Source organism: Podarcis tiliguerta (assembly GCF_965153285.1).
Source record: "Podarcis tiliguerta genome assembly, chromosome: 5".
Taxonomy (NCBI): Eukaryota; Metazoa; Chordata; class Lepidosauria; order Squamata; family Lacertidae; genus Podarcis; species Podarcis tiliguerta.
In genome coordinates, this window is record NC_139538.1 from 41,502,396 (window position 1) to 41,711,804 (window position 209,409).

Here is a 209,409-nt window from a genome sequence, read left to right on the forward strand (position 1 = left end):
CTGCTACTTTCGGACGCTCTCTGCCTGTATTACTCTATGTGCATCTTTACAGGACGCGTGACTGCGTCTCTCCACGACACAGTCTCAGAGCGTGTGCTTCGCTGGGTGGGTGTGTATACACACGTACGTGTGTAGCTCTCTCTTCCGCGGAAGTGTCTTGCCAATTGGCTGGTGGTTCCGCGAGTGCGTTATGTGGGAGCCTCCTCTCTGCTCCCTGGGCAGACAGTGCGCGCCTTTCTTGTCCCGTTTCGCCCCCTCCCGGCCCTCTGTCGGAGAAGACGGTGGGTGGTTGGGTGGCGGTGGCGGGGAGAGATCTGTGCGCCCGAGGCGGGTGAGGAGACTGAAGGGGGGACGGGGGCGGAGCCAAGGCTGCTCCTGCTGTCTGGGCTTGATGGATGAGACGGGGGCTCCCGATGTGTGTCTTTGAGAGCGAGGCAGCGAGACGCGAAGGCAACGCGTGTTCCTGTGCTTAACCCTGCCGGGCGGCCGGAGCTTCTTCCTCCTGCGACCCGGACAGGCGACGAAGGCGCGAAGTGGAAGCAGCAGCAGCAGCCGGGGTCGCCCGCCTGCGCCAGAAGGCAGCCTCTCCACGCCGCCTCGGCGAGCGCGCCGTGCGATCATGTGCGGGGCAGCCCCTCGCTAGCCAGCGCAGGCAGCATGGCTCCCGTGAAGCGAGCGGCGTCGGGCGGCGTGTGGCTGCGGGCGGGAGCCTGCCTCTTGGCCTGGGCGGCCTTTTGCCGGGTCCGGGCGAGCGCCTGTCCCGCGCCGTGCGCCTGCAGCGGCACCACCGTCGACTGTCACGGGCTGGGGCTCCGCAGCGTCCCCAAGAACATCCCGAGGAGCGCAGAAAGGCTGTAAGTGCTGCGGGGCGGGGCGGATCGCGGGCCTGGGAGGGGGAGACGTTTGCGACCCCGGGGGGTCCTGGGGGTGGCCCCTCTCTCGGGCAGGGGCTCCGCCGGTGCCGGCCGCCACACCCCCTCTCCCGCCCTCACAATGGAGCCCCGCCGCTTAGGATGTGCCACCGCGAGACGCGCTCAGACGGTCCGAGATGGGGGGCAGACAATGCTCCCTCTGGGGGAAGTCGGGACGTGGGGAGGGAGTTGGGTCGGGCTGAGGCAGCCGCCGCAGATCCCTTCGGAGTCTCCGGGAACAATCACTCGATTGCCTTTGTTAGGGAACTGCGGCGCGCGCCCGTGCGGGTGTGCCCCCCTCCCAAACCATTGGGTGGGTGTATAACGTCTCCCCAACCCACCCCGCCTCTCACACGTGCAGCAGAGTCCGGTGGCCTGCAGGTCTGGGTCAGGTTTAGAGCAGCGCGGGTCGGGGGGGGGGGATTCCTGCTGGGCGCGATCCGGCCGTTGCGCTGCGCCTCCTTGCAGCGCGTGAGATGCCCGGGACCAGGCTAACTTTAGCTGCACGAGCTGGCTGCTCGGATAGGTTCCAGAAACGGGGAGCACGCACCGTGGACGCGTATGTGTGTGCTGGCGCGTTCACGCGGGTGTGAATCTCCTGTGGGCCGGCTGGCGGGGGCTGCTTATTTTCTCCACTTATCTGCATGCAGTGTGTGTATGTTTGTTCGTGTTCTGTCCGCTCTAGTAAGACTCTCTGGGGAAACTGCCTCCTCTTCTGTGGAGCTAGATGGATGCCTTTTTGGGGGCCCTTCCTTGGAAAATGGGAGCTTAGGAGTGAGAGGAGAGGGTCAAGTCCTCTTTAGGAGCGTAGCCCCCTTCCCTACCCCTTGTATAACTGGCCACTCCACGTAAGTGTATCTGACACGATAAGGGTGCACCCACGCTATGCATTTATTTCCCCCAAACAATCATGGGAACTGCAAATTGCATACCCCGAGCTACAATTCCCAGCACCCTTAGCAAACTACAGCTCCCAGGATTCTTTGAGGGAAGAAATGGACTTGAACTGTGGATGCGACCTTTGAGACATAGGAGCTCTGTGGAGCCGGAGGAGGTGGGTGTGGAAGATGGAATCTGGACCATGGAGTCTTGAGCGGCAATCTTCCAAACCCCTACAGGAGGGGGCTTGCTGTCTCTAGCCAAGCCTGCAGCCCTGGTGGCTGTCCTTTCCCATCTCTCCCTTTGCCCCCTCTTTCGACAGTTTAATGAGGGGTGAAGAAAGAGGATCCATGGGGGGGGGGCAGAAATCCTCTCCCCATGACCAACCCTTCCCACTCAGGCAATATCCATGGCAAAAGCAGAATACCAGGCAGATAAAGGGGAGATCAATTGGGGAGGGGTTTGAACATGGGGTGGAAGAGACAGACAAGGGAATGGCAGCCCAGGCACTCTGTGTGCCTTTCATCTCTGCATGTGAGGTTCTGAATTATCCAGAATAAAGGCAGGAGGGGAGGGGAGGGAATGGGAGCTCAACTGGAACAGGGGCTGATCATTAACGCACACACAGACCCCTCCTCATTACACACTTACTTAATGCTGGCTGGAATGCTCCTCATTCCTCCTCCGCAGCAGCAGCCTGACTGTGTCCATTGCTTTGGTGGGGGGTGCAAAGGGAAGTAAAAAGCTGGAGGGGATGCTAAATAATTCACCAGAATGCAGCACTGGAACGTGCTGTTTAGGCTGGGGGGAAACAAGGGGGCTGAGTGGTTGGATTTATTGCAGTCAAGCAGGATATTCCCTCCTTGCACCTCTTAAGGCCTTGCGATTCTTTCCGTTTCTTTTCTGCTTTTACGCTGAAAGCAGCTAGAAACGGAACGGACAAAGTCAGTAGGAGAGAGTCAGGACCCTTGAGCCTGCCTTGCAGCTCCTGTGCAATTGCTGTCTGGGCTCCCCCAGAGCCTCTGCTCAAGCCCCTTAATCTCTGTTCCTAGCCTCCCTCCAGCCTCTCCCAACCTGGCGCTCTCCAGATGGCTTGGACTACAACTCACGTCAGCCCCGGACAAGCACAGCTTGTTGCGGTCCCAAACATCTGGAGGGGGAGGAAGGCTGACCTACTGCTCTCCCCACCACCCAATTTGCTGTCTCTTGATCTCCTCTGAGGAATGTCTCCCTCTGTCGCCAGACAGGCTGGGACGGGGCTTCATGTGCAGGATACTCTTTCAGATTTATGCTTGACTGCAGGGTAACCTAGAAAAGAACGGGGGTGGCATGTGGTGTAAAATGTGAATGTGGAAGATTCCTATGAGCATCAGGTGCAGCAGAAACTTGGTGGGCAGCGGGTACGCTCCTAACTGCCCAGAGAGATCCTGAACCTGAAGTTAAGCAACTTTGCATAAAAGGTAGTACCATGAATATTCTCGCAGCGGGTAATTATAACAGTTTTATTTAGATGCAGCCCTTTTCCTGGTCTCTTGTGAGGGTAACATTTTGTCTCTGGTCGGTATGGTTCAAGACAACTCCGCACCAAGGCACCAAAGCTTTCCTGCTTCTGGATATCATCTTTGCTCTTGTCTGAGCTCATTATTGGGCCAGGCATGGGGATATGATCCATCTACCCAGCTCCAAGTGTGGCAGTGGAGTGGGAGGACAACAGCCCCCCCCCCTTGAAGTACTGCACATTCTAAGAGTTTCAGAAGCCATATCCCAGGTGCTAAGGCAGGCCTGGTCCGTTGTGTGTCGTGAGGATCTCCTACAAGGCAATCCACCCATTCCTATTATCATTTCTTCTACAAACCAATTAGTGCCCTCAGAGTGAGCCTAATTAGGTCAGGGCCCTGTAGATGCTCCTATGCACAACAAAGCAAGCTTGGTGAACTCAGTTAGTAGCACTGCGGGACACTTTCTTTAAAAGGGCACCTTCTTTAACAGCATTTCCTTCTCTGGCACCTTAATCACCTTCATGGAAGTTGTTATCATGGCACAGCCACGGGGAGCTGCTTTGTGAGTGTAGAATGAGGGTGCTGCCCACAAGCACGGAACTTGGCTCAGATCTGAAATGCCAGAACACTAGGAAGGGCTACCGTTCCTGTTTTGACAAGAGGGACCTCAATTGTCACTCACAGTTGGAGCACTACTTCTCATGGCCATCCTACTTCAGAGGTGGGGAATCTTTTTGGCCAAGGGGGCCAGATTCTTTATCTGTCTCACTCTTCCATGGACTAACTTTGACAGGTGGGCAGGACAGCCTATTGAGAGGGTAAGACCTACCCACTCTGTATGGGCATAAAGAGGGATACATCTTCCCTTAGACTGGCCCCAGAAGTTTTACCGACATCTCTCCTTGAGAAAGAAATGGGATGGGGAACGGTGTTAGGATTACAAAAGCACTGAAAACTTCCTTCCACCATCTGATGAGAAATCTGACCATTAGATATCTCTAACTCGGTTGGTTAGAGCGTGGTGCTGATAACGCCAAGGTTGCAGGCTCAGTCCCCATATGTAGCAGCTGCATACTCCTGGACTGCAGGTGGTTGAACCAGATGATACTCAAAGTCTATGATTCTAATCCAGAGGCGTTACCTTGCCCTGTTGATCCCAGCCAATGATTGGGTGTGTACACACTGTGAAATAATGTGCATTCAGTGCTGGATGCCGGTGCTTTTTCGCAGTGCTGCACATAGAATGCCATTCCTGTCCCACACTATATGGCAACCTAAAGCACATTCTACCAGAATGGTTATAAACAGTTTTGTACCAAGAATGCGCTTCCCAAGTGCTTGCATCATGCATATGTGCACAAGAGAGCGCTTTCTCAGGTCACCTGTTGGGGCAGGCGTACTTGCTGTTGCAGGGCTGCCCCCCCCATCAAGCTCACCTTCTCTATGAATGAAGGAAGCAAACACGAAACAGTACAGCAACCTAGCTATCACTTTATACCCTTCTACATCTTCTGAATATCATCATACCAGCGTTCAGCCCCTCTCTTTCAAAAGGCGGTTAAAAATATTTATTCTTTGAAAAAAGGTCTGTGGAAACACTTAATTGACAGGAGAACACTATTGAGCACTAGTCTGAAAACGTGCCCACCTGCATGTACAAACAGCATTCAAAATTTGCCAGGCACCAAGCTCATTTTGCACCTGGGTATCAGCCACTTGTGATGAAGTGAAGGTGCCTGGGCGCTAGGATGTCTCTAGACATGTCCACCACCTGGAGGTGCATGCCTGGGAATCCTTGGGGCATGACTATTTTCAAACACTAGCAACATGTCCTTTAGAATTCTATCTGTTATATTTTATCTGCACAATCAGAATGAATTTCAGGAACCAAAAAGTCGTATTGAAAAATACAACTTTTGAGTTGTCTAGCCCCTAAACGACAACTAGGCATTCTGTTTTGGTGACTGTAACCCTGGTTTAAGGAACCATTTGACACCTAGCATATATATTTGAGTTTCTAACACTGTACAAATAGCACAGATGATAACTGCCACTTTAAATAACATTTGTTGTGTGAAGGTGTGTACAATTGTGAACCATAATGTACAAAAGCCCACTGTGTGTGTGTGGGGGGGGTGGAATCCCTGTGCACTTCAAAGGCTACATGTGTGTACACAACCATAGAAGAGAGGATTATAGTTGGTTGGTTCTGATTCGCTCCAAATGTTCAAACTTCCAAGGCTCCTTTGTCAACAAAGAGGATTGAAACACAACACAGTTAACTGAATGATGTGGAATGATGTATGTGCAGAGAAATCATTTTGTCACACAATTTTGGACAAATGATGTCTGGTAACTCAATATTTGAAGAGAGAATTACACATTTCAGGGCAAGGTGTAAATTTTATGCATTTATTTAGTTAATTAGGTGTTCGTAATCCATGAAAGGTTTGGATGAAAAATGATGGCTAGCAGCTTTATTCACTTTAATATATATTTGTACAATCCATCCTAAGATTCTTAATATATGCTAAATCTAATATTTAACTGTTAAATGCATTGTAATTTATTGTAATATGCTTATGAAATAAAGGTTTTTTTCTTCTCAAACAGAAACAAAAAGCACCACCACATGGGCAGTATAAATTTGGTAATAATGGATACTGCTGGAAGCAATTCCTGTGATCACAGTGGCACTTTCCCCAGTTGCTGTAATTGCTGCTAGTTGGATCTGCAAAGGCCTGTTAACATGCTATAATGCCCATGAAGATTCATACTTTGAAAAAGAATGCAGGTGTTCATTCTGAGTAGCAAATGTGTTGTAGAAATCAGCCCTTAGACTGATGCGATGAAAAGATGGCTCAAGGCTGAAGGCTAAAGGTATGGTGGTACAATTCAGACATCATGTCAGGCCATGCTTAATGAAGTTTAACCATGGTTTGTCTTGATGTCTGAATTGACAAACTCAGTAGCAGCTTGTGTGGTGGGGAAGAACCATCCTCTTGATGATGGCATTGCTACTGCTTGGTTTGGTTTGGTGTGGGTTGGCAGTGAGGTTGGGGATATGTGGTTGCATCAGTGGGACTGCTGCCACCCATCTCAGACTGCTTCAGCTGCAGCCGCACATTCCCAATCTCGCTGCCTCTCTATCCTGGCAAAAAGCAACAGCACGAATGTTAGATGGTGGCTTCAAAGCTCCACCTCAGCATGTACTCATCTACTGGACAAACCATGGCTTTGATCTGCCAGCAACCAGAATCAGAAACATTGATTTGAAGTGGGCTGTTAAACCATGGCCTGGAATATTTATATTGACAAACCATAGTTACAACCATCAGTCTGTCTATAGAGAGGTTGCTTCACCATGGAGACAGGAGTGAACTTAGGAATTTATGAAGCTGTGTGTATGTGTTGGGGATGTGTGTGTGGGATAACAAAAGGAGACAAGCATTTCTACATCATGATTTGCTTGTTGTACATTTTGAAGCTTGAACTGCAGTTTGAGTTCTAAGCTATGGTAAGCACAATCAATGGTTTGGAGTGATATCTGAACGGAACCAATAACTCTTAAGTTGGTTTCCCCTGGTCCGAGTTTTGCGTTTTTGCAGTGGAGGAACAATCTTCCCTTAATGGTGACACACTGAAAGTTTGACTAAAAATGGCTCTTCACCATTTAGAAAGCTGCTGAGCCTTGAGCAAACATTTTGGCCATCTATGAGATAATATTCACTTCCTCTCCACCCCATCCTGCTTTTGCCTGATTTGAAATCCTATATTTCTCTAGTTCTTTGGGCAGTTGCCACTGTTATCCTGCCTTGGATATTGCTGGTCAGCCAAAACGTTTTATTTTTATTTTTGAGAGAAGTGGCTTCTGATCACTGAAGCTAGATCTCTAGGAGCTACTTACGTATATAAATTTTTGTTTCTCTTTGGCTGTTTCCCAGTGATGGAAATATATGGGACCCACTCTTTAAACCTGTGTGCCATCATGTTGCCTGTCTTTAGAAATAAATAAATCTCAAGCTTGTAAGGGTGTGTGGAGGGCAATATTTTGGCAGGAAAGCAATGCATGTGAGAAGCAACAACAATCTCAGGATGTTGTTATGCCGTTCGGAACAAACTACATTCTGCAAGATACTAAAACCAAATTAAATTGAGTACCCAGTACCCACACAGATAGACATGCATCGAACCAGGCACAGAAAATAAATTAATGCAAACATATTCTATTGGCTAAACACCAAGGACCAGATTCAAACGAGTGGTTTTGCTAGCAGGAGCCCTCACAAGGGCTCCCCCTAGAGCAGTGGGGCTTTCCACTCTCTCCCTGTGTGCCATCTCCATCAAATCAGTCCTGTGGGGGTCGGGATAATCCATTGAACAGTGTGCAGGGGGAGGAGAGGTGAGGTTCTTCTGCTGGGCAAGCAAAAATACTTGTGCTGTTGAAACTGGTTTAGTGCAATGTTGAATTCTTCCCTCTCAGGTTGTATTTAAGAAAGTCATGTTCATTGACTTCAGTGGGTCTTTTCTGAGTAGGAGTAGCATTGAATGCCACCCTAAGCTTTGACTTGGCAGTGCAAAGCTATCCATGTCTATCAGTGGCGTAGCGTGGGTTGTCAGCACCCGGGGCAAGGCAAGTAATTTGCGCCCCCTAACCCGTGGATTTTAGCAGGGGGCAGAGAGCTGCGAGTGCGAGCGCGCCCCCCCAGATGTTGCGCCCGGTGTGGCCGGCCCCCCCTGCCGCCCCCACGCTACGCCACTGATGTCTACTCAGAAGTAAGTCCCTTTGAGTTCAGTGGGGCTTAATCCCCAGTGAGTGGACCTAGGAGTGCAGCTTTAGCCACCACTGACAGGCACAATGGCAGGACACAGATGGTGTGGGAAGTTACACTCAGTCTAGAAGTTCTGGTCAGAAGCAGAGCCTGTGACACAGTATTTTTGGTCTTAGAGGTATGGCATGCATGACGTATGGTGAGTTGACAACTTATCAAGTGAAAAGCGAACCCTTGTTCGAAACAAAACCCAAACATTGTGAAAGGCCCAATTCTTTTAAAACCTAAATGGACAGGAGGCAGACTCACTGTGCTGTGGTGCTCCCCATGCTGCTTTGGCAATGGTGGAAAGGAAACAACCAGGCCAATAGACATGATATCTTTCCTCTGCGGCGTCACCAGCAGAGCAATGTCAGAATGGGAAGTGGCCATTTTTCAGGCGGCCAGTGCATGCATTTCTTCTCTTCGCGTGTTGCCAGAAAGGTGTGGGAAATGACCAGGCTACAGTGACTCCTATGTCCCCTTACTGTTAGGGCAAGAATATACATTAAACCATTATTCAGCCCTGGACTGTCTTTGTTCATGTAAATCATCGTGCTGTGTGTACTTCAAAAGCTTTTCAAGATAAGAAATTCTTCAAATTTCACTGTGATTCACACGGAAGGTATTTGTCTAACTGAGGCCTGTTCTTGATGCCTTAGAACTATTGTTCTCTAAATCATGGCAGCCTGCTGAGAGGACTTGAATATTTAAATGTTGAAATGGCCCACATGTGTAAATTAGGTTTTGTACATTCCGGAAATTAAACCTCATGTAGAAGAGATGGCCTTGTCAGAACAAAGATTCTCATTTGAAATCGGCCAGGCATACCAAAGGATACCTTTTTGGGATACATCAAATATAGATGTTCTTTATATAATGCAAGAATAAAAATACAGAACAATTCACTCCTAAAGCTACCTTATGCCATCAACCAGTGGTTCCCAATTGGCAATCTGAGGACCCCAAGAAGTCTGTGGCACATGCCCATCAACTGGCAAGGATATCCCATTTTGGGGCATCCTGCTCTTGCATGGGTCACATGACTCATGTGAGAATGTGGCCTGGAAGACCCACGATCCGGTTTTGCGTTAGGATGTGTTGGAGGGTATGGTGGCACAATTCACATTACAGAAACTATCACAGTGATATCAGCATTTTCAAAAGTAGGGGTTCCATGGCTTGGCTTATGAAAAACAGGAGGTTCTCTTTCCTTAGTTAATTGGGAACCACTGCCATAGACAATTAAGCTTGTAGGTTCTTCTGCCCTGTCCACATAGCTGTGTTGTGTATCCTCTGAACTCATCCCCATTCTGAATGTATCCCTCTGGATCACGTGGCCTCAGTGCAAAGTCCAGGGATGTGGTGGGCACTCTGGAGAGTCCCCCAAAAGAAAAGCGGGCAGCAGTGATGGGCAGGTAGCAAGGCAAGCGTCTGAGGGATGAAAAACCACTGCTGACCAGGGCAATTGCCCCAGTCTGCCTAATGGAAGGGATGGCCCTTTGGAAGTGCCATGATGCTGCTAAACCTACCACAGGCACCTGGTTGGCCACCATGAGCACAGAATGCTGGACTCAACAGGCCTTTGGCCTGATCCAGCAGGGACCTTCTTATGGTCTTACTTCATGTGTTTTCAAGAGTTTAAAACTGAGCAGCCTCTTCCCCAAGATTCACACCTGTCACTTCCATAGTCTAGCGAAACTATCTTTCCTACCCTTTCCTCTTGTCTTGTATCCCTGCTTCATGGCATGCTGCTTCCCTTGTGCAATATGTGCGCTGCCACAGCCATCCCCTGATCTAGGCAACAGTTGCAGTATGTTCCCGCTCTCCCTTTTTGTCAGAGTAAAGCTGTCTCTTATCATGCGGCTTCACCGTTCCCCGTATGTTCCATTCCAAGTTGCTTGTTGTTTGAATAGTGAAAGGCAGCTGCAGAGACTTTGAGGGTCGAGTGTCTCCTTAATCCAGCATCTCTGGGCGGATTAGGCAAGAGATCCACAGAGTGTAGGATGCTGCTCAAAAGGGAACCATGAGACTGTAAAATTGGAATGGTAAAAGACTGCCTTCTGCCCACATTTAATGCCAGCCGTGCTGCACAGAGCAGAATGGCAGGTGTGGCGCTGGAACGAACCCAGAAGCGTTTCACAGCTTTGGCAGCTATCAGACTCCAGCCTGCAACCTAAAACATAGAAATAAGGTTTTGTGTGTGTACATATAGAGGGGAGGGGAGAGTGTGAGGGCTGAGCATGCTTGGATAGCATTTAGCCACCCAGATGACTGAGGTTTCTGGCCCTTTCCTCATATTGCTTTGGAACTGGGCACAGGATTGCCAATGGCATGCCAGCCGCCTAGGGATTAAGCTGGCATCAATTCTAAACAAGCCGCTTGGGGGCAAGAGTTGGTTGAGGGGCACTGGGATCCTGCTTTGCTAGCACTGCCGCAGCCTGCAAGTTCTGAATTTCTGTGCTTGTTAGTATTGTGCGCCTAGGTAAATGGATCAGATTTCAAGGGAAATTTTTCCTCATTTTTCCCTTCTGTTGCTTTGTGGTACTACCGGGGAGGGGGAGAGTTTGTATTGCAATGGTTAGGAGCCAAGAGAAGGTCCCCTTTCCCAGTATTCACTCACATATGTTCACATTGATGTATTGCAGTAAGCTAGGCATCGCAAGTAGCAAATGAATAACAGGCCCTCTGGTTTCCTATTGGACTTTATGTGAGTGAGTGAGTGAGTGAGTGAGTGAATGAGTGAGACAGACGGACAAGGCAGGCAGGCAAGTACATCTAGCTTATCTAGCTGAAATGGGAGTTCAGATCCCACCAGGGAGCTTCCTAGCTTGGCAGAAGGTGCTCCCGTGTTGAAACAGCGTGGTAGGCTTGTGGTGGATCACACTGGCAGTCATGTTGCATTTCCTTTCCTTCAGATCCTTCCCTGGGTTGTGGGGAATTTGCAATTCTATTCCAGTTTCTCCCTTCAGCTACTTCCCAGGCAGATGCTGTCTATGCATTGCCATGGCAACGCTGTGTTCGCCTCTCCATGGAATTGCATGCTGGAAAAATATTAGTTTAAAAAACTATGCAGTGTTTGTATTGATGGAAGCCGAGGTTGTTAGCAGGGATGGATCATCCCAGGCATGAAGGAAGCCCCAATAATGGGCAGTAAAGCAGCAGGATTTGCCTCCAGGGGACACTTCCCAGCAGCAGGTCGAGAGGCTCCCTACAAATACAATTCTGCCCTCTGCTTTATGGCACATTTTAAAATATAGAGATATACTTGCCTTAAGTGTGCCACAGAGTGGCCCTTGTAAATGTAGCTTAGCTGCAAGTACTTTGAGTAAGTGTGAAAGGGGTTTAGTTATTATTTGTATTTCATTCTTTAGGGAGTTCAGAACAGGATTTTTCTTAGCCCACAAACAACCCTCTGGGCTAGGCTAGGCTGATAAATAGGGATTATAGACTGAAGGTTGCCCACTGGGTTTTATAGCTGAGCAAAGTGATGAGCCAACAGAATTCTTAGCCAGTGAACCGCACATTGTTTCTTAAATGTTTTTTCAGTGCTCTTTCCATTTCAGCAAAAAAAAGTCGCTTGTAGAATAGATCAACAAGCCTTTCCCCAACTTCTTCTTCTTTGAAATGTGTTTTGTCAGTTTTCCTGAAAACATACAAGAAAATCAACATAGGCAGGTAAATAAACACACAACCTGCCCCAGCTCAACTTCCCGAAGCAGGAGCTTGGTTCTTGAAACTGCCTGTTTCAGCTCCATTTGCATCCCCCCAAACTGAGAAAATCTGTTAGTTCTATACTGGCCATGCTGCGCCTTTCAAGACAGCTAGTCAAAGCACATGTTGGCAGAGGGAATGCTGCTACTTAGCCTGGTTTTGTGTGTGTGTGTGTGTGTGTGTGTGTGTGTGTGTGTTTTGCACAGAGAGAGGATCTGGATGGATTTTGAGTAGAGGGGTGGAAACAGTGATCACTTTCCAGGGAGGGATTGCCAAGCAGAAGCAGCTGTGATGGGAGAGCCAACAGAGAAGGCGCTTTCTGTGGGTGGACGGTCATAATCTCTGCCTCTCAGTGCATGTGCATGTGTATGCTCACATGTATGTATGGAACCATTACCAAATAATAAAACTTTTATTTGTATCAGTAATGGATTTTATTACACCTATGGCTCCAGTAAACATTTCATTCATCCAAATTAGCCCTTGGTGATTTCCTAACGAATATTGCGGGCCTATTGTCTGCTGTTCTACCTACAAAGCAGATACTGTGGTCCCCAGACGTGGCAGTTTGTGACTCTGCTGCAGAGTGCGTTTGCTACACCATTTCTTACAGCAACACTACCAGGCATTTCTCCAATGATTTTGAGCTTCTCAGTGAATGGGACTTTAGTTGCTACTTGCAGCAGAAATAACAAGTTGAAAGAAAAGCAATTATCCCTACCATACTCCCTACTTCTATATAAATAAAAAAATTATTATTTTATTATTTATACCCCCGCCCATCTGCCTGGGCTGCCCCAGAGACTCTGGGTGGCTTCCAACACATATAAAAACATAATAAAACATCAAATATTAGAAACTTCCCAATACAGAGGTAATAATTATAATATATTATAATATACAATATAATTATTCGATGTTGAGGGAGTGGAGTGTGTAGAATCCCTATACAGTCGTACCTCGGAAGTCGAACAGAATCTGTTCCGGAAGTCCATTTGACTTTCAAAATGTTCGGGAACCAAGGCATGGCTTCCGATTGGCTGCAGGAAGCTCCTGCAGCCAGTCGGAAGCCGCAGAAGCCACGTCGGACATTCGGGTTGAAAACCAGAATAGTCACTTCCGGGTTTGCAACATTTGGGAGCCAAAACGTTCGACTCACAAGGCGTTCGACTTCCGAGGTATGACTGTATGTGTTTATCTCTCTGCTTTACAAAACCCCTTTCTGACATTTATTTAGTATATTTTATCTATAGTCCGTCCATCCTCAGAGGATCTCTGGGCAGTGCAAATGGTGGTTCTCCCCATGCTATCTTCTGAACAACCCTGTGAGGTAGGTTAGTGTGAGACAATGACTGGCTGAAGCAGGCAGCTCTCCCAACCTAGGTGTGTTCATTATAATGTGCTTCCTGAGAGTGCAGCTGTATACACAAGGCTCTCTGTTATAAGTTCATTATAACATGTGCAGAGAGCCTCACATGTGCAGCTGAATGTGCAGAGCTTGCTATGCATGCACACAGGTCTGGTGCCTGCCATGGCAGTGTTGCTCCCTCCTTACCTGCAGACATTGAGTTCCAGGTAACATTCTAAAAAGGGCAGAAGTTTAGGTCAGAATGGTGACAACAATATCTCCAAAGTCAAGGAGAGTGTTCCCTTGCCCTCCCACACTGGATGTGATCTGTTCCCTACTTTTTACTCCTCACACCAGCTACCTTTGATGGAGTCATTCTTAATAACTCTGGGTTCTGGCACTTGCTGGTTGGCGCAGGCCCTTGGACAAAGCTAGAGAGCCAGTGTGGTGTAGTGGTTAAGAGCGGTAGACTCGTAATCTGGTGAACCAGGTTCACATCTCCCCTCCTCCACATGCAGCTGTTGGGTGACCTTGGGCTAGGCACACTTCTCTGAAGTCTCTCAGCCCCACTCACCTCACAGAGTGTTTGTTGTGGGGGAGGAAGGGAAAGGAGAATGTTAGCCGCTTTGAGACTCCTTCGGGTAGTGATAAAGCGAGATATCAAATCCAAACTCTTCTTCTTCTCTTCTAGAGACTGTACTTGTAGCTGTTAGCCCAGAGCAGACAGACAAAAAGGCAGCCAGCTGTAGAAAGGAGCTTCGGTCTAGATTGAGAAGACCAACAAACCTGAAGCATAGCAACCTTTAGTTTCTCTGTTTTGAAGTGAAAAATTATTGGGCTGAGAGCAGGTCTCCTGCAATGTGGTTTAGAGCAGTGGTTTCTACTTGAACTTAAGGACAAAATCACTGGTCAGAAAGATATCAACTAGCTTCTATAAGAAGGCCCAGGTGCATGTGGGTGGTTCTCTGTCTGGTGTCAAACACCACCAAAAACTGAACATAGTGTCTGAAGTCCTTGCTCCTCAGTCATGCCCTGAGCATAAAAGAGGCAACTCCAGACACTTGTCATATGCAGTGGCTTTTTTCTATTAGGGATTCTGGTAGTGGAGCGAGCACTTCAGAAGAGCAACCTCAGTTAAACAGAGCAGTAGCATTGTACGCAGAGAGTGACTCAGTCTCAATTGCCAAAATCAGAAGGAGAGGTGGAATCTTTTCGAGCAGTCAAGGGGAAGACAAGTTCATTGGCCAGATGGGGAAGTGCAAATGGCTTTTAAGCATCTGGTGTCACTAGGCAGGAGACAGGAACAGATGCAGAGTTTACTGGAGGCTTCTCTGTTCCCTGGAGAAATGCCAGAGGTGAGCAACTGAGGAAAGAGACATAGCTGTGAGACCCATTATATCTTATAGCATTTGTGTGTCTGGGCTCAACTGATGGCATCCCCATTGCCTGTGGATGACTCCAGCTCTGAAACAAAAGCTAACCAGAGCATTAGTTTTCCTTGTGAAGATGTGTGAGATGAAGGAAGAACAAAGAGAGCTCTGGAAGGATGGTTTTAGGCTTCCTGGATGGGTTAACTCTGCCACTTTCTCATGATATGGACAGAGAGAGAGGGCCAAAGGAGAAGTGAAGCAGGAAATATGTGAACAGGATCTCTTGAGGGGGTTTCAAAAGAAAAAAAGATCAAAGACGCTCTGCATGTTTGTTTTGGGGAGGGGACTGAAATCATGGTGCTCTAGAAGGGTTGTTTTTTCCCTTAAAAAATGCCCTCCCGGAACCATTTTGCTCATCAAAATGTGCTGAGGTGGAGAGAAAGGAACAGAACCTGTCATTTCCCATGCAGGGCAAAACATTCAAGGGTCCTAAGGGTCTTCTCTTCTTAGGGCCTCGTTGCCATAGGGACAGGGTCATTCAGTCCTCAGGAGACAAGGGTAGAGCTGCTGTTCTCTTAAACTAGGAGCAGGGAACCTCAGGCCCAGGAGTGAAAAGTGGCCCTCCAGGCATGTCTATCTGGCCCTTGGAACTCTCCTCAGGCCACACGCCTCACAGGCCCTGCTTGACTCCTCAAGTGCTTTGACCTGGTTGAAGTATAATGTAAGAAGAGTCCCCTGGTCAGCCAGATGCCTGTGTGAAGCCCACAAGCAAGTAATGGAGCGCAGCAGCAGCACTCTGCCCACTTGCAGTTGCCAGCAAGTGGCTCAGAGGTATCTGACATCTGTTCCTGGAAGCAGAGCATAGCCCTCATGGCTAGTAGCCATTGATCGTCTTGTCCTCCATGACTTTGCCTAATCCTCTTTTAAAGCCACCTCTTGTGGGAGCAAGTTCCCTAGTACTGCAGGAAGAAGTTCTTTCTTTTATCTGCCCCAAATTTTCCAATGTTCAGCTTCAGCTGAGGTCTGTGAACTCTGATTCTGCAAATGCCCACAAGGTCTGTATCCTTGAGCTCTGATAGTAACTCTTGCATGTGTGGATGGAGGCTAGGGAGGTTGTGTGTGTGTGTCTGTGTGTAGAAATTATTCTGCAAATGCAATTTCCTTCAGAGGCACCAGTGCTCAGTGAGTTTGCAGAAGTGATCCTGGCGAGATGAATCTATGAACTGCATCCATTTTTGGAAAAAAATGGTTCACAATCTGCCGTCTTGAAAATTCCTTGCATTTTGTGAATGATACTTGTTCAAACATTTCTGCAGTTACTTAATGGTAGGGAGATCAAGAAGACAACCAAATCTGATATAATCTTGCTTAATCTACTTCCTGGAATGCAACCTCTCTTGGTAAGGGAGCAGGAACAATGGCTTTTGTTAACACCTTTGGTTTAATCCCCGGGTTTGTTGGGGGAGAATGGCAGTGGGCTGTAAGGGAAGGGTAGTTATTTCAAAGCATGCCTCCCTTGTACAGCATAGGACAGCAATGTGTGTGTAAGAGAGAGAGAGAGATATTATCATGCTTGCTGTTCTTTGGAGACTGAAGACATAACATTGCCTCCCTCAGCACCAGGCAAATGGGAGCCATTGCGGTGCAGTGGTTAGAGTGTTGATCTAGAACCGGGAAGACCCAGGTTCAGAACTTCACAGCCATGAAGCTCATTGGAGATCTTGGGTCAGTCACTACCTCTGAAAACAAAGCATGTTCAGCTGCCTTGAATTAATAAATAAATAGTGGAATAATAATAATAATAATAATAATAATAATAATAATAATAATAATAATAATTATTATTATTTATTATTTGTACCCCGCCCATCTGGCTGGGTTTCCCCAGCCACTCTGGGCGGCTTCCATAGAAACCAAAAATACACTAAAATATCACACATTAAAAACTTCCCTGAACAGGGCTGCCTTAAGATGTCTTCTGAATGTCAGGTAGTTGTTTATCGCTTTGACATCTGATGGGAGATCCTGAATCTCCTGAATCATGTTTAGTTTGGCCAATTCACATTTTAGAAAAGTTTGATGCTTAGTGACATGCCTGAGAGTTGGTGTGCTGGATGTTGGAATGTCTATAGTAAGGGCAGCCAATGTTGTGCCCTCCAGTTCCCATCATTCTTTATCGTTGACCATGCTTGCAGGGGTTGATGGGAGCTGGTGTCCAACAACATCTGGAAGGCATCACATTGTGTTTCCCTCATCTAGAGGATCAAATAAGCTTGTCCTAATGCACATTGATCAGTCCTCCAGAATTATCTGGGAGCCTTACCAGACCCCACACCCCCTATCATTGCACAGTTGTTGTGGAATCCAGACATCAAGTGCTTCTTTTCTGAGTATTCACTTATGAGTTTTCAAACCACAGTATCGGGATTCTTCTCTCCAGCCAATGCATCAATTTGTTGTAGTTAGTGTAGTGTGGAATCCTCCTACAGAAAGATTACCCTCCCAAGCATTATGGGGGAATGGATACTGTATAGCACTGTTGTGTTCTCATTTGTTGCTCAATCTGCTGTCCAGATGCTAGTGGCTGATGGGCCACTTTGAATCTTTTGCTATCTCTTCTTATGGCTCATTATCTTCAAACCCGATTTTTGGCTAGACACGCCTTCAAATTGAGCGCTATCCTCTGACAACCCTTTAAATAGTGGACTCTCTTGTGAAAAGTAGGACATATAACCACCCTTCCAATCATGGATAGTCCACCATAGTGTCTAATTTAGCCCTGAAGTCAAAGAAAGGCTATAGGCAAGAACTTCATTGCCAGGAATGATATTGTAGAAGTGTACTTGATAATCCTTATTGTTCTCTGCCACATTTAAAGGATGACATGGACTGATACAAATGTTAGTCTTTTTACAGATCCTAATGTGGTTTCGGGAGTACTGTGAATGACATAAGGATATTAGACTACATTATTCAGTTTGCAGAAAGCTGTACGTACAATGTAACCAGAGGAGTCTATGAAGCTTATTAATTGAAAAGATTATTATGCCACCATATAGCCAAAGAGTCGAAGGCAGATTACAAAAATTTAAGATGAAAAGAGCAACAATAGAAAGTATGCACACGAAAAGCTGCACAGTTATAATTCAGAGTTTAAAATAATCACGCTGGAAAAGCTTGAATTTGGGGGTTGAAGTTGGCTCCCTGTCACTCAGAGTGGTGACAATTTCTGTCACCTTTCTCCCTCTCCTGTAGTTATACACTCCACTTCATCTTATTTTGCTCTATACTATTTTTCATACCTATCACTTCTGAATGATCTTTGCTTCGTTGCATATTAGGTGTAATGTTAGTCGCCGGGTTTGCAGGCCTTCCTCATTAATCATCCATGTCTTAGGGTGCATTTTAAATGGGTTTGGGTAACTGGAATATGCTAATTTCATGATTTATTTAAAGCGTGTATGCAAAGGTCTGTGCTGTGCTTATCACTGCTTGTCTCTATTTGAATGCAAGAGTTTGGGAGGACTTGCAGGAGAATTCAGAGCTGCCACAGTCGCCAGGGCTTGTCAGGTGCACAAATTCTAGCCAACATCAGTCTGACAGTAACTCCCCCTTTTTGTGCCCCAACTTCCCCTCTTTCTCAATTGCCAGAGTCATTAATTCAGTCACTTTATACACCAGAGAGCATTGCAGTCGCAGTGGGAAAACCCGGTAGTAAAAGCTGTAGAGACTAGAAAGTCTTGCCTGCCTCCCATTATGGCTCTCACAGTTTGGTGCAGTTTTTGAGGCTTAATGTTTTATGGCAGAGCTGGAACAGTTTAATAACCTCATAAAACCTAATGGAGTGTTGTGTGCTCGTACTCAGTGGTTGCCAGTTACCATTTGCTTGCCCATTGTCACTTTGCAGCTAGTGAAGGTTGTGAATTTGGTAATATACAGGGGTGGGACGGTGGGACAAACTGTAACTAGGGAGACTTCCCTGACAAGTGAGTGAACTGCGGGCAAAGGTGAGCCCCCTAAAACCAGCAACCCCCTTCTTGCAGTTTTTTCACTGCATCACATTCATTCCTTACACACGGTCATCCTTATTATCTTTGCTTTTTCTGTCTGGGGCTTAAATTCCTGTCCTGGATCATGAAGCCTTTGCTTCTGATATTAACCACAAACACTGCCTTATAGGGCTAATGGTCTTAATGCAAGAGCAAATGTTGTGAATATTGTTTTATTTGGGAGAAGCACGTTTTCACCCCCATCCTGCCTCATTTATTTCTCTCTCTCGGAAGAAATGCTTGCAGCGCTTCCTGATTACTCGATAATCAGGTAATTTTGCTGTGACTGCAACTGGTTTCTGTGCCACGTGCCCTTCTCTTATTTAAATGTTTTTTTTTTAAATGGCATTGAAAAGTTTTCAACTTGTCTACATTGGGGTTTATAAAGTGCCACGAATAGAAGGCTGTTCTGTAAATAAAACCATTTATTGTTATTAATTATTAATATTCTGGATGATAGCAAATTGGGCTACATCAAAATCAGCTAGAAAGATGGCCTTGATGGTTAATTAGAGAGGAAGAACCAGCCCCGTCATCAGAGAAAAATAATAATGAGGGAATTGATCCATGGGAAAATTCTCAGTGCCCTTTGGAGAGCTCATCTATATTTTAGGAAGCAGCTGACTGGTTGCTGCTTTGGTATTCTTGAGAAATATCAAGAATAATGGTTGTTATAAGAAGACTTTCCTGAGTTATACACAAGGGTTTGATAGGGCTAGCAATGATGCTGTCACTACAAAAAGCATTTTGAAATGGACTTACATATGCTAAAGGGCAAGTTCCTTTTACAGCCTGCAACCCCTTCTCATTCCCAATTTCCATTTGGAGCATGAAAGATTGAGCCAAGCCAGTGCCAGCGTATTGAGAGGTAGTTTTCTGAATCAGTTCAATTCTTTAAATTATCCTTGACTATATTTAGCCAGAACTGTTGAATTTTCTTTTTCAAAAACGTTGCGGTTCTGCTGAATGTATCACCTCTCAGACTTCAGACACCCTTAATAGGATTGCCAGCTCTTGCCCAGGAGGCTACACTTCTTTCTTTAGTACCAGGTTTCACAGGCCACATTTAGGAAAAGGCGTCTTCTGCCACTATGCCTCGCCATTCCCTTCCCAGCTAATTCTGGGGCGAAAACAGTAGTCCTGCTCACAACAGCAAGCAGGGAGGACAATGGTATCCTGTAACATGGAGACAGAAGACAGCACACCCAAATCCTGCCTCTCTGACCTGGAGATGTTAATATGTCATTAATCACAGTCTCCAGCTCAAGAGTTGCAGCCCTAAGGAGAACTGGCAAACCTACCAAGGATTAAACCAGGGGTAGGCAACCTAAGGCCTGGGGGCCGGATGCAGCCCAATCGCCTTCTAAATCTGGACCACGGACAGTCCGGGAATCAGCGTGTTTTTACATGAGTAGAATGTGTCCTTTTATTTAAAACGCATCTCTGGGTTATTTGTCGGTTATAGGAATTCGTTCATTATTTTTTTCAAAATATAGTCCAGTGCACCACAAGGTCTGAGGGACAGTGGACTGGCCCATGGCTGAAAAAGTTTGCTGACCCCTGTATTAAACAAAATGCTTGTGTCATGGAAGTAGGCAAAAGTATGCAGACCACATTTTCAACTCTCAAAGACTGTATATATATATATATATATAAAATGTCACTACGTAATAGAGCTGGAAGCTGTTAGCAAAGATTCTACCACTGGTGACAGCAAAGTCTGACATCCTTTTCTTCTATGGAGAAGTTGTTGTTTCGTTTCATAGCCAAAGACCAAATTGCCATGCTCTCGATGTGTCTCTGAGCTTCCTGAATCTCATTACATGTTTTTTGAGAGAAGGCTTCCTCCACCCCCCTTCCTTTGCCCCCCCCCTTTGGTCAAGGCAGAGAATTCGTGATGTGGTAGAGGTATGACTTTGACAGACTATAATTAATATCTGAGAGATTGATGGGGACCTGGAGGTGGAAGAACCACTGTTGAGTTAAATAGCCCTGTTGTTGTAACATCATTGCAAATAAGCTTTCACCTGCTGCTAACTCCCTTCCGTGTTCTCAAGGCCATAATTCAATGGAACAAAGAAGCTATGGGAGCCGCAGATCTAGGGCAGTCATGGGCACATACGAGCGACACAGAATTGTGAATGAGCTGGGGGGGGGACACTGGCCAGCTCAAGGGCAAACTGTGTCTTGTACGCAGGTTGGAGAGTCTGTCCCTTCTAATGGATTTGATCTAAACAGAAACATCTGGTCTAAAGATATATGCCTGGAGCAGGGCAGGTACTATCTATTCATAACTGAAAATACTGTAACCTGTTCTGAGCTCACAGAATATGGAGGAAGCCTAAAATATATCATTAATCCATCTACACTCTTTGCTGGTGGGGAGGAATAAGCCAGTGAATCCTCAGTCTATATCCCTCTTGTATGCCTGTAGAGGTAATGATGTTTAAATGTATTGAGGTGCCTTCTATATAGAGAGGCAAATATATTTGATGTGCCTCTCATGCTACAGGCCTGGGAGACTCATCCACTCCAAGCATTTAATGCACTCTTACGTCACTTTAAGTCATGGCTTCCCTCAAAGAATCCTGGGAACTGGTTAAGGGTGCTGAGAGTTCCTAGGAGAACCTTAACTAACCCCAGTTCCCAGGATTCTTTGGGGAAAGCCACAATGGTTAAAATGGTACAAAAGTGCTTTACATGTTTGGTGTGGATGGGGACCCTCTTACTATGAAGATTTGTGTTGTTTTTGCAAGATGGTTATCCCAGTATACGATTGTATGTCCTTAGCATATCAGGAAGCCGGGAAATAGCTAATTAATCATTGGCAAAATGTAATCTGTTGTCACTAGGGACGCAGGTGGCGCTGTGGGTTAAACCACAGAGCCAGGACTGGCCGATCAGAAGGTCGGCGATTCGAATCCCTGTGACGGGGTGAGCTCCCGTTGCTCAGTCCCAGCTCCTGCCAACCTAGCAGTTCAAAAGCACGTCAAAGTGCAAGTAGATAAATAGGTACTGCTCCGGCGGGAAGGTAAACGGTGTTTCCGTGCGCTGCTCTGGTTTCCCAGAAGCGGCTTAGTCATGCTGGCCACATGACCTGGAAGCTGGACCTAATGGTCAGGGGTCCCTTTACCTTTTAATCTGTTGTCAAAGGTGTTCATTTTGACATTTCAGTGTGCAAAGAAAGTGACAAACAAAACATCCAGAGCTGTATTAAACCAGATTGTTTCATTAGTGAAAACCAGCACAATGATGCAAGTGCAATTGGACCCTGCATCCCTATGTCATCCCCAAATCTGCTCTGGAGGGTCAGAAATGCTTTTAGTGACAGAATGCCTTAGCGTGCCTTAGTGTGACATTGAATACAACCCCCTCTCCCTTTTGAGCTGTAGGATGGGATGCTTCCCCCTTAGCGTGCTAAAACTAAGGAGTTACGCTGCATTCACTTGGCATCCTTACTGAATTGACAATCAGGTGCTTTTCAGAGAAGTGCACTCTGACACCAGTAACTTAATAGTCACATTGAGATAGGAAACTGGAGCAGAGGGGTGGGGGTAGCCTGCACTGAGGGGGTAAAACAAAAAGATTCAGCTATACCAGGAAGCACTTGATTCCCTTCTAGCACTGGCTGCCCCGAGCTGGGAGCCCCGAGCCAAAAGGTTGCGCTTTTGTAATTGAAAATGTAAATTTCTTAACGTTGCGGCTTATGATCTACTCTGGCATTTGTGTGTGTGTACATGACTATGCTTCTGCCTGCACACCTGCAGCTGAGTTCACATGTGGCACCCAAGACAATAGGCACATCTCCTAGATGGCCCCTAGACACCACAAGCAATATAAATGGTAATTTCCTGATGAAGTCATTTTGTTTGGAGTGGCTGGTTTACCCCAGAAAGCCCTTGAACACATGACCCTGATTTCTAACTGCTATTCCTCCTTCCATATGTGATGGAGCATAGGGCTGTGCGTCGAGGCACCCACTGAGGCGCATAAACATTAGAACAGTTTCAACAGCTGCAACAAACTCTCTCTCTCTCTCTTTCTGGCAGTTGTCTTGACTGCTGTGATGTTCTCTTGAATGGCCTTTTCGATTTCCCTGTCTCTGGAGGTTCTGAGCCTTTTATTGGCACGGTTTAAATTTCTCTTCACAACATGCCAGCAAGCAGCAAAACACTGTTATTATGATCCTGTGCGCTCGAGGACAAGATTACCTTGGCAGTTTCCCCTGCCTTATAAATGTAGTGGGGCGGGGGGGGGGGGACGGGACGTTGACAACGCCGACGGTTAGCTAGATTTTTAACATGGCCTTAAAAACCATAGGCTGTTCTTTCCTTTGGTGATCTATGTTCCACTTGTATGTTTTCATCCTTAGCTAGATTGACAATATCCCTAAAAGAACTGGGAGTTCTTCCCCATTAAAAGCAAGAGGCAACAATTCAGTAGGTGTAGTTTTCCCCGCCAATGATGGGAGAAGTTGCACCTGTCTGACTTATCTTTTCCTCAGAACTCTTAAAGGAACAGAAGTCTTTCCTCTTTTGGAGCAGGGGTAGCTAACGGGGGTGTTTCCCAGATGTTGATGGACTACAACTCCCATCAGCCCCGATCACTGGCCATGCTGGCTATGGAAGATGGGAATTGTAGTCTAAAAACATCTGGAAGGCACCATGTTGACTATCCCTGTTTTGCATACCTTTACCTTTAGCTGCTCCCTATTTCAGGAACTGAAAGGAAAGAGGGTTGTAAAATGCAAGTTTTTGCATCTTGCGCTCTATTTCTGTGGAGAACACCGAGCTCCAAATCATTCAGGTTGCTGAGCAGTTACATTCCCATCAACTGTCCTGGAAAAAAATGGGACATCCCATATTTTCTCACGAGAGGACGGCAGCCATTTTGGCCGCCACGATTTTGCACAATTTTGGGCCACACTCTCGCCCTGAAAAGGTGCTTTTCGGGGCAGCGCTTTTGCATGGCACCCCAAAATGTGCATTTTTGGGTGCTGTGCCTAGGAAAAGTGGGTTTTTTTGGGGGGGGGTGATGTCATGTGGGTCATGTGACTTGCTCAGAAGTGCACTCCTGGAAGATGGTGTACCAGATTGGAGCCACTATGTATTGGTGGGTACGCGATTAGCCTTTTAGCTGCCTCAGGTTCTTATTATGCCATGCATGTTTGTCATTGTAGTTTGCATAATTGCAGCAGGAATGAGTGTAGGTTTCAGCCTGACACAAAAGGGCAGGGAGCAATGCTTGTTCACCCCATCCATTCAGGGTGGTCCTTCCTGATGTCTTGGAAACGTGCTTCCCCATTCCACCCGCACCAAGCAGTCTCGTAATGAAAGGAGGCCAGCAATCTTTGTGATCGAATGGATGCAATTAGCTGCCGTTTCAGCTGGACAATGAGGTCTCTCCGAGGGATGATGCTTGCTTGTTTCATGGGCGAAGCCATATCCATAGTCTTGACCCTACGCAAGCCAAGCATACAAATTATCCGTTTGTGGAACAGTCTGGCTGAGGTGGAATTGCAAAGAAATTGTCCCAGGACCATCCTATCAGTAGGCAGTGGGTTGAAGCTGAGAGTGGGAAGAAAAGCTGGTGCTGTGTATGTTTGCTCTGACGCATCCAAAACTCCACATTCATCACAGTTGGAAGGACAGAGAGTTGGCATTGCACACAAAGGCGCTTCCTCCAGCCATGGCAAGTAATTAGTGGTTCCCTGTGTGTCAGTCTCCTTTGCCACCACATTGGGCTAGAAAAGATATCTTTGAACACCCAGAACCCTAAATACATACCATATAGCCATCACTTCCACACTCTGCATTACACACCTACAGTTTCACATGTTTAACGCTGTCTCAACACAGACTCTTTGTATATCCCAGATCCCATCTAAAATCTCTCCCTGGTCTATCCAGGCTCCGGTTTTCACTCCTGCTCAAACCAGTCAGGTTTTTCCTTTCCTCTCTTCTGTTGGTGAACCTTACCAGTCCTCCCACTGGCTACTTTTGGTTCTGATTTGGGGGCTCAATTAAAAAGGGGGGGGGAGGAAAGGGAGGGGAGTAGTTTGTTTCTCATCCTCAGTAATTGTAGAACGAAACTTGAAACAGAATAGTGTAGCACAGAGACCTGAAGGTCAGAGAGGGGCATCAATGCACTACAACTGGAGGCCATGGAGCTGGTTTTTCATACCAGTGAAGAGGCAAAGGATTGAGGAGGAATATATATCCCCCCCCCCCCGTTTTTTGCAGTGAAGCAGGCAGGGAAAAACGATGCTGTTGAAATGTCAGAATATAGACCTATCTCAAGTTTGTGAAATAGCTATTTTGTTTTTTATTCCATTTATTCCATTTTTTACCTGCCCTTCACCCCATGATTCCAGCATGGGTTACCGCGCTATAACATACCGGATTAAAATTAGTTAAAATAATTTACAGTCAAAAGAATACGGTGGGTCCTGCCTGTCTGCCTATCTATGTGTATGTGTGCGTGCATGCATGTGAAAGGCTCACAACCCCCTGCTGCTCAATAGATGAACTCTTGTGAAATATGGTGCTAACTATGTGGAAAGCATAGTAAGGTGTCCAGGACAGGTGAACTCTGTTTTGCTTGTGTGGAAATAGTACTTATGAGGCTAGCACTCTTGCGTTAGGGACTACGTATCTGGCACTGAGCTGGTCCTACCATTAGGTAAAGTGTGGCGACCACCTCAGGTGGAGGTAGTGAGTGGAGGAGAGAGCTCCTCATTGCGCACATAACCTGCCCTGCAGCCTCTAAGGTAGGTTGCTGCCCTCAGGTGCATTTGAGCATACTGTCCCATCACAAGTCTTGGAATAAGATTCAACTGCTAGTCCAGTCATAGCCTCTACATGGCATGGCAGTGGGCAGGTGCCATTTTGTCCTCTGCCTCAGGCAGCGGAATGTGTTTTAACTGGTCCTGGCTGAAGCCTAGCACCATGTGTCTACTTCCTAACTTATAGTGTTTCTGTCCTTCACTTCACAGGGAGCTGAATGGGAACAACATCACCCGCATCCACAAAAATGACTTTGCTGGACTGAAGCAGCTGCGAGTTCTGTGAGTGGCCTCTCCCTGCTGCCTCCAAAGTGATAATATCCTCATGTCTACACCCCTGTTATTACTGAAGCCAAGTGGGGCTGCTGTGTGTGTGTGTGTTCCCTTTAATTCAGAGGTGGGGACCTTTTCCATCCCAAGGACTGCATTTCTTTCTGGGCAACCTTCTGAGGGCCACATGCCAGTAGTGAGCAGGGCCAGGAGCAAAGGGGGCAAATGTATGCCTTTGTACAGTAACTTGCCTTCAACAAACACTCACACACCCTTCCCTATCCTGTGCACAGTCAGCCCAACAAAGAGGAACTCCCATCTGCTAGGATGCTGGGCTCCCTTTGTCCTCTTCCTCTTGTTTTTCCCTTCTGCTATCCCAGCTCTGATGCTCTTATTCCTTTTTCAGGCAGCTGATGGAAAACCAGATCAGCGTGGTGGAGCGAGGGGTGTTCGACGACATGAAAGAGCTGGAGCGACTGTGAGTGTCTCAGGGAACTGATCAAACTACAGAAGCTGGGGGTGGGGGAAAGTATACACACAGAGGGAAAAGATGTGTGTGTGGCACGCGGTGTAGAGATTTCCCAGCAGAAATTCTGTTTTCTCTCTCCCCTCCATGCAGGCCATTCACAGCCTTGGGATCATGCACTTGGTGGGTTTCTTGGTCCTAGGAAGTTCAGAGGTGGGACTGGGCCGGGGTGGAAAGAACAGCTCAAAAGCAGTCAGCTCCAGTACCTACACCAAGAACCAGTGCTTCTCCACCCCCACCCTCCTGCTGACACAAGCAGATGGTGTGAACACTAAGTGTTTTTACACCCAGCCCTGAACAGCCTGGCTGGCATTTACACCCAGATGCTTCCCAGTCTGTTCACCATTTCTTTCAGATCTAAAATAATTCTCAGCAGTGTGCGTTCAACGAGGGGCAGTGTTCAAATCAACCCAAGCTGTGTCTGCCTCTTTTCCACACAACAGCTGTAAATTGTCACCTGCGAAACGTGCTTTTATTGTCTCTGAATATATCTTTCCCTTGTCCTGCCACTGCCAGGGGGAAAGGGTTGTTCCAGTGCAGTCCTGGGTGAGACTGGCATGCCTAGCATTATGCAGAACATGCTACCCCTTTAATTGGCAATTCCAGGCTAAATGGACTTTCATCAGTATAGAGATATCATACAGAAACCCCAATCTTCATCCATAAAGCATCATGGGTAATTTATTATTGGAAGTTTAGGCTGCATTGCCTTTTCATTAATCTGTGGCCACCCTCTGAACTTTATCCATGTCCTGTACAAATCTGCAAACACCATAATTGGACCTCTGTCTAGTTGTGTCTTGATACTTGGTCCTTTGTATCAGTTGCCCATTCAGATTATTTGTTCTCCCCCTTCCTTAAAAACAATACTAAATTATATTTTAAAACACATGTAGTTTGCAATCTGAATTTAAAACCCCCCATTAAAACTGCACACATCTGTATACAGGTAGGTAGCTGTGTTGGTCTGACGCAGTCGAAATAAATAAACAAACAAATAAACAAACAAATAAATAATGTCCACTAGCTCCTTAGAGAGCAACTAAGTTTGTTCTGGGTATAAGCTTTCGTGTGCATCTGAAGTGTGCATGCACACGAAAGCTTATACTCAGAACAAACTTAGTTAGTCTCTAAGGTGCTAACCGGACATTTTTATTTCGACACATCTGTGTAGTTTACCTGTACATTCCTACGTACCTTTGACAGGATATGTACCCCTCTTCTCTCTTGAAAATACACACTTGTACCTTTTATCACAAGTATTTTTATGTTCTTAATCTGTAAGGGTGTGCTGAAGCAAATGGAATAGTTGGCTGAAAAATATCGGTCAAGGTTTTAGGGAGGTATTCTAGTTAAGCTGCGAGATCATTGGGGCACAAGGACTACTAGTGGCATCAACAATACCAAGTGACCTTTAAGCCCGGCTGCTATTGTTGTAGGACATATAGTAAGGTGCAGAACCTGTGGACTCCCAACTCCCATCAACCCAGGCTACCATGACCAGTGATCAGGGATGATGGGAGTCTGTGAATGCTTATGAAACTTCCTTCCCCTCTGTTTTCCTAGACGTCTGAATCGGAACCAGCTGCACACTTTGCCAGAGCTCCTTTTCCAGAATAACCAAGCATTGTCTCGGCTGTAAGTACCTGGGAATATCTTGCATATTGCTTTTGTTTTTTCTGCCCTTTTGAAGAATGATGTTGAGGGAGTGCTGCAAATCTTGAATGGGAAAGCAGCAAGAAAACGGTTTTGGGTGTGGTGCACCAATTGCTGTGTACTGGAATTGGCTGATGGGGCTACCTGTACATCAAGGTGTGGATCTGCAGTGTTCCCTGAATGTGTAGAATGAGAAACGGATCACCTTTGTCCAGTCCACAACTGCCACATCTTGAGATACAGGTCACAAGAGTTTTAAGGCATGGTACAAATTGAGACTGCATGCACCCTAACCTGTTCGTAGAACAAAAATGTAGTTTTTCTCAGTCCAGAATCATTCATCCTCATCATCAACATGCCGCTTTCAGTCTTTGATTCTAGATCCTGCCATTCTCAAGAGGTGTGTGGTTACTTGATACACATTTGAAAACCCTCACCTTGATTAGGTTATCTATGCCTTTTCCTTCCTGCATATGCTCCAGGTAAATTAAGTAGGAAGTGGTGACTGCAGCCTTGGTATACACCCACCCACAGTGTTATTGGGCAGGTGTTGATACATTCCCCAATTCATGGGTCTGCTTACATTTCTCTTCAAATGGACACACTGCATTTCAAATGGAAACAATCTGCAATGAGGTCTCAATCCCCTCTGAATTAAACCAGCTTCTCAAGCAATGTTTTTCAAGGAAGGCGGAATACGCAATAGATCTAGATTGTATGTGAACTACATAGAAGAAACAAGTACTCAGTCTCCATTGATTCTAGAATAAAATGTTGTGTGTACACAGCCTGGTATTATTGCCACCTGGGTATGGAAATACCAGTGGGTTCTTGAGATCTTCATACATATCACTTGGAAGCTGAGGACATTATGTGTACTGGGCATTTCAAAGGTCATGTGTTGCACACAGATGACCACAATCCACCATGAACTGCAGATTTTAGGTGGACTGCATCCTGCTGAATGCCTTCATAGAATAGCAGCAGAGATATGGAAGTTGATCATTGATCATTTATCTAGAAAGCTTTCCTGTAAAGCAGAGGTGGGGGATATTTTTCAGCTTGAGCGCCATGTTCGTAAGAGGTTGCTTGCTGGTGCTGGACAGGACCAGAGGCAAAAAGTGGGTGGGCAAGCGGATGTGACTGTTCCCTTTGTATACAGTGGACTTCATTCCAGAAGTCAGAGGTTTCTACGTCCCAAATTGCATAGGCACCATTAAGCATCCGTTTGTGTCTGTGTACACCTGTATGCCCCACAAAAAAGGGCTGTGATGAGTGATGCAAGAGGGCTCTTTAGATTTTTGCTTTGCTGAGTTGATTGTGAATCTAAACATTTTGTCTCCCTAGTAGAACAGACAATATATAATCACTTCTGTCCTCCCTTGCTAATTACCAAGAGCTAGGAAAGACAGAAAATGAACAACCGTGTCTTTTAAAAATAAAGATTAAAGATAAAATGTTCATGTAAAATAATGAATAAAAGGAAGTATAAAATAACATTTCCTTTGTAGACCTGCCTCCTTAAAAGTTCGTGCTAATAACTTGAAATATGCAGTTGCCCATAAAACGTGTTTGTAATTATGTATTTCTTTATGGCTTCTATAAATACAAAAGTAACAATGACTTGCATAACATGTTTTCTTCTCTGTGCACCGGCAGCTGCTAACAAAACATTATCAAAATCATAGGGGGTGGGCACCTGCCAAGGCTCATTATCACATGTTGGAGGGATTCAAAAAGGGCTTCTGGCAAAGCTTTTGAGTCAGAAAAAACCACTTGCATTGTTAAAGTGTGTGTGTGTGTGTGTGTGTGTGTGTATTTGTGTGTGGGCACAAACACAGAAGGTAGAAGCATTAGCAGAGATGACAGCTTGCAATAGGAGAACTACTAGTAGAAACAAATGAATTACTTAAGCTGAGTTTTTGGCTTGGAATACTTTTTGTTTTTTAGCTTTTGTAGAGGTTGGCGGATAACCATGAGTCATTTCATTTTTTCCTGTCTTATTTCCCTTCCCCATCTTCACTTATCCAGGCTTGCCTGATTTTTAAAGACCACTTTCTAGAGGCTGGTGGAAGGGCTTTCAGATCTCATTTAAGAACAGAAGTTCATACAACCACAATGAAAAGATTTTAAATCATCACAAGTGTTCTTGTAAAAATTATATGCTGGTATACATTCTCCCAACCCACACAGAATGAGGGTCCTTACTGTGTCAGAGGTAGCCAATGTGATGCCTTGCAGATATTTCTGGCCTACAGCTCCCATCATTCCTGGCTATTGGCTACACTGGCTGGGGCTGGTGGAAGTTGGAGTATGATAACATTGGGAAGGCGCCATCTTGTCTACCTGAGTTATAAGGGGAAGGGATGGGCTGCAGTGCATCAGAGAGTAGTTAAATTTTATCCTCATTTTGTATCCTTCACTTACGCATGGCCTTTCTAATGACATATGAGTTTCTTAGAGAGATTAAAAACTAATGAAGATCAGAAAATCAACATGTATTAGCTTCAAATGCTTACTTACATTGTCCCTTGCTGGAGGCTATGAATATGTGGCAGGGTACAGATGTCTAAAGCCATATTCTTCAGATCAAGTGTCTGAAATGGACCCCTGTCAGAGCTAAGGAAGACAAGCCATTAGACTTAACACAGTAATGTTGTCATTTCATTTTTACCCATGCAAACCAGACTCTGCAGAGTGCCTGGAATTATATTGGGAAGAGGTGAAAAGCCCAGTTGGAGAAGCCCATATGATCACAGCACAGTATCCTCAGCCAGTGGGTGGCATTCTGTGACTAGAGAAAGAGCACAGCCGTGTAAGGGAAGCAGAGGTTTCAGAGAATAAGTGTTTGCTTCCCTTCCCTCTCCCAACATTTTAAGGAGTGCCAGGTTGATTCCTGAGGAATGTCAGCTTGGCCTGGTTTATTCGGGGCTCCAATCCCAAGAACAAGGACAGGAGGCATGTGAAGATATTTCCCACTGGCCTCCGGGACATGCTTCTCATCCAGATGCAAGACCTTAGGAATGAGTGTGAAAGGAAGTACCAAGGAGATGGTTTCCTCTGTTTTATATGTGATTATAAAAGGACAAGAGAGGGGATAAGCCTGTGCCAAGCCCCCTAAAAGGCACGGTTTCTGAGGCAGCCGTTACCATGGCAGCTGATGGCTTGATCTAGCTAATTGCCATTGACTGTCGACTTTGCTTCTTCAAGCTGTTAAACAGTTATTCACTGTTGTTGGACAGTGTGCCCCCACAACTGGGTACCCCCCCCCTCCCTGAACGATGTATCCCCAAGTCAGAACAGACCCATTGAAATCATTGTCCTTGACTAAGTCAAGTGCATTGATTTCAGTGGATCTACTCAGAGAATGGCTTAGTTGGATGTGAATTTCCATAAATAAAAATGTAGACATTCGTGAGTTTGCATGAGGGGCTCCAGAGCATATGTGCACACAAGTGCACACTCACAAACCCACACATAAAACCAGGGTGTCACGCTAACTATGAAGTTCTGGATGGATTAAACCCTGCAGTGCAAAGCTACTTCTTCCCTACCTGATCTGGCCTGGATGTGATTAATTTTCAACCTTCTGTTAGATGTAGCAGATACACACAATATTTATATTATTTCATTATATTATATTATATCACAAGGCATTTCAGTGAAAGGCAGTGGCACACAACCCTATTTCTTGGTGACATCTAAATCAGATATGAGGCTGTGCAAGCTCTGGGCCAGTGTCTGGATGCAGTGGTGGACCTGCAGGAGGGCTAATGAATTCTGTTGGAATCCTGAGAAGATGGAGGCTCTTTTGGTACCCCTGGATGTATCTTTGTCCCTAGAGGCTCAAGTGTCCTCTCTGGCTAGGAGTGCCTTCTACCAGCTTCATCTGGTTCACCAGGTATGGCCGTTCCTGGTCAGGGACAGCCGACTTCTATAGTTCATATGTTGGTAACCTCAAGTCTTAATTACTACAATATGCTGTACGTGGGGCTGCCCTTGGGCCTTGTCTGTGGTGGCTAAACTGCTGATGGGGGCAAATAGGTGACAACATGTTACACTGTTGTTAAAATCTCTGCAGAAGCTGCATATCTGCTACCTAGCCAGGTTCAATGTTTCTTGTATTAATTTACAAAGCTCAGAAAAACTTGGGATGAAATAGAGGAGATGGTGGCTATGATGCCCCGTGTCAAGGAAATGGTGACGGGGGAGGTAGAGGATTCCCTCCCTTATTGTTGGGGTGGGCCAGCCATGTCTGCCTGGTTCTGAGTTTTTAAAAAAATGATGTGCACGCTTAAGCCCTTGGTCTAGAATGAAGGAATGCAAGTGGTCAAATAAGCTGAGAATTGCATATACAACTTGGGGGGGGGTTGTCCCTGTTTGGGGGGACAAATGTTAAGTATCATGAGCTTCCGCATACCTAAGTTTCCCTTGGGTATGCTGTAACCTTTGATTTGTTTGTAGGAAGAAGCATTATCCTTTCATAGTCATTGGCACAGGGCCACTCAAATTCAGTATTGGAGGACTTTGTAATGTTTGCTGCCATGGAACAACTGTAGAACTCAACATTCATATTTCACAGTCTGATAATTTTCCAAAAAGACACACAGATCACACTAGGTGTACAAGAACTGAGGCTGCCAGAAGTGTGTCTTTCAGAAATATAGGTACTTTCCTTTAGGTGTTTCGGGTATTCATAGCTCTTTGAGAACCTTTCTTCATTCGGCCATGATGCTCCCTCTCCTGGAAGGACTCCCTTGGTTGTTGTATTTCTTCCTTATTTATTGTGTTTAAGGTGTGGTATCTCTGGAATAAAAAATCTTACAGATCTGAGGCGAGTTGTTAAAAAAATTAGGACATCCTTGTATATGCTTCAGTCTCAGATATTAAGGAAATCATAGAAGAGACTTATAAGTATGTCCCCAACTCTCTTTTAAAAAATGCAAATAGAAAAACCAACATCTTTAGCTCACATTAGCAAAAAATAATAAGTCGTCAGTCCTGCTTTAAACATTAATATAAACAGTCCAACTAGATCCCCAAATGAGATTAATGATAGGTAAGATAAAACTTTATTCGCATTAGCCAATGGCCATAGTAACAGTATAACATTACAGTATACTCAGAAAAGGAAATTTGATATAAGAGCACAATTTAAAGTCCTAAATCAGCTGTCAGTTAGTGGCCCTTATTCTGATTGCCCCTGCTATGAACCTAGCAACCTTGGCTGTTATCTGCTCATTTTGATCTGATAGAAGAAAGGACATTGTGGCAGTGGTTGAGCACCCTGGGATGGTTAGTATGAGTGGAGTGATGATCTTGTTCCTCAGGTCTTTGTAGAGAGTACAAGACAAGAGGACGTCTGCCGCTGTTTCAGTGCTACGATCTCCACGGGGGCAAAGACGTTTCTCAGGTGGGATCTTTTGGAATCTACCTTCAAGTAGCGCAGATGGAAAAACATGATATATGTTCAAATGTAGAAAAGGCTTTGAGTATGTGTGTCTTCATGTGGTGCAGTATTTGCCTTTTGGCATTTCAGGCCTGGTGGCAACACCAGTGCATTAGCTGATGTATATTTAGCTGGACCCCGTGTCTTAGGTGCTGTGGGATATTTAAGTTCTGTCACTGAACTTAAGTCACTTTGGAAAGAAGGATGCCAGGGGTGCTGTAGGCGGTGGCCTGTGGAAAAACACTGCCCAGTTCGCTGGCTGGTCACAGAGTAGCTTCCTCACAACTATCACACCTCTCCCACTTTTAGGACATAGGCTCAACCAGTCAGAGAAACCAAATGCATAAGCTGTGAGACAGCATGCCCACAGTCTGGTAATGGTACCTCTTTAAAATTAAGTTACAGACATTGCTATAGGTCCTGGGTTATAGATGTGTGTGGAAATGGCACACAAGTATATGCTGGCCGGAACTAATGCTGCATCAAGGTCACCTCTGGATTTTACATTAGAAATAAAACAATTAAGATAATTATTGTAGAGCAGAATTCTGCCCCCTCCCTTAATCGGCTCTGTCTTTAATGCCATCCTTGTAAACCCAAATCTCATCAACAGAAGATGGATGTGGGAGGGAGGAATGTTTAGGAGACTCCCTCATATTTCCTTCCTTTGTTGGCCAAGAGGTAAAACAGCTAGACAGAGGCAAGGGGGAGTGGATGGTAGAGGAGGGATCCTAGTCTTAGAAGATTGGCTCTTCACAGTTTCTGACCATTTCCCACATCACCTTTAGTTCCCTGTCACATTTTAAGCTTTGTGTTGTTCTTTTATAGAGAACAACTATGTACAGTGCTTGGAACTTCTATATTGACTTGTCCTGACTACATGGAGAGTATCCATGCCTTTAATCCATGCCTTTAACACTGAGGTCCAGCTCCGAGGGCCTTCTGGCGGTTCCCTCACTGCGAGAGGCCAAGTTACAGGGAACCAGGCAGAGGGCCTTCTTGGTAGTGGCGCCCGCCCTGTGGAACGTCTTCCCATCAGATGTCAAAGCGATAAACAACTACCTGACATTCAGAAGACATCTGAATTCAGAGAAGTTTTTAATATGTGACATTTTAGTGTATTTTTCATCTTTGTTGCAAGCCGCCCAGAGTGGCTGGGGAAACCCAGCCAGATGGATGGGGTACAAATAATAAATTATTATTATTATTATTATTATTATTATTAAATTGAATGTTTCTGCAAGTATTTGCTGTTGGTGTGGAAATTCTCCTTGGAATTGGGACGGTCATAAGGACAAGCTGTCCAACATATTAGAGCTGGGCAGGGAGAAAAGCATCGTCCTTCATGGACCGTGGTAAAGAAAATGAGCAGCGAGCCCAGAAATTCATTAGTTTAGCCCACAACCCAGCTATGAATATATTGGGTGATGTTAAGCAGGCCACTACAATATTCCAAGTTTGAAGCACTACTGTCCCCCAACTCACATTTATAATATGAGGAGGATAATACTGACCCCGATGTGCTGCCAGACTCAAAGCCTGGAGTGACTCCTTGTGTTCTGACTTTCAGTGAGTTGTGTATGGAGTTCTCCTCTGATGTTTACTCCTGTCCACTCTCCTATGGATCATTCCAGCCTTAATATCCTGTACTAGTCATAAAATGCCTTCTGCGGTTTATTGTTTTCTCCTATAACACAAATAGTATTTTCCCACCATGACGATGATGAATTCGGTTAGGGTGAAACCGAGCCTGGTGCATTTAAATCAACTCTGAGCACCAGCAGGAATGACAGCCTTAAACTGCGGTTACCATGCCTTGCATGGGAAATCTTGGTCGCACAGCTGGAAGTGGTGTCACCCTACAAGCCAGCTGTCCTCCCATCATGCCCTTTACGAGTCTCGTTTTAGAGGATGGCCCTTTATTCCTCGCAGTCTCTTTGAATACAAAGGATGCCCCCTTTTTCAGTTATGAATGTTTCTCAAGGCTATTATTAAGTGGCAAACAAGCTGGTTTGACTGTAACAGTTTCCCTCAAGAGACCTTCGGGGTGTTCTTGAATAATTCCCAGCATCTATACAAAATTACATTTCACAGGAGAAATCATGATAGTTCAAAACCTGTTGAGATTTGTAATGTAATCTTAATGATCACTTTTGCAAATGACATTTTTTAAAAAATATCAGTCCTAGGCAGTGTTTTTTTTCTGGGGGGAATGCAGGGGAACACATACCCCTAAACATTTTGTGAATCTAAGTTTGGCCTCAATAGGAGTAGGAAAATGAGAGTACCCCTAAACATATTTTTAAAGAAAAAAAAGCACTGGTCCTAGGTATGTGGCTCCCGTTAGTTGAAGTCTGCTCTAAGCCTTTGGCCTGTAATTGTGATTGTTTGCTGTGGCCAGGTAGGCAGATTGAGAGGGCGTCTTGTGGCAGTGGGAAATTTCTCTCTCTCTACCTCATGGACCTTTGTGTAAAAGGACTAAGACTTCAGTCAACTACCCACTTACCAGAACTCAATGGGACTTCCTTCCAAGTGCGGTGAGTCTTTTAAAAGAGGGCCCCGTGGAACATGTGTACTCTGTATCCACAGGGCCTCTTTTAAAGGACTCACCCTGTATAAGGCTGTACCACTGTGGGGGAGCAGGCTGTGTCAGCTAATGGGCAAGACAGTGGTGTGTTTAGATTAAAGGAAAAGTTTCAGTGGGGAAAGCACAGTGTGGAGAGAAGATGGTGCTTGGGGGAAAGGATCCGAGGCAGGACTCAAGTCATCAGCTCCAAGGAAGGGTACCTGCTAATGCTGATCAGTAACCTGCATTTGAACTCAGAATTCACCAGTCTGCATGTCTGGATTTGGATATGGACATGTCTTTTGGGGCATTCTTTCTACAAGGCATATTTCATCTAGTGCTAATGCCCATGTGGGTTGCACAGATTTTTCCCTGTGAACTTTGTGTACATTCATCTCCGCATATGCATGAATGCTTTGAATTGAACTCTGCGCTAGTAGACTGTGCTTGATGAGGTGTATTTACCCGATGTTGCCGTTCCCTCCCCTCAATTAGTATTTCCCTACCCTCCTTAAGTTCTGAAAACCTGAGGTCCATTGTGGACATGCATGAAGGCATTTGTTTATGTGTTTTCATCTATACTTTATTATTTATTTATTTATTTGAGATACAGGTTTTCCAACATACCAGATTTGCCCAAAATACTAGGTTACAGTTTTGTTTTGTTTTGTTTTGTGTATGCATGTGTATGTTCAGCCTGACCTGGCCCCACCAGTAACCCACCCTCTCTGAGTTCTGGAAAGCTGAGGTCCATTCACACAGGTATCATGGGTACAAAATAGTGGGTTAAAGAATACAAAGTAAATAGGTGTGTGTCCTGACCAGCCCCACCAACAGCCTACAAAGGAGTGACTCACCAACAGGGGGTGTGATGATAGGTGACGGAAAACACCCTACCCACACAATGTGCTTCCATACATCCACAGTTGGGTAACATGCAATTTTATGTTGGATTTCCCTCCTTAGGAAAATCCAAATTAAATGGGGTGGGGTGGGGTGGGATGGGATGGGGTGAGATGGGGAGAGTATGGACTACTACTTGAATAAGAGCAACGTTGTATGGATGACGCAAAAGATATGGACATGTGGGGTGCATCAAATCTACTTTAAACTGTTGTGTGGACACTGCTAGAGAGTCCTATAGCACTATAAAGACTTGTCGTTTTCCATGCCTCAGACTATCATGGCTGCCTCTCCCGAAGTTGCTCTTTCCTAACTGCTGTTGCATCATTGACTATCTTCATGGTTTATGTGTGGTGTAGTTGTTTTGATTTAGGTCCCTCATTCCCTTTAAGATGGCATATATAGGTCTACGGTATTTTGTCACCACAGGAAACCTGTGAGGTAGGTTAGGCTGAGAGGTGGTGATTTACCAAAGGTGTCCTTAAACCTATGCTCTTTGTCCTCTGGAGAGTATCTCATTAAGTAGCCTTGGTGCCTGAAAATGGTGCTTAGTTGATATTTTGCTGGAGAGCACCTGACCTTGCTGACCCTGCCTCAAATGGGGTTTAATTAAACTGTCAGCACTGGACGGAGGAACAAAGGGCCAGGCCTCCCCCACTTCCCCCCAGTCTCACACTAGCAGGAGGGCAGTGTCACTGTGAAAATGAAGAGCTGTTAAAAATGAATCTTGTTTCCCATCAAGGAAAATTACCAAGGCGGGAAGGTGACCTTGGCAATCATGCAGCCAAATACATTTCCATCGCTCTCCTCCTTGCTATGCATATAGTTGGTGACCCACAGTGATGTCCGAAAGATAGGCAAAAGTGGTGACAGGGAGAGAAAATTGTGGAGATAAAACAATGTAGGTTTCAAGATACAAGTTGCTTGTTATTCCTTGCCGGCCTGGCCACAGAGTATGATCGTCTGTCTCCTTGCTCTCTTGACTCTACAGCTGTTTTATCCAGCTACTCTATACAAGGCAGCATTACTGTTTTCGTCCACACCATGTGAATGACAATGCTGTGCCTCCATCTCTGTGGACACTCACAGCACTCCTGTCCACATTCACAGTCTTCCAAATAAGGATCAAACTAGACATTACACCACAAACTTGCGTAACAGTCACTTTCTCTGAGGTAGGTAGACAGAATGGATATAGCTATAGGTATATCAACCATCGAGGCTTCATGTTCGAGCGAAGGACTGGCAAGGCGGGGTCTGCTTAATCTTTTCTCCCTCTGCTCAAGATTCACCCTCCCTCAGCAGCTTTGCCACCTATGGGGAAAGGACATAGATACCTCTTTTCATCACAGGAGAGGTAATTTTGAATGGGGAAAATGGCTGGAGGGCAGAAGGTGAAGCATTCCCCCCCCCCTTGCTGTATCTTCACGGAAGATTGCAGCCGCCTGTGACTCCTTTTTATTCTTTTACTTAGAAACAAACAAACCCAGTCTGCTGTGTGACTTCTAAGATTATTGTTCTGGAATCCATACAATTTGTCGCTATCGTGATCAGAATGAGTTCCTTTTAAAGGAAGCAAATAGGAAACCTGGTTAACTAAGCCTATAAATGTCACTGGGCTGCCATTTCAATTGGTTTAGCCTATAGCCACTCAATAGTATTATGAAAGCCAAATGTCTGAACCACCAGTTCCATTAAGAGGATATAGTTTTATCGTAGAATTGGGGACACATGGCAGTATAGCCACTTTTCTGAAGCTAAGCAGGTCTGGTCAGTTCCTGAATGAAGAGCCAGTGTGGTGTAGTGGTTAAGAGCGGTAGTCTCGTAATCTGGGGAACCGGGTTCGCGTCTCCGCTCCTCCACCTGCAGCTGCTGGGTGACCTTGGGCCAGTCACACTTCTTTGAAGTCTCTCAGCCCCACTCACTTCACAGAGTGTTTGTTGTGGGGGAGGAAGGGAAAGGAGAATGTTAGCCGCTTTGAGACTCCTTAAAGGGAGTGAAAGGTGGGATATCAAATCCAAACTCCTCTTCTTCTTCTTCTTCTTCTTCTTCTGAATGGCAGATTGCCTCAAACACCATCTCCTCATTTCTGCAGGAAAAAATAGGCAGGTATCTTATATCTGTTGATGCCTCCCCACCCCCAAATACCACAACTGCTTTCAACTAAAAACAACAGCATGGGATATATGGTGATGATTCTCTTGCCAACTTTCATTCAGGAAGCAGTCTAAGAATCTCTTTCCATTAATCTCCAGTTCCATCACTTCTCATAACAAATCCTCTTTTGGCATACAGTTTCCATAGCACACATATGAAATGTCTTCTAGGCAATAAAGAGGTAATAGATGAAGAGACGGTATCTTGCTGGCCATCCTGGTTATTAACGAAGTTATCAACAAAGGCTATTTGCATTTTGACAATGCATGTTTAGGGCTTTCTACAGTGTCATACAAACTGCAGATTTTGACTTATTGACTTAGGATAGATGCAGTGCATGTCCGTCCCGTCCCCCCCCCCCCCTTCAGTACTTGCTGGAGATGCATAGTTTCTCTCCTGGTTGCAAATATGTATGTTTGAAGAGGCAATGAGCATCTTCAAACTTGGAACAGACCCCCAGCAGTGTGTTCCATGTAGTGCCGCAAATCAGGACCATCTGTGGAAGCAGCAGGTGTCAGTCATTTTATGTGTTGTCAGAGCAATCAGATCTACACCAAGTTTCCTTTTTTTAAACAACAACAACACAACTCACTGGGTCCAAGATACTTTGAATTAAGGGATAAAGTAGGATATAATAAATAATATAATATATAAGCATGTTATCATAGCTATGTTCTTTGTGAGCTCTTAGAGATAAATTAATACAGTGGTACCTCAGGTTAAGAACTTAATTCGTTCCGGAGGTCCGTTCTTAATCTGACACTGTTCTTAAGCTGAGGTACCACTTTAGCTAATGGGGCCAACCACTGCTGCCGCCGCACAATTTCTGTTCTCATCCTGAAGCAAATTCTTAACCTGAGGTACTATTTCTGGGTTAGCGGAGTCTGTAACCTAAAGCAGCTGTAACCTGAAGCATCTGTAACCAGAGGTACCACTGTAATAGAATCATGGAAGTGTAGAGTTGGAAGGGACACTGAGGATCTTCTAGTCAAGTCCCCTGCAATGCAGAGATCTCACCTAAAGCATCCAGCCTCTGCTTAAAAGCCTCCAAGGAAGAAGAGGTCACCACCACCTGAGGAAGTCTGCTCCACTATTAAGCATCTCTTACCATCAGAAAGTTTCTTCCGGGTGTTTAGTCGGAATCCCCTTTCCTGTAACTTGAATCCAAGTTTGCTCCATCTTCCATGTGACAGCCCTTTAGATTTCTGAAGGTGGCTATCATATCTCCTCTCAGTCTCATTTTTACCAGGCTAAATATACCTAGCTCCCTCAACTGCTCCTCATAAGACTAATGACTACTTCCCATTTTAGAATTGTAGAATCACAGAATTGTAAAGTTGGAAGGGATATTGAGGATCATCTAGTCCAGCATTTCTCAACCAGTGGGTTCCCAGATGTTGTTGAACTACAACTCCCATCACCCCAGCTAGCAAGGCCAGAGCTCAGGGATGATGGGAGTTGTAGTCCAGCAACATCTGGAGACCCACAGGTTGAGAACCGCTGATCTAGTCTAACCCCCTGCAGTGCAGGAATATGCAACTTTCCCATATGGTGATAGAATCTGCAACCACTCTTTAACCAGCTGAGCTATCTCATGCCATCAGGAATGCAGTGAATAGGCATTTCAACCCCCAGTTGAACAGTGACAACCTGTTGATTTGGTGCTGGTTTGGACCTGACCTGTTTTCTTTTTCTTGGATGTAACATTTCCTGCAAAGTGCTTCCTGTGAGGTGAGAGTTGTCCTGCCTTTATGCTTTCCCCCCTGGTGAAGGGGCAAGTCTTGTCACCAGACATGTCAGGGTTTACCATTTGCAATTCTCTACCACAATCCCACAGCGCTGGGGAGGGGAGTGTGTGTGCTTAAATGGCATAACTGACAAAAGACCCTTCTGTGGGAAGAAGGCAAGAGGCTCGGTGCTGAGAGTGATTTGCCGAATACCAATAAGGAGGAGAAATTTGCTTTGCCAAAATGGTTGGGGTGGGGTGGGGTGGGGGGAGGTGTGTGTCTGGGTCTGTGCAACTCAGCCTGGAAGGAGGGGGAGAGTTGTGGGTGCAGGGTTAATGTCAACAGTGATCAACAGGAAAATGGGATGGGATGGGGGGTGGGTGAGCTCAAAGCAACAAAGAGTCAGTGTGGCTGGGTGACAGTGATAACAAATGAGGTGCTAATGGGTGAGGAGGATCACCAGAGTACTTAGTCCAAAAGGAGTTGGCATGAAATAGACAGCTCTACTTGGCTGTGTGGTGGAAGAGGCTTCAATCTGCACCCCTGCTTTATGTGCATAAAAGTTTCAACTGTGTCCTCGTGCATGATGAAATTAATTTTCTGCATGAATAGCCAATCAACAAATGGAACAGAGGAAGCAACTTTGTTATGAGTCACACCATGGTCCATCTCATTTGGTATTTCCTACACTGACTGGCAGCAGCTCTCCGGTGTTGCAGGGAGGGGTCTCTCACAGCCCTACCTGGAGATGCCAGGGATTGAACCTGGGACCTTTTGCATGCGAGTCAGACACTCTACCACTGAGCGCAGAAGGCAGAAACATTTTCCAGGACTGAGACTGCTGGTGTTACACTTCCTGGCCTAGGGTATGACCTATATGTTGTAGTGCATGGGGTGCTGAGCATGAATGGGTTCAAATTCCCATTCATGGTGCACTCCTGTACACACCTAGCACTTACTTCTGAGTAGACATGCCTACTTAAGTCAGGAAGCTCACTGGGCAGCCCACCTCTCAGCTTCACTCATCTCAAAATGGATAAAATTGGACAATACCCATTTGCCACCACGCTGAGCTCCTTGGAAGAAGGGCAAGGATCCTAGCAATTCTCCCAGATATTCATAAGGTAACTTTTATTGTTTTTCATTGCATAGAAAAAGGCAGCTTCTCCTTCCCCCGCCCTTTTCTTGTGTCAGTGCAAATAGCCCACCATTTATCAGTTTCCAAAATTCATGTTTTTTTAAGCAAAAGTTTGGAGCTCTGAGTACTACCCTTGAACACTGCTGAGAATTCCATCTATCCAGCTGGTCAATGTTATTTCACCAGCAGAGCCACAGAAAATAATCCTTTTGAGGGTTTAGATGCTATTAGCAGAATTAAAAAGACCATCCTCCTAATGTGGTTTAGCTCAATCCATATAATAAAAATAAGTCAAAGCAATTAACAGAAGTAAATAAAATTGCCAATGGTTTACTAAGCAAATCAATCTGGGATAATTCGATTTGTGGAAAATAGAGAAGTAAAGGCTATTACTGGATGCTTTTAAGTGGGGATTATTAGGAGTGGCTGGTAGGTATGAAGCTTGCGGAGATGACAGGCTGCCCTATAGCTATGCGTTAATACTGAGCACATTTGCCCCAGTTGCTTTTTGTCCATTGATTTATCTCTGCTGGATCCACTTCTGATGAGCAAAACCTGTGGCTTCTTTGTTCCAGCAGACCCTTAATAAGAACCCCTTCTTTTTGTTGATTTTGCTGTCTCTTTTTGTGCATACCCTGCTTGTACTATTCTTTCCCACCCTGTTTGTGCTGCCTGTAGTCTTGAACATGCGGTGACATTTCCAATTATGCCTGCCTGTGTTTGCAATGGGACTCATGTCAGTGTCTAGGCAAATCCCTATCAATTGTGCTTGCTTAATCACTGGCATTCCACTGCTCAAGGGTATCTGCTCAAGTCTGGGCTCATTGCAAGTGGTCATGGCAGCAGGTTTGTGTCCCACAACACCTCGCATTTTAGAAAACTGAATATGGTTGAATATTGAGAAAGGAAGAGATTTAGCTTCATGTCAGTCTAACATTACATTATTATTGTGTATGTAATATGTATTCTTAATGTAGTTAAACAATTATGATGAAAGATATGGGGCGGGGATCATTAAAGACAGCCTGGTTTTGATTCACACACTGCTAGAAATACCTGATAAAGTATGCGGTCCTGTTTCCAGTTTACACTAGCTAGATGTGAATAAGGTCACTCCAAAGTCTCTTAGCATTGGCAGAGGCCACAGATGCACAAACAAGGAATCTGCATTGACCCCAAAACACTGTTAGCTGAAGGAAACTGAGTGGAGTTGGGGGGCTTTGCAGTAGTATTTATTTGCAGTATTTATATACCACTTTTCGGGCAGACCTCACAAAATGGTTTACAAAAGATTATTAAAACAATAAGCAATGGGTCACAGTAGAATGGGTAAGACAACATGTTTGCGCAGAAGGAGCTGTTACTGCTTCTTCTCCCCTCCTCAGGGCAAGGTAGTCCTTCAGGTGCTCCTGTAGTGGCTGTTTTGAGGAGAAACATGGAGCCCCCAGCCAAGGATCAAACTTGTGACCCCTGGTTTACAAGACCAGTGCTCTCACCTCTGAGCCATGCAGTCAAGTAGAAGTTAATTGGGATCATGTGCTCACAAGGGTTTATGCTACACCTGATGACAGTGAAGCACAATACCTGTGAAAGTGGTGTTGTGAATTTAAAAACACCCAAGTCACTCAAGAGCTCCAAACAGTTGCTCCTCCACCACCTTAGCCATAATGGAGGGGAGGATTCTAACTAACTCTGCAGACAATTGTGGCATATTAGCAGGACTAGATAAACTCTAGCAAGGAAGCAGAGCTAATACATTAAGACAGCACAGGGATACACCACTGTGCCAATGTGTCTATAGTGCAGTACAGTACTGTTCTCACAAAGCTTTACCAGATGGGTACTTGCACAGACCTTGAGGCTAGCAACAGATATAGGAAGGTCAGATGAATAACGCTTGTCTTCTCAGAGCCCTTACAGGTACTCTGTCTGCTGGGAATCTGCACACAAACATCCACCAAGATCCTTCCCTCTACTCCAGCATTTGGGACACCCCGGCATTTGGGACAAGGCATCCCATGCAGGTAAGCAAGTGAGGGAGGACTCACCTGGAGGACAGGGTCCTTGCTTTAAAGCTTGACACCTGCATCTCCTTCATCCCTCCTCCTAAATTCCCTAAATGCAAGGGGATGCCTTCCGTGCAATGGGAAATATAGTTACCTCTGCTGGTGAATACAAGGCACTCTTGCTTGGCCTCTTGCCTACTGCTGGCCAAACACAGCTTGTTTTTCTTTGCAGGACACATGAGCACAGAAAACAGAAATTACAGGTGGCACTTCATTGCATCTTCCTGCAGTGGATGGTTGAATATTGTCTGTCCTGAGAAGTGAACATCCAGATGCAGTTATCAAGTGGATTGCCAATGGAAAATTGGGGAGACCAGAGTGAGGCATGAACAGTACCTAGGGTGATATTTTCTCCTCCTTTATTCATTTGACAGTCCCAAAGTAGCACATGGTTACTTGAATTTAATGCCTGTTACTATCCTCAAGTCTCTTGTCTCTCTGCAGGCGACATGGCAGCTATTCAACACACTCAAGAGGCAGATTCCCTGTGCTAGGCAGACAAAACCTACAGTAGCAGTAACCAGTAAGAAATTTCTCTGTGGGGCTACCATATTTTTAGTTCTAGTAGGGCCCCTGTGCCTTTCCAAAGTGTACAATGCACAGTAATGTATAAGCTGCTGCATTGCCCAGGGTAGAAATGCCGTGATGGAGAGAGGTATATCAGTTCACTCTACTGTCTGCCATGCAGCTTCCAAAGGCATTGGGGCCTTGCAAGATACAGAAGGATGCCAACCCTCCATTCTTCTGTGATGATGCCAGATCAGACTACAGAACCAATGTTCTTCAATAAAACTTGTGACCACTTTAGCTGTGCCTCTGTTCTCATTAACTGATGGGGAACCTGCATGTTTCTCACCTCAGGATGGGACGCACTAATATGAAACAGTATCTTTAATCTTCTACCACAATACTTCACCAGGGATCAGGAGCCTGCCTATAGCCTTCCCAGTGGGACACTAGCAAGGGGAAATGGAGGTCTTAGTAGCATAGTGCTGACATCTCTCACCCCCTGCCTCCAGATACTGTTCAGATGTAGATGAACCAATGCAGCTGGTTGGATGGGGAATGTTGTGTGGATAACAATATGTCCTAGGAAAATAAAAGGCAGGCACAGGCAGTCATCCCAACAAGTGCATGTTGCAGAATAGAATGAAGGAGGCTAGCAAAGTGAAAGGTTTCCTGTGACACAGACGAGTCAGATGGTTACCTTGGGATATTTGTTTATGTACCAGACACTCTGGTTGCCTATCACATTTCACTCTTTTTGGTGTGAATACATGTCCCAGAACTTTGTCCTGTGAGGTTTTAACCAAAGGTTGAACCCCAATCTTCATGTAGAAGAAGATTGTGCTTTTCCACTGTGTTTTTCCACTTACCCATGGCTCCAGTTAGGGTTCCCTTGGTATTGGACTACAGGTCTGGAATCTCTTGGTTCCATGCACAGGTAAGCTGGCGGGTGACAGGTGGTGTGTACTCGTGGACCTGGCCTCTGGACAAGCGCAGAGATGTTAGCGGTTGGTTGTATGGCTAAGCTGTTGCTCTTTGAGTTTTTGTCCTGCTCCTTCTCCATGTTTCCACCTAAAATTATTGTTGCCATTAGAGCCCCAGGAAGTTAAGCTTTGTCCTGTGATAGACACGTTTCTCTCTCTCTAAAGTTGCACCCACATCTCTGTTTCCTATTGCATTGCTCTTTCCCACTAAGTTACCAGGCAATATATTACCTCCCATGACTCTGCTTTTGTTACTGTCTATCATGCCTTATTTATTACATTTATATACCACCTTTTCTCCCAAGGAGCTCAAGGTGCTGCATTTGGTTCTTTCCCCCTTCCGTTTTATCCTCACAACAACCCTGTGAAGTAGGTAAGGCTGAGAGATGGTGACTGGTCCAAGGTCGCTCAGTGAGCTTCATGGCTGAGCGGGGGTTCAAACCCTGCCCTCCCAGGTCATAGACCAACTCTCTAACCATTATGCAGCACTGTCCTTCCTCCCTTCAGTAAAGATTTCCCCTCTCACTCAGACCCAGTACAAATGTGTTATGTGCAGTATTGTTGGTATTGGCTGTGTGGAATCATTGGGACTCCAGCAGGACTTCTGGGGATCCTCTGTGTGCATGCATTATATGGGAAGCATTGTCCTCTGTTCCTGTGAGCATGGCTGTGTGCATTGCCTCTGGAAGAAGGGAAGCAACCATTGCATTCTTATCTTCTGTGCATGGCTAATATTGGGGCACCATTGGCAAGCAACGTCACAATTGGCAGTTGATGGTGGCACAAAGAAACTGTCTTATGCTGGGCCAGACTGTGGGTTCATTTAGCTCCGTATTGTCTCCACAGGCTGGCAGCAGCTCTAAAAGATTCCATACAGTGGCCTTTCCCAGCCCTTCCTGCAAATACCAGGAGCTATGTAGCTCTCTCTCCGTGGAGGCTGCTCTCTCTCCTGGAGGCTACTTGCCTCCAGGAGTTGTCAGGGTGCTGTGGAGTGACTGCTGGTCTCGCTGCATGAGCTTTTGCTTCTCATGCTATTGCCGTGTTTCTGTCTTTGCTGGTGGCAGTGCGAGGGATCCCAGGAGGATAAGAACATAGAATCGCTTTGGCTATCAATAAATGTTGAGAAAATAAGTGTCTCTTAAGAAGTGTCTCATTTGTGGACGAGTTGTCCACAATGGGTACATGCACATGTGTGTGCAAAGACACACACCCTGTCATTAACAGCATGGGCCATAGTTATTTAGGGAGAAAAATTGGGGGGGGGGGGTTCATTCCTCTCGTCTCTGTTAAGCTAATTACCATTCCATGCTTATCTGCTCTTAGGCACCTAGACTGAGCCGTCTGTGGTTAACTTCCCCACCCCTTGCCTAAAGTCTACTAGAGTGCTTGAGCAATTAAACAGTCTTTGGATTAGCATGTCTCATCACCGGCTGCCTCTCCCCCCCCCCTCCTTAGAGGCTTCAATCTCATTTTACGCCCATGTTTTTCTTAAAGACAAGAAAAGCTGGATTAATTTTTACTGTGCCCAAGGGAGCCATTTGTAACTAAAGATGTCTCACTGTCTGTGCACTGGGTGGTAGGAAGCAGCAGTAGAGATGGCTTGGAGTGTATAGCTCTGAATCTCCATCCCCACCCCCTCCCTGTCCTTCTCTCACATCTGACTCTGGACTTTGCCAGGAAGAGAGCTGACAGTCAAGGCAGTGCTTGGCTTTTTAAATGACAGGGGGCAAAGCTGCTGCCTGCTGTGATATCTTTCCTCCCCTAACTCCAGGTATCCATGTTTATTCAGACTACTTCCACCACACCTTAAACTGTCTGTCTTCATCTCAGTTTCTCTAAGCAAGGAGGTTGGCAGCATGCCTGTTTGTACAGTAGTTTTACACAGGTGCAAATTTATAAGGGAACAAAAATATGATACTAAATTAATGTTTGTTGTCTGCAATGTGATTATTTTTTTTAGGTGAGCCCATGCTGTAGAAGAATTATGTTTTGTTCTGGTTTACATAATTCTGTGGTTATTGTTCCATAAACAGGATCTCAGGTTCCCCATGAGTCTTACTCAGAGAAAATGTACATGAATTTCCCACATGTATATATGCTCATGAGTGTTTCAGAAAGTTACCATGTGAGAATCAAATATTACACCAGAATAGGATAGGTTTTAGAAAGCTCCATGTGTATATACCGTTTCATTGGTAACATAAGAGGAAAAATGACTATTACTCATACTTAATCTAAGCACAATCACAAGGGCTCCTAATTAGGTGTTTGGCTATGTGATCTTGAATGTTATCTGTTAACTCTGTTCTATCCTGTTTCCCCTTTGTTTTTGTTTAAACCAGTTCACAAACCAGGAACTTATACATTGCCCACTAATAGCTATTCTTATGATGTGCAAATGACATGAAAAGACTTGCTCGCTTTATTTGTTTATTATTTATTATTGCTATGATCCTTGTTTATAAGATCCCAAAAAGTTATTTAAAAAGGGGGAGCTCCATGTGTATGTTTTTTCATGCTGTGTTATATGGGGCCGAATGTGCCTGTGTTTGGGGAACAGGGGAAGCATATTGTGGTATTGAGAGTTCTGTTCATTTTTATACTACAGCTTCACTTTGGCTGTTTCTTTCTGGCTTAAAACTGACCCAATTTTCTCTCAAGGCCAAACTCCATGCTACATAATTAATCAGATAACTTGTCCTTACATGGCTTTTTTTCCTTTTAAGTGTAGCAGGACCATAAAGCATAGGGAAGAGGTTTAACTTTTGCCCTGTGGTGTAGTCCCAATGAAAGTTGCCACCTGAAAAGAATATTTGGCACAGGAGGAAAGGTGCCATTGCCAGTGTAGTGTAGTGGTTAAGAGCGGTAGATTTGTAATCCGGTGAACCAGATTCGCTTCCCCGCTCCTCCACATGCAGCTGCTGGGTGACCTTGGGCCAGTCACACTTCTGTGAAGGTTCTCAGCCTCACTCACCTCACAGAGTGTTTGTTGTGGGGGAGGAAGGGAAAGGAGAATGTTAGCCACTTTGAGACTCCTTCGGGTAGTGATAAAGCAGGATATCAAATCCAAACTCTTCTTCTTGCTGACAACTAGTAACCCCCCCCCCCAAGTATTTTTTAATGGAGAAGCTTTTAAGGAGACAAAGTGGCTTTGCCCTTTGGTAGCCCCATGGTAGGACAGGAGGCAGTGGAGAAAGACAGAGAGAGATCTGGGGATAGAAACTTTTTGCAGACGTACAGAGAAGCAGAGAGTCACATGGACTTTTCTAGGGTTGAGATAATCCAAAGGGGACCATGTAAAAAAGAAAAACATGTGATTGCATTGGAAAGGGGTTCTTAGTACTTCAGATGGGAGGCAGACTGCTGCAGAAGCCAGTGGCATGATTCCTAAGAGGATTCCAAGGCATGTCCTGGGCTTAGCACACTGAGCTGGGTTTAGCTGCAGGATTAGGAATCTAAGGGCCTTTCCAAATTATCAGTGAAGGGGTCTCCCCATGCAAATTTTAATCTTTTCATGATAGACTTGCTCATCTCTTTACAATGGCAGTGCAATATCTTAACTACATGCGGCACATAGTAAAGCTTTTCTACCTAATCTATTTATGAACAGAATATGAAGAGTTTCTAATACCACAGTGTGCAGAACGCAGACCTATTCTGCTCTATGTAAAACAGTGTGATAAACCATATACAGTGGTACCTCCGGTTATGAACTTAATTCATTCTGGAGGTCTGTTTGTAACCCAAAACCATTCTTATCCTGAGGCGCGCTTTCGCTAATGGCGCCTTCTGCTGCCGTGCCGCTGGTGCGTGACTTCCGCTCACATCCCGGAGCAAAGTTCACAACCGAGAGCATCTACTTCCGGGTTAGTGGAGCTCATAACCTAAACTGTGTGTAAGGAGGATGGTACATAACACAAGGTTCCACTGTGCATGAACTTTCTAACGTTTATTGTGATATGATACCTGGTCCTCACATGGAGACTTTTTGTCACCCCGGCACTGTTTTTAAATATCTGGCCATGCGTGTGCTCCAGCTCAAGAAATTGGGGAGCACACAGTCTTCAGAAAATGAAAAAGCAAAACAAAAAGCACCCTGAAACAAAATGGCAGGGCATTGCTGACAATCTTGCTGTTACTTGCCATTCGGGGTGGTGGTGGTGATAACACATAAAATGAACACAGCTGTACAGGGCTTGTGCAGCAGGAAAGCATACAGCTTTAAAAAATCTCGTAAACAAAGAAGGTTCCAAAATTATATAGGCATGTGTAAGAAAGTGTGCTGTTGATGGTGGTGTAGCCCTTTTGCACCTGTCTGGACCAAAGTGCATCTACTGTTCCTTGCATATTGCTCAGTAATATTTCCTGCTTATCCATGAATTGGATTCTAAGTTACAGGTAGGTAGCCGTGTTGGTCTGCCATAGTCGAAACAAAATAAAAAAAATCCTTCCAGTAGGTGCATGCACTCGAAAGCTCATACTAAATAACAAACATAGTTGATCTCTAAGGTGCTTCTGGAAGGATTTTTTTATTATTTTGGATTCAAAGGGCAGCTTCACACACAAATCGCTGTTTTCATCCACATAAATAGTCCCAGTTGTCTCTGGGGATGCAGTTGTATGGACAAATGTCATGTGTGTGCTGCCATGTCATCAAGGATATGGCTGACAGCAATTCATGTAATTGTAGCAGTAGAGGAAATGCACGGTATCATGCGAGTTGTTGCAGTCACATCTGTGGTCATTCTGATGGATTCCAAGTGATTTTTGGATCCTTGGAATATATCTGTTGTTTGATCCAGGGAAACATGGGCAGAACTGGTGGTTACCCCCAAACAGCTGCAGGTTACACAGGTAAGTGCAAATGGGACTTGCTCATTTCTATTTCAGGCAGATGGGGTAGCTGAGGATTCTCAGGACCTAAGAGATGGATATATATACCTGTCTTGGAATAACCACCAGATAATATACTTGTTTTGGGACACAGGTGGCGCTGTGGGTTAAACCACAGAGCCTAGGACTTGTCGATCAGAAGGTTGGCGGTTCGAATCCCTGCGATGGGGTGAGCTCCCGTTGCTCGGTCCCTGCTCCTGCCAACCTAGCGGTTCGAAAGCACGTCAAAGTGCAAGTAGATAAGTAGGTACCGCTCTGGCGGGAAGGTAAACGGCATTTCCGTACGCTGCTCTGGTTCGCCAGAAGTGGCTTAGTCATTCTGGCCACATGACCCGGAAGCTGTACGCCGGCTCCCTCGGCCAATAAAGCGAGATGAGCACTGCAACCCCAGAGCCGGTCACGACTGGACCTAATGGTCAGAGGTCCCTTTACCTTTAATATACTTGTTTAACACCTGTACTTTCAATATGTGTAGTATTTCTCATGAAATCTAGGATGTGATACAAAATTTGGTGCTTGTGACAAAACCTCATTTTTCATGTTAAAAAAGTAGCATGTTTCAATACCTTGGGGTCATGGTGATACATCTGAAATGTCAATGCTGTATTTATAAAAGGCTCTAGTATCCAGGAACCTGTGACCCGCAAGTTTGCCTCTACCAGTAGCTTTCCCTCAGTTAAACATAAATCTCCTCTTGCTGCTTCATCATTCCCATCAAGAAAGAAACTGAACCATATATATATTCATATTCATAGAACCATAGAGACCCTGGTGGGGTCATCTAGTCCAACCCCCTGCAATGCAGGAATCTCAGCTAGATCAGATATGACAGATGGCCATCCGGCCTCTGCTTAAAAACCTCCCAGGAAGCAGAGTCCACCTCCTCTTGTGAGCGTCTTTTCCACTGCCAATCAACTCTTACCATTCAAACAGTGAGCTCAAGAGTGTATGCACTTAGGTAAAATATTTTACATATTTACCCATTTTCATGATTTATTTTGTGTGCTGAATTTGAGTTCCCCTGGTACAAATGTGAGTTTCTTTCGTGGGAGGGGGTTTGGATTTTTGGGAGAGAGGTAGATTATAGACAGCTGTGGATAAGGATGAATCTCTTAAAATCTGGGTAGTAAACTAAAGCTCTAAGTCCCAAGCAATTGCTGCTGGATGTACAGAGTTCTTGCACTGGGAACGAGATAAACAGTAGTGCTAATAAAGAGAATGGCTGCTGTGGAAAATAGTGCACTGTTCTTTCAGTTCTGCAACACATTCCTGAAGCTTTATGTGTGCATATTTGTGTGGAGGATTCTGTTGCATTGCTGATACCTCCTTGGACATGGAGGAGCAGAAATGTTAACACCTTGTTAGTTGGCTCAGAATAGTGACTAAACCTAGCTGACTGGCAGACATAAATTTTTCCATCCCCTTTACTTGGAATCTGGAAAAGGGGATGGGATTTATTAAGTTATTGAGGTTATAGGTGGACTAGTTACACACTCAGTAAATGTGCAGCTTCTCTTCAAAGGTGTATTAACTGTAAGAAACAAGTCAGTGCAGGAGTTGTGACTGCTGATCCTCCCCGCTCCCCAATCCATTATAATAGCCCACTCTTCTTGCACAACTGATACCCCTGGCTTTCCTACTCCTTTTGCAGATATGGGAATGAATGAAACATGGGAGTCCTGGCTTTCTGCCTGTTCTCGTACACATTGCAAATGCATTGCGTGACTCCTCTGAGGAGTGCCTGAAACATCTATGCGTGAGAATTGCCTTGCACCCACAGACGCTTGGCACACTTGGCTGCGAGAAAAAACTAATGGACATATCTGACTCCTTTCTATGGCCCCTAAGAGTGGATTAGCATGTCCTGCAGGAGTCGGGAGGATATCATTCCTAAGAGGGCCTCTCTGGACTAGTTTGTTCATCTCAGGACAGTTCCGGGTCCTCAGGATCCCATTCTTTGCCAGCAGGGACCTGGAGCCAGAACAGGACCCAGCAGTTTGCCAAGAAACAGCTGCATGTGTTTTTCCCATGGGCTATTGTTCTTGGTTGCTAAGGAACAGGGCCCTTCAGGTGTCGCCCGGGAGACAAGGGCCTGGGTATTTGGTTTTAGGTCAGCCGCAATAAAGGCGACAGAACTGCCTGGGCGTCCTGGGTCCTCCTCTGTCATTTGTCAGCTGCTCCTCTTTCCCTCTGCATGTAATACTCTGTGTGTGTGTGTGTGTGTGTGTGTGTGTGTGTGTGTTCAAGAGAGAAAGACTGGGCAGACTGCCTGCCAGTCTGGGACCTATGCCAGTTTGGTAACGCACCTGACATCTCCCTGAGCAGTGTGTGATTTGCCTGGGCTCACTTTGGCCCCATGGCAAATGCACTGCTGGGCATCCTTTCCCCTTGCTGTCGATCTCCTATCATGGAATCATAGAATTGTAGAGATGGGACCCCGAGGGTCATCTAGCCCATCCCCCTGCAATGCAGGAATCCTGCTCACCAATCCCTTTGTGGGCTCAAACCACCAGCCTTTTGATTAACAGCCAGGTGCACTGACCCATTGTTTCATCTGAAACAAGTAACTGGCTTGTATCCTGTAGACTTCTTGGGTCACCTAGGCCAGCATAGGGAAACATTAGGCCTGGAGGCTGGATGAGGTACTCCAGGGCCCTGAGAACATCACATACGGAGTATTTCTGCCTGACTGGAATGTATCCTTGAATTCTGATAATGCCTGTCGTTTGCATATGTATGTGTAGAAACTGGCCTGCTTTACAAAGTTAAGATTCACATTCATTGCTCCGGCCACCTTTGCCTTTGCCCCGGCATCACAGCTGACTGTCATGTGTCCCCAGAATTTACGCAGCCTTTGTGCTGAAAAGGGCTCTCCACCCCCACCTTCAGCACACATCTGGCAGCTTCCATCCTAGTCCCTGCCTCTGAAATGGTTTTCTTCTAACCCCTTATTATTTTTCTATAGTGCCCAACAGCCAAAGCTCTCTGGGTGGTGCACAAGATAAGAGATTAAAGCTATAAAATACAAGACTATAACAATAAAACTTACCATAAAATCTAAAAGAAATTTAAAGCAGCCACAGAATAAAAACCAAAGTCTTTTCCCCTCCCTCTGCCTCTTTACTAGGAAGGGGCAGGGGGCTATTCAACTTGCATCCGATTCATTATTCTGTCTTCCTTTCATAGGCGAAGCCAGTCATATGCTCTTGCATGGTCCATGTTCCCCAGAGAAAAGGCTGTCAGGTAGCAGATATGAAAGACCTCTGCCTGAGACCTTGGAAAACCAGTCCCTCCCCCAACTGTCCACCACAGGGATGTCTGAAGGACCATCTTGCCTAGAGGGGGACAGGGGGATTCATTTAGCTTCCATAGTAGCCTCTACACTCCCACCTCTCCACCTCCCAACCACCACCACCAGGTCTTCTGCAGAACCATCTTGCCTGAGGGGAGTTAGAATAAGTAGTAACAGCTTCCAGCAAACAAGTAGTTATTTCCATTTTATTGTAACTTTTTAAAAGCAATTTTTATTGTTGTAATAACCTTATGCAAACCTGTGCAACGCTCTCCCATCAGATGTCAAAGAAATAAACAACTATCTGACTTTTAGAAGACATATGAAGGCAGCTTTTAATATTTGATGAATTATTGTGTTTTAATATTTTGTTGGAAGCCACCCAGAGTGGCTGGGGAAACCCAGTCAGATGGGCGGGGTATAAATAAGTTGCTGTTGTTGTTGTTACTTTGTGAGGTCCACCTGACAAACGGTGTATAAATACTGTGCCGTAAATCAATAATCTGACTTTCTATGTTTCCTGTAAAGGACTGGAAAATCCTGCAACATCTGTTCACGGATAGTGCTAACAATTATTGTTATGTGCACCTGTCTTAACTTTGGAACAAAGAAATAGAGAAGCAAGTGAGAACGAGGGCAAACAGGAACCATTGTTCATGAAATTTCCAGGTGTATTGTTGTTGCAGATTAAGATGCTGTAGAAGGATTCTCTCCCTTTAAAAAGCTGTAATATGTGACCTAGTAAATGCCACATCTGTAAATATTATCAGGTGGTTTCAGAGCTGACACCACAGGTCAGAAGAACATTTCACGTGCTTCAAATTGGACAGATGGAGTAGGGTGGACAAGATCTTACTCATTTCTTCTCACCTCCCCATATTTCTCCAGCATATTGTCATGTTAGAGACTGGATGGGTTTAGACCTGAGCTCCCCTTGCCCCCTGCCATATTTATTAATCCAGATTATTGCAAGATTTATCCAATTGGCAAGCTAGCCTCTCTCTTTAAGGTGGACATCTGAAGCTTGGTGGCTCAGACAAGGTCTTACCGAGTACGGTGGTACCTCAGGTTACATACGCTTCAGGTTACATACGCTTCAGGTTACAGACTCCGCTAACCCAGAAATATTACCTCGGGTTAAGAACTTTGCTTCAGGATGAGAACAGAAACCGTGTTCTGGCGGTGCGGCGGCAGCAGGAGGCCCCATTAGCTAAAGTGGTGCTTCAGGTTAAGACCAGTTTCAGGTTAAGTACGGACCTCTGGAATTAATTAAGTACTTAACCTGAGGTACCACTGTAGTTCCAGATGGGCCTCTCCATGGAGGTCAAACAGCTGTTGATAATCCAAGGAGGAACCATGGCTGCAGAGGGTGAGTTTTTCAATCCATACCATCTGAGAGGTAGCCACGACCATAGGGGAGCATCTACAGAAGGAGCATGTGGTGAAGAAGAGAGCCTCTTCCAAGTAGGTGTCCTGTTGCTGAAACGCTCTCTCCTTATGGAGGGCATCAGGTTAAGTCTTCATACACCACAAGTGTCCCAGGAAAACCAGGACATTCTGCTTTTTCTTGCAAGAGCACCGCGGCCATTTTGGGTACTGTGATTTCGCGCCAAGATCTTGCCCCCCCCCCCCCAAAAGTGGCTGTGATCTTGTGTGGCACCCCAAAATACATGTTTTTGGGCACTGTGACAGCCCAGCCCGAAAAAAGCATGCTTTTGGGGGGGTCTGTGATCTCCCGCAGGTCACGTGACTTGTGTGCGAGCATGGATGGGAAGACGCACATCCCAGTTTTGGGACTCAACATGTTGGAGGGTATGAGACGTGCTTTTTTTGCCCAGGCATTTTAAGTTCTGTAAACTGGTTATTATTTTACCTTCTTGGTTGTTTTTAGCTGCCTTACTTATTTGGTGGTGTATTTTAGTATATATTATTTTTATTTATTAAATTTATATACTGCCATCACAGGGTCGTTTACGGTATAAAAACAAGTTGTTTGTTTTATGATTTGGTGGGTTTTTCTTTATTGTCAGGCTGTTGGCCTACCTCACCTGCCTCTGTTGGTGCTTTCATGTGAACTATTTGTTTATCCTTATTTCTCTGCAGGAAATTCAGACGATGTTGACTATATAATGAGCATTCATTCAGATTTCTTCGCAGGGAGGTTAGATGACTTTGCATCAAAGCAAGTCCGCTGCTTTGCCCCTGTCACTTCCATTACTGTAAAAAAGAAAAAGAAAAGAAATTTGGGAGAAAGTGGGTTTTGGCTCAAGCCCTCCCAATCGATTATAGGCAACCCCCGATTTGCGCGGGGGTTGTGTTCTGGGTCATTGTGCGCTTGTGTGAAATCACATACAATTGAAACACTCTGTTCCGCTTTTACCGCTGCCCTTGCCCCACCCTTTTAGTGACATCTTTTATGAAGTTTCTGGGTTACTTCTGGGTTCGGCGCTGCGCACATGTGTGCAATTGCATACATATCAGTCACACCTAAAACAGGGGTTGCCAGTACTGTATGTGATTGATTCCTACCCCAAAACAGTGGCACTCAGAAGCCCCCTGTTGCATCTCCTCTGCCTCTGTTGTTTCTTCTGCTGCTCACCATTTGGTTTGTTTTCTGCCTACCACCCCATCACCACCTATCTTACCACCTGATCTCACAGGTTCATGTATTAATCATTGGCTGTCCGCATTGCCTTGGCAACTGCTGCTTATGTATTTTTGAAGTGTTCAACTCATAAAGTCATGTTTGCTAGTGAATCACATAAATATAATCCTACAAGCTGAACATATTTGTACGTATCCAGTTGGAAAGTACCAGGTGATACAAAGTGTGTCATTGAACGTCTTCCTCATTCTGCACAGTGTGGTGTAGTGGTTAAGAGCGGTAGACTCGTAATCTGGGGAACCGGGTTCGCGTCTCCGCTCCTCCACATGCAGCTGCTGGGTGACCCTGGCCTAGTCACACTTCTCTGAAATCTCTTAGCCTCACTCACCTCACAGAGTGTTTGTTGTGGGGGAGGAAGGGAAAGGAGAATGTTAGCCGCTTTGAGACTTCTTCGGGTAGTGATAAAGCAGGATATCAAATCCAAATTCCTCCTCCTCCTCTTCTTCTTCTTCTTCTTCTTCTTCTTCTTCTTCTTCTTCTTCTTCACATTGGCTATCTCAGTCCAATTGGTAGAGGGCACCACCACCCCATTTTTGGGAGAGGGGAGGGCAGCCCTTTATGGTCCAGTGCCCAAGGCTGTTCAGAGTCTGTGTCTGCAAGAAAATCCAAAATCTGAAATGTGCAGAAGAATAAAGTTTTCACATTCTGGTGCCATAAGTCATAACTGGTGTGTCTGTGGGTATGTACAAACTGAGTTGTTCTCTGACCACTGCGCTGATACCTAGGGATTTAGGCTTCTGTTGGTTTGCATATGAGGAGAAATAGAGCACTGCATCACTGCATGATTTCTTGATGCATGGAAGGCTCATCAAAGAGCATCTTTTTAGAATCTGCCTTCTATTTCAGATGCCTTGCTCTTCTCATCCTGAGCTCCGGATGCCTTCTCCCCAAACTCCTGACATAAATAAAAGCGGAACATCTCAGGAAGCCAAACCTGTGCCAGATTCCAGAGTGTTGTACACGGTACTAGGCCAGTGTACGGTTGAGCATATAGTGGAAGAAAAAAGCTAATGCCACCTTCTTGGGAAGACTGATTTGGATGCTACAGGGCTCTGCCTTTTAGCTGAGAAAATAGCACCACAAATGGGCGGTTTGGACCATCTGTTCCGGCTCACTCTTGCCCAGCCTTCTCCATCCTGATGCTCTGCAGATGATGGGAGTTGTAGCCCAAAACTTCTGGATAGAGGCATACCTAGGGTCCCTTGCACCCTCTGACAAGGAGCTATATCTGTGCTCCCCCCCCCCCCAAATCTAAAAAGCAGGTGAGGTTGCCTGGACAGGAGGAACATGCCTCTACAGGGCTGGATGGGGTGCCCACACTGCTCCCTGCCTGGAAGCTGCTCCAAGGACCTCTTTCTGTCCCCTCTTGCAGCAGCAGCAGCAGCTTCTTCTATTGGAGATCCTGGTGGATTCCTTCTGTGGGTGAAGCAGGTGCTGTAGCGCTGAGCTCAGGGTGCATGTGCTCCAGGTATCATGGGAGGATGCCTATAGTAATAATAATAATATAATTTATTATTTATACCCCACCCATCTGGCTGAGTTTCCCAAGCCACTCTGGGCAGCTCCCAATTGTTTAAAACAATACAGCATTAATTATTAAAAACTTCCCTAAACAGGTCTGCCTTCAGATGTCTTTTAAAAATAAGATAGCTGCTTATTTCCTTGGCATCTGATGGGAGGGTGTTCCACAGGGCAGGTGCCACTACCGAGAAGGCCCTCTGTCTAGTTCCCTGTAACCTCACTTCTCACAATGAGGGAACCGCCAGAAGGCCCTCTGTGCTGGATCTCAGTGTCCGGGCTGAACGATGGGGGTGGAGATGCTCCTTCAGGTATACAGGATGCCTGATAGGTGACATTTGTGGGCCCTCCCCAGCCTGCGCTCCCAGTGGCAGGTGGTTTCGCCAACCCCTAGGTCTGCCTCTCCTTCTGGAGGGCACTAGGTTTGGGGAAGGCTGGTTTAGCTGGTGGAATTGAGGCTGGAGGGAGGCCCACCTGTTGGCTTTCTCCAGACATTCTGCTGCTGGGCTGCCTGCCTGGTTGCCTGGATTCATGTTTCGTACTTTCTCTCATTTCCTTCCATAAATGATAAAAAAATAAATAGTGCAGAATGAAGAGGCAGGGCTGCAGAGGACTAGGGGGAGGGGTGAAGCAGGAGATAGATTACCGACCTCATTCGGCCCATTTTCCTTTACACAGGTGCTGACCCCTGACATTCCATGGCAGCTCGGGGGCCTTAACCTGAGAAAAAGCAAACATTCGCTCTCCTCTGCGCCTTGGTGGTGCAGCCTCCGCTCCTAGCCAGCACTTGCACTGGCCTTGTGGCTGCAGGATGGGTGGTCTCCACAGAAAGAGTTATCCCGCCCTTAACCAGAGAGGCAAACCTTTCTGATTTGCTCAGCTCCTGATAATGGCTTGTTCCATAGTGGTGTAGCTGGAGGTTTGCCTTGTGGGGTGGTTGTTGTTGTCAGTGATGGGAGAAAGCAGTGTTTTCAGATAAAGGAATCTACGCTGAGCATAATACTTCGCTTAAACTATGTCTTTTAGTATCATTGGGTGTGCCTCAGGCGTGCCTTAATCAACTGACAGGGTTGTCAGATCCAAATTGAACCTGTTTTGTTCTGCAGAGTGGTGACATCCTGGATTAAGGAATAAACAATAGGATACCTGCTCAGACACAGGATATCTGGAAGAAATACTCCCGAACCTTTTTCATAGGCACCCCTTGGGTAGGGGACAGTCCCTAATGGGTTACTGCCCCCCAAATCTCACTTGTGGGTCTTGAGATTCCCCAGGATTTTGAAAACTGTACGCTTTGACTCAGAACTAAAGACAAGTAAGAGGACTCCATAAGGGGCTTAAACAGTACTCTAGTTGGAACAGGACCTCACACCAGCTCAGTTTTATAGTGTGCACATAATTGCCTCTTGGCTTCGGGATTGTAATGTATAGCAGATGTAGGACTGAGCCACCTGGTGCTGCAAGGGAGGGTCAGGGTGATGAATATTTTGACTAGGAGAGGCAACAGTGGCTGGTGGGGGTGCTTGGCTACTTTGGGGCAATGCTCAAGTCAGGCAGGAAATCTGTGACAAAGAGCAAAGGATACAAGGCCTCCAGCTGGCCCTGCATGGAGCCTTCAAAGGCTGCTGAGCGACTCCTAGGAGAACACGTCATGAATATGCCCATCTCCACATTTTTATAGCCTTGTTCTCTTGGCATAGTCGCTACTTTGCCTTGCCCTTGTGGCTCTCCCACCCCCCACTGCCAGTATGCTACTCAGCTGAACAGACTGTCGGTGCCAGTGAAGGTTTGAGCTCCTGATGCTCAGGGTCAAAGGACTGCATGAAAAAGCTGTGCTTTCTGGATAAGCAGAAGCGAAACAGATTTTCCTGACATAAATAGGGGATTTACTGAGATATTACGGGGGCAGCTGAGGAGAGGAAATGCAAACCTATCTCAGCTTACTAAACCAACTTAAATCTAACCCTTGAGTATATGTAATAGTGAAATGTAATCACCCACACAGAGTGAATGACTTTGGATTGGCCTCCTCAGATTTTACACTGGCTGTCTCAACCCATATATATGTGGGGCGGGGGGAGGATGTGGGGACTGCATCGGAGATCTGAGGCTTCGACCACCCAGATTTGACGGAACTCCTCTTGTTACATCCCCTAAGAAACTTTTCAAACAATGACAAGCTCTGTCCCCTTTTGCAACGTGCTCTATAGATTCAGAATTATAATAAGGTGGTGCATGCGTACATGACTGGGAAACTGTGGCAGGGAGCATCACACGGTTGTGAAGAAGAGCATAAGTGCTGCCTTGCTAAATAAGGCCATAGATTAGGATCGGAAACAGGAAGCCCTTTGGCTCAGCCTTTCAGAAGGAAGCATTCAATCCAGATGAAAGGGAGTTGTAAAAGATGTGACAGGAGTAACCGGATTTGCTGTCAGGCAGCTTTGAAGGGCTGGGCTGTGTGGCATTATCTCATCGCTTCTCAAACCCTTTTCAGAAGGACTCCCCAGGAAAAGCAGTTTTGGGCCAGGTCCATAGGCCAATCTAATTCAAGATTCTGTCTGTCGCAGCAGCCAGGGCTGACCTACCCATGGGGCAAGGTGAGGCGACCATCTCCAGTGTCCACAGGAACAGAAGATCCAGCTTCCAAGGAATGCATTGCCCACTGCTGCCACTTCAACAACTGCGGCACACTCCTTGGAGGCCAGATCTGCCATTTTCTTGGGCAGCCTTTTCCATGCCACTTCTACAGTGGCCTCTTGGTGAATAGGAGGAGCTGCTGCTCTCCTCCCACCCTTGTTCCCAATGCAGAACTTTATTCTCCACCCCCCACCTTGCTACGTGATATAGATCTCCACTCCTTCCATCGCAGAGAGTGGGGTGCCATTTTGTGGTTCACCTCAGGTGCCAAAATGTCTTGGTCTGGCCCTGGCAATGGCCACTCCATGCACCTGAGAAACCCACAACTAGGGCAGGGTACAGCTGGTCATCCCCAGTTGTGGTGAGCATCACCAATGTCTGGTAAACAGATGAATGTGAGGTTTGCATTCTTAGCTATAATAACTAATATACAGTGGTACCTCGGGTTACAGACGCTTCAGGTTACAGACTCCGCTAACCCAGAAACAGTACCTCAGGTTAAGAACTTTGTTTCAGGATGAGAACAGAAATCGTGCTCTGGCGACACGGCAGCAGCAGGAGGCCCCATTAGCTAAAGTGGTACCTCAGGTTAAGAACGGTTTCAGGTTAAGAATGGACCTCCAAAACAAATTAATTTCTTAACCCGAGGTACCACTGTATACTGCTATGTGTGCAAACTATGGTAGGCTAGCTGGACCTTTCTAAGGCAGTTTTAATAGTTGTTGTCAGGTGACAGCTTCTGGTACTACCCATGTTCGTCTGTGGTAAGGGGCTTCTAGGCAAAGCAATAACTTGCAGCTAGTCATTCTGATCCAATTTTTCTGTTTGTGCTATTGTCATATGAGGTTCAACATAGGCACAGTTTAAGTCCTACGCTTTCCACAAGTATGCAGCAGTTTCCCATTGACACCAATGGGCCGTCCTTGAGGGGACCCATGTTCCCATGCTCTGTGGTCTGGCTCTGTGACTGCTCCCTTGTCATCCACTTACCTTTTCCTGCTCTGGACATGCACACAAGTATTTCTTCTCCTTAGGGAAAAAGTGGCAACCTCTCCCCAAACACAGTGCAAATATTTAAATTGATTAAATAACTGACAGTTTGCTGCTATTTCTCAAAATTTGATGTATTCATTTTCCTCTGCTGACTTTTAGGGTCAGCACTTGGCATAGTAGAATCATAGAATTGTAGAGTTGGACAGGACCGTGAGAGTCATCTAGTCATCTAGTGCAATGAAGGATTTTTTTTGCCCAACGTGGGGCTCAAACCCACAACCTTAAGATGAAGAGCCTCATGCTCTACTGACTAAGCTATCCCAGCTCCTGCTTCTGAAAGCTGAGAAGTCCTCATGTATATTTGTCCTCCTGGGCATATATTTGTGTGCAGATACACACACACACTCCTCATTGCCTCTTCCCAAAAACCTTTGCATTTGATGATAGGCATTTCCCCTCAGGCTGCCACTAACAAATACACCTATTCTGCTGCTCGGGCTAAGGGATTTGCACAGAAAGCCCAGCCTCTACGCTCATGAGAAGAATTAGACCTCACCCAGTCTGCAGTGAAGGTCACAGGAAGTGAAGCATGCGGCTCCTTTGTGTCCCTTTTGTAATTCTTTGTCACAATGAACTGCCCCTGGCTGCCCACCCAAGTTAAAGTGCATAGGCCTTGGTGACAGGAGCGGTCTGTCATTATTAGCCCCCACCTCTTTGGCACGAGTGCTTCAGTCTTTTGCTACTGAGCTCACTTGTCATCATTCTGCCTGTCACCATCCCAAACTGCACAGAATGGGGGCAGACCCAAGTCTTTAAATGTGAGTCTCGAGGAAGTGAAGATTTCAGCTGAAATATCCCAGCTTGTTTCTATCTCCATTTAATTTAATCCCCCTTCTGCAGCCCTTAATGTAGGTGGTCCTGCTCTCAACCAGTGGGGTCACAAGCTTGTGACTCTCTCATCCACAGGACCCCTAAGCACCAAGCTGTCTCAGGCAAGCTATCACCAGCTCTGCCATCCCATGGATATAATGAACCGTTCACACACTCAAACCCTTAAACTTGGCAAATTACAACCCTCTTTTGCCCAGCCTCTTAAGACTGGGCACCTGCAGAACTTTTTGCTGAATTGGCTACAGTTCTTTGCTGGCTGGTTTGCCAGTTCACCTTGGATTGTCAGTCTAACTGTGTAAAAGTTCAAGTGCAGTGAAAGTAAAATTATATAAATGCATTCAGCATTCAAGGGTTGAAGGAGATATATGGTAAGCAAGCATATTGGCAGTACCGGCTCTTTCGCTATTTCAGTTCAGCATTCCCAAATCCAAACTAGCTCTTTACCTTACAGTTTCTTTTAATTGTCATTTGGCTTCATGCAGCCCCAGATGTTTATTTTCCAGCTATCCCAGCATACATTCAGACCAGGGAACCCGCTTTTTAGGGATGGGTGTGATTCCCCATCCAATGCATGTTACAGATGCTTGGAACAAAGGGTTTCTAGCTGTATTCAGTTGCCCATTACTATGCATTGTTTCCCATCAACAAACAGGCTGCAGTAAAGGCTAAGGAGAGGGAGAATGGCATTTGTTCACTTTGCATAACAGAGTCGCTTGGCGTCAAACAATCCTCTTGCCCAGCAGTCCTCTTGCAGAGAGCATTCTTTCATGTCAAACCAATGTGCTTACTAGAAAGCATGCCAGGTGTTCTTTCATATAATATACAGCCATTTGGTTTCATGTCCCAGATGTATTTTAGCACTAAACCAATTTTATCCTAGCATTTTCTCATGAGAATATCTCCTATTGTGGAACTAGAGGGCGACTGATTGATGAAATGTGGGATAAAAGAAATTAAGGTTTGTATCAAATTAAGAGAGGGCAGCTGCTGAAATGGAAACATGGAAATAAGAGTATTATACTTAATTTAGCTAAAATCTGTGCAGTTTTGTGTGTGTGTGTGTGTGTGTGTGTGTGTGGCACAGGGGACAAATTGTATAACTTTGTTTCATAGTTTTATGCTATCATCTGCAAACCTTAAAAGTGGCATCCAGTTAATGAAGGATTTATATTGATAATTATAGAGATCTTAACATTGCTTTTAGCACCTTTTTCACTGTTCGGAGTACAGGCTGCCAACGTTCAGTATTTCCTTTTTTGGCTCTTGGCATTTAAATCATCCTAACCTTACGTCTTAACTCAGCATCCTGGGGAGTTGCTTGCACTTAAACAGAAGATGCTAGGAAACTACATAGGCCAGGAAAACCTGATTTTCTCCCCCACTGCCTGTATCTGAAGGAGAGTCCCCATTGCCACTTGCACTAACAAGGAGCGTCTCAGGGTAAGGTAATGCCCAGGACTCAGTCATGGTGTATTTGCTTAGCGACACTTGGTTAAATATTTATCCCCTGCGCTGTTCATCCCCCCTCCCGCAACTCAGAAGCACATTAGTTGTTAAATGCCCCTCCTCGGGACGGCATGTGGCTCCCGGACCCTGACAGCTCAAGCTATCATTTGTACCTGTGAATTATTGATAAGCTATCAGACAACCCAGGTCTTGGAAGAGACAGGCTGCTTGGATGGTAAAGGTGCTGGGCTGTCCCTCTGCTGTATGTGGGGGGGGGGGGGGAGAGTGGTCCAAGGGAAGATTTCCTCTCACTGGTGCTCAGCTGCAACAAAAGCTATTGTAACGCAGTATCCCTGTGTTTGGATCAGGTGTCTCACTTGAGTGTGGTGTCATAATACAGAGCTTGGTCAGAATAAGCACTTCCATCAGATGAGAACCAACATGGTGTGGTGATTAGTGTGCCAGGCTAGGAGTGGGCAGGCCTGGGTTCAGATCGCCTGTCTGCAGTAGCTAAGGGTCAACACCTTGCCTTCTGGAGATGCGTTGGTGGGCGGAGTTCATTATTAGTAAAAGCCATATCCTAGCAGAAGGCTGTGTCTGGCTTGTGGTCTGTCTCTTCTTTGTAAATTAGGCCCAGTTTAAAATGATGACTTTGGACGTTTGTCACCTCTAACCTACCCCACAGGGCTGTTGTGAGGATAAAAGAGGGCATTGTGTGGATAAAACCCTCAACTCCTGGCAAAAAAATTGAAAAAAGGAATAGTAGGTCTTTGCATGTCAGTTCAGGAATTCACAAAGCTTGGAATATGTAGATCTACTTGCTGTTTCTCTCTCATGGATGATGCTAGGCGTCTGGTTTGAAGTCTGGGCAGTCCATCCCCTACACACACACACACACACACACACACACACACACCACCCATACAAGGGTTGTATTGGCCAACCACTGGCCTTGAAGAAGGCACAGATCCAGGCACAGATCAGGCATTCCAATCATCCGTGTTTGGGTTGGCCCACATTTGGCTCAGAATCCAAGGGAAAGCCAGCAACTAGTGGAAATGCCTTTTCCCTAGTCTGAAGGAGCAATTCCTCAGGGAATCTGTTAATGTGCTGCTTTTGTACATATATAATCATAGAATTGTAAAGTTGGAAGGCACCACAAAGCTCATCTAGTCCAACCCCCTGCAATGCAGGAATCTTTTGCCCAACATGGGGCTTGAACCCACAACCCTGAGATTAAGAGTTTCATGCTCCATTGACTGAGCTACCTTCTCTACACCAATTCATGTGCTTCTGGAAGAGGTAAACTCTACTAGTTCCTGTAATATGACTCTGCACAACTCAGAAAGCAGCCCTGGATGAATTATTACAATGACCTTACAATTACAGTGACTATTACAATGTAATTAAATCCTTTTCCCCCACCCCAAGTGGTAGGGAGCACCACACAGATGAAAATAAGTCCCAGACTGCAAGTGCAAAGATACCTTCACTGGCTCTGCCTTCAGTGTATCAGTATCAAGCCCACTGTGGACTCATGCTAGCCGAAAGCCTGTCATTCCTTGTTCCCTTTCAGTCTTAATTCTGAAAACTTCCCAAGGGCAGTCCAATTGCCTGCAGCTGGTGTGCAGAATCTTTGGCCCTCCAGCTGTTGCTGAACTGCAACTCTCATCATCCCTGGCTATGCTTGCTGGGGCTGATGGGAGTTGTGGTTTAGCCACAGCTGGAGGACCAAAGGTCCCCCACGCCTGGCCTATGGATTCTTATCAGCCACCAGAGGTAGAGCTTATAGTTTCCAGGCTCCTACCACCAACGTGAGGCCCCTGAATTGCTGAGTTATTAACTTCCTGGTGAGTACCACGATGGCATTGGGGCGTTTGTTTCATTTCTGATACATTTTGGATAGAGGGAAAGGAGTTGGACCTGTCCTCAGTGCACACTCATGCGCTGACCATGTTTCCAGCGGGCTGTGCTCAAAATCTCACAGCTCTGCTCCATTCATAACCATGAATTCCAGAGTCTAAACCAGCCTTTGTGGTTCTTGAAATGTGTGTAAATGTTATGGTTGTTTAAAAATGTAGTAGATGGTAAATATTTAAACGTGAAGTGTCCCTGGTTCCCCAAAGTGTGTAGAAACTGGTAGCTGAAAGCAGTTCTACCTCCCTAAACTCAGCAATATGTAGATAAGCAAAGGAGACATGTGTGTTCTGGAGGCAGCGGGAGAATTGAGGTTGGCCCTGAAGACAGGCCTCATTAGAATATTATTTTCGAAGTGACAATATATATGCATGTCTGAAATGGGATGTGAGCATTGGGGGAAAGGTATTGTGTGCTGTGTTTTCACAGCAGGGTATTGTAGCAGCTTTGTGAAATGCCTACCAGAATATTTTGATCATTCTTCCACGATCAGTTATGGTCAGCAAACTTTTTCAGCAGGGGGCCGGTCCACTGTCCCTCAGACCTTGGGGGGGGTGGACTATATTTTTTTTTGGGGGGGAGAATGAATTCCTAGGCCACAAACAACCCAATTTGCATTTTAAATAAAAGCACACATTCTACTCATGTAAAAACACGCTGATTCCCAGACTGTCAGTGGGCCGGATTTAGAAGGCGATTGGGCCAGATCTGGCCCCCAGGCTTTAGTCTGCCTACCCATGAGTTATGCTATATAGAGTTACACGATGGTAATTGGAGGTAGGATGGTATACTCCAGCTTTGTGGAAAAAAATAACCTTGCTTATGTATATCATCTGGACAAAGGCATGAAAGGAAAAAAGTAATAATTTATTATTGCTTTGTTAATTGCCTTCTATGCAATCATCTCAAGGCGATGTACAGTAGTAAAAATTACATGACCCAGCCACCTTCAAATGTCACACAATGGAACTCAGTGGCACAACCTTATGACCCTGGGAGGGCATCCCAGGAGTCATAGACTGGATAGCCTCTCTGGCAGTACTCTGAAGTGAGATCTGGTGTCACATCCCCCATCCCTGATGCCACTGAAGCCATGGCCTAACTGATGTTGGTGTTTTCATGGTTCGACTTTGATGTGACTGGAGCCAACTTGCTACTTTGGATAAGCAAGATGCAAGTCTAAATGGAGGTGCCTATTCTGAATTGGTTTGGATGTGTTTGTCTTCATCGCTAAGTACAGTACTGATATTGCTGTGCTTTTGTGAATGTATCTGCATGGTCAGAAGTTTGAGGATTTTAGTCCCTGTTGGCTGTACAACCTGGGAAGGGGAGCTGCGTTTGCTCTTTCCCCGCCATCTGAGCCACCCTTGAGAGCCAGTGTGGTGTAGTGGTTAAGAGCGGTAGTCTCGTAATCTGGGGAACCGGGTTCGCGTCTCCGCTACTCCACATGCAGCTGCTGGGTGACCTTGGGCCAGTCACACTTCTCTGAAGTCTCTCAGCCCCACTCACCTCACAGAGTGTTTGTTGTGGGGGAGGAAGGGAAAGGAGAATGTTAGCCGCTTTGAGACTCCTTCAGGTTGTGATAAAGTGGGATATCAAATCCAAACTCTTCTTCTTCTTCTTCTTCCTTAGACCATCCTCATGGATAGTATTGGCCTTCCTCCATTCCTGCCCTTTGAGTCTATTGCAGATATTATATGACCCTTACGGAGAAAGACCATGTCATACACACCGTTCCGTACGATACTCAGGGCACCACTGATAAATGTATAAAGGTAGTTATAGTTAACGACTGTGACAATTGCTCCCTGGGGCTATTCCACCACTCGCTTCTGCTTTGCTGTGCTGGAGCAAAGGTGACTGCAGGCTTTGACTACATGCAATGCCGTTGAATTTAATGGTGCATTTCCTATTAAAAATCTTATACAGGAGATTGGCCTGGATAGCCATTAATTGCAGTGTGTGGTGGGGTGAGGGGGCAGCTGGAGCCCAGAGCAAACTGCAATCTCTGGCAGCAAAAAGAAGGAAAACTGCGAGAGATTGATTGCAGCACAAAGGCCAGAGAGCCTAATTCTTTCCTCGTCCCCATCCGCCATCACCCCCCCCCCCTTTTCTTCAGTCTCACTCTGCCTCAAATCTGGCAAGCAGCACAGGGCAAGACTATTCCAATATTGACTTTGAAGTGTGAATTTCAAACCCTCGTGGCCTTTTTATTATCTCGCCTGGGCCTGACAAGGAGAGGGAAGAAGTGCCGAGAGATGAAACAGCTTAGCTTTTCAAAGGCTGCCACTTCCAGGTTCACTTCCACAGCCCTATCACTTTGCAGGCAATTACACTGCATTCTTTCTCAGCACTGATTCTCTGCTCCCTGCTGAAAAGCCAGGCTAGAAGGGTAATAAGGAGGGGGTGCCTCTCCTACCTCCCAGTCCCCCACCAACCTCACTGATACTTCTGACTTGCTTCCCTCAGTGCAGCTTTCTGCTACAAAACTTTGGAACTAGAGTGGTCAAAAGCATCGCCACATGTGCGTATATTGCCTGTTTGCATGTCTGAACTATGAGGTGAGTGATAACCCAAGAGGTCCTTTTGTGTACCAGACAACAGTAAACCTGCAGTGGTTTCATGTGGCACCTCTGTCTTGCTAGGCTAAAAGACAACCGCCTGTGCTCTCTGAGGTGCACTCACAGCTCCTTCCTTGCTGTGCCTCAGAGAATAGTCATGCAGTGCTTGAGGCCAGGAATCAAACTCCAAGCAGTTCACTGTGTTTGCTTAGCTCACTGGGCTGTGGCAGGGCTACAACACTCGTGTGTGTGTGTGTGTGTGTGTGTGTGTGTGTGTGTGTGTGTGTGATATGTGGTAGTGTTTTGAGCTGATCACTTTCTGTCCCTTGATGAATCTCCAACCCTAATAAATGGCTGCAAGAAGGCAGATGGGGCCCTGCTTCCTGTCTGAAAAGAGAGATGTATGAAGATTGCTCACCCAGCCAAAAAGACACGCTTTCCTTGCTGCAGTGTCAGTGGACAAGGGGCTAGTTTGCTGAGCCTGCCGTATCTAACGCAGTGTCAGAAATGCCTTGAGATCCTTGCAATATTTAATTAGCATACAGCTCTCTGAGCGCCAGGCAGGAAATGTGTTTGCTAATTAGACATTGTTGATTTCATACCCAGGAACATAATGAATGCCTGGCGGGTGCCCAAAGCAGAATCCCTTCCTCATTTCTATGCATGTATTCCACTTCCTACCAGCTGGGTCTTGCATGTCTGTGGGGCTGGTGTGCATTCACACTGGGCACCTTATAGCAGCATCTTAGGGTGATGCGAGAACACCAAGTATTGCTAGGTCGTGACGTGGAACTTCCCTTCTTCTCACGCAAAGTGGACACTAAGAAATGAACTTTTAATGAGAGAGAATTAAAGTGGCAAAAGTGTACAATACATGCACATCAATATTTAAAGGAGTTAAAAGAAATGAGAAATTTTGCCTATGAATCAGGGCATTTCTCTGGTTACAACATCAGCTTGTTCTGTGAAGGAGTGAGTGATCTATAAAGAGAACTCAACTAAAACTACAATTCCCAGAGTTCCTTTGATAAAATGATAACTTACTCCAGTTTGGTTGACATAGAGGTGTGTGTGTGTGTCCTTAGTCTTTTTGTTTTCACGTTGTACCCACACACACATTTTCACAACTTATGTGCATTGGCTGTAGGGTGTTGGAATCATGAACCTATAGTCCTCCAGATATAGTTGCACCATAAACCCTGAACCCTGGTCATGCTGGCTGGGGCTGATGGGAGTTGGGAATTCCACAGTTACTGAATGCCCACAGAATGGCCTATCCCTGATCTGAGGCCTGTTTCAAACAAAAATGTTTGTCTACATTGAAAGCACACGTTGCATGTACCCTAAGAACATACCACAGATCTATTTAATCCAGCATTCTGCTCCACTGCTCCTGCCTTGACATTCTTGTTGATTTCTTATGGCAATTATATGTAAGTTGCTTTGGTGAGGAAAAATATAAATAAATAAATTTCCACAGCAACCAACTAGATGCCTCTAGGAAGCCACAAACAACATGTGAGGGCAACAGTCTACATTGCTCTTCCCTCCCGGCCACTGATATTCACTGACTTGTTGCCTCTTATTGCCACGTATATGCAGTCATCACATGTCTTTACAAGGGTTGCATGCTTCTTCCTAGATGGAAGTGCTGTTGGTGCTGAAATCGTTTCATGTTTGAAGCCATCCTAGCCACCCCCCCCCCGAGTGCTGGATTCATCAGAGTCCTTCAGATATTCAGATCATATCTGTGCTGCAGATGACCTTTCTTCTGTGTCATGGGTTTGCATTGCTTGCCATATATTTGTTAGCTGCCTGCCTGCCTTTTCCATTGCTCCCATGTTGAATGCAGAGTTCTTCTTTACTTCCATGCCTGTTGGGATGTTTGATATCCCAACAGGCATGGAACAGAATACAGAGTACAGAATAGAGATGTCCTCTATTAGTTCCTGTGGTGTCTTGCACACAGGGGGAACTGGGCAGCCCCTGTTGAAGCAACCAATAAATGTGACTATGAAATGGGCTCATCTAGCTTTCCTGGTCTTTTCCTGCTGCTCTTCACTGGAGCCACTTGTAGAATGATTATTGCAAAGGAATAAGAAGGGATCAGGAGCAGTTTTTGTGACATGAGCAAGGCATATTTTTGTGTGGTTATTGTAGCTCAGGAAATGTCCAAAGTGATGTGTGTCTCATAGCAAGCCGTAGTGGGGAAAGCAGAGTAAGGGCTTACATGGAAGTGTTTTGATCATTGTTTGCTTAACTAAAGGCTGGTCGCTGTCTGGCTGTCTGGGTGGCAGAGACCCGGGCACTGACTGGACATGCTAATACCAAGGTCTGAACTGCTGCCACCTACCCTATGACTGGAGGCTATGATACTAGTCTCAAAGAAATGATGCTGTGCCTGCCAACTGCTGTCTGCTTGGCAGGAGATGCGATGCCAGCTCTTATTCAAATGCCTAGTGCCAGTTCCTTGGGATGCTGGTAACATGCGCTACAATTATTTGGAGAAAGACATGGCTGGCCTCCTCTCTTTCTAGGAAGCCATTCATGTTCCACGTGACTGCATTTGGGAAGCTGCAGTTTTTGAGCAGCAGTTTGGAAGGAGTGCTTAATTTTTCAACTAAAAATTTCCTTCCCTTAGCTTCCTTTTCCCCCTGTAGAGTTTCCAGATCATGAAAGCTGCCAAGCAGAGAAGAATATAAGCACCCTGATGCCTTTGCTCAAAATTGCTGCTGTGCATTTAATAAAGCAGTTGTTACGTGCATTTGCATGTAATGTATAATTTGCCCTTTTGTTAGTATAGGAACTGGCTGACAGCCTGGCTGTGAAAGTAGAGAGTTGGTCCTGATGTGCTTGTGTCCTCTTCATCTTTTATTGTCCCCATTTCTTTACGTACCTGGGCTGATAACAGAGAAGGAAGGAACTTTGGGAGATGTTTATAGTGAAGGAAGGAACTCTTGTGTCCAACTGTCTAATTGCTCCTGTCCTCTGACACTCACTCCAGAACTGTCCCTTAGGACTCTGAAGACAAGAAACACATGGAGAATAAAGACATTGTAGGAGACACTTTCTGCAGGAGGACACGCTTTTGTTTCTTTTGATACCTGACCTTTTAACACTGATTTCAGAAGTTCGAAGCACTGTACCCTGCAACCCCTCTCTGCACTCAAGCAATTACATAGACACTTATCGTGTCTGTGTGTGTGTGTGTGTGTGTGTGTGTGTGTGTGTGTAAGTGTGGTTGATTTGGCACACATTTTCTCCATGCAGGTTTTTGCACCCAGGGCCCCACCATTCAGAAATCTCATTCCCCACTTTCATCTTGGCTGTGGGAAGGCAGGGAGCCGATAATGAGGAAGGAGTATAAATGTCAACAGAAAACCAGCTTCAGTCAAAACTGATAAAAATAAACCCACCAGGCTTTCATTTCTCAGGATATTCATTCTGAGAAGGTGTCTCTTCCATTGGGTCCTAGAGATTCTCAGTGCAATCTCTGGTTTTTGTGCAAATGAAGACTTCCTTTTTTTAAAAAATTGAGCTGACTTCCATTGGTGGGAATGCAGAAGGTGAATGGAGTCTTAAACTGTATGATATGCATAGATGGTGTGCAAATCAGAAACTCACCACATGGAAAACATTTGTCTGGAGTGTTTTAATCAGAGGTGGGATATGAGTAAAGCAATGGAGGTTAAAATTTTAATAGCAAGGCCTCTCTTTCACATTTATAGTGCATTTCAGTTCTCTCTCTTTAAAGTGTCACTGTCCCAACCATTGTATGATGTGAGGGATCAGAAAGGGAACTGTCCCCGCAAGGTGAAGGAGGACAAAGTTATCTGATGCAGGTCTTCTTGTTCTCAGGTTACATTGTCAGGTTGCTGCACACCATACAGCTGATTCAAGCTACAAATAGAGCTACCCACCAATCTTTGTTGTTGCTGATAAGAAACTGTATTGTGTTGCATCCTGCACTCAATTCCCCCCACCCTGCAGCCCTGCAACGCCCTGCATCTGTCACATACATACAAACGGCTGGCCATGTCCGAAAGCCACAAATTCCTAATTATAACACCCATTAACTCCCCCTCCCCATCTTCCTAGCCAAATTTAAATTCTGCTTTCATTATGTTGATAAACCTGATTCCACTGACCCAGCCATCCCACAGGCCCCACTTATTTCCTACTTGGGTGTACTTGAAAATGCACTTGTCTACAGCCTTAAAAATTCAATAGTTTGAAAAGGAGGCATTTTCGAACGCAGGGCCATCGTATACGTGAGAATTTATGGTAAACATGATCAAAATTTCTCATGTTTAATTTATGTGACTAAATTAGCAATTTATGGACAGAATTCGCAGATTCTGAACTCATTTGTACAAAATATGCATTCTGGTAATTTTTATGAATGCCCTGAAAAATCCTGAGCTTTGTGCTCAGTCCGTAATAACGTATTGTAAGATAAGAATGACATAGGCTTGCAGTGAAAGATATTGTGGTTTTCTGTTGCTGTGTGATCTGATGTTGCAAGTGTAGTCACAGAATTGCATGAGTGGGACCTGTATCCTGCTCCTCCTGTTCACTCTTCCAGCCAGCCAGCCAGCCACTGCCACAATAACCCAATCCATTCCCCCTCCCACTCAGTTTCCCACCCTCCATTTCACCTGCTTAATAGTAAGTCAGCATTCTGTGGTTACTGAGCACTCTCATTACTTATTGGGCTTTTGTGGGGGAAGGATTCCCCCCACCCACAGGGTTTTTTCCTTGAAGATATTAGGGGGGGGGTGGTACTTTTGCAAACCATAGGATTCAGCCAAGCCTGTATAACACACTGAATAGATTATAAAGTGAGTGTTGCAGGCCTGTGCCTCTCTGCCTCTTAGTGGGCTGACTGCAGAATCCCAGTACAAACAGGACTCAATTCTCAGCTTGGCTTAGCTTTATCTTCACCTTTCTCAGATCTGCACAGGTGAGAATGCCCACTTCACACTTATTAGCAAAGTAAAGCCATCGCAGTGGGAGTAAAATGAACTCTGAGCACAACACCATCACTGAAAAGCCCCCTGTGGGAACTAGCACCAGCACGGAAGAAAGAGACCATAGCTTTCTCATTTTCACCTTGGATGAGTGTCTATAAAAACAAGGAGCTCCATGCTGACAGGGACATGCCTAGTGCCAGCCATCCTATCCGGCTGGAAGAAGAGACAATGATGAAACTTATTATGCATAACCACAGAGTGCAAAGTTATTTGGTCTTCTTGAGGCACAGTGCCTCCTGGAGTCCATTCTGGAGCAGTGCAGGTTATCACTTCCCCTTCGATGGCGAAGGTCAGACAAATGAGGATTCTGTTAGGTGCAAAGCCTTCCAGGCCTAAGGCATGATCCATAGCACTGAATCTAGGGGTGCTTCCAGATGGGAGCCTTCTATCAAAAGTGGGTGGTTCAAATTCAATTTGTGCATGTTTGGCACTCTAGCTTCCACACATTCCTTTTTTTGTCCCAAAGTCATAGATAGCAATTGATATTCTGCTGTTGCTGTCTATACCAGTGGGTGGTGCTTCATGGGATATATCTGGGCTCTTGTGCTTTTTTGTCCCTCTCCTCCATTACCCCACCGCACCCTCTACAGATTTTTTCTGTTTTGGGCATGCACATAGGTATTTCTGAATCTGTGCATGTGTCCCTTTAAAAAAAATATTCTGCAGGAAGTGTGCAAGAGCCCAGCAGCCAAAACTTTAGTTACCACGTTTCACAATGGGCAAAGTGAAGTGAGGGAGGGCAATATCAATTTTCCTGTGTTTGTTTATTAATTTTTAATACTGCGGTCTTATGCAAGAGTGAAAATTACCTGACTAAAGCTTGCACAAGACTGACAAAGGGGGGTTGTTGCGAAAGACTTATTGTCACCATCATCATTATTATTGAAAGCTGAATGTATGTACTGCCATTCTAGCCTCCAAGGTGATTCCCCACATGTACTGTGTGGGGATCATGAGAGAATGGCTCCTCTAACTGGGTTGTTAACATTCGAGAATGCTTCCAGCATGCAGCAACTGATGGAAATATCATTTGGGCCACCAGAAACAAAATGACTATTCTGTTCAGGTGAAGAGCAGATGGAAGTAAGGGGGTGTAGTGCTAAAGTCTGCTTACGAAAACAGCACCGTTAATGTGACAAACTGTCCACCTAAACAACAACAAACACATGAATGAGCTTACACACCAGTGAATAGCCTGCTGGATCAGACCAGTAGTCTATCCAGTCCAGGAGCCTTTTCTTAGAGTGACCAGCCAGATGCCAATGGGAAGCTCAAAACAGGACTTTCCCCACTTGCGATTCCCAGCAACCGCCAGCAACAATGATGGAAGATATATAACAGGTTATTTTTTTACTTGTAGGATTTTATGTGATAAGGGGAAATCTAGATTAAGTGTAAAAAATAAAGTATGAGTTGGTATTTTAATGATTGCAGCTTTATGTGGACATCACACAAAAAAGACTTGTATGCATGACAGTACCCTTTTCACAATAAACTCCTGTCTGGAAGCACCCTCTATTGCCAAACAGGCTTCACTACAACAAGTGATCCGCTTATCTCCAATGGGAGGTGCTGTGTTCACCTCTCCTGCACCAGAAATGGATAGACAGAAACACATGGATGGATTGAGATATGTAGAAAGTCATTTACGCCCAAACAAAGAGAGTGAGAGAGATCTTTATATCCATGATGACTCAGAACCATAATTAAATGGCTGTTCCCAAGATATTTAGATAAGGGGGTAATTAGTTAATTAGCAACAACACCAATCAGAGGCAGAAAGCACAGCAACTCTGGGTATCACCCGCCCCCTTTTTCCCATAGTGAGCACTTCCCAGAGTGGAAGCCTTTTTCAGGCCCTTGGTGATGGTGGTCCACCCTAGGACTTGGTTGTGCCAAGTGACCACCAAGCACTGGGCTTTGGAGCCTCATTGTCTGGGATCCCAACAGGAGTGTGTCCTTCAAAAAACCTTATTCCAAGTAGATCTTCATGATTAGAAGAATACAATTTACTGTGATGGTGGTGCGGAAGAGAAGGCAACAGTTCTATGAATCTGTCTCTGGAGTCATATTTCCCTTGTCGTTCATGCTAACCTTGCATCACGTGAGCAAGATGAAACCACTCCCTGGTAAACCATATTTCTTTTACTAAGACACCTTTTAAGATTTGACAGTGCCTCTTGTCCCCATCTCTTCCGTAAGCTAAATGTGGCCGGTCCTATTTCCCCTTTATATGTTGTGCATTCTGTAAACCCTTGATTTGTCCTTGTTTCTTTAGTACGAATCCTTTCCAGTTTGTTTGTATCTTTATAATGTGGTGGCCAGAAGTGGGTAAAAAAAAAGAAACCACAAAAAACAATTGAGTCAGCAGCTGTGGCCGCTTGGCAGTGGGAGCCAAATTGTCACAGCGCAGTGCAAGCTGCTGGGGCTGCAGAGTCAGGGGCGTAATGAGATCTTAATAGTGCAATTACAGCCCATTGATTTACTCAGCACATAATTGGCAGTGGCAGCAGCTGCCCAGTAATGGATGGCTGTGATTATTGGCAGTGAGGAGTCAGGAAAGACAGCGCTGAATTTTTGAGGGGCCATGGCTCAAGTGCATGCTTTGCATACACAAGGTCCTGAACACAGAATCAGATAAAGGATTTCAGGAAGCAGGCTGGGAACGACCTCTTTCTGAGATCCTGAAGAGTATGAAATGCTGAGCTAGGCAGACCAATGGTCTGACTCAGGATAAGACTGTTTCATATGTGCCCGTGTGGCACAGTAGTTAGAGTGTTGGACTAGGACCTGGAAGGCCAGGGTTCAAACCCCCAGTCCCCATGAAACTCTTTGGGTAACATTGGACTATTCACAGGATCTTAGGCAGCCCACCTCGCAGGACTGTTGTGAGGGTAATTTGGGGAGGAAGAAAGCATGTACACCACCTTGAGCTCCTTGGAAGAAAGTGGGGGCGTAAACGCAAGATATAAATATATAATAAGTTAACATACGGGGAGCAAAGTGGTAGCAGTGGTGGAAGTCTTATGCCGGTAACAGCTTATGTTGAGAAATGCTGCAAGGGGAGCAGTAGATGGAAAGGAAAATTAGGGGTTTTTTTCAGGTGCATCAAATGGGCTCACTACTTCCTCTCTCTCAATCACTTACCAGTGACACTTTTTGTTCCAGATTTGGATGCACGAGGAAGGATACATGGCAGATGGGATTTGGATGGGGCAGACACACTGCGGGATAGTTCATGTACCACTGTAGGTGTCATATCTGTTAGCCTGGCTCCAAGTGCAAGGATGACTCCCTACAAACACGACAAGAAAGAGCAGTACATTAGCAGTGCCTCTTTTGTTTAGGAGGTGGCACGTTGGTCTTCTGTCACAGCTGCACTGAAATTCTGGATTTCTCCATTGATTTCTGTAAGTAGCTCTCACTTGTGCCCTGGGGAGAAAATGAAAAATGTTTGAAACCAGGAACTGCTCTGTGTGCTAGTTTTATAAATCTTGTGATCCAGATAGTTTGCAACAAGTCACCTGTCTCAATGGCCCTGGTAGGACATGTCCACTCACATTGCCTCTCTCGGCAAGATGAAAAAACAGAGGGACACGGTGCATTGGGCTTTGTTGAGAATGTAGTGAGAAAACTTCTTGGCACTGTGGCAGGTCACGAGAAGCCAATGGTTTAAATGAAAAATGAGATCCTGGTGAGCAAGAGGGCAGACTTTAGCTACTCTTCATTCAAACATCCCTGAAAGACCTGGTGGCAGCCACATCCACAGCCTATGCTTCACGTTTCACACCACACATAGTTTGTGTGAACATAGGCCTGTGGATTTCTGAAAATCCATGTTGAGAAGTAACACAGAAATTTTGAAAGCAAGTTATCCTCTCTGAGGTTTTCATCCCTAATGAAGGTGCTAATTGCCCTATTGATTTCCATTAGAACATGGCACTCTTCTTAGGCCTCACATTTACCATTCTGACAGCTCCTGCTCCTTCATAATATGGTCAATAACCATAGTCCCTAACAGCAGTACTGTGTTTGGAGAAGTGAAACTCATTGTTTATTCACCTGGAATTTAGTTAGTGGCTGTATGTGCAGTCAGGGTCAGGGAGGTGGATAAAGTTCCTGCAAAGAATTTCAGACATTCCTTATATTGGATTAAACCTGTCATGCAGCACTGCCTAGCTGTGACATTTCTTCTGGGTCACAAAACCTAAAGTGCTTCTTCTTTTCCCTGCAGCTGGTATTGGACTTTTCCCCCACCCATTGTAGTAGGTGTTCTTAAGACCTTGGTACAATAGGTAAAGGTACCCCAGCCCGTATGGACCAGTCGTGTCCGACTCTAGGGTTGCGTGCTCATCTCGCTCTAGAGGCCGTGAGCCGGCGCTGTCCAAAGACACTTCCGGGTCACGTGGCCAGTGTGATGAAGCTGCAGCTGGCGAGCCAGCACCAGCGCAGCACACGGAAATGCCATTTACCTTCCCGCTATAAAGTGGTCCCTATTTATCTACTTGCACTTAAGAGTGCTTTCGAACTGCTAGGTGGGCAGGAGCTGGGACCGAACGACGGGAGCTCACCCCGCCGCAGGGATTCGAACCGCCGACCATGCGATCGACAAGTCCTAGGCACTGAGGTTTTACCCACAGCGCCACCCGCGTCCCGATAAGTACAATAAGCAGCATGCAAACATGTCTTGATCTTGCCTCAGAAGCACAAGGTGCAGAGGCTTCCTATTTTCTTTGCATCTCTGTCACATCTGAATCTGCTCTGTACAGCTTCTGGTATTGTGCAATCCAGTCGCCCTATTTGCTGTTCCTTCACGGAACACACGGCGGGGGGTGGTGTGGTGTTGTATATAGTTAGTGATCTCTTGAGTTCTGTTATTTTGGAAGCAAATCAAGTGTGTTTCTGCACCATTTCAAATTACAGAGAAAACTTAATATGTAGGGTTTTATCAAATCTGGGAACCAGGAAATGGGAGAATATGTGAAACCCATCAAATTCCTTGCAGTATCCTGTCTGCCAGGAAGCCCCGAATTGATTAGAATCATGATCAAAGGGCTTGTTGTGAATGTCTTCCTCTACAAATTCCAGAGCCAGTATTGTCTATGCTCAGTCTGGATGTTTGAAGTTTGCCTCTAAGCCTGACACTGTAAAACATAGCTGTCCTTGGGTCAGAAAACAGCAACAACAAACCAAATTAATATACAAAACGCTGCCTCAAAACACAAAGACAGAATTGCAAGATGAGAAGGGTTTCTCTCACCCACCCTCCTGGCACAGGCCAGGGAATTTCCTCTTGTTAACACTAAGCCCATTCTATTTTTATTATTTTTTAAAAACCCTTGTCTTCGGCTACACGTGTCACCTCTAGGAAAGCTCCTGGTTTTGCTTTGCAACCTAGGAGTGATGGTAAATGCATCCCTTCCCTGGGCAGCTTATTCCAGTGCTTAATCCAATTCATAACCATTGTTGTTCCCAAGTGGGATGTGTCATGCTTCACCTCCCAGCTGTCAGTTCTTGTTGTGCTTCCTTCGCTCTTTAGTGCTCAATTTCTTCTCCCTGGGAAGGTATCTGCCAATGCACTAATTCCATTGCACCCTTCTCTTTAAGACATTAAACAGATTTGAACCCTTATTGTCTGTGACTCTCAGGCTCTCTCATCTAATTTCTAGATGGAGCAGTGATGGCGGGGGGGAGGGGGAGGGGGGATACATGGGTGAAGGTCTGAGGATCCTTCCCTGATATTCCATCCCACAGAGATTGAATTGGCCAGAGTATCTCATTTGCATGCAGGGGGCTAAATACATTTCAGCTTTCCAGTCGCAGCGGGAGAGGAAGGAGGCAACTGCTGCTGCAGTAAATTGCATTTGAATTTACAAGTACCTGCCTGCTGGCCTGCAGTTTTGAATGTGCTTTGGGGGGAGACAGAGGGAGATTGCTTTTCTTAAAGGCCCATTCAGAACACTGTGATGCTTAAAATCCTTTTTTGGGGGGTGTTTCTTCCTACCTTTAAAGTGTTGCCATGTCACCTCCGGAGTCTGTGTTGTCAGTTCGATACAATGGGTGGCATCTTCAACATGCCCTCCAAGAGCCTGCCATCCCATGGCAGGCCAGAACAAAACAACTGGTGTTGATTCTATGCTATCCAGTCTGCTTTGTGCAATGTTCTTAACCCACAGGTGTAGATTCCTGCTTTGAATCTAAATAAGCGTGTCAAAGGGGAGCGGAGTTGCAAGTGTGCTTCCCTTTGGCACAAGTGCAGGGTATTCCCCTGGGAAATGCGATCCATTTTCACCACCCGCTGGCTGTCGCCTGATCCTACCTGTCTCCTGGCTGTTGTCTGCATGCCTCCAGCAGGCACAGCAAGGCCAGCAGCTGTGGAAGCGTCACTCCCATGGGCTGGATCCAAGGCCACTTTGGTGCTAATTACTGCCCACAAGCAACAGGGAGGCATGGTGGGCGAGGTGTTTGAAGGATGCATGCTGTGTTGGTGGTGCTGGCGACCAGCTTGGTGGGAGTGGCTGTGGTGCCATTTAAAATCTAGTGGGCCTTCTTGGCCCCATAGGAGTTTCTTCTGCTCCCAACCCTGGCAAGATGCAGCTGGAGTCTAGTGCACCACAGGACATCACAGACTGTCAGGACAGGGATGGCTGGGATAGAGACAGATCTGGAAGGCTCTGGAGGTGTGGCAGCAGATGTCAGAGCAGCTTTCAAGCTGGGCCCAGTGCGCCATAGGTCTGTGGGCCACCATGTTCAGTCCCAGAAAACCTCTGTTTGCCAGGAAAGGCTTAGGCTTAGCAGCAGCAGTCAATTGCAGCTGTGCTTAGGACTTATGTGACATGGATAAATTAAAGCAAAAACACTTCTCAGGAAGCCTGCCTAGTGAATGTCACACCAACAACCTTTCATCTGTAGAACCTGCACTTGGCTGAAAGGTTAATGCCATTTAACTTATAGCACGGTGGCGTGAGAGAGCCCAGCACTTAGCTATGTAGTCTCCCGAGGAAAATGAGGCCGACAGTGGACTCTAATAAGGAATCAGAATTCTGTCTTCTAGGAGAAGCAGATCTGAACAGAGCAAAGGAGATAACCAGAAGGCGATAAAGAGAGGTGGAAATGGAGGTGGGAGTGAGAGAGAAAGACACAGTCACTTGCACACAGACAATCACTTTGGCAGTCTGGAAGTTTTTAGAGGCTGAACATCAGGAATTCAGTTGTTGGTATCTCCTCGCTTGTTAGCAAGAGAACTGTGTCCAGGCACTGTGGTGGCTGTTTAGAAAGGGTGGTGTAAAGGGGCAAAAGATTTGTTTTTTAAAACTTCCATGCCATCCCTATAAATCTGTAAGGTTGCTTATCTCTTCTGAATTCAATGTTTCCACAGAGAATGGGCTGGGCATGATTTTATTTATATACTTCCTAGCTGATATTTCTGGACAAGGTGGCATACAAATAAAAGTATGCAAAATATCAACAAAAGAAAAAAATTGCAACCTTCAATCCTTGTTAAAAATCAATCAACATACTCAGACTGTCGGTTAAAACACTTTTCACAGCACTAGCAACCCACAATCCAAGCCAGAAGGCATTGATCAATAACAGGCTAAGCAGGAGATATGTATTTAAAGACTTCCAGATAGCTTAATGAATGGCAGCCCTCTCTGGACCCTCTGGAAGGGCATTGCAAAGCTGTGGGGCCACTACGGAAAAGGTCCTCCCTCTCATGGCCACCAACCTCACTGATGTAGGAGGTGGGTGCATGATGAGAGCCACCACTGCACATCTTGGTGTGTGGGCTGCCTGATGATGGGTGCAGGTGGTCCCTCAAACCATTTAAGACTTTAAAGATGAAAGCTAGCCATTTAAATTCAAATCAGAAATGTCACAGTAGCCAGTGTGGCTGGTATGGTAAAGATATTACTGAAGCTGACATTCTTATCCCTATCAAAACTTAAGTTTCAAAGGGCAGTCCCACAAAGATCACAATGCACTTGTCAAGCCTGGATGTGAGCAGGGCACAAAATGTTTGGGCTGAGTTAGACCTATCCAGATAAGGCTGCAGTTGGCATATCAGCCAAAGAATGCACCCCTAGCTACCAGCACCACCTGAGCATACATAGGTCACACCAAGTCCAGGAGTGCTTCCGAACTGTGTACCCAGTCTTTCAGGGGAGCGCCACCCCATTGAGAACCAGCTCCAAACCTCTGGAAGGTCAGCCTCCCATTCCACAGGACCTCTGTATTTCTTTGATTCAGCCTCAGTTGGCTAGACCTCCTCCTTCCCAGTGTGACAAGCTAAGGAACCTCTCTTGGATTGGAAGATGGAAAAGAGAGATAGAGTTGAGTGTCACCAACATACAGAATGCAGCAGACACAATCCAGGCATGACAAAATGGCAGATCCTTCCTCTGTGGGCGCAAAATATATGTGCCTCATATCTCCTTATGGTATGGATGGAAGTGGGGGTTCTGGGGAGCATATTCTGCACTGCCAGTTGATTATCTCCCCGCTGGTGACTGGGCAATGAAGACAGGATTTTCCATGGCATGGCTAAAGGCTGGGCAAGATGGTCTGGAGCAGTAGGAAGCAATTACCATCCCGCTGAGCCGAACCCTAATCCCCTCAAACAGCACGAGGGGCTGGCAAGCCAAACACGCCTCAATCAGGTTAAAGTGTGAAGTTGGGATTAGCCAAGAGAATGAGAGCCTCATAATACCATTGCACCCCCTGCTTGCACCAGGCTCAGCCTGGCCCATAGGGCAGGAGATTAAGTGCTTGGCTTGTCTGCCTGAGTGGGCTCCCCACTGGGAAAGCTGTGTCCTATGGATGTCAGACAGTTTGGCTTTAGTTACTTGCTGAGTGCTGGCCAGGATCTCGCACTGGGAGGCCTCGCTGGCTCCCACAATCGAGGCACCAATCCCAGCGAGGGATCCCTCCAAGTGGCTCATGTCCAAGGCACACAGGGGAGGAGGGATGGCTGAGGCGAAGACCAAAGAGAGGGTGCAATGTTGAGGGTGCAGGCTAGCCGGGAAAACTCTCGGTGTCATGATTTGTTTGGTGATGGGATGCGACCACAACTGAAACTGGAAATTGGGTCAGATTGCCCTGGAGAGGCTGGTGGTCATGCTTGTTTTAAAGGAGTCATTGGGTGAAAGAGATGAGCTAACCTTTTCTAAACTAAATGCAGAGGTAATTAAAGGAAATCAGCATGTTTTCTGGACAAAGTTTAAGTCTTTGTACATCACGTTGTATCAGGAAATATAAACAATGAGGATGACTTGGGGGTCTGTTGAAATTATTTGCAGTAGAATGGAAGAGATGTCTTGGAACACCCTTGTCCAAACTGAGCATTTCCATCACATGTGGAAACCCACCCACCCGTGTTTATTGCCTATTTAACATTGAGCAGTAAAAAGTAGCGTAAGCACTTTAGTTTTATGAACCTCATATTCTATTTGTGTTGCTATTAAAGGGCATTTAGTTCATAGTCAGATGAAGAGCCTGGGAGATATTTGCCCTGCTCTGTAGTCCTACCAGAATTTGCATTGCTTGAAACATACTTTGTTGTATGCATACTGGTTATGGGGTCCCCTAGTTTTCACTCACTAAGAGATGATCCTTCATTCTGTAATAAGGCTGCTTTTCTTGGGGGTCTTGATTTATCTGACTCGGCATAAATGGATGGCAGGATGGTGCAAGTACTGGTCAGAACGTTCCGCTGAAGCCAGACAAAGCTGTTGCTACAAGCTGTCATTCATCAAGACTGGAGCAATTTGTGTCTGGGAAACTGGCAGCTTAATGTTCCTTGGAGTTACTGTGATACTGAATGAAAACAGGTCCATACATGTACAAGAGGGAGAGAACAGGGTGATTTTCTCCATTATTTCCACTCACCTCTAGGGCAGCTGCCTCCCTGAAGAGAGGAGTGTGAATATGAACTCTGCAAAGGCGGGGAGGATGGATGGTTACATTACTCCAAACTATGCTCTGGCTCAACATCTGTGCAGCAGGTTGCTAGTCCTATTGATTGAGGACAGACCAGACCATGGAGAAGAAAAGATCCAAAAGTGAATAAAAATAGTGATAGAATCAGTCGCTGTGAAGAGCTGGTGGACTCCAACCAATCATTTGTAGTAACAATGTTATAGAAAGATTTGAAGTTCCTAATAATCTCTAATATTCCCAGATTTTTAATTCTGAGCATGAAGCGATTGGAACTCCTACTTTCTGAAGAACTATGGTTTTAAAAACTTTCAATATGACACAGAATGTTGAGTTGCCTAGAACTCTGAAAGTCCTCATTAGATGGGAATGTTATTTGTGCTTTGGCATTTTCACAAAGGCCTGGTTGTTCTAACAGTTTTGTGATCATGCACTCTTTCAGAGGAGAAATGTTGGCTCCCTGTTCCCAAAGGTTCTTTCCTTGGATTTTCAAGTGCCTCTGGCCAAATGCACCCAATGGATGTTTTATAGGATTGTGTGAATGGGGCCGGTTCATATACAATGCTAATTCATGATTTATTAGACAATGGTTTATTAAGCCATGGCTTAGTGTGTGAACCCAGTCCAGCCGCTTCATTGATGGTCTAAGCTCACTTGTTAAACAAGGTTTGTAGTTTTAACCTTAGTTAAAATTACCCACAGCTTAGTCCTTTATGTGAACTTAGACCTCTGTCTTAAATATGGTTAAGGAGCTATTGTGCCCCAAAAGGTACAGATCTGCAGTTGAAAAGTGGCAAAAAAATTGAAACTGCTGTTAAGGGTCAGTTGCTCTCGCTGATGCTTTTAACCATTCGGTGGCATAATAAGCTAAGGCTTAAGTGGAAGCCTGACAGGCACCACAGCTTTAACTATGGTTTGTTTTTGTTTTTTAACTATGGTTAATGTTAAACATCACATGTGAACCAGACCTATGAGACCCTAGAAACAATTCCCCTTAGGGAATACATGGGAATAAGGTTAGCAAACACTTCTCACTATCTAGTTGTCAAAAATTGCCATTAAGGTCATGGTGATCCAGGAAGAAATTTAGAAAAATGATAATGGAGCCTGGATTTTCTTTTCTTTTTTAAATTGCCTAGGTAAATAGATCTATATATCAAAGGCACATGGTATGGGGTGGGGCAGTGATTCTCACCTCCCAACAGCTGAATTGTTGTTGCTGCTTACCAGGTGGTGTGGTCCAAACCCCAGATTGGCTCCAAAGCAGTAGCACCAGGTTGGCTCCGCTGATGTGATTGCACCATGTCAGCCTCCTCACTGCCTCACCCCTCCCAGTTAGCAGCAGCAATTGAACTGTTGGAAGGCCCCACCATGGTGTCTGCTGCTGCTGCTGCTACATAGAGATTGGTGAGGGATCCCATCACCTGAACACTCTAGTGCTATTTTTAGCACCTCCTAATAGTAAATTGCCTCTTTATAGCACACACCATTCACATGTGGAATAAACTGAATGAATAAATAAATAAATGCGTCAATCTTTGGAAGTGTTTTGGTTGCCCCCAACATTCACATATATACCACATATATATTAAGCCTCTGCTAACCCCACAGTGCCTGGGTTAGAGGGATGTTTCAGAGATGAATTGGAGAGGAATACAAAGATGAACATATTCTCAGTTCTAGCCTTTCCATCTTATGCTCCTTAGAAAAGGAGTACAGTCATAAAAAAAATAAAAATTAATGGGTGTACCGTGCTATATTAGAAGAAGAAAAACCTTGTTTTGATGAATTGGAAGAGCTGCAAAAAGATTCCATTCAGCACATGGATTGATAATATGGACAGGTTAGCTACATATGAACAAATTGTATGTCAACGCAAATTAAGAATGGATAAATATAAAGAAATCTGGAATGAATATTTAAGCGATAAGGTGGATAGTGGGGGGAAGTGGGGGGAGGAGAGAGAGGTGGGGAAATATTGTTAAAAGGGGGCAGTCATAGGTATATCAGTGTATTTAAATCTGAATTGTCAAATTGTGTTGTTATTGTTATTATGGTTTTCATTGTAGTGTTTTTTTGCGGTTGTTGTTTGTATCGAAAAAATGATTAAATATATTTTTTTTAAAAATACCTCGTGTTGCATTTGCTTCAGGTTGAGTGTTTTCAGGTTGCGTCCTGCGGCGACCCGGAAGTACCGGAAAGGGTTACTTCTGGGTTTCGCCATTCGCTCATGCGCAGACGCTCAAAATGATGTCACGCTCATGTGCAGAAGCAGCAAATCGTGACCCGCGCACGCGCAGATGCGGGTTGCGTTCTGCTCAGGTTACGAATGGGGCTCCAGAACGGATCCTGTTCACAACCAGAGGTTCCACTGTAGTGGGATCTTGCGGTTTGGGCCAGAGGGAGGGAGGCTGAAGAAAGTTGCTTCCAAAACACGTTCTCTGAGAGAAACATGTTTCTGTGGTCAAAAGTTGCACAGCCGCTGCCTGTAGCGACACGAGGGTCCAGTCTAAAGGAGTGTTGGACACTCATTGTAAACAGTGGAGGCTTTTTAATGATGCCACTTAGCTGGAGAGGTTGGTTGTTAGCAGAAGTGTGGAGAAGAAACCAGGATGTCATGCACACTTCCTTTCCCCAACGCTATGTGCCAAGTCTGAGGAACTGCTGTTCTGTCTCAAAGGTAGCATCACTTGAATGAAGAGGTGACATCAGTCAGCAATGAAAGAGCATCTGCTGCCCTCTCCTGGTTAGGATTGAGCTGTACTGTGGCAATCCTACTTTCTTCCTGCTCTTAGATTGCAGTTGTTATTTTCAAAAAAGGTTTGCAGGGGTGGTGGAGCAGGCTGTGTGTTTGTGTTCACAATAGCGTGTGTGCACATGTGTGTGTTAGTCTCATGATACAGAAATTTATCAAAAGGCACCTCACTGATAAGCATCAGCCATTACAGGTTTGCGCGAAACAATTTGGAAGTTAGGAAATGGCAGCAAGGCAATTAAAAACCATCACAGCTTGTACTCTTTTAAGTTTCCACTCAGGTACTCTCTGTGTGTGTGTGTGTGGTGTGTGTGATGCATAGAATTGCCAAGTATCTTTGCTAATACATCAGCAGTCACTGGGCATTTCTGTTCTGAGGATACCTCTACTCCCAGGGTTGGGAAAGGCAAGTGTCAATTGTCCACTCCCTTCTCCCAGCCCCTTCATGACTCTTGGTGAGATACAAGGGGCCAGCAGCGATACTGGATGAGCCATGCTGTGGAATGAAGAGCTGGAAGAGGTTTTGCATCTGCTAAGACTCACCTTGTTTCTTGCATGCAGATGCCAGAGACTGGAATATGCATCTTCATTGTCCATTAGGTCACCTCCTTTGCTATTTTTAAAATGGACTGTTCATGTTTATTTTGCTATTTTTAAAATGGACTGACTGGGTTGCTTTTGTACCTTGCCGTAAATCAGGTGGATACTGGATGTTTGAAAACGTGCATTCTTATTTAAATTGTTTAAGGTATTCAAACCACCACTGGTCATCTCATCTTGCTGCCATGACAGAAGTGGCATGAGATGAACCATTCATTATATGAACGGGGCACATAATGCAATGCTGTTCGCTGTGCCAGTGTCCTGGGGGGTGTTTGGTGAAAAGAGCAGTATTTTGGGCCACACACAGCACCTCTTCAGTGCCAGAGTTCACTCTGGTGCATATAAAACAATAAGGGTGGTCATGCATCTGAGCATGTGCAGAATATTTCTTCATTGCTGCTTAGTATTCCCCTGCTAGTCCTCATAGCCTGATGCCTCACTACCTTGCCAAGCCCCCGTACTTCATTGTCTCTCCACTGACAAATGGCTCTCTTAAAATTATCATCTGCAGGGACTTGAGTGAGAACCTCCTTCTGGCTGTTCCCAGGAAGGCGTTTCGTGGAGCTACTGATCTCAAGAACCTGTGAGTGACCTGGCCCAGCAGGGCAGCAGATAGGGAAGCACAGCATGCCACATTGCCCTGGAGAGATTGGCATGATGTTTCATGCATGCACATACTGAGGTCATAGGGCTAGCAACTGTGTAGAGGAAGATCTCAAAAATTCCTTCTACAACAGATCCTTCTACATCTGTGTCCCACAGATATAATGCAGTGCCTGTTGTGCCCCAAATCATATTTCCCACCCACCCATACCTATCCTTCTCCTCCTCTTGGCTACTTGCAGTTCTCCAGTGCTTCTTATGCCTACCACCAAGTCCTCCAGCATTTCTTCTCCTTTCATTGAGTGCAGCAGATTGGTCTTTGTGTCAAGCATCCTATGTATTGGTCTGCCAGCACAGCTATTGAGAACAGGTATATTAATCTCCTCTTTCATCACTCAGACAACTGGACAAGAACCACATCAGCTGCATTGAGGAAGGGGCCTTCCGTGCTCTCCGTGGCCTGGAAGTTTTGTAAGTGTCTCTGGGAGGGCTCTGTAGAAGGTTTGTCCTATCAGGCTGAATGGAGAGCCTGCCTAGAAAAGCATGACTGTGGTAGAATCCAGCTCAGTTAATAGGAGGGTGGCCTGGAAGCATCCTGGGGTTAGGGCTAACTCTTCGCAAGAAACAGTTCCCACCCCAAAATGTGGGCAAAGAGTCGTGTTTTCCTCTATAGCTTTATCACTGGTGTATGATCTGCTGGCTGAGGTGGCCATAGCTTTATCCCTTTCAACACCCCACTCCTGGCTATTTTCCACCTTTAGAGCCCTCATTGGTTTGGGGCTAAGTTATTAGAAGGAGAAGCTGTGCCTGTATGAACCTACCTTTGCTTTAAGGTGGATATCAGAAGCCCTACTTGTTGGCCTGCATTTGAGATCATTTAGATTGGTGGGCACCACGAAACAGGGCCTTCTCAATGGTGGCCCCTACTTTATGGGATACCCTCCCTAGAGTAGTGTTGATGGGTCACTTTAGCTTCAGTGTTTAATTTGTTTTGAACTGTTTTTAATGTTGAATTTTAAATTGTTTTCAAAGGGTGGGTGATAAATCAATACAACAACAATAGTAATAATTAGTCATAATCGTCCTACTATATTACTATGCAATTGTGCATAGGATTGTAGTTTAAGAGGGTTTTTAAAATCCCAGTGGTGAAAACAAAGCAAAACAAATAACATTACACCTGGGCTGGTTTCAAAAGTGATCAAGTGACAACCCAAAGCCCAGTAGCTCCCCTTGTGCAAACCGCTGGAGCCTGGTCCTGAGCTTACTAATGTCAGCAGGGCCTTCCTCCCAAGCTTGAGGGGAGCGTTGGGTCAGATGAAGGTAATATGCATGCAATCCCAGGGAAGCTCGCCTGTTAGTCAATGCAAATTTTCTTGCTAAGATGGCCCTAAAATTCACCTGTTGATGTGTCATTCTAAGATCCTCTGTTGTAGGGGTGTGTTAGAACTTGCCCTTGCTTCGCCCATGCTGAAAGTGATTTTGAAAACAAGATGTGCTGTCAATCTGAGAAGTGTCACATGCCACTCTGTGAGCCTTGTTTGTTTGTGTGTACACTGCACACACAGCCAGATGAAAGGACAAGATGTTTCTCTCCAGCATTCGCTGATGCTCTTCCTCTTCCTCCTTCCTGCAGGACTTTGAACAACAACAACATCAGCACCATCCCCATCTCCAGCTTCAACCATATGCCCAAACTGCGCACCTTGTGAGCACATGATGAAACAGCCCAAGGGCAGGGTGGGATTGGGGGTGGGGTGGAAGACCGCAGACTGGACATTTCATAAAGCATGGTGGGCTGGGAGCTACCAGTCCATACAAGGAATCCTTTTGGCAACTTTTCACTTTTAGGTCCTGCAGGTCTCCCTTCTTAGCACTGATGTTTTCATAGTGGATAATGCCTAACCCTGTGCCCAGGATCCCAAGAACCTGGGGCCCTACAAAGATGTGGGGTGCTGCCCCCCAATGGCAGAAAGAGCCATAGCTCTGTTCATGGAGTTGTTGGTTCCTTTAATGAGAAGGTGCATCATGGGACAGAAAGTGATGGCATTAATGTGGTAGGCAGGACACTGGGTGAGAGCAATCCAGCTCACCCCGTAGCGGGGATTCGAACCACCAACGTTCCGATCGACAAGCCCAAGGCTCAGTGGTTTACACCACAGCGCCACCCGCATCCCAGAATGCAGAGTACTAAGGCCCAAATCCCACAGCTTCAGATCCCTATTGGACTGGACTCTCCTTCCCAGGAAATGTCACCACATTTTCATTCCGGCTCAGTAAACCTAAGTCTGTCTCTCTAGAAATGGCTTTACCTACAGTATCTATGCAGGTGTCTCAAGAGGTAGCTGTGGAAAGACAGTGATGGATGTTTCTTCCCCCCTCCCCCAACCTTTCCTCCCCTGGGTCCCTACAGCCGCTTGCACTCCAACCAGCTCTTCTGCGATTGCCATTTGGGTTGGCTTTCCCAGTGGTTGCGCCAGCGCCCCACAATTGGGCTCTTCACACAGTGTGCCGGCCCTGCTGCCCTCCGTGGTCTCAACGTTGCAGAGATTCAGAAGAATGAATTCAGCTGTTCAGGTGAGTGGCATATATGGGGTTCCAGGGAGCTTTGCAGACCCCCAGAATCACCAGAGAGAGGCCCCTTTTGCCCTCAGATTCAAGGCATATCAGCCCTGGAACCAAAGGGTTAGTGAAACCTGCCACAAGAGACCATTGGTCTCTCAAATGCGCAGAGACCCTCTTCCCACGACACGTTAGTTTCAGGAGCTCTTGTGTCTCGTGTGCAGGCCATGGTGGTTGCATGACTGCAGCCTGGACTGCAGAAATTGCTTTTCATTCTGCAGAAATTCTTTTAAAAGCATGGTCTCCTTTTATCTTGCATTTTTCTATTTCTGACAGTGTGAAACTATCAAACCATTAGTGCTGGAAGCTGCCATCTTGAAAGATGCCCGCTTGCTCCCTGTGCTCTTTATGTAGTTTTCCTCCTCAGCGTTGTGAAATGGTGCACCATGCTGCCCTTTCTATCTCATGTTCATTTGTGTACTTGCCCTCCCCATCACACTGTCCATTTCTTGTCTCTGCTGATTTGAACTATCAACCTATGTAGCAGTTCTGCATATGTATTCATCTCTATGTGTAAACATCTGTGGAGAGGGGCTGAGAGGAGGGCGTGCTAGTGGCCCAAAGGCTCTCTAGCTGCCCTGAAGAAAGTACACATTCCAAAACCCCAACAGACCACAGGCAAAGAACAGGTAGGCAGGGCTAGGGATGCCCTGCAGTGCCGTGGGTTGCAAGCCCTATGCAAAGAGGATGCACTAAGCTTCTGCATTCTTCTCTGCAGGCCAGATGGATGCTACCAGGACCCAAATCTGCAGCTTTTCATCGGGTTCCTGTCCCGCCATGTGCACCTGCAGCAATGGCATTGTGGACTGTCGCGGCAAGGGGCTGACAGCCATCCCTGCCAACTTGCCTGAGACCATGACTGAGATGTGAGTGGATCCTAGGAACGTGGTGGGAAGGCAGGGGGTGGTGGGACCTGAGCACTAGCACCCTTCCTAATCACATCTACTCTGCTTGGGTGCTCCTGTCTCCTTTGGCTAGTATTGATTCAGCTCGTATTGGAACAGGGAATATATTGTTGCCTAAGGAGCACCATAGTGCAATTCTCAACTGTGACCTTATGTCAGGGGTGGGGAACCTCTGGCCCATGGACCAGATTTGGCCTGCCAAGCCATTTCACTCAAGCCATATGCATGATGTGAGGACAGGGCATGACTGAAAGGGGCTTTCCAAACACCCCACAATCAGCCAGTTGCCATGTGTCTGGGAAACGAAGCACTTTGAGAGGTGTGTGTCCAGCATTTCCCAAGCACCAAGCATGTGACTAGCAAAGCACTCTGCACAGTGCTTTCCCAAACATCTGGCAATCACCTGGTTTGGGCATCTGGGAAGTGCTGTGCAAAGCTTTGACAGGTGTCGATCACCCGATGCCATTATGTGTCAGGTGACTGGCATATGGGTGGCCCTACTGACTGTTGAAGTTGGCCCACAAGGGTAGGGGGAGATAAAGATGTGGTCCACTGGTCCATAAAGCTTCACCACTCCTCCCTTATGCGGAGATGACTCTAGTTTTTGCCAGTCCCTTTTGTGGCTAAAAGTTGTACCAGGATCAGAGATTTCTGCTTCCAGAGAACTGGGGGAGATGTGTCAAAGAGAATTATCCAAAGAATACAGCTGTCTGCCTACTCTTGGGAACTACCTCCTGCCTGATCTCTGGGGCATCCTTGTTGGAAGAGATGGCACTTCAGTTGCTCCCATGGTGCACTCAAGCTGATTTGCTTCCTTGTGTTCTGTTTCCCATGCAGACGCTTAGAACTGAATGGCATCAAGTCTATCCCACCTGGAGCCTTCTCATCATATAAGAAGCTACGAAGGATGTGAGTGTCTTCAGCCAGAGTGAACAGTGCTGGGCTTGATGGACAAATAGTCTGTGCAGGCCTAAGGCAATAGCATCTGTCTAGACGTGATACAGGCACAGGGGAAGCAGGTGCTGCATTGCAAGGTGTACTCGAGGGAGCACAGAGCTGTATTGGCTGATGTGCATCTCCATCTCAGTCCTGCTAAGGAACAGGAGTGGAGCCTTTATTATACTCTGTAAAAAACACAATGTGAGAGAGCCACCTTCAGAAAAGGAAGGAGCTGTGACTACATACTTAGAAGCGTTAACTTTGCCTTTGCCTTTCAGAGACCTGAGCAACAACCAGATCTTGGAGATTGCACCTGATGCCTTCCAAGGCCTGCGCTCACTCAACTCTCTGTGAGTAGCCTCAGTGGGAGCAAGCATGGCAGACATTAGTCTAGGTGGGGAAGTGAATTGCCACTTGCATGCAGCATGAGAATGTTCTTGCACAAGCTCCACGCACATAGCTCTACCACTGGCTATGCGCTGTGGCTTCCTGAATATGCCAGTTCCAACTCACAGCCCCCTTGGCCAACATATTGCTTGGCCTTTCTCATTCCCAGTTGCTGCCGATAATGTTAGCATGTGAGTCGCCCCACCCACCACACTCCCCCACCACCCACTGCACCAGCAAGTTAATGTGGCTCCATTCCAAAGAGCAATCTGTGTCATGGTTGTCTCTTGAAATGCAATTTTGCAGGCACAGCTCCAGATGGCGAGTGTTTGCATGAAGCAGCTCTCCATGGTCCTATGGCGATTTCTAGCCTCACCATTTCAACCCTTCTCTTTCGAATGTTTGCAACGGAACGAGCGAAACTGCTGCAACCTTGCGGGGAGCCACTTGACACAGGCAGCTTGCCATGTGGAGCTGCGCCTACCTAGCTGTTTCAAGTGGCTGCATATGGCCATTTGCATATACAAACTGGGCCTCAGTGGGGACTTAAATCACATTTGAATCCAGATTCCCTGGTGCTGGCATCATAAGCCAGCTGGCACCTCACAGTCTCATGATCGTTACGTCCGCTATGTGTGAAGGGTGAGGGTATGAAGGGTGAGCCTGGGTTCAGTTGTTCAAGATGGCCTCTTTCCTCAAGGTACATCAGGACTTAACCACCGAGAGACGCAACTAATTCAAGCACTGGTTTTGTTTCTTTTCCAGAGTCTTGTACGGGAACAAGATCACAGAGCTGCCCAAAGGGGTATTCGGAGGCTTGTATGCACTGCAACTACTGTAAGCACAAGTGAGAGGGATGACTAGAGGGCCATTTGGACATCACTATAGCAGGGGGCGAGTGGCAGTGTGGAAACCTTGATCCAGATGGCAAAGGGGCTCCAGACCTCACATCTGGCTCCCATACAATTTCAGCATACTTATGTACAAACCTGACAGCCCTTTATCTCTTCCCTGGAACCTGCAACTCTCCTTAACAAGCCTTTTCTTCTTCCCTGCCTTCATCTTCCACACAGCCTGCTTCACTGTCCCCTGTGTCTTTCTACTCCACAATATCATCTAGAGTTACTGTCTTCTCCCCAGCTTTAATCTTTGCTTCTCTCCTCATCTGCCTGTATTCCTCATCTATACCAGGGGTCAGCAACTTGCGGCCCATGTGCCACAAGCGGCCCACGTGGGTCGTTTAAACAGCCCCTGAACCGCCCCTGAACTGAGCTGCCCATTCGCTGAGTCCCTGTGCACTGCACTAAACTGGAGCAGCGCGGAGTGGGGACTTGCTTCTGTGGTGCCGGAAATCGCGTCTGCGCAGATTCAGATGCCGAAAATCGCATCTGCGCAGGTGCGATCTGGCCCACGGAGCAATCTCCATAGGAGTGAACCATCCCAGGCGAGGTAAACCTTGCCGACCCCTGATCTATACTATCCCTTCCTTCTGTTCACCTCAGATTCAGGGAAGGGTTGTGGATATCCTGTCTCCTCACCTGTCTTCTTTGTGGCCATTTTGTTCTCTGACCTACTATCACTTGGTCTAGGCTATGTGAGTAACATGCTGGGTGTTAGTTGAGTGGGTGGGATCTGCGGAATCCCCTGCTGTGAGCAATGGCCAAGAATACTTTGTGTGTGTGTGATAGCCACTACCACTATGACCATTACAACGTGCACATGCACACACTCTGATATGGTGTTTTGTGCTCCTTCACTCCAGGCTCCTGAATGCCAACAAGATCAACTGCATCCGGGCAGATGCCTTTGCTGACCTGCAGAACCTGTCGCTGCTCTCGCTGTACGACAACAAGATCCAGACCTTGGCCAAGGGCACCTTTGCCACCTTGCGAGCCATCCAGACTCTGTGAGTGCTGGCTTCTCTGAAGATATGTCCAATGAGAACAGGGTTCTGTGGGAGGAAGGGAGGAAATGCCCTTGGAACACGGGGGTCCCACTGAGAAGGCAGGTAAGATTCTGTGGCCAAGGCAGGAGATTGCCACAGGGGCAGAGCTCTAGAAAGAGAGCGAAAAGCCTTGCAAGGCCATACCTTTGCAACCATGTTCAAGACCAGCCTTTCCTAACTGGATGTCTTCCAAACATGGTTGCCCATAACTTGGCTGGGGCTGAAGGAAGTTGTTCCAAAGGGCACCAAGTTGGGGGAGACTGCCCTAGAGTGTAGAGGCTGGCCCAGGGCCATTGGCAGAGCCCAACATCCTGGCTCCAAAGTGAGGTCACAAGGAAATGGACCACTTTGCCTTTGGGGTGCCTACAAGGGCATTCCGCATTATGCCAGCTAGAAGCAGCATCTTGGTTGCTAGATTTAAGGTTGCTCTGACAGCAGCCACCAGAACAACTCTGAAATTCAAGCTGCTCTTGTTTCTTTCCCTCTACAGCCATCTGGCCCAGAACCCCTTTATTTGCGACTGCAACCTGAAGTGGCTGGCAGACTTCTTGCGTGCCAATCCTATTGAAACAAGTGGTGCTCGCTGTGCCAGCCCCCGCCGCCTCGCCAACAAGCGCATCGGACAGATCAAGAGCAAGAAATTCCGCTGCTCCCGTACGAATGATCTTCTTCTGTAGGGCTGCGTCTAGATTTGGGGATCAGGACAGAGCAGTTATTGGATGTCCCCCTGCACTTCATTGCATACTTATTCAGGGATCCTGGCATTAGCACCTCAGTGAAATCTAGGGGAAGATATTGTAGATACACACACACCCCAGCTGAAAAACTGCAGTGTTTCTGTTCTCTTATTTTACAAATTAACTCTTACATCTTGTTCACACTTTGATGGCTCGTGGTATATTTGTCTACTTTTCATCAGAAATACATATTAAGTTAATATGCATGATGTCATTTCTATATGCAGTATACAGTGGTAGCTCGGGTTAAGTACTTAATTAGTTCCGGAGGTCCATTCTTAACCTGAAACTGTTCTTAACCTGAAGCACTACTTTAGCTAATGGGGTCTCCTGCTGCCGCCACACTGCCAGAGCACGATTTCTGTTTTCATCCTGAAGCAAAGTTCTTAACCTGAAGCAATATTTCTGGGTTAGCGGAGTCTGTAACCTGAAGTATATGTAACCTGAAGCATATGTAACCCGAGGTACCACTGTATATACTCGTTCATACATGTTTGAGGAAGTTATGAGCAGCACAGCTTTTAATATCTTAAGTTTGCTGCATTCAGATTAACACTCTGCATATTTCTGTTCACAGCCAAAGAACAGTATTTCATTCCAGGTAAGGGAGCCAGTATGGAGATGCTGGAATTTGCACTTGAGTTGCATGCATATGTTTGTGGTATGTTTGCACTACTGGCAGAATGAGGTTGCAGCCTTGCAGGATTGCTGTTATGATGTATTTTTAATGGCTTGCATTAGATCCAGCAGTGGTGGCATGGACTGTTTGCAGGCACTGTAAGGCTCAGAACAAGATCAACCAGTCTCTGTCTTTCATATCTGCCCTCTCCATTTGCTGTAGCACAGGAGTGGCGAACTCAATAGACCACAGGTGGTCCACAGCCAATTTCAGTCTGTCAAGTCTCCACTGCTTCTGGCTACTTGATGGTGGTGCCACTTATTGGAGCCTTACTCTATGTGCAGAAATTTCTGGCTTAATTATGCTGGCCAGAGGATTTATATATTTTTATTTATGAGTTCTGCATTCAGCTGGGATCCCTGATAAAGCAGAGCTCCCAGATGCCTGGTGGCTTCTAGAGTTCTACTCACATTCAAGCAGCCATGGTAGAAGCTCCCTTCAACAGGAGAAGGTCTGGGACTGGGTGAGCAGGAATGTTGGGAGCAGAGTCAGCATGTGAGGCCTCATGGCCCCAGACAGAAGGAATCCCCTTCCAGAATATGCTTATGCAACAGTCCCAAGTATTCACACACACCTCTGTGTGTATACTGTCTCATTGCTTTCTCTTGGTGGCAGGTACGGAAGACTACCAGTTGAACAGTGAATGTCACAGTGACGTCGTCTGCCCCCCCAAGTGCCGCTGTGAAGCCAACGTGGTCGAGTGTTCCAACCTGAAGCTGACAAAGATCCCAGAGCGCCTCCCTCAAGCCACAGCTGAACTGTAAGTCAGCATGCTTTGGCCATATCTAAAAACCATACTTCCTTCCTCACTATCAAAAACCGAGTACAATTATTTGCTTTCCGTGTGGCTTTATTTACACAGTTGTAGATAGCAAATGTTGCTATTGTAGGGTTGCTGGTGTTTTGAGGACTGATCTCTGTGGCAGAGACACAGAGGCATTCTCTATGGTTTTGGGGTTTGCCCTCCCCCCTCAAGCACTGAGATGGAAGGACCTGCTTGCTGAATGGCTCCCCCTGCTGAGGCACACCTGACCTCCCAGGCACACCTGGCCACCTGGGTCCGCCTGCCATCTGTGAAGCAGGATTTCATTTTACTCTACGGAGTCCAGCAAACATAAGAAGAGCCCTGCTGGATCAGGCCAAATGTCCATTTAGTCCAGCATTCTGTTCTCCCAGTGGCCTATGGGAAGCTTGCAAGCAGGATCTGACACAACAGTGCTCTTCCCACTTGTAATTCCCAGTGACTGGTATTTGGAAGAATGCTGCCTCTGACAGTTGAGTTAAAGGTTAAAAGGTTCCCTACATACTTGCTGCTAACCATGAATCTATGAAACTCACAGTTCTTTTTCTTAAGGTGAAAATAGAAGTGAGGGGGAAACTCCTTGTTGTCCAAGGGTTTTTTCTCCTCATACTTAATTCATACTTGCTGCAGTATGTCCAATTCTTCTTCTTCTACTACATCAACATCATCATCATCATCATCATCATCATCATCATCATCATCCTCATTATTATTCCCCACCCACCTGACTGGGTTGCCTCAGCCACTCATCTAAGATTCCTAACTTCTGTACCCAGTGTTCATCTTACACACTGACAAAGCTTAGAACTTCTATTTCTGGTGCGTTTTTCACTCCAGTGCCTCTCCCTTCTGTTGTGCACTGCACTGCACCCAGCATCCCATATTGTGTACTAAACGGGTATCTGAAGCCTTTTATATGAAGCATTTATTCTCCATGCAAGCACAGTGGAATGGCCCTTGGCCCTATCCAGTACTGAGTCTTTCATTGGGCCATTTCACCTTCTATTTCTATTCTATATTAAATTCTCTGAAATTATCTGTGTGTAGGAAAAGGGCACATTGTTCATGCGGACAAGTGGCTTTCTGCTGCAGATGCTTGACTTAGAAAGCTGGTGTGTATTGGCTTTCAAAGCCATATACTTACTCCTGGCAGAACAATCCATTTGCATCATGCTTTATATTCTGATATATATGCACATTTTTATACACAGGGATTAACTCAGTACAGAGTGGAAAGAATGTGTTAAGCAATGCAAAGTTAGTTTTCAGAGATGGGCCTAGAATACACATATATTTTATTTTATTTACTGCTTTGCTTTCCGAGCTGTATGTTTACAATCCTTTATTTCTGTTGCAGGCGGCTGAACAACAATGAGATCACAGTGCTGGAGGCCACAGGCATCTTTAAGAAGCTCCCACACTTAAAGAAAATGTGAGTATGTGGGTAAGGGGTTCTCATAGCAGAGGAGATACTCCAAAGACCTCTTGTGCACACAAGATCTGGGGAAAAGGAGGCGGCAATATGAACAGGGCTTAGAGTGCAGCAGTATTCCAACAGGAACCAGATATTTCTAATGCAAGAGGCTGACATATATGCCTAGAATGGAAAGGCCAAACTAGAGATGACCTTTGTCACATTGCTTGGTGTTGCATAGTTGATTTTTAAAAGTTGAGCAGCTGGCATAGGGGGGCCAACCAGATCAGGACAATGGTGTGGAGTGAGGGGAGCTTTGACCCAGTGCTGGAATTGCCCCCCTCCCACCTCAACTGCTGTTTACAAGGAGAATAAAGCTTCCATTGACATCAATAGGAGCTTTCCTTTCAGTGCAAACAGCAGGCACAGGAGGGAGAAGATTCTGATCGAGACTGCCAGGGGCTACTCAATGGGCCTTCAGAAGCAGAAACAATTTTTTTTAGAGGAAGTCAAAGGCTTAAAACTAAACATATGGCATACATTCAAAGTGGGGGCAGCAGGGGCAGCTCGCAGAAGAATTAAAGACAGTAAAATAAAACCAGCGCTGTTGGAACTACTACAAATATTGTTCATTTGTCTCTGTTGGAGAGAAATGCTCCTTGTAGGCGGTGCACTGAGTTGAGAAAACTTTCTGCCTGCTCCTGTGTTCTACTATCGTTTCATGTTCCTTGCTTTCCCAGAAACCTGAGCAACAACAAGGTGTCAGAGATTGAGGATGGAGCCTTTGAGGGGGCAGCTTCAGTCAGTGAGTTACACCTGACAGTTAACCAGCTGGAGTCAGTGCGCAGCGCCATGTTCCGGGGCCTCGATGGGCTGCGGACCCTGTAAGTTGGCCTAACTGGGGTTGTGAGTGGGTAGGGAAGGTAGGAGAGAGCGGCAGCGGTGGGTTGTCTGTATGCAGGAGGAGTAGCAGGGTGGAGAATGCTGTCAGGCTCCTTTGGCTTTCAAGGGGTAGTTTGTAGAACGGGCTTCTTCCCATTCTCTGTTTTCCTTCCAGGATGCTGAGGAACAACCGCATCAACTGCATCCACAACGACAGCTTCACGGGCCTGCGCAATGTGCGCCTCCTCTCGCTGTACGACAATCAGATCAGCACCATCGCACCTGGGGCTTTTGACACGTTGCAGTCGCTCTCCACACTGTGAGTTGCGAGGCGGGGAAATTCTAACCTATTAACTAACCTCTGAACACGCTCAGTCCTCTATCCCTTGGTGAGAGCTGTCTACATGGTGTCTGCTACCCCACCTTGATTGTAGGGAGGCTCCATAGCTCAGGAGTAGAACCCACGCTTTCTATACAGCAGGTCCCTACTTTAATCCTTGGCTTCTCAAAAGCGCTCCTATGTAGCAGTATTGGAAAAATCTGTCCCTAAGACCTTGGAGGGCTGCTACCTACAAGCCTTTGCTAGATTATCCTGTGTTTGCCCAGTTTATTTATCTCCCTCCTGTACCCCTCCCACCCAGGAACCTGCTGGCTAACCCCTTCAACTGCAATTGCCGCCTGGCCTGGTTGGGCGACTGGCTTCGTAGGAGGAAGATTGTGACTGGGAACCCCCGCTGCAATAATCCGGACTTCCTACGCCAAATCCCACTGCAGGATGTGGCCTTCCCCGACTTCAGGTGTGAGGAAGGTAACTCACAGGCTCTCGGTGGGGATGAGGATGATGGGGAGGGAGCAATTATGCAGACTGAGGCTATGATTGTACAGCAGGTGTATCTTCCCACAGACCCACATAAGGCCCTATTTGAGTTTCCGCTAGCAGACCAGTGTAGTATAGTTGGGAAGGCTGTTGTGGTTGAACGAGGTTGATATTCCCATTAAGCCATAAATGTCCAACCCTTTTCCCTGTCCAGAGTTGTTGCAATATGAATTTAAACCAACAGAGGGCACACAGGAAGTCATTACGGAAAAGGGGAGTGCCATGTATTAAGCCAGATTTTGAAAACGCTGAATGTCCATTAGCCCAGGCTGCACTGTGTGTGTAAACTGCCTCAGCCCTCAAATCTTGCAGTAGCAGTTCACACATGGAAATGAGTTTCCTCACACAGATCAGCTGAAGTGGGAGGAACCCAAAGGCTGCTGTAAAGGGCAAAGAAGACTGCAGCCACTAATGAAATGATGTGGTCGCCCCATTCTGAAAAGTTGTGGGAGATTTAGGGTGTGTGTGTGTGTGTGTATGCATGTATGTCTTGCAATCTTCTTCCCGTACTGTCTCCTCAGTTGGCATGGCCTCTTTTGTTGTCCCAGCATGGGCACTGGTCAAGCTCAGCAGCAATTACATGGACATGCCTAGCAGTTTTAGTATTGCCTGGTGCCTTCAAACTAGACATAAACTGAAACATAGCACAAATCTTGTCAGGCATGCAGCAGGTCCCCACTTACGTAAGGGGCTGTGCCGCCGTGGTTAGGAGTGGTCTCAAGGTCCCCGTCCCCCCCAAAGTCAATTAATTGGTTAAAAGCAAGGCAATTTAATCAGCTATTTAACCACTCAGTATAAATAAGTACAGTATCTTAATGCAGGAAATATTTTTGGAGATGTTTAACACAGCGTCACTTTACTAAATAGGTAAATCATTAACTGTCTAGCAAATCATCTTAAGCCGTTGGCCCTGGTCCAAACAGCAGCTTCTGATATGGTGCATCTATGCAGGGTGTGGAGGGGTGGCTGCTGTTCGGGGGGGGGGGGAATTAACAGCTCCATAGCTTTTCCCATGTGCTTCTGAGAATTGAAACCCTTGGGTAAATCAATAGGAGGACATAGATGTCAAAGGGACCTTTCACACTCTTTCCAATTAAGAGCGGCGTTTTATTTGCAATGAATTAATCACACCAGTTGATTAATATTCTCAGTTCTAATTGCTGCTGATGCCTTTGGCCCTTTGATAAAGTGGGACACTTTATAATGGCGATATAAGGGCAGACTGAAATCTAGATTTCCCTGGAGAAACATAGGATAATGTCTGCTTTCAAAATCTCCTATTCCATCACCATGCCGTCTCTTTCCACTGTGAACCCTTTGGCTTGTGCCTTGGCAGGTCAGGAGGAGACAAGCTGCTTCCCACGCCCTCAGTGTCCCCAGGAGTGCACTTGCCTAGACACTGTTGTTCGCTGCAGCAACAAGCACCTGAAATCCCTCCCCAAAGGGATCCCCAAGAACGTCACAGAGCTGTGAGTAATGCTGCCTGGGCCCTTCTGCTGACGCTGCATCCAGGAAGAAGGGGCAATGTGGGCACTGGCACCCATGGATGAAGGGGCTGGGACCAGCCTAGTGAGGGGCATGCAGCTTTATACCTTGCACTGTTCATCAGATCATCCTCAAAAGCTAAACACTGATCCAGTGCATGCCACATTCTCTGTGGGTTCAAAACTGGATGCCACTGAACTCTGAAGGGATTTTTTATTTAGGGGAATGAGTTCTGTGGCAGGTAGAAGTGGCCTGTAGTACTGTTAATTTACTCTGCAGCGTTAATGAATCCAATGTTGATATCCTAGAATCAAACATCTGGAAAACTGGAAGAAAGCATGGCAGCCTGAGACAAACATAGTTTCAGATTTAGGAGAGCACGTATGCCACCGTGTTAGAAATACAGGCGTGAAACACAGGCATTTGCACTTACAAGATAACTCTGATGGTTCTCCCTTAGCTGGCACCATTAACAGAGGAGCAGGGACAGTGCTTATCACTAGTTATAGCTTCTAGGTTTAGAGTCCTTTGAACACCATTGTTGGAAGTTTAACAGTCCTCTCCTGTATTGCTGCTGTGACCTCTGATGCATCCTTCATTGTCCTTGCAGCTACTTGGATGGCAACCAATTCACCCTGGTTCCTGGACAGCTCTCCACCTTCCGTTACCTACAGCTGGTGTAAGTATCTGAGAAGAAGTGGCCTCGCGTGGGTCTCCAAGAGCTTGCCATAGTCTTTTTTCCAGAGAGGCAGGAGATGGGCTGTGGGCTGTGGCCTCTTCTCAGACATTTGTGCAGCATGTCTGTGGAAATTTTTAGACCAGGCCTAGGTGGGGAGTGGTGCAACTCGTCCCTCAGTGGACGCTGATCAACTGACTTGGCTCACATGGTATCAGCCTTTCACCAGTACAGAGGGGCTGGTTGGGGGTACAGGAGATCTTTGTGGAATCAGGTGGCCATTCTGTTTTCAGGCTCCCAGGAGAGCACCAAAGAGAATAAAGCAGGTGCAGAAAGACTGAGTGGCACCCAGATGTTGTATCTCCCACCTGGTTCTTCCATCAAAATGGAAAAAAAGCCTTTTCGTTAAAACACACACATACCATAGAGCTATATGGAAGCAGAGAAGCTTCTGAAAAACAACAAGAGGATGGTCAAAGAAGCTAGCATGGAGGATAAGAAATAATTTTTGTCTAAGGGAGAATTTGAGAGGAGGCATAGGACCTGAATTACATAAAATTGAGAGGAGGCATAGGACCTGAATTACATAAAATTATGCTTAACATATTAGCTTGTACAGCTGAAGAGGAGGTGAGAAGCATAAAGCATTAAAATTAACCATTAAATGTTTTTAGATTTTAGCCGCCTTGGTTATGGGGTCGCTAAAATGCAAATGCCGTACAACTAAAAAAGCTGGATTCTCTTGAGCAAGGTGCAGTTAACTCAGCTCAGGATATTGGATGAAGTAAATAATTATAAAAACGCCATCTAGTCCATCTGACTTGGGATTTGGAGTTCATCCATCTCTCTATTTACTTTGGTTTCCCTGGACATTAGAATAGCTTTGCTTTTCTGTTAAGGCACTGTGAGTCCTTTAGGAACTGATTTCAGTTCCCAAAGAGGTAGATTACCCTTCTGGCATCTTCTCATATGTGGTTCCTGGAATTTTCTGCATGATATAGCCCTTTCCCCTGCCCCATTGACCCCACCTCACTGACTTTTCATCTCAAATGTTTGTTTATTGCCTGACTAAGGAATTCCAAAGGACCCTTCACAGTTTATTTCATTTGCTGGCTGTTGAAATGCAGCTGAGTCTTAAGTCTTAAGCACACTGACTCCAAGATTCACTCCATGCTCTGCAGGTCATCTTGTGGCTTTCCCTGGCCTTCAGAGCATGTGCACTGCTAGATTTCCTTCTTCCTACATGATACAGCTTATCAAGATTCCTTTCTAGCAGCACCAGACAGAGGAGAGATTAGAAGAATTAGCTGACATCATGCAGTCATCGGCCCAGAGCTGTTGCCAAAGGAGAAGGCAGATTTGAAGATGCCACCAGGGCTGCATCTGCTGGATGTTCAGTCTGTGGAGCCACTGTTCACATGAGAGTGTCCTTAGATATGCAAAAGACTGTAGAGATTGAATGCAGAAATCTGGGAAGGACAGAATTGTTCCATCCCTATTTTATCCAATGGAAATAGGGACATCCCATTCCATAATGATTATTTTACTATTTTTACCCCACACATCTTATTGGGTTGCCCCAGCACTCTGGGCAGCTTCCAACATACATTAAATAATAATAAAACATTATTTTTTTTAAAAAAAATCTTCCCTGTACAGGATTGCCTTCCAATGGCTTGGGAGTTGGATAACTCCATATACCCTCCAACATTTCTCCAATGAAAATAGGGATATCCTAAGGAAAAGCAGGACATTCTGGGATCAAATCAGAAACCAGGATGGCTTCTCTAAATCAGGGACTTCCCTGGAAAATAGGGACACTTGGAGGGTCTGTTCTATAGGAAGAGAGAGTTAAATGCGATGTGAGCTTGCACGGTGCTTTTGTCTTACAGGGATCTGAGCAACAACAAGATCAGCTCTCTCAGCAACTCATCCTTCACCAATATGAGCCAGCTCACCACTCTGTGAGTGCCCAATACAGCATTTGAACAGCAGATCAGAAAGGGAGGATGTCCTACTGCCTCCAGCAAAAAGAGGCCTCCTCTACAGGGAGAGAAATGCCTTTTTAAATGACTGATGTTACAGTATACTGGCTTATACTGTGCAAAGCATGGTAGAAATGCCATTGATCCCTGGGGTCTACTGCCTGGCCAAAGAGAACATCAATTGATGGGGTGGCAGTTGCTGGTTCCAACTAACTAAACAGGAATGGATGCCTCCTGCAGTTCATTCTTGTCTACAAAGTGTTCTGTGACAACAACTACTTATAATCTGGAATTTGCTTAAATCCATGTGACCCATACACATGTACTCGTCTGTTCCCATCCTGATATTAGCTTATAAATCCTAAAGCTGCTACATCATCATTAACATTAGGTTAGGAGGTTTCTTTCTGTCCTATTGACTGTGGTGTTCAGTTTCTGAGTTCCAAGCTTAAGGGTCAACCAGAAGGGCTGGAAACTTATTTTCATTTAAAAGACAAATGTAGGACTGAACACTTCAGTCAATAAATACAATTAAATTGTTTTCTGGCAGCCAGAGCCTTGAAATTACAGGATTTTAGTGGGATTTCAGTCATCCCAATTGAAAGGGGGCTGGTGACACATATTGTTGATTGATAATATATTTAAAATCATCTTAGCAGTAAATAGAATGCCACTGCTATTTAACTGAAAGACACACATCCATTAAAAAAAAAAAAAGAGTTGAACTGGATAGTTGAACGGAGTTGAATAGAAGTAATGTAGAAAGTGAAAATCCTTCATTGGCCAGCAGACCCTATTATTTTCTGTGTTGCCATCAAAGTTGCAATTTTAGACTTGTGTCAAGTACTTGACCAATCTGGAGAGAGTATGAACTTCATGGGTTGTTAGCATCGTCATTGAGTGGAATCCAACCATACCCCAAGAACACACTGTGCCCCAGTTTATGTGAGTTGCCCATTAGAGAATCTTGAAAGAAACAATGGCTTAGCTCCTAAGGTGTGCTAACTTAGGGAACTTCACAGAAGGAAATTTTCCTGTCCCCGCCCCCTGCTGTGCCCTGCAAAAAGCCTGTCAGTAGGCTTGGTGGGGGTGTCTCCTGAACAATGGGGGTTTGGGCACAGAGGTTTGCTGGGGGAGGAAAGGCCAGGAGGGTTTCCTTCTGTGAATTTTCATAGCTTACCTTAGGATCTGAGTCCAATTTTAGGGAGACCCCCCACCCCACCTGCAGGAGAAGCGTTTTTGATGGGCACAGGGAGAAGGAGGGAAGGGAAACTTTCCTTCCTTTAACTAATGTGGGGCTGGGGGAGGGATATCAGACAGTATGTGGGCTGGGTGGTTTTTTTTAGGAATGTGTGATGATTCAAACTCTTCCTTCTCTCCCCCATCCCTCAGGATCCTCAGCTACAATGCCCTGCAGTGTATCCCTCCCCTGGCCTTTGAGGGTCTCCGTTCGCTACGGCTGCTGTAGGTACCTTGTATTCCTGTATTCCCCTATGCCCCAGTTCAAGGAGAATCCCCTCACTGGAGTCTGACTTTGGCCTAATTCCTGGGAAACTGTTACCTTAAGAAGTGAACAGCCAGGCAATTGGTAGTGGAGGGAGAACAATGGGCCGAGGGACCCTCCACTTGCCTAGTTTGTGTGTGTTATGTGTCATATGGACATCCACTTTGCTCTCCTTGTTTCTTTGGCTAGTTAGGGCTCAGCCACGCATCATCTGGGCATAGAGCAGGCAGTCTATCATAAGTCCGCGGGTTCGTAATCCAGTGCTTGACATATGATGCAGATGGTAAAGGGGGGAGGAGTCTGAAAACCCCAATTCCTGACTTCCCTGGTTTTAGGCAGATCCTGCTCCCCTAACCTTCTTAAAGGGTCCATCACAACAGGTAAGACAGGTGGGTCCCGCAGTCCAGGACACTGAGAATGCTACTTTTGTTTTGTGCACAGGTCCCTCCATGGAAATGATATTGCTACACTTCCTGAGGGGATATTTGCTGATGTCATCTCCCTATCTCACCTGTGAGTATTTGCATCAGTTTGAACACCCATTTTTCCTCTTGCACGAGAATCCCAGCTTGGCACTACTACCTGATGCTCTGTGGGACAGTACTTGGAAGGCAAAAGCTAGAAAGCATCCTTTGTTTCCCATTGTTTATCCACCAGGTCAGAGAATGATGCTAGGCAGGGGTAAAGCCTATTTTCATTTTGGTGTGATGGCTGCCTTGGCTGACGTGATGGCAGGTGTTGTGTGCTCTGCATGCTGAACAGCAGCAGGAACTGGCCTGGTTCTGTTTTCTTGCAATGTTGCTAAAGTTTCTATTGGCACCTTTTATCAGGAAGCAGCAACCAAGCTTGCAATCCTGCAGTGTGCACCTCTTGAGTAAGGCAAAGGAGTTAGCAAGTACACCCCCCCCCCCAGGCTGTACTGGCTCTTAATGCCCAGTTGGCTGTGAGTGGGGTGGGGGAAGGAAGTTTGGGAGGAAGTTGTGCTGTGCCTCTTGTCTTCTACTGCACTTCAGAATAATGCAGGAGAAACCAGAGTAGACCAGCACCCCAATGCTATAAAGCACTGCAACAGACTCTACCTGGGTTAGAGTCTAAGGAGAAGGATGGGGAAAGGTACATTTGGAGGAAGACAGGGGTATGGGTTTTTTTAGGGTTTTTTTCCCCCAGCAGGACCCTCAGCCTGCAGAGCAATTTCAGCCTTCAGAGTAAATTGTTTCTCAATTTACATACAGCTGAAAAGATTTTAGATATGCTAATAAGCAGCACCTCTAGGCAAGGCGGCAACCCTGGGGACTACCTCTATGTGCGTTCATCACTCAGCACCCGCACCCTGAAGTGATGAGTGGTACCAACACCCTGCATTTCGGTGGCTGCAATTTGCACATTTAGCTGCATCTTATTGAGTGATGTCGTCAGGAACTGAGATAGCAAGTTGCAAGCCGGCATGTGTGAATCATACCTTTAAGAACAGTATGAAGAAGGAGAGAGACTACAGTGGTATCTCGGGTTAAGAACTTAATTCGTTCTGGAGGTCTGTTCTTAACCTGAAACTGTTCTTAACCTGAGGTTAAGACTTTAACCACTTTAGCTAATGGGGCCTCCCGCTGCCGCCATACCACCACCGTGCGATTTCTGTTCTCATCCTGAAGCAAAGTTCTTAACCTGAGGTGCTATTTTTGGAGTCTGTAACTTGAAGCGTCTGTAATCTGAAGCATCTGTAACCCGAGGTAGTACTGCACCTCAGATTGCAGCTATTTTGCTCTCTCTATGAGGGCAGTTTCAGAGTGTGAAAATAGAAACCTTACTTATTAATCAGTTCCACGGCCACTAGAGGCAGCCAAAGAGATGAAATGCAATGAATGACAGCCCCCCTCCAGACCTTAAGGAGTTATGTAGAGATTCTGGTTCTCCCTGCTTCACAGAGCCATCGGTGCCAACCCACTGCACTGTGACTGCCACATGCGCTGGCTCTCAGGCTGGGTCAAAACTGGCTACAAGGAGCCTGGCATTGCCCGCTGTGCTGGCCCTGCGGATATGGAGGGCAAACTGCTGCTCACCACTCCTGCCAAGAAGTTTGAGTGCCTAGGTAAGTGAATAAATACGTTATAGGATACTCTATACTTTATTCATTTTGTAGAGCAGCTTTGTCCAAACAATGGCTCTTTCTGGTCCACCCTACCCTGCCCAGTTGCTCTTTGGTCCTCTTCCCTTTCCCAACCAAACTGGGACCGAGGTTGGGGCACCTTAGCTCCAAGGCAGGTCAGGTGAACAGTTTGGGTAACTCCAAGTACTATAGGGCTTGGGCCTGTGGGTTGAGCATGAGGCACATAGTGAGGGAGCATGAGGGTTGTTAATGTGCGAGGAGGGGGGAGATGAAAGGAAGGGCTTTATGCTAGTGATTGGAACTGTGGTGAGGCTTGTGCAACTTCTGTGTCTCACCACATTGCCCACACATGTGCTACTCCTATCATGTTTGGTCCATAGTGTTGAGAAGGTAAGATGAGTGTCTTGGTGAAGGAAGACCTGGAGGAAGGACACAGGCTGGAGGCTATGTTGCCTCCTCCTTCCATAGCCTTCTCATCCAGCTAAGTCACTAGAGACAAATCCATCCTAGCTGACGTGGTAAGAGTGTCTATATAGGAGCACTCCAACTGTTCGCATCTTCCAGCTTGTTCCTGGCCTCTCTATATGGCAAACCCCATTGGACTGTTTGTTCATCGTCCAAAGGTCTTTCCCATCAGTTGCCACCCAGCCCCCCCCCTTTTTAAAAACTGGAGGAGCCAGGGATTGAACCTAGGAAATTCTGCATGCAACGCATGTGTCCCAGCACTGAGCTATAGGGCCTACTATTTAAAGAAGAAAAACAAGTAAGCACAACCTGGCTTTGTGCCACGGAGTGGGGTGGGCAGACTCTCCTTTCAGAACTCCTCCATCTGTTAATATATATTCAGCTCCACCATTAATCCGTTTGCGATCTCCTCTATGTTTCTGGCAAGTGCCTTGCAAAAGATTCTGGCCAAGAAGGGGGACAGTCTTCACAGGAGGATGTGTGGAAATCCTCCCTCCCGTTCAGTGATTCTTTGGCTCTGACCCCAATTCCTAGTTGTCTGGTTTCTTTCATCTATGCAGGGCCTCCTCCCCTCATCATCCAGGCCAAGTGTAACCCCTGCCTCTCCAGTCCTTGTCAAAACAGGGGCACATGTCAACAAGACCCTTTGGACTCTTACCGCTGTATCTGCCCCAGTGGCTACAAGGTGAGAAGAGGGATGGGGAGAAGGAGAGGGTGACTAGGGAGGGTGAAGAGATCATTGACAAAGGGAAGGATTGGGCCTTCTCCCTGCTTTGGGGACCATAGCCTCTGACAGCTTGTGTCGACCAAAAGAAAAAGGCTCAGAGAAGGACCAAGACATGGTGGAAGGAACCCATTCTCCAGTTTGACAACCAGCCTAGTTTATCACTGCCATCAGGAATGGGCGAGATACACTCTCAGTCCCTACTGATTGGACCTAGAGCTGCCACTATTTCTGGGGGTGGGAGTGGGGAATGTGGAACTGGCTGTTTCATCTGAATGTTCGCCAGATGTTTTGCACTAGCGTGCCCATTGTCCCTGATCATGATGGAAACTGAACTTCAAAACTTACAGAGGACGCTTGGTTGGGAAGGCAGCTCTTGACTCATAGCTATAAAGGAAATCCTGGTGGCGAAAACAAGCAAACCCAAAAAGGACAGCCTGCATTATGTATAGGCAGCAATTCCTATTACTATTATTTTGTTCTTTTATGGCTGATGAGCAAGACTGAGAAACCTCACGTCCTGGCCAGAGCTTTATCATTTGTTCTTTGTATTGTGGCTGCTACTTCTCCTTGTCTTATTCCAGGGCCAAAACTGTGAACTCTCTGTGGATGGCTGCTCCAGCAGGCCCTGTGAGAATGGTGGGACCTGCCTGTCTCACGAAGGCAGTGAAGCCAGCTTCACGTGAGTGGCTGCTCAGGTTCTCAAATGGGGGGAAATGGTAAAGATTTTGGTAGGGACTTTGGGGAAGAGTTTAGGGCAAGAATTAGAAGAAAGCAAAAGGAAGAGTTTGGGGCATGACAAGGAGAATAAAGAGAGCAGGTCTCCCTAAGAAAATGGAACCTGATGGGGCTTGAAAGGAGAAAATAGGGGGAAGGGGAGTGGGGGTTGGCCAGCTGATGGGCTTGAGAGAGTTTCATACCTTGTTCTGTGAGGCTTTGGTGGTATGTGGTGGAGATGAGAGCACCTCTTCAGCAGTAAAAAAAGGGGAGAGGAGGAGAAGTGGGAGCCCACAGGGATGTTACTGGGTAGAGAGAGATGAGGTTTCTTTGATATCCAAAGGATTCCTAATTGGTAAGGCAAAAAGCATCATTTTTTATGCTTACCTTGGGCTTAAAAATTAGTATAAAAGCAAAGAAGGCAAAACCTGTCTTCCTGGCAGTGAATGAATGTAAAGAAATTAAAATGGTGTCTAAGATGTTTGCAAAATGGCTTCTTACAAATGCATCTTAATCTGCTGCTTATATGAGTTGGAGAAAAGAGATTAACGTATCTTTTGGACTCTGCAGACAAGAGCCTCAGGCGATCAAAACTTCTTGATTAGTAATCGTGAGAGTGATATTTTGGTGGCCATATCCTTGTTTATGGTGCTCTTTCGTTTACTTCTAAATTTACAAATTATAAGGGAGGAATGGCAGAGATTTACAGTGAAAGGAGACAATGAATTTGCCAGGGACTTTTGCAGCTCAGCTTGCTTGGAACATGTGAGCTTGGCTTCTGTAATGGAGTCTCTCTTGAGGCCCCTCCAGACTAAAACCAACGTCCTTCTGAGGTGCAGGCCATCATAACAAAAGCTGGATGTTTTTAGGGGTGCTTTGTAACAGATTTGGGAAAAAGATTTGGGAAGCACTCTGTTGATACTGTGCAAAAAGGCACTCTTTACCCTCCACCAAGATTGTCCACCACCACAATCACTAATCCTGGAAGCCGTAGTCAGTTTCTTTCTGTAAAAATGGGTTGGGACCCGGCAGGGGAAACCTTTTAAGACGTATACAGCCTCTTGGGGAGCTGTAGCTCTGGTTTGCAGTTGGACTTCAATGCACAGGGCTCCTCCCCACTTCACTCTCCAGAGTACAGTGTGGGTGGCTTTCTGGGAAACAGACCATAATTAGTGGCTGAAAATAAACCACAGGCAGTAGAGAGAGAATGGGGCCCTAGCCCTTTCTGTGTACCCAAATTGCCAAGATGCTAAATGGCCTCTCATCCCGTCACCATAACAACCCAGCATCTTCAAAGCCAGCACATAATGTCCTTTGGGGGTTGACAAAGCTGTTTGCGTGCACATGCCAGACTAGATTCTGCCTTTGGGGAAAGGTAGTAGGCAGGGAGATGAGCCCTCCAGGAAAGGATATCAGGACCCTCAGCCTGCAGAGCAACTCAATATGCCAGAGACGGAAGGTCATCAGTTCTTCCACCTCTGCTTCCTCTTCCAGCTAAATAGGCTACAGGCAGTATAAATGGAAATGACAGCATACGCCGCACAACTCACCTGTGCTTTTAGTACAACAGACCCCCTCCCAACACGCAAATATATGTGAATGCAATGCATCCCTTTCCTGATGTGTGCACAGATGTGACATGGTGCACGTAAATGAATGTCAAGTTCAGATCCACGCAGTACACAGCCAGGCACATGCATGCATACATAGCACCACGTGCATCATGTGCATAGAACTGTAGATACAGCACACACACTGATCTAGCTTGAGCATGCAAATGCAGCCATAGGTATAGCTTTGAAAATTGATTTTATTTGCCTGTTTGCTGGTTTACATTTTTATTTAAAATAGTTGTATACTGCCCTTCATGAAAATGGATTTCAGGGTGGTTTATATAAAAAAATTCAACAACCAGAGAAAAATACAGTGAACACACCCGAAACCACTGCTGAGTAGCAAGAAACAGTTAAGTGACAATACTTAAACAAACATTTAGGCACATTTAACATTGAGTCTCATATCCTCTGGCTTCTCACATCTGTGTCTTTTTCTTGCCCATCCCAAGGCTCCTCTTTTCTTCTTCTTCTTCTTTAACCCCTCCCCTGCCCTGCCTGTTCCACTACTCAACTTAAAGCCCCTCCAAGTCATAGCTGTCAACTTTTCCCTTTTCTTGCGAGGTATCCTATTTGGAATAAGGGAATTTCCCTTTTAAAAAGGGAAAGTTGACAGCTATACTCCAAGTGTGCCTGCCCAGAACTCTCCTGGAAACAATAATCTCTTTAACCCCTTCTATGCCGAGTGGTCCTCCAAAGTGGATCAATCTACACCCTACCAATCAGAGATGAAAGTGTCTCAGGTTCAAGACAGTGCAATATTCAGAACCATTGGCGGAGCATTGAATGTTCTTCTGGCAAAGCCCTGACTTCCTTTCGCGCTTCTTTGGGCTCTTTTCGAGAATGATAAAGAAAAACCGCCCACAAAACCCCTGAAATGCCCCAAAGCAAGCAGCTTCTAACCTCTCAGTTTGTTAAACAACCCTCATTTCCCTTTTGACAGGTGTTCCTGCGTGGATGGATTTGAAGGTCCAACCTGCAGTCTAAGGACCAACAACTGCAACAATAACAATTGCAAGAACGGTGCCACATGCATTAATGGATCCAGCAATTACACATGCTTATGCCTTCCGTTCTTCACAGGTAGGGCCAGGCTTGTAATGGAGGCGGATGCGCTTGAAGAGAAGCAGAAGAGAGCTAAGGTAGCAAAGCACAAACTTCTAAGCTGGTCAGTGCCAGAGGCAGGTTTATCCTAAGGATCTGACTACAGTGCCCAACATTTACTTTTTTTAGTTTAGTGGTAGCACCTCTCCTTCACCAATACCTGAAGATACCCCAATGCATTTTTTTTAACTAACTCTAGCTTCCCAAGTAGTAGTTCCCACTTCCCTGCCAGGTTAGTATCTAGCCTGTGAACAATAGAAGGAGATCCACCTATACCCTGGTTGAATATTGAGTCATGGGTTTGGGAGTTAGATACAAATAACAGCATTCTGGGCTGAAGCATGAGACTATAAATATTTTATTTTAAATTATTTCATAAAATGTATTGTCAAAAGAAAAACCACCCCTCAAAGTAGTTTGGCATCTATTGTATGAATGGAAGTTTGCCATACCTTATCTCACAGTGCTTCTAGTGGGCTGCCCATAAGATAGGGTTGCCATACGTCTGGAATTTCCTGGACATATCTGGAATATTGTAGTAGATCCCGCTAAGTTGTCCGGGAAAATCTGGACGTATGGCAGCCCATGATGGCAGGGTCGTTTTTGCTGATTTCCTTAAAAACTAACTTAAAAACTTCATGTGAAAGCTCAACAACTTTGGGCAAACTAAGGAAAGCTCAATAACTTTGCGGGTCCAGATTTTCACTGTTTGAAATATAGAAATCCTCCCATAAGTTGTTGGTTCTGTTGCACAAATGCAAGTGATGGGACTTCCCTTCTCTGCCCTTTCCTTGGGGGAGCTGGTTCAGCCAAATGCAGACTGGGCCCGGGGGACATGGGGCCTGAGCCTGCTTCTCTCTACTTTTCTCTCCTTCCTGCAGGGACTTACTGTGAGCAGCTCTTGGATGTCTGCTCCCTGGAGCTTAGCCCCTGCCAGCATGATGCCGTGTGCAGGGTTACCCCTGATGGGCCCAAGTGAGTGATTTAGCAGCTACCACGGTGGCATGGGGGGAAGCAGAAAAATGTAAACCTACAGCAAACCAGGGGAAGTGCAATAGACTTCTAAAGTGGATAGGAAAGGGATGCAGCTACAGCCAGTGAGTGGCTTCTCCCTGTCCCTGCCTACAGGTGTGAATGCATGCCCGGCTTTGTGGGAGATAATTGCAGTGTAGACTATGACGACTGCCTAGACCATCGCTGCCAGAACAACGCCAAGTGCTTTGATGAGCCAAATGGATATTCCTGCCTTTGTACTGGAGGCTACAGGTAAGGTTGTGAGATGGGCAGGAGTATATACCAGTTCATCTCATTCTAAGCTACCTGCAAATCTCAACACCTGGGATTGCCCTCTACTGGAAGAGTCCCTCTTCCACGAGGCTGGCTGGGAGAAAGAGGTACAACAAAAAGAGTGACCAGTTGTTACCAGAAGTGTCAAACAGTGATCAGTTTTAAGAGCCTGGCTGTTTCCAGAGTTGTTTGACTGCGCTTATGAGATTAAAAGAATGCATCTCACATTTGCTGGGACTTTGTACCACACAAGGAGTTACATGCCTCGTGTGAATTGCTCTGCCCACCAAGGAGACGAGACAAGTTGTTCTGAACATCCTGGCAAAAGTAGTTCCTGTATATAGGGAAGTAATGTACAGAGATATGCGACATAGCTCTGTCCTGCAGCTGAGGTCAGCTTAAAACACTTGGGGCACATGCCCATGATATAAGCCTGCATAAATGTAGAATGCCTCTGAGCAAATTAAGAGGGTGGCAGGGCCAGCTCACCCATGAGACAAGGTGAGGCAAATGCCTCAGGTGGCCGGATCCACTGGGCAGTGGATTCAGCCTCAAAGGGATGCTGTGGTGGCAGCAGCAGCTATGGTGTACTCCTTGGAGGGCAGATCTCCTCAACAGCCCCCCCCCCCACATGCCACCTCTACAGTGACTAGGGAGAAAATGGTGGGGGCTGCCCTCTGGGCATGATTCAGAGTGAGCTCCCCCCCCCCACACACACACACAATGGCCTTTGATTCCCACTTCAACCATCCAGTAAGGTTGACTTGATACTCTCTATGTTCCTGCTGTAGATCTTCACTCACCCTTTCTTCCCTGGTTGCGTGGGGGAGCACACCATTTTGTGGTTCACCTCAGGTGCTAAAATGTATTGGGCTGGCCCTGTCTCCTGGACCACCCCATAACGACACCCCTGGCCAAAGATATTCTGGTTTCTTTATGGGTGAAGAAGCAGAAGAAGCAAACTGAGTAAAGTGTGTCAGTCTTCCCTTGGGATTCAGGGCGGTATGATGACTTGTATGTCACTTGAGTATTTGCCTTGTCCCATTCACTTGATGCCCCAGTGCAGTGAACTGAAGTGCTTTTAGTGTGCAGGCACAAACAGGGACCAGGAAAGATCATGGCTCAACACACATGCATGTGATTCCAGGCACATTTTACTCAACCTCTGGGAAGAGGAAGATCAGAGGAGAGGGCACACTGCCTTAAAACTGTATGAGTGCCACAGGGTCCAGCTGTGGTCCTGCTAAGACCCTGTGGTGTTATCCCCAAGTTGCCTCCTGCAATTTGTGCCTTGTTGTGTTCTCACTCTTATCATAGTGGCCAGCTCTGTGAGATTCCACCCCATGGCTCCCTCCAACCCAGCCCATGCGAGAGGGCAGAATGCCAGAATGGTGCCAACTGTGTGGAGCTAGGCAGTCGTGCCTTATGCCAGTGCCTTCCTGGCTTTGGGGGGCCCAAATGTGAGAAGCTGCTGAGTGTCAACTTTGTGGACAGGGACACGTACCTCCAGTTCACTGACCTGCAAAACTGGCCCAGCGCCAACATCACTTTGCAGGTAAGTGTTGATGAGCAAGGCTGCCGCCTCCGCTACCCCAAGAGCGGGCATCTGCCCACACTCTTCATCCGTGCCATTTGTGGGACTGGTTGGATTGTAGAATTAATGTTTCTGCCCCTTGCTTGTTCATTCCCTCGTTCTCTGCAGGTCTCCACGGCTGAAGACAATGGGATCCTCTTATATAATGGGGACACTGACCACATGGCGGTGGAGCTGTACCAAGGCCATGTGCGCGTCAGCTATGATCCAGGCACCTACCCCAGCTCTGCCATTTACAGGTAGCCCTCTGCCTTTGGCTTCTCCTTCCAGCTCAGAGTTACCCCCAGTCATTGAGCAAAGCTGTACATTGACCATGAAGGCAAAAGGAAGGGTTTGGGGGTCTGGATCGTGGGGAGTTAGTGCAGAAGTGACAGGGAACACGAGGCAAAGTGGATATGGGTGCTGCACTTCCATGCTGGATGGGTGCAGATGGCTGTGGATGCCAGATATCAGGCCCAAGGTTGGGTGCCACCAGCCTTTCCCATCCCACACCTCCCTTCTCTCCCTAGTGCAGAGACCATCAATGACGGGCAGTTCCACACTGTAGAGCTGGTGACCTTTGAGCGGATGGTAAACCTCTCCATCGATGGAGGAGACCCCATGACCATGGACGGCTTTGGCAAGGCCCACACGCTGAACTCTGAGGCTCCACTCTATGTTGGGGGTAGGACTGTGACTTGGGCCCAATCCAGTTGGGGAGAAGGGGGTGAGAGAGGCTGGTATCTCTGTCACCTACATGCTTGCACCTGGAGGGCAGTAACTGAACGGAGAAATCCTTCACTCTTCTTAGCTCATGTCCATTGGGTAGTATTGATGCAAGAGGAATGTTTCTGTTCAGTTCTCTCCAGGGTGGGGTGTCTGAGCTCATACTGCAAGAGCCAAGTGCCAAACTGAGGAGGAGTGATGGGCGCTGTGGGAGAGGGGAGAGAAACGGAAGAAGGTGGCTCTTAACATTCCACACAGCATTCCAGAATAAGGAATGCTCTTTTCCTTCCACCAGCACCATCTCTCTTTGCCCCTTGCTCTTCCCTCCTCTTCCTGCCCCTTACCTTGCTGTTCTTGCTCTCCCCTCCGCAGGGATGCCCGTGGATGTGAACTCTGCCGCCTTCCGCCTCTGGCAGATCCTGAATGGCTCCAGCTTCCATGGCTGCATCCGCAACCTCTACATCAACAACGAGCTGCAGGACTTCACTAAGACGCAGATGAAGCCGGGGGTGGTGCCCGGCTGTGAGCCTTGCCGCAAGCTCTACTGCCTGCATGGCATTTGCCAACCCAACACCCCTCATGGCCCCATTTGCCACTGTGATCCAGGCTGGGTCGGGCCCCATTGCGACCAGCCCGTTAGCAACCCCTGCCAGGGCCACAAGTGAGTACACAGCAGCAGAATCCCCCTCCACCCTTTCCTTGTGGGCTTCTTCTCTCACTGCAATGCTGTGTGCAAGATGGAGAGCGTGTGGGGAGGGACTGCAGCTCAGTGGGATTGCAGCTCCCTGTGTTCCTAAGTGTGACTGGAACTGCATCTTGTGGGCTCTGATTTTGCCTCTCCTGTTTGCTCATCTCTGATGAGGCAGGGCAGGCAGGGCATTTATGACTGTAGCAACAAAAGCAGAAATTAGTTGTCTCTAAAGCCCAGCACAGGGGCATAGGTTTGGGAACAGCGTTCAAGAACAGCACATACCAAATACCAACTCCTCCTTCACCTTTAAAGCAGCCTCAATAAAGCTGTACTTGTGTGTTTGGAGGATAAGGAAAGCTGGGGAGTCAGTGAGAACGCTCCTCCTCTCTCACTTCTTTGTATTTCTAAGATGATGTTGGAGAAGCCAGGGGGCACAGAGAATCTTGCAGGTCCTTCCTATGTTAAATGCTGCTTCTAGAAGATGGTGGCCTAACTGCAACCTTTTGAATTCACCTATATTTAGCTTTATGTTTCACTCATTCTACAGGTGCGTCCATGGAATCTGCATGCCCCTTGATGCCCTCTCCTATAGTTGCCAGTGTCAGGATGGCTACAAGGGAGCCTTGTGCAACCAGCAAGGGGAACTCCACAACCCATGCAAGAGCTTGCAGTGTGTTCATGGTCAGTGCCAGATCTCAGACACAGGCGAGGCCTTCTGTGAATGCAACGGGGGATTTGATGGCGACCTCTGTGACCAAGGTCAGGCACATCTCCCTTTCTTCCTTACATTCCCATGTGCCGCATAGCTAAGGCCCCCTGAGGGCCCTCCCCTGATAAGACGCCTGGGCCTCTACCTCAGCTGCCAGTATTGTGTTAAGCCAGGTATGCCCACCGTGGGCAGAAGAAACCCCAGCCAGGGCGTCCTTAGATGCTATTTCTTGCCCAGCCTCTTCCCCTAGTAAGTTTTCTAACAACTGTAGACCCCCATCCCTTCTGTTGCACCAGCTATAAATGGGAATTTGAAATTCTGTGCTCCCACAAAACAGCCAGTGTTGTACATCCCAGTACAATATCATTGCACTCTTCTTCCAGACACTATGGCCACAACTTTGGTAAGGGAGCATGAACAACTGAGCCACAAATTCTTGATTCCCTAACCCCACCCCACCCCCCGTCCTGCCTCTCTGTCCTCTCCTTCCATTGACAAAAAGCAAGACCAGTTTTGCAGGACCCCCTTCCAACCAGATAAGGGACAGATAAGATTTTTTTCTACCTGCCCCTAACCATTCAAAAGGCAAGATCATTCATCATAGTATGCTTATAGAATGCCCAGTTTTTTGAGTTGACCTTCACCAGAACCCCAAGCATGATGTATAATGAAGGCTTTCTCAGAGGAGCCTCCTTGCCTGACTTCCCTCTTCCTAATGTTTTCCCTAGAGTCGGAGTGTCGGGGTGAGGCCGTGCGAGACTTCCACCAGGTCCAGCGAGGCTACGCCATTTGCCAGACAACCCGGCCTGTCTCCTGGGTGGAGTGCCGGGGATCGTGCCCAGGGCCAGGATGCTGTGCAGGACTGCGCCTCAAGCGCAGGAAATACACCTTTGAGTGCAGTGATGGCTCTTCCTTTGTGGAGGAGGTGGAAAAACCCAGCAAATGCGGCTGTTCCCAGTGCATGTAGCCTCCAGCAAGGGACAGGCCGGAGCCAGAGACAAGTGGGCCAGGCCTGCCCTGACAGAGGCCTTGGGAACACCCTTGCCATCTCCTCTTGCCCCTGTTGCTGCTTGGGTGGGGCAGGGCTCTCAGTTTGGCAACGGAGCATCTCCTTTGGCATGGTGACAATGGCTCTTCTGGATGGACCAGACAAAGGTGTAGATAGAAGACTTTTGCTGGGAAATCCAGCCCAACAGATGTATTTATATCCAGCACAGACTCTATCTGGGGCCACTACTTGTGCACAATACGGATTCTTAGCAAGCCTGGCCATGCCTGTTTGTTTTGCCCAGGGTGGTGCCCTGAGAGGCCATGTCCACAGCTCATGCCTAGACACGGGATCCTGCCATTTCATATCTTGTCATTTTACCTGATGTTAGACCCTGCTATCCTGCACCATGTCTGTCTTTTTTCTCCTTTTCTTTTGGCAGTTTTGTTTTTTCTCTTGTTCAATACCCACCTGTTCCTATTCCTACTGGCTGCTCGTTGCAACCTCATCTTCTGTTTATAGGACTAAATTGCAAGTAATGCAGAGGCAGTGCCCGGGGCAAAGGCAGGAGGATTGTGTGCTGCAGAATTAGCAAAGTTAAAATCCCTTAGGTGAATGGGAAGCGTTTGTATGAACAGTTGCCTCCTATACCAGATGGTTGCAAGGTAATGGTGTTTAAAAACAGCTTAACCTTGGAGCTGCAGTCTGGTCTCAACTAATAGCAAAAAGGAGCCACACTTGCTCCACGTTGAATGATCCACCAGCATTAACAGGATTTACCACCACTTCCCTAATTTTGAAATCCTATACTCACTTAGCTGGGAGTAAGCACCATTGAACACAATGAGACTTAACTGCCAAGTAAGCATGTGTAGGATCTTGTTGCATGAGGGCTGGAGAAACCTTGGCTAGCAGTCTTCCTGTTGTACCTCTGCTGGATGGGACAGGGAGACTTTCATGTCCCCAGTTATAATGCCAGCCATCTCATTGATTTGAGGGCAGCAACAGGGACAGACATAGTTTTCTCTGGTTCTGCCTAGATCACTGCCTTTCTACACCGCAAAATCTGTCTTCTGCCCAAATGCCATCTGGTTTGCTGTAATGAAAAGTCTGGATATTTTCAGAGTGGTGCCTGTTCTGCAACTCAACGTCTGTGAACTCGAGAATAATCATTTTCATACCCATCATGCTCACTTTCACCTGCCTTTTAGAACGGGAGGGGGGGAATGAATTGCATGTGTCTCTTGCACTCATTTTACTGTAGCATTACTCTTCATACGCCAGGCCCACCCACGAAGTACCGTTGCCCTCTTGTAATGGGTTGTGGGGTTGGGTATATCAGCCACCGCCTGCAATAAAAGCTGAAGCACAGGCTTCCAAAGCAAGTGCTATAGATTATTTGCTCAGGTGGGGTTAGGCCTGGGCCACAGCATCAGAAGAAATAAGATGGCTCTTTAAGATCTAGGCAGTTAAAATAAACTAAGCTGACAGTACCTTCTTTTGCTATGTTTCCAAATCCCTGTTTGATAGAGTTTTTATGCTAGACCCTGGACAATAGAGCTGCAAATTGGTCAAAGACACTTTTGATCTAACTTATTCTTGCAGAGAAAAAGTAGTTTGCACTTATCACCACTAGCTACTGACCAATAATTAGAAGTAAAACCATTAGAGTTGCGGGGGGTGGGGTGGGGGGAGAAACACCAAGCCAGATTCCTTCAAATTCTGTACATGAAAAGTTATTATCTCTGATCTATATGCACTATGTTAATTAAGCAAATCTGAAGATTATTTGCAGAGTTTGCTCTGCTTCTCTTGGTTGGGAGGAGAAAAGAAATAGCACACAGAAGCTGCCATGTCCCAACCACTGGAAATGCTACTCACCCAGCCTGGGTTTTTGAGACTTCCATCAGACAGAGGCTTTAAAGTGTGTAGGAGACACTTGAAGGCTTGAAACAACTTTGTTCAAAAAAAATTGAGATGATATTCTCAGGATGCAGAATTTTCACCCAGTAGTCATGCCAGAATCCAGTTGCTGAGAAACAACGCGCTCTCCGGTACAAGCCTGGAGGCCTTGGCTGTACATGTGTTCTTGTTTCCAGGGCAACCTCAGCCAGATGCTTGTTCCCTGAAACTTATGGATCATGTTTCCTATGGTGGGGGGAAGTTTCCCTCCTAAAAGGTAGAGCTACTTGCCTGGAAGCATCTGGTACATGTAATCTCAAGGTTGCAGGTTTCTAGGAGGTACATTGGATATGGGAGAAATAAAAGGGTAGCATCTCGGGATACCCCCTAGTATAAAACAATTGGTTATTAGAAGCACAGGTTTTCAACTATACACTATATTATGGGTAAAACCAGCAGCAAGGAGGCTATCCTTTGCTCCTGCAGAGAATCAAATGGATGGCTAGTTGCAGGGGCTTCTACAGCGGCTCCCACCTTGTATCTCTCTGTGTGCGCTAGTCATGCAGAACCTGCTAACTCTTCCATTGCTGCAGGTTAAGAGACAGAAACTACATGACAGCAGGGCATAAGTTGCCTTGCTAGTACTAAAAGCCTTGACTGGTGACTTTTGCAGACAGGTACAGCATGAAACTCTGTTAACATAACAGGATCTGTGGGGCCATTTAAATCTGCAGCCATTCTTTCATATTCTGGTTTTGCCATCTTAAGTATTTTTCATTTCTATTTATTATAGAAACCTCAAGAATGTTAAATGTATTTTTCTTCACACTGAGAATGTGCAGCTTTTAAACTTCCATTTGTAAGGTTCCTAAACAAGTTCAATTACACAAAATAAACTAATTAGGGTTTTTGGAATTTCTTATGACTTCACATTTCCGATTATAGCCATTACACGTATCGAACGGAAAGTATCGTATGTCAGATTTTTTTTAAACTGTGCCTGCCACTGCAGTCCATATTTTGGTAATAAAGTAGATTATATTGGGTATTGTTTGGTAGCCATATGCTGCAGAGGGCAATGCTTGATGTTCACTGTTCATTTTGTCCGTCATGTACCAAAGTGAGTTTACACTTGCAATGTTATCTCAACCAAGTGGCAACACCTTCCACTTATCACCATACTTGAATGAAGATTGTACCAAGCTTTTGCTTGTTTACTGCTGGCTTTGAACCTCCCAGTGATCAGAACAAAGTGTTTTGGTGCCTACAGGGAGGGTAGCATCAACAACCCAATGGTGCAACCTTCAGGGGCAGCTCATGGAAAGGGTACTCAGCAATTGTGTGAAATGACGTCTTCTGTCACCTGTTGTAAGCTAACAGCTGAAGTAGGTTTTTATACATAATACTTAGATTCTTACATATATTAATATATTTGTATTTGGTATAGTATTTTTCTATGCTGTAAGGATGTCAGACAGCATTTCTCTGTTCTTGACAGGTGCTTCTCTGTCAGATGAAAACTGGCATCATTGGTTTTAGTAACTGAGGTTTGTGATTTTTGCCACGCTTTTAACGATCCGAGTTTATGATGACTCAAGTGAGGGAACTCAAAATTGTCCCTCCTTTAGAAACAGCAGAATTGATTTAGTTGGTTTTTTTTTAAACTACCAGTGTTGTCGTCCATGTGAACATGACATTAATTTAGCCACGTGGCTGGTCTTTTCTTTCCCCATAGAAAAATATAATAGGCTTGTCTCCCTCTCCCAGAACAATGGCCCAAATTAAACCTGCTGTTATTCAGTTTTCTCAGAAAAGAAAATTAGAGGGTCACTTCAATACAGGTCATGGCACTTTTCTTTTTTTCAACAATCACACTTGAGAAGGGGACAGTCATCTCCTTCAGTTCTGTACTCTAGAAAAGTACTTGGTCCACAGCTTAAACACACCAAATTTTGCTCCTTAAGCAGCACTTGGACATAAAACAAACCACTAACTTGCAACTGGGTTTTAAAAGCCCCACTTCTGACAGGCTTAAACAACCCTTGGACCTTAGGCATGTAAGAGGAAGTGTGGCACTGACATGGGATTGGTATTCTATTTCTGAGGTAGCTGGACCTGTTTCAGACTTGCACTTGAGCTTCTAGGTGCTGCTCCCACCAACTGATTTTATCCAAATTCTCCCGTACCTCACAAATGAGAGGCTGGGTAGTAGCTTGCTCAGGAGAAGTGGGACATATTGAGCTACACCTTTGCTCTTGTATAGCCAGTGTGTGGCAATTAGGTAGGTGCAACCACACCTGGCTGGCAATAGTGCCAAAATAGCGCCTCCTCACACACCCCGACAATGTGGTATCGAACCCAGCCTAAGCACGAAGAGCCAAGCACAGAGAAATGGGTCAACTAGGAGAGAAAGACTGGTGTCAAAAACAGTGCAGTGCCTACCTCTGCTGAAGCTAGGGCAATGACCGGGCTCTGAAGTTCCTACCCAAACTTTCTGGTTTCTTTTGGAGAGCCAGCCTGCTGTAGACCAGGTCAAAGACAACACCCACATGGGAGTGGTAGCTAACAAGGCAATCTTTCCATCTTCCAACAGTTCATTGTTTGGTGACATCCTTCACAATTGTGTATATGTCCTGATAACTTCCAAAAGCAGCAATTGAGATGGCTCATCAACATGTCTCGTCTTTGCACATCAAACTATATCACACCACACCAGTACTGATATAAAAGAAATGTTTAATAAGCGGCAATAAAGTAAGACTCCTTAGGGCACGCAGAGTACATACACAATGCATAAAGAGGAAGAAGAAACATGGAAAGAGGCAGAGGTCTAAGCCTCACCTGCAGCCCCACAGTCTGTAACAAGAATGCGTTCTCTTCCACTGGTGAGTTAATAAAGCACACAGAAAAATCATGGAGCTGTCACAAAAGTAATGGCAAAGATTCAATCCAATTTCCATGGTAAAGTAGCCCTAAGTGTTGTAGGTGTGTCAAACGGGTAGGAAGCCACTGAACAGAACCTTTATTTTTATATACATTTTCAAATGTTACTCAGGTGAGGTATATAAATATTACCTAATGACACATTTTACCAACAATTCACAGCAGACACGCTCTTCTTCTAAAGTCACAGCATTTCCCAGGGCCCTGAAGGGAATGAGGCTCCAACTTAAGCCTTCAGATACCCAACTCATGATCACACACTGGGTTTGGGTGATGTGCACAGTACCAGACCTGAGGGAAGGGGAATAGAGAGAATAGACCCCCCCAACACACACATTTGGTTCATCATATGGGGAGATAGGAGTCTCTTAGACACAGCAAGTAAAAATACCTGTGCAACACAGAGTGAAGAATGAACTGACTATAAATCAACACAGGAAGTGCAGAACACACCTGCAGTCTTGTTGAGTGCTGTGCAACACACTGATAGAGGTTCATTCAACTGGGCAGGAGGTTATCCTAAACTTCAAGAATGCCCTTGTGGAAAGGTTGCAAGTCTACCCCCCCCACCTCATTTAACAACTTCATCTGAGAATTGAGGACTTTTACAATGGATATAGGCAGGGCTGAAGCTTTTCAGATGGCAGAAGAAGGGTGCAAGCAAAGCAACAATTTTTCTGGAGCTACATTAGGAAGCTGCATTGCCATGTTTTCCATAGAAAGAAGAGAGGGGTGATGGGTGGGAGTTCTGAATGGCCATGACAAACAACAAGAAACAAACCCTTAGGAACTTCCACACAAGCCTAACTTTAAAAAATATGAGATAATCACAAAAGAGACATTCAAAATAAGACTAATACAACACAGGAGGGAGCAGAGAGCATAGAAATACTTAATGGTCCAAAGTAATAAAATAAAATAAATTCAGGGAGGCAGAAAGAGTAAAAAATGGGGCCCTGGACTCTTCACAGCAGCTGGAAACATGGGAAGTGATGAATGATTGGCTTAATCTAAAAAAAAGGGGGGGTGAGCACAGGAAACATCAAACACACAACACAAGAGGGGTTAGATTACAAGAGTCAGCTATAAATGATGCTTAGAGGGCACCATCACTTCCTCCATGTATGCCCCTGGCATTTCTCCCATCCTATCCCCACCAAGAGCTCCCCTTAATTCGGTATCCCTGAGTCCACCTGCCCAGGTGAATAAGCATGCAGAGATGTTGAAGCAAAATATGTCTCTTTCTCTATGTGGCAAGGCCAGTGAAGAAGGGCAGTCTTCAGTGAGATGTGCACACACATTTACACAAATATCCCCATAAGGACTTAAACATTAATTTGTCACTGAAAACATTATTACTAAAAATTCTTATTGCTCACATGTACTGTCCCCAAAGATGCACGTGACAAAGCGGGCTGCCCAGAACTGTACTTTGACTCGCTTCCACAGAAAATGAGATTTTAGATAACCCATGTAATGCTTTTACTCGGTTTAGGCCCAGTTCTAAGTTATGTCATAAGCCAGGGCCTGGGCTGTTTCACTTCGCATTGCAGGCGAGAGCTCACATGATTGAACACTCTGTCATATGAAAACATTCTCCCACATGCAAAAGCTAGCATATCGGGGAGGACAGGCTAAAACAATTTGCCCCGATAGCTTGCTTTCTATGTGAAAGGGCTTTTAAATATGGAGTATTCAATTATGTAAGTGTCATTAATATTTGTCTATTCTGGGTATAGCCCAAATGCAACTTCAGTGGGACCTAAGCCCTTGATTTTGCAGCATAAACTCCAAACCAGATGCCAGTCCTTGTCCCCCCCCCCCCCAATGTCCAATTATTTTTGCGGTAGGAACCCCCCACCCACCCAAAAAACCATACTACCAGTACATTGCAAACCAACAGCACACCCAAGACTTATTAGCACAAAGTACAGGAAATAAATATTTTAAAACTATTTACAGTATTCTTCTAGTTTTTGTGACCACCCAGGAAGAAAAGGCAGCAATTACCCTGCACCTAGGAAAGCATTACAACCGCTAGCTGGATGCTATGTTAACACAGCACCTACTATATATATTTATATATAAACACACATATACATATATGTATATATTCACATTGCATTTTAAAGTCACACACAAAAAGCAGATCCTTAAAAAACCTTTGATAAGCATTACAGTGTAAAAAGACCCACTTAGGTAAAAGGTCACACACGGGTAACAAAACCCATTCAGACTCCACTCATTTCCACTATTTCTGTGAGAAACAATTCTTAGGGCGACACTTCAAGAGGGAAGGGTTTTTAAGAAGAGGCCAGAGTCTCCTCTACCTGCAAACCAGAGCTCCTGAGTTCATCTTAGACTAGATAGGGAATTTTTCAGCGACCTAGCTAAAGGGGGGGGGGGGCGCAGTAAGAAAAGAAACTAACTGACAACAGGAGAGCAAGAAGAAGGCTTAGGGAAGAACATACAAGTGTCTTTTCATTGAGATTATCTGTGCCAGAAAGATGACGCATGGAAATTATCTCTGTGCAGGAAAATAGCATGCATGAAATGGCCCAAGGCGGTTTAACCCCTTGAAACAAGCTATGATCACATATGGACCTTTCAGGAATACGGAGACCTCACCCAGACAGCTCCATGCCATGAAATTCAAGAGCTAGATCAGGTGTGCATGTAGCAGGGAAGGGAGCAGTGGCAGATGAAGTCCAAGCAAGGACAGAGGTGGGATGTGTGAAAGACTAGGGAGGCACTGGTTTGTAGGCCATTGCATAGCATCATCAAATATCTCTTACCTGCATATTTGTTTCTATTTGGTGGGCATGTGGGAACTGAGTGAAGAGAGTTATATTTATAGCAACATTTTCAGAGGCACTCACAGATTTAATGAAGTCCCTTTTCAATTTGTGGAGGAATTCAACATAGCACTAAGGAGATTATTCTGTCAACACAAGCATTTCAGTTTTCCAGAAGGAACAATCGCCCTTCTCCCTCCTCCGCTTGCTGTCAATTACCCTGACACAGCCCTGAGCCAATTTGGGAGGCAGGGAGGAGAGGGGCTAAAAGCCCTGTAGCACTCACAGAAGACCTTGTGCTGGCTCCTGCTAGCGGGACTCAATAGTTGAATCCAGCCCAATACTTTGCATTTCCCTTTGGCGCAAGTTAATTCCCCATTGCTCTGCTGTGCTTCCTGGTGATGAGGAAGAGTGGTACCAACACTGATTTCTGCAACAAAAAGAGAAGCGAAGTACTGGCTACCACCTTTAAAGAGGACAAAGGCAGAAGACTGTCTTATCAAAGCCTCTGCCAAGCTAGTGTCATCTAGATGTCTTGGCTAGGGCAGATAGGAGCTGCAGTCCAAAAAATTTGGTGGGCAGCAGGCTGGCAAAGGCTGCCTTATCACATGAGGCTACAAATGGAACAAGGAAGTGACTCTGGAGAGAAAAAGATCTTTTCAGCAGCTTCTGGTTTAGAAGATGAATAGGAATACTTGGCCAGGGTGTTGCAGCTCATAATAATAATAAATGATTAGTGATAAGCCTCAGTAACAGTTTTGTGCAGCTTAAATATTCCCCAGACATAGAAGGGGAAAAGGGAGATATCATCATTATTCTTACTACTACAAAGCAAAACCCTATGCATAGTGACAGTAATTATGTCAGGAAGAAAGAGCCATAAATAGCATTCCTGCAGGAGCCACCCAGAAGCTATGACAGAGGAACTGTCCAGAGCTAAAGTTGCTACAAAAGTTTCTCTAAGCGTTGTGTGCCCTGCACCATCAGTCCTTGATAATGTGCACAGAAGTTGGGGCTTTCCCTTAAATACAAGATAACAGCCTTCACTGAAAATTACTGAAAGTAGTAATACTCTCAACCACAGGGAAAGAAAAGCACTGCACACTTGACCAAGAAAAAGGCTGATGGGAGAAAATGGAAGACAACTAATGGAAGATCTTTTTGTGAAGAACGTCTAGTTTGTCTCAACAAGAAGGGAGGGCAAAGGGCCAGATTTAAAGAGATGAGGTATAAAGTGATGAGCAACAGGGCAAGTTATGGGGAATTCTCCACCATACCATCGGGGGGAAGAGGGTCCCTTTTCAAACACAGTGTGTGCTAAAGGAGAGGCTAGGATTCATGATGGCCCATTGCATCTGATGGAAAGAAAACAGTACAGAGGCTAGTTTTATCCAATAAGCAAAGCCATCCACTCTCTTCTAGGAATGCCCAGGTAGCATGGAAACAAGAATGTGCAAACCACCCCAGTTTGACTATACTTGTGAACAGGGGTTTTGCGACAGTACTCACTGGTATCACCTCTTTTTTGCTGCCCATGGCAGCCATCTTGTGCTGACACCTGCCACACTTTTATCAAGACATGATAATTCATTTTTTACCTCCACAAAAAGCACTGCCTTTAGACCATTTTGGCAATGGGGCCCAAGATGCTTAAGCAGTAGAACCTGCCAAGCACGTAGAGAGGAGCAGAAACAGAGCCACAGTTAGAGGAACGGAAAAGCCTTTCTTGTCACTATACTGAGTAAGACTATTACAGTCGCAACCCCAGGCTTCTCCCCTTACTCTCGCAATTCTTTTGCTAGAGAGCAGTACCAGGTTAGACCAAGTTTATAACATCACCAGGCCATAGCAACTGTACTACTGCAGATAACCATTGATTCTGGAAAGAGCACCTATTTTTGCTGCAGAAACCAACAAAGCAAGATTGCATTTAACAGATGACACACACTCCTTGCAAAAAAAGTAAGAAAAAGAAAGACAAATGCTGAAGAAGTGGACGGATGGGAAACAGTGCGCAGGAATTAAGCCCCTGCAAAGAGAAGAGCCCAACCCAAGAAGGCTGTTTTCCGAAGTTATATCTACTGGAAGAATTAAGAGTCAAGTTCTCACTATCACAAAAGTGGGTTACAGGGCATCAAAGGGAGAGGAAATGGCCTCTTTGCAACTTACTTAGCGGACAGCATATCAACCTGGCATGTTGGTGACAAAGTGTCACTTGCATGACGTAAGGACTGATGCACAGAGCACAGTCTGAAGAATGCCTCCCAACCAGAAGGTAGCTTTGCTTCAATATAAATCATACTAAACTATCACCATCAGAATTTATTTTTAAAAAACAACTCTAAATTGCTTTAAACTACTTGGCTCACTTCTCTCCCCCCCCCCCAAGCTTACACTAGTCTATTGGCTACATGGCAAAGGCTTGCCTTGCCTTGCCAGAAGCCACTGATGCTAGAACCTGGGATAAATCAACCACTGGACCAAACTCTCTCCAGACCTCACCAAAACACTGCAAGGCCTGGTCACTGTATTCCAATTTCTCATAGGCAACCTTGCAGAAAAGGTGGGAGGGGAGGGGCAACTGTGAAGCTCTCAAATGCTACACAGGGCTTACAAAGGGATTCTCTTAAGTTACAGACCACACAAGAAATGGGAAAGCAGAAAGGTGTAGAAATATTTTATTAGCAGTGTCGGGATCAGAATCAGTAGCCAAAAGTACCACAAGGTGCTCAGCCACCCAGCAGAGTGTTAGGAAGCAGCCCTGGGTTGAGGGAGCAGGAGGATTTTACACCTTTCTGGATGGAGGCATTTGAAGTTGGAGAAAAGTAGAGGTGAAAAACCTGACATGCTCACCCTTTCCTCTCACTCACACATACATGCTCACGCACCACACTTCCTTAAATACCTTTTAATACTCCTGGTGGAATGTCTAGCACATTTTATATGTGCAGTTCAAATAGCAATCAGACAAATACGTATCAATCTTTACAGAGAATGCTAGGCCTGACTTAATGCTTACAACAATTCATTTTATACAGCATGATTTACATCAAAAGACAGAAGTTAAAAATCAATGATTCAAAAGTATTCATACAAAAAAAGTCCACCCTGATGTGTCTTATAGCTTTAGTGCACCCTCTCAAGACACAGACTTGGGTAAGCAGGTGAGCAGGAGGGCTTGGCAGTTCCAGGCGCTGCCTCCCAAATCTCTTTGATCAATGGAACAAATTATACAGCTAGTTATTTGCGTTCTGCCTGCAGTAATGAGCTTTGGTATAGGAGTGCCAATGCTAACGCACCCTCCCTCCTTTAAAAAACGAAGTAAAACCAATTTCCTTGCACCTAAGCCTTGTTCTTGCTCCCTAAAGAGTTTGCCTTTCCTTTTATTCTACAAATCCCTCACCAACTGGAAAGACTGGTTCCAGCCAGTTAATATAATAATGTGTAAAGATGTGTTTGAGTACGTCGATCTCAGATGGTATCCATGGAAAGCTATTCTGAAAGGTCAAGCCATTCGAAGGCCTTCGCGGGAAGCTCCTGGGTGCCACGCACAGCAAGCGAGAGGACGTTTGCACAAGTTTCTAAGCAAATACCTCTGCCTTTGTTGTGATTTAAAGGAAAACTATGGAAATAAATAAAAGGCTGCTTTTCTCTCCAAGCCCAGAGTAGCAGCAACCACTGTCTGTCACCCAGCAGATGGGTAGCACAAAGTACAAGGGGCAGGGAGTTTCCTCTGAGAAAAAGGCTGCTTCCAAATGCTGTCAGATCCAAAACAAATGTTTGCACTGAGAAGGGGACTGTTTGCCTTTCTAATAGGTGTTCGTAGAAATACCTTGTCTGAAGACAGATACTTCTTGACCTTTACATAATGCATTGATTAAACTTGCAAGGTGAGGCCTTGGAAGGGAGAGAGAAGCTTGCTTACTCTCAAGCTGGAACCAAACCACACTTGCAAAAGCACCAGATATTTCTAGTTGCTTCCTTGTTTGCAGCCAGCATTGCCTCCTTCTTATTTTAATAACAATAATTTTTAAAATCTTTTTGACATACGGCAAACAGGGAAAGATGAAAAAAGAACTTGCAGCAACTGCATAGAAATCATATAAGTTTACAGCAGAGAAGAACCTCTGACTACGGGCGCTTTCCAACATTAGTTTTTACAGACTCACGAGATGGATGCAAGCTTCACTTTGGAATGGTTTTTTGTCCGTCTATTTCACTGCTAAGATGTGCTTTCAAGTACCCATATTTCAGGGGTGTTCAGGCCTCACAGTAAAATGGACAGGAATACCACCATTCTGAAATGCATCCAGGCTGCATTTGAGGACACAGGCCCGAAGGCACCCGCCTGTAAACAACCATGTCAGAAGTGGCAGGCAGTGTGCATGTACTTAATAGGGAAGGGCTCTCTAGCCAAACAAGCAGTCCAGTTCCTTTCTTGGCTAAGTACAAAGTTGGCCGAGCATGGCTGCCAATCACTGACGCTTCGGAATCAGCATCTTTTTGACATGAGAGCAAGGCTACATTACAGCCAAGCCCCAGTTACACAAGATAGTCCAACTGTTCATACCTTAACAACAACACACACCATTCTGACTGACTGACTGACAGGATTAAAGGATGCAAACGCTTTGGGTTTTGGCTTTATAATGCCCTGCTTGGTTTAAACAGTGCCAGGATGCTACAATGCACAAAAGGAAGAAAATGCTCCTGTGTGAACCCCAGCAGGTGGGCTGCCAAGGTCTATGGGATGTGCATGAAAGCTGGTTCTCTTTCCATTACAGTTCAAGTGCTTGTGCATTAACTATAAACTGCCAGCCTTTAAATCACACAGATTAATTTATTCAGTTCCTAAAAGGATAAATAAGGCACTGTACTTCGAACTGAAACTGCCAAACTCCTAGTTCCACTCCAGGAGCTTTCAGAAGCAGCAACTTTCCTTCTCAAGGGCAGAGAATAATAGCTTCTCCTTCTGGCTGCAACACAGCTAGGGGGCTCCTCATCATCTGAGAGCGGGGGGGTTGGCCTTCGGCTAAACACTTGCCACCCTCCCCACAATGTTCAGAAGTGGATCTGTTTAATGCATTAGGAAGTATTTCCGTGACCCACCTCCTACCCACCCCCAACCTCAGCCGGTTACTTTGCATCCAGACACCTGCGTTTGCTGGGTGAAGAGTCTTTGCTTGCCCTCAGCTTCCTCTTGCCCTGGGCTCTGCTGCTCTCCTGAATTCGCTTCATTGACCTAGTCAAGGCTTTGCCACTGCTTGCTTTTGGGGCAGCCACTTTGGGAGGTTGGCTGCTGGAGTCTCGCACCGCTTTCTGCTTGGGAGGCTTAGCAAGCCCTTCTTGCCTGGAAGGCAGACTTGCCTTTTGACCGGCCTTGGCTTTCCCCTTCTGGACGGGGGGCTTCCTTTTCCCAGGTCGCAAGTCATTCAGCTTCTTTGCCTTCTCGTTCCCAGACACAAGCTTATGACCCTTGTCGACAGCCGCCTGCTTCCTGGTAGCAGGAGGCCCTGCAGGCTTCGGTTTACTGGCTTTCTTAAGAGGAAGCCTTTCTTTGCTCGAGGTGCTCAACAGCCTCTGTGACCTGCTGCTCTCGGTCGGCGACTTCTTCCTGGTTTGCTGAAGGTGGCCTTTGGATGAGGTGTCCTCCTGTACCTTGCCTTTCGCCTTGCGCCCCTTCCCTCCTCTTTCAACCAGGCTTGTCTTAGTCGCAAGTGGGGGGGCTTGGACCTGCTGGGCCAGTTTCGGAGACACCAGGGGCTTAATGCACAGGCTCTTGCCGCTCGGCTTGCTTTCAGCAGAGGGGTGCTTGGTCACGCCGTCATTCTTGTCCTGCTTGGCCACCTTGCGTATGGCGTTGAGTTTGCCTCGCAAGTTGGAGTACTTCCTCAGGATGCGAGAGCTGGTTTGCACAGGCGTGCTCGGAGGCTGGGCGCTCTTGGCTTCGGCTCTGTGTTCCACGCTTACTTCGGAGGGAGGCGTCTGCTTCGAACTGGCAGCCTGCTCGGGCTCTTTGTCCTCAGAGCCCTCTCGAAACTTAGCCCACATCCTCTGAATCTTGATGGTGTTTTTGGCCGGGGTCATAGCAGCAAACTTCTTCAAGTGTTTCTTCAGGCGCTCAGCTTGAAGGGAGCTAGGGTAGCTGCCGGAATAACAGCCCTTCTGGAGTGGAAGCTTGATGAGGGGCATGTCCCCTGGGAGACGGGTGTTCATCTTCTTCACAATGACCAGAGACCTGGTTTCAGTGGTCTCCATAAACCACTTGCAGATGTTGGACATGTCAAACCCCTTCATGAACAGCATCTGAACCGGGGAGAGCTTCTGGCCTTCCGTGGGCCCTTTTAATTTGCGGGTCCTCTTCTTGCTTTTCCAGATCTCTTTCAGTTTGTCGGATTTATTCTTGACCTTTGGAGCTGGCTGAGCCTCTTTCTCCAGCTGAATCCACCCTTTCTGGATCTTCATGTACTGAGTGTTAAAGTTAGTGATGAGTTCTTGGTTCTCTTCCTCAGCACACCATTCCACAAAACTGGGCTTGTTGTCAGAGAGCACTTCCATGCTACTGAAGCCAACGGTGTCTTCACTCTGTGCCTTTTCTTGGTCTGTGACATTAGAGCCTGCTTGTATAGTCACAGCATTAGAATCTCCTTGTATGGTTTCTTTTCCAGAAGTGTTTTTGGAGGCAGTGGCCACAGGGGTTGGGGCAGGGGTGTGCCTCAGGTTGTAGAACTGGAGAGCTGGCTTCTTAGATTTTACCGATCTCTCTGGTGGTACAAGCTTGCTTTCACTCCTGCTAACAGAAATGGGCCTATGCTGGGTGTGCAACTCCTCTGTAACCTCCATCATACTGTCAAAGTTATCTGGAGTGCCTGATGTCAAATCTGACTGCTTTTTGCCCTTATCAGAGGTTTCTGCTGGGGCAAGAACACTTCTCCTATCAGAATCACCCTCTAAGTAAATTTCGAGCATTGCCCCTGCCTTGTCCTTGTTTCCTTCTCCATTCTGGTCTTCCTCTACTATGGTCTTTTTCGCCAACAGTGTCTGAGAGGCCTGTCCCATTGTGATGTCATTTCTGTCACCTGGCTGCTGCTCAGAAGAATTCCCAATGTTGTTTAGCAGTGTTTCATGGAACCCATCATTTGGGAAACACAGCGATGCTGCACCGTCAAGTTGCATCTCCCTCTTGAAACGCTTAGCACCAGGGCTTTTAGAAAGCTTGATCTGAACTTGAGGAAGTTGTAGAGACATGGAAGAAGTTGATTGCTCAGGACTATCCTCTGCAGGTGACAGGGATTGTTGGCTTCGAAGACAGCGATCGGATACAATCTGAGTTTTTTTCTCGCGCTTTCGTTTTTTGTCTGTGCTTGTTTTGGAAGAAGCTCCCTCCTTGTTGTCCACTTCTGATGTTTGGGGCACTGCTGGAGCTTCGCTATCAAGTTCCTTTCCATCATCCACCTTGCTTGTTTCACTTGTATCTTTTACTGTTCCCTCTCCCCAATCTTCATCATTATCTGCAACAGGCAACACAGTCTCACTTTCCCCAGAGTGGATTCCACCTGAGTCCAGAATCCCTTCTATGCTATTTTGACTATTAATACTTTCATGTGCATCTGCACCCTGCAAGCTGCCAGGGAGCTCTGCAGCATCCAAGTCAGAAAGTGGCTGTGAGAGCTCCGTATCTAACTCGCCAGGTCCCACCACTGGAGATTCTATAGAAGGAGCCCCTGAAGGAGCCTCTAGGTCAATATGGGCAGGAGGCTCAGACACCACAATGCCAGGAGACACTGCCCTTGTACTGGCAACAGGCTCCCCTGGACACATACGCTCTGGGATAGGAGGGAGTTCTCCAGGGAGGGCTATGGAAGGCTCCAGACGGACAAGGGCAGGAGGTTCTGCCAGGTCTATAGGGGAAAGAAGTGGGGGTTCCACATCGGAAGGTAGTTCTACAAATGGTGGCAAGTGTTCAACAGGGGCAGGCTCCTCCAGTGGAGGCATCAAGTCCATTCCGGGGGAAAGGTCTTCAGGGGGCTGAAGGGCCATGCTGTCAGGAGGCACCTGGTCTGGAAGAATGGGAGGCTCAGGGATAGCCTCGGTCTCTGAGAACATGGCACTTTCCTCACCATTGGCAACCTCTGAAGCAGACAACACCACAGATTCTCCTGTGTTGCCACTGTCTTCACTGGGTCTGCTACTCTTACAAGAGTCTGTGCCACTGCCAGCCTTCTGCATAGTGTCCATGTCCATTTCGTCCTGTGGCTCCCCTTTGCTCAGTTGGCAGGGAGAGACAAGAGTGGTCTGCAGTGAAGAATTGGAGAGGCTGCCTTTCTCTACACGCAAAACAAGGCTGGGTGGCGGGGAGAGAGCAATTGTGGATGCTTCAGCAGAACTGTCTTCTCTCTCCTTCACAAAACTTACCTCAGGAGCGGCCTTCTCAGCCAGACACATCTCATCTCTCTCCTGAGTACTGTTGTTGGAGGCATCTCCTTGAGGGACATCCACAGCAGGTCTTTTGTCAACATCGCCACTCATGGCCTGGGCTGCTGCTAAGCAGCTATCACTCGGAAGAGAAGCTCCCTGGCTCAGCACCTCAGGCCTTGGTGCCAGTGTGTTCCCACTCTCCTGTACATGGGAAGTCTTGGCCAAGGTGCGAACTGTGGGAATCTCACAGCACTCACCATTGTAGTAGTATCCACGAGTGCTCTTCCTTGCCGTCTTCCTAGAGGAGACCACCCTCTTGCTCTCAAAGTGGCACTCTGTAATTGGCTGGCTGATATAAACAACATCGCATTGGTTGTCATAGTCATTAATTCTCAACCCTGAAGGCCTTTTGCTCTTACGTGTGCTTTTGGTGGAGGATGAGTTACTCTTGGTCCTGGAGTGTCCATTGGTGGTTTTGTGGTGAACCACTGGCACAGGGCTATTGGATAGCCAGCCGTCCTTGGCATTCTCCACATGGGTCTTGTCAACAGGTTGCATGTTATAGCTCCCCTTGCTTTTCCCTGAAGCCTGGAGGTGGTTCTCTGCCTTCAGTCTTGCTTCTTGGTCATTCATTTCAGTATCCGGGTGCAAAGAGGCTTTGGAGCTGCACTGCAAGGCATTCTCTTTGTCTGCTCTCCTAGGGGAGCTGGTGGTGAAGCCTGGCTCTCGTGTTTCCTCTGGGAAAGCTTTAAAAGTGTTCTTCTGGGAGCCCACCAGACCGTCTTCACTCATGTGTATGTTTGTTGCTTTCACAGCATTGTAGCCTCCCAGCAAAGCTCTATTTTGCACCTGGTCTTTGTCATCCTCACCTTTCCTACCCCCCATCTCTTGGTCACTACCAAGGGCTTGGCCTTCCAGACTTTTAGCAGAGTGATGGGAATTGGAAGCAGTGAGGTATCCTTGAGAGGGACTGTCCCTGGGACTTGCAGAACTTGTTCTAACGCTAGGAAGCTCAGGGAAGTCTCTTCGGACAACTGGGCTGCAGTTTTCCCTTCTATCTGTAGATTTCAGATCCACAGCCTGCTTCAGGGCATGGCAAAGTTTGCGCAGAGAGCCATGAGACCCTGATTGCTCTGTGTCCAGGGAAGAAGGGAGCTTTGATTCAGAGCAAGAAGTTCCAAGCTCCTGGTTCTCAGTACGATACTGGCTGCAGCCAGAGCTACAAGTGGACACATCCATGTTTTCTGCTCCAGGTAACTGCTGTCCCTCACAGCCTGTCTGTACTTCAGTGCAAATGTCGTTTAGGACACGGACGAAGTGCTTCTGATGGTACGTGCACAGTCTGACCATAAATTTTTCCAATGGAGATTTCGGCTGGCCAAGACAATCTGCAGCGTCCTCACTAGAGAGAGGGAGAGAGAAAGAATCAGTAAAGTTGGGTAGCAAATCACTTTACACTGCAAATCTTCACAACTCTCTCTCTCCTTTCTGCTCCCCTACACTGCATGCTCTACGAAGATGGCAGCTCCAATTGTCTACCTAAAATGAGCAGGCAAGTAAAGCAAAAGCTCAAGATTATGTTTGTCATTTCTCCCTTGCCTCTTCATGGCTCACCTATAGCCTCAGTATATTAAACACTGAAAAGTTATTGGGACAAACCTTGCTTTATCCCTTCACTTTTGTCCCTTAGAAAGATTGGTTCTAGGGGAAACCAATCTGAACAAGCTGGAAAACAACTACAGTCACATCTTGGCTTTCGAACATCTTGTGAGTTGAACATTTTCGGCTCCCGAATGTCGCAAACCCAGAAGTGACTGTTCTGGTTTGCAAACTATTTTTGGAACCCAAATGTCTGACGGGGCTTCCATGGCTTCTGATTGGCTGCAGGAGCTTCCTGCAGCCAATCAGAAGCCACACTTTGGCTTTCGAATGTTTTGGAAGTCAAACGAACTTCCGGAAGAGATTCCATTTGACTTCCAAGGTATGACTGTACCAGATTCCCCATTTCCCTGCAGACATTTCCCCATTTCAGGCAATGAACAGACTGCCATTACTGCTCTGGGAATCTGGCCGAAGGGAAGGCCAAATATCTCTGTAAGTGATAAAATAAATATTCTCTTCCCAAATTTGGTGCAAGTCCTCAGCAGCTTCACAGGGGCAGGAGTTTAGGAAGAGACAGACACCCAACAATGAATAGTCTTTATAACAGCTATATATACAAGATCCTTAACATACAGTGGTGCCTCGCAAGACGAAAAGAATCCGTTCCGCGGGTCTTTTCGTCTTGCGGTTTTTTCGTCTTGCGAAGCAAGGCCATTGACGGAGTAGCGCTATTAGCGCTATTGGCTAAAAAAGGGCTAAAAACGGCTTTTTAACACTTGGGAGATTAGCGGTTTTGCTGCTAAAATGCTTTTAGCAGCTTAGCGATTCAAAATAAGGGGTTTTGGAGCGAAAAAAAAATTCAAATTTTTTCGTCATTTTTCGTCTTGCGAAGCGCCTCTGCAGACGGAAAACCCTTTCGTCTTGCGGGTTTTCCATCTTGTGAGGCATTCGTCTTGCGGGGCACCACTGTACTTAGACTGAATAGCCAACCTATAGACAATAGCATTTGCCCTCTCCGCATCAGCCACCACAATTCCATAAACATGAAGATCTGAAAGAGCTGTTTTGAATAATAATTAACTCAACAGGTGTGGAAGGAGGTGGCAGCCCTGAGGACAGCAGGGGGCTGGGGGATGGCAGCTGGAGTGTTTGAGAACAGCAAAATATCAATAAACATCCCTATCAATCTTTTCCCTCCTGCCCCCAAAGTAGGTAGCCCGGTTCTGATTTATATACAACTTATATAATCCAGTGGCTAGGCTGCTGGTAGAGAAGATACATCATCCTAGAGAGTGAGCAGTATTATCTCTTGACAGCTACTGAATAAAACGATCTACCTTTCTGTCTTTGGGAAGTGCATGAAAAATTATTCACTCTCATTATTGAACTCAGGAGCTGCACTACTGAAGCGGTTCATATGTTAATGGCAACCTGGGTGACATGGCCTTGTGCTCATGTTTTCATCCTCCTTGTGCCCCACTTCAGTTAGTTACTTCCTCTTTAGGACAAATCAGTTTGCCATCACATCAAATCTGGCAAACTGTGGTTCACACCTATCCTCCAAGCAGGAATACAAACAAGTTTTGAACCATAGTGTGCAATCTTGGAGAACAAGCACAGAAACCATAGTTTGTGCTATGGTGAAATGGAATCTGAACAGAGGAGAGCTATGGACTATCATGTGTGCTAAAGAGAAGGAAACTAACTGAACCTGAGTATGGGAGGGAATAGAGTTGTGTGCGAACACAAAGCTTGTTCAAATACAGTCAAACCCCGTTTGTCGAATGTAATCCGTTCCGGAAGCCCGTTTGGCTTCTGAAATATTCGACAACCAAGGCGCAGCTTCCGATTGGTTGCAGGAGCTTCCTGCACTCAAGCGGAAGCCGCGCCGGATGTTTGGCTTCCGAAAAACGTTAAAAAACCAGAGCATTTACTTCTGGGTTTTCGGTGTTCAGGAGCCAAAACGTTCTGAAACGGAGGTGTTTGGGATCCGAGTTTTGACTATAGTACCAAACCATGTCTGAACGGAGCCACTATTAGAAGCTGGCTACTGATTCCAAAGAAAAAGCATTCACATTAGTTTCTTATCAGGATTGGTCAGGCCTATCTCTCACAAATGAGGGAATACTCCTGTTTCTCAGCTGTACCATTGCAGATTTCTGTTAGGGGCTCAACAAGATTGAATGCTCTTCCATTTGAAAAAATGCATAGAAAACTAGATGGCTAGGAGAAGGATCCTTGCCTTTCTCTCTAACATGTTAGTTTTCTCTGTGTATTTCTTTTGAATGGAGGAGTATTCAATCACTTTAAATCTTTAACCATTTACTGAAGTGGTACAGTCCAAACACAGGTTTGCCACATGAGACAACTAGAGCTCAGATTGCCTGAAGTAGAACCTTATACTCTTATTTTGTAGCTTCTCTTTACCTGAGCTCTAATTGTTGTTGGGTACATAAACCTCATATCTGAATATTTTGCAAGCCCACATAATCCATGGAAACTTCCTTTCCAGCTCATTCATAAATAATGTTTGCCAATCTCTGAATCAGAATGGTATGAAGTATCTTAAGTAAATATAAAATTGTTCAGTCCAATATATATTCAAATGCACGCATAGGACATCATCCTAGAAAACAGGTTTTTTCAATCTAGTTTACTAATTATACTGAGATGTCAAATCAACATTCAATTACGATGTCAATCAAGCAGTTCCACAGAAACTGAAGAAAGAATCAATGGAAAAAGTGACCGAACTATTGATGTAAACCAAGCTTTCCATTCGGTTATTTGAACTATCCTTGAGAAAGTCAGGCAAACTTAACAACTATCGTCAGTAAGCTAAAATGATAGAACCTCAGCCTAACTGATACCCTGTCACAGTCCAAAGCAGGGGTAACCAATGTGGTACCTGTTGTTGAACTATAACTCCCATCAACTTCAGCCAGCATGAGCAGTTGTCAGGACAGCAGCCATATTTAAGTACTTAAACTGGGCTATAAAGATCCTGGATAGAGTATGACTTCTCAACAGCATTCCCCTGGGTTCTGTTCAATCACTGTTGGGCTTTCTTTCGTTTGTTAAATTAACTAGAAGAATACTGGAAACCTAAAGGACCAACACACCAGCATATTTAACTGAGAGTCACATTGATTTTAATGGAACTTGCTTCCAAGTAAGTATGCTTAGGATTGCAGTCTCAAGAGGCCAAATGAAAGGTGAACTGTGCTTATTAAGGTCACTTCTTAGACCTGTTTATAGAGTATTCATCCTATTTTTTGTTAGCAAAAAGCTTGCAAGGAGGTTAGACAACATTATTCTGATTTGTTTGAAGGGAGTTTACACAATATTACATCAAGCAATTGTTACACCCCCCCCCCCCCCATTTTCACAGTACTTTCCTTATCACAAAAGGTCTAGTTTTGTGGAAAACACATTAATTATTATTATTATTATTATTATTATTATTATTATTATTATTTATACCCTGCCCTTCCCAGCCAAGACCGGGCTCAGGGCGGCTAACACAAGGTAAAAACAATTGATTAAAATACAACTTAAAAACAAGATTAAGTAATTTGATGTACAACAGCATCAAATCAACCACATTTGTGCTCCTTGATTTGGCCGTATGTGACTGAACCCCACCTGAAAATAGCAACAGTCTAGCAGCACTTCAAGACCATTTAATCGTTTTTAAAATGAACAAGGGATGTACTCATGACATTTCGCTGAGTCTGGTCCAGACACTGCAGTCAAAAGGTTTCTTAGCAACGATTAGGATACAGGTAGGGTTCCCCGCTAGGTCACAACCTGCAGAACCTTCTCATCTCTTGGGTAGCACCACAGCCATTACACAGGATTCAGCTGTGGCTTTTCCTGTTTCTCCTCCTAGGCCTCTTACGCACCCTCCACCCCCAGCTGCTGTGTGTCAAAACAAGAGTTTCTCTGGCTGCAGCAGGTGGGGGAAGTGTGAGTGTGGAAACTGAAGCTGCATCCTCCTTCAGAGCTGCAGCAATATTAAAGTAACAAAAGGATTCTCATGGTTGTCGCCTGGCAAGCCTTGATGCACGTAGGGATGTCGAATCTGGATCTTGATCAGCTAAGCTCACACACTGCAGAAGAACTCCCATTTATGTAAGAACAAAAGAACATCCAAAATGGTGATTGTTGCATATGCTTGTTGCAGATAAAGTAACTCTTTGCAGGATCCACTTTTCCAAAACTCTTGAGAGCCTCCAGCTTGCATAGATTTTCCTGCACATTTTTAAAAATACGAACTTTTACAAATCCCAGTATAAACACATCTTTCATTGGAAATTGAGAGTGGTTTAATTTTGCTATCCTTTTTTATTACTTTACCTTGTTGATCTGACACATCTTAGCCCCTATAAAGACCCCCCCCCCATTCATCAAGGAGCTCTGTTCCTCTTTTGTTGTGCACATAATTTTAAGAGCCTAAAGGTCACCCGCAGCAGATTTCACCTCTCTGCCTCCTGACTTTGGGGCTCTTATAGCACCTGCCACAGCTTTCCCGAGGGCAGCCTTCACTGCTTCTTATTCCAGTTTGTCACTAAGTACGAGAGAGAGAAATCAAGGGGCAGTAGCTGTCATTTGTTCAAACACAACTGTTGCCATGCAACAGTCACAGTGCCACAATTAATGCTTTTCAGATTTTGCTCTGCAGTGCAGCTATTTGCATAGCTGGATGCTGAAACATGTCTATTTGCACAGAGCTGTCACTGGCTGGTGTTCTGTTCTCAATTAGTATGTGTGCACAAATCCCTACATGCACATATACAGTCTGTTTCTTCGTTGTTTTGTTTTCTTCTGAAGGATGCACACAGGCTGCTAAAGAACATTTTAAAATTTCTGAGCAATGCTGGTGATTTTTAGGGTGGGGGCAGGAGATTAGCTACAATAGCAAACAACAGTAATCTTCCGTTTGTAGGTATTTGGAGGGTTTATCTGAGAAATGTAGTTCTTGAAGTTCAGGCCATTCAGTTTGGCCCCTATTTGTATAACCACCAAAATCTTCTACTTAACACACAAAACACCCCCCTATTTCCCACTTCCTTAATATGACCAAAACAGATGCATCTTCCCCAGCTACAGAACAGACTGTTTGGAATCCATCTAACTGAGCTACTGTATATCCAAATAAGAGGGGTGTGTGTCCCAATTAATCACCCACTGCCTCCCAAGTTTCCTTTCCATCTCCATTTAGCCCCCTGGTAAATCAGTTTGACAGAGCATAAGTTTACAGGTATGTTTTGTACCTCAGAGGCACAAGAAGAAGCAGCAGAACAAAAGTTCAAGGCTAAGTGTTTCTGTTCCTTTCAGATCACTCTAAGCACCACGATTATAGCTCTGTAAAAAAAACAAGACATAGCTATAAACTTATAAAACCCAGCCCTGTTTGTTTTTTTTTATACATCAAGAGGGAGACAGTTCTCTCCCTCTCCCTTATGCTTTTCAGCAGCCAACTCACAAAACAGATTATCAGCAGCAGAAGTCCCAGCACCCAGCTGTAGCAGAACTTCCTCTCCCCTTCAGACTGAGGGGGCAACAGAAACCTCAGTCAGAACATGAAACAAAGTTTGAATTTGTCACAAGATGGACATGGTTTTGAGCCTGGGCTGCAGAGGCTTTAGAAAGGTCAGTGAAGAAGTGACACATCGCCTCTGTGCAGAAACACCCCTTATGAACAGTGGTCCAGACCTCCTCCTCATAGCAACCCAAAAAACACAGGGGGTTAGTTTGAAAAACCGCAGCCCACACCTGGATGGGCTGAGGAAGAAGAAAAACACACTAGTTTCACCCTTAAATGCATTTTCAGAACACCAATAATGTCCTTTATTCCTGAATGAATCTCTTGCTGATGATTTTTAAAAAAGGGGGAGACCCACTTCAAACTGAATAAAATTTCCCATGTGGTTTTTTTCATGTAGAAAATGCAACAAACAAAGGCCAGTTTGTATTGCCTGTGTTGTTTCAGGCTGGCTAGTTTATGAATCAGAACAACAAAAGCATTGGCCATAATCTGGAACAAGTCTCGTGCTTCCCCCCATTTGTCACCCAAATGCAGGGTGGTTGGCAGAAATTAGTCTACTCTGAACACACAGGGAAATCTGAGCCAGAAAAAAATAGTTTATGAATCAAGGGGCCCGTAAAGAGGAGGGGTAAATTTTGTACACAATTCTAAAAAAGCCAAATACATAGGCAATCAAACCTACAAGTCCCTTGATTTTCTTTGTTTTTGATGATGTCTTTTGGATTAATATACTCTATATGGGAGAGCAAGGCAGAATTTTAGCCCTTCAGAGTATGGAATTTTGGAAGTACTATACATTTTTTAAAAGCAACCTTCTTCACTATCTGAATCCAATCAAGTTAGGTAAAGAAGCCTCTGCAACCTATATCAAGGGTACCTGATCTGTGCATTTTATTTCTTTCCAGAGCGTTCTGCTCTCCTTCCCACCCACCCACCCTCACCCACCCACTTTCCCCCATACAACATTTTAATCACCAGCTGTGACGCATCTAACAACCTTCTTGTGGCTAATTGAAAAACGTTATCATTCAGTCCATCCCTTTTAAACCAGGGGAGATTTATCATGCTGAAACATTAACCCACGTACTGCTTTCATTTCAAGGGCTTTTCACAATGGTCCTTGCTAATTTTTCTGATTATCAAGGACGTTGGGGAGCTTTTCTTCCTCTCCCCCCCCCCCCCCGGGTGAATGCATGGTGTTCCTGCCGCTGATAGTACAAACACCACTCACTCACTCAACAGCTGGGCGTCGTGGCAGCCACCACGGCCACCTTTATAAAATAAAAACACAAATAAGAGCTTGCAAACTTATGAACTGATGAAAGGCTTTAAACATGAAACTCAAACCCAGAACAAAAATCTTCTAATCTAACAATTCCAGGGCTCTGAGAATGATCTCTGTAGCTAGGAATAGAAGCCCCAAGCTACAGAGGGCTACCTGACCCAAGGCCACTTCTACTACATTAAAAGGTTAGTACTGTGCAGGTTTATATAAGTCTCGATTTTACTACACTCTATGAACAGAAGATACCATTCATTCGCTTAGCACAAGTTCATACATCAAATCCACCGAGTTATCTTAAAAACTTCAGGTGAGGATGTCAACCAATCATTAGAAAATGGATGAGCATCTTTAAAACATCACATGATGCCCGTATCCTGTGCAAATAGAAGTTTTTAAGAGAAGATAAATATATGGATGGGACGCGGGTGGCGCTGCGGGTAAAACCTCAGCACCTAGGACTTGCCGATCTCATGGTTGGCGGTTTGAATCCCCGCGGCGGGGTGCGCTCCCGTTGCTCGGTCCCAGCGCCTGCCAACCTAGCAGTTCGAAAGCACCCCCGTGTGCAAGTAGATAAATAGGGACCGCTTACTAGCGGGAAGGTAAATGGCGTTCCGTGTGCTGCTCTGGTGCCGGTTCGCCGGAGCAGCTTCGCCAGCAGCGCCTCCTCCTGGCTTCTCCCCACCCTGCCTAGAGGAGGAAGGGGGCTGGGCTTTGTTGGTGACAGCAGCAGCAGCGCTTGAGTGGCCGCCATTTTAAGCAGCCCCTCTCCGGAGCCCTTTGGCGTGCTGCTCATCGTCCTCCCGTTGCCGTCAGCCCCTGCCACTCACAAGACACAGGTAAGCAGCCACTGGGGCTCATGGTGCTCTTCCATCATTCCCCCCCCCAAAAAAAAATATAGTCTGGCCCCCCACAAGGTCTGAGGGACAGTGGACCGCCCCCCTGATGAAAAAGTTTGCTGACCCCCGCTATAAACCGTCTCAGGTGCTGCAACTTGTGGGCGGTGTGGCAGCCTCAGAGAGGACCTTCTCTGTGGTGGCCCCTAAGTACTTCTTCCCCACAGAGGTGTGTCTGGCAACTCTTTACCCTGACCTTTGACACTCGAGGTGTATATTTTAAGATGGACCTTATTTTGTCATTTTAAGTTGTCTTAACCCGTTTTTAATATGTTTTAAATGTTTTAACTCACCCTGGGACCTTAGGTGAAGTTCAAGAATCCATCCATGAGAGTACCGGTAGACATGACTGCAGCAGAACCAAACAGGACAGAGTTCTGCTTTCTTTCACAAATTGAAACCAGTGCCAATAGGGGCTAATGGAATTCTTATTACTGGGACTATGCTAGAGTTGACTGGATTTTCTCACAGAAAAATGCACTATTCAAATCTTGTCCTGGAAATTAGCACCATTTTCAGTGTTGTGTTGCTGAGTAAATTTGATGTTAAAGTTTATTTACATGCCTGAAACCTCACAATGCTATTTCAAAAGGATTGTGTGTGTGTGCATGTGAGTAAAACGAAAGGATTAAAGACAAAGTTATAATAAAAGGGCTCAAGGGAAAAGTCACAGCAAGGTGCCTTAGCCAAAGGTAACAGCATGGCATGAAAATCATGCAGAGCCCTCCCTCCTCAGTTGACAGGGCAGTGAGGAAGGGAAATCCAGCCTTGACTTACCACCTGTATTATGTTATGTTGAAAGAAGTATATAGAGTTTCTATACTGCTGTGCGATGAATTGAATGCAAATTATGCTCCTTGCAGCAGATGGAAGGGTGGGGGGGAGCATAGAAGTTGTTTTTTGCTACCCGAAATAATAGCCACCTGAATTTTCTACTGCCTGTATTGCTCTTCCCCCTCTTCTTACCCACAGCACAGGAAGCTTTGCCAGTGAAATGAGCTGTTGTTGGGTCTTAAAATATTTCCAATTAGTTGAATCAAATATCTGGAGTCTAGAGGCAAACACAGAGCTTAGCAATACAGTGAACAGAATGAAGTGCTGCCAGTTACTCTTGTTATGCAGAAATAGTTATAAGTATTTTTAACAAAATCACATTATTTGGGCTCATATACAGGCATTTCAGGCATAGGTAGTACTAGGCCTGCTGTCAGGCTAGTTATTAATACTAACATCAAATCTTCAGCCTATGTGGCATATGAATCACAAAAGAAAATGGCTCCTCTGCTTGTTCTGCAGCCTGCAGCACCAACTGCTCCCACGCATGACTCACTAATAACAGCACACATATTGGGAAGTGAAATCCCACTAAACTCAGTCAGACTTCCTTCCCAGTAAAGGTGTTTAGATTCAGGCTGCTACCGTCAGCACCTCCAGCTAAACCTATCGTGAGGGCTGCTACATTGAAAGGATTGGAAGGTTGTCATTCAAACAGAAATCCACTGGGCAAAGATTATTTTTTTTCCAAAATCCCATTTGATTTGCAAATAATAATTTTAAAAAATCAATGAACTGTTTGGTGATCCAAGGATGTTGGAGGATGTTTGTGCAGGCAAACATGTTTCTTGCTTATTCTGACTAAAATAGAAAGGATGAATTGTACAGCACATCTCTTGGTTCAGCCTAACTGGGTTCACTGCTCATTCGATAAGCTTGAAAGAAAACAGCTTAATTAACACAGGGATGAATCCAGACTTCACTCCTGTTGACATGCACATCCTCTGAGCAGAGTCCCACATCAGAGTACACTTTCTCCAGCAGAGTAACTTCTGCAGATTCCCTCTCCCTCTGCAGCCCCCGGTGCCACTGCCTACACTCTGCCGGAGTACTGATGGGTACTCCAGAACAACATGCGAAGTGGTACTGGGAGCTCCAGGTGATGGAGAAATCTGCAAAGTTGGTTCATCCCATCCACCAGTAGGATTCCTCTGCTGAATCAAAACCCTTCCAGGAATGAGTCAGTCTCTCTGTCAACAGAAGTTAAAGAAAAAATTGCCTATTCCTAGTATGGATTACTTAGCTAAAATACAGTGTATAGATAATTAATTGCACCTGGCCCACCAAGGCTTTAATTGTACTGTAGTAGCTTTTACCTATATGGATGCCTGGCATTCCCCAGATGTGTATACAAAGGCACATACTGGCATATTTTTGCTTCCAAAATTCAGACTATTCCTGCAGTAAAGATGGGTAGAAGATCAGAATTTCATCCAGCAATTGAGAGCACAGATTGTTAGCCAAAGTAGGTCAGTTTACTTGAACACTAATTGGTCAGAACTTCCCAGGAAACAAGTGCCCCCCATGTTATTTAGTTGAAAGGTAGAGCTGTTGCCAGTTCTTGTGCATTTGTTCTTGTGCATTTGGGAAACAACCTGCCCAGACAACCCTCCTGAAAAGAGTCTAAGGCTGTGGGAGAGGAATCAATAGGTTTCCAATCCCTCTCCTAAAACAAAGTTTGGGAAGGGAAGAAAAGAATACTATGCTTCCAGGTGTTAAATGAAATGTTTAGGTAAAAGGAAGAATGTCCTTACTCCCCCCCCAAAAAAATCATGGGGTGCCACCATGTTTAGTTAGGGCAATAGGGCAGACCGCCCAATTTCAAAACTTACACCACCACATTGGATCTGTGACAGACCGAAGGTTTGAGAGAGAGGTGAATTAGTAAAGGACTGTGTGTAGTAAATGCATATGGGGAATATAGCGGGGAAAGAACTCTACTCCAACTTGACAGATCTTTAACACCTATATATGAACCACAATTCCCAAGATTCTGTGGCATTCTAATGTCACATTGAGAACAAAACTCTGGATGGGGACAGGCAAAGGGAAGGCGGGGTAGCTTTAGTTCTCAAAAGACTTTCATTGTATTTTGTGAGACAAACTAAATGGTCTACAGTCTGGAACACCATCAAGAATAGATAGGCAACAGCAGGCTTAGCTCTCATGCCACTATTGGGCCCCAAGTAGTTCCCTTTAATTTCTCCTATATAAGTAAATATTGGATGTTCATTGAGAAGGAGGGAAATAAAACATTAAGACTTCTAGCCAGCTTTGCAGTGCAGGCAAAACCTTTCACCCCTGGCAATAATAACCTAGTGTCTACTGATACTGAATTGTGGGTGACACCGGGTTGCAATATACAGCTGCTGCCTACGTACAAGAGAACACACTATAATGATGAACATTCTGCAAGTAATTCATAATTTGCAAAGTGTCTATTAGGGACAGACAGAAGAAATTGTAGGGAGTTGGGATAAGTAATATTATTATGCAGAAACATTATGGCTCTATGCAGCTACACTATGGAATATGTGATACCCAGCAGAGGCAAGTCTTTTTGACCCTATAACAGTGTACAACTGACCATGTCTAATCAGAAGTAGGTCCTATTGAATTCAACAGGGCTGACTCTCAGGGAGTAATCTTAGTAATAATAATAATAATAATTTATTATTTATACCCCGCCCATCTGGCTGGGCCTCCCCAGCCACTCTGGGCGGCTTCCATAGAAACCAAAAATACAGTAAAATATCACACGTTAAAAACTTCCCTGAACAGGGCTGCCTTAAGATGTCTTCTGAATGTCAGGTAGTTGTTTATCGCTTTGACATCTGCTGGAAGGGCGTTCCACAGGGCGGGCGCCACTACCAAGAAGGCCCTCTGCCTGGTTCCCTGTAGCTTTGCTTCTTGCAATGAGGGAACCGCCAGAAGGCCCTTGGCGTTGGACTTCAGCCTTAGTTTCTCAGAGGAAGGAATTCCCCTCCTCTCACAATGGACTAGTCAATTAAAAGTCCACTTATGATGGCCCATAGAATTTAAAGAGAGTTGTTGAAAATGAAGCCTCTTTCTGTCCACATAGCCTTGCCCTTGGTTGTGTTTGTTGCTGATGCAAAGTGTGTGACAAAGGAGGATCCCAGAAACATGCACATATATAATAACTTGAGAACTCAGCAAACTACACAGTTGAGGTGGTTAAGAGTGCATATTAATAGGAATATGAGATTAGAAGGAAAGTGCTGTAAATGAATCATTCTGAGTGAAATATAGGATGGTGGAAAGGTTGTTTATAAAAAATACAGGCATCACTAACATGGCCTTCTATCCAGCAGCTGCCGAAAACCATAGATCTACTTCTTTGACTGACTGGGGGGAGACGAGACTATGTAGAAAGGCCCTATAACACTGATTTCAAATCAATGCCTAGTAGCAGCAGTATGCTACACGTAAGCCATATGCAAAAGGAATTAACTCTTTATCCAGATATGTACTGTGTTGCTCAAGACTTTTGTCTTGCCCATATAAATTAAAGGCTGTTAGTAATTACAATATTTCACAGTGTCTGTGGTTAGATTCAGATATTCATTTTTGAAAGAATGTAGCAAACACAAGTTCACACATTATTTTCATATTTTCATAATTTCTTCTGAACATGCTCCCATGTGGCAGGCCTGAGATTTATCATACCTCGGATACAATGAAAACATACTGTATCTAGTAATAATACCTCACTACACTGAAAAGAGCATTCGGAAGAACCACAAGGAAGTGAAAGGTAAAAGACACCTTGTGGTGACATTTCCTCATTTGGTACAATTTATTTTTAAATCTTGCATCCCAGTTCTATATAGGAGCTTCAAAAGAGCTACGAATAAAAAAATCTTTTTTTTATTAACAGGCCAATCAAATCAAATAATAAACCTACACATCAACTAATCATTAAAAGGTGTCCGAAGGAGGGAACTGAAAATGTGGCTGAGAGGCAGTTACTGCATGACAAGAGTACATTTTTACATTCATGAGCATCTGCTCTGCTACTCAAATACAAAACACAGTTTTATTTGTATATATAAACATATATCGACCCACCCTGGTACTCCACTGAAAGAAAGCATCACAAGGAAACAGAACCATAGATATTTTAAAAAGACACTTTAGAAACCAGCGCTTTGAACCATTCAAGTTTTCACAACAAAATTTATTAGAAGAATAGTGGTTCTGAAAAGTCTAGCATCCAGTGAAAACTACCATACACGTTACAGCTGGGAATGTGTTTTCAAAATGACATGGCCAAAGAATACAACAGGGCTGTTAAACCCTTACACATGCACAACGAGAGAATCAGCGCTTTTGACATACAATGCAAAAAAAAAAAAAAAAAAAGTGGACCACGTGAATTAAAAATTTATAAGTACTTATCACATACATTAAGACACAGCTTATTTAGTCCAGTCAAAAAATCAGAACTGCATTAAAAATTAAATGTAGTGCAATCAAACCAAAACCTTAATTTGTGATCATAAGTGCTCTACTACATAAAATGTTGATCATAGCAAGGAACAAAAAAGTTCAAATCACACAGTACAAAAAAAATCTGTAAATAAATACAAACTACAGTACAAGAGAAATATTAAATTATACAATTCCGTCAAACTGTAAACAGTATATTGAAATGAGGTCCATAGATTAAAAAGGGGGTTCCTGCTTTATTTTTCCATGACACTTGTACTTTTAGAGGTCTGTGAAAAATGCCATTTTTTCATACTCTACATAAATAGAACTTTCTAAGGTGTAAAGCATCAAATAATAAAGCAGAGGCATTGCTGACGCACAGTTATGGTGAAATTAATGCTGGTGCGAGCAGCAGGCTTTATTTTAATGTGTTACACACATGCTCACCAAACAGACCCACCACTATAGGCGTGAAATGCCAACACACTCACAATTAGTGCGCGGCACAAGAGGTGACACGCCCAGCAAGGAGCATAAAGGTAGGCGCTATCATGTGCTCCCACAATCTATGTGCTGCTGCTGATTATTTGAAAGTTTTACACTCTTGCCATAAAACACCAACTTTGGCAGAAGGGTTACTAATAAACTCAAGCCCATCTGGCCCATTGGCTTCCATCACAGTGGCCAGTGCACAGAATTCCTAGAGACATTGCATAACTAGAATGTAGAGGTCAGACACCCAAGGGCCAGGGCTCAAGTTTAGAAGTACCTGGGATGAAGGAGAAACCACAGCCGTACTGAGAAGCTGCCCCTGTTCCATTTACAGGGACAGCCAGGAATGTATTTGACATTAGCTGTGCTGGCTTGGTAGTGGCATTTTTAAATATATACGTTTAAGATTACATATATAATATATATGTATATAACATAATACACATACTATATATAGAAATTTCTTACAATACATAATTATCAGGAACCCCCATGCGATCTTGCTCAGTAGTAATAACTGAATATACAGAATGCCACTACGTGTCTGAGGCACTGCGTGCTGGAGAGTAATATGCAGCTTTAAAATCCGTTTGGCTGAGTTATACCTGGATACCTGAACTGAGTTTAAGTTGACATTCATCAAGGATGTGCTATTAGCACATCAAAAGAAAAGCAAAAACAAAATACAAGTCACTGCTAGGTTTAAGAATAGTGTACAAGTACCTGAATTGAGTGAGGGTAGTGTGTAAACTGTCCCTGAGGGTTTTCAAACAGTGTGTGTACAAGCTGGAATCCTAAGCACGTTAGTTTATAACTTACACTGCGGACTGATAAAATACCAACATTTGACAATTTAACAAGTGGAGGTTAGAAAGAGTTATGAGCAAACACTCAAAACATATTTATACATGTTTAAGCAGCAGTAAGCTGCTGTAAGCAAAAATCCCATGGATATAACCACCCAATGGGACTCTGAGAGGCTGCAGTCTGTAATCTGTTTTTCTGATGCTAGGGCATATGACAGCCGCCATCTACCCTCTCTCAACAAGTAAAGAAGTTTCACCTGCTAATGTAGAATGCACCTAGTTACAGACTAGCAATTCAAGATTAGATTTTTAATCAAAGACTTTCCTATTACATACTAAAATCCCTTAAGATCACTAATGCTGGTATGCTAATCTAGTTAGTTTTTTTTTAATTTCCCCCTTCATTTAAGAAATATACCATTCGACAACTTAAACATTAAGATCCATTTTCAGTCCTCTGATGTAAAAAGCATGTCAGTGAATTTATATTAAAAATTTACATGGTAAAAAGGCTTGAATTTCAGCCAAAGATTCTAAATACTGCTCATTCCCTGAAGACAAAAGGGAGAGAGAATCCCTACCCATTTTCCTAGTGATATACTTTCAAACTGAGCACTACACAATGGTCTAAAACTATTCTTCATTTGGGAAACTTTACCTAGCCTCCCCCATTTAGATCCCAAACCTTAAAGCCCTGAAATGGTCTACTGAAATGTTTAATTAAAATATCATGCGTGTACACCCAGAAGCTGCCTGAACATTATAAAATTCCTGGACTGAAACTTTTACAGTACCTTAGACTCTGAAGACCAGATAAATTAAGACTCTAGTTGTAACAGTAAAAGTGCTGAAAGGTCCCTTTTCTGTCTTTTTTTTAAAAAAAACAACAACAACAGGTCAGACAAGTGCTTTAATGGTCTATCTATCTTTCTATCAAGTCTGTAAAGGTCTGATGAGTGTAGCACCAAATGTGAGGTACATTAGAGGCTGAAGTGGCATGTCCACAATTTTAGAGTGGGAGAGGAAATACTTAAGTCAGATTTTTATAAACTAGCGACCAAAGACGCAATGTATTTATTGTATAAAGAGATGGAACATCTAATCTTCTAAGGAATTTTTTTTTTAAAAAAAACTTTGTATTAATAAAAACGGATTGTGCAATCAATTTAATCATTTGAGAATTTTATAATGAATGTTTTCAGGCCATTACCTAATTACAGGTAATTTTGCAGGCTTGAAAATATTACTGACTTATACAAACTCTGACTAAATCAAATCTAGATATCTGTCAGAAAGATGCTGCAGTGGCCAACAACTTGAGTTTTTCTTTCTCTGGCATTTTGAGTGCATCCGTGGATTATTTTAGGTGCCTACATAGATTCATCCACAAATTTGCAAAAGGTAACATTACAATACTTGTCATGGCCAATTAAACTGTATCTGCATAATTTTAGACTTCAACAAAAGCTTGCTCACTTGCAAAATTTCAGTTTATGACTAGATATTCTATGGTGTATTTCCAAGGAGCTTGCCAAGTTCTACGTTTGAGAATTCCATAAGGCTAAAGGGCCAAAAGACGCACATCTCCAAATCCTTCGCTCTCTTCCAAGCCCTAGGTCAGTCCCAGACCCTGGTCAGTCTGCAGCTCCTTCCTTCTGCCTACCAGCCCATGATGTCAGAGGCCCAAATATCTACCACTGCATTCTTCTCTTTGTCTCCGTTGGACCTAATGTGAAGCTGCAAGCTTTTGATGGAAGGAGTGAACAGAAAATCTCTATCTCTAGTACACCAAATTCTCCATCAGTGATTTTCTGTTCACAATCTTGAACTGCCCAGTAGTTGCATATGCTTCATACACCAATTTGGCCAAACCTGGTAAACACCACGACAATTTACCAAACTGTTCACTTATCAAAAAACTCAGAAATTTTGTTTGATGGAGCACGGGTATAATGACCACATTTGGGCATAATGTTAAACTATGGTTTGGTATTATGCGAATGAGCCTCGCCTCCTGCCGGGCTCATGTATTTCCTCTCCACATTCCTGCTGCACAGCAGGGAAGAATTTGAAAGCTTTGGTTTGCTTTTAGTTAAGTGGAGTGTGCCGCTTCATCCTAACTGGGGATTGTTGTCTAACACTAACTTTGGCTAACGTCACGAAGCCAGCTGCTTAACTCGTGGTTTGAAAGTGGCTTATTTTTAAACTAACCAGTCTGTGTTGAACCACAAACCCTAGCTTGAATGAAACATACCACAGTTAACTAAAACCAAAAGCAAATGTTTCTGAGCTCCTTCTGTGGAAAGTGTGGAGGGAAGGAGAGAGCATGCGAATTTAGAAGGAGACTAGACTTGTTAAAATGGTGCTAAATCACAGTGTTTTAAAATTCAACTATGAAAGCCATTAGACACCCATGTGTTATAAAAGCCAACTGCAGAACGTGTAATTCGCAGACAGCAGGGAAGTTGATTTTTTTAATTACATTTCTGAAACTGCAAGGGAGAAAAGCAAAAGATGCCTGATCCACAAAGAATGGACACCCTATAACTTCCTAGAAGCACCTATTTTTTTGCCTGAAAACATATGGAAAAAATTATTTTTATGTCAAGTTTATCTTTTCAAGACTGCCCAAGTCCTTCAAGCAGCCTTGGCTAATATGTGAACCATCCCACTATGGAGCTGAAAGCTAGACTTTTAAAAGTTTCTGTTTTAGAGTTCTAGCAAAGTGCTTTTGGATAAGAAAGGGGGATGCTAGGAATGCTTCCCCAACCCACTCAGGTGCCATGCCTTTATCCTCTTTATCACCTCTGAGACGCTCAGAGACTTTAGGAAGATTTAATCCTAAATTTATTATACATGGAGGGTGGAATCTGCTTTTCCCTGTCAACACCACAATGACATTTGACTCCCTTTCCATTTTTTTGGCTTGCTAAGGAGCTTACCATGAGACATCAATAGCATGATGTCAATGGGATCACAAATACAGCCAATGTGTGGAGGTTTACATGGGAAAACATTTTTTTTAAAAAAAATGCATAAATAATTCCTGACAGTTTCTGAGCAATCATGGTGTCATCTGAGATCATAGTTCAAACTGCCTCATCATTTGTCAATATGCTTTGGGATAAGCCACAGGAAACAAAGCAGACCTGCACTGCTACCATGTTTATAAGGTACATCTCATTCTTAAAGGATAATGAAAATTTATTCCAGATTTGCATTAGAAAATATTTAAGAAAACATTCAGACTAGGCCTTTCCTTTGGAGGCAGAGCAGCAGGCAGTATGGAGCAGTCCTAGGGCCATACAGAAGCAAGGGCATATTCTTGGGGCATTTGGCTAATGCAAGAAGAGGATCTTCGTGCCCCTGGAGGAGTTATCTTTCAATTCTTTTCATAAACTCAGGAGTTTGGAGATTATATATATATATCTATATATATCTATATATAAAGTAAGGGCAACAGTCCAAACCCTACAACTTCCATTCTTTATAGCTGTAGTGAAAACAAAAAGGCCTGGGGCACAGAAAATGAGGTTCTAGAATGGCTGACAGAGGTAATAGTGTATCAGATCGCCAGGAAAGAGCTTTTATATTTTACAGATCCAAGTAAAAACTGATACATTTTCTACACACTGGGCTCGCTCCACAGAACTGCACAATAATTAACTCCACACTTGTACCCCTACAACACTAAGCCTTACTCATCTGTATAACCTGCTGTAGCAAAAGGTCACCAAGCAACATCTAAATTCCAGTACAATAGTGAACTTGATTTTAAACGTTACACAAACACACTCTAACATTAGTCTTCTAGGCTGGGAGTAGAGGGAGAACCTATCCTTCATGATACCTGGTCTGTATAAGCAGAGGCTGCCACAAATACTGTTCACAGTTTCATTCTGTCATCCAGGTGCACATGGCACCGTCAACAGATACACAATAATTCCACCAAATTTTGGTTCTGGATCTAACACACATGTGATCAAAATGTCCAGTTCTTCCTCCCAAAGACTTCACCATTTCTGGAGCATTGCACTTGGCTTGTCCCCTTAACATGCTCTCAAAAACGACAGGGAAAACAAGGCCTAAGCTCTATGTCTTGCGCAAGTTACATGAGCATCCATTTACTGGAAAACAGGAGAAAACAAGGCTTCTCTTACAAAGACAGCAGCGAACCACATCTTCCCACATCAAACTATGGTCAGTTGAGGATTTTGGCCATGCAAACTTCTGTTCAGCAGAAAATTAAGCATGCTAATGGATAAACACTGATTCCATTTTTTCCTAACAGGAAAGATGCTCCCAAATACTACTCAAAGCTGCACCAAAGGCGTCTGTCAGAGCAGTCTTACTTCAGTGAATCACTTAGGATCTAGAGTGAGATACAGTCACAGGATGAGCCACCTGGGCAAAAACAGGTGAGATGAAGTCTTAAACAAAAGTTAAACATTAAAAAGGTGCACCTGAATATTACAGACTAAGTTTACAAAACCTACAATAAGGTAAAATATAGATATATTTATAACTTTTGAATATTCAGCAGCTTTTTGTTTATTTTTGAGAGGCTTCTGAAATTTTAGAAAGGGACAACTAACTAATTTCAACCATGCTTCACAAAACAATAATGGCTATTTTATATTGCAATTACAAAAGTAATGCAATTAGTGCTTTAAAAATAACCTACTCTTTTTCCTTTTCTTTTTTTAAGCAGAGACCTTTTGAGGAAATATGGTTGTTCCAAAGCTTCTGGGATTTTTTTTTTTTTTTACCTGAATAGGAAGTGATCACAGATATTAAGTGTTATATTTCAAAGCTTTGTAGATAGGAATCTTACAATCGTCAGGTCCCAGGACTTTTATCTGAGAAAATTAAGTGTTTGGTTGTTTAATTCATTTTCTAACCAAAGCAATAAGAATACGCAACTATCACTATCTATTTACAGTTCTCAACCTATGGTCTGAAATGACGTACAAGTAGTTCTCTTTCTAAACTGCAGCATTAAAGGGTAGGCACACCATTTTTCTGCTGCACGATTGTCATCCACTTAATGATACACATAGAAAATATTTAGGTAAGTAAAATGAGCACTCCACATACACTATGAACAAGGTTTTACGGAACTCAACTCATACATCACTTAAATAAAAACAGCCACAAAAGGTTAAACCTCTGACAGTAAAACTCTATGCAAGTGTTACACTTCTAGCTTGCAGCAAATCTTCTCCCACACTTTCAATAGCAGATGAAACCACAAATTTAAAACAGTGCATTTTTATTGCAATTTCCAGAAAAACTGGAGTATATTGCAGAGTTTCTACACCACTATGGAGCTTCAAACAGGTTTCTGTACTGAGATGACACCTAGATAGCTAAAGGAACTCTGCTTTTGAGTATGGAAACACATTAAGCTACCAAAACAAAAAGAAAAGTCTAAGAACAGTAGTACAAAGCATATCTGGGCCAAAAGCCCAGTCTCTCTCAAGAATGAGAAGTGCATATTTAACACGACAGCAATGGTGTGCCTAACCTTTGAATACAGTGGGTTACTGGGAAGCAATCAACCAATCAAGAAGGCCAACTCAATTAATTGCCCCCAAATTCAAGCAGCAGCCCTGGGGCTATCTAGGCCTTCTTCCTATGAATCTTAGCATCCACTTTCAGTCATTAACACAGGATAACTAATTAAGAACAGTGCTCAAATGATGTCTCACATACAAATTCCATTGCCTCTTTTGGTTGTGCAAAGCAGTAGAGTGGAGTCTTATCAATCTTTTGCACAGCTAAGATTAAATTGTTTCTCTACCCAAAGAACCATTAAGTCTGATTCAGTGAAGCTGCAAGTCCAGAAAGCTTTATTTAAAGCTTAACATGTAAGAATGTTCAGATGCCTCTGCAACTAACAAGACTGAACTGTGGATTTAGGAGTGCTAGTGGTGATCTGCCTATGCGAGTGTGTGCTAGTCCCCTATTAAAATCAATAGTGGATGAAATAAAAACAGAAATTCAGGATATGCAAGCACATTTCCTGCTACTGGCAACTGTAGTATTTAAAAAGGAAACACCCATTGGGTGTTCAACCCTGACAGTGTTACAACTAGATAAGATGCTCAGCCTAAGTCAGACCAGAGTGATCTGATAATGGGTTTTATTAAAATTTGTAAAAATTTCTTCCCTGAACATTAACATAGATCCTTCATTTACATGACTATTTAGGCAGACTATTGAGGTTGTATGTTTAAGAGATCAGTTGGTTTGATGAGGATTTTTGTTTGTTTTTTGCCCAAGATTACAGTAAGCTGTTATATGTATTCCTGACTCCCAGAAGAGAGTTCTTTAAACGAGATGTTGGAAACGCACAGTTTAGCAAACTCAGAATCCAGTCTGTTAAAAAGCACGTAGGTCACGAAAAAGCCATTATTTTGTTAAAGTGAGGAATACCCTAGTATATCATTCAATGTACCCTGATGCTCCTGAATGGAGTGTTGAGATAAGGCTACATCCTCAAGCAGGCAAGCTGAACTCTCTCGCCTTTGCAAAAGAGCAAACACAATTACAGTGAAGGTAGTGTTCCAAAGGAATGAACCAAAGCATTCTGAAGGTAGTGTATGTAAAGTTCCCCCATCCCACTCCCACCCGCCCCGCCGGGTGAGCACTAAGCAGATTGCAAATAGTAAAGGAGGAGTTGAATTTAAAACAAAATGGCTCCGATTAGACCCAACTGACTAGGAATCCAATCACTAATCACTGAATTCAAAATGACTAGCCATACTTAAAAAGGTTAAACTCTCTTTCAAGCCAACTGGATCGAAGAAGAAAAAAACTGTGAAAGCCTAATTATAAGCAATTATCCAGTTTTTGTTTTACAAGTCTGGTACTAGAGCTCAAGAAAGTGATTTTTTTAAAAAGGCCATATGAAGAAAGCAAACCCAATAAAATAACTGAAAGTCCATGCAGGCTCAAGAGGCAAACAGTCCACTTCCATGTCTGCATTCTTTGTGAGGTAACTCAATTCTCTATAGAATATTAGAGAAACATGCAAAAGGCCAAAAAAAAATCCCCCAACAACAAAACAAAACAAAAACACAAAAGAGGGCTCTAAGCCATTCCGGGCCAGAAAATTTACAAATATGCAACATTCAGAGCACCCTTTTCCCCCTGTGTCCACACAAGTCTTTGCTGAACTGCAAAGGAGCATGTCCTGCACCCAGTGACTGAAGAGGAGTTGGGTACATACAGCAGGAGTTGAACAATGCCATAGTGCTCACCCAGTTTATAATGTAATTGGCACTCTACAACATCCCTAATCATCCTTTGACTCATTCGCACTCTGTGCTGCCTCTCCCTGGGGATCTATCTCAAGCTTTACAGAGACATCCTGTCCCTCCGACCGCATTAATTTCATTTTTTTCTTTGGAGGGTTTTTCAAAGTGCCCAGCCTCTCTTTCACTTTATATTCCAGGGTGCTATGGGGAATCCCATAAATACTCTGAGCTTTGGAGACGCTCATTTTCCCACTCATCACCACAGAGATCGCTTCTTCCAATATCTCACTGTTGTACTGTCTGTATCTGCCTCTTTTCTTCCGAGGTTGCTTAGAGCCAGGATCTCCCTCTTGATCAGAGGTGGGATATGGCTGTCCAGAGGTAGATTGCTCAGCATCTGAGCCCCAGGAGTCTGGTCCGGGATCCAGCAAGCTCCTTCTGTTTTGTTTCGGAAGGATAGCCCTTAACTTTTTACTAAGCGCGCTCTCCGTTTGTGAACCCATCACCAAAGAGCTATAGCTATACTGGTCGCCAGAACGGGACTCCCATGAAAGGTCCATGCCTCGAACTTGTGGTATCTTTAAATCCACAGGAGTTGAATGGCTCATGTCCTTTTTCCCATCCTGTTTAGTTTGAAGTGCCATTTTTTGAAAGGCTGAATTTTCTGTAAGAAAAGGAAGGTCACTGATGTTGCTGAGTGCACCGTTTCCCCTGAATTTCATTCGGGTGAAGTTGAATTCGTAGTGTGGTTTTGCCCAAGAAGCCTCCCTGGATAGTATCATGTGCTGTCCGTGATTCTGCAGCCCAGACGGCCCATGGCTGGCAGCTGTAGCATGCTGGTTTCTGCTCAGCAGTTCTTCGCTTATCTGCAGTGATCGAGCCAATGGAACTTTGAGAGATGTGGAGTGGCCAGACCCTTCCCTCGTTCCATCCTGCCAACTTCTCGGGGGCACCCCATCACCACTCCGAAGTCCCTCTGCATGGTGCTGGCTGGGTCTCCCAGGTCGCCTAATTGGATGGAAGGAAACTGATGTGAGCAGGACTTGCACAGGTAGGGAGGAATGGGTGAGGGGGCCACTCCTTTATTAGAAGACCTTGCTTGGGTAACATCACTTTTGTGGGTTTTTATTTTTATTTTTTTAAGTCTCAGCAGTCAGTTTTTTAAAAAAATTGTTCAAAAATAAAGAGAAGCTTTTTGGGCAAAGAAAAACGAAACCTGTCAGCTGGTCTTTGGTTGGGTTCACAAAATCTTGGAGCAGAAAAGGCTTCGCGCAAGTGTCTGAAAATAGCATCTTAATTATAGATTAGAAAGGAATAATCATTTGCTAGAGTCTATTCACGACTGTATTACTAGTGTGACGTTACCACTAAACAAGTACAGTAATAAAAGAGTAAGCCAAGTGACAAAATGCAGCAAATTCAACACGCATACTCTCACACACCAGCCACCTGCACTTTTTATAAAATGCTGAAAGCTCTGGAGGGCATGGATTAACACTATATATGCTAAAGTTGCTGCTCAGCATCAAGAGCGCTCAGCAGAACTCAAAGGTGTTTGCTTATTTTGCATTAAACATTAGAACAGAAAAACGGAATGGTTCTCAAATAAAAATGTTGCACAAATTCAGACTCCATTTCCTTTTAAAATTAATCATGTCACATAAATATCAATTTGATTCTCTTTTTCACATGCCTAGGTAAAGAAGCAGGATATTTTCTTGCCACATATGTATTATTTATTATGCTCTTTCCAACTTTACTGATTAAACAGATCCAGGTTAAATCTACTTTTAAAAGAGTATGATATACTGTCTAATCAGACTATCAATCTTGTTTTATGTACACAATTATTTCAGTTCCTGTAAATAATATGAACAAAAAGTATGCAATGCATTCTTGGTACTTTGCTCATTAAGATGATTACTGTGTATATCCTATCTAGCAGACAGCCTTTATATATTCACAGACCCCTTTAACCTAGCCATCTGAGATATTTATTTTAGGACCCACCTTACTCTCTTTACTGTAATTTGTATTTCAATATTGTATTTTTACATTTTTGTAACCTGCCCTAGGACCTCATGATGAAGGGCAGGTAAGAAATCTAATCAACAACAACAATAACAACGACAACAACAACAACAACGTACAGAAGATTTGGATGCATAGCAAGGCAGAAGGAAGAACTTACATTCAAGTTTGGACTTCCTAATTCTTTAGCAAATTCCTATTAAACATTACTCAGAATTTGAAAATTCTTAATTTGGTAACGAACAGTCCACATGAATTCTGAACAAAAACCACCCCAGTGTCAAGGAAAATAATAAATTTCTACCAGAATTTTAAACATGCATTGAATATTTCAGCTAGTTCTAAAACAGTGAATCACTGTCCAGATATAAAGATTAACTAGCGCAGGCTTCTTCAAACTCGGCCCTCAAGATGTTTTGAGACTACAATTCCTATCATCCCTGACCACTGGTCCTGCTAGCTAGGGATCATGGGAGTTGTAGGCCAAAAACATCTGGAGGGCAGTTTGAGGAAGCCTGAATTAGCACTTTGAAAGACAAAGGGCAATAGTTAACTGGCATTTAACTTAACAGTACAAAGCAGAAACACATGCTGATCTCTTGAAGATGCTTTCAGTCAGCCATGTAGGAACACTTTTTTTTTTTAATGCACAGAACCTGTTAGAATATTCAGAAAGGGAACAGAAATTGATATTGTCCTTCACAATACAGTGTTCAGAGTTCTGACATACAGGGTTAAGTAATATATCCATGTTGTGAGGAATTTAAATGTCTCTTTTGCAGTTGTAAGTAAGTGACTGTCAACAATGGTTATTTTTATATCACTAGAAGTCCAGCAACTTGAAGATTATGTAATTCCACATCTATATTCAGCCGCTTAATATTCTAGCTGATTAGCTTTAAAATTATACGAAAAATGTATTCTATTGCAGCATTTTAAAGTATCACCCCAAATTTCTTTATTCTCATGTATCTTCTCCCTATCAGCACATGCAACAAAAAATACAAAGTTGATGGGATTGTATAACCTTCACCAAGAAAAATTTGCACCCAGAAACTGCCTACTAGTCTAATAATAGTATAGTATTTGGAATGTTTGAATTATTGAGTATTCATCTTGGAAACAGCTCCAAGGTAAGTAATTACAAATCCGTCATTAGAAAACAAATGGAATTATAGCACTGTACTATAATAGTAGGTTATATAAAAAAAAATCCTAACAAATATTTTACAATTCTTGCTCAACCACTATCTTTACTTTAGTGGCCTTGCCTAGACATTCTGACTACTAAAGGAAACACTGTTTAGTTTGCTGATCTATTCAAATTAGGCAGCCATCATCCCATCCTATCAAAGGCTGAGATCGGGTTCAGATACTCATCAAGCCTCATGTGATCACCTGTGGGATGTGCATGGAACTACCAAAGGTTCACAACCCAACAAAGATCATGTGCAGCCACTGGTTGTATGACCTGATACCCCATACATGAAGCCACTGAAACTACATTGTGATAACACTTTTTGACTTGCTACAATCATGAAAACCGCAGTAGTCATTTGTATAAGCTTCAAGGGGAAATGGTTGTTCATACAACTGGCACCCAACATAACCCCTGCCAAGTTGTTAGCCTACTCATAGGCTCCCATAGACAAATGCACAGGTGTGGCTGAGCATGTGAACGAAGTCAAAATAGTCAAATTTTTAAAAGGTTGAAAGATCATAGCTCTACATTTCATATATCAGGTACAAAACCAAAGTATTCCTGAAATGGAATTAATTTTTCAGTTGACTTCATATTTAAGGATTGGAAGAAGGTGTTTTAACAAGATGCAATTATACTCTGAAGGGTTAAATCAACTCTGTCTGTGGAAGCAATAAGTAAGAATTTGACCCTCAGTTTGTTGTTATGCAAATAACTTGAGGGGGGTTTTAGCTTAAAAATACTAAGAATTTCCCTTACCCATTCCCAGGAGTAGCGGAGCAGCCAGGTGAATGGCTCAAGGAGGCGCTGCCTGCACATGGACTTTTCTTAGTGGACAGATCAAGTACTCCGTCTGCAGAGACATGAGAATTACTTGAGAATAGGAAGAAATTAATAAAACTAAACACACACAAACATACAACTTGGTAAGTTTTTATGGCTGAAACGCTGTCTCAGTTAATCTTGGGTTGCTTTGGAACTTCCTACTGAACCTCAACCAAAGTCTCTTGACATATCAGCCATTATTTTATATTCCTTATTTTGTTTTGTTAAGGACATATCGATATTATGACTTTCATTCAATAAAATATTAATGGTAGATTAAACAGTATGAACACACTATATCTGAGAGCATAGAATGCAAGTTAATTTCAAAACATAGTTCTCTGCATATACTTCATAATGTCTGAAAAGTGGATCAAGTTACTTCTTTTTGAGCATGTATACTTCTTGTTATCCACCATACATTCATTAAGATGTAGTCTATGTATTGATAGTTTCAAGTAAGACACAAAGGAGAACAGGAAAGAAAAAAACATCTTAACAAGCAGAACCGAAGTTCACGTACCCATAAAAGAAAACTCAACAAGTGTTTAATTCAGAAACTACAAAATGGAGCAAGAGTGGAGAATTTATTGCCTTACAATTATTATTGCAAACAAACTGCAGCTTTCATATTAAGTATATTCTGGGTACACTTCATTTTATTTAATATAGTTATATTCCATCTTTAAATTTAGCAAAAACAACACAATTTAATGGGAAAGCTTACAGGGCACTCTCCAGATGCTGTAGACTACAACTTCTATTATCCCTGACCACTGGCCATGTTGGCTGGGGTAATGAGAGTTGTACCCCACAATATTTGGAGTGCACCACTTTGGCTACCACTATTCTTGCTTTTTAAAAAGTGCTGCAGTCCAGATATTCAGTCCATGAGCTATTCAGTTAGAACAGAGATAACTAGTTCAGCAATGCTAGCCTTGCAAGTTCCAAGGCAGTAAAGCAGATGCTAGAAAGTCATGTGACTGGATTTTAAAAGTCATGTAATAATATATTTTGCATTTATTAGATAATTGAGATATTGTTAGCCATTAGTGGAAGACTAACTAGTAAGCTTGATGAAATCATTTTTTCTACACAAAGACTACTGCCTATCTCCCATGAAGCTTAAGTATAAACATTCTTAAAAGCTGCACAATTCTGGAAGCTACTTGTTATTACTAACAACCTTTAAGAGGTAGCCAGTGGGAAAGAGGAAGGGTAAGTGGTGGCAAGTGTAGAGTAGTTATCAGACAATTTGCCAATGTGTAAATTTACAGATGCCCGCATCCTACAAGCAGGATAGAGTCTCTCTTCTTTTTCTTAATAAGCTGGGTAGATTCTCAATGAATTATTGCTGTGTTTCATATAACACCTAAACTCTCAAGGGATCCAACTCCATTCCCAGCATATGGAGTATACAGCAACTTCTAATGCACACAGGAACTCACTTTTTAGCAGCTGCAGCTCAGTGAAACAGTGTCTCCTTTTCTAGCAAACAAGTAACAAAGCTATGGTTGTACAGACCACCTTTAAGACTCTTATCCAGAACTTTATTATGAATCTAAATCTTTCTGTTCTCTCCTCTATCAAAACAGTTTTGGAACTGTTTCAAGTCTGTTTGTAACTACATTATTAGTACAGTTAAGGAGGTTTGCCAATATTTGCTGTCCATGCATTTATATGCTAAAATGTACTATTTGGCCCACAGAAATGGAAAACATTCAAGTTCATAATTATTCAAAGCAATGTTATTTAAAGCAAACCTAAATTTCAAGATCATCTATACTGTTTAACAATAAAGAATATTTAGTTTTTCAACATGTATTTTTGCAATTTAAGGGGCAAGAGTAACGTCTGAAAAAGGTCTACTTATTAATAGAGAGATGGGGCAGTACCTCGTTACACCCTGTCCAATGAAATACTTCTTTGGTTCTGCGAGAAAACCAACTAGAAGACCCATGTTATTCTTCCAAGGTAGAGATTCACAATCCTTTTCACTATCACTTTTCATCTGTGTCTGGTGTAGGTGAAGTTTTACACATATGAAATAACATGCAGAAGTGGAGAATAGCCAGCTATGCATGCTTACAAGGATTTGAGGCTTACAATAGCTAACAAAATTAAGTGTGACTCAACAACATCAACCTGTGACAAAGATTAATTCTAATTTGCATTACATTAAGACTTAAGTAATAACAGTATTTGTCGGTAAGACATTATTTCTAGTGGGTCAAGTTTTTGGTTCAATATCTTAAGAAAGTGTTTAAAAGCTAGTGGATTCTGTATATGTGGAACTCTCTCTGGTAAATTATATGAGGAAATGCTACAGGAATAGGTATATGTAGCCTTGAGACCAGAAAGGCAAGTGGGCAAACAAATTATGTTTTCAAGAAATACCAGAATGGAAAGAATGAATGGTTTTTTTCAGCTTTCTATGAAAACAAAGCAAAGAAGTTACAGGTTTAAAGTGGGAATTTGATGCACACTCCCTTAGGAGAAAGCACAATTGAACACAGTGGGATTTTATTTAGTAAACATGTATCAGATTGCACTGTAGATTACCTAACCGTAATGATTCAGAAAATGGACAAGTTGCTTAAGCTGTATGTGAAAATTTCTTAAGGTTTTTAAGAAAGCTAAAAAGAAAATGCTAGACAATAATATTTTAAAATGCTTTATTTTCTAACACATATGTATTGACTTTTCGGCAAAGTCCAAGTGGCATACAAAATAATCCAACTTTAGGGCAGACAATTGCTTTCAATAGCTTATGGATTTCTCTCGTCTCTAGAATGCATTAAAATAAACATACGTTATAATGTAAGATGAAGGACAAAATTCTTCAGGTCCATTAAAAGTACTGTGCATATGTTCACTTCCAAGGGAAAAGAACAAAATGTTCAACTGTTACAACCTTGCATTTGTTCTTTCAAAAGCACTTGGTCAACACCAAGGTTTTCTTTTAACATAAGCACCACAATGAGAGGTTGACAAATGCAGTTACCATATCTTAAGATGCTGGCAACCACCTGCTACCTCCAGCGTAAAATGAGAAAGGTGGGGCTCATCTCTGATGTTGTTCGGGACTTTGGAAGAATGTAAGAGCCTGCTGGATCAGGCCAATGACCCATTCAGTCAAGCATCCTGCTCTCACAGTGGCTAATCTGATGCCTGTGGGAAACCTACATCTGGAATCAATGAGAAGTTCCTCTGCTTCCAAGTGTTCCAGAAAGTCAGGAACAAAATTCTATCTTTCTTCTAGAACACCCAAGAAGCGCTGATTTCACCTGACACTGGACAGAGCATCAGTATTTCCAAAGTCTGGTGAGGCAGTTACAGTAATTTAACTAAGGCTGAAACTTGGGGAAAAGGTGAAGTCTCTTGTTTGACTTTGCCCTAGACTTCAGAATCACCTGGAACCAGTGAGAAGTGCTGATGCTTCTGGGGCTCAGAATGACACAAGCCACAAGGTCCTAACCCTGCACCAAATCTCCTTTGCATGTCAGAATAAAAGGTGGAGAACAGGGTCAGTGATAACCACAACTCGTTCCTGGCTACCAAGGTCAGTCAGAATCTGTGGATCTTGTTTAAAGCCCTTCACCAGAAGACACACTCTTATGTGTAGGGTAAAGGTAAAGGTAAAGGGACCCCTGACCATTAGGTCCAGTCATGACCGACTCTGGGGTTGCGGCGCTCATCTCGCTTTATTGGCCGAGGGAGCCGGCATACAGCTTCTGGGTCATGTGGCCAGCATGACTAAGCCGCAACTGGCAAACCAGAGCAGCACACAGAAATGCCGTTTACCTTCCCGCCGGAGCGGTACCTATTTATCTACTTGCACTTTGATGTGCTTTCAAACTGCTAGGTTGGCAGGAGCAGGGACTGAGCAACGGGAGCTCACCCCGTCGCAGGGATTCGAACCGCCGACTTTCTGATCGGCAAGTCCTAGGCTCTGTGGTTGAACCCACAGCGCCACCCACGTCCCAATGTGTAGAATACCACATACATAAAAGATGTCACACACAAAGAACTAAACACACACAGAAAGTTACAATTGACATGAAGGATTATATTTTAAGTAAATAAAACAGCCTTTACTAAGCGGCTGCTGTAAGACAATTTGAGTATTCAGCTCCAATTACACGCATTCTGCTTATGAGCAAATTGCCAAAATACTTGCCAAGTGTGATTACAGGCACAATTCACTACATGGAGGCTGGAAGTACACTATCAAACCCATTAATTCAGCATAAGTAAATTTCCCAGAGAGTAAGTTTCTTTTCTGGCAGATCTAGCGTCCATCTGGAATATGCTTAATAAAATGAGGGCACATAGCTGTTAGCACTTTCGCACCATTTTCAGAACAGCTTTTCTCCATTCCCTTATGCACTACTAATCAATCCATGCCTCTCTTCTTTCCGTTCTATGATTTACTTAGTCATTAATGGCCAGCAAATTGCAAATGGTTGCAAGGGGCTATGAACAGAAATGTGGCATACCTTGTTCGCTAGGATCCAACTGAGACTTTCTGACAGTGAGGTCCAAGGGCGAGTCCTGGTCAGCCATGAGAAGTTTGCTGAGCACAGGATTTTGAGCCGTTGCACCCACAGGGGATGAGGCTACCAGAGATGCTTTCAGCAGGCTTTGGTTCTTTGTGCTATTGGGCGAGCTGGAGTCCTGAGTAGAGCTAGTTTTTGAGGTATATTCAGCAGCAAACTGTCGAATCATCCGCTGCATGATCTCACGGGCCACTAGGGGAATGTTGGGGTCAGAGACCCTATGACTGTCTAAATGGTAAAATAATAAAAAAAAAATAAAAAATAAGAAGGAAGTTTTATGTAGAACAAATTTTAAAGCAAGACAACTTCCAATACTGAGGGTTGTGCGTTTATTTAAATTAAAAAAGCTAAAATATTTTAACGTGCAAGTGCAAGACAATAAAAAGGCACAGATCTTACATCAGGGGCTCTCTTAATTGCATCTTCAAAATCTGAAGCAACTTACAGAATTGTGCACCCATTCCCTACAGCTCCCTCTCTTAACTGCATTTAAAAGAGCCACTATGTCTGCACCAGCTCCTTAAGATCACAATGCCCAATTTTTAACACAGAGAATTTAAAAATGATATAATACATTCACAAGAATGAAATAATTTCTTCAATGCTGAAATGGGAAGAGGGAGGCAAATTAAGCATGTATTTCTTTGTACAGAGGTTTAAAGAATCACCTTTGCCACCATAAGACAGAGACCCTATGTATGTCCCCAGATAGAATTCTAGGTCTGCAATAATCTGCTGACCAAAATAAGCTGAGCTAAAGAGAACGAACTAATAAATTATCAATGTGAATCTCATCTTAGTCAAAAATCTCTAGGTAGAATTAGACACGCCATCTTAAATCCACAATTCCTCTTACCTTCTCCACAACCACATGGATATTATATTTGCCTATTTACTGGTTCTGAGATAATATATGTGCGGTACTTTGAACACAAACTCTGCTGTGTAAATGCTATTATTAGTAACTCCCCAAAATTCTTCTCTTCCCACCAGTCCAGCTGGGCACTACCAGGGCTTTTTTTCGGCTAGAACGCACCAGAACTCAGTTCAAGGTGTGTGTGACTGCAATTATAAGAGAAAAAGAGAAGTGTTCATGGCACCTCTTTTTCTAGAAAAAAAGCACATGGCACCGCTGCATGGAGACAAAATTTAGAGCACAAACTACCCAGAGGGTGGTGAGCCTCTCGGGCCCAGTGGGACAGAACTTTATCTTCCCTCAACTCTGTGAGCCAACTTCTAACAGGTGGGTAGGACTGCCCAAACGTCAATCATCTAACATCACAATAACACCAGCGGATTGATACATCAACATTGGGCCACAGGAGTCAAAGGACTCAGGAGATAGTTCAAAAGTCTTGTTCTTCCCTGTATGCAGCACTTCACAAATTCCTGAAAACCAGGTAATTGTTGGGCCTCTGGGAAGTGCTTGGGAAGCATGTCAGGTGCAATATATATTTAAAGGTGTCAACCAGTGTCCTTTATAGATTATTTGTACAGATAAAAAACCTTGAGATTTTATGGAAATAATACATGGCTATCTCAAAAAAGTATATTAAAAAGATCAGTTAGCCAAGCATGCAAGCCAGTTAGAGTATTGATTTCATTCTTTCATCATGACCAACCTTTTCGATAAAAGACTGCATGGATAAATTCTTCCGCTTGCCTCTCGAACCGAATGATTTTCGCTTGCTCTTGTCTAAGCAGAGCTTGGTGCCCAACTTCCAAAGCTGGCTCATCCAGACTGACTAAGTGTTCCTATGAAAAATATTTAATACAAATGTAAAAATATAAACACCTCTTCTTTTTTATGCTGACTTTAAAAAAACTGCTCACTGTAAAGACAGTGATACAATTTGATCTGATACAAATTTGGAATATAAGTCAGAATTTGTCAGCCATCTCTCATTGCTTAACATTTAGGGCTGCACATTTATTAAGAAACAGTTTCCACTAAACTCGGTGGCAGATACATCTGAGTAAATATATTCAGGATCTTAATTCATCTTAAATGATGAATGCACCAACAAAGTCACAATATTAAATACAAAACAAGAAAGGCAGAACCATCTTTTCATTATTTAATAAAATTTACCATATAAGGAAAAGTACTCAAAATTTTCACTTCAAACTGATCAAACACAAGGTTGTTCCAACCAAGGCACGGGGGGGAGGGGGGTGGAATGGCTACCTGCCTGCCTGCCTGCCTGCTGATTGCAACTCTACATTATGTGAAGGGGCAAGGGAAAATTGGTTCAAGGAAAATATGTAGGGGGATTATGTTGCCACTGCTGCTTTTACTACTAAGTTCTGTGCCCCAGTCTTGAAAATTTTACCATTTTCTCCTGCCCTCCAAAAAAAACTACTTCATTTTTCTCCTCCCACCCACCTAAAAGTCCCTTTCCATCAAAACCTCTACCACACTACTCATAAACTATATTTAGGGAGAGTACATGCAAAGTACCTAAGGAAACTGATCAACAGTGAGGTCAAATCACATGCCCTGTTAGGCATGTAGGTAACCTATCCATTTTCTGTCAAGGTTGAACTTAAATCTCCAGAGTCAAGATTTTATGAAAAAATGACTGTCTGAGAACCCAATCATAAGCACACAATGAAATTCAGTTTGTTAATGCTCTTACCCCTATTTAAGAAATTGGGAACTTTACATCTGAAATAGACCTCTTTAAAAGAAATCCCTCATCAAGCACAGCAGTCTGTGAAATCACTAATACAGGAAACAGTTACAAAGTCCCTACTTTCCATATGCAACCACTAGATAGCACTCCTGGCCATGGTTGCCACCTGGCCTTTCCAAGAAGAAACCTGGATTTAAAAGATATTGCCAAGCAGCAAACCAGCTTCTTGGTTGATTACATTCAACAGGATTTTTCCCCTGTCTCCATTAAATCCCTGTTGATTAATTCTTATCCAAAATAGTCTGTAGGTATTTATGCAGGATGAAGACAGATGCTGCTGGATCCAAAATAAAGAAAAATTGTAGTTTGATGTTATCCACACGCAACTCTTTCCAATAGTTTAACCATCTCAACCCAGTGACATTATACAGCTGTTAAACCATACTGGCAAGTGAGTATCTCCAAAAGGTATCATAGAAGTAGTAAAGGTGCACAAATGATAATCAAGGTCACAGCCTTTGAAATGTTGCTTTAACTATGGGAGCACATGTAAGTAGTTCCTGAATGTTATAGATGGAAATGAAAAGAAATGCTTGGTAGAGCCTTTCTTGTACTATAGTGAAGAGAATGACAAGATGGTGTGCTCACCCTAGTTTTGATGTAACAAAATAAGTGGATGGGGAGAAACACGCCTCTTTCCATTTGTAGGTTCTCATAAATAATTATTTCACCCCACACAATATATAAATAACATAAAATTTCTATAAGACAAGATGGTGTCTAGTAGATATAAACCTATCAATGAGTATTAGACACATTACCTAAATGTTATGCTAATGTTCAAGAAGCAACATACCCTTCAGAATCAAAGTCTAGAACTGAAACAACAGGAGACACCCATTATCATTCTGTTCTGTTTCTGAGCTTTCTAGTTATTATTCACCACTGTTGGAAACTAAATGCTGAGCACAACTGAATGGACAGATCCATTTTTAGGTTCTTAATCCGAAAGGTCGTCAAAACATTGCCCTTCAACACACACACACACAATGGGAACAAAGAAAAAGAAAGGACTTTAAAATATATGATCAATGCCCGTTAAGAGGTTGGGTATGAGGTAAAGTTTCTAGCATGTCTTAAGAAACACACTCCCAAGTGCTTCAGGCAACTTATACCTTTAATATCCCACATAACTCCTTGCCAGAATTATGCAAAATAAGCAGCTTGGCTTAAGCTCTTCAACCTATGCATAATTTATAAAGGCTAAATAATTTTATTTTTTTCTTGGCACAATTTAGTTTACCTTGCTACCTGTTTGATTCAATTTTTGAAACAGAAGTGCCCACATGAATTTTAAGACCCTACTTTATTCTGCTTTGTCTGAAAATCCATCCTTTCCTTACAGGTAAAAATACCTTGTATAGAACAAGGTACCTAATGTTAGTATATATCAGTAAAGAACTCACAGCACTTTTTAAAAAAATACTTTCAGTAACACTGGCTTCATTGAATAGGGTTCCTGCTGTCCACATATGCCAACAGAATATGGTGTTATAGCGGTGAAGGACAAAAGTGGATTGAAAAGCAATTGTAAGGAAGGAATAAAGAAGTGGATCAATTACAATTAGGCACCAAATGTCTTCAAGGAAAGAACCACCCTGTCAAACATAGGCTAATAACACAAAACACAATATGCTCAACAGTTCCAAAACATCAACCACCCTCAGACTAAGGCTAGGTGGGGTATTATGTAGCCCCAGCAAATCTTAGTACAAAAAAGCAACAGTGAAGGATATCTCATGTATCCAGATCACAGCAAGGGCTTACACCACTCTTGACCTATAGAACCACAATACGTAGGATCACAAGAAAGAACTTGATGATGCGAAACTTTAGTGAAAATCTACTGTACACAAACCCAAGGATAACAGGGTGCTGATAAAAAAGTGCTACAGAAAACAAAGAAAAATAGAACATTTGTGAGTTCTGACTTTCCAAAGGAATTCTACAGTATTTATTCATGTCACACTTTCTTCCACAAGGCAACTCAACGGTGCATAGATGGGGTTCCCAAGTGCTTTCCCAATCAGGCACTGGCCAGAACCAATGCTACTTTAGCTTCAGCAAGCCTCTTGCAACATGTGCCCTCAAGCCATGCCCTAGGATCTGGACACAAATGCCAAACAGAAATTTCAACTCTTAAGCTAAAACGCAAGATGCAACACAAAGCACCAGCACTGGTAACCAAGGGAGGGGGAGGGCAGTTTAACACCAAAGTGTATCTTAACATACACCCAGAACAGGGATGGGCCAATGATCAGCACCAAGATCAAGAAATGTTTATACCCAGGTAAGTCCCCAAGAGAAGCTACTAAAGGAATGCCAAGCACAAACAACCAAGGCCTTGGATTTCAAGCACTCTGCTCACTGGCGGTGCTAGATCTAACAACTCTATACTATCCTTTCTTGCATAATAAGCACAACCAGAAAATACACGGCAGAATAATCATGACTAAAGTAAACTATGACTGCCTACTGTAAACCACTTAGAAGTCTTTTGTTGTAGTAGACTGAAAATAAATGTTAAATAAATAAAAAATAACTTCAGTGCAATATGCTCCTCTGGAAAGATGCATACAGTCCCTAATATTAAATTTTCCAACATCTAAACCCCACCTCAATGATGGAGAATAAAAGGTGACCACAATGACAAGAGGAGCATGTATGGGTCTTTATAAAATAATCTGAAACCAGAGTATAACACAATAAAATGAATTAAAAATCAAGCAATCAATGAACAATAAAACATACATAGTTCAATAGCTAGGATGCTTCCCTACTTGGTACCACACAAACAGCTAAGATAGCCTGGAGAAGAAGCAATCCTTTGCACACTACTTGAAACCACCAGAAGAACTGAGAGAGCTGAAGCAGTTAATCCATTTACTTGACACTATTGGAGGTGGTTCAAGCGCAGGAACACCTCTCCTGCATACCACCACAGACTTCACACATATCATGTGTATGCAACAGTGCCCACGAAGGGATAACTGAGGCACTAACTGCCTTGCTGCAATAGCCATCAGAATGGGGTTTAACATCTTCCCAATGAGTAGTCATTCCTCATCAGCCATGATGATCTGGCAGCCCACCTCACCTAGAAGTGCCAACTTCTAGAATGTAGCCAAATAATTATTTTTATTTATAATCCACCAACTCATTAAAAATAAGGTGGTGTACAGTTAAATCATTAAAACACCTTAAAATCTTAGGCTCATAAAATACAGAATGAATGGCCAACAGTGAAAATACAGGGGAAGATGGAAAATGAACACAAAGCGAGAGATGACCTGGGGATATGAGCATTCACTGATTCATTCCATCCACAATGGTCATTGAACTGTCAACCACTCCAACTAGCTTCCCCATCCTCTGTGGGACTTCACAGTTGGGGACACCAATAACTGCACTTGGAAACTATGTTATGGGGCAATGAACTCATGAACAAACAAAATATTGCATCCAAATTTTGTGGTCTACTTGTATGATTAGTGGAACAGGGCCAACAAGACAAAGCTCAGGAGTTGAGGTTGGGATGTTGCTCTCACAGAGCTAGGCTCTCGCCCCACTGTCTCAAATAAACTGCCTTTCTGCTACCTCTATCCATTACCATCTGAAACTGTTGCCAGCAAGAAATGTATTCAGCATATTGCACCTTGTACAAAAACATTATCAGTGGCACCAGCATCATCTAAGAATGAGCTTATGCAAACCATACCCATATACTCCCTGGAACAGCCTAAATATCCTAGAGTCTCAAGTGTAATACACAGAAGCTACACCATTCTACAAGGCATGGCTACCTGGCTAGACTGCTGGTACAGGCAAACTGCTAATGGCATGTAAGAACTCTGCTAAACTATCTGCACTGGCTGTCCATTTGCTACTGGGAGCAGGTTTCAGGCTCTTGTGGTAATATATAAAACCGTGAACAACTCGAGTCCAGGATACCTTAAGGACCACCTAAGCCCTTATATCCAAACTCAATCATTAATATAATCCAGAGGAGCAATTAGTTGTTCCCTGAGTTACAGAGGTCCAACTGGCTTCAACCAGAGGTTGGGCATTTAGTGTTGCCAGGCCCATGCTGTAGAATATTCTTCCACCACAGATTCATGAGGTATCCTCGCTACTGGCTTTCGGGTGTCTCATGAAGAACTTTTTATGCTGACAGGTTTATGAAGTTATTTAAACTTTCCTGATTAGCCAGTCATTTTAACAATTACTATTGGGGGGGGGGTTAGTTTTCATGGCATGTTATGTTTTATTGTATATACTGTTATACATCACCTTGATATTTTATGAGTTGGCAGTATATAAATATTTCTATAAATAAAAATGATAAAAGCAATGCAAAGCAACACCATTATTGCACAGCATAGCCACCTGCAATGCAGACACTTTGGTTACAATCTTAACACCCTATCACTGATCTATGGCAGAATCTCTGTGAAACAGGCATCATCATTGCCTCTTGTCTAAGAGAAGGGAAGAGTACAAAAATGGTTCCACATATGCAATAAAGAAACTTCTGCTAAGCTTGGACACTTGTGGATCAAAACGAGCACTCCACACAGATCCCTATTCATCTTCTTAAACATGACATGGGACTGATCTACTTCCCTCAGTGGACTCAGGCATAACTGCACAAAGGGTCATGGAGTACAGACCACAAGTACATGCATGCCATCAAAGTTTCTTAACACCTACTAAAATAGCTAAAATGTATAAGACAAAAACAAATCTGCTCTGGAGGTGTGGTAAAACAGAGGGGACACTTATATATGCTTGGTGGACCTGTGAAAAAAATCAAAAGCTTCTGGAACACAGTGTATGAGGAGCTTAACAAAATGTTTAAGTATAACTTTATGAAAAATACAGAAGCTTTTCTACTAGGGATAACGGGCACAGGCATAGCAAGAGACGATCAGAAAATATTCCTTTATGCCACAGGAGCGGCAAGGATCCTAATTGCTAAAAACTGGAAAAAAGAAACTGCGCCAACAAAAAAGGAATGGCAAGATAAACTGTTAGAGTATATTGAACTGGCTAGATTAACAGAGACAATTAGAGATCACACTAGACAAGATTCAAAAAGCATGGGGGGAAATGCAGAGAATACTTCACAAAACAGTGCCCTAAAATACATACCTGGACTTGTTTCGATTAATGTCTGCAGGAGACTTTGTGGATATTTAAGTTATAATTAGAAAAATCTTAATAATTATTCATAAAGGACACAATTTATAAGAAGTAAATAAGGAGGCCAGATACAGGATAAAGGAAGTCTTTTATTTGGTTGTTTGTATTGTTGTATGTTATGTTCACTGTGGGGTTTGGGTGGGGGGTTGTGTTATGTTGTAAATAAAATTCCAATTAACAAAAACAGTTTCCCCATAAAATGTGTAAAATGAATATAGATAATAAGGCCAAATAGAATTTTTTGAGAGTTTTGATATTTTGTATCTGACAAAGAGAAAGAATGATACCTTGATGTTAGTATTTATTGATTTATCCCCTGCCTTTTTCTCTGACGGAACTCAAGGCAGCTTACAGATAAAAGTAAGAACTGCTAAAAACATAACAATCATTTAAAAAAATGAAACATCAATAGAATTAAAACTATATACATATATAGAATCTGTTAAAATCATACCAATAATTACAACACAGCATCAGCTCTTTCATTAAAACAGTCAGTTCACAAAAACATGTTGAAGCAAGGAACTCTTCACCTGCAGGCAGAAATACAACAAGGAGCGAGCCAATGTAGCTTCTCTAAGGAGGGGATTCCAAACTCTGGGAGCAGCCACTGAGAAGGCTCCCTACCAAGCACGACTGAAGGTGGCAGAACTGAGAGAAGAGCCTCCTCTGAAGTTCTCATATGAACCCTGGAAGGTTCATATGAGGGAATACGGTCTTTCAGATAGCTTGGACCTAGGCCCTATAGGGCTTTATAGGTTGTAACCAGCACTCTGAATTGTGCCTGGAAACAGACTGGTAGCCAGCGGAGCTGTTATAGCAAGGGAGACATATGCTTCCTATAACCAACCCTGGGCCCCAATCTGGCCACAGCTCTTTGAGCCAGTTGAAGTTTCTGAGCAAAGTGTAGTGTGTGTTACAGAACTCCAAATGGGATGTAACTAAGGAGTATGTCACTGTGGCCAGTGTTCAAGGGGTACAGTTGGCACACAATCTTGAACTGTGCAAATGAACTTCTTGCCCCCACAGAGACCTGGGCATCCAGGCCCAGGGCTAAGTTCAAGAGCACACCCAAACTGCAAACCTGTGTCTTCAATGAAGTGTTACCCCCATTCAGCACAGCCTGAATCCCTACTCCCTGTTCTGCCTTCCAAATGATCACTACTGTCTTGTCTGGGTTCAGTTTCAATTTGTTCACTGTCACCCAGTCCTTAAAATAAGTGTTCTGTGCTCATCTAAAATACAAAACGAATTATAGAGCTCCTACCAAATATATTTCTATTTTTTAAACTTTTTAATGTACATTCTGAAAAAATACACCTTTCTTATCAGGACATTCATCCCTCCAGATTTTCCTCAAATGTCTTATTATCTAACAGTGATATCCAATGCAGTGCTCACACAAGAGGGCTTCTCCTTTCTCTCCTCCCCCTGCAACCTCTTATAAACCTCCAATCTGTTTCAGAGGATTGAGACACTCTCCAGAGCAAATACTGGGGGCACACAGAGGCAGTAGGGGGAGAAAAGAAATCAGATATCCTATTCTGCAAGCAGATGAATATATTGGATGTTGTCCCAAAGTTATGCTTGTTAGAGCTTTTGTCTCTAAGTTGAATAGTCTCTCCATCACCTGAGAGAAAATACATTTAACAAAGCTCAAAAGAGAATTGCAATCATAACTTAGGATGGCAACTGCATAGTATCACTAGTCATGTAACATATCAACCTAGCTTAAATTTATTTTATCTAGCATTTATTTTTCACAGGACAAAAACAATCTGCAACTTTAGAACTGAGCTAACAGACAAAATGTTCAATACCTTCAGCATGACTGAGTAAAGATAAAGGTAAAGGGACCCCTGACCATTAGGTTCAGTCGCGGATGACTCTGGGGTTGCGGCGCTCATCTTGCTTTACTGGCCAAGGGAGCCGGCGTACAGCTTCCGGGTCATGTGGCCAGCATGACTAAGTCGCTTCTGGCAAACTAGAGCAGCGCACGGAAACACCGTTTACCTTCCCACCAGAGCGGTACCTATTTATCTACTTGCACATGCTTTCGAACTGCTAGGTTGGCAGGAGCAGGGACCGAGCAACGGGAGTTCACCCCATCATGGGGATTCGAGCTGCTGACCTTCTGATCAGCAAGCCCTAGGCTTTGTGGTTTACACCACAGCACCACCCACAGGGGCACTGCAAATTCATATCCATCTTCCTGAAAACAGATTAATATTCACTGCATAAGGACATAAAACAGGGGTCTCCAAACTTTATGAGCCGCAGGACCATTTCACAGAAGAACAGGCAATGCCCAGGACCCTCCAAAAACAGGCCAAACATGGACACAGAAACACACACACACCAAAACAAACAAAATGCAGGCCAAAGAAAAAGCAGGCAACTTTCCCCAAAACAAAACAATTATCAGATTTTTAAAAATTAAATATTAGGCAGGGCAGCGGGTCTTGGCAGGCACCAAGGAGGTGTCTGAGGGCACCACAGTCCCCACACTTTGGACCCTAGGCTTAAGGATATGTACCCTACATGCATCAGCTCAAGTGCCTGCCTAATGCTATAATAGCCATATATGGATTCAGAATGGAAACAAGAATGAATTAGGTAGAGAACTTGCAGTGAGGTGAGAAGTGCCATAAGCATAGTGCTGTTCCTACACTTAAAATTAGGGTCACTAACATCTGCTTTCCAAGCAGTCCACATTCTGATCTGCCTAAATTACAAAATACTTTCTTCTTCCCGCTTTAATAATGATACAAAAAAGGACAGTGGTAGTGTGTACAGTGTGCAGATACTTCCCAAAACAGCAAGGCACTTGTCGCTCCTCTAGACATTGGACTCCGCAAGTAACTGCAGTATCTCCTGAGTTTACTGACAAAGGTGCATAGCTTATTTAAAGATTAGTAGAAAAGCTTGTGAATGTAGTACACAGTCCACTATGCCAAGAAAAGAAGGTGCAAAGCTAATAATATCTATTGGTAATTGTGGATTAATGTGTGCAGAGAATGAAACAGCTGCCATCAGACTGAACTCTACCCACATGCTAGATACTTATACAAGAACCACAAGCAAGCAATGAAGTTAGATTCTGGCAGATATAGCTTTCAGTTGTTCTTATGGCACAACTTCATTGCAAAGAAAGCAATAGATCTCCACAGAGTGCACATAGGAAAAATGACTCTATATTGCAATCACAGACAAAGTGACATGCTAGGTAGCTCCTATAGACTGAACCTCACAGTTGGCAACCACTGAAGGAATTGAGTACCATTTGCCTTCACATACAACATAGAATTTAAGCACCCCTTGACAATATAGATTCCTCTAAATAGGAAATGAGACCTCCACTGCCCAATTTTCATTTTCTTTTTCCTTTGTTCGATGTCCTTTTACTTTAAGGAAGCAAATGTAGGTTCCTCTACCCATTACTATTTTGCCAAACTAAAGCCAGATAAAAACCCGAATCCTTTTTTTAAAAAAACTGAGCATATTTGCTTTGTTACCTTCACTTTCTCTCGTCTCAAACAGCAGAAAAGACAATTTTCATCAAAAGACCAATCAGAGACACCTTCAGGCTCAAAGTCTGTGAAGAAGAAGAAGCTGTTACTTCATATCTATAAAGACCACAACTTGCTTATGGCTAAAGCTCATTCCCAATTCACTACATGATTTAGAAGACACTTGGTGAAATTCAGAAAACACAAATTTGAATTTTGTCATGCTTTTAATTCCAATGTTACAAAAGTATAATATTTGCCTACACACAAAGCTGATTTTCCTAAGCAACACCAAAACCACTGCCAGTTATACAGAGATGAAGGCATGCTCATTAGTAATTTTAGCCAATATGAAACTAACTGTGAGCATTGCCTGGGGGGAGGGAAAAAGCACAAATCACCAAGGTAACATACATTTTCTAGAGGCAGAGCAGAGGTTGATTTTGTCATTAGAAATGCAGATCAAGGCAAAAAAAGGGGGGGAGATGTAATACCTTTAAACAAACTCAGATCTTTTAATAATTCAGGTCCAAACAGCCCTTCTAGAATACTTTCAAATCCTAAAAGCAAAGAAAGAATAGTTAGCTTTCTCTATAATATATGTTACTGTCAGAATATTGAAAATGGTTCTTTATTCATCTGTTCCTTGGATGCTTTTATGCAATGAACTCAAGGCCTCCTGGTCAATCATGACAAATAAATTGGGGGAGGAGAAATGAGCCTTTATGTATATTATCTTTAAGAGTTACACTAAATAACTATATTAATAATTAAGAAATATATGGTAGAAAAAATGGAAATGTTTGTGTATCAATGCAATTTATTTTTTCCACAAAAATCTACCACTCTTTTTAGGTTATTAAAAATATGTATTTTTACCTCATCTTATAGATCATATTTTAAAGCAAAGATTTTGAACTTCAAGCCTTAGTATTTCTTAGAAAAAGGAAAGCCTCTAAGGTGCAAAGGAAACAGCAAAATATAGTGTGCATGCATTGTGTATGAGCTTGTTTATTACAGAGATTTTCTATGCCTTTTTAAAGAGTGCAGTGTGTTTGTGTTCTAAAAGATTCTACCACCACCACCCAATTATTGCCACTATTTGTAAATGTAAATTCAGTGTTAATCTAAATCATGGCTTGCAGCTAAAGAGATAGCCAAACTAGCTACCCGTTACCCATACCATAAGGAAAGGGGCACATTCTAGAAAATATACCAGGGACATTTTAGGAGACATTTGTTAATTCTGCCAGAGTTTACTCTGAAAAATAAGACACATTTTTGGGATTTTATAGTATAATCTCTACATATACTTATCAGTATTGTACTTGTATAATTTCTACTTTTACTACAATATTTGAAGTCAAGAAAGAAAATGAATTTTTTTCAAGAAAGCCTTGAAAAAAAGCAATGCAACAGCTATTTTTGGAGCAACAATAGAGTGTAATATAGGGCAATTTTGCTTTAGAGATGCATGACTCTCTCCAGCAAGCTTCACAACCCAGTGGTTGTACTTTCATTTATAAAGTATACACAAGAACCATATTGCAAATTTGGATGTGTTACAGACATTAGCTATCAGATGTAAAACTTAAAACACACTTCTATCATTTAATGTTAGTAAGAGGTTGAAATTGCCACTGTGGATTAAAACTGCTAACAGAAGCATCTCTTGATCAATGTTGATCAGCTAACAACAAATCTACCAGGGTGAAGCACAAACACAGAAGAGACAAAAATACAGAGAAAAGAAGGGGGAAGTGTAATAAATATACATGTGTGTAATGCAATGAGCACACAATAAGCCAATGGATGCAGCTGGACATCATTATCTTACAGTTACTCTGCTAACTTTTAAAAGTTACAAAGCAAAACTGACAGAAATATGTCACAGTCAAGTCTGGGGAAACATCATTACTAAGAAAAAGTTAAAATTCTAAAAGATTATCTGTATATTATGCACATGTTTGCAACAGAGAACCGTTTGCTTTATTATTATAAAAAATAAAAGCTAGAGAAGTATCTGTGAAATGCAGAAATGGCATGCAGAGAAACGTCCCTTCCTGCAAATGGCAATTATTTATTTTTGAAGAAAAAAGTGCTGGGCACTCTTGCACATATGCATGTAACATGTAGATGTTATATAAATATTTGTATTTGCTTTACAACAACAATAAGTCAATAATGTATTTTGCTGCTATATTTTGTTTAACTCTTTCCACAAGAGAATGGCTGTGTCTGCATATAACACTAAACCATGGTTTGTTTCAACCATGCTTTGTTCAACAAACTATTTTTCTATTTTTCTATCTTTCTATCTATTTGCATTTATGTATGAACTGTTTCACACAAAAGCAAACAAGTCATGGCCTGTTTCTCCACCTGCTCTTGCCTCATGCCTTTTTAACTTGCTGAGTGAGGTGGGGTGGCAAAACAAAGCATTGTTAAGTGAGGCTATAGAGTATGGACGTAGTATCAAAGCATAGCCAGAAAAGAAACCATGTTTAGTCTCTTGGGTTGGGTCTGCAAGTTCAGCAAACCATAAAGGTAAAGGACCCCTGACAGTTAAGTCCAGTCGTGAATGACTCTGGGGTTGCGGCGCTCATCTTGCTTTACTGGCCAAGGGAGCCGACGCTTGTCTGCAGACAGTTTTTCCAGGTCATGTGGCCAGCATGACTAAGCCACTTCTGGCAAAACCAGAGCAGTGCATGGAAATGCCATTTACTTTCCCGCCGGAACGGTACCTATTTATCTACTTGCACTTTGACGTGCTTTTGAACTGCTAGGTTGGCAGGAGCTGGGACCAAGAAATTAGCGTTCACCCCGTCGCGGGGATTTGAACTGCCGACCTTCCAATCAGCAAGCCCTAGGCTCAGTGGTTTAGACCACAGCGCCATCCGTGCCAACAAACCATACCTAGGCTAAACAAAGCATGGCTTTACATTATATACAAAGCAGGCCAAATATTATTAAGTTCTACTTACACACGCATGTAATTTTTTTCCTGTTCATTATTCCATGGTGACTTCCTATGTTACTCTAAATTATAAACTACTTCCACAATTCAATAAAAATCATTTTTGTTTATTTTCCTGCCTCAATCAGTGGTTTTGTTAGCTTTGCCAATAGTCTGCTTTCCAAAGCTTGCAATACCATTGTTCTAGCAAGATTTACTTATGTCTTCCAGTTTCTCACAATGATCTACAACTTGCTGGTGAGATAAACAGTAACATTTCTTTGTATGGCATAGTTTTGTTCTGCCCTTCAAATCACATGGTAGTTTGGGTGTACATCTATGCATTGCCGTAATATTTTTACACACAGAAAAAAAATGCCAGAAAGTGTTTTTCAAATTGCCAGAAATTGTTTTTTTCCATCACATGTGTTAGAACATTGCCACTTCTAGGCATCCTCTGTAACACTGAGGGCTTGGCAAACTGTATATGTGGCGTATTTCTAATGGTGTTAAATATCATCTGTGATTTTGACTGCATTCTAATCTTTGTTGACACAGATTTAAAGGGTCTTTTAGTCCATAGATTCCCATTGTTCTCCTTGTAGTTGATCCCCCATGTCTTTTCTCCCTATAGCCACTATACCTTCTGTTGTGTCGTAGATTATTTTACTATTCTTCTATATATGAAACCATCCCTATATGCTTAGTAGTTGTTCATATTCTATTACAAGTCTGACTGCATCTGCTCTTACTTTAATGTCAGAGGTAAAACTAATTTGTAGTCAGCTACTTTATATTTTACAATTGTTATTTAAATGGCTATCCTGGTTTTTTGTTTGTTCAGGTATATTAGTCTCCTAACCTGTATAGGTCCTTAACCTCTCTATCTTCATATTGCTGATTCTTTCCCTGATAGAATAGCAGGCAATATAAAAATGGGATAAGCTGAAATATACCCAGGGATATTTTTTAAAACCATTCCCTTCCCCATAATTGTAATGTTAACAGGATAAATGGATAATGTATTCTGCTGATGTTATTTTATCCGTTATCTGGGATTTCTATTGTTTTCCTACATCTCTTTCTGTACCATTGCTATCAGAAGCTTTAGTTGGTATGCTGCATCAGACCATCCAAAATTAGATATTCCTATATGACTTTTTGTTTGTTTTTCTTCTAAATCCATGGACTCCCCTCCCCTCAAAAATGTATACATGAAATCAGCAGCTTTTGCTAGGTTTTTAATTTCTCAAGAATATAAACTGGAAAAACTGGGTGGGGTAGACAAAAAGCTTGGATACAAAAGCATGTAATGTGTAGTTAGTATCTAAATGTTACTACTTAAGATTACAGTCAGTTTAGTTCTGTGCAAGGCTGAATGCTTTAAAAAACACACCCAAACCTCTTACAATATCTGTAATAGTAATTACCAATGATTCATGTCCCATGGAGTTTGCTAAGAATGCAATAGAAAATTCACAATGTCTGCCAAGTGGGTTACACAGCCTGGACAGTATAGAATCCTACCTTGTTCACTGTTCTCACCAATGGTAATGCCACTTGATTTTTATTAATATTAAATATTAGATTTAACAGTTGCATAGCAACAGCAGAAGAGCTTATATGTAATACTTGTCACCAAAAACGCCAAATAAGGCAAGAATGAATATATTCAAAAATTATTTTAAAGGACTTGGCATAATGCAGCAGCAAACAACATGCAGCAAGAAGCAATACAGAAATGAAGGGATATGACCTGCCTGTTACTTTCAATCACTTAAGAGTCCAGAAAAAGCATGTGCATGTATCAGCAACAAATACCCTGAAAAGATCTTGAAAAATGAGATCCTGGCTAGTTTTTACTAGGATTTGTCTCAATCACTCTTAGGGAGATAGGAGAGAACATTCCTTTCTCCAATGATATTTTCCTTCCTTCCCTATTTGACAGATTATGTTTTCTCTATATTTCAAAGGAAAAGAATTAACATGGCTGTCTGTTAAATTCCTGTATTCATACCTTCATCATTCACATGCATGTTTGATCATTTACAGCTGCTGAAGAGAAGCAGTTGTACAACAGTGACAAGCATAAGAGCAGGAATTGTAAGAGACTCAGGATGTTTTATTTTTGCTATTTTTCACAACATTTCACAACTGATTTTACGTAAGAAGACTTGGCAATAAGAGAAGGCCATTTACAATGAAAAACAGGCTTGCTGGTGTTTTCATTCCACAAAAATGAGTAAGGGTACCTGGATTTTCTAAAGTTTCCTCTACAAGAAATTAGCTATTATTTACTATAGAAGGACCACTGATTAATTATTGTAAGAGTTGCTTGAAAGGAAACTGTATCTTGATGCATGCATATGCACACATTTTCTTGCACTTTGGATATTATTATTATTATTATTATTATTATTATTATTATTATTATTATTTTGTACCCAGCCACTCTGGGCGGCTTCCAACAAGGACTAAAAATACATTAAAATGTCACACATTAAAAACTTCCCTAAACAGGGCTGCCTTCAGATGTCTTCTAAATGTCAGGTAGTTGTTTATCTCTTTGACATCTGATGGGAAGGTGTTCCACAGGGTGGGCGCCACTACCGAGAAGACTCTCTGCCTGGTTCCCTGTAGCCTTGCTTCTCGCAGCAAGGGAACCGTCAAAAGGCCCTGGGCGCTGGACCTCAGTGTCTGGGCAGAACAATGGAGGTAGAGCAGCTCCTTCAGGTGTACTGGGCCGAGGCCGTTTAGGGCTTTAAAGGTCAGCACCAACACTTTGAATTGTGCTCAGAAACATAATGGGAGCCAATGTAGGTCTTTCAGGATCGGTGTTATATGGTCTTGGCAGCCACTCCCAGTTACCAATCTAGCTGCCGCATTCTGGATTAGTTGTAGTTTCCGGGTCACCTTCAAAGGTAGCCCATTAAGCAGCTCTTTTTTCAAACTAAATTGAACTTGGTTTTTGAAAAACAACTTAAAACAATTTGCATAGTTACCGTATTTTTTGCACCGTAACACTCACTTTTTTCATCCTAGAAAGTAAGGGGAAATGTCTGTGCGTGTTATGGAGCGAATGCCTACGGATGGCGGGGGGATCTGCTGCAGTCGTGAGCAGAGGATCATGCTTCCCCTTCCTTCCCTCTTCCGTGGCTCGCTTTGAAATAGCAAAGCTGAGTGGGGAGGAGGGAGAGAAGCAGAGCCTGCTTGCTTTAAAGGAGCAAAGCGGGAGAGGAGAGGAGCCTTCTCCTCTTATACCCCTCTTCTGCATTATTAACAGCATCCTTCTCCACCCACCCCATGCGTGTTCCTTGTCCCTTGAGTGCTTTTCCTTCCCTCCCCACTTAAAACGTGGTTACAAAGCACGGATCCACATGGATCCTCAGGATTTTTGCACTGGGTCACCCCAAATTCACCATCAGATCACATAGCATGTCCATGGCTACAGCTTGCACCAAAAAAATCACATACCCACTGTTGCCTGGGTCCGCAGTGGTGCAAAAACGTGGTTACACAGCATGGATCCACATGGATCCTCAGGATTTTTGCATTGGGCTACCTCAAACTCACCGTCAGATCACATGTCTGTGGCCACAGCATGAGCCACAAAAATCATACATCCACTGTTTCGTTTAGAATATATTTTTTTCTTGTTTTCCTCCTCTAAAAACTATGTGCGTGTTATGGTCGGGTGCATGTTATAGAGCGAAAAATACGGGTAAATTTGGTAGTAAATAAATTTCACTGTGGGGTATGGGGGTGCGCGTGCATATATGCACCTAGAATATGAAAACTGGCCATTTCCCCTATTATCTAACCTTGTATTTTAGGCTAATGGTTTAATGACCTGTCCCCCTTCTTTGATAATTAAATCTTTTGGAAATTTTTGATGTACACATGCACACACACATTGCATCATGTAGGCTAAAACAAACAGAGTTCCTTTAGCTTTTCCTTGTGTAATGTGCTGCATTATCATCTTCAAAGCTCAGCACAGTTCAGCACAGAATCTAGGCTGGTCCTGGTCTTTTGAGTCCAATTCATCACACTGAAGACTCATAAACCCTAAAATATCTCCCAATTGCTTTACTTAGCCAGTTATCTCTTATTGCATACCCTGGCTTTACATAGCCATTTGTCTAGTCACCTGTAATGAACACACACTATAAAAAGAGGGAGATTGGGTACCTACACAAGTTCACAATGGAAATAGGATTACTTTGTGGCACAGAATAAAATGCTCCATTACAGCCCTTTAGAGACTAGTCAGAAAGCCCTCTGAGTCCTAGAACCCCTTCTACTGCTCCTGGAGTGTTCCCTAGCCACTGAAGAGCAGAAACCAAGCAGCTTAGTCCTTTCCTTCCAAACTTCATACAAGAGGTCTCAAATGTCTGTCAAGAAACACTGTTTTTGCCTGGGTTTCACATGAGAGACTGCATGTGAGCCAGTCAGCCTGTTTCCTTTCCAGAAAAGTGAGGATTGGAATGCTAGCCAAGCCAGGGAATATGAGCCTAGGTTTGCTTCTCAGAACGTGTTGTGTCATAATGTGTTCTCAGTGATGTGGAGTAGATGGCAAAGGCAGCTGCAAGAAATTACTGGACTTATCCCTGGTTCTTTCAAGCTGCACAGAATACAGAACACCTTTAGGTATATGACTCAAACTAGTAATCTGCTATAATATTGGTCTTACAAAGTTGTAGTAAGAGCTTTGTGCTACTATTCTTGCTTCTCACTTGCCTCAGATTACTCAGTCTTCTGTATCAAGTGGAATAAATTCACAAATTTTGATACACTTACACACTCACATTCAAAGAACTAACATGCAAACGGGTAGAAAAGGTTCTTTCCTTTCATATATTTTCTGAAGACCATGAAAATAAGAACACTGCTGGACCACATCAACTGTATTTCTAGGCTACCACAGTGTTTCCCAAGGTGGCCAACCAGGTGCCTATGGGAAGGCCAAAAGCAGGACATGAGAGCAAGTCCCATTCTCATTGTTATTTCTCAGCAACTGGGATTCAAAGGCATGCCACCTCTGATTCAGGAAGCAATGTTTAGCTACCAGGACTAGTAGCAATTGGTACTAGTATGATGAGAGACAAAATTTCCACACCATGCATAACATTATACACTTCTATCATCCCCCACTAACTCACCTTTTTTTCTAAACTAAATAGAACCTAGCGTTCAAACTTTTCCTCATGGAGTTGTTCCAGCTCTATGGCTGCACCATAGATTTGTACAGACACATCAAGATCACAAGGGGCTTTAATTTTTGTCTCTTTCCTGCTGATCTCCAACATGGAATTTGCCTTTTTCACAGCTGCAGTACAACGGATGGTCCCGAAGCTCTCCATCACAATCCCAAGATCCTGTTCCTCATCATTTACTAGCAGCTTGGTGTCCATCACTGCATATATATGAAGTTAGGAAAAACTGTGGCACTGAGTGGGTACAGCATATGTGAAGCTTTCTCCACACAGGCCATGTGGTGCTTCCCCAGCACTTCAGGCAATTTAATACAATCCACCCAGTAACAACTCCACAGGCAGTCCAACCCACTCACCAAACCAAAGGCCAAGACTTCACTCATTTATAGATGGCGGCAGTGCGTCAGGGTGCATTGAGAGATACCATAGGCTTGCTAGGGGGATGAGGAGTCAGTCAATGTGGCAAGCTTTCCCTTCAGCAGATGGATTTATCTCTTGCTAACTTATAATCTAAAGGGAAATTGCAAAACATGTTCCAATGACTACTGCACAACAAAGCATCTAGACAGGATATGTAGTCAAACTCTAGTTATTCTCAATAAGAAACTATTACAAAGTTTGCGTTGTATGCTTCAAAAAGAGATTTACAATATGTATAAAGTGGGACAGCAGTCACAACTTCATACTAATAAAGATGCTACACCTGAGAAATAGATAAAACAACAAAGCTACAGAACACCTGCAGCAGGTGCCAACTCCCACTCTCCTTTGCTGCTTAGGAGCAGCAAGTACACTACAAGACATGTATGAGCAGGTGGGGCCTCAGTTTTTACTTCAGTATTAGCAAATAGGATACAAGGGAATCAACATTCTAATCCAGCACGCATAGGTACCGTATAAGACTAGGTTTTTTTACTTTAAAATAAGGTTAAAAATCTGGGGGCGTCTTATACACGGATAGTGCATGTGTCCATTTTCTAAATATGGGGTCTCCAAAAGTAGGGGGCATCTTATACATGGGGGCATCTTATAAATGGAAAAATACGCTAATTATCAAAACAACTGATTACATATGGGGGGGGGGGAGAGAGGGCCTTGCCAACATAGTGTAGTAGACACAGGTTGGCTTTGGACCAAAGACATGGGTCCCACTGTCATAAAGCTCACTCACAACCTAACTTAATTTACAGTGTTGTTTGGGATAATTCCCCCATGTATGTCATCCTGAGTCCCTTGGAACAAAAGCAGAATACTAGTGTGACTAAAGACAGTGCTTTGTAAGTGTGCTCACAGCCCCAGATACACACACAATCCTGACATGAGAGTGGGCCTATCTTTTAAATCTAATAGTTTTACAGTTGAAGTCTGACTTCACTGTTCTTAGTATGTATGTATGTATGTTGGCTCCTTTGGGTAAAGCAATTTTTAAACTTTTGGCTCTGTTCATCAAGAGATAAACTGCCTTTGTTACTTCCGTAATGATTATTCAAAATGAAGAACTTCACACCAAAATGTATATATGGAATGCATATATATTATACATACATGTAGGAATGTGACCTTAGCAGGTGGTAAGATTTCATATAAATGATTGTGTGAAAACAGGATAGATGTTTATCAGGAATTGTGTAAATTAATTCATTCGGCCACAGAGCAGGACATGAGTTACATTAACTCCATGAGTGTCTTTGAATTCTTCCAAGAGATTCGCATCAGCATCACTTCCACCTTCACTAAGATCCTATTGATGACAAACATCTAATATAGATGCTGTATAGCCTTTAAGGATCATATCAACTTCGCATTTTAAGAACATCCTTCACATACATTGCACATAAATCCTATGTACACAGCTACATGTGCCAAATGCACACACTTCAGTATATGCAACATAAGTCACACATATTAATAATCATATGTGATGAACATGTACACAGAGTTTTTTATTTAAAAAAGCATTAATGTTGCAAAGATATGCTTAGAAATGTGTGGGTGTTGCTTGTTGAAATGTCGGAAGCTAGAGGAATTGCAGAATACGATTTCCAGTAGTTAAGAGAACAGCACTTCAGCACACTGTAAAGCTTTGTGCCTTCTCCATGATAAACAAAAAACAATGTAAGTTATGCAGAAGAGTAAAAATCGCAGAATTATGCAAAGTACAGTAAGAGGAATCATGCATATCTGCTGAATATTCATAATTTATAGAAGTTGTAGAATTCAGCTTCCCTTATTACAAGAAAGAGAGAATGAGAAAAGCGAAACACACATAGCCTCTTACTGAAAACATATTCAGTCTCTTCTAAAAATATATTATATAGCAAAGCATTCAAACAGTTTCATCTTTATATACACACCTTGAATACAGATATTTTTATAGACTCCCTGTAAAGTAAAACAGCATTATTACCCCATGTTGTGGTTAGGGGCTAAGGCTGAGAGAATGTGACTTGCCTAAAGCCATCAAAATTCAAGATTTGAATAAAGGGCTTCCTGATTTGTAGCTCAGTCTCTTAGTCACTATACCACCCCAGCTCTCTGCTGACATCATGTAATCACCCGCACATCCCTATGCAAAAACCTAATTGACATGGATGAAACAAATCTGCAGATCCTAGGTAATCGTTGCCTTTACCTTCACATGAAGTGGTAATTGCTTTGGCAGACTGTGTCTTAATCTTCTAGATTTGAAGGGGGTGGGGAGCAAAAAACCAACACATCCTTTAGCTTTATGTACTTTTGACTTTTAATCTACCTAACTGTAAAAGCTTTTCTCTCACTTTCTACATCCAGTCAACAACCTCTTCTACCCAGCATACAAGATATCACTACTGTCCCTTCATCATGCTCACAGAAAAAGCATAATGGATTATTAGAGGAGTACTGCGGTTTTTTTCTCCAATTGCTTTAATAATATTTAGACTAGAAACAAAGATTTTTAAATAAGAGATTATTCTGCTGGCCAGACATAACTTCACAGGCCACAGTCAAGGATTTTACTTTTTTTTTTACAAGTGTTTGACTCTCTTTACATGCAACAGCAAATGCAGTCTTGTGAATTCAACAATATGGAAGCCAGAATTTCTAAAGCACCATGCACAGCAGAGTTCTTTCCCTAGTTCTGCACTGTTCTGCCTAAGACCCCTGCTGGCAGTTTGCATATTCTTTACACTGGATGATAACAGTTTTACTTCTCATTTAAAATTAGTTAAGAGTGGTCCAAGAGAATGAAATCTAATTTCTTCCTGCACAGCCAGAGCAAGAATTGACCAGTGAAATCCATTCCTAGAAGTAACAGCAGCCTTTTTAGGACTAATGGCTTCTAAATTGTCTAAGATTTGGGGCTGGTACTGTCAGCCAATCCAAAAATTGTGATTGCGAGGGCCATCCCCACTGCTGGCTTGTTAGAAGCAAGTACCTCTGCCCAACACCAAAAGAAGTTCTCCCCCTGCCCAACCTTTCCTGCAAGCCAGAAGCTTGTGAATTTCAGCCAATGCTTAGTGAGAGAGCTCTGGCCCTTCCACCAAGCAAAGGCTCAAGAAACATCCCCACCTTCCTCGCCTTCAGGGAACATGCAAACTTCAGCCACTACTCAGCAGGGGACCACCATCATCAAGCAGTGGCTGGAACCCCTACCACCTCTTTCTTGCAGAAAAGAGTGCTTAGGATCATGTCAGCTTTATCAGCTGCTCAGAAGCAGAACTCCGGGCCTGTCTCCCAAGCAACAACTGTAAAGGCCTCTTTATCTTGTGGGAAAGAGAGGCAGGAATGTGGGGGATTCAGCTGGTGAAGGCAACAGCACAGACGTCCATAAGCAGGAAGGAAGAGCTATTGCTGGTTTGTCCCTCTGGGACCAAGAACTCCAGGGGGCTTGGATAAGTGTTAGAAACTCAGATATATACAAGCTAATTGACAAATTGCACTTTAAACCTAGGTTATGGTCATGTGTTTGTTGTTGTTAACTTCATTTCTATACCACATTTCTATACCACTATACCACACATATGAGATTTTTTTAAAAATCTCAAAGTGGTTTACAACACATTAAAACATCAAATAAAACAGTCCAGAATAAAACAAATTCAAGATCCAAGGAAAATATTTAATATCCTTCTCTAAACATTGTTTTGCTTTCACAATATTTATTTACCAATTTAATTTATACAGCAGCCCAATAGCAGAAGTACTCTAGGAAGCCAGTATGGTATAGCGGTCAGAGTGTGGACCTGGGAGATCAGAGTTCAAATCCCCACTCAGTCATGAAGCTCACTGGGTGACCTTGGACAAGTCACAGCCTCTTAACCCAACCTCAAAGGGTCATTGTAGGGATTGACTGAGATGGAGGGTGAACCATGTAGTCTTTGGAGAAAAAGGTGGGATATAAATGCAATAAATAAGCTCTTCTGCTTACCTGCTCAAGATAACTGGAGGGGCCACCCAGATGGAGATGTAAGTTGCCAACCTGGCATCCACAGATCTCCACATGGTCGCAATTGGACCTGCACCAGTCACAAAATGTGCCTGGTGAATTTCTAGCACAGGCTTGAATCACACAACTTCAATACCATCCCTAGCCTTCCTCCCAACTTTAGAGAGGTGAAGGGGGCAGTGATTGCCTGGACATTTCTGGGATGATCCTTCCCCATTCCCTGGTTTTCAAAGTTGGGAGGAAAGCTGGCCACGCCTCATGCTTGCTAGAGGGTGGTGCTACACTTGCCATGACAAGAGTAATAGCTGAATCCTGCTCTGCTTGAAGCAGCAGATACCATTTCTCCCTACCTGCCTCAGCAAAAGAATAGGAAACAGTTGGTGGCATTGGATGAAAGAGCAAATGGGCGCATCTCTCTCAGTCAGCCAGCAATTTGTCATTCAGGACTTTCTTGTGTAGTTACCAGAATGACCGCCTTTACATGCATTTATCTTGCTGACATTCTTATGGTCAGCAAGGATAAGTGTAAATTAAAAGCTTATTAACACATGGTGATTTTAACAGGAACAAAGGAATCACACACATGGAAGGATTTATTAATCCATAGAAATCATCCCTGAGCTAGACAAATATAGGGCTTCCCTTCCCTGGGTAGCAAAATGTAACAAAAAAAAGAGGAACTCTGGCCTGATGGCACAGCATGCAGTGTAGTGAGAAGTTTAAAATATCTAGCATATGCCACTCTTGTCAGTAGTGTAAATCAACATCCAGGAAGAGGTTATATATTACAATTCCCACTGCTTGATTGGTTGTACTTTGCACCCCAGTATGAGATGAGCTCTCATACTTGTCCCATGGGAACAAGAACCCTGAACTACTCTGAGTAGACCCACCAATATTAATGAACATTACTTCATTAGGTAGATTCATTTCAGTGTGTCTACTCTTAAGTAAAACTTAGTTGACTATCACCCTTGAGTTTTTTACTCACATCAGCCCTGCTTAACATATAATGAAGCTCCAGATAAAAGTATCTTGTATTAAAATGTGAAAATTGGGGTGAAGCTGCAACAACAGAATGTACAACTCTGTTTGTAAATAGGGCTCCAGACTTCATACCAACTTCTAAGCACATCTATTTTCAAGCCCCAAATTTAAAGCCCAAAACAACGGAAGGCAAGATTCTCAACATGAATTTTGAGCCAGAGTTACCCTTGCACAGCCCTGTGTATTATTTTCACATTAGTAATCTTCAATACTCATATAAAAAAGAAGAGACCTATGAACATATCACATGTGAAAGGGGGGGGGGTCAAGTAAAGTTTGCTCTGGGAGGCTAATTTACTTTCCCCATCTTGTGATCCTTCAAGCTGCAAGGAAGCAGCCCCACTTAAATACTTTGGAAGGGTAGATTGGCCTCAGAGAATATACATCCAATTTCCCCTATCTTTGGTCCCTAGGCAGATGGCCATTTGCCAAAACTCTTTAGCCTAACTCCCAGCACCAGCTGGCTAAGGGCTCTTGCATACACGCTGCTCCCTGCTGCCAACATTCCCTGGCAGCCTGCAAAGAAAACCATCAGCTTCCACTTGTTTGGGGGGTTGAGGAAGAGATGGAGGGTCATTTGCATCCCTAGTGCTTTTTCCACAAGGGTAGGAGATCTGAAAATTCTGATGTGACCATCTCTTATCCTACTGCCCTATCCCAAGCACACATACATGACCTAAAACATTAATTTATTAAGCAAATGGGGGGCAGGGAGAAAGTAAGGCAAATAAGAGGATTTCCCCCCCTCCTGTAACTTTCCACCCCAAAGCCCTCACTGACAGACATGCCAGAGACCAATTTTTCCAGAGGGGTAGTTGTGTTAGTCTGTTGCACCAAGAACAGAATCCTGTGGCACCTTAGAAAGAATAATTGTCAGATGCAGGAAGTGTGATCTGAGTTGGCAAATATGTACTGTATACACAAGGGTTAGGGAAAATCAATATATAAAGTGGGAGCTAAATGGCAATGTGGTACAAAAAATGCAATCAGTGGTAATTCAATCAGAGCTTAGATGTATGTTAAACAGGCACAATATAGGAAAGCATTGTGTCTACTCAAACCAAATTAATGTTACTGAAGCATGAAGCCAGCTCTGGAAAGGGCTTTGGAGTCCTTCTGTAATCAAGGCCAAATACAACTGTGAATTGCATGAGCATTATGCTAGAAATCATTCTTGCCCACTCTTAACCCTGCTCATTGGGGCCAAACTGTTGTGGCACACAAAGTATAAGAGGCTTCACTTTCACATCCCTTTTGTCCCTGATATTTGCCTCAGATCCTATTCTACTCTTCTTCCTGGCTGGACCTGATCTGCCTTGCTCTTTTAAATCCATCTAGGCTTGGTGGCTCCAGCTTTGACCAGAAAAGGGCACAGAGCTCCAGAGAAGGAATGCCAAGTGCCCCAGAATTGCCACTGAAACCACAAGTTAATCACTGCACATTGCTCTTTATTTACAATAAACTCACTGGGTGACCTTGGGCCAATCAGTCTCTCATCCTTCCCTACCTTCCATGGTCGCTGTGGGGATAAAACAAGGAAAAAGCAATCATGTACATCACCTTGTGCTCTTTAGAGGAAAGGTAGGATATAAATATAATTAATTAATTAATATATACTATACTATGCATGGTGTAGCGTTTTATAAAACTATCTTCTCTAAACTGCTTTCTGGTTCTATTCCCTTAGCGTACAGCCCCTCTCATCTGCTGCAGTGATATGAACAATCTTACTGCAATGCTACTGTCCCCCCAATCACCCTTCCATCTCCTTTTTTCCTTTACCCATTCACAACTCTCTGCTTTTTTCAACCACTTTCAAATACTCCACTGGTTCATTCATTCCTCCTCACCACAGATTTCTGCATCTTGAACTTAACCATTTTTCCACTCACCCCATACAGTATTTCATTCACTCCTGTTAAACACTTCCAAACAAAATATATGAGAGATTCGTGTCATTTCCACTTAAGAGATATCAGGCAGCAGTGACAGGAAAAACTATCAGTGCTTGATGTTGGAGAACCTCTGCCGGTAACTAGATGGACCAGTGGTGTGTCAAAGAATAGCAAGTTGGTAAGTAGCAATTGCCCCTGGACAAGCAGCCAAGTGGCAAAAAGGACCACATCCCATGCTTCCCCTTCACCCTCCCACTCCAATGAACTTCCCCTTTGACTGCATTGCCTGTTCACTTATTCTTATCACTGCCCCTTATGATTCCAGTTATAGCAGGACACCTCTATTATGTCTTCCTGTATGTTTGCTTTCTCTTTCATTTCATGCTTCATTTGGAGACTGAACAAAGGGAAGCAAAAGACATTTCTGAAAAGTTATTGACAAAGCTAACATTACTGTTAAGAGAAAGTTCTAGGGATCTGACCATTTACAAACTGCTTTGCATAGCATTTAGAATATGGTAGGGGAACCATGTTTTCATATTAGGCTGATTCAGCTATGCCCATCAAATTATTAAGTTTTCAGTCAATCCCTCACATTACAAAATAAAAAGAAATAAATGAAGCAGACACCAAAGTCATGTATTTCATGCAATTTGCAGCTCTCCTACTCAAGATGGAGACTTTACTGAGAAAGATTGGTATTAAACTATGGAGCACAGACTATTCTGAACCAAATAAAAATAATGGAAAAAAACCAATGCCATTATTTTTGTGTTTTAGATATTAAAGTCTCTACAGACTAGAATCATCTCAACATACAGCCACTATTTAAAATTATCTTGCACAAAACACCTGAATGCAAACCATTTTATAATACCATAATCACAAAGTTTTTATTCCATTTTGGAGAAACAGACACCTAATATCAGACCCCCAAGTACATTTGGCTTTATTTTAGTTAAAAATACTGAGCTTTCTCAACTCTCACTTGATAAAGGGAACAGACAGTAGTCAGAGCTTCCAAGAACCTATCATATTGGGATTAATTAGGCACTAGGCTTTTGGCACACATTTTCAACATCTTGGCCAAACTTTACAGAAGCTCTGTAAGTTAACTTTTTTTACTACTGCTATTTATAAAGTGCCACAATAGCCAATCATAGCCAAACAACCAACGTACAAATAGTTATTGGCAACATAACAAAGGAAGGAAAATGGTTTAAATATACTAACATCCTAGTCTTGGGGCATCCAGTCAAGCTACGCAAAGAGGTGTTTTTGTCCCTTGCATACTCCCAAATGTGGAAGTAGGATCAGAAACGGGATCTGGAAGAAAGGGTAAACAGCATGTTAGTTAAATTCACAGATGGTACTACACTGGGTAATGTTGCAAACATTAGCAGGAACAAAAATATAAATGAATTTAGGAACATACGAAGGAAAACACATCACATTTCAGGAAAGTGTGCTAATGACATGTAATGAAATTCTAGCACACAACAAAAATGTTCAAAGGAAACAGAGGATTAGTTGTAATGGATGAAAAGGAGATAAAGGGGACTGCAAAAGATCAAGAAGTTAGAAAAGGTGATGTGCAAGTCAGTGTGCAAGCAGGACTAACACTGGCACAACAGAACATCCCTTCCCTCACCTCCCCCCATGCAACCCTTATCTGCTTTGTGGAAAGCAGGGGAGAGAGAAGTTCTGTTGCAAAAGCAGAAGTTGTTCTGCTCATGCAATGACTTTGTTGGATACAACACTGTGCCTTCAAGTCACACTAAAGACACTCTTGTCTCATTGTGCTAGAGTCACTTGCTGTAAGCCATTGTACCAATCAGCTTTCTTCACTCTTACACACTGCTTATCTGACTAGTAGATTAGGACAGGGTGGGCAGATCTTACACTGGTAAGATCAACTTTGTTTTTTCACTAGAATTCTGAGATCTACCAACCAGAGCCCTGCGCAAGGCACGCATAATTAAAGAACAAAGTGCCTTTGAGCATATTCTGAGCATTTTCTTTTCACACAACAGTCTAATCCAGATTAATCTTCATTTCAGCAGACTAATTTTGGTAGGAAAAGTTGTTTTGTTGCCATTGTTTAATAACTGGGAGTCAAAAATACTTGCTGATCTACAAAAAATCATCCAGAGATCCTGAATTACTGTCTGTCTACCCCATCTTAGACAATGATACAGTACTAGATAGATTTTTTTTGTTTCCCTGGAACTTTTTTTCTTTTTTTAAGAAAGTTTGGCTTCAACAGGAAATAAATAAAATTCTATACTTCAATTGTATCATTCTCAGCAAAGCATATTCCAGGAACATAGAAGTTTATGTGGTAAGTTTGACCTTAAGATTGACCCTGAGGTCAATCTAGAGTTTTACTTATATATATATTTAAAAGTCACTGAGGGAGGGAGACTTTGCCAGTGGTCAGCATGCAGCAAGCTAGGCATGAAGATGTGGTGGGGGAAAGAGTCATATGATGTAGTATTGAAATAAAGGATTCAGAACTGAGAATGAAGATGAAGCAGGGGAAATAGTTAGATGTCTAAAGGAGGAAATGGAATTAGGAAGGAAGCACCCAAAAACAGTGGCAAGGAAGCAAGAGATGCAAATTCCCCTTTAAAAACGTAACCCGAAAATGAATTTCTACAATTGTTTATTCCTTTGAACATTACTGGAGCAGGAAACAAAAGGGTCAATTTATATTAGGGTTGGCTGCCTTTTTTTTTTTTTTTTGCCTAGAACTCTGGCCAATTAGTATTGGACCAACTTTTCCAAGTTGGTCTTCTTAATGTAGATAAGAAATTAAGTTCAGTACTTAATACAAGAAAAATGAAATGTAACTGTTTCACTCAATATAATCTCATGGGATTCAAGATGAAAATTTTTGAATAAGCATTTTCAGAATAACTGCAACAGTAAGAAGAGCTTCAATTTATTTCCAATGGTCAGGAAACAGAACATTTGTGCAATTTACCTTCCCTATGCTGCAGTCCCTCCCAGCTCTTTCTCTCCCCAGGAGAACTGCACACACACACACACACACCATAACCAAGCCTTATTACTCTACTGGAATGACAAGAATTAACCAGAAGTACCATTGACCATGTTTTGGACCTTTTTGTACATAATCCGAATGGTTTATAAAATCTCATTATTAAATGTGCATCGTTTTTTTTTCTTGGCCAAGAAAAAATGGAATAAGTGTATGAACTAATAATGGCAAGGTCCTCAGAGTTAGGTTTCATACTTTTAACACCCACTGAGCTCTCACAACAGACACAAATCCTGTAACTAACTTTATATAATTTAGACAAAGTTCAAAGCACAATGCAACATATACCATATATTCTTAGCACATGTCTGAGAAACCACAAAAGATGCAAAAGGAAGGGGTTTCCTTCTTTAGTCAAAGAAGATCCCAATGAGAAGAAAACATTTCAATATCTGTATATGCTGCTTAACCAGGGCCATCTTAGGTCAGAGGACAGTGTTAGAAGGTATTTTGTACACAGGTAGAGATAGCTGAATAGAACAGTTATATGTATGTCGTGTATGAAAAGCATATTCTATTTTTATAACACATGAAAGCTGGGCTCAATTATTTTTTCAGTTATCACTTATAGATGTATGAGCTTCACATAGACATTTTGAGAACAGAATGCTGGTCTCTGTAGCTAGAACATGTGCAGTTCTCTAAATGTGCATTGTGCATTTTGTTGAAGATTTGTTGTTTTAACATTTTCCACTGCTCTGCAAGTCCCGAGTTACCTGCATATTTGATGCTGAACAACCAGAAAAGCCTACAAACAGAAGTCAATGAAAACAGCCTCTATTCACGATCGAAGAAATAAGCATGACTGCTTTACATCTTGGGAAGAATAACCATCAGGCTATTCAAGGTTTGTAAGTGTATGCATCTATAGTAATACCAATTCCATATTTTAACTTTTATACAGTATCTAGCACTGTAAAATGAAAACTAGATGTAATACTGAACAACCTGTAGTTGCACACCCACTCACAATGTTCCCAAGTTCAGAGGTACTTGATTTACAATCTACAATGCTCCTATTATGTAGACCATGCATAATGATGGATTTTAGTTTCCCAGGATGTTCATGATTTTTAAAAGGCTTAGAGCCAAATCCAACAGGTTATAGCATGTACAAAAAAGGAAACATATGGGCACATTGAAGGTTTACGGGGTCATTTTTTCTTCACTATTCAGGGAAGTGTATGAAGTAGGTTCAGGAGTATATTAGTGGAGCTCCTATGAAAGGGAGAAGGTTGAACAAAATATTGGCATGTACACTATCAACAGGAAACAAAACATACATTATTATAACGCACTTTCATTAAGAGTCAGAAGAAAATTGTGATTTTATTTTTCTGACAGATTATTAAAATTTACCAGAATAGTGACAGAACATATTTCCTTGTCTTCACTGTGCTTCTAATTTTAAGTATCATACTTCAGCTTCACAGAATTACATCTTTTGGAATCTGGAGCCAGGTAAGTGTGAGTGTCACTATGATGCCTGCATGAAGGTCTCGTGCATATAAATTCTAAAGCAGCACTTATAGGGACATTCAGATATTAGGTAATAAAAGTATCTTGTGAATTACTTTTTATCAATACCAAAAGCAACCATAAAAATAAAGCTTGTCGACTTTGTTCCCTGTGTTAGAAAGTGTTAGAAAGTAGCCCTTAGTATCAAGCCTCTATCTGAAACTTCCATTATTCCCTCAGAGCATTCCAAATTAATGAGATTCGTATCAAACCCTGAAAAACACACTCCTAATTTCTAAAACATGCAAATCAAAACTACAACTCAGCGCTACGCTATTGGTATTTAACCCCCCCCCCCCCCAATAATCAGTCATATCACTTCACAGATGTGTAGCTTTCAACAGCAAGATGAAAATCTGGCTATCTTAGCATGTAACCTTCCTGGCACCAGTTATAGCACTTTTTATTACAATACATAGAGCACAGATATCTGATAACTTGCAAAATGACAAGTGGTTATCATTTCAAACTTAAACTCGCTGGCCTGGCATCCAGGCAAATGACCTCATTTTTAACAACGCAAAATCAAACAAATCATATATATTTGCTTCCAAATCCTGAGCAATAAGGAGAGCTCACTTAATCAAAGCATATTTTGGTAAGAATAGAACTAAAGATTTCCATTCCAATTTTTAATACTCTCAGCTAAACTTCATTATAGTTCTATCAAAACAACTGACTTGCTAACTTTTAACACTGTGTTCTAGTAAAATTCAAAGCCTTTAAATCAGTGTTTCTTAATTTTTTTAAAAATCCATGCCCCCTTTTAGTAATATAAAAATCCCACTCTTCCCCTTCAAACCTGGCTCCTACATTATTTTATTTTAATTCTCAAATGGATTGAAATTTTGTTTTTGTTTTTTTACTTATACTGTACATATTTTGGGAACACTTCTGTCCCCACTCAAGATCATCAAATGCCTCCCTCCCGCCCTGGATCACAAACACTGATTTAGATGTTTAAAAATCCCAGTTGGACTTTCTCCATACTTCCTCCAAGACTTCTATTAAAAATGTTGTTACTGCAATATGGCCTAACCAAAGACCATGAACACAAGATAAAATTAACAGTTTTCTTATGGACTTATTGGCCCAAATAAGACCAATGATAGCTGCCACACATAATCAACCTGTCTTCCATTGGAACTAGAACCTTGCCTCTGAAGCCACAGCTAGTTCTCTTTCCCAGTACTGTTACCTGAGACAAAACCTAAAGTCCTGTATGCAAACCAAACCAATCCTCCCACCCACTAAAGTTTTATTTGGAATGGACTCATAAACTCAAATATTTTACTTTCCCAGAGAAAGATCAGGGGGAAATATCACCAATACTTATTGCACCCTGGAAGTTTATGAAGCTAAGACCTCATAAAACTGATCAATTTGAAGTTCAAACTGTTAGGTGCAATGCTATCAAGATAAAATGCTACAAGCACAATTATACTTTGGACCTTCTAAAATGTTTTTGTACTTTACCTCAAAAAATAATCTGGATAGCTAGGTGATTAACCTTCGTAGCTTAGTCATTTCCTTCATATCTTCTGTTTACACAAAAGGGGGGAAAGTGCACCCACATAGATACCAAGACCATGGGGTGGGGAGAGAAGCAAAAAGAATTGTTCCCCCTAGATGCTATGTTCATTTTTTCCAAATCAGCAACAGAAGTGCTCCAACATATCAGAAGTGCTCCAACATGTTTCCTACTCAGAGTAGACCCACTGAAATCCATACTTAAGTGGTCTACTCTGAGTATGACTACCACTGGATATTAATTTTTTTGAGTTTGCAGACATCCTTAGTATTTCTGACCAAGCTTGAGTAAAACATCAGTAGCAATCTCCCCTGCAAATCACAGAATTTCAAACAAATGTCCACAAGTACTAACAGGGATACATAATAACTCAAGTAACTGATGACCTGAAATAATTGGAGCAGATATGTGCAACGATTGCTAGCCTTTAACCTTCTAGTATACTTTAACACTCGGACACAAACACCACCATTCAAGTACATAAAAAAGATACTAGAATGAAGAATAAATTTGTGTTCAGTTCCATCAGGCAGAGGAAGTAGTAAAATGATCTTCCAGAGACAGGCACCTAACTGATAGATGCTAATACAAACAAGCACACTCACAGCACATCTTTCTCCTGAAGAAATATTCTAATGCATTACCTGCTGAAGCTTTTCCAAAAGGCAAGAAGCCATTCCTTTTTTTAGTCAACCAGTTAACTCTGACCCACCTTGTAACCAGTGACATCATTCAGATGTGCTTGTGGTTCTCTCCCAAGCCCTGGTCTATTTTTTGATACAGTTAAACAAATATGACAATGTACTGAATGTCATTTAATACATGCACTAGTGCAACAAAAAGTGTTTCTATTTTTTTAAAAAGAAGACAATAATTTCAGTGTTTTCTATTATACAGGTGAATATTGAGTAATTACTAACTACAGCTAAAAAGGGGCTACTGTTTAAGCAAGAGTTGTAAAGGCAGTTAAATTACAATTAAGAAAAGCAGGCACTGCTACAGAATTTTAAGGTGACTTGCTGGATTACAGTTAACATGATCAGCATCCTTCTTTTGCTGTCTAGGAAACTAGAGTTCAACTTAAAATGATCTGCTTCTACTGCCTTTGCTTTTTTACTCAGTAAATACTCAGTGTTTCAGGATAGTAAAGCTGATATCCCTAAGTCACTTTTAAGGGATAAACCTCAGTGAAAACGGTGGTATTAATTCCTAGTAAGAATGCATGACTGCATTGTAAGTTTAATAGTATGTAGTCCATCTCTGTGTATTAACAAAGCTACTGTCTTAACATGTTGGAATGATGTATTATTATCTAAAGAAATCAAAGGAGAAAGCACATGGGATTTTAAAGACATTTAAATGAGCAGAAAACACTCTTACATGTTGAAATAAACCTGTATTTCACATGAAAGGAGCTTTGTCAGTTCAACCTGAAGACTGCATTATAAATAATATCCCCTTCCATATAACTGCACCTTTTCACCTGCTTCTATATTTTATAAAAAGTAAATGTGCTTTCCCTAGCACAGTGGTTCTCAACCCTAGCAGCTTATGGAGATTCCAAGGCAAGTTATTCTGTCATCTTCACAATCCAAAAGATTTAGGGGAATACTACCTTTTCAACAAGAGGTATCATGGCAATAGGGTATATTTTTCCTAACATCTGAGAACATTCTGCAAGGTAAATCGGTGACTATAATATTTAGACACACACACACACACACACATCCTTATACACAATTCAGCACCAGGGGATAAACGGAGCAGGATCCTAGCTCCTTGGCCACACGGACACAATGTGGCTGAACATAGGAAAGCAAGGAGCAAACCGATTAGGGGGAAGGGGAAGCAAGAATGACCTGTGTGCAAAAATCTGGAAATGGGAGAGGGGCGTGGTCACCCCGGAACAATCCTGCTCTGCCATCATCCCCAGCAAGGGTAACTTTCCCAAGCCGAATCACCCTCTGACCAGGGGCGGGAGAGGGGGGCGTAATATCTATATAAATAAATATATAGTCGGGCGAGGGGGGGTGGGGAGGAGGCCACCCTAAGCACTTCCTTCCCTGACCCATTCCGGCGGACACAGCCCAGCTCACCCCCTTCCCCCAAACAAAGGGCCCTCTTCTCTCCCCCGTCCTCCCACCTTCCCGAGAGGGGGCGGGGGAGGGAGGGAGAGGAGAGACCAGGCCGGAGTGGGCGGGGCGGAGCCTAGGCCGCGGTTGCTCCGTGAGGCGCGAGGAAGGGGGAGGGGTGTGAGGCGCGCGTGGAGCGGCTAATCCGCGCGGGAGGGAGCGAGCGAGGGCGCGCGCGCGGTCAGCCGGCGGGCGAACCGAGGAGTGGGTGGGGGAGGGGCTCAGCGCTCTCTCTCCCCTCACTGTGTGGAGAGAGATGAGGGGAAGTGGGGCGGAGGTGAAAAGAGGGGGGGGGGTCTCCACACAGGCGGTCCGCTTCCCCTCCGCCCGCCCGCCCGGGCTCCGCTCCCCTCTCCGCCCCCCCATGGTCCCTCACCCACACAGCGCAGCAGCCGGTGTCGCCACGAGTCGAGCTGGTGGCGGAAGCCGCGCCTCTCGATGGAGCACTCCTGCCTCCCGCACGGACTCGCCATCTTCTGGGGGAGGGGCCCCGAGCCTCCGCCGCCGCCGCCGGCACGCCCGCCGTTTGCGTCACGCGTACGTCATCGCGCATGGCCACGCGGAGGCGGGGGGCCACCGCGGGCGCAGCTACCGCCCAAAGCTGGCCGCGCGCGGAAATGCGGAGGGGGGCGGGGAGGCGCGGACGGTTGGCCATGGCAACGGTGAAAGGCGCAGCAGGAACCGGGGGAAAGGGCTCTTCCTGGTCCGCGCGCCGGATCCTCTGGGGGACCCCTGGGCTCCGGGGGCGCAGAGAGGAAACGAGGAGAAGCAGAGAGTGGAGGTGCGCGTGGAGCCGAGTTCACGGGGCGGATCCAGGTTATCCATGGCTGTGTCTTCAACCCCACTGATGCCGGCGAGTCTGCCCTACGCATGAGTAACACGGGATCCAGCCCTCTGTGCAGTAATGCTTGGGTTGGCACAGTGGCGTAGCGTGGGTTGTCAGCACCCGGGGCAAGGCAAGTAATTTGCGCCCCCTAACCCGTGGATTTTAGCACTGCGAGCGGGCGCCCCCAGATGTTGCGCCCGGTGCGGCCCCCCCCCTGCACCCCCCACGCTACGCCACTGGGTTGGCAACAGCTAGGCTGCCGCCTAATTGCACTTAACACAGGGAGTCCGTCCTAGTGAAACCCAGGAGAGACTTGCTGCTGCCGAGTAAATCTGGCGATGGTTTTGCTATTAAAAGAGAGAAATCTGACATGAGAAGAATTTGTGTTTTATATCAAGTACCTTTATAAAAACCTGTGAAAGTCAGCATTCCTAGTGAAAACAAAAACCATGGTGTAAAAACCTCTGCTGGATCAGACCTTTGGGCCAGCCTACTATCCCAGCAGCCTGTTCTCCCAGATGTTGATGATAAGCTTGCAAGTGGGACCTAAGTCCCACAGCATCCTCACCAGTTGCAATGCCCAGCAACTGGTACAAAGAGGTATGCTGCCTGTGCCAGTGTTGTTGGAGCATAACCATCATGGCTAGGTGCAGGATGCCTCTGTAAACCAGTTGCTGGAAATCACATCTCTCTTGGATATCATGGATGTCATGGCATCTTCATCAGGTTTAGCAACAATGTCTTTCATATTCTCACATCCCCTTGCTGCAGCCATCTCCCAAAGTGTTAACCATTGTGAGCCATGTTTATGGTGGCAACAAACTCACCATACCGATGCCATGCTGACATTGAGCATTTAAACCCAATAAACTCTTATTCCTGCTTCCTCCTTTCCAGCTATAATTCTGCTCTTTTTGCAGCAACAGAAAAGGCCACCCACATACCAAACTACTAACAGCTGGAAAGAAAAAATCATTTTGAATTTGACCCCCACAAGTTTACCTGAGCCACATAGGACACCAGAAAATGGACAGGTGGGCATGGTTTGGGCCAAACTTCGCGGACCAAATGTAGAGGCCTGGAAGGCATAATTAGGTCCACGGGCTGGAGGTTCCCCACCACTGAGAAAGCTGATATGTAGGAACCACATTGATTTTTAGCCCCACTCTTTTATATTGGTCTGCACACTATACAGTAGTTCAAAAGTCTGTTGTTAAAACATTTCCCACTTTCCTGAGTAGTGAGGAATTCCAGGAACAGCACTAACGTATTTAGTTCCTTTTGAAGAGAGACAGCTAAAAAAACCTAAGGTGTTTTCAAAATAGTGCTTTAATTACAAATATACAAGCAGAGCATAAGTAGCAGACAGACACACATAAGGCAGAAGATTCCCCATAGAGCAGAGAAACCCCTGAGGCAGCAATTGCATTGCAGCCCCAAGCTAATTTTTCTGCTGCATCTTTCACTTACTCAAGCACAAATATCTGTCTTCTTAGCTGGAGGAGTGCCATCTTCCCCCAAGTGCTGACAGTGGATTACTCATACAAAAACCCAGGTTCTCAAGTCAACTATCAACCATCTCCTAACCGTAACTGCCTACCTACCCATCCTATGAACTCACAATCCGCTGAACAAATAAATTGGTCAGCCAGCAAATATAATACTGCCAATAAGCTACTTGAAAGTTGATGGCTGCTGAGATAACTCAGTCAGTAGATCATGAGGCTCTTAATTGCAGGGTTGTGGGTTCCATGTTGGGCTAAAATATTCCTGCACTGCAGGAGGTTGGACTAGAGGACCCTCTTCAATTCTAGTATTCTATGCTGAGGTGTAGAAATACGCTTCTCTTGCTGTTCATGAAAGGCTTTGCAGCTGAGGCCAATTGTGTGCATACAATGAATAGTTAAAGTATTTAAGGACCCACACACGGAGATCCAGTTTCACCAAGTTTGTCCTGCACTGATTCAGTATTTCTGTTTTTATTTTCTGTTTTAATGTGAACAACCTTAGGAGGGTTTTCCTGAAAGGCAGCATACAAATTCTGAAATAAAATAAATCATGTCACTTAGTATTTGTGTTATCTGTACCACTGCCAGAGAGATGTGGTATTTCATCCACTCACTGCATTAGTGAACAAAGCTTGATGAGCAATAAGTGTTCTCTAATGTGTGTTCAAACTGTATAGTTCAGTGCCTTCCCCTATTCCTTTCATCTCCTGATTTCAGATTCCATAAAGATATTTGCCATTTTTGGCACACTTGTATCAGAAGGAACAGTATCATCTGCTATAATTTATTATTATTATTATTATTTATACCCCACCCATCTAGCTGGGTTGCCCCACCAACATCACCACATAATTCTGAGAAGCAAGTTGTAGGACAGGGACGGGAAAGCTGCGGCCCTCCAGATATTGCTGGACTGAAACTCCTATGAACATTGGCTGTGCTGGCTGGGGCTGATGGAAGTCTGAGTTCAGCAATACCTGGGGGAGCACAGCTTCCCCAGCCATGGTTAGGGTGATGCAACAATTTTTGTTTTGCACAAATTGAAATTGTACCTCATAACCATAAGATAAAATATAAACTTTCATATTAAAAAAAACCCAGATCCCTGTTCTAGAAAAAATTAGGGCTGCAGTCACACAAGGGAGTAAGCCCCCATTCAACATAGTGCAATTTACTTTCACATAAACAGGCATAGGATTGTATTATTGGTTAGGATTGCTACTGCATCTGTTAACTTCATATCATATGACATAGGCTTTCCCCATTGCTAAGGGGACGTATCTCAGTGATTGAAGACATTTTTGTATGTAGAACATCCCAAGTTTAATCACTGGCATCTTCCATTTTAAAAACCCACATTCATATATCAAGGGTTAGGAAAGATCTCTGCTGAGAACTACTTCAAACCTCTTTCCAGATTTGTTCCATCATCAAATCTGACAAAGTAGAGTCCCTCCTTTTAAGATGAATTAATTTGGTCAGTGTTGAAAACTCAATAAATTAATGTAATGTCCAAACTTGCTTTTCAGGTTTTCACATGCATGAGTCTTTAAAGAGAGCAGAGAGTTCATATCAAATAATATACTTGAGGTAGTCTGCATTTCTTTATCCAGTGGCTATCAGTCACCCAGAAAGAGTGGCAGCACCCATATGAAGTATTTCACCTGTATGAACATTTTTGTATGAAGTGGGTTTTAGTCCACAAAACTTTATGTGATAATAAATTTGTTAATCTTCAAGGTGCCACAATGTTGTTGTTTGTTTATTTATTATTTATTTTTTAATTTCTATTTTGTATTTTAGTATTGTATTTTGTGTTTTCAGCAAAGCAATGCCACACATATATTTCGTGAAGTAGATTGTTGACTAATGGCTCAGGCATGGTGACCAATGTTTCCCTAAGGAGAACTAATGGTTAGAGAATGGTTTCTTGATCATCCCTCAATTTTTTTTAAAGCAGTTTTTGGAGGATGACTAATCCCTCCCCAGCTAAGCATGGGTCTTAAAGTTTGTGGGTGGGAAAACTGTGGTTTAAAGAGCAGCGAGAAAGAGGCAGAGCATGAGACAGTGATGGAATTAAAGAAAGAGAGATTAACTGGAGGCTGCAAAGCACCTTGAGGGTAGAGGCACGTCTCTCTGGGGTGTTGATGTGGGACAGTGAATCTACTGCCTTCTGTGACTATTGGACTGCTTACCTCTACATGTAACTGGTTGCATAACTATATCAAATATTACAATAATGCCATCAGTCTCCAGAGATATCTCCTGCAAAAAGGAAGCTAAAACCCTGGTAGCATTACCCTTTGACAGCTGGGGAAATGAGAAATACACATCAGTATTATAGCTCCAATTTCTTCTGCTTCATCTTCATATTGAATGGCATCTCCAGCCAAGTTGCTCGCTAGATGTTTGGGGCTCCTATGATTGGCATGCTGAATATGCTATTCCCTTGCTTGTGCCATCCAAGGACAAATGGAGCAGAGTTCCTTCTGGCAGAAAGGAAAGAAGCGAGCTCCCTTCTGTTCTCTGCCAAGTGACCATGGTCAGTCAGGTCTTCCCTCTTGCCACTAGCCTTCTCAGAAGGGACAAGATATAACCTTTCAATAGCCTTATGTTCTCTGGCCAATGGCAGAAATATCAAAGCATCTTCCCCATGTGCCCTAGATCTGGGACACCATACTGAAGGTACCTGTTGTTCCTCATTAAAACCAATAGCATGGCAAAAAAAGCCAGTAATGGAGAATTGAGCAAAGGTTTTGACATGTGAGTTCAAGAACATAACCACCTCAGTGTGGTGCCCCATGACAGCAAACAGAGGACAATTTTGCTGCAAACCTGAGTACTGGCAACTCCTCATTCACGTGGGGGTTAGGTTTTGAGGCACTGCACAACTGTGAAATCACATATATTGGGAGCACCATTGAAAAAGCATGCAAACACCATAATCACTCCCATCAAACCTTCTTGCTCAAACTCAAACTCTCCACAGGCCTCAAAAGGTTGGTGCAAGGGCTCCTGCACTTGCAATGGCTTGTGGGATTGCTAAGCACTGTTTTTGTGCCGTTTTGCAGTTTACATGCTTTTTAGGGCCATTTTTGCCCCTTTGTGCCATTTCCAAGTTCACAGCGATGCATGCATGTGCCGTTGCACGTGTCTTGAATGTGCATAAATGGGAGTTGCCCGTACTGCAGTTCTAAAAGATAAGCACATAGGTAGCACCGTGAAGCCATTTTGTCGCTGAGCTTAGATGAGTGTGCACATCAATTATGTTAGGTGTCTTCTGAATAATTTTAACTCTGCTCTGGTTCTTCAGTTGCATTTTTGTCCTGTATTGGAATGGATATGTTAATATTGTTGAACATCACCTCAAAACTTTATGGGAGGCGATATGAAAATGTAATAAATAAATAAATAAATGAATGAATGAATGAATGAATGAGTATAAGAATAGCAGAATACACTCAATCATGGTTGGAACAGTAGCAGTGACTTCCACAAGCTCATTTTCAACTTGCAGTGCTCATGCTGAACACAGAAACACTCCTTGGGCACCGTACTGGGAGAGTGTTATGCCAAAACCAAACTTCCCAACCAGACCTCAATACTGTTAAAAGCATAAAAGAGAAAGTCATTCTTTTGGTATTTATGTTATGGTTTGGGATCACTTGAGTTATTTGGAAGTACTGAGCTGTGAACTGAAGAGCACAGGGATACAACACATGAAAATATGTTGAACCAAAGTGATATTCTAGACATTGCTTCAGTCTAATATACAGTGGATGCTCAGGTTGTGAACGTGATCTGTGCGGGATGCACGTTTGCAATCTGCAGTGTCCGCAACCCGCAGTGGCACGTCTGTGCACGAGCAGGTTGTGATTTGGCGCTTCTGCGCATGCGCAAAGCACAATTTAGCGCTCCTGTGCATGTGTGACCACTGAAACCTGGAAGTAACCCGTTCCGATACTTCTGGGTTTCAGCAGTCCATAACCCAAAAAAACACAACCTGAAGCGTCTGTAACCCGAGGTATGACTGTACTTCACACAGGGCAACCTTCTAATGATATAAATGTACAATTTGTGGTGGCTAAATTCAGCATCCCAGGTTAGCATGGTTGGGCACCTGTCAACATAGGAGCCAACCCCTAGGGGCTGAGAGGGCTTTGGCCCCCAGTAAAATATTTGAGATGGCTGCCACCCCCCAAAAAAAGTTGTTGGGCATTGCCATTCAGATAGTGTGCATACACTGCATCGTGTAATTGATTATGAGGGGCAGGGCTTACCTGGGCCCCCCAATATTTTTTTCAAGCTGCCCCCCCTGCCTGTCAAGATGCATTTCAGAACAAGGACCCAATCACAAGCCACCTGCTGCACCTACTTGCTGCCTCTGGCTCACTGTCTTGCCCTTTCCCTCTGTCTTAGACGGAAGGATGCAGTTGCCACCTTCTCCTTTGGCAGCCCATTCTGTGGCAAGGGAACAGCTGGTGATAATGGCAGCAAGGGTGAAGTGGGCCCAACACTGAGTGGGGTGACAAAGGGTGAGCCCACGCTGGCTTCACAACACAGAGCCTGCAACAAGGGATCGCCTAAAACCTATTTAAAGCTTGAGTGCTCAAATGCAGGTTATTCAATCAGCATTTGTGATGACATGTAAATGAGAGGCTTGAACATTGAAATATCTGTACAATGACAAGCTGACTTTAAAATTGCTACCTGTTGAACTCCTGGCTGGGCCACATCTTCCTCTGTTCGGAAGGCCTCAGAGCTTCACAGCAGGCTGCCTGTTAACATCATAGGTGTCTACCCCATTTTTCTCAGAAAGTTACATCCTAAGCAGCTTACAGAGTGTCTAAAAGCACATCATAATTTCCATGGCACTTTGAAATTGATGGATACATACTGGGTTTAGGCAACGATGTTATTGTCAGTTACACGGACATCAAAGCAAAGCTTGGAAGGCGGATTTTATTTCTGACATCTGTATGGTGCCTCCCGACTTGAGGTTCTCTGGGCAGATTTCATACCTTCACAGAAACAGCCGCTTCTCTTGCTCTCCAGCACTATCTCAGAACAACAAAACTGAAGAAGCACATGTCAGTGCAACTGAACTGTTGAAAAGTTGCTGTATCCCCTGCAAGCTAACACAGCACTGTATCCTAAAGCTTTGGGTTTTTTATATTTGATTTGGTAAGAGATTATATCAGCCACAATGCCTTCCAGGTCAGCATCTAAGAAGAGATTTACTACCAAAAACACTTGGTCCGCCCAAATTGTTTAATTTCAGCCAGCAAGTAATTTATGCATTGTAGCAAAAAACCAACCAACAACCCAGGAACCAGTTTTCCTCTAACAAGTCCTTTCACACACCAGTGAAGCTTTGGGTGAAAAAATGTCATCAGGGCATGTCTAGGGTACAGCTACAATGGCACAGACATATAGTGTGAGACAGTGAGATTCTTGTTCTGGCATATAGTTCTGTTTAAGATTCGTGTTGCATCTGTACCTCTGAACTGTAAAATGGAGAAGGAACTTCAGATAAGAAACTAGGAACCAGCTTCAGCCTCATGCTTTAAAGTTTCAGCTTTAAAGTCCTATACTGGCTTACTCAAACCTTTTCACCCCAAGTTGCATTACTGATTAACTGCTGTTTTACACTCCCTTTCATACTCGCTACAATTTTTAAGCAGTGCCTTGGACCTTTGGAAGTGGCAAAGTTCACACCACGAACAACAAAGGGAAACAAGTGCAATCCTGCAAGAGGAACAATGCTCCAGGCACATAATTAGCCATATTTCTCCATCGTGCAGACCCCCAATGACAAGTGTCCAAGAAATCTTGAGACTTGAATTCCAGGTTTGTTGTCTTTAAAGCATTTCCACCTTGTGACTTCCAGGTAAATGCGCCCTAGCTGAGAGCCCATGCTGCAGGAGATCTAGGAAAAATATAGAGCTGGTAGCCAGGCTAAATTAAAAAGCAGCGGTGCCAAGGCATAGGATCAGGAAAGAGGACTCTGTTCTTAAGTGAGGAGTTTGTGGAGCAAACATGTAGAGAGCAAGCAGATGGGATATACGGACTTTACTTTGTATTATCAAACTGCTTATGAGTAGTAAGTCTAGACAAATGTGTGGTTTCTTAACAGGCACTGCAAGGAGGAGCTGAAGAAACAGCAGCACCTGATGGCTTTTTCTATTTGGCTTCAGAGAAACCTTTACCACATGGGTTCGGAACATCTGGAAGGCAACTCCTATCAGCTCCAGGGTGCCTGGCCAGTTGTCTGGGCTGATGGGAGCTGGAGCCCAAAATGTCTGGAAAGCACCATGTTGAGGAAGGCTGCTCCCAAGGATGGATTCTGCTTCAGAGGCAATTGTTTCCTGGAAGGACTCTTATTTTGAGGTTAGAGAAAAATCAGCTTGCCAAAATGATAAGAGACAGAATGTAC

General features: G+C 44.1%; 3 protein-coding genes across 7 annotated transcripts; 1 reads left to right on the forward strand and 2 right to left on the reverse strand.

The window, feature by feature from the left end:
- Positions 1-288: 288 nt before the first annotated feature.
- On the forward strand, positions 289-120,413 carry SLIT1 (slit guidance ligand 1). The gene is made up of 37 exons (XM_083443783.1): positions 289-854; positions 25,576-25,647; positions 26,042-26,113; positions 27,728-27,799; positions 86,965-87,036; positions 87,456-87,527; positions 88,693-88,764; positions 89,470-89,633; positions 90,397-90,544; positions 91,421-91,492; positions 91,801-91,872; positions 92,675-92,746; positions 93,672-93,815; positions 94,345-94,508; positions 95,169-95,192; positions 95,886-96,030; positions 97,430-97,504; positions 98,227-98,370; positions 98,544-98,687; positions 99,010-99,176; positions 100,582-100,714; positions 101,341-101,409; positions 103,299-103,370; positions 104,784-104,855; positions 105,337-105,408; positions 106,818-106,981; positions 108,025-108,149; positions 108,773-108,870; positions 111,462-111,601; positions 112,504-112,597; positions 112,751-112,888; positions 114,227-114,464; positions 114,612-114,742; positions 115,013-115,167; positions 115,581-115,869; positions 116,447-116,658; positions 117,337-120,413. Exons 1-37 carry the CDS (start codon positions 658-660, stop codon positions 117,573-117,575), a joined length of 4,605 nt encoding a protein of 1,534 aa, XP_083299909.1. The 5' UTR covers positions 289-657; the 3' UTR covers positions 117,576-120,413.
- Positions 120,414-122,217: 1,804 nt separating this feature from the next.
- On the reverse strand, positions 122,218-140,598 carry LOC310679069 (uncharacterized protein). The gene is made up of 2 exons (XM_083443782.1): positions 140,533-140,598; positions 122,218-135,056 (listed from the first exon to the last, which is right to left on the reverse strand). Exon 2 carries the CDS (start codon positions 135,002-135,004, stop codon positions 130,373-130,375), a length of 4,632 nt encoding a protein of 1,543 aa, XP_083299908.1. The 5' UTR covers positions 135,005-135,056; positions 140,533-140,598; the 3' UTR covers positions 122,218-130,372.
- A 7,398-nt stretch (positions 140,599-147,996) lies between these two features.
- LCOR (ligand dependent nuclear receptor corepressor) lies at positions 147,997-201,262 on the reverse strand. 5 transcript variants are annotated; one of them, XM_083443842.1, is made up of 10 exons: positions 201,016-201,150; positions 193,628-193,720; positions 192,007-192,018; positions 189,435-189,522; positions 177,349-177,414; positions 176,861-176,940; positions 167,070-167,202; positions 165,388-165,675; positions 160,823-160,916; positions 147,997-157,839 (listed from the first exon to the last, which is right to left on the reverse strand). In XM_083443842.1, exons 8-10 carry the CDS (start codon positions 165,623-165,625, stop codon positions 156,870-156,872), a joined length of 1,302 nt encoding a protein of 433 aa, XP_083299968.1. In that variant the 5' UTR covers positions 165,626-165,675; positions 167,070-167,202; positions 176,861-176,940; positions 177,349-177,414; positions 189,435-189,522; positions 192,007-192,018; positions 193,628-193,720; positions 201,016-201,150; the 3' UTR covers positions 147,997-156,869. The 5 variants fall into 5 exon arrangements, with proteins under 5 accessions (XP_083299968.1, XP_083299966.1, XP_083299967.1 ...); XM_083443840.1 differs by lacking the exons at positions 189,435-189,522; positions 192,007-192,018 and having other exon boundaries at positions 201,016-201,262; XM_083443841.1 differs by lacking the exons at positions 189,435-189,522; positions 192,007-192,018 and having other exon boundaries at positions 201,020-201,172.
- Between the last annotated feature and the right edge of the window lie 8,147 nt (positions 201,263-209,409).

What these genes read in the sequence shown, in the direction of transcription:
- SLIT1 (XM_083443783.1), top strand. Translation starts at nt 658, where the DNA reads ATGGCTCCCGTGAAGCGAGCGGCGTCGGGCGGCGTGTGGCTGCGGGCG. An exon ending in CCTGAGACCATGACTGAGAT is followed by an intron (nt 90,545 to 91,420) that starts GTGAGTGGATCC and finishes TTTCCCATGCAG; the next exon opens with ACGCTTAGAACTGAATGGCA. An exon ending in ATGCCTTCCGTTCTTCACAG is followed by an intron (nt 111,602 to 112,503) that starts GTAGGGCCAGGC and finishes TCCTTCCTGCAG; the next exon opens with GGACTTACTGTGAGCAGCTC.
- LOC310679069 (XM_083443782.1), bottom strand. Translation starts at nt 135,004, where the DNA reads ATGGTCAGACTGTGCACGTACCATCAGAAGCACTTCGTCCGTGTCCTA.
- LCOR (XM_083443839.1), bottom strand. Translation starts at nt 201,112, where the DNA reads ATGGCGAGTCCGTGCGGGAGGCAGGAGTGCTCCATCGAGAGGCGCGGC. An exon ending in TGAGACGAGAGAAAGTGAAG is followed by an intron (nt 167,203 to 176,860) that starts GTAACAAAGCAA and finishes TATTTTTCATAG; the next exon opens with GAACACTTAGTCAGTCTGGA. An exon ending in GTTGGATCCTAGCGAACAAG is followed by an intron (nt 160,917 to 165,387) that starts GTATGCCACATT and finishes ATGTCTCTGCAG; the next exon opens with ACGGAGTACTTGATCTGTCC.